The 243,793-nt window shown below is 47.4% G+C and overlaps 1 protein-coding gene across 2 annotated transcripts; it reads left to right on the forward strand.

The window, feature by feature from the left end:
• The first annotated feature begins 112,090 nt into the window (after positions 1 to 112,090).
• Positions 112,091 to 243,546, forward strand: GFRA4 (GDNF family receptor alpha 4). Of its 2 annotated transcripts, none has more exons than XM_028744249.2 (8): positions 112,091 to 112,840; positions 199,277 to 199,552; positions 218,690 to 218,770; positions 220,390 to 220,735; positions 222,586 to 222,695; positions 224,272 to 224,406; positions 229,402 to 229,559; positions 238,145 to 243,546. In XM_028744249.2, the coding sequence occupies exons 1-8, from the start codon at positions 112,801 to 112,803 to the stop codon at positions 238,286 to 238,288; spliced, it is 1,290 nt and encodes a 429-aa protein (XP_028600082.1). In that variant the 5' UTR covers positions 112,091 to 112,800; the 3' UTR covers positions 238,289 to 243,546. The 2 variants fall into 2 exon arrangements, with proteins under 2 accessions (XP_028600082.1, XP_028600080.1); XM_028744247.2 differs by having other exon boundaries at positions 112,093 to 112,840; positions 199,274 to 199,552.
• The last annotated feature ends 247 nt before the right edge of the window (positions 243,547 to 243,793 follow it).

Consider the following 243,793-nt stretch of genomic DNA (forward strand, 5'->3'; position numbering starts at 1 on the left):
ACAGAGCAACGGGAGCTCACCCCGTCACGGGGATTTGAACCACCAACCTTCCGATTGGCAAGCCCTAGGCTCTGTGGCTTAGACCACAGCGCCACCCACGTCCCTAGTTCCTGCAACTGCCTCATGGGGGAAAGCACTACCAGGGTGAGTTTCTGTACCCATTAGGCCTGGCACTCCTGAGCAGACCCTGCTTCTTCTAATAAAGAGTTAACTTCACTTACTCTGTGTGATTTATTGCTGCCTCGCTCCTGACACCCTCTTCTGGCAGAGACATGGTAGTGCAAGGGAGTGGGGAACCCAGGACCAGAGGGCCAACACTGCCTAGGCCACACACTTTGCCCAGGTTACATCCCTCACTGCTCGGTGACCTCCTTGCTTGCTTTCGCCTGCTTGGAATGTGACCTTGAACTGCGATAACAGCTTCTCCGTGTAACCCATGTTGCTATCCTTGTTATTAAAAGAAGAGTGTGTCCATCCCTTTTTCTTCATAGCAGTGGAGCAAGTTCAATAAGCCTGCTCTTCTGGGAAAGTCCCAGGAGTCATTCTGGAAGAGGAGGCAGAGGGGCTTCTCCACAGGAGCTCAGAAGAAGCGTGGATGTTTGTCTTAAGCCTGTTTTCAAGACTTACAGATTTATCCCCCACCAGATATTGCTGTGGGATGCAGCAGAGAATTCCTGCAAGGAACTGTTGAGCTTTATCCTGATCAGAGCATGTCCTTGGATGCTTTGAAATCTCTTGAACTGTTAGATCTTCAAATTATTATTTTCTTCTTTTGTCCAGCGCAGGCCCTGGGCTGCTGAAGATGCTGTGAAACCCTGCTTGATGTATATTCAGTGGGCCATACATCTATAGCTTAGTTTGTAAATTATTTGTTGTTTATGTTTTCTTCACTGGGTGGGCTACTGCAGCCAAGGGATGGGAGGTCCTCAGTCCAGATCAGACGGGACCTGGCTACAATTGGTGAATAGTGGTTATACCTGCATATTCTGTGTCTCACATTCCTTCTCTTTGCAGTCATTTGCTTTCCCTGCCTCCTAAACTGGAGGTGTTTGCAATCAGGCCATAGTAGCTGCACCAGCATGTCAAAAGGAATGATGAAAAGACGGGGCCACCTGAAATTGATGGACTATGCAGAATTCAATAAACTAACAGGAAGGATTGGTAACGTGCGGGACCAGAGATTCTCAGAAGACTGGAGTAAATTTACGGACTATTTGAAAAGTAATTGTGATGGACAAGATTACTCTAGTAGATTTGCAAGAAGTTTTGTAAGGTGAATTACCGTATTTGAAATATTGCAAAAAAAAAAAAAAGAGGAGAATTATTAGTTAAAGATAATTAAAGGTAATATGAAATAAAGAAATGCATAATAAATGATAAGAACAGAAAATCATCAGAGGCGTTGACGGAAGTCCAAAAAATATTGTATAAGATGTGAAATTATGTTGTATGAATGTTAATTAATATGTTAAAAACTAATAAAAATGTATTTTAAAAAGAAAAGACGGGGCCACCACTGAAAAGACCTCTCCAAATAGATGAAAATCTGGTAATGGGACAGTGAACTGCAGGGCAAATGTTGACTCAGTTCTAACTTGACCCAGAGAAGCCGGATTCCATAAACTGCAAATGTACAGACAAGCAGTGGCGGAGCTTCATGCTCCGGCACCGGGCGGCGGAGAGCAGGTGGGGGCGGGGCTGGCGTACATCCTGGGGGTGGGGCATGACACCTGCAGGGGCGGGGCACCCAGCGTGGGCAGGGGAACAGCCACGATGGCACCCTGCCAGGATCGCACTGCTGGGAGCAGTGTGTTCCCCCCTGCACTCCTCTTCCTCCGCCAGTGCAGTCAAGCAGCAGCGTTGGAATCTCATACCCTCCAACAGCCCGCTGATCAAAATTGGGAGGCTTGGTTTTGGATCCCGAACTCTTGCAGGAGTCAACTCATGCTGGTACCTTCGAGAACACTGTCCCACCATCTCGTCCTCTGTCGTCCCCTGCTCCTTGTGCCCTCCATCTTTCCCAGCATCAGGGTCTTTTCCAGGGAGTCTTCTCTTCTCACGAGGTGGCCAAAGTTTTGGAGCCTCAGCTTCACGATCTGTCCTTCCAGTGAGCACTCTGGGCTGATTTCATTCAGAATGGAGAAGTTTGATCTTCTTGCAGTATTGGGGACTCTCAAGAGTCTCCTCCAGCATCAGAATTCAAAAGCATCAATTCTTCGGCGATCAGCCTTCCTTATTGTCCAGCTCTCACTTCCATACATCACTACTGGGAAAACCATAGCTTTAACTGTACGGACCTTTGTTGGCAAGGTGATGTCTCTGCTTTTTAAGATGCTGTCTAGGTTTGTCATTGCTTTTCTCCCAAGAAGCAGGCGTGCTTCTTGACTACTGTCACCATCTGCAGCACTATCTATCTATCATCTATCTATCATCTATCTATCATCTATCTATCATCTATCTATCATCTATCTATCTATCTATCTATCTATCTATCTATCTATATCTATCTATCTATCTATCTATCTATCTATCTATCTATCTATCTATCATCTATCTATCTATCTATCTATCTATCTATCTATCATCTATCATCTATCATCTATCATCTATCTATCTATCTATCTATCTATCTATCTATCTATCTATCTATCTATCTATCATCTATCTATCTATCTAATCTGTCAGGGCTGCCTCAGGTCCCAGCTCACAAGAGACCAATGCCAAGTCCAGTTTATATACAAATATGTTTATTGCAGTGTATTGTACGCTCCACAGCCGAGGCGCGCAGCCCCACGTTTGTTACGCTTAGACCGCTGAAGTCCCCTCTGAGTCAGTCCCTCCTCTGCACCAGTTTAAGAGGGCTGTGCTGCTCCACCTCTTCCTTTCTTTCCTTTCCCACAGGGTCTTCCTGCCCCCTGGGGTTTCGCCCCTCCTGGATTCCCCTGACGCGGAATCCCCAGACAGCTCTTCCCCCCTCCTGCGTGCTTTGGGACCTGGCTCCTCCTCCGGGCTCCCTGTTCTTCCGCGCGCCTCCACATTTGAACTTGGCGCGCGTTCGCAACCTCTAACCTTCCTCTTGACAGTTACACTACTCCCTGCACTACTCCCCTCCCTTTCCGGGAGGATGTCTTGCTCCGATCTTCCCTCCCTCTCAGCTTTCGGACCTGCTTCCCCGTCACACTGGAATCTCCACCCCCTTCACTGCGCTCTGGCGGAGAAGCCAGTCCCGACTCCCAGCTCCCACTTTGGGTTCCCCTGCTGGTCCCCTGCTCCTGACGAGTCCCCCCTGTGACTCCCCTTGGCCTGACCACAGGCGCCCCCTTCTGGGAATCCTCCGATTCACTTGAAAGACTCATGGAATCCCTCAAGTCATTGTCATCCTCTTCCTCGCTGTCCTGGGATTCTTCCCCCTCGCTCTCCGTCTCCTCCCTCACCTGTGCCTCTGTCCCTGAACCCCTGACATCCATCCCCCCCTCGAAGCCCCCCCTTCCCCCCTCCTGCCGCTCGGGCGCAGGTTCTGGGAGCTCCGTCGTTGCGGGGGTAGATGCTGGACACAGGTCGTCGACGTCGATCTCCTCTGCTTCCAGTTCAGTGTATGTGTGCTCGAACTCGGGTTCGTCCCCCAACTTGTCCGCGTCCTCCTCTCCCCTTGTTACTTCGGGCGGTGCTGTTTGCCAAGGCCCCCTCAGCCACCTCCTGCGCCAGTCCTCTTCTGGTTGATCGTCCCACCAGTAAGAGGGGTCCGTGTCCACCCCCGAGCACTATCCCCTTGGAGGGCTCGATTCTGGCGTCGTCTCCTCTGCGGAGGAGAACCCCCGAAAAGTGCTGGCTGAAAGTGTGGGCGTAAAAAGCCAGTCGTCGAAATACTCGGCTGGCATGGGCCTGTGTGGGAAAAGGGCATGGAACTCGTCTTTGAGAAGAGGTTCGTCCAGAGCGTAGTCCGGCACCCAACTGTTGGCGCTGGCCGGGGTACCTTCTCTGGCGAGAAGATATTCTACTCCCTCTTCCCCCCATCTCGAGTCCAGAATTTCTGTGACCTCATTGAGTGGCGTGGCCCTCGGTGACTTCCCCCCCCTTGGTGACTCTCTACGTGGGTCTGGTGCCGTCCCTGACTCCTGAAATCTGTGTGGGGCCTTGTAGGGTGTGAGCACCGACCTATGAAAGACCGGGTGCATTCTGGAACCTTCCGGGAGGGTCAACCGAAAAGCTACGGGATTGATCCTGGCCTCAACTTGGTACGGCCCTAGCTGCCTGTGTCCTAGCTTCTTCTTAGCTAACGACTTGGCCGGCACCGCTTGGGCTGCTAACCATACCCAGTCCCCCACCTGGATGTCTTCTCCTGCCCTCCTGTGCCTGTCCGCCTGCACTTTATAGGCTTGTTTAGCTAGCTCCAAGTGCCGCCGAAGCTCCTCGTGGACCTCCTGCAGTTCTGCTGCTAAATGGTCAGCTCCCTGCGGCTCCCCCTCCCCCGTCGTCACCAACCCCGGGAAGGTTCTGGGATGTCGCCCATTGTTGGCGAAGAACGGTGTCACCCCCGTTGACGCGTGCTTCGTGTTGTTGTAGGCAAACTCGGCCATCGGCAAGTAGTCCACCCAAGCTGCAGGTCGTTGATTGGCGTAACATCGCAGGTACTGCTGCATGATGGCGTTGACCCTTTCCGCTTGGCCGTTGGTCTGTGGATGTCTTGCCGACGCTAAGTTGATCTTGACGTTCAGGATACCTAGGAGCTTCTGCCAGAAACTGGAAATGAATTGGCGACCCCGGTCGGACAGGATGGACCGTGGTAAGCCGTGCACCCTGAACACGTGGTCTATGAACAGTTTGGCGGTCTGTTCCGCTGTCGCCACCTTCGTGCAAGGAATGAAGTGCGCCATCTTGGTGAACAGGTCTACAACCACAAGTACCGCCGTCTTGCCTCGGGAGCTGGGCAGATCAGTAACAAAGTCCAGCGCCACCCGCTCCCACGGCTGTAGTGGCGTCTCCAGCGGTTCCAGTAGTCCCGCTGGCTTCTTGTGCACTGGCTTGGACCTCTGACAGGTGTCACACCTGGCGACGTAATCCGCGACCTCTCCTCGCATTTGGGGCCACCAAAAGTCCCTGGCTACCAAGTCCGCTGTCTTCTCCTTGCCGAAATGACCCGCGCTGGGTGTGTCGTGCAACTGCTGCAGAACCTTCGTGCGGAGATCATCCCCCGGCACGTAGAGGGCACCTTTGCGAGTTAGCAGACCGTCGCGTATCTGGAACTCGTCGTCCCTCGCTGTACCTCTGCGCAGCTCTTCCATCTTGGATTGTGCAAACTGATCCGTTTGCAGCGCGCGCGCACTGCGTCCAGGTCCACGACGGCTGAAGCGCACGCCCACGCCTGCGGTGCGAAAATGTGCTTGGCTGCCACTGTTGCCACTTCCTCGAGATATTGTGGTTTCCTGGAGAGCGCATCTGCTATGACATTGGTGTCTCCCGGGATGTACTCTATTCGGAAGTCGAAATCCGCGAAGAATTCCGCCCAGCGTATGTGCCTCTGGCTCTGGAGCTTCGCCGTGCGCCAATACTCTAGGTTCTTGTGGTCCGTGCGGACCTGCACGGTGTGCTTGGCTCCTATGAGGAAGTGCCGCCACGCTTTGAAAGCCGCTTGAATGGCCAACAACTCCCTGTCCCAGATGGTGTAGTTCTGTTCCGACTTGCTGAGCTTCTGGGAATAGAAAGCACAGGGCCTCCAGTTCCCTTGCGGATCTTCCTGCAAGAGGACGGCCCCCACCGCTCTGTCGGATGCGTCAATCTCGACCCGCATGGGCCTGCCGAGATTCACGTGTAGCAGCTGTTCCTCGGATGCGAAGAGGCTCTTAAGTTTCCGAAAGGACTGCTCCGCCTGGTCCGTCCAGGTGAACTTCTTCTTTTTGGAACTGAGAGTGTCCGTGATTGCTGCCGTCTCTTTCGTGAAACCCCTGATGAATTTGCGGTAAAAGTTGGCAAAACCGACGAACCTCTGGACCTCCTTCCGATTGCGCGGGCTCTTCCAGTCCAACACCACACGGACCTTGGCGCTGTCCATGGCTAGTCCCTTGTCGGATAGCCTGTAGCCCAGGAAATCCACCTCTGTTACGTCGAACTGGCACTTCTCCAGTATGGCGTAGAGTCTGTGTTCCCGTAGTCTCTGCAGGACCTCCTTTACGTCCCTCTCGTGAGCTTCCTGCGATTCCGAGAAGATCAGGTTGTCGTCGAGGAAGCATACGCACTTCTTGTAGAGGAGTCCCACTAGCACGTGGTGCATAAATGCTTGGAAACAGTGGGAGCCATTTTGGAGACCAAAAGGCATAACTCTGTATTCATAGGTGCCCAACGGCGTGAACATGGCCGTCTTCCACTCATCGCCCTCACGCATGCGTATGAGATTGTATGCTCCGCGTAGATCCAACTTGGTGAAGATCTTCCCCTTCCTCACGGTCGCTAGCAGGTCGTCAATCTTGGGCATGGGAAAGGCCTTGGGCTTCATCATCGAGTTTATGGCCCTATAGTCCACAATGAGTCTCTTCTGGGGCGTGTCCTTTTTCTTCACAAAAAACACAGGACTGCCCCCCACTGCTTTGGATTCCCGGATGAATCCCCGCTTCAAATTGTGCTCTATGAACTCCCTGAGTTCTTGCATCTCATCCTCAGACATGGAATACAGCTTTGCAGTCGGCAGCGTCGCCCCTGGTAAAAAGTCAATCGCACAGTCGTAGGGCCGGTGGGGTGGCAACTGGTCAGCTTCCTTTTCACAGAAGATCTCCAAAAACCCCTTGTACTTGTGGGGCACTGCCTGCACCATGCCGAGGTGTAACTGCCGCCCTTCCTCCTGGCCCTCCTCCTCCTGGCCTGTCTGGATCCAATGTTGTGCGCAGTAAGATGAGCCAAAGGTGAGCTGCCGCTGGTACCACGCTAATGTTGGACTGTGTCTATCCAGCCAGCTCATGCCTAACACTATAGGCGTGTCTGACAGGCGGGTGACGTTGAAGCTAATGACTTCGCGATGATTCCCAATCTGCATCACCATGGGTGGCGTCTGTTGTACAACTTGCCCGCCCAGCAACTTCCTGCCATCGACCGTGACGACGTTCAGGGGCTGTGTGGCTGGTAGAAGCGCTATGCGATGCTGCTTGATGAACTGCACCCCCACGAAATCCGCGTTGCTACCGGAGTCGATTGTAATGGGGACTTCCAGGGTGGGTCCATTAGGTAGCTGGAGCGTTGCAGTGAGCTGCACCACTGGCTTGGGTGGTAAGGGGTCTGTGTGCTGCAAAATCGCTGGGGACTGCTTTACTGACTCGCCTGGCTGAGCCCCAGCATTTCTGCTTCCAGCCAGGCACTGTCGTTTCCCTGAAACTGCTCTCCGTGAAGCACCTCTTCTGTTACTGTTGCTAATGCTGCAGTGTGCTTCTGGAGCCTCTGGGGACACTCTTTGGCCATGTGCTGCGCACTGTCACAGATGTAACACTTCCTGCTCCCTCTAGGAGGCTTCGCCTTGACTGCACCGGACGCTGGGGCTCCGGCCGCTGTCTGAGCCTTAGCACCACCAAGCTCCATCGGTTCCTCCCCCTGCCTCAGCAGAGGCGAGGGATGCGCACGGCCCAGATCCCTGGGAATAAAAGGAGGTGCTTTAGCTGGTGCGCGCACCTGGCGACCCTCCTCACTGTGCCAAGGACGTTCTTCGTGGTGCACTCCAATCGTGAGTGCCCTCTGCACGACGTCTGCTAGGGTCTGAGGTCTGTCTCCCCTGGCCAACTCATCCTTTATGGAGCCATGGAGCCCTTCCCAGAACAAATCTCTCACTGCTTGGGAGTCCTTTTCCCAGCCCAGCACATTCAGCAATGCAAAAAAGCGAGAGTGATACTGACGCACTGTAGCCTTGCCCTGCCGCAATCCATGCATCTCCCGTCGCGCCACATCAACGTCCACGGTAGATTGGAAGCAAGCGTCCATGGCTTTGATAAATTCGTCAGAATCTCTGCGGGCAGGACCATCTTCGCGCCACAAATTGCGCAGCCAGGCTCTAGCTTCCCCATGCAAGTGGAACACAATAAAACCCACTTTCTCCTCCTCATCTTTAAAGTCTTTCCGAAGCAAATGCAGCGCATATACGACGTCTGCTCTGAAACTGGGATAGTGCTTCAGGTTCCCATCGAAGTGGGCTACTAAACTGCCCCCCTGCCTTCCGAGTCCGATTCCCTCTGATCTGGACCCCGGGAACACCTCTTTGCACGCACGTTCCCACCTGGCTTGCAGATCGTGGCATCGCGCCTCCGCTTCGTCACTTTTCTTCTGGGAGACCACTACCGCAGTGGAAAGCTCGGCGACTGCGTTTCAGAGGGCTGCTAACTGTTCCTCCGCATTCATGTCTGCCAAACTTCGTGAGCTTTGCAAAAAAAAATTTGCGTTCTTTTGGAGAGGGGACTTACTGTCAGGGCTGCCTCAGGTCCCAGCTCACAAGAGACCAATGCCAAGTCCAGTTTATATACAAAGATGTTTATTGCAGTGTATTGTACGCTCCACAGCCGAGGCGCGCAGCCCCACGTCTGTTACGCTTAGACCGCTGAAGTCCCCTCTGAGTCAGTCCCTCCTCTGCACCAGTTTAAGAGGGCTGTGCTGCTCCACCTCTTCCTTTCTTTCCTTTCCCGCAGGGTCTTCCTGCCCCCTGGGGTTTCGCCCCTCCTGGATTCCCCTGACGCGGAATCCCCAGACAGCTCTTCCCCCCTCCTGCGTGCTTTGGGACCTGGCTCCTCCTCCGGGCTCCCTGTTCTTCCGCGCGCCTCCACATTTGAACTTGGCGCGCGTTCGCAACCTCTAACCTTCCTCTTGACAGTTACACTACTCCCTGCACTACTCCCCTCCCTTTCCGGGAGGATGTCTTGCTCCGATCTTCCCTCCCTCTCAGCTTTCGGACCTGCTTCCCCTGTCACACTGGAATCTCCACCCCCTTCACTGCGCTCTGGCGGAGAAGCCGGTCCCGACTACCAGCTCCCACTTTGGGTTCCCCTGCTGGTCCCCTGCTCCTGACGAGTCCCCCCTGTGACTCCCCTTGGCCTGACCACAGGCGCCCCCTTCTGGGAATCCTCCAATTCACTTGAAAGACTCATGGAATCCCTCAAGTCATTGTCATCCTCTTCCTCGCTGTCCTGGGATTCTTCCCCCTCGCTCTCCGTCTCCTCCCTCACCTGTGCCTCTGTCCCTGAACCCCTGACATAATCTATCATCTATCTATCATCTATCTATCTATATCTATCTATCTATCTATCATCTATCTATCTATCATCTATCTATATCTATCATCTATCTATCTATCTATCTATCTATCTATCTATCTATCATCTATCTATCTATCATCTATCTATCTATTTATCTAATCTATCATCTATCTATCTATCTATCTATCTATCTATCATCTATCTATCTTAAAAACTATAGAACTGTAGAGGTGGAAGAGACCCAAAATGTCATCTAGTCCAACCCCCTGCAATGAAGGAATGATGTTTGCAATGCTTCACCCCCCCCCCCTTGTGTGGCTTTTTCTTCTCTTTTTGATTGTCTTTGTTTTGAACGGCATGTTTTATTATTATGTATTTTTGCAAAAGGGTGTTCTGCATAGATGGAGGGCCGGCTTTAATACAGTTAACCCACTCTGCTTTCTTGAACTGGAACTCTGCATATTGCAAATGGACTGTAATAATTGTATCCCCCGATTCATTGCCTGATTCTCACAGTCGGGGGGGGGGAGGGGGGTTGCAGTGCAGACCTTTGAACCTTTGTGGCAAAATTCGTAGACCTGGGACTGTCCCTTAGGAATCCTTGTCAGCCACAGCCTGGAGCAAATGACAGAAGAGGCAAGCTGGGAGGGTGAAAGTTGAAGAGTTGTATAAGCTCACAAAATGCAGCCTGGCCCCTCTTAGCCTAAGACTAAGTGAGAAAAGCCCTGGAGAATCTAACCGCCCTGCCTGGGTTTTGTGTTACAAACCTGCCCCCGCTTCTCATGACATTTTGACATCTGTGGTTGAATCACCCAACCTGCAGTCTGAAAGAATTACCCAGGGAAGGCCCCAGATTAATTTTTCTGTCAGGGAAAGTGATAGCCAAGGAGTTTTTCCAAAGTCGCATTCTGGATTTTTCCTTGCAACTGATTACAGTGGTACCTTTGGATGCGAACAGGATCCGTTCCGGAGCCCCGTTTGCATCCTGAGTAGAATGCAACCTGCGTCTGCGCGTGCGTGGGTCGTGATTTGCCGCTTCTGCGCATGCGCGTGACATCATTTTGCGCGTCTGCGCATGCACGAGCGACGAAACCCGGAAATAACACGTTCCGTTACTTCTGGTTCACAGAGCGTAACCTGAAAACGCTCAGCCTGAAGCATATTTAACCCAAGGTATGACTGTAGTAATATCAGTATGCAAATATAACACTTGCAGAAATCCTTCCATTGCCAGGAAATCCCCTAGATCAGGCATGTCCAACAGGTTGATCGTGAGAATCAACCACCAAAGCGTCTTAAGAAGAGCATAAGAACAGCTCCCTGGATCAGGCCAACATTGCTTGGACTACTGCAATGCGGTCTACGTGGGGCTACCTTTGAAGGTGACCCAGAAACTACAACTAATCCAGAATGCGGCAGCTAGACTGGTAACTGGGAGCGGCCGCCGAGACCACATAACACCGTCTTGAAAGACCTACATTGGCTCCCAGTACGTTTCTGAGCACAATTCAAAGTATTGGTGCTGAACTTTAAAGCCCTAAACAGCCTCAGTCCAGTATACCTGAAGGAGCATCTCCACCTCCATCGTTCTACCCGGATACTGAGGTCCAGTGCCGAGGGACTTCTGGCGTTCCCTAGCTGCGAGAAGCCAAGTTACAGGGAACCAGGCAGAGGGCCTTCTCAGTAGTGGCACCCGCCCTGTGGAACGCCCTCCCACCAGATGTCAAAGAGAAAAACAGCTACCAGACTTTTAGAAGACATCTGAAGGCAGCCCTGTTTAGGGAAGCTTTTAATGTTTAATAGGTTATTGCATTTTAGTGTTTTGTTGGAAGCTGCCCAGAGTGGCTGGGAAAACCCAGCCAATTGGGTGGGTTATAAATTATTATTATTATTATTATTATTATTATTATTATTATTATTATTACTACTACTACTATTACTATTACTATTATTACTATTATCCCATCTAGTCCAGCATCCTGTTATCACAATGACCAACCAGATGCCTGTGGGGAAACCCACAATCAGGATTCGAACACAGGAGCAACTCTCCCCTCCTGTGGTTTCCAGCCACTGGTACTCAGAAGCATCACTGCCTCAAACTGTGGAGGCAGAACATAACTATCAATGGCTGGTAGCTATTGCTAACCCTCTCCTCCATGAATTTGTCTAACAACGCCACTTAGGTCGGTGACCATCACAGCCTAATGTGGCAAGGAGTTCTACAGTTTAACACTGTGCTGCATGGAGAAGTCCTTTGTTTTATCTGTCCTGGACCTTCCAGCATTCTGCATCCTCAGATCTCCGCGATTCCTAGTGTTATGAAAAAGGGAGAAAAGCTTTCCTCTGTCTGCTTTCTCTATGCCATGCTTAGTTTTTATAAAATGGCCCACCGTCTTCTTGCCACGCATTTGACCCAGGCCCTTTGGAAACCGCTTTGCAAAACAGGTCATGGATTATTTTGATTTACGTTGACCTATTCTCCCTCCCCTCCAACGCATTTGGCAGTTAAGACCTGGTTCCAGGTTTATGTTGGGCAAAGCGTACCAGTAGAGCTGCCCTATAATTTCTGCTAATCAAGGCAACATTCCTATTAGAAAAATCATTATTCTTTTGCTTAAGCTCTGCAATTTTCTTCTCTGTGTGTGTTTGTTAATCAATTTTGCAAGCCACCGCCCGGAGAGGATGGACGGGAAGAGTCCTCAGCGGCTAATGTGGAACTTTCTCTCGCAACAAGACTTATCTGAAGGGGGCTTGGATTGCCTGCGCTCTCTAAATAGCATGATCTTAATCTCATCCTCGGAGCCCGCCCCTTATCCCCTCCCCTTGAATTATAGATGTAGCAAAGCTGATCTAATAAGACTTTGGGCAGCTTTGTAAAACTCGGGAGTCTGGTGAAAATCTGGCATGGGCCTAATTAATAATAATACGCGGGTGGCGACGGGACGTGGGTGGCGCTGTGGGTTAAAGCCTCAGCGCCTAGGACTTGCCGATCGAAAGGTCGGCGGTTCAAATCCCCGCAGCGGGGTGCGCTCCCGTTGCTCGGTCCCAGCACCTGCCAACCTAGCAGTTCGAAAGCACCTTCGGGTGCAAGTAGATAAATAGGGACCGCTTACCAGCGGGAAGGTAAATGGCGTTCCGTGTGCTGCGCTGGCTCGCCAGATGCAGCTTGTCACGCTGGCCACGTGACCCGGAAGTGTCTGCGGACAGCGCTGGCTCCCGGCCTATAGAGTGAGATGAGCGTACAACCCTAGAGTCTGGCAAGACTGGCCCGTACGGGCAGGGGTACCTTTACCTTTACCTTTAATAATAATAAATTTTTATTTATACCCCGCCCTCCCAGTTCAGAAAACCGGGCTCAGGGCAGCTAACAACAAATTTAAATCACTTAATTGATGCTACAAAAAACAGCATAAAATACAGTATAAAATGCGAATAACAATAAATTCAGAATTCAAAAATCAATTTAAGGGGGGAATCCATCCAATAAACATTAGATGATCACCAGGGCTAGCTGGCTAAATTAGTCCTATTTGGGCCAGCGAGGAGACCAGGGGAGAATTACCGGTAGCTGTGGGATCCCAGAGCGGGTAATCTTCATAAAAAGGGAAGGAAGGGGAATAAAAGATCAGGCTAAATTCAAGTTGAAAGCCAGGTGGGATAGCTCTGTCTTACAGGCCCTACGGAAGGAGGTTAAATCCTGCAGGGCCCTGGTCTCCTGGGACAGAGCATCCTACCAGGTCGGAGCCATCACTGAGAAGGCCCTGGCCCTGGTGGAGGATAGTCTGACTTCCTTAAGGCCCGGGACCTCTAAACTATAATTCACGATATTATTTTTTAAATCCAGCCTTACAAATAACTCCCCTGAACGATTCCACACATAAAAACATACTAGCCCACCCTAACCACGGAGGGAATTTTTTACAAATCTCAAACTGCTTTTTAGATGGCTGCTTTGAACTGCTTTTTGGAAGCTTGCTTTAAACTGCACTTTAGAAAGTAGCGCTAAACTGTTTGTTCGAAGTTTTAATTGCTTTAGTAATATGTTTCCTGCCTTTGTTCCTCTCAAGGAAAGTGCAAGGTACAGTGGTACCTTGGTTCTCAAACTTAATCTGTTCCGGAAGTCTGTTCCAAAACCAAAGCGTTCCAAAACCAAAGCACGCTTTCCCATAAGAAAGTAATGCAAAATGGATTAATCCGTTCCACACTTTAAAAAACAACCCCTAAAACAGCAATTTAACATGAATTTTGCTATCCAACAAGACCACTGATCCATAAAATGAAAGCAAGAAACAATGTACTGCAGTCACACAATCAATCAATCAGTAGCTGAACTGGGTTCCACACAGTCACAACAACAACCAAAACAAGAGCTGCAAAAACAAAAACGCAAAATAAATAGCAAAAACAGGAAGACCTCAGTGTAACACTCAAAATGCAAGTGTGACACACAAAACGGAAGTGTGGCACTCATATCAGAAGCGTAACACTCTAAACGGAGCACATTTGGCTTCTGAAAAAGTTTGCAAACCAGAACACTTACTTCTGGGTTTGCAGGGTTTGGGTTCCAAGTTGTTTGAGTACCAAGGCGTTTGAGAACCAAGGTACCACTGTATACATTTATTAAGAAGAAAGCAAACCAATATAATCCTACCCCAAGTTCTGAGCAACTCTATGCTGGGATGAAAAGAAAGTTGCACCCAAATCAGCTGTCTGTCTCAGTCCATTTGTTCACTATAGTTTTGTCCACCTCTTGAGATATTATCACCAAACTCAGCACGTGTTCCTGAGGTGGGGATGGCAGTCGTTGTCACTGTTGGGATGCTGGGCACCATTTTGAATCAAGATGGTAGACAGAAACATGACTTTGGCATGACTTCACCCATTTTGAAGCATAGGTTCAGCCACCTCTCAGGATACCGCCACCCAAATTCGTCTCAAGAGTTTCTGAGGTGGCGGTGGAGGGTTGGCCGCCTGGCGCCATTTTGAATCAAGATGGGAGACCAAAACACAACCTTGGTGTGACTTTGCCTGCATTTTGACGTTGGTGTAGCTGGCTCTTGAGATATTGTTACCAAACTCCTCATGAGGGTTCCCAAGATGGAGGGTGGTGTCTTTGTTGACGTCTGGATACTCGGTCCCATTTTGGTTCAACGTGGTAGACCAAAATGATACTTTGGCATGACTTCATTGTGATTGGTCCAAGCTCACAAATCTCATTATCCATATAAAAAACACAGAATATTTTGGGGTTTCTACAAACTCCCAGGTAGTGCCAGGCACTCCCTACTAATAATAAATGAAAGAATAAGGAATCCTTCACCTAAGAGCCACAGTGGGTGTGTTGGCCGCCATTTTCTCTCCCTGTTTTGGCCACGCCTTGGGTCCCAGAGTGAGTGCAGAATAGTTCCCAGTGTTGATTCCTCTCTTCCCTTTCTCTTAGCATTTATTTATTTTCTCGCCTTCCCTTCCACGAGTAGCCGATCCATCAGACCAAGCTGAGCAGATAGAAGGAAGAATTGTGATTGCCGGAGGAATATCACGGCAATTAGGGGAGGCCATAAAGAGTTCCTTACATATGAAACTACTCAGTGGAAGTGATAAATGGCTCGTTCTCTCGACTCTCACAGCCCACCCGCCCCCTTCCCCCCTCCCCACACAATGGTGTCTCTTTGGCTCCAATGAAACGCCAGCCCTTTCCCTTCCCTCCCCCCAAACACATGCGCTGCACATTTGCTCCCGCTGAAAAGATCAGGCGTGCGGATCAATGGCCTTGCAGGCTGAATGATTCCTTTCTCCTTCCCACGTCGAGCTCCAGCGCTGACTGAACGTGTCACAGTCAAACGGTCATTTGGAAAGACACGGCGAGACCACAACCGAGCTGGCCTCCGGCCAACTGTCAGCGGCAACTACAGGAGTCTCACAGCTTCATAACTGACGCCACGGACCCTGCTGGCGCATGGCAAAGCGAGGAGAGCTTCGGCGACCTGTCAGCCGCATAAGATTGATGAAGTTCAAGCAATTTTGCATCACACATGCATGGGACTTTGGCCAGGACTTCGCCCATAGTTTGGCATGGCTGCCTCTCGAGATACGGTTTCTAAACTCAACATGAGGCTTCCCAGAATGAGTCTTTGGTCTTTGTTGGTGTTCGGACTCCAGGCACCATTATGGTTCAAGATGGCAGGCCCAAATTAGTCTCTGGCTTAATTTTGCCCAGTTTTAGGCAGGTTTCGATTTCTGGGAATGGAGTTGAGAGATGACCTAACCTGGGGAGAACAGCAAAGACCTGATGAAGAGAGCACAGCAGAGGTTATATTTTCTGAGAATCCTCCAGAAAAATAATCTCTCAAAGGACCTGTTGGTGGCATTTTACCATTGTACTGTTGAGAGTGTATTAACTTAGGGTCTCTGTGTGTGGTTTGGGAGCTGCACGGTCAGGGGAAAAACAATGCTGTCCAGGGTTGTAAGGACTGCGAAGAGAATAATTGGGTGCACTCTTCCCACCTTGGATCAAATTTATGATTCCAGGTGCCATAAGAAAGCTGCAGAGATAGCGCAGGATAGTGTGCACCCCAGAAATGATCTCTTTCAGCTTCTGCCTTCTGGAAGAAGGTACAGGGTTATAAAGACTAGGACTAGCCGCCTGAGAAACAGTTTCTATCCAAATGCGATTTTGGTTTTAAATGCAGTGTAAGGTAGTCTCTATGTGAGTATATTATATTCAATTATGGGGTATCAGAGTTTTTAGGGGCTAACCAGGCTGGGATAGTTGGGATAGCAGGCTTGTGGGTTTCTGAATGTCTGATGTAGATTTTTTTCAATTTCGTTGTTCTGTATGGGACAATGACAATAAAGATTGTCGTATCATATCATTGGGTCCAAACTCACAAATCACAGCATCCGTTTGAAAAAAGTAAACATTTTTTTTATTATTACTCCAAATCTCAGCTAGCTCCATCCTGTCAAACTCAGACAATTTGGCATCGCGCGCACACATATATTATACATGCGTGCACACCCTAGCTTGCGCATTGACAGGCACATGGGCATGGGTGATCTTTTGATGCGGGAGGAAACGAAAAGGTCAGCCTGAAACTGAGACCAGTTAGGAACTGTTTTATGGGAGAATATGGACTAGTCATCCAGAAAATTTGTGGGCGCAGTGGGGAAAGCAGCCGTGGGGTGGGACTCAGGGGAGTATCCTAGAGCACCAGAGGAATTAACAGGTCCTTTTTGCAATGGCAAGTGAATGTGGTGATAACAAGGCTTTCAAGTTTTCCTGTGTGTGTGTGTGACAGAGAGAGGGGGGGGGGAGAGAGAGAGATAGCATGGAAGTCACAGACCGAGGGAAGAGGATGGATACTTCTTTCCTTTTTCTTTCATAGGGTTCCTGCTCTATGCCAGCATTTGAAAGAGCAATGTTTCCACGTAAAATTGCAAGGTTCCACACAAGTGAGGGAGATAGCATTGTGCTACACAGTCTCCATTCAATACCTCTCTGATTTTGTTCTTCCTGGGTTGGACTCAGGGTAGCCCTAAGGTGAACGTTCCATCAAAGCAAGGATTTTCCATTGCGCAAAGGAACATTCTCCTTCCTTCCACCCGTGCTCCCCCTAAATCTCTTCCAGGGATTCCCCCAGTCCTCCAGAGCAGAAGACATGGGGCACGTGAGATCAGGAAGGAGAGAAATCCCCTTGCACGAGTGCCAATCCTGATGCTCACGCAAAAGGTCCGTTGAATACTGCCACCATCTCAAGATCACCCTGGGCTTTTTGGCTGTGGCGTCAATAACATGCCCCAGCACTAACTACAACTAATCCAGAATGCGGCAGCTAGACTGGTGACTGGGAGCGGCTGCCGAGACCACATAACACCAGTCTTGAAAGATCTACATTGGCTCCCAGTACGTTTCCAAGCACAATTCAAAGTGTTGGTGCTGACCTTGAAAGTCCTAAACGGCCTCGGTCCAGTATTCCTGAAGGAGCGTCTCCACCCCCATCATTCTGCCCGGACACTGAGGTTATTGTTGTTGTTGTTGTTGTTGTTGTTGTTATCGTCGTCATCGTCATCATCATCATTATTCCTTTTGTGGGCCTGATATTTCCATACCTGTCGATTCTGTGAAGGAGCTCTGCCCCTATTGAGATTTCTGTCTTATTTGACTCTCTGTCCTCTTCGACGTACAAAATGATACACCCTTCCCTGTCCTTAAGAGAAGGAGAACAGAAGAAGAGCCTGTTGGATCAGGCCAGTCGCCCATCTTGTCAGCCCATGGACACATTTGCAAATGGTCGGGGGCATCACAGCCACATCTGGTTTTGACCTTTAAAGACCTATGCGGCTTAGGACCCACTTACCTACGGGACTGCCTCTCCTGGTATGCCCCGTGGAGGACCTTAAGGTCCACAAATGACAACACCTTGGAGGTCCCAGGTCGCAAGGTGGTTAGATTGGTCTCAACTAGGGCCAGGGCCTTTTCAGTACTGGCCCCAACTTGGCAGAACGCTCTGTCGCAAGAGACTAGGGCCCTGCGGGACTTGAAAACTTCCGCAGGGCCTGCAAGACAGAGCCGTTCCACCAGGCCTTTGGCCAAGGCACAGTCTGACCCCCTCCTTTGGTAATCCTCACAGAACTCTAGCCCAATGGTTGCCATTAATTTGATTTTGAATTGATTTTAGAATGAATTGATTTTAGAATGCTGTGTTACTTTTATTGTTGTTAGCCGCTCTTAACCCTGATTCGGCTGGGGAGGGCGGCATATATATAAAATATTATTATTATTATTATTATTATTATTATTATTATTATTATTATTCCACGGTACGACTGTATGAGGGGTGGGAGATTTTTCTAGACAGCTCCAGGAATATCTCACTTGACTCGTGAACGTTTGATTAGGCGTGGGAATCTTCTGCTGGAGCATTTTCTTTGGAGCCTTATGGGGGCACAGGGCTGTTTCAGTGTGAATGTGGGTTTCACCTATGTTCCTTCTCCACAGTTGGAGACAGCGATGCTTCTGAAGACCAGATGCTGGAAACCACAGGAGGGGAGAGCCGCACTTGTGTTTGAGTCCTGCTTGCAGGCATTTTGTAACCACAGTGAGAAAACGATGCTGGACCACATGGTCCCTTGGCCTGGTCCAACAAGGGTCTTCCTGTGTTCTTACAAGCTGCAGCCCGGCAACTTCTGCCAGTTTGTGAGAAGAGGCAAGGTTCAAATCCAAGGCTTCCTGCCTCACAGCTTCCCCTCTTAGCCCCCACGGCCATGACTCAAGGCCCATTTCACTGGAGAGGAATGCCTGAATCAGGCCAGAAGGCTCTGTGACCTTCAAGAAACCATGGAGATGGCCGCCTAACCTTTGACGGAGAGCGGTCTTCTCCGGCCTTTTGAACAGTTGTCTCCACCTCACTCAATCCATTTGCAGGCAGACAGTCGGGCTTTTGTCTTGGGGAAATGACAAATAGGATTTGTCAGGGTGCCTTGACCTAGCTATTGTGAGGACCCAGCAAGACGTTAAATAAATCCCCCCTGATTCATCCAGAGGCTTGCCTTCCCTTCGCCACATTCTTCCATTTGCTACTTGCCTGACGTGTTTGTGTGTGTGTGTGTGTGTGTGTGTGTGTGTGTGTGTCCAACTCAGAGTAGGCTTCCTTTGGGGCCCATAAACACCACGAAATGGGGAGGGGGGTTATTGGAGGGTATGGAGTAGGACGCCCCCAGAGCTTTTTTTCAGTCAAAACTCACTGGAGCTCAGTTCTGGCACCTCTCAGGTAGGCACCATTGCCATTCTAAGAGAACAAGGGAGGCGTTTATGGTGAGTTCCGGCACCTCTTTTTCTGGAAAAAATAGCATTGGATGTCCCTATTTTCATCAGAGAAATGATGGAGGACACGGAATAGGATGTCCCTATTTTCATTGGAGGAAAGAGGGAGGGTATGAAACTTGATAAATAAAATAAATGTAGCCACCACAGAACCATGGAAAGACCAACATTGGCTCCCAGTACGTTTCCCAGCTTCTAATTTGATCTTGGGATGTTTCACTTTTCCCTAGGACGTCTCAATTTTCATCGGGGAAATGTTGAAGGGTGTGCGTTTGCTAATTGTGGCTTTTTACCCTATGTTTTTAGCTGTTCCTGTCTTAGCTGTAAGCCACCCCGAGTCCGCGTCAGGAAAAAAGCTGAGATATAAATAAATATGATGATATTATTAGTATTAATGGGAGGCCCCTATTCCCCTCACAGAACTACAATTCTCAGAGTTGTGAAGAGGGATTAGCTGTTAAGCCCCTCTGAGAATTTCAGCTCTGTGAGGGAAATAAAGAGTCCTCCTAACAACTTCCAGTGCCCTCATCTCACAGAATATCACATAGAATCAGAGTTGAAAGGCACCCTGAGGGTCATCTAGTCCAACCCCCTGCAAGGCAAGCACCACGGCTGAAGAATCCCTAACAGATGCCCCCCCCCCAACTTCTGTTGAAAAAGCTCCAGCGGACCAAGATGGCTGCCGAGTGCTTGAAGCAGGGTTTTGAGCTCTAAGGCCAACTCTAAGGCTTCTGGGTTCTGGGGCATAACATCAATTTTGAGAGGTGGGAGGTAATGTGGAATAAAACAAGCAAATTCATGGCATGTGTGGCACTTAAAGAAAATCAATGAAGATCATAGAATCATAGAATCATAGAGTTGGAATAGACCACAAGGGCCATCGAGTCCAACCCCCTGCCAAGCAGGAAACACCATCAGAGCACTCCTGACATATGGTTGTCAAGCCTCTGCTTAAAGACCTCCAAAGAAGGAGACTCCACCACACTCCTTGGCAGCCAATTCCACTGTCAAACAGCTCTTACTGTCAGGAAGTTCTTCCTAATGTTTAGGTGGAATCTTCTTTCTTGTCGTTTGGATCCATTGCTCCGTGTCCGCTTCTCTGGAGCAGCAGAAAACAACCTTTCTCCCTCCTCTATATGACATCCTTTTATATATTTGAACATGGCTATCATATCACCAAGATGATGTATCGTTGGTACATCACACCATGTAAACTTGCCAAAATGTATAAAGGTCAGGATAAATCATCTTGGAAATGTAGGGAGAAGGAAGGAAACTTCCTACATATGTGGTGGACTTGCACTAAAGTTAAAACCTTCTGGGACAATATCTATAATGAATTTAAAAAGGCATTGAAATATAATTTCAGTAAAAAACCAAAAATATTTTTATTAGGGTTAATTGATGAGGAAATCCACAAAAAAGATGTAAACCTATTCATGTACGCCACAACGGCAGCAAGAATCCTCCTGGCCCAGAGATGGAAACAGCAAGAACTCCCCACCCTAGATGACTGGCAGATAAAGATGGTAGAATTTGTGGAGTTGGCGAAGTTGACGGGGAAAATTAAGAATAGACCCGATGAGAGATTTCAAAAGGATTGGAGCTTATTTATATTATTTAAAAGAAAACTGTAAACACCTGAAGAGGTTTCTAGCTTTAACATGAAACGTTTGGTAATGAGGAAAGAAAGAGCGAATTTACAAATGAGAGTGTGATTTTTAAAGGATTATATAAAGTAAAAAAGAGATTATGGAAATGTGATAAATATGTTAAAGGTATAGGAAAGTCAAACCTCTCCATTCTGAAGGAAATCAGCCCTGAGTGCTCACTGGAAGGACAGATCATGAAGCTGAGGCTCCAATACTTGGGCCACCTCAGGAGAAGAGAAGACTCCCTGGAAAAGACCCTGATGTTGGGGAAGATGGAGGGCACAAGGAGAAGGGGACGACAGAGGACGAGATGGTTGGACAGTGTTTTCGAGGTTACCAGCATGAGTTTGACCAATCTGCGGGAGGCAGTGGAAGACAGGAGTGCCTGGCGTGCTCTGGTCCAGGGGGTCATGAAGAGGCAGACACGACTAAGCAACTAAACAACAACAACAACAATGGGGTTCATCCCAAAAGAGAAAAGCTCCAGTGAAGGAGAGTCCACCACTTTGTGAGGGAGTCCATTCTACAGGCCGGCGATCGTCCCCGGGACACAAGGGTCTTCAAGAGATGCCCATCTGCTCTCTTTTGAAACAGCTGTCCAGACATTCCCACAGAGATGCTGCTTGCTTGATGGAGCTGAGGCCAGCAAGAGTAGCTCTTGGGGTGTGTGTGTGTGTGTGTGTGTGTGTGTGTGTGTGTGTGTACACCATTTCTGTTATGTACAAGCCGATAAGGTAATGGGGTGGATGAGGGGAGAGAAAGAGAGAGCAGCCCGGCCTGCCTCGCCTGTGCGTGTCGCGTGACCCAGCATTGTAAATTGTCCATAGATCAAAGATATCGCCTACATCCAGCATTTAATGCTATCGGTAAAAATATAAGAGGAGGCAAAGAGGTAATAGCTCACGGAGAAGAATGAATAATCTGTGTGAAATATTGAGCTTGTAAAAGCAGCATTTCTCCTCCTGACTGGAGTGCTGGTATTTCTTGCTGTTTAATTTACATAAATCAATTTTTGTCTCATTTTTTTTTTTTTTTTTGGTTTTGGTTTTTCAAAAGAAGTCATAATAACAAGAGCTGCCTCGGCAGGGCTGCTCCCAGGTGATGGAACAAAAGTTCCCCTAGTTGCAAAGCGGAGGTTGTTTTCTAGGCTGGAGGAATGCCATAAACATGACCTCAGAATCACTCCGAAGGGAAACCAAAGGTAAATAATAATAATAATAATAATAATAATAATAATAATAATAATAATAATTTAATTTAATAATTTAATAATAATTTATTATTTATACCCCACCCATCTGGCTGGGTTTCCCCAGCCACTCTGGGCGGCTTCCAACAAAACACTAAAATACAATAACCTATTAAACATTAAAAGCTTCCCTAAATAGGGCTGCCTTCAGATGTCTTCTAAAAGTGTGGTAGTTATTTTTCTCTTTGACATCTGGTGGAAGGGCATTCCACAGGGCAGGTGCCACTACCGAGAAGGCCCTCTGCCTGGTTCCCTGTAACTTGGCTTCTCGCAGCTAGGGAACCGCCAGAAGGCCTTCAGCGCTGGACCTCAGTGTCCGGGCAGAATGATGGGGGTGGAGACGCTCCTTCAGATATACTGGACCGAGGCCGTTTAGGGCTTTAAAGGTCAGCACCAACACTTTGAATTGTGCTCGGAAACATACTGGGAGCCAGTTTAGGTCTTTCAAGAATGGTGTTATATGGTCTTGGCGGCTGCTCCCTGTCACCAGTCTAGCTCCTGCATTCTGGATTAGTTGTAGTTTCCAGGTCACCTTCAAAGTTACCCCCACATAGAGTGCATTGCAGTAGTCCAAGCGAGAGATAACTAGAGCATGCACAACTCTGGTAAGACAGTCTGCGGGCAGGGAGGGTCTCATCCTGTGTACCAGATGGAGCTGATAAACAGCTGCCCTGGACACAGAATTGACCTGCGCCTCCATGGACAGCTGTGAGTCCAGAATGACTCCCAGGCTGCGCACCTGGTCCTTCAGAGGCACAGTTACCCCATTCAGGACCAGGGAGTCCTCCACACCCACCCGCCCCCTGTCCCCCCAAAACAGTACTTCTGTCTTGTGAGGATTCAGCCTCAATCTGTTATCCGCCATCCATCCTCCAACTGGTTGAAGGCATTGCATTAGCAGAGGAACCCTCCTTGTAGGATGAGTCAAGGATGTGTATCCAGGGGTACCTAATGTAGTTTTTAAAAGGAGGACCCAAACGTTGTTGAGATTTTTTGTACAAAAACGCCCCCCAAGCCCTTGATCTTTCAATTGACTTGACTAAGAACAAAGTGCCACCTTTCGGAAAGTCCCCCAGACATCAATTCCACCTTTGAAATCTTGGCAATATCCGGGAAAATCCAGACATATTCTGAAACATTTTATGATTCTGTGTGTTGTTGTTGTTTAGTCGTTTAGTCATGCCCGACTCTTTGTGACCCCCTGGACCAGAGCACGCCAGGCACTCCTGTCTTCCACTGCCTCCCGCAGTTTGGTCAAACTCATGCTGGTAGCTTCGAGAACACTGTCCAACCATATCATCCTCTGTCGTCCCCTTGTCCTTGGGCCCTCCATCTTTCCCAACATCAGGGTCTTTACTAGGGAGTCTTCTCTTCTCATGAGGTGGCCAAATATTGGAGCCTCAGCTTCATGATCTGTCCTTCCAGTGAGCACTCAGGGCTGATTTCCTTCAGAATGGAGAGGTTTGATCTTCTTGCAGTCCATGGGGCTCTCAAGAGTCTCCTCCAGCACCAGAATTCAAAAGCATCAATTCTTTGGCGATCAGCCTTCTTTATGGTCCAGCTATCACTTCCGTACATCACTACTGGGAAGACCATAGCTTTTACTATAGGGACCTTTGTTGGCAAGGTGATGTCTCTGCTTTTTAAGATGCTGTTTAGGTTTGTCATTGATTTTCTCCCAAGAAGCAGGCATCTTTGAATTTCGTGACTGCTGTCACCATCTGCAGTGATCATGGAGCCCAAGAAAGTAAAGTTTCTGTGATTCTGTGTGGAGGCCACCAAATCTTGCTACTCCAGATCTTGCCTTGCCTTGTATTTCCTGCAGCAGAGTTCTTCAACTTTTGTTCTCCAATGCCGGACTACCAATCCCATCATACCTGTGTTGACATTTCCATTCCACCTTAAGGAACAGGCATGAGATTGTTGGATGTCACAGGTCTGTTTACACTCCAGCACAGCTTGCTGGGAACTTCCGTTTGTGTATAGCTTTTGCTTTTGCTGTTCTGTCCGAAACGACATGAGAGAGAGACGACATGTTTCTTTGTTCCGATTTATGTTTAATAAATCTGTGGCTGCAGCATGACTTCACACATCTCACGCCTACTTCAGTGTGTGCAGTACACTCTGCTAATTGCGTGCCCAGGCTTTTGAAGTTCGGGTCGCTGATTTACGCTGGAGCATGGGCCGATGACTGGACACATCCGAGCCGGCGTTGCCAGCCTGCCTCCAGGCCCTTCTGCATGTCAACAACCTGACCACTGTCGAAGGCGACTTTGCATGATGGGAGTTGGAGTCCGACAACGTCTGAGGCCCCAAAGTTGATGAACCCTGTCTCACAGCATGATCAGAAGTCCCCAGGAAGTTCCAAGCAGGGCATGAGAGTGATAGTGCCTCCCTTCTCAGTCTGTAACTAGAATCTGCTTCTCATAAGTATCCTTTGCATGTGGAAGGCCAGTTTAGCTGAATGCCCAATAGCCATCAACTTATATATATGCTATTTTCTTTACTGCCACCCAAAAAGCAAACTATGCAAAGTCTGAACATCAGCTAGACTGAAACAAACTTGCAAAAATGCTTACAGTGTTTTATAATGGACTCTCCTTCACTGGAAAAATTTTAAACAGAGGTTGGATGACTACCTGTCGGTGATTCATAAGCTGCCAGAGATTCATAAATTGGACTAGATGTTCCACCTATATTCAGCAAATGGTCTCCACCACATTAAATGATTTCTTTTTGCTATTTGATGACCCTCTTTTCTATCTAGGGAAGGATGAATTTGTCAATTTCGTTTTCTCTTCGTTTCTCATTTTTCCATTCTTAACTCCAGTTCTCTACATTGACAGATATCTTTGTTATTTTGTTTGTGTGTTTTCAAAAGCCATCATGAAGAGTCATCAGCATTCTAGTATGAATTTGTCCTAATATGTTTGGAAGCGTTTTTTTCCATATATATATATATGTATATATATGCAATGAAGTTTTGCCTAGTATAACACGTTGCATGTTATGCCCTCAAATGTGTGCATTTTAATGCATACTTCACCCTAGTTTATGCATTCCTGTACGTATTATTTAGATGTGGAACTGCATTGCAAAATTCAGGGCAGTGCAAATTTCAAAGAACGGCTGTGCGGTCATTCGTAAATCGTTCTCATAATGTGTGAATTCAGTAGGTGAATCTATAAATGCGAATGAAACAGAATTTCTCTCCCTCTGGAACACAATTCAGACATAAATTCAAAGCCATATACTTTGTCCACCCAGTTCTCTGCCATAGTAGGAATTGGGCATAATAAATATTATCCACCCCAAACATCTGTCGTGCATGAATTTCACACCCATATAAGCTTGCAGCCATCACCAGCAGTCAGCTATCAGATGACTGATCTGACATTAAGTCAGCAATGGGGAACCTTTTTACAGCCTGAGGGCAACATTCCATTCTGGGCAACCTTCCAGGGGCCACATACCAGTAGTGGGTGGGGCCAAATAAAAAATGGGTGGAGCAATGCATGCAAATTTTTACCTTTGCACAGTAAGCTATTTTTTATATGCACTCGCAAATCACTCTCCACCCTGCCAAGCAAGAGGAATAATCTGAGTACAAAGACATATCCCAACAAAAATACTAATGGGAGATGTGACTGGGGAAGGGATGTGGCCAGGGAAGAGTTCTGAGGGCCAGATAGAGAGGCTTAGGGCCACATTATGTAGGAATGGATTTAGACACTAGGAGAGGATATATTGTCTAGTCATTTTCACATGAGTGAGATCAGCAGATTACCATCCTTTACAGCTTAAATTTGGAAGCTAAAATAAGGGCGGTTTAACCTTCTAGAAACAATAATCCAGGATGCTTTAAGGCAGACTAATTTCGTCCTGGTGGTACCCATTTTCTTCCCCTTCAGAGCAAGAATCACACAAACACACATTGCTTTGTGAAGAAATAAAAGTAGCATTTACTTACATAATCTAGGTCTTGAAGCAGCAGTTACAATAGCAAAATTGAGCAGGTTTATCTAAGTTGCAAAAGTAAAAAATGTTAGTTCAAAAATGCTGTCTGAGCTGCAGAGCTCAGACCTGCACATCTGGTCAGATTTGAAGCTTGATGGAGAAAGTGGAGGCTGCCCTGGCAGGAAGGACATGTGCAGTGTTAGAGCTTCCTGCCAAGGCAGACAAAGCAAGGGATCTCACAGAGTCCCTGCTAGCAAATTTTGCAGGAAAGCTCTGTGAGCCTCTGCCCTTTCATGTGCCCATCTGGCAAAGCATGAATTATTGGTTTGACTGCAATAACGCCCCACACATTTAACCCCTGAGCCAGAGTTTTCAAACTCCTGCATTAAGTATTTAACTGCTTCTGTATACAGAGGCTCTGTTATAATAGCTTTGGAGGAATGAATTGTCTGGACGAACGCTCTCCTCCCTTCGCCAACCTTGGTATCACCGTTAGTTTGCATTGATTTTATCATTTTGGCAAAAGTATGTGTGTGTGTGTGTGTGTGTGTGTGTGTGTGTGTGTGTGTATATGAGAAAGTCAGCCCAAACCGCAATAACAACCACCACAAAAGCTAGATCAATTTTTATACAGAAAGAAAAATGAATCCTGTGCTTTAATTCTGCCTTCCTGCGCTATCAATCGATTTGACAGCGTCTGGTGCTCTTGTATTACCAACTGCAGGAGTCCCAGTTAAAGGTTGCAGTTTAATTGTGCCGGGCTCTTAATTTAGACGGGGTTTGGAAAGCATGAACAACAAGTGCAATCTCTGTCTAAAAATAGGACAGGCGTTTTTGTGTTTTGCTAAGCACCTTTTATGATGCAGTTGATTTTAATTGACTTCCCATTTCCAGTTTTTAATTCCCCCCCCCCCTCCACCGCCCGTCTGGTTATTTAAAGCCAGATGCTGAAAAGGGACAGGGATTTGGTTCTGGAAATGAATTGCTGAGAATCTGTACACTGGTTTGCAATCAGCCCGAAGCAGAGGATTGAATTTACCATTTTTAGTTTAAAGAAAAGGTGAGCAAAAGTCCACATGAGAAAGTTTGCAAAAATTATGCATGTTTTTCTCCATCTCTTGTGGACATTCAAAGTAGCTGAATTTTGGGAGGTCCAATGCAGATAAAAGAAAGTTCTTCATGCAACCTCAAGGACCATCTCCTTCCATATGAACCTACCCAGACTCACCTTCTGAGGCCCTTCTTCATGTGCCTCCTCCTTGAAAGGTCTGGAAGGTAGCAACCAAGAACTTTTCTGCAGTGGCTTCCCATCTGTGGGATGCTCTCTCCAGAGACACTCACCTGGTACCTTCATTAGACACCTTTAGGCACCAGTCAAAAACATTCTTTTTTAACCAAGCCTTTGATTGATCTGATTGACATCTTAAAGGTAAAAAAGGTAGAGGACCCCTGGACTGTTAAGTCCAGTCAAAGGCGACTGTGGGGTTGCAGCACTCATCTCGCTTTCAGGCCAAAGGAGCCGGCGTTTGTCCACAGACAGCTTTCTGGTTCATGTGGCCGGCATGACTAAACCGCTTCTGGTGCAATGGAACACCATGACAGAAACCAGAGCACATGGAAATGCTGTTTACCTTCCCACCAGAGCGGTAACTATTTATCTACTTGCACTGGTGTGCTTTCAAACTGCTAGGTTGGCAGGAGCAGGGACTGAGCAACGGGAGCTCACCCTGTCACAGGATTTGAACTGCCCACCTTCTGATCTGCCAGCCCAAGAGGCTCAGTGGCTTAGACCACAGCGCCACCCGCATCTCTAATTAAATACCCTTTTAAAATGTGGCTGTTTTGGGGGGATGCTATTGGGTTGCTATTTTTATTTTGATTATATATATTGTGGTTTTTATGTGGAGCTTTTCTGTGAACCATCCTGAGACCCCCGGGTATAGGGTGGTATATAAATTCAATCAACAACAACAATAACATTTAAACTTGTTTCATAACTTAACTGTGTGCTTTGTAAATAAGAACTTTCTTTTCTCTGTCCTGAACCTTCCAACATTCAGCTTTATGTCCACAGCTTCAAGTGTCACGAGAGAGGGAGAAAATCTTTTCTCTATCAGCCTTCGCCATAATTTTTGCAAACCTCCATCATGTCACCTTTCACTTGCTTTCACTCTAAAGAATTCCAAATGCTGCAATCCTTTCTCCATGGCAAGTTGCTCCATCCCCACGATTATTCTGGCGACCCTTTTCTGAACCTTTCCCAACTCTATGATATTCTTTCTTGAGATGAGAAGACCAGAACTGTACACAATATTCCAAATGTGGCTGTGCCATAGACTTGTATAAATCCGGTTCCATCCCCCATCCTTGTCTTTGCTGAGTTCTGCAAGGGGCAACGCTGAGACGCAGGAGGAAGAAGATGATAGGCAGTGCCCCCCCCCCAGACTTGTTGTAAGCAAGATGGCAGGCAGGTGGGTTTTTAAGTTCGGAATAGAGTGGTTGCTTTGGAAGACGATCATCAGGCATCCGCACAACATGACCAGTCCAACGAAGTTGATGTTGAAGAATCATTGCTTCAACACTGGTGATCTTTGCTTCTTCCAGTACACTGATATGAGTTCGCCTGTCTTCCCAAGTGGTGTGTAAGATTTTTCGGAGACACCGTTGATGGAATCTTCCGAGAAGTTGGAGATGGTGTTTGTAAGTGGTCTATGTTTCACAAGCATACAGTAAGTTTGGTAGTACAATAGCTTTGTAAACAAGCATTTAGGTTTCCCTGCGAATGTCCCAGTCCTCAAACACTCTGCACTTCAGTCGGGAGAAAGTTGCACTCGCAGAGCTCATTAAAACAAAGCATACAGTAACAGAACCTTACTTAAAGCCACCATTAAGTCAGCAGCAACAAAAGTCCTCAGCACCATTACAGTGGTGCCTCGCAAGATGAAAAGAATCCGTTCCGCGATTCTCTTCGTCTAGCGGTTTTTTCGTCTTGCGAAGCAACCCTATTAGCGGATTAGCGGATTAGCGCTATTAGCGGTTTAGTGGCTTAGCGGCTATTAAAGGCTTAGTGGCTTAGCTGCTAAAAGGCTATTAGCGGCTTAGCGGCTTAGAAAAAGGGGGGGAAAGCGGGGAAAATTCGCAAGACTAGCAAGACATTTCGTCTTGCGAAGCAAACCCATAGGGAAATTCGTCTTGCAAAGCAACTCAAAAACGGAAAACCCTTTCGTCTAGCGGGTTTTCCGTCTTGTGAGGCATTCGTCTTGCGGGGCACCACTGTACCAGGAAATCATTCCTCACACTATGATCCAAAGGCCTAGGCTTTGTAGTCCCACAAAACCAGGGCCACAATACTGAATGCACTGCTTCTGGTGGATTCAAGGCCTGCACCTGAGTCATGGGTGCCACTGACAGAGAGACTCCTGCAAAGATCTCTGGGCATTCAATAGCTTTGTAAACAAGCATTTTGGTTTCCTTGGCACTAGGACGGGCGCTTGGCAGCTATAGCCAGTGTGGGGAGACAGATGATAGGTGGCTCTTGACTCTGGGCAACCGTCTCCCAAAAAAGCTCAACAACTCAGGGCAATCTCCCCCCATTTTCTTAATTCTGTGTCCTCAAACATAGGGGGCGTCTTATACACGGGGGCGTCTTATACACGGAAAAATACGGTACTCCTGACCTTAGGACTGGACTGGACCTTGTCTACGGACTCTGCCTCCAAGCAAGTACACCCCTAGAAATTTGGCTGGTTGGCTGCCTTCTCCCTCCACTGAGCTCTGCCTTGGCTTGAAGCACAGGGCTATGACAGCCATCTATCTCTGGCCCCTGCCTGTCTACGTGAGTCAAGGGGAAGAGAAGGGCCAGGGTAGTGAGGGACAGGAGAGGCCAAATGTGGGGAACTCAACTCTACAAAAGGTGGGGAAAAGATTTGGCGTCATGAGAGTATTTGTGTCCCCCATCTCCCCAACCTGCCCTTTATTTTGCCTGACCTGTCTCTTATTTTCCCCCGGTGGGGGAAAAGTGGCAACGCTAGCGAGCTGGTGCCCGATGCTTTCTAACATGCCAGTTTGGGTCCTTCTTGCAAGCTTTCCATTGGAATTGCCTCTCCCCCAGACGCCCAATTTCAAAGCAGAACAACAACAACAGAAAAGGCATCCTTTGTCCTCTAACTCAGCTTCTGAGCACCGTAAACACGGCTGCATTCAAATCGGCAAGTATTCTGTGCATTATTAACCGGGAAGACGAAATAATAATTTGTGTCATTTTATATGACAAAGCACAAACATTGAAAGCTCTGCTCCATCGCACCTCCATTTCAACATGCTCTGTAATTATAGGCAGTGTCTTCTTCAGGAAAGAGAAAACAAGGGATATTAAGGAGGGGGTGAGGTGTGGGAGGCAGGAGACGGAGAGAGAGAGATGGAGATGGAGTTTTCTTTGAACAGATGAAAGACGTGAGTCCACTCTCACGCTAGCCTTGGAAGCAAGGGGGAAACTGTAATGTGTGCTGCCTGCAACGGGCGTTTTAGAAATCTGCCACTATTTCAAAATGTGAAACCTGGATTTGGATGTCAGCCACGATTCTGTAAAACAGGGATAGAAAACATCAAGCCCAAATGTTTTATTAGGACTTCCAGATCTCTGTTTGTCCCACGGTGCTATTTTGGCTGAACCATGTTGTTGTTTAGTCGTTTAGTCGTGTCCGACTCTTCGTGACCCCATGGACCAGAGCACGCCAGGCACTCCTGTCTTCCACTGCCTCCCGCAGTTTGGTCAAACTCATGCTGGTAGCTTCGAGATCATTGTCCCACCATCTCGTCCTCTGTCACCCCCTTCTCCTTGTGCCCTCCATCTTTCCCAATATCAAGGTCTTTTCCAGGAAGTCTTCTCTTCTCATGAGGTGGCCAAAGTCCTGGAGCCTCAGCTTCACAATCTGTCCTTCCAGTGAGCACTTAGGGCTGATTTCCTTCAGAATGGAGAAGTTTGATCTTCTTGCAGTCCATGGGACTCTCAGGAGTCTCCTCCAGCATAATTCAAAAGCATCAAATCTTCGGCGATCAGCCTTCTTTATGGTCCAGCTCTCACTTCCATACATCACTTCTGGGAAAACCATAGCTTTAACTATACGGACCTTTGTTGGCAAGGTGATGTCTCTGCTTTTTAAGATGCTGTCTAGGTTTGTCATTGCTTTCCTCCCAAGAAGCAGGCGTCTTTTAATTTCGTGACTGCTGTCACCATCTGCAGTGATCATGGAGCCCAAGAAAGTAAAATCTCTCCCTGCCTCCATTTCTTCCCCTTCTATTTGCCAGGAGGTGATGGGACCAGTGGCCATGATCTTCGTTTTTTTCATTTTTTGGCTGAACCATACCCACCTGTAAAACACCTGACATCGTATATGACATCAGTTGCAGTGCTTTTTGTCTGGGGGGATGCAAGGGTATAGGGGCATAGCCCTAAACATTTGGTGAATTTAAGTTTGCCCTCATTGAGGGGCAGTATTCCAATATGAGTAGGAAAATGAGAGTACTCCAACATATATTTTTTAGGGGGGAAAGCACTGATCAGTTGTATGGGAAGGTAATTGCAGGTGCAGCTGATTAGCCCTGAAAGCTTTTCACAGCCCTTCCCAAGCGCTATCTTAGTCTACCACAAGCTTCCCGTGGGCAAATGGTGTGATGCAGCAGCAAAAGAAGCTAATGCTATTCTAGGCTACATCAACAGAAATATAGTAGTTACAGTCTCTTTTGCCTTGGTCCACCTGGAGTTCTGGGCACCACAATTCAAGAAAGATGCTGACAACTTGGAAGGTGCTCAGAGGATGACGAACAAGATGATCAAGGGCCTGGGAACCAAAGCTTATGAGGAACGGTTGAGAGAGTTGGGTGCGTTTAGCCTAGGGAAGAGAAGACTGAGAGGAGATAAGACAGTCAACTTCAAATACCTGAAAGGCTGCCATATGGAGGGTGGATCAAGCTTGCTTTCTGCTGCTCCAAACCCATGAATTCAAATCAGGCCTGGATTTAGGTTTGATGAGGCCCTAAGCTGCTGAAGGTAATGGGGCCCTTTACATGCCCAGCTGTCCTTTGTCAACAACAAATTGTCGCTGTTTTTTGTGTTGAATATTTTAGGGAGCAGGCGGGGCCCATGACTTACATCATAGGAGCCTACACAACACAAAACATTGTCGCCGTATGTAGGTTTTATTTTATTTGTTTTTTTATCTTATATCCTGGAAATGTACACCCAGGGTCTCTGGCAGAGACACATGCCCAACTGGCATATTCTCCCCCTCTTGGTTGATCATTCAGGAGCTTCATAAGCTTTCTTCAGCCCGAACATTACAGCGACCAATGCCAACCGACACCAGCACACTTAGGATTCGGCAGAGTTTGCGCACCTTATGTTACAGACCTCAGCATTTTGGCTAATCTACTTTATTTACATATAAACACACACGGCACACTGCAACATGGCTCCCTCTCTCTCTAGCATCAGACAGCAAAGAGAAAAAGAACAAAGGACAACAGTCCCACTTCACAGAACACAGTAACACAAACATCCTCTCTCCGTCACTTCCCACTCTGTGGCGTCCAAACATATACCATCATGTGAAAGACAACAATCCCATGACTGCAAACGTGGAGCAGGAATTCTAACAGACCCCAGGGTCCCTTCCAGCTGCCCTGTTCTATGATTCTGTGAAATGTGGGGAACCGAAATTAAGACTGGAAAAACGAACTGCAAGAAACCAAAACTGATAGATTCACCCACCCTATATGGAACAAACCAACCAATGCCTCAATGTTTTAGGGTAATTTTTGCAAGCTAATTGTTTACCATTTGCACATTTTTTGTGCGTGCTCTTTTGCTTGACGGGCTGCATTGCAAAAGTGAGAGGAATGTGAGTTTTGAAAGATTGCTGTGTTTCAGTCTCCATGTTGCATTAAAAGTACAATTTTTTTGCCTATAAATGAGAGCTGAATTGGATTTCTCCTCGCTCTCTAGTCTCAACATATGGCAGGCCCTATGCCTTTTAATGAGGACACCTCTGTCATCCCAGAAATATGCATGCATGCACACACCTTGTCCGATTTATTGCTGAGACAGACCAGAGCAGCCCTCTGGGGTTCTCCTTTTCCATGCAGCACAAACTCGCTTTCGTTTTGAGTTTCCAAAAAGTTGCCAAGCACCCAATGCAAACTTTGGCTGAGGTCCTGCCAACCTGCAGATGAGCCTTGCATGTTTATCCATCGCGGTTTTGTCATCCGTGGGGAATTGTGACATTTGCAGGGCTGTCTATGCCTCCACGTTTCAGGGTGATCGGATGAGGCTGCCAAGCCGCTCTTGAAAAAATGCCCCAGGGAAGAATGGACTGAGATCACCCAGGTTTTTCCCCAGGAATTTAAACCTGATTTCTTCATAGCAAGAAACTCCTGGCATTGGCTTATCTTGGTCTTTCCATACGCTTTAACCCTCTCAAAACCTTCAAGAATACGAGGGTGAATTCTTTTTTTTATATATAGATATTTATTGAAATTTTCCAAATATTACAAAATGCAAAAAAGAGAAAAAGAAAAATACAAATTAAAAAATAGTTAAAAACAATTCCATCTTCCATTACTTAACTTTCATTTGCTTATTTCCCGGACTTCCTCACCCCTCCCTTTCCTGTATTCCAATTCAGTTTGTTGATTCAGCAAATCCTTCCCCACTTTATAAAAAACCTTATAATTCAAAACCTAAATCTTATTTTTAACGACTTCTCATAACCATTATATTCTTTCCTAATCCTTTAAACTTTTATACTAAAGCCAAGCAATTTCGTTTCAAACATCCTTCTAACATTCATCAGTTATGTAAGACAGTCCTAGTAACAAAATAAAAAAGGAAAAATCTTCATCCAGCGTCCCTTCCTCCTGGTCCCGGGTTTGTCAGTCCATTTATCCCATTAACCTAGCACATTAACCTGGTAATCTTATATCCGAGGCTCTTAAGTCTCTTCCATGTCCCTTCCACAATTTTTCTTCATATTTTGCCCCTTTTCACGAGGGTGAATTCTTCGTTCATCAGCAAAGAGGTGCCCCTGCTAACAAGCACTCAAATTAGGGAATTGCAAATCAGTCAGTTTCAGTTTTTGTCGTTTTCCCAGTCTTAAAGCTCAGCTCTCCACATTCCCACACCAGTTTGCAAATTTTGGGGGAGGAGGGGAATCATACTGAAGATTTCTCAACGTTTTTGTGTGCATTTCTTCTATTATACACATTTTTGTAAACTATTTTGTCTAATATATTCTTTTTTACAAAACGATTTCACCAAATATAGAACAAGCTTGTTTTCTCCGGCTCTGGTGGATAGGACTTGAATTCATGGCTTCACGTTACAAGAAGGGAGATTCTGACTCAGCATGTGGAAGAACTTTCTGGCAGTAAGAGCTGTCTGACTGTGGAACGCTCTCCCTCCGGAGGTTGTGGACTCTCCTTCCTTGGAGGTTTTTAAGCAGAGTTTGGATGGCTATCTGTCATGGATGCTTTAGCTGAGATTCCTGAATTCCATGGGGTTGGACTAGAGGACCCTTGGGGTTCCCTTCCAATTCTACAACTCTTTGATTTTTATGATTCTGTATGCATCTTTCTTTTATATGCCTGTTGTCTTTGTCCATGGAGTTTTCTTGGCAGGAATACTGGAGTGGCTTGCTGGTTCCTGCTAGACAGCATCTTAAAAAGCAGAGACATCACCTTGCCAACAAAGGTCCGTATAGTTAAAGCTCTGGTTTTCCCAGTAGTGATGTATGGAAGTGAGAGCTGGACCATAAAGAAGGCTGATCGCCGAAGAATCGATGCTTTTGAATTCTGGTGCTGGAGGAGACTCTTGAGAGTCCCATGCTTGGCAGGGGGTTGGACTCGATGGCCCTTGTGGTCTCTTCCAACTCTATGATTCTATGACTGCAAGAAGATCAAACGTATCCATTCTGAAGGAAATCAGCCCTGAGTGCTCACTGGAAGGAGAAATCCTCAAGCTGAGGCTCCAAGACTTTGGCCACCTCATGAGAAGAGAAGACTCCCTGGAAAAGACCCTGATGTTGGGAAAGATGGAGGGCACAAGGAGAAGGGAACGACAGAGGACGAGATGGTGGGACAGTGTTCTCAAAACTACCAGCATGAGTTTGACCAAACTGCGGGAGGCAGTGGAAGACAGGAGTGCCTGGCGTGCTCTGGTCCACGAAGAGTCGGACATGACTAAACGACTAAACAACAACAACATGCATCTTTCTTAGTTATTTTCACTCATAATTATTTTCACTAATATTTTCCAGCAACTGGTTTTCAGACGCTCAACAGTGGAAAAAGGATTGCTCTTAGCTCTGGCTTTCTGCATGTATTCAAAGCCCAAGTCTGATCATCGTTCCCAAACTTTGTGATCATGACAACACCTGAACTTTGCTGCTTATACAGAATATTGCCTGGTTAACTTGTTGCATCTGTAGGGTCCAGTTGAACACCATTTAGCAGTCTTAAGCTATGAGCGTAGATCTTACTTGCCCTGAGACAAGCCCACCCACTGAGATTATCTGTCGATTATTGTTCAGGGCTGGTCTACCTGTTGGAAAAAGCCAAGCCTGGGGGAGTGACTCAATCAGAGACACACCAGGCAACCTCCTTTGACACAGGACATTTCTGCTGCATCTCCATGTTGTCCTGTAGGCGCCAATGATATCCAGTGCAGAAAGGGGCTGGCATTTAACTCCCCAGGTGAAGACTGACCAGGAGGAAGCGAGGCCAGAACAATGGATGATGCAGAGACATAGTGGGCACCCTCCTCAGTCCCTGGGTACCTTGGTGTCTGAGAGGGATTAGATTACTTGTTATGGGGTTGTGGCAGGCCTGTTGTGGCACACAGATCTGGGAGCCTTAGCCCAGCCAGATATCTACAAATCATTTATGGAGGAATAAGATGCTTCCATGGTTGCAACAAGTTGGTTTTAGTAATGTGTTTTATCTTCTCTCGTTTTATATTATTGTGCCGAGTTCTCATACCTCACCCTGGGAATGTTTGTGATGAAAAAAAATAGTTTCAATCAGTCAATAAAAAGAGAGCAGGCGAAAGTGTGTCTCTGGAGACCCTGCGCTGAAATTCGCAAGCTGTGGATGCTAAATCCTGCAAGAATTTGCTGCTTCCTGGCTTATCCAAACCTGAAAAGGCTTTTTTTTGTTTTGTTTTTAAAAGGAAAGGCACAGAAACTCCCACCAGCGTTTTTGGCTCTCGCAGAGGTCCAGCGGTGGCAGAAGCCGATCCTATTTTCTGCTTCACTGAGATGTTTTCTCTCTCCCCTGGCTGTGGCGCACTCATGCTCCCAGCTGGCGCGGCAGATACCCACTGCCTTTGCATTAAGCCTCCTTGGCTTCCCGAGGAAAGGCAGGACTTGCTGGTCCTTTTTATTCCGGGAGATAAAGCCTTTGGGAATGCCTCCGGATCCAGATGTACACTGTCTGAGACAAAGATGGGCCGGCGGCAAGGCGAGCAAGGGGCACTTTCTGTTTTCCATGCGTGGCACGATTCCCCGCAGGAAAGGCAGAGATGTCCAGCAACCTGGCTTTACTGCCAGCTGCATGCAATTATAGCTATTCAAGGATATCTTCACAGCACCACTCCCAGGCAGGCATCACCCTCTATCTCCCTCCCTCCCCTCCTTTCTTTCTCCTTCTGTCTGCTAGAAACATTGCACTGTCCCCAAAGCGAGCCGGGAAGATAGGCTGGTTAATCGAGTCCTGTTATTTGCACTATGCAGAAGTAGGGAGTCTTTGCGGCCCGGGGGCCACAGTTCCTCATACTCAGCCTCCTGAGGGCCACATAGCAGTGGTAGGAGGGTTCAAAAGTGGGCAGGGTAATGCCTGTGTCTGCAATAGGCTACATTCCAGGCATGTGAAAGTCATGGGTCTCTACCGAGACACACAAACTGTTAGAATTCCTGCTCCATGATTGCAGTCATGGGATTGTTGTCTTTCACATGACGGTATATGTTTTGACACCACAGAGTGGGAAGTGACGGAGAGAGGATGTTTGTGTTACTATGTTCCGAGAAGTGGGACTATTGTCCTTTGTTTTTTCTCTTTGATGCTAGAGAGAGAGGGAGACATGTTGCAGTGCTCCGTGTGTGTTTATATGTAAATAAAGTAGATTAGCCAAAATGCTGAGTTCTGTCACATAAGGTGCACAAACTCTGCGGATCCCTAAGTGTGCCGGTGTCGGTTGGCATCGGTCACTGTGATGTTCGGGCTGAAGAAAGCTTATGAAGCTCCCGAACGATCGACCAGGAGGGAGAGAACATGCCAGTCAAGGATGTGTTTCTGCCAGAGTCCTACTCGAGTGTGGGCTCAACTCCTGACACAAACACCACAGATCTCTCCCTCCTCCTTCCAGGAAAGTGTGAGGCATTAAGAGCATAAGAGCGCTGCTGGTCCGTTCAGCCTAGCATCCTGTTCTCACTGTGGCCAACCAGAAGTCTGTGGAAAACCCACAAGCAGGTTTTGAACACAAGAGCAGCATTCTCCCCTCCAGTGGTTTTCAGTAATGGGTATTCAGAAGCATTGCTGCCTCTAGCTGAGCAGAGCCATCATGGCTTGTGGGCAGCAATAGTCCTCTCCTCCATGAATTGTCTAATCCTCTTTAAAGACATCTAGCTTGGAGGCCACCACTGCCTCCTGTGGAACGCCCTCCCAGCAGATGTCAAGGCAATAAACAACTATTTTACTTTTAAAAGACAACTGAAGGCGGCCCTGTTCAGGGAAGTTTTTAATGTCTGGTGCTGTATTGTTTTTAATATTTGGTTGGAAGCCACCCAGAGTGGCTGGGGAAACCCAGCCAGATGGGCGGGGTATAAATAATTTATTATTATTATTATTATTATTATTATTATTATTATTATTAACCTTGTACAAACACAGGTATATGGAGAGATCCACTTGCACTTGACCATAGTAGCTCCATGCTATTCTGAACCATACAGCATGTAACCTCCAGCTTCTCCACTGATAGCTTGCACTGAAAGGGAGGGGAGTGAGTCCTGTTCCAGGCATTTAGCCTTGGACTGTGCAGCTGGTGTGCTAACTCAAAACAGAATCCAGATGTTGGGGAGGGCTGCTGAAGTTGTGGACCAAGCGCTTAGTGTAATCTCACCCATTTCCCCAAATTGCACCAACAGCCAATACTCCTAGCACATCTCAACATGCGGTTCTCAGGTCAGGAAATGCAAATTCTTCCCTCCACCCATCCACATCAAGAAATTTGGTTGCTGCTTATTAAAACCTCTGGGGCATCCCTCGAAACACCTTGACTGCTCTACCCGGGCAGGATCCTTCAAATTCACCGGGACATTTTACTTTAAGCAAAACCCAAGGTGTGGAAGAATTGCTGGCATCCTTTCAAGCAGCCAATCTCGCGTCCCCATTTCACGGGCTTTCAAATTGGGGGGCAAGGAACCCTCCGCCCATCATGGCTTTGCTTGGGATTCCAATATTGATGCCTCACTAATCCCTCTCAGTTCAGTGAGTTTCTGAATTTGAATTTGAGATCAGAAACAGGTAGGTAATTAGCTATTCATGAGAGAAGTCTTTTCTTTTCTTTCTAAGAAGTAAAGAACATGTGAGCTTGCGGGTACCTCCTAGCCAAGCGGAATGGAAATGCGGCCTATTCTTAGCTACAGAAAGAGCAAAGGTGGTTGCAGAGAAAAAAAGGTTCAGTTACTTTCACAGAGTCACAATACATTTAGCATATTTGGCAACAAGCAGGAAGCAACACACCGGGATACCTAACCGCTAACATGCAAGGTGGCCAACAATCCATCTGTTGTTGGTGAACAGCTCGTGCACTATTCTGATGTGATGGAATGTTCATAAGCATTCATAAAAGGGTTTTCTTTTTTCAAGGGCAAGGTGTGTGTCAACAATGTGATTTACAGCGGTACCTCAGTTTAAGAACAGTCCGGCTTCAGAACGATTCGGTTTACAAACTCCGCAAAGCTGGAAATAGTGTCCCGGTTTGAGAACTTTACCTTGGTCTAAGAACGGAATCTGAACAGTGGGAGGGCACTGGCAGTGGGAGGCCTCATTAGGGAAATTGCACCTCGGTTTAAGAATGTTTGGTTTAAGAACGGACTTCTGGAATGGATTAAGTTTGTAAACTGAGGTACCACTGTATTTACTTATTTGTTGAATTTCTACGCACCCTCCATTCAAGGCTCAGAGGGTGTTTTACAGCATGTTGTTGTTTAGTCGTTTAGTCATGTCCGACTCTTCGTGGCCCCCTGGACCAGAGCACGCCAGGCACTCCTGTCTTCCACTGCCTCCCGCAGTTTGGTCAAACTCATGCTGGTAGCTTCGAGAACACTGTCCCACCATCTCGTCCTCTGTCATCCCCTTCTCCTTTCCCAACATCAGGGTCTTTTCCAGGGACTCTTCTCTTTTACAGTATACAAACGCAAAAACACACAATGTAACAATAAATGAAACAACGGCCCCCAATTACATACACAGCTTAAAAGGCCAAAGATTGTTCAATCAGCTGAAGGCCTAGGAGAAGATGAACACTGTCACCAGATGCCTAAAGTTATGTAATGAAGGCACCAGGCGAGCCTCTCTGGGGTGTTCACCCAAACAAATGGGGAGCCACTGCAGAAAAAGGCCATTATTGTATTGCTGTCCTCTGGGTCTCATGGAGGAGACACATGAAGAAGGGCCTTAGAGGATGATCACATGGGGAGAGGCAGACCTTGAGATATTGCGATAGGATGTTGACATTGCAGGTTCCGTCAGAGAAGTGAAATTCCACAACATCTTATTCACAACATCTTAGAGAGCGAGTGTGGTGTAGTGGTTAAGAGCGGTGGACTCGTAATCTGGTGAACCGGGTTGGCTTCCCCGCTCCTCCACATGCAGCTGCTGGGTGACCTTGGGCTAGTCATACTTCTCTGAAGTCTCTCAGCCCCACTCAGCTCACAGAGTGTTTGTTGTGGGGAGGAAGGGAAAGGAGAATGTTAGCCGCTTTGAGACTCCTTTGGGTAGTGATAAAGTGGGATATCAAATCCAAACAACAACAACAACTCCTCTTCTTCTTCTTCTTCTTCTTCTTCTTCTTCTTCTTCTTCTTCTTCTTCTCACTGGGGCAACCTGCATGCTATGGGAGAAGTTGGAGGCCACCAGAGAGCAAAGGTGGTTATAGATGTACATGGTTCTCCCTCTCCTCCTTTCATCCCCACAACAACTCTGAAAGGAAGGTTCGGCTGAGACGTAGCAACTTGCCCACAGTCACCCGGTGAAAGCTTCATGGCTGAGTAGGGCTCTGAACCCTGGTCTCTCCCAGGTCCCACTCCGACACTGTCACCACGACACCACCGTGCCTCCATCACCCTGGCTTCTATCTGAAATGGATGTCGCCTAGGAAGTGCCAACCTTGTGAAGAATATTCGGCATGCTGGCAATATCTGGAGGAGGATTAGACGTTGACATTTGTAGAGGAGGGTTTTGGGTGGCCGTTGCTTTTGGCTCTCGGCGTACATCCGCAGGCAGGCCAGGCCAGGCTACAAGTCAGTCAAGGAGAAGAAGGTAAGATGGGGAGGGAGCGAGGTGGAAGAGGGTGTGAATCAAAATAGTGGAGAAGACACTCCAGAGAGAGAGAGAGAGAGAGAGAGAGAGAGAATTAAACGAAATTTCTCACCACTCAGAATATATTATCCCTGCAGCACATCCTTCAAATTGCGCGATGAATTGCCCGGGTAATTTGCTCTCCACCTACAATGCCTTCCTTTCCCCCTCAGCCCATCCTATTCTCAACAGCGATCATTTGGGAGTACGTTTCCTGGGCATTTCAATCCCGAAAGAAATATTTGGCAGAGCGGGACAAAAGGCAGGCCTCCGCCATGCCGTCACGGGTCACCCGCTCGATGCGGCTAATGTTCCCGCGTCTCAATTGCCTGCTCCTCTTCTGCGCCCACCCCCCCTTTCCAGCAGCACTAAGCGGCTGTCAACAGAGGGACGGGGGGGGGGGGAGAGATGGAGGTCTCTTCTTTATCTCCCATTTAACCCTTGCTTGGAGTGCGGTTGACGTGACCAGCTTCAAATACAGCTCCACTCTTCCATGAGAGATGCAGCTGGGCTAGGGGACAGCTGCACTGGGTTCTAGACCAGGGAACCCGCCTGAAGTGTGAAGGCTCAGCAATGCTAGTCCACTTATGAACAATAAATCTCCTGTTGTAGTATAAGTTAAGAGAATAAGAAGAGTCTTGCTGGATCAGGCCACGATATGATTCTAGACTGCATCAACAGAAGCATCAATGGACGTCGTAGTACCACTCTATTCTGCCATGGTCAGATCCTGGAATCCTGTGTCCACAGTTTAAGGAGGATATTGACAAGCTGGCAGGTGTGCAGAGGAGGGCAACCAAGATGATCAAGGGTCTAGAAGCCAAGCCTTATGAGGAACGGTTGAAGGAGCTGGGTATGATTAGCCTGGAGAAGAGGAGACTTAAATATCTGAAGGGCTGTCACATGGGGAAATGGAGCTAGCTTATTTTCTCCTGATCCAGGGGGGAGGACCTGAAGCAATGGATTCAAAATATAAAAAAGGAGATTCCGACTTAGGAAGAACTTTCTGATGGTAAGAGCTGTTCGATGGTGTAAGGGACTCTCAATGGTGTAAGATTGTGGACTCTCCTTCGTTTGAGGTTTTTATGAAGAGTTTGGATGGCCATCTGTCTGTTGGGATGCGTCCAGGGAGACGGGGGCAATTGGCAGGCCCCCAGATGGCTCCAGCCCACTGTCCGGCAGCCGGGCAAACTCTGATTTCTGGAACAGCATCAAAACTGTGACTCAAGCCTCAGAGACCTTTAGAGACTGAGCACGCAAGCCAGCAGAGATAAGAACTCTTTGCAACAGAAGTAGCGGACAGAGGCATATGTAAGCATATTTACAAGCGTTTAAAAGGTAAAGGTACCCCTGCCCGTACGGGCCAGTCTTGCCAGACTCTAGGGTTGTGCGCTCATCTCACTCTATAGGCCGGGAGCCAGTGCTGTCCGCAGACACTTCCGGGTCACGTGGCCAGCGTGACAAGCTGCATCTGGCGAGCCAGCGCAGCACACGGAACACCGTTTACCTTCCCGCTAGTAAGCGGTCCCTATTTATCTACTTGCACCCGAAGGTGCTTTCGAACTGCTAGGTTGGCAGGCGCTGGGACCGAACGACAGGAGCGCACCCCGCTGCAGGGATTCGAACCGCCGACCTTTCGATCGGCAAGTCCTAGGTGCTGAGGCTTTAACCCACAGCGCCACCTGCGTTCCACGCAAGCCAGCAGAGATAGGAACTCTTTGCAACAGAATAGCGGACAGAGGCATATTTACAAGCGTTTAGTCAGCATTAGAACAAAGGAAAAACATGTCTGCTTCCCTTCGTGTCCAAGCAAAAAGCATAGGCAAAAGCTATATACAACGGAAGTTCCCAGCGGACTGTGCTGGAAGTAAACAGACATGTGACATACAACAACTCCACATGCCTGTTCTAAAGGTGGAACGGAACTATATCCTAACATTGTCATGGATTCTTTAGCTGAGATTCCTGCATTGCAGAGCCTTGGACTAAGATGACTTTTGGGACCCCTTCCAAAGCTGCAGTTCTATGATTCTATGATAGTCTAGCATCCTGTACTCATTGTGGCCAACCGGATGCCCACAGGAAACCTACAAGCTGAACCTGGGTGCAATAATGCTCCTCCCCAATTGTGATTCCCAGAAACAGGTAGTCAGAGGCTGATTATTCCATCAGACCTCCTTCCCCCTCAACTGTCACCAGCAGGCAGCCATTCCAGCAGACTTCCTCAGTGGGAGAGAGATGAGAAGCAACAGGATTTATTTCATCAGCTTTGCTGGAGCTTCAGCAACACCTGGCAACTCCTAGTCAATCTAGGAACAACTGTCAGTAGAGCATGAGACTTTGAATTTCAGGGCTATGGGTTCAAGCCCCATGTTGGGCAAAATATTCCTGCAGTACAGAAGGTTGGACTAGATGACCCTCGGGTCCCTTCCAATTCTACGGTTCTGTGATTCTCTAAGTGCTCAGAAATTGTCCAGTATGTGGGACCGCCTCTCCTGGTCTGCCCCGCAGAGGACCTTAAGGTCCATGGATAATCACAGTTTAGAGGTCCCGGGCCCTAAGGAAGTCAGACTATCCTCCACCAGGGCCAGGGCCTTCTCAGTGATGGCTCCAACCTGGAAGCTCTGTCCCAGGAGACCAGGGCCCTGCAGGATTTAACCTCCTTCCGCAGGGCCTGTAAGACAGAACTATTCCACCTGGCTTTCAATTTGAACTTAGCCTGATCTTTTATTCCCCTTCCGTCCCTCCCCCTCCCCTTTTTATGAAGATTACCCGCTCTGGGATCCCACAGCTAATTCTCCCCTGGTCTCCTCACTGGCCCAAATAGGACTCATTTAGCCAGCTAGCCCTGGTGATCATCTAATGTTTATTGGATGGATTTCCCCCCTAAACTGATTTTTGATTTTATAGTTATTCACGTTTTATGCTGTTTTTTGTGGCATCAATTAAGTGTTTTAAATTTGTTGCTAGCTATCCTGAGCCTGGTTTTCTGAACCGGGAAAGGCGGGGTATAAATAAATTGTTGTTGTTGTTGTTGTTGTTGTTCTATCAACAGCAAACCACAACTGTCACCCAAAATCTTGTATAGAAGCTCTATTTTTTTAATATACCCAAAAGACAATAAGAGGCTACCCCATAAGGACCAGTGGCTTGGATATTGTGATAATTTTGGAGGCGCTGAGTTAATTGATCTGTCCCCCATTCCACTCGTCACTGGTGGATTCTGTCCTTGTCGTTCCTTCTCAATGACATCCCCGCCTGCCCCCTCCTCTTCCTTTCAATTTGCCAATCGCATGAAAAAATTACTGGGTGTTCACTAAAAATAAAAGTGCCATCCAAAAATTGATGGAGTACAAGTTATTAAGATGTATGTGTCTGTAAATGGGGAAGAAGGGGATGGAGGAGGAGTGTCAAAGAATAAAGTAGACCGGTAATTCGGAAACTCTGGTTTACACTATGACATAAATTGTAAGACCCAAATTATCTTTTGTCGTTGATACCAGCCGTGCCTTGGTGAAGCCTAGAGTTCCTTTATTTCCACAACGGTAGTGCTGCATCTGTGTCTTAAGAGATGTTAGCAAGGTTTTGCTGAGAAACAGAAGCTCCCTTGATATACGGGGCTACTATACGGGCCTCAGATTAGGACTGGTAACAACCGTAGCACTTTGGAAGCTGTTCAAAGTTTCTAAGGCATCATTGAGACTGGAGGCAAGTTTCCCTTCAGTAGAAGTACGGACTTGGCAAATAACTTTTTAACTTCTGGCTCTACCTAAACTCAAATCCCCCTCGTTTACTATCCCTAGTACTTCAAGACTCCCATAAAAGTGCCTGGCTTAAAACTGTCTATCAAAAACGTCACTCTTGTGGCTTATCCCCACAACACCTACTCACTATGGGCCCTACTAAAGCAAACAGTCTAATTGGTCAACGTCTAAAAGATATGGAGCATCAGAACAACCTGGCCACTATAAGGAAATTCTGCCCTTGGTATGTTCATTTTCCACCTCTCCATTTTGATTCTCTGACCCCCTATCTGCACAAACTTATTATCCCAAAATACAGATGTGCTTTTACACTTGCAAAACTGGATGTTTTGCCATCTGCAGTACTTGAGGGTCGATTCCAAAAGATCCCGCCAGAGAAACATCTTTGCCCCTGTGGAGATGGCAGCACCGAAACAGCGCCACACGTCCTCCTGTCTTGCACTCTCTACAAAGACCTGAGGAACGAGATCATCACCCCACTTGTACTAACCATCCCAGGGCACTCAACCACTGCTACAATGTCCTTTCTTCTATCAGATCAAAATGAGCAGCAAAGGTTGCTAGGTTCATAGCAGGGGCAATCAGAATAAGGGCCACTAACTGACGGCTGATTCAGGACTTTAAATTGTGCTCTTATATCAAACTTCCTTTTCTGTGTATACTGTAATGTTTTACTGTTGCTATGGCCATTGGCTAATGCGAATAAAGTTCTATCTATCTATCTATCTATCTATCTATCTATCTATCTATCTATCATCTATCTATCTATCCATCTATCTATCTATCTATCTACCTATCTATCATCATCTATCATCTATCTATCTATCTATCTATCTATCTATCTATCTATCTATCTATCATCTATCTATCTATCTATCTATCTATCATCTATCATCTATCATCTATCTGTCTCTATCTATCTATCTATCTATCTATCATCTATTTATTTATTTATCTATCTATCTATCTATCATCTATCTATCATCTATCTATCATCTATCTATCATCTATCTATCTATCATTTATCATCTATCATCTATATCTATCTATCTATCTATCTAATCTATCATCATCTATCTATCCCTTAGATACTCATTGAAACCCCGTCTTCACAAAATGCTGTTGTTGTTTTTTCCAAAAATCAACTTCCAATATTTTTTTTTAAAGTATTTACATGCTCAATCTCTGAATGGCAAGAGACTTCAGGGACTGTGGGCTTTTACTGAGGGACCAGTTTCCTTGCAATGGCAGTCAGTGGAAACTGTGATTTATGGATTTATTGGGACACCCACTGTACGATTGCATCTTACGCACATTTAACTTGTTTGATTTCAGCCTTGCATGGCTGAAGGCGGGCTGGTTGGAATTGCGCAAATTAAATGCACACAAGTTTCCCCCAAGGCAAAAAGAGCTTTTGAGCTCTCTGCCCTGATTACCAGGCAAAAGCCTCTCCGACAGCCAGCTGTGGAAGCAACTGGGGACAGCTCTGCGGGATCGCACAAGAATTCAGACAGCCCCGCGAGATCTTGTGAGAGCGCCCCAGAGCCAGCACACTGGATGAGCCGTCCCCAATGAGCAAGGCAGAGAGCTTAAAAGCACGGCAGCTGCAAAGGAGTGTTTCAAGTACAGGTGTTTTTGTGGATATGTGCCCCTGGAACCGAACCCCTGCAATGGTGCTGCAGACCGTACGGTTGATGCAAACTGAGCGCAGGGTGAAAGGGCTGCAGATGCAAACTGAGCACAGAATGACAGGACTCACAGCATGAACAATCCATCTGGCTTCCCCATCAGGCTTGCAGGGAATACCTCAAATCAAAGCTTCAGACACAACCTGAGCATTAACCAGTTTCCAGCATCAGCTGACTCCCTGCTCTCTCCCTACCAACCAGGTGAGGATGGGTGTGGAAAGGCCCATCCTTTGGTTTCTACGGCAACAGAGCTCACTTTTTAAAGTTGCAGGTGTGTGTGTGTTTTTTTAATAACTTTTTTATTCAAAATTAAAACAAAACATATCATCCAGAAACATATCGTCCTTATCCTCCCCATTTTTCCTCCCTCCCCCTCCCTCCCCCCACAGAACCCACCCTCCCCCACCCCCCAACTTCCCTCAGTTCCAGTCTTTGATTTCCATAAAAATGCTGTTTTCTGCATGTTACACAGTTGTATAGATCCTCCAACTATTTAGCTGATTATTATCAATGAAAAGTTTGTGAAGCCAGCCAAGGAGTCCAGTTCGCTTTGTTGCGTCTTCAAATACTTTGTAAAGGGTTCCCATTCATCTTTAAAAGTTGCAGGTGTTGGTACTTAGCTGAGCGGCTATGGGACTAACCTGACCTGGTCACCAGGTTCCAGCTCATACATTTCAGCCTCACAGGACCCACATCCCAGCTTTGCAAGGGGCCCAGGGTTTCGTACACAGTGACGCCCCCCCCCCCCCAATACTCATAATTGCATCAAAGAAAAAGGCTTTAGTGCATAAGGCTGGAACTTGGGGTCACCCACTGAAATTGATTGGCAGACGTTTCAGGCAGACTGAAAAAATAATATACAGTGGTACCTCGGGTTACAGACGCTTCAGGTTACAGACTCCGCTAACCCAGAAATAGTACCTTGGGTTAAGAACTTTGCTTCAGGATGAGAACAGAAATCACTGCACAGCGGCAGTGGGAGGCCCCATTAGCTAAAGTGGTGCTTCAGGTTAAGAACAGTTTCAGGTTAAGAACAGACCTACAGAACAAATTAAGTACTTAACCCGAGGTACCACTGTATGCATATTTGGGGGGGGGGGGTGTTGGGGGGGGGGGAGATGGTTGTGTTTACTAATTTGCAGCTCCACGTGGCTGCCTTGAAGACCAGGAAAGTGGTGGTGGGTGTTTAAATCTCTCTTTTATTGTCATTTCCTGGATTCCCCCACCTCGTTTCCCCAAAGCTGCTATTAGCTCTGCAGGGGGAAACACGTCTCTACCCAAAAAAAGCAGTTTGGCCTTTAGAGATGTTGCAGAGATGCCGCAGTCGGGGTGAGTTGTAGCAAAAAAAGATCAAAGAGTTTTGTGACACCTTAAAAGATTAATGCAGTGGTTCCCAAAATTTCCAGGCCACTTGATTCCATAAACTCATCCCCAACACACACACACACACACACACACACACACACACACACACAAACACACAAACACACACACCCTTTGCTAAAGAAAGCATTATTCAGAAGAGTGGTTTGCCTGACCCACTAAGGAAGACAATCACACAATGAAATTCAATTAATTGTACCAATTAATTGCAAATTTAGTCAAAATCCAGTTACAGCACCAATTAATTGCAACTTTATTCAAAATCCAGTTAAAGCACCAATTAATTGCAAATTTATTCAAAATCCAGTTAAAGCAGCTTACTTAATTCAACAAAACTGATGAACTTGTTACAGTGATACCAGCTTTTCAAAGTCTGATGGTCATTTACACTTCTGGCACACACAACCCCCTAAATAATCCCCTCTGCCAATGGCATTACCACCCAATTTGGGAACCACTGGCATAAAGTATCCAAGAAAATCAAACCCAGCAAGAGAGACTTCTCAATTCCACCATGCATGTATAAAAAGGTTTACTCACACATCATTCGGTTCACAGTCGGATCCCAGAAGGCAGACTTAGCTTAGAAAAGTAACATATACCTGGAAACTATCTCATAAGGAGACAGTCCATTTGTCCTCTCTTGGCTGGAGGCCAAGAGAGCATCTTTGGCTAAGCAGATGTTGCTTCTTTGATGCATGTAGTCACAGAGAGAGAGATGGCTGCCCTGCCCTGTGCTTTTGTCATTACCTGCACAGGTGAGGCCATGCCCACCTCTAGTCACATGCAGAGGAAGTCTGTCCCAGCCCAGAAGGAAACAGGAAGTTGACCTGCTGGCTGGACAAACATTCCTCCCCATGTGTAAACATGTTCACTCTAGGAATGTTGTACTTGACTGCTCTTGTGTTTCACATCCCACATTTCCCAAAGGCCGACACAAACACACACTCAGCCGCCCCCTGCCCTGAGTCTGCCTTCAACCACCTATTAGACATTCTCCAGCTGCCAAGATGATCTTGCATTACGGACCAATTGAATCTGCTCTCAATTCCTTGGCTGTCAAGAGTTCAGCTTCCTCTGCCCCCCCCCCCCAATTTACCAGTCTACAGAAACTGAGGCTGGCATCTCATGTGATGACAGAGAAAGGCAAGTCCCAGTTATATTGACTCCACATAAATTGTGAATCACCTTGCCAACAAAGGTCCGTATAGTTAAAGCTATGGTTTTCCCAGTAGTGATGTATGGAAGTGAGAGCTGGGCCATAAAGAAGGCTGATCGCCAAAGAATGGATGCTTTTGAATTCTGGTGCTGGAGGAGACTCTTGAGAGTCCCATGGACTGCAAGAAGATCAAACCTCTCCATTCTGAAGGAAATCAGCCCTGAGTGCTCACTGGAAGGACAGATCGTGAAGCTGAGGCTCCAAGACTTTGGCCACCTCATGAGAAGAGAAGACTCCCTGGAAAAGACCCTGATGCTGGGAAAGATGGAGGGCACAAGGAGAAGGGGACGACGGAGGACGAGATGGTTGGACAGTGTTCTCGAAGCTACCAGCATGAGTTTGACTAAACTGCGGGAGGCAGTGGAAGACAGGAGTGCCTGGCGTGCTCTGGTCTATGGGGTCACGAAGAGTCGGACACGACTAAACGACTAAACAAACAAACAAAATTGTGAATGGAAAATGTATCTAAAACTCTGCCTCTTTATAATAAATGGGAGTAGTTTCTGGGAAAGGACCACGGCCCTACATTTTTGCATCCTAAAGGGATGAGCAGGAAATAATAGCCAGCCAACCAGCTTTTTGAACCAGGGCCAGAGGCACTTAGGAAAGTGGAGATTCAAATGCTCTCGAGTACCGGGGGCTTCTCCAGACAGGTAGTTTCTTTTGCAGGTGTTCTCAGAAAGATGCTGCTTGAGTGACAGATGATATCACTGCATAACAGCCTAGCGTGGTTAGATATAAATAGCTTGCAGTCCATTTGGAAGTACGGCATGTGTGTGTTTAATTATACCCATGGGCCTGTTACAGAAATATACAAAAACTCACATAACCCTGACTCCAGTCTGCTTATATTGTTGTCGTTAGCAGCACTAGTATTAGTATTTGGGAAATTAATATACGCCTTCTGTTTTAGCAAATCTCTAAGCAGTTTAAGGATCCTAAATATAAGACATATGCCAAATAAAAAAATAAAAATTCCACATTTTGTAAAAATGCAAATAACAATTCAACAGATCATCCTCTTTAGCATCAAAATAAACGTTGCATGCAAAAATCGGCTGCAGAAATACAAAGGGAATCCCACAATGTAAAACACAGGGAGCAGCTGAGCAAAATATCCTCTTTACCTCAGTAGATCAAATATGACAAATTGAAGGCAACTAAAAAGGAGACATGTAGAAATGAGATGATTGACAACTGTCTGTAGCCTGTCAGCTTCGACTTCTGTGCTTCTGAGGCTCCTGTCCATCCTCGCTCTGAGCCCATGACAAATGATGGGATGGAGAGGCTCTGCAAGATCAGAACCTCCCTTGTCCCCCTGTCTTGGACACTTAATGCTGGATCTTTCAAATGATGTGGCAGTGCCACAGGGTGAAGCCACGGTCAAACAGCTCCCACGCCACTTCTCATAATGTATGAGAGTAAACAAAGATCTGCAGGACAAGTCCTTCAAAGCAGCTTCTCCAGACCCCCCACTCCCCCCCCACCAGTAAAATTTAGGGAAGGAATAATAGCAATAGGTCATTATGACATTTTAGTGTGTGTTTTATAGGACATCGCGAGTCACTGATTCAGGAAAGAGCTTTCAGCTCCAGCTGAATTGCCTCTTTTGATCAAGCAAGCCAGTTGGACTCTGTAGAGGAATTTTACGTCCTGTAACAGAGAAAGGGGGACCCTCGTTATCTATGCCAGTGTTTCCCAACCGGTGTTCCGCGGCACACTAGTATGCCGCGAGAAGTTGCCTGGTGTGCCGTGGGAGGGAGGCGGGCGAGTCGGGCGGCGAGAGGCGGGGCTCTCGCCGTCTGCCTGCCTGGCTGCCTGCGTGGCGCTGACGTCACGGGGCTGTAACGTGCCCCACATAGGCACACGCAGGGTGGCGAGCGAGCTCCCTCCCACATCCCATCGCCGCTCGCTTCAGCCGGCCTACAGGGCTGTCGCAGGCGGAAGGCCTGCGCATGCGCGAGGTTTTCGCGCCTTCGGGATTCCCTTCACGCCTTCCTCCTCCCGGGTCCTTGAGAGCGCGGGAAGCGGCAGCGCGAGACCGGCCTTGAGCCTGGTAGGTATTGCACTTGCCAAGGCAGGCATTTGGGAAATGAAAACTTGCAAAGCAAGCAACCAGTTCAATCTGAAGTACGTGTATGCTTAATATCCTGTATCTGAAACCTGTTCTGCCCCCTCCCCCACACTTGGTGCCATTTTCATCTACACATGCAGCAGAGTAAGTTGACCCAGAATAGTACCAATTCAGATGGCAGATGGGAGAATGACAGTGCTGAATGCTTTCCCATGTAGAACAGTCCCTGCAAATAAAAACCCAGCATATTTGGAAGAGGGCCTAACCATTACCTTCTATGCTGTTACTAATTTTTTATTTTTTATTTACATAAGTAAAAGTTTATATATAGTCAATATAGGCACAGAGTTAATTTTTTAAACATTTTCTAATGGTGGTGTGCCTCGAGATTTTTTTCATGAAACAAGTGTGCCTTTGCCCAAAAAAGGTTGGGAAACACTGATCTATGCTGTCTATCAAAGGAAAAGGGCAGTAATCGAAGGAAAGGTTTCCAAATGAAAATATGAAAGGGTCGCTTTCCTCAGTTGTCCTCTGCAGCCGTTTTAAGTTTCTAGTCCTCAACATTGTCTCTTTGACTATGTTCTCCACCTCCCTTTCCCTGACAATGGGCAGGGGCGAGAGCTGAAGCAAATTTGCTCCCAAGAGATCTAAGTTCAGTTTTTGATTTCCATATTAGATGAATGGCAATCTGTGGAATTTAGACAATAGTGGTATCTCTGCCTGCCCAGCCAATCATGAAATTTAACTTTGGAGCTGATAATGTTAGGTGCATTTTCAGTGAGGCCAGCGTCATGTATTCAAGAATACATCCTGACCACAAAGGTGATAGGAACCAGTTAAGGAGGAGCCTCACAGCTGAATGTTAAAGTGAAAATCAGCTCCAGGAGGGATCTGCACACAGAGATAGAAAATTAGGTTGAGTGTTTCCAAGGACTTTGGTTGAATGAGAGATGGTGGGGGGATGGGATGAGAGAAGATGGTTGAGAGGATGGAAGAGCCAAGATGGCATGTACAGGTATTTTGTCTATATAGTGTATGTCCTAATGCAAAGCTCTTGCAGACTCTCTAGACTCTGTCCTGTAATGCATTACTGAATAAAGTCTGACTGTTTGAGAAACACATGATAATTCATGGACCTCCAATGAAGCTGAATGCTGGAAGATTCAGGAGAGATAAAAGAAGGAACTTCTTAACACAGCACATAGTTAAACTACGGAACTCCCTCCCACAGTGGGCAGTGATACCCAACAACCTAGATGGCTTTAGAAGAGGAGCAGACAAATTCATGGAGTAGACCTGAAGGAGCGTCTCCACCCGCATCGTTCTGCCCGGACACTGAGGTCCAGCGCCGAGGGCCTTCTGGCGGCTCCCTCACTGTGAGAAGCGAGATTGCAGGGAACCAGGCAGAGGGCCTTCTCGGTGGTGGCTCCTGCCCTGTGGAACACCCTCCCATCAGATGTCAAGGAAATAAACACCTATCTGACTTTTAAGGTAAAGGGGTAAAGGGGACCCCTGACCATTAGGTTCAGTCATGGCCGACTCTGGGGTTGCGGCGCTCATCTCGCTTTATTGGCCAAGGGAGCCAGTGTACAGCTTCCAGGTCATGTGACCAGCATGACTAAGCCGCTTCTGGCAAACCAGAGCAGCGCATGGAAACGCTGTTTACCTTCCTGCCAGAGCGGTACCTATTTATCTACTTGCACTTTGACATGCTTTCGAACTCCTAGGTTGGCAGGAGCAGGGACTGAACAACAGGAGCTCACCCCGTCGCGGGCATTCGAACCGCTGACCTTCAGATCGGCAAGTCCTAGGCTCTGTGGTTTTACCCATAGCACCACCCGCGCCCCGCCTAAAGGCAGCCCTGTTTAGGAAGGTTTTTAATGTTTAATGTGCTATCATGTTTTTAATTCTGTTGGGAGCTGCCCAGAGTGGCTGGGGAAACCCAGCCAGATGGACAGGGTATAAATAAATTGTTGTTGTTGTTTATGGAGGCTATCAATGACTACTATTCTTGAAGGCTATAAAGAAGGCTGATCGCCGAAGAATTGATGCTTTTGAATTCTGGTGCTGGAGGAGACTCTTGAGAGTCCCATGGACTGCAAGAAGATCATACCTCTCCATTCTGAAGGAAATCAGCCCTGAGTGCTCACTGGAAGGACAGATCCTGAAGCTGAGGCTCCAAGACTTTGGCCGCCTCATGAGAAGAGAAGACTCCCTGGAAAGACCCTGATGTTGGGGAAAATGGAGGGCACAAGGAGAAGGGGAAAACAGAGGACAAGATGGTTGGACAGTGTTCTCGAAGCCTCCAGCACGAATTTGACCAAACTGTGGGAGGCAGTGGAAGACAGGAGTGCCCCAGGGCGTGCTCTGGTCCAGGGGGTAACAAAGAGTCAGACATGACTAAACAACAATATCTGCAGAGGCTGCTAGGAGGCTACCTGTCAAGGCTGCTGTAGTAGAAAGATTTCAGCAATGAGTGGGGGGGGGTCAAGCTAGGTGGCCTGGAAGACCCCCTCCAACTCTAAAACAACTAGTTTATTTTTTGAGATTTATAGGGGGGTGCAGAGGTATAGCATGGGTTGCCAGTGCCCGGGGCCACGCAGATTGGGGATGGGAGGGAAATGGACAGAGTACGCATGCGCATTCAGCTGCCTATCGGGATGTATGTCACCTAGGAGATTGCAGCCACAGAGATAAGAAAAGAAGAGTCATTCCAGTGTCTGGAGACGTCACTTCCTGGTTCGCATGGAGAAGACCTTTTCAACGGACTACAGCAGCGGAAGTGCACAGCTGTATTGAGGCAGCACCGAGTGTTGAAATTTTGCACCCCTAACAATTTTGAACCTGGAACAACTCCTCTTGTGCCCCCCCCCCCCATGATACGCTACTTGGGGGGAGCAGTCTGTAAGTGGTTTAATTAAATGCAATGAGTCTATAATCAAATGAGGGTGAGGCACACCCTTGCGCTCTGCTGCCCAGATAGGCAAAAACAGACCCTCAGGGGGCCTGTCTCTGTTTGCAGGATGATGCCTGGCTCATGCAGCAACAGGAGAGGGAGGTGGGGTGGGGGAATGAATCTCCATTACCCTTCCACGGAAAGCATTTAACAAAACAAGATGAGAATAACAGAAACCAGCTTAGCAAGGCACCCTGTTCTGGAGAGAACGCCTTTGGTATGCTGCCTTTTGACATTTAAATGTTAATTCACAGCAATTTTGCTTGTGATTAGACTGCACTGTACGTTTAGGGAAACGAGATGATCTGCCAAATATTTGCCTGAAATGCACCTCACGTGGAGATCTCCTTCTCTCTGTGTGTGTCTCAATTTAACTCTCACACACCAAAGGCCCAGGTATCCCTGCAAATGTACCTGGGCTGAATACTTTCAGGATAAAATTGTAGCTCCGGGCTCTTAAAGAGACAAGCACTGGGCAATTCTGCCTTCTCACAGTTGGACAGAAAGGACTGAACTCACCAAAGGGGGAGGGAGATATCCCAGGTTAAGCTCCACAAAGGAACATAGAAAGATGCCTTCTACTGAGTCAAACCCTTGCTCCATCTAACTCAGGGGTGTTTTTTAGCATGTTTATTATTTTACATTGATTTACATTCAGATCATATAGCATACAATTTACATCAAAATCTATTTATCTTGGTGGCTTCTCATCCTTACATTAATAATAATAATAATAATAATAATAATAATAATAATAATAATAATAATTTATTTATACCACGCCCATCTGGCTGGGTTTCCCCAGCCACTCTGGGCAGCTCCCAACAAAATATTTAAAACACAATAAAACATCAGACATTAAAAACTTCCCTAAACAGGGCTGCCTTCAGATGTCTTCTAAAAGTTAGATAGTTATTTATTTCCTTGACATCTGGTGGAAGGGCATTCCACAGGGCGGGCGCCACTACCAAGAAGGCCCTCTGCCTGGACCTCAGTGATTGGCTGCTCCTGCAGGCCAATCAGGTCACTGATTCACTTCCACCTGGAGCTGGATTGGGTGGCTCCTGCGGACCAATCAGACTGCTGCTTTCTGGATCCTATTGTTCTAGGATTCAGCTCAGTACATAACAGGGCATTTGCTGTGGCAGCGCCTCGGTTTTGGAATTCCCTCCAGAGGTGCTTCTGGAACCCTGCCTGGGAGCAGAATTTCAATTTTTGTTTCAGCACAGAGTGTGTAGCGCTGCTTACTCTGACCTGCACATGTGTAGCATAACTGCCTGGGAAAATATGAAACCGTTTTCCCGCCCTGCCTTGCCAGAGGTAAACATCTGGGCTCTTGAGGCAAGTGTGTGAGAGAAGGTGAAGGACAAGGTGGCAGCTTTTACTTCCCAAGCATCATCAAGCTCCCCCACCGTGACACCAGTGTGTGTGTGTGTGTGTGTGTGTGTGTGTGTGTGCACGCGTGTTCACAGTGAATGTAAAACAAAACAAATCAATTTGTGCTTTTTGCAAGGCGTCTATCTGACCCCTTGCAGAAGCTCAGCCCTTTGTTGAGTGAGTATCAGGATGCAGGTGGACAGCTAGGCTTCACAGGAGCAAACACTGAGAGAAGAAGCACAAATAGATATTTTTAATGTTGGGTGTGAGAACCGCCAATAATCCTTGCTGAAGCCCTAAGAACTGCAAACAAATCTGCGAATGATTCACCATCTTTCAGCATGTGTGTGATTGCACACACGCAGGGAACTTTTCCCGGAAGCAATGCAGTTCTAAGCATCACAGCTCCTCCGTGTTCACAGAGGAGTAGCCAGAGACCCAGAAATGCTTTCTCCATCCTCGTAGGTTTCCCAGAATATCCGGCATTGTGCATTCATCTCCTTGAACCATGCTGGTGCAGCCTGCAACATCTCCTTGCTGCGTTCCCTGAGAGCTCTTTCCCCGCCTTTCCAATTGAGGAAAACGTGTCCAAAGCGCTGTCTCGCTCCTCCTCCTCCTCCTCCATCCCCACTTCCAGCCAGACGGAAACCTCCTACCAGCCTTCTGTCAAAGAGCCTCTGCTGCATGTTGATGGGCTGAAAGGGGTCCGGCCGCATGGCAACCTTGGCTGTGACATTTTGCAAACAAAGACGATTGCGAGAGCCCCAAGGTAGACTTTGTTTGTGCTGCGATCCTGCTCTGAGTCACTCAAGGCTTCCTTCAGCTGCCTTGGCAGACAGCACAAGACTCGCCAGGGATTTTGCCCGCTCACTTGACGGCATATCTCTGCTCGTCGAGCAAATCTCTGCTCCGGGAAGATATTTACCAGCTCCTGTCTGCTGCCGATGTTACATCTGCTCGCGCAGTCCCAGTTCTTGGATCAGTTTCTCGCATCAGTGTTCTGGAACATGGATACAACTACCCGAGGGCAAAATGTAACATTTGCCAGATCACTTGTGAAATGTGCATGCCTGGATTAAGGGCACATCCACAGCTATATTATTATTATTATTATTATTATTATTATTATTATTATTATTATTTACTAAATTTGTCTATCGCTCTTCATCCATGAATCTCAGGGCAGTTCGCCACACAAAACTACAATATACAAACCACAAGATTCATAGTTAATATAAAAGGAGTAACAAACCAATAATCCCCCCTCCCTTAACAACAACAACAACAATTTATTATTTATACCCCACCCATCTGGCTGGGTTTCCCCAGTCACTCTGTGCGGCTCCCAACAGAATATTAAAAACACGAGAAAAAATCAAAAATTAAAAGCTTCCCTAAACAGGGCTGCCTTCAGATGTCATCTAGAAGTCAGATAGTTGTTTATTTCTTTGACATCTGATGGGAGGGCGTTCCACAGGGTGGACACCACCACCGAGAAGGCCCTCTGCCTGGTTCCCTGTAACCTCATTTCTTGCAGGGAGGGAACCACCAGAAGGCCCTCAGCAGCTGGACCTCAGTGTCCAGGCTGAACAATGTACAGGCATCAGGTGTCAATCAGCCAATGTCAATTAGCCATGCTCTTAATGCACATCATTTCACCCAAAGGATCCTTGGAATTATGGTTTACCCCTCACAGAGCTACAATTCCTAGTGCCCTTAACAAGCTCCTGCAGCCAATCGGAAGCCGCGCCTTGGTTTCTGAATGTTTTCAGAAGTCGAACAGACTTTTGTGACTGATTCCGTTCGAGAACCAAGGCACGATTGTACTGGGGTAAAGTGTGCATATATTCATAAAAATGACATATAAAAATGCATGGTTATTGAAGGGATTTGCTTTTCAAAAAGGGGCATTGTACGTTACACAAAACTGCATGCAAAATTTTGTATATTGGGAGAAATTTGCACTAAAATGCCAATGAATTTTCATGAGGACTTTCTTTTTTAAAAAAGAAATGGAAATTGATGTGGAAATGTGTGGAACTGGACTTAAGACTGGAATAATGAGTAAAGGAGAGAAACCAAAAAGGACAGATTCACCCACCCCATCCTCTTATTTCCACCAGCCAACCCTGTTTAGTTTGGGGTTAAAATGCGAGGAATACTCAGCCTAGAGGAGAGAGCTCTATGTCCTCCCTGCTTCCTGGTGTCCACATGACAGGCTTAAATGGATGACAGCAGTGGATGTGACCCGCTCTGCGCAGGCCGCTTGGACCTTTTGCCGGAGCAAAGCATCAGCCGGCACAAGGCCTTGGCACCCGCGTTGGTGATAAGGGGGGAAACGGCATACCTGATAAGAGGCCGAAGGGATCGTCAGCAGGTGTCAGAACAGATGGTGGAATCATAACATTTCGAAGAAGATGCTGATATGAAATGTGTCAAAGTAACGGTGTGTGGAGGGTGACGGCAGATAGCGTGGATGTCAGTCGCACTTTCCCCTGGAAAGATTCTCTGCACGTAGGAAAGGTGGAATTGTCCTCAATGGCCATCTCGATGCAAAGGAGGCAAAGATCTGTCCCTAGGACTGAGCAGTTTGGAAGGAGATGTCCAGATGTTCAAAGTCCCTTCCTCTCCGACACTCACTTTTCTCTGCTCTCCTTCCTTTTTTGATTTTCCTTTCTCCTCTTCCACCTTCCACCTCCCTTTCTGTTCTAAAGACGAAAGGATCTTTCAGCCAGATGCAACCGGCTGGCTAGCTATGCTCTTTATTTCAGAATGCTAGACTATTTTACAAGGATTTTAGGATGCTATGTGATGCTTTAAAGGAGAGGGTTTTTCCCCCCCCTTCCTTTCCCAGGGAGATGAAGGCTTAGGATTCATATTCAAATTGCTTGTCATAATTGCTCCGTCAATGCCCTTATTATAGCATTCTTCAGCTATTATTTCCTCATCTCTGTACTATTCCCTCCTGGGCTGTTTGAGTGGATGTTTTTACTGTCCCTGTATTGTAGACCAACAATATTAATCCTCGTCTGTTCTTGAGTTGCACATTGTGTGTCAATAAACTGTTTTATTCATTCCTGAGTCTGTGGTCCTTGGTTCAGTTTTACTTACTTATCAGGGCGCATTCAAGCCCAGATCTGCAGAAGCTGCTGGTGCAACAGCTCCGTGGGCCTGTCCCTTGCTCTAACAGCCTCCAGAACGCCTCCTCTGCTTCTAAGCACTTGCCCCTCTGGTTTTCTGCTAACATTGCTGAAAGTGCTGGACAGCTCCCCTATGTGTCAGGACTTAACCTGCCTGGGCTTTACCTGGCACCTCCAGGTAGAGAAGGAAAAGACTCCTGCCTGAAACCTTGGAGAGCTACTGCCAGTCAGTGTAGAGAGTAGACCAGGGTCCCCAAACTAAGGCCTGTGGGCCGGATAAGGCCAGAGGGACTTGTTTATCCAGCGGCCCCCACTGCCGCTGCCCAGTCTTACCAGTGCTGTGCTGTGCGGCTGCCCACTTCCGGGTCAGAGGAGCACCTGAAATAGCTTGTGCGCATGCGCAAGCATTGTGCACATGTGCAAGTGTTATTTCCGGTGCACATCCGGGTCGGAGGAGGCCTGTGCGCATGCACACAAGCTATTTCCAGTGTGTCGGACTTGCGTTCGACCGAGCTCCTCCGGCGATGATTAACGACCTGAGCCTCTGATAAGGCTCCAAGCACGTTCCCCCATTACGCAGAGTATCCAGCACAGGGAAGGACGAGAAATATGAGCTACATGGCTAAAGAGTGTTTTACTCCTAACTACGCGGACAGAAAAGAAAATACATCCTCTCTCTGTGAAAGCAGAGAGTAACTGAACAACAAAGGAACAGGAAACCAGTAACATCACATCCATCTCCTGTCTTCCGTGAGACTTCCAACAGTATGGAATCTCTGGAATGTAAACAGAGTCTTGTGACTCCAAAGCACTGCACAGTGGCAACACACAGAAACCAACATCCTCCCCCTTTCTGTGAACACCACTGGGCAGTGTGTCATGTACAATCTCAGTACAAACCCAGTTTCTGTACATGGGTACAGTGTTGATCCCTTGGAACAACCTTGGACAATAAATCAGCAGGAATTCATTACCTGGCATGTAGGACACCGTTACAAGTCCTTTCTGAACACATTCTCTAGCATGTTGCAGCTTCAATGGCAAGTGCTTCGGGCTTTGCTTACAACCTTCACAAGTCAGCAAAGCCTCTGACGCGTAAGTGCACTGGAAATAGTGTGTGAGCACACGTATGGGCACGTGCTCCCCCGCCCTCCGGCCTGCTGCACGATCGGCGCTGGAGACACTGGCCCAAGGGGTGGTAAGTTTGCTGACCCCTGGTGTAGACAATACTGAGCTGGATGGAAACATGTTCTGATGCAGCATAAGGCAGCTTTCAATGCTCCTATAAGAAAAAGGGAGCCTCATGAACCAGAAGATAAGCTTTGATGCACAGTCATACATCAAAGATGTGCATCAAAGCTGCTCCAAAGTTCTTACCATAGAATTGTAAAGTTAGCAGGGACCCCAAGGGTCATCTAGTCCAACCCCCTGCAATGCACAAATCACAGCTAAAGAATCCCTGGCAGATGGCCTTCCAACCTCTGCCCAGAAAGCTCCAGTGAAGGAGTGCCCATCACTTCCTGAGGGAGTCCCTTCCACAGTCAAATAGCTCTTGCCATCAGTAAAGCTCCAACTTATTGAAAGATTCCATCAATGCTCTCTTCTGAAATAAGTTACACATCACTTCGGAAGATAGGCGAACTAATGCCAGTGTACTGGAAGAGACAAAGATCACCAGTGTCGAAGCAATGATTCTTGAGCATCAACTTCATTGGACTGGTCATACTGCTCAGATGCCTGTTTATCATCTTCCAAAGCAACTGCTCTATTCTGAACTTAAAAATGGAAAGCGAAATGCTGGTGGTCAACAAAAGAGGTTTAAAGACTCTCTCGAGGCAAATCTTTAAAAATGTAGTATAAACACTGACAACTGGGAAACACTGGCCTGCAAGCACTCCAGTTGGAGAACAGCCTTTACTAAAGGTGTCATGGACTTTCAAGATGCTTGAGCTCAGGACGAACGGGAGAAATGTGCTAAGAGGAAGGCACGATTGGCAAACCCTCACCGTGATCAACTCCTGACCGGAAACATACGGTATGTCCCCACTGTGGAAGAACGTGTGGATCTAGAATTGGCCTCCACAGTCACTTAAGGACTCACTGTTAAAACCACATTTATGGAAGACAATCTTACTCGGCTACGAGTGATGACCAAAAAAGATGACCTTCAGTAAGTTATTCCTAATGTTTAGTTGGAATCTCCTTTCTTGCAACTTGAAGCTATTGATTTGGGGCCTCCCCTCTGGAACTAAACTTTCCCGGCTCTCTTAAGTATTCCTCATAATGCTCAGTCATTTTGGTCACCATCCTCTGCACACCTTCCACCTTGTCAGCATCCTTCTTAAACTATGGTACCCAAAACTGGACTCGGGGTAGGGTGCTCCCAAGGCAGAATCGCACACCACTATTCCTTCCCTTGATCTGGACACTATACTCCTGTTTTTGAAGCCTAGAATTGCATTAGCATTTTTTGCTTAGCAAGGAAGCCTTTATACTGAATAAGCTTGAAGCTGAAGATGCTGATTTGCTTAACCTCTTATCATTACTAGGAGATGTCTCATAACCCCAAGAAAGCAGAAGGTCTTGAAATCACACACACACACACACACACACACACACACATATGCAAAGAAAGAAAAACGGACTCAAGTAAAAAAGAAAAAAGGATGCCAAAAAATATCCATTTCATTTTATAACCTCTCCTAGTCTGGTAGATTGCCCCAGTGTGGCTATAAGTTACTGGTGCCTGAGGAAAGCTACATGACACGCCATCTAACAAATTAAATGTTTCCATGCAATTAAAATGAAGCATTCAGGCTTGGCGTAATAAACTTTAGGCGATTAGTATTCCCGGCACTGCCGCCTTCATTGTGCTTTACAGTGCCATAAATATGGTCTCTCAGCGTGATGGCTCAGCAGGCAACGGGCATGAGGAAAGATATCTTGTAATATTTGTTATTAAAACATTAAAAAGTCCTTTACACCAGCACACATACACTCAAGCTATAGACTCAGTCTCCACCATCTCAATGGCATAGGTGATGGCGACGGTGAGGTGATTGGGACAGGCCCAAGTTTGCCCGATGGCTTTCCTAAGCCATTATATTATTATTTTCAGTAAATAAACAAAGGCTTATTACACACTTGTTGCAAGGGATTCAGACAGGTTCTCTCTCAAGGCAGATTTTCCGCAGCAGGAGCACCATGCTCTGTTACTAGGAATGGGGGAGCCATTCAGTACAGTTCATATTTAAATTCAAGCTCATTTGTGCCTTCCGAACGATGCACAGACCAAAATCCTTTACGAATGTGCACTACCCCGAATTTTGCAGCGCCAGCCGAGGAGCGAGTACTTAAATGCATGGGCTGAAGTGTCCATAAAAATACATGTATTAGTGACTGTAATGTACAATAACGTATTTCATTAGAGGAAATTGCTTGGCAAAAGCGTGTGTGTTGGTGGAAACAGCATGCAAACACAAATTCGTCGGGAGAAGCTCACATTAAAACACTGGTGAATTTTCATTTTTGAAAGAAAATCACAAACTGACGTGAAAATGTTGCAAACTGGATTTAAGACCGGATGAATCGAGTCATAAACTGAGAGCCAGTGTGGTGTGGTGATTAGAGGGGCAGAAAGGGCCTAGGAGACCAGGGTTCAAATCCTCCCTGAGTCACTTGGGCCATTCACTCACTCTCAGCCTAACCTACCTCAAAGGGTTGTTATGGGGATTAAATGAGGAAGGAGAGAACCATGGATGACCCTTTGAGCTTCTTGGAGGAATTTTGCATGCACACACCCAACTTCTTTTTGTCCTATAGAGAGGGGGAATTATTGTTGTTGGCATTGTTATCAACTTATTTATTTATACACCACCTTTTCCCCTGGTGGAACTCAAGGCAGCTTACAGATAAAAATAAGAACCGCTAAAACCATAGAAAAAACAATCATTTGAAAATAATTAAACATTGGTAGGATCAAAACTATATACATATATAAAATCTAATCTAAAATGAGGGTAACAGTCTATTTTCTCCTGGGTGATGTGGGCACTGGGAGTGGAGAGATTTTGAGTGGGGAAATGGCCAGGGATAAAAGGGTTAAGAGATCCTTCCTTCAGATCCTTCCTTCCAATGCAAGTGGTTCCAGCTGACTATTGAAGATCACAGCCTCTACTGCTGGCTTTTTAATTGTAGTATTAGAAGCTAAGGTCGCGTCAGCAATGGCAAATGGGAAGTCATTTAATTAAAATTGTATTGCAGTCATACCTTGGGTTACAGACGCTTCAGGTTGCGTTTTTTCGGGTTGCGGACTGCCAAAACCAGAAGTACAGGAACGGGTTACTTCCGGGTTTCGGCGGTTGCGCATGCACAGAAGCGCTAAATCGCGCTTTGCACATGTGCAGAAGTACTGAATTGCAACACGCGCTTGCGCAGATGCACAGATGCGGGTTGCGAACACTGCGGGTTGCGAACGTGCATCCCGCACAGATCACGTTCACAACCCGAACGTCCACTGTAATTTGGTACTGATTTGTAATAATTTGTGGAGAATTGCATTGCAATTTGGAAAATCAATGAAAATAATTGGTAAAATCTACTGCTGGCTTTTATAAACAAACAAACAAGTAAGTAAATCAACGTGTTGGAGGAAAATGCATAAGGTTGAGCGTGGTGTGTTGGTTTGGGCTTATTCTCAGCATTCGGATAGACCAGAGGTGGCAAACTTTGGGAATTTTGCGTGGTGTAAACACAGGAAGATACAACCATATGATTCAGCGACACACAGAGACACGGACTCACAACCTAATGAACAAAGCACTTTCCCTTAACACGGCACATAAATCTAAAGAGGATCTTTTCTTTCTTTCTTTTTTCCGTGCTGGCTGCCATAAAACAAAGAAGTAATAGAGGTCACGGCGCTTCTGTGGAAGCCGTAAAACATAACAACAGTTTGCCTCACAAATCCTCTCACTGCCTGGACTAATGTCCTCCATCATTAACAAATAAAAGGGATGATACGCCGTACCCAGATGGGCAGAAGAGGAAAAGCAAACAGCCGCTCGCATTAGGCGGAGACGGCAGCCATTAAATGGAGGGAGCGTCCGGAGGAGGGGCCGGCCGACTGGTTGGCTGGCTGGCTTCGTCCTGTACCTGACAAGCGATATCCCTCATCAGGGGGTGCTTGTATAACTGCCCCACCACCAAGGCTGGCCTTAGAAAACAGGGATGTCCTAAGGAAAAGCAGGACAGAATCAGAAACCGGGACGGCTTCTGTAAATCTGGGGCTGTCCCTGGAAAATAAAGACACTGGGAGGGTCTGCTCAGCTCTTCCCATTGGGCTTCCCATTGGCATACAGAACAGGATCCTGGACTAGGTGGGCTTTGGGCCTGATCCTGCTTCAGGCCTCTGCATGTGTTTTTACGTTATGTTGCCAGGCTTCAGGGAATCCAATGCCCCTCCCTCACGGCTGGCAGCCGGAAATGGGAAAACAAGAAGTTCTTACCAAGGTATTTTATTCAGTATTCACAGAGAGTGATGGATGATGCTGATTGCGTGGCAAGTTCCCGCCCCCAGTGGAAATAAAGACACATGACACTATTATTAAGGTTAATGGGCTAAATAAGGCGCCAACTTTATTGGTTACAGGTGATGAGCGGTATTTGCTTAAACATTGGTCCTAACCAACTATATCTGACTTCAGCCCGTCCGCTTGAAGTCCACGAAGGGTTAACCACCAGTAGGGGGAGTCCTGCTGACGCACATCAACTAGGAACTCCCCCGGGGTCACCGATAGGGGGCGTGCCTTAGGCCCTCACCTCCCTAGGCTTCAGACAGGGCCACGCCCCCCGGAATCCTTTACCGGACTACCCTTCAATATATGGGGCAGGTGATGGCGCTTCCTCCCCTCTTCCATCTACAGAACTATACCAATGCCTAACCACCAATACCCAGAAAATTGTGACAATTTGCTATGAGGTAGGCGAAAACCAAGTGGCTGGTGCCAATTTGCTAAGTGGAAAAATTTCTACCAGGCCCCTCAATGGCAACCAACCAAGGTCCATAGCAAGGTCAAGGAACGAAAACCTTATAGGGTGGGAGGGCAGGAAACAGGGATAGCTGGTAGGTGGGGAAAGAGGGAGATCCCCGGCTGCGCCTGCCTTAAATAGGGCAGACCACGCCCCCAGAGCCAGCTGATTGGCTGGCCAGGGGGTGACGCGGCCGGGAATTCCCCCAATCGCACAGGGGCTGGGCTCCAGCCGCCGTGCGTGTGTTGGGGGCGTGAAGTCCACAACCGCACCTCCTCTGTAGGGCAGAAGTGGCTCTCTCAGATAATGGTGTTGCTCTGAGTAAAGTCCCACCCCCTCTGTCTCTTCTATTGTACGTCATCCCTGCGTCACTGGCTGGTCTGTGCTTTCTGCTTCTGAGCTTTCTGTTCTACTACCCTCAATACATGGCGGGTCCTGGGGGAGGGGGCAGTCAGCAGCGGCAGAGGAAGCCGATAGGGCACCTGGGGCGGCGCGTGTGCCCTGCGCCCAGGGGTGGGGCCAGCCGGCTGTGGGGCGGAACGAGCCAGGGCAGGACGCTCCATGGGGCCTCCGAGGAGTCTGCCTGCCTCCTCCCGCTCAGCCGCCCTACAGCTGAGGGGGAGGAGTGGGAGGACCGTTTGGGGCAGTGCAGAGCCTGTGGGCGCCCAAGCCACCACGTCACTCCCAGGAGAGAGACGCATGGCTCTGGCGCGCTGCAGGCCCCGCAGTGAGTGCTGCCTGGCATTTTGCCACCCCCCTCAGTGGTGAGACCCAGGGCAGACCACAACCCCTTCCTCCGCCCTGGCGGTCACTAAGTCTGTCAGCTGTCTCTCCCCTGCTGTGTCTTCCTGCTGCTCCTCTCCTAATATTTCCCAGCTTCTCCCTTCTGCAGCCTCTGAACTATAATAACAATAACAATAACAATAACAATAACAATAACAATAACAATAACAATAACAATAACAATAACAATAACAATAACAATAACAATAACAATAACAATAACAATAACAATAATAATTTATTATTTATACCCCGCCCATCTGGCTGGGTTTCCCCAGCTACTCTGGGCAGCTCCCAATGGAGTGCTAAAAACAATACAGTATTAAATATTAAAAACTTCCCTAAACAGGGCTGCCTTCGGATATATTTTAAAGAGAAGATAGCTGCTTATTTCCTTCACATCTGAAGGGAGGGCATTCCACAGGGCGGGCGCCACTACCAAGAAGGCTCTTTGCCTGGTTCCCTGTAACCTCACTTCTCGCAATGAGGGAACTGCCAGAAGGCCCTCGGCGCTGGATCTCAGTGTCCGGGCTGAACTATGGGGGTAAAGATGCTCCTTCAGGTATACAGGACCGAGGCCGTTTAGGGCTTTAAAGGTCAGCACCAACACTCAGAATTGTGCTTGGAAACGTACTGGGAGCCAATGCAGATCCATCAGGACTGGTGTTATGTGGTCCCGGTGGCCACTCCCAGTCACCAATCTAGCGGCCGCATTCTGGATTAATTGCAGTTTCCGGGTCACCTTCAAAGGTAGCCCCACATAGAGTGCATTGCAGTAGTCCAAGCGGGAGATAACCAGAGCATGCACCACTCTGGCGAGACAGTCTGCGGGCAGGGAGGGTCTCAGCCTGCTTACCAGATGGAGCTAGTAGACAGCTGCCCTGGACACAGAATGGACCTGCGCCTCCATGGACAGCTGTGAGTCCAGAATGACTCCCAGGCTGCGCACCTGGTCCTTCAGGGGCACAGTTACTCCATTCAGGACCAGGGAGTCCTCCATACCTGCCCAATGACCTTCTGCAAACCATTGTTCTAAATCTATACTGTCCTCTTCTTGGGAGGTTCAGGAACTCCTCAGTCTGGTCCCTGACATACGTTGAGTTTGTCTGATGTGGTACAAGGGAGGTTCTTGTGTTCCTCACTGGAGATTATCCTGGGCCCTTCTGCATGCCAAGCATGTGCTTTGCCCCTGAGCTGCCACACTGTGCTGGTCCCAGGGGGGATAAGGTACTATTACCGTAGCCCAAGATCAGTCCAGAGTCTCTAGCAGGGTAGACGATCACTAGATGAGACGCGAGGTCCGAGACAGGGAGCCGGGCGGGGTAACAGGAACACTGGTAGGGCAGAAGCAGGAAGCCAGGCGAGGAACAGGAACACTGGTAGGGCAGAAGCAGGAGTCCAGGCGAGGAACAGGAACACTGGTAGGGCAGAAGCAGGAATCCAGGCGAGGAACAGGAACACCGGATAGTCAGGAACAGGAAGCCGGGCGAGGAACAGGCACACTGGGAGTGCAGATCAAGGACTGGGTAAAGCAGGTACTCCACAACGACGTTGCTCCCGCAACCTGGGACCGGGCTGCCTGACCTTTATCTTCTTCTAAGGCCGGGGGCGGTCCCGGCCCCCAGAAGCCCCGCCTCTCTTGGCCTTAAGGCGAGCACTCCTCCTGGGAGACACCAGTTCCCTTCGCCTCTCTGCCCTAAGCCTCTGCAGATCAGGAGAGGCCGAAGGGTTACTGGGCCCCGGGGGAGGCTCACCTGTAGCCACTGAGTCTTCCAGCACCTCTGGGGCCAGAATGGTTTCACCTGGTGCCTGCTCTTGAGGTTCCTCAGCATCTAGGCCTTGCCCCAGTTCAGCCGGCCCTGGAGGCGGGGACTCCTGTACCGGCTGGGATTCCTCTGGATCACTCTCAGACTCGGAATCCCAGGCCATCACACACACCTCCCTAAAGGCAGGCCAATAAGCAGACAGCTCTGGCTTCAAGCAAACTCCCTTCGACTTTCTAAAGCGTCAGTCCATCGGGTATCCAGCCCACTGCTGTCCGCTCTTGATTCATTCTCCAGCACTGGGACTCAAGGTCCTTTCACTGGCATTGAACCTGGCGCCTTCTGCAATCCGAGCACGTGCTCTGCTGCTGTGCTGTGCTCCCCTCTGTGGATTCAGAAGCCGCCGAACCGACTACAATGCTGGAATCTATTCAGCACTTAATTATCGTTAATTAAGAGTTATTCTTTCATCGTCTCTCAGTGCTTGTAGATAACTATCACAAGAGTTGAGACGGAGGCTGTCACTCATTGGAAGAGATAAGTCAGGGGTGGAAGACCCCTTGCAGCTCGAGGGCCAGTTTCCCACTTAGGCAACCTTCCAGGGGCCACATTCCAGGGGTCGGTGGAGCCAAAGGATGGAGCAACTAGAATTTTCTCCTTGTACAATAGGCTGGTTTCTACATACTCTCACGCACCCTTCTCTACCTTCAACGCAGGCAAGCAAGAAGTGCTGTAAGGCTTCAAGGACATGTTCCAGACAGATGGGAACTCAGGATCTTCAAGGGAAGGGGTGTCTGGGGAGAGTCCGAGGGGCCAGACTGAAAGGACTGGAGGGCTAGAAGTTCCCCATCCCCCAAGATAGTTCTTCAGCTGACTGCCAGGTAGGGTGGTTTTTCTGATTCATTTTTTAAAAAATAATTTTTATTGTGTTGTTGTTGTTTAGTCGTTTAGTCGTGTCCGACTCTTCGTGACCCCATGGACCAGAGCACGCCAGGCACTCCTGTCTTCCACTGCCTCCCGCAATTTGGTCAAACTCATGCTGGTAACCTCGAAAACACTATCCAGCCATCTCGTTCTCTGTCATCCCCTTCTCCTTGTGCCCTTTCCCAGCATCAGTGTCTTCTCCAGGGAGTCTTCTCTTCTCATGAGGTGGCCAAAGTACTGGAGCCTCAGCTTCAGGATCTGTCCTTCCAGTGAGCACTCAGGGCTGATTTCCTTAAGAATGGATAGGTTTGATCTTCTTGCAGTCCATGGGACTCTCAGGAGTCTTCTCCAGCACCAGAATTCAAAAGCAATAATTTTTATTAGTTTTTATTAAATATTACAAGAAAATAATAAAAAAAGAAATAGAAACAAAAATCAATACATAGCACTGTAAACACATTTGTTTACCTATTTTCCAACATGCAGACTAGAAAAGAAAAGAGACGAAAGATAAAAGAAAAGGAATAAAGGGGAAAAAATACTTTTCATAATCAATAATAACAAATCTCTACTTCAAACATTACAATATATAAATCCTAGTTAAAATATTATAAAAGGCATTCAGCACACATCTCTTAGTTTCTGGTTCACCTTTACATCTGTTCTTCAGTCACTTCCTTTCCTTGAGTTCTTTCATAGTCCATCAAATCTTTTCATTCTCTGTAGTCTTCACAAGGTTAGTCTAAGCACAACCAAACTTTCATGTTTGATCCCTGTTTGTGTAAATATTCATTTAAGCATTCCCATTGTTTCTGTACCATAGTTTTGGATTTGTGTCTCATTAAATCCATCAATTTGGCTAACTCCAGATACTCACATAATTTACTTAACCATTCCCTTTTTGTTGGGATATTATTTCCTTTCCAATAACTGGCTACCAATATTGTTGCGTATAGAAATATGTTAATTTTGTCTTTGGGGATATCCATACTCAAAATTCCTAATAAATATGCTTCTGCCCTTTTGTTATATGAAACCTCTATCAATTTTTTAATCTCTTCATGAATCATTTCCAAAAATTTTTTTGATCTCTGAACATTCCATCACATGATTGATTGATTGATTGATTGATTGATTGCATTTACACCCACCTTTTTCCTCCTGGGACATGATTTACATGACTCTCCCCCTCCTCATTCCATCCTCGTTACAACCCTGTGAGGTAGGCCAGGTTGAGAGGCAATGACTAGCCCCAAATCACCCAGTGAGCTTCATAGCTGAGTAGGGATTCGAAACCTGGGCTGGATCTACACTGACCTGTTTAACGTTATTTCCCCCATACAAATGATATGTTGTTTGAAAATGTCACGGGGCACACTTGTTTATTAAAATGTTGTTGTTGTTTAGTCATTTAGTCATGTCCGACTCTTCGTGACCCCCTGGACCAGAGCACACCAGGCACTCCTTCCTTCCACTGCCTCCCGCAGTTTCGTCAAACTCATGCTGGTCGCTTCAAGAACACTGTCCAACCATCTCGTCCTCTGTCGTCCCCTTCTCCTTGTGCCCTCCATCTTTCCCAACATCAGGGTCTTTTCCAGGAAGTCTTCTCTTCTCATGAGGTGGCCAAAGTCTTGGAGCCTCAGCTTCAGGACCTGTCCTTCCTGTGAGCACTCAGGGCTGATTCCCTTCAGAATGGAGAGGTTGGATCTTCTTGCAGTCCATGGGACTCTCAAGAGTCTCCTCCAGCACCAGAATTCAAAAGCATCCATTCTTCGCCGACCAGCCTTCTTTATGGTCCAGCTCTCACTTCCATACATCACTACTGGGAAAACCATAGCTTTAGCTATATGGGCCATGGTCGGCAAGGTGATGTCTCTGCTTTTTAAGATGCTGTCTAGGTTTGTCATTGCTAAAATTATTATTCTATTATTATTATTATAGGTGAGCTGTTGCCTCAAATTGGCGCAATCTTGCCAGAAATAGGCACCAATGGTGGCAGTGTTTCTCTGCCGCTGCTGGGCATGCCATCTGGTGGGGTCTTCTTCCGCCTGAGGCAGTGTCCCAAGCCTGCCTAATGGCTAGGCTGGCTTTGCTTCTGAATACCAGCTTTGGGGAACTGCAGGAGAGATTTGCTCTTGTGCTTGGACTCTGTTTGCCGGTTTCCCACAGGCAACTGTTCAACCACTGTGAGAACAGGCGGCTGGACTAGATAGGCCCCTGGCCTGATCCTGCAGGCTCTGCTTATGTTGTTAAAGGCAGGCGCAAACCCTGGCACTCTCACACATTTCCCATTCCCTGGAAGGATCTCAGGATCCTGGAAAAACTCGTGCCTGAAAAGGCACCAGAAGAGCTGGCCCAGACTGCTTCCTTTTTCTGCAGCCCCACATGCCACTTTTGCATTTCCAAGATATCAATATCAAAGGCAACACTTTCCCCTTGAAGGTAGGCGATAAGAGAGTTTCCGTCATACCTTGCCAGCCCCTTTAAGAGGCAAGGCTTGAAGTTCTTACTGTAAGGCAAAAGAAAAGGAGAGGGGAAAGCGCAAGGCTTTGATACCGCCTCAACTTTATTCTTTCTAGAACTTCGCTAAGGAAACGCAGGGCAGAACAAAAGAAAGCACTTCTGCGCACAACGGCTGGTGGATTTAAAATGAGACAAAGGAAGTCCTTTGCAGAGGGATATGTCTAGCACTGGATGCTAGGCGTGGCAGGTAAGTAGAGCCCCCAGGTTCTGAAGAAGCCTCCCTCAGAATACCAGCTGCTAGCAGCAGTTTGGTGTTAGTTTCATGCGCCAGGCACTCCAGAATACAGATAATATTTAATGCTGTATTGTTTTTAACACTCGATTGGGAGCTGCCCAGAGTGGCTAGGGAAATTCAGCCAGATTGGCAGGGTATAAATAATAAATTTATTATTATTATTATTATTATTATTATTATTATTATTATTAATGGGCTAGGTTAACGGGAGCGCAGAGAGTGACCTACAAGTTTTCAATCCTGCCCCCTCAAACAAGTCACACACCTCATATCTCAGCCGAGAGAGAGGTAGTGTGGTGTAGTGGTTAGAGTGTTGGACTAGGCCTTGGGAGCAGCGGCAGTAGGATTCACAACCACAGTGTGTCATGACCAACTTGGGTGGCTTTCCGAGAGGATTAGACAAATTCACGGGGGGCCAGTCCACTAGGCACGACTGAATGTGCAAATTTGGTAAGCTTCATATGCACACTGAATCACTGAATCTCTCCTCCGTCCCAAGTTGCGCCTGCGATCGAAGCAGCGTGCAGTTCCCAGGGCCATGCAGGGGAGTTCATGTGCACAGCAACATCCGCAGGCAACATGATGAGACAGACGCTTTGGAGAAAACTTGCCAAGACAGTCAGTGCAGAATCAAACTCAGGAGAGCTCTGCCCATCACTAGCAGAAACCAACATTTCCCACTGAAATTCTTACATGCATCTATTGATCTCAAAACATCGATGCCTTCTTGTCTAAAATAAGCAAGGTGGTTTGCAGCAGTTAAAGCTCAGGCTTGAAGCAGAGTGACTGTAAAGAGCAGCCCCATGGGTCAATAAGAAGACCATTTTTACAACTGAAAGTTTAGCTGAATCTGAAAAGATGATTGCCCTGAACAAGAAGCCCATAGAATCAGAGAATTGTATGGTTGGGACCCAAGGGTCATCTAGTCCCAGTGGCGTAGCGTGGGGGCGCAGGGGGGGCCGGCCGCACCGGGCGCAACATCGGGGGGGGGGGCGCTCACCGCCTCCGGAGTCGCCGAAGAGCCTCGGGCGCAGGCTGTAGCAGAGCCCCATGTCTCGCGGAACCAACGAGCTGGCAGCGGCTCTCAGCGCTCGCCGCGGTCCCCGCGCGTCAGGGCCGCGGAGGGCGCACCAGGCAGCCCCTCCTCACAGCCCCGCCGCCGCCGCCGCTGCTGCAGCTGCTGGGCCATGTTGCATTTTCCTCGCCTCTCTTCCCTCCTCCTCCTCCAGGCAAGCGGCGTCGTTTGGGCGGCAGCGCCAGCGGCAACTCGCCTCAGACACGGACCCCCCGCCGCTGCCGTGGCTACCTTACCGTAAATACCCCAGCCCAGACAGCAGCAAGAAGAAGCTGGCAGCGGCGGCAGGTTAGGGGTTAGGGGGCGCAAATTACTTGCCTTGCCCCGGGTGCTGACAACCCACGCTACGCCACTGTCTAGTCCAACCCCCTGCAATGCAGGAATCTGAACTAGATCATACATCACAGATTGCCATCCAGCCCCTGCTTTTAAAAACCTCCAAGAAATGAGAGTCCTGCACCTTCTGAGGGAGTCTGTTCCATTCATTGCCAAAGAGCTCTTCCCATCAGAAAGTTCTTCCTGATGTTTAGTCAGAATCTCCTTTCTTGTAACTTGAAATGGTTCAGGCCCTGCTCTCCAGAGCAGGAGAATACAAGCTTGCTCCATCTTCCCTGTGACAGCCCTTCAGATATTAGAAGATGGTTCTCATATCTCCTCTCGGTCTCCTCTTTTCCAGGCTAAACTTACCCAGCTCCTTCAACCGTTCCTCGTCAGTCTTGGTTTCCAGACCCCTGATCATCTCAGTCACCCTTTTCTGCACACATTCCAGATTGTCAATATCCTTCTTAAATTGTGGGACCCAGAATTGTACACAGTACTCCAGGTGAGGTCTGACAAAAGCAGAATGTTGTTGTTTAGTTGTTTAGTCGTGTCCGACTCTTCGTGACCTCATGGACCAGAGCACGCCAGGCATTTCTGTCTTCCACTGCCTCCCGCAGTTTAGTCAAACTCATGCTGGTAGCTTCAACAACACTGTCTAACCATCTCGTCCTCCATCGTCCCCTTCTCCTTGTGCCCTCCATCTTTCCCAACATCAGGGTCTTTTCCAGGAAGTCTTCTCTTCTCATGAGGTGGCCAAAGTCTTGGAGTCTCAGCTTCACGATCTGTCCTTCCAGTGAGCACTCAGGGCTGATTTCCTTCAGAATGGAGAGGTTTGATCTTCTTGCATTCCATGGGACTCTCAAGAGTCTCCTCCAGCACCATAATTCAAAAGTATCAATTCTTCGGCGAGCAGAATAGAGAGGGGCTATTTCTTCCTTCTTCTTGGGAGAAAAGCAATGACAAACCTAGACAGTATCTTAAAAAGCAGAGACATCACCTTGCCAACAAAGGCCCATATAGTCAAAGCTATGGTTTTCCCAGTGGTGATGTATGGAAGTGAGAGCTGGACCATCAAGAAGGCTGATCGCCGAAGAATTGATGCTTTTGAGTACTTTTTCTCACAGCACAGTTAAACTGTGGAACTCTCCCACAGAAGGCAAAGTTGGCCACCAACGTGGATGGCTTTAAAAAAGGATTAGCAAATTCAGGGAGGGGGAGAGGACTACAAATGGCTAGAGGTGCCATTTGGAAAACTAATATCATAACTGGAGAGAGACCTGTTGGAATGTAAAATGTAAAAGTGCTGTCTAAAATGTCTAAAATATTATTGGAATGGGAGACAAAGGGTGAGCAAGTAAAATAATCAACTATAAACTGGGCAATAGATATCGGTCATAATATAGACATGGAAGCATGGAAACAATTGTGGAATATGGATATGAAATTTACAGCATGTTATGGCCTAAGAGAAAATTATATGAAAATGATTTATCGATGGCCTCTAACACCGAATAAACTGGCAAAAATGTATAAATCTAAATCAAATTAGTGTTGGAAATGTAAAGAGAAAAAAGGTTCTTTTTATCATATGTGGTGGTCTTGGAGTAAGGTTAAGGCTTACTGGGAAATGATACATAATGAAATGAAAAGTATGTTTTAAAAAAAACCAGAAGCTTTTCTCTTGGGAATTATAGGGTCAGAACTACCTAAACTGTATAGAATTCTATTTACGTACGCTACTACAGCAGCAAGAATGCTACTCACCCAAAAATGGAAAGAAGCAGAAGTCCCAGCAAAGGAAGAATGGATAAAAAAACTTATGGAATATGCAGAAATGGCAAAACATACCGGAAGAATGAGAAATCAAAAGAACAAACTTTTTTATAAAAGAATGGAAATGGTTTATTGAATATTTACAGATAAATTGCAAATAGGTAAAAACACTGGCAGGATTATTGTAATAACCTGCAGCTTCGTAAGTGTATATATTTAAAGAAGATGAATAAATGAGCAAATTAGGTTAATTTGGATATGCAGAAGATACTAAAAATAAATTTAAGGAACTGCAGAAAGAGGGGAAAGGAAGCCAAGTTTTGAAATGTCAAAATGATTGTAAAATCAGTGAAAAGTATAACTCTGAAAAGTAGAAATACTTTTCTTTTTTAATGGCTAGGATCCCTCTGCTCTGCCTTTGCAGCTGGACGTAGCAGCAAATCCACTCCACTTCCCAGTGGGGAGGAGTTGCGGTGGACTGCGTGGCCACCCACTCCCCACCGTTGCCTAGGGGATCCCGGCCACGTCAGAGCCCGGCCAGCCAATCCGCTGGCTGGGGGGCGTGGCCGGGGCCGTTTAAATGGAGGAATGAGCCAGAGGACTTCCTCTTTGGCTTGCTTCCTCAATCACCCGCCCTCCCTCCCTATTTTGCAGGTTAGGCAATGGCCTTGCTATGGACTTCAGTTCGTCGCCTTGGTTGTCCGAGGGGCCTGGTAGGAATTTTTCCACTTGGCAAATTGGCACTGGCCACTTAGTTTTCGCCTACCTCGTAGCAATCATCACAACTTTGTTAGGGTTGCGGTTAGGCATTGTTTGACCTTGTGTGGGGGAGGGGATGTGTGGCCATCACCAGCCCCTCCATGCTTAAGGATATTCCGTTAAAGGAATCCGGGGGTGTTGATCTTGTCCGAAGCCCGGCTGGGGGCTAGGGCCATGACACGACCCCCGCGGGAACACCAGGGGGAGCTTGAGTTGGTCCGCATCGACAGGGCTCCCCCTTCCGGTGGTTGACCCTTACTGGACTTCCTGCGCAATGGGCAGGAGTCAGATATAGTCAGGTCCAATCGATGTCTAAGCCAATACCGCTCACATTCTGTAATTCAATAAAGTTGTGGCCAAAATTTGCCCAGTAACATAAACCTAATATCTGTGTCCTTGTGTGAGTTATTTCCAACGAGGGGGTGGCTGCGGGGTCTCGACACGCAATTCTTCTGAACACCAGTTGCTGGAAGCTACAGGAGAGGGGTCTTGTGTTCGAATCCTGCTTTCGGGTTTTCCCCATGCATCTGGTTGGCTCCCGAATCTCCCTGTCTCCCCATTCCTCCTTTTCTTCTTCATCTAATTGCCTATTTATTAATCATTTTCTATTGTCTCCCTCGAGGACCAGGCTCAGGATGGAAGGCGACAACAAAAACAGGGGGAGATCAGAGCCGGAGCTGGCAGGAAACGCGCCAGGATTTTGCAGCCGTCCTTTCACTCCCTGCGCAAACCACTTTGCCTCTGCCCCAAATGCAATGTGATTTCTCTCTGCTTAACCTCCTGCCCTTTCCTCTAATGATTTCCCCCAGCACTCGGGGACTAGCGGGGCGGAGGGAGGCCCAGGGAAGGACAGAAAAGCTGGCGCAATTAGCCGACAGCCAAGCAAAAGAACAGCGTGTTTCCTGGGCTTAGTTTGCCAATCTTTTCCGCGGCGTATCTTAGCGGGCATCTGTAGGGGACGGAGAGACTTGAGGCAGGACATTACGCTCTGGTTCGGGGCTTCTTTTGTTTGGACCGATAAAGGTTTTAATTGGAGTGTTTAGGCCTCCATTCTCCTAAAGAGGCAGATTTGCTCCGATAAAAGTGAAATAAAAAAAATAAATAAAGCCTTTCTTGGGCTGAGAGGAAATATTCAGAGAGATAGATCTGGCCTGTCAGCAGCCCTCTGGGACCGATGGACACAGCGGACTGCTAATGCGGGGCAGATTTCCATAGTAAATGTAGGGACTCTGCTGTTCTGGGACCCGTATTTTCACAGGATGGTAGAACGGCAGAGATTGGGGGGACCCAAGGGTCATCTAGACCAACCCCCTGCAATGCAGGAATCTCAACTAAAGTCTCAATGACAGGTGACCATCCAACCTCTGCTTAAAAACCTTCAAGGAATAATAATAATAATAATAATAATAATAATAATAATATATTATTTAACCCCCCCCCCATCTGGCTGGGCTTCCCCAGCCACTCTGGGCGGCTTCCAACAAAATGTTGTTCTTGTTGCTGCTGTTGTTGTTTAGTCGTTTAGTCGTGTCTGACTCTTCGTGAAACCATGGACCAGAGCACGCCAGGCACTCCTGTCTTCCACTGCCTCCCACAGTTTGGTCAAACTCATGTTCATAGCTTCAAGAACACTGTCCAACCATCTTGTCCTCTGTCGTCCCCTTCTCCTTCTGCCCTCCATCTTTCCCAACATCAGGGTCTTTTCCAGGGAGTCTTCTCTTCTCATGAGGTGGCCAAAGTCTTGGAGCCTCAGCTTCAGGATCTGTTCTTCCATTGAGCACTCAGGGCTGATTTCCTTCAGAATGGATAGGTTGGATCTTCTTGCAGTCCATGGGACTCTCAAGAGTCTCCTCCAGCATCATAATTCAAAAGCATCAATTCTTCAGTGATCAGCCTTCTTTATGGCCCAGCTCTCACTTCCATACATCACTACTGGGAAAACCATAGCTTTAACTATACGGACCTTTGTCGGCAAGGTGATGTCCCTGCTTTTTAAGATGCTGTCTTAACTTTAAGATGCTGTCTTAACAAAATATTAAAATACAGTAATCCATCAAACATTAAAAGCTTCCCTAAACAGGGCTGCCTTCAGATGTCTTCTAAAAGTCTGGTAGTTGTTCTTCTCTTTGACATCTGGTGGGAGGGCGTTCCACAGGGCAGATGCCACCACCGAGAAGGCCCTCTGCCTGGTTCCCTGTAACTTGGCTTCTCGCAGTGAGGGAACCACCAGAAGGCCCTTGGCACTGGACCTCGGTGTCCGGGCAAAACGATGGGGGTGGAGACGCTCCTTCAGAAAGGAAGGAAGGAAAGTCCACCATGTTTCATGGGAGACGGTTCCACTGTCAAGCGGTTCTTCTTGTCAGAAAGTTCTTCCTGATGTTCAGTCGGAATCTCCTTTCTTGTAACTTGAAGCCATGCGTTTGAGTCCTACCCTCCAGAGAAGGAGAAAGCAAGTATGTTATCTCCTCCGTGTGACAGCCCTTAAGATATTGGAAGATGGCTCTCCTATCTCCTCTCAGTCTCCTCTTTTCCAGGCTAAGCATACCCAGATCTTTCAACCGTTCCTCATACGGCTTGGTTTCCAGACCCTCGGTCATCTTGGTCGCCCTCCTCTGAACACCTACCAGCTTGTCAACATCCTTCTTAAATTGTGGCACCCAGAACTGGACACAATATTCCAGGTGTGCTCTGACCAAGGCAGAAGAGAGCAAGACTATGGTTTGCTACGATCTGGACACTAGATTTCTGTTGATGCAGTCTGGAACAGCATTAGGCTTTTTTGCTGCTGCATCACACTGTTGACGTTCCCACAACACAACCTCAGAATATGGAGCAATCTTTGCCAGGCATGGAACTGGCATATTTCATTTCTTTTGCATTCAAAACAATGGGAGGAAAACTGTTTCTGAAAAACAAGAACCAAACCAAGCTGATAACCTGCATTAGGGAATTAAAAATAAATAAATGCATGCACACACACACACACACACACACACACCCCACACACACCTTCTGGTCTCCCAACAGAAGCCTGGTAAACTCCTTCATCTGCCTTCCTTTCTCCCTCCCGTCACCTTAAATGTTTACAATATATTTCCTCGCAAAATATGCATGCCTAACAGAGCAATTGAAAAATCGCTCCGTTCAGCATACATATTTTGTGAGAAAATACATTCCCCAAAATATGTATTCGAGTGCTTAGTTAAATATGAATTGTTTTATGTGCAGACCTTTTGTATATTAAAAAAACCCACAATAATAATTGCAGATTAATGCAGAAATGGGACAGACTTGTGTATGGCTGCATGCAAAGCTGAAACAGCCTAGGCATAGACTGATCTGTCCATCCCAAGTTCCAAGCAACATCCTGTGTCGGTGAGTCCCGCAGGTGAAATGCAGAGCCATCTCTTTTTGCCCGCCTGAACCCTCTCATCTCCCCCTTGGATCGGGGAAGCTCTTTTCAAATATATTGTTTTTCTCGAAATGCTCTCTGCTGAACACTTAAGCTTCGTTTTAAAAAAAATTCAAATAAATTGCTACAGCTGCCTTCTATTTCCCCCCTTCACTAAAGTGTCCCAGCTGGCTTTTAAGCCTTCATAGGAGAAGATCACCCTCCACCATCCCGATCAATTTAGCTGCACATTTCGGTACCTTTTCCAACTCCCGGCTGTAATCTTTAGTTAATTTAAAATAAAGCATTCAGATAGAAGTTAATAACACATGTAAAATATATTTAGAAGGCAGGGCAGGGGAACCCACAACAGGAAAGTATATCCTGTCTGAACACAGAGCTTAAACAGATTGGAAGGGGAAAGATGAGATACACCAGGCTGTTTCTCATATATGGGCGTATTATCAGATACAATACTCCAACTGCATTTGACCCCTCGGCACATGCTGATTTTAATTTCCTTATCGTGTATATGCATTGTCTTAATCTACTTTTTGCTAGAGGTCTCCAAAAGAGCAGCCAGGTTTGAGAATCAGCATAGACTTCTTTGGCAATCACTCATAGCCAAGTAAGACACGATAATAATAATAATAATAATAATAATAATAATAATAATAATAATAATAATAATAATTTATTTATACCCCACCCATCTGGCTGAGTTTCCCCAGCCACTCTGGGCGGCTCCCAATCAGTGTTAAAAACAGTACAGCATTACATATTAAAAACTTCCCTGAACAGGGCTGCCTTAAGATGTCTTCTGAATGTCAGGTAATTATTTATCTCTTTGACATCTGACAGGAGGGCATTCCACAGGGCGGGCGCCACCACCGAGAAGGCCCTCTGTCTGGTTCCCTGTAGCCTCACTTCTCACAAGGAGGGAACTGCCAGAAGGCCCTCGGCGCTGGACCTCAGTGTCTGGGCTGAACGATGGGGGTGGAGACGCTCCTTCAGGTATACAGGACCGAGGCCGTTTAGGGCTTTAAAGGTCAGCACCAACACTTTGAGTCGTGCTCAGAAACGTACTGGGAGCCAATGCAGATCTCTCAGAACCGGTGTTATGTGGTCCCGGCGGCCACTCCCAGTCACCAGTCTAGCTGCCACATTCTGGATTAATTGCAGTTTCCGGGTCACCTTCAAAGGTAGCCCCACGTAGAGCGCGTTGCAGTAGTCCAAGCGTGAGATAACTAGAGCATGCACCACTCTGGCGAGACAGTTCCCGGGCAGGTAGGGTCTTAGCCTGCGTACCAGCTGGAGCTGGTAGACAGCTGCCCTGGACACAGAGTTAACCTGCGCCTCCATGGACAGCTGTGAGTCCAAAATGACTCCCAGGCTGCGCACGGTCTTAACAGTGAGTCCGTAAGTGGCTGTGGAGGCCAGTTCTGGAGCCACACATCCTTCCACAGTGGGGACATAGGTTTCCAGGTGGGAGTTGATCATGGTGAGGGTTTGCCAAGCGTGCTTTCCTCTTAGCACGTTTCTCCCTTGCGTCCTGAGTTCGAGTGTCTTCAAAGCCCATGACACCTTTGGTAAAGGCTGTTTTCCAATTGGAGCGCTTACAGGCCAGTGTTTCCCAGCTATCAGTGCTTATACTACATTTTAATAGATTTTCCTTGAGACAGTCTTTAAACCTATTTTGTTGTCCACTGCTATTTCGCTTTCCATTAAAGTTGGGAGTAGAGTAGTTGCTTTGGAAGACGATAATCAGGCCTCTGCACAACATGACCCGTCCAACAAAGTTGATGTTGAAGAATCATTGCTTGGACACTGGTGATCTTTGCTTCTTCCGGTACACTAACATTAGTTTGCCAGTCTTCCCAAGTGATGTGTAAATTTTTTCGGAAACTCCGTTGATGGAATCTTTTGTGGAGTTGGAGATGGCATTTATAAGTGGTCCATGTTTCACTAGTGTTCACAAGTTGGTAGTACAGTAGCATTGTAAACAAGCATTTTGGTTTCCCTGCAAATGTTTGGGTCCTCAAACACTCTGTACTTCATTCGGGAGAAAGCTACACTCACAGAGCTCAGGAGATGCTGAATTTCGGCATCAATGTTGGCCCTTGTGGAAAGATAACTGCCCAGGTTGGAGAAGTGACCGATATTTTCCAATGTTACACCATTAAGTTGGATTTGTGGCTCTGCAAAGAGGTTGTTTTGTGCTTGTTAGTGCAGCACTTTGGTTTTTTTGGATACTGAGCGATAAGCCAAGCTTTCTGTAAGCCTCTGCAAAGATATTTAGGATAGTTTGGAGGTCATCTTCTGAGTGTGCACACACTACGTTATCATCAGCATACTGAAGCTCTATGACAAACGTTATGGGAACCTTACTCTTTGCTTTCAGCCTACCCAAGTTAAAGAGCTTTCCATCTGTTCAATATATGATTTCTACCCCAGTGGGGAGTTTCCCTTCCACCAAGTGTAGGATCATGGCAATGAAAATAATAAATAGAGTTGGGGCAATAACACATCCTTGTTTAACGCCTGATCCTTCTGTGAATGGTTCACTTTGAAAGCCATTGTTTTCTGTGATTGTTGTCATCATATTATCGTGGAGGAGCCAAAGGATGTTCAAAAATTTATCTGGGGAGACGATTTTCAGAAGGACAGTCCACAGGGCATTACAATTTACAGTATCGAAGGCCTTAGTCAAGTGAATAAATGCCATATACAGGGGTTGGTTTTGCTCTCTGCATTTTTCTTGAAGCTTTAGAGAGGTATATTGAGGGGCAGTGTGGGGTAGTGGCTGGAGCACTGCACTTTAGACTGGGGAGCCTGGGGCTCAGAGATGAATCTGGGGTTGTAGCTCCTCTTAAGTTCTTACGTTCTGCATGCAGAGCTGATTCTCTACCACGGGAATCACAGGACTCAGAGTGGCTCCCACAAATCAAAATGATGCAGATAAAATACAGAATACTCCTATTCTATTAGAGTTTAATTCCTTGTTAATGATTATCTTTGATATGTTTTTAAACTTTAATAGAATTAAAATATAAAAAACCCATTAACATACAGATAATAAAAACTGTGTAGCACTGTTAAAGCCCTTTCATTAAAGAAAATGAAAACGGGAGGGGGCAGGGACAACAACAACAAGTTTCCAAAGTCCTGTTGGAATAAAACTGTCTTCATCTGCCAGTGGAAGGACAGCAGTCTATTATGGTGTTGTTGTTGTTGTTTAGTCATTTAGTCGTGTCCGACTCTTCGTGACCCCATGGACCAGAGCACGCCAGGCACTCCTGTCTTCCACTACCTCCCGCAGTTTGGTCAAACTCATGCTGGTAACCTCGAAAACACTATCCAACCATCTCGTCCTTTGTCGCCCCCTTCTCCTTGTGCCCTCCATCTTTCCATTAACACCTCCATTATGGTGTTATTAATGGTATAATAATAATCCTCCACATCTGTCCCGATACAATGTACAAAATATAATTTTGAAAAAGCTAACAGTTACAAAACAGCACAACAAATAATAATAACAGAAGACAAGTTTTTAAAGCATAAAAAAAATGGACACCTACTGCAAAGACCTTTTCATCCAGCTGGCAAAGTTGGACAGAACAAAAAAATGTCCCCTATTGTATCTCGACAGGAAAGCTGTTCCACAGAACAGGAGCAGACACCGTTAAAAGCCCTGCCCTAAATAATTGTGGGGTGTGGACTCCCACTGTCTTGGGCAGGGGTCAGCAGCCTAAGGCCCATGGGCCAGAAGCGGCCCACGGAGGCCGTTTAACCGGCCCAAGAGCCACCACCGAACCAAGCTGCCTGCTCGGCGAGTCCCTGCGCGCTGCACTAAACTGGCGCAAAGACTCTCTTCCGTGGTTCTGGAAATCGTTTCTGCGCATGCCCAGACACCGAAAATCGTGGGATTGGTCCAGCCCATGCCCGGTCAGCCTTGCCAACCTCTGTACAGTCATACCTCAGGTTGAAGTAGCTTCAAGTTAAGTATTTTGGGGTTGCACTCCGCGGTGACCCGGAAGTAACGGAGCACGGTATTTCTGGGTTTTGCCACTCGCGCATGCGCATGTGCTCAAAATGACGAAACGCGACCCGTTCACACGCAGCGAAACGCAACCTGTGCACACGCAGAAGCGCAGTCACGTGTTGCGTTTACTTCAGGATGCGAACAGGGCTCCGGAACGGATCCCGTTTGTATCCAGAGGTACCACTCTATTGGATTTGTGACCATTATGCTCACTTGCCTTCAGTAGCAATACAGCTCTGCTGGATAAAATACAATTGCCTCTGGCCTATTTTTGGGAATCCTGCAACGTGTTTAAGTTTTTACTCTGCTAACTATACGTTGGAATCTGCTCTGGATCGATACTGAGTAGAATTGCAGGACAGGCACTCCTATCCATCTAGGACACCTGGACCTGCGGTGATCAAGGCGTAAGAAGCCTCAAGCCTGTGGACCAAATGTGGCCTGCCCAGCCTTTCTCTCTGATCATTGGGCCTCTTCCCCTGAAGCACGTGCAGAGCACCCAAGCCAGAATTGTGTGAATCAGAAGCATCCCTTTGTATCCTGCAATCTCCAGTGCTTTTATTTATGGGTACAGCTGAGTAATGTACCATCTCCTCCTTACACACACAAACACACACCTCCTCCTCGTCCCTCTCTTCTCCTCGTTCCCTCCTCTAGAATTACAGCAGCACTTATGGGGAGAAAGTACAGAAACCTTAAAGAATAATGGCTAGTTTGCAACGGTGGGATTTATTTGAGTCCAGATGGTTATCCTGTATAAAATACAGCATCTGCTCGCAATTGCTTAAGAGAGATTTAAAGCTGTGGAGTCTTGCAGACAGAGCCCTAGAAATGGAGAATCTGTAATGCTTTCCTGGCCAAGGTCCCAGGCAGCGCATAAGAACATGGGAAGGCAGGCTGCAGGATCCAGCCAGTAGTCCATCGAGTCCAGCATCCTGTTTTCGCATTGGTGCTCCAGGCACCTTTTGCAAGGGCACCTTATGGCAGAGATGGGCTCATAGAATTATGGAGAGCCGGAAGGGACCCAGGGTCATCTAGTCCAACCCCCTGCAATGCAGGAATCTCTTGACCAAAAATGCGGCTCAAACCTGCAACCCTGAGAAGGGAACCAACTAGAATAAAATATGGGACTCAGGTAAGCCCCACCCCATATGATTGATCACATGACACAGTGCACACACACCATTTGAATAGGAATGCCCATCAACTTTGTGGGGCTCGGTCCCTTTAAATATTTTATTGTGGGGACTGCCGCCCCCACAGCCTCTAGGACAGCAGTTCTCAACCTGTGGGCCCCCAGATGTTGTTGGACTACAACTCCCATCATCCCTGAGCTCCATCCTTGCTAGCTAGGGATGATGGGAGTTGTAGTTCAACAACATCTGAAGACCCACAGGTTGAGAAAGGCTGCTCTAGGGGTTGGTTTACATGACCCTGAGATTAAGAGTCTCATGCTCGAGATGGGAAGAAGACAAAGTCTCTACTGGAGAAGAATAGGAAATCAAACTGTAAGACAATGCCAGTGTGGTGTAGTGGTTAAGAGTGGTGGACTCGTAATCTGGTGAACCGGGTTCGCTTCCACGCTCCTCCACATGCAGCTGCTGGGTGACCTTGGGCTAGTCACACTTCTCTGAAGTCTCTCAGCCTCACTCACCTCACACAGTGTTTGTTGTGGGGGAGGAAGGGAAAGGAGAATGTTAGCCGCTTTGAGACTCCTTTGGGTAGTGATAAAGCGGGATATCAAATCCAAACTCCTCCTCCTCCTCTTCTTCTTCTTCTTCTTCTTCTTCTTCTTCTTCTTCTTCTTCTTCTTTGCCGAAATGGCAAAACTGACCGGAAAAGCTCACGAATCAAGAAGACCAAAATTTCAACAAAGAATGGGGGAAATTTATAACTTATCTTCAAGACCATTGTAAGCAGATGAAAACATTAGCTGGATTCCAATAACACTTGTAATGTAGCAAGTAAGATAAAGGTAAAAGGACCCCTGACCATTAGGTCCAGTCGTGGCCGACTCTGGGGTCATCTCGCTTTATTGGCCAAGGGAGCCGGCGTACAGCTTCTGGTCATGTGGCCAGCATTACTAAGCTGCTTGTGGCGAACCAGAGCAGCGCACGGAAACGCCGTTTACCTTCCCACTGGAGCAGTACCTATTTATCTACTTGCACTTTGACGTGCTTTCGAACTGCTAGGTTGGCAGGAGCAGGGAACTCACCCCATCACGGGGTTTTGAACCGCCGACCTTCTGATCGGCAAGCCCTAACCCACAGCGCCACCCACGTCCCATAATGTAGCAAGTACTATGGAGTTAATGGAGTTATATAAAACATGGACTATTGAAAACGATGCAGTAGAAAAAGTGTAATAACAGGACCCATGGAAGGGAAGGTGGGAAGTCAAGAGACTGGGAAGAATTTTAAAGTGTTGGTGTGTATGGTTGTATTGTTATGATCTTAAATTAGTAAAATAAAATTTAAATAGATAAAAAAGAGAGATTCTCATGTTCTACTGACTGAGCTACCCCAGAAATCAGGGACAGAGAACTGTGTCTGACTGGAGGGCTGTATCCACTGATGTCCAATCCTGTGGGCAAGAAAAATCTACAAGGAGAAAGCAACCCACAGAACTGGAGAAGGGTATTTTTCACCTTTGGAGAGGGCGGGGGATATATTCCCATCTTTGGCAGGTATTGGAGTGTGCATTACACAGCCTGAGAACCAGCAGATGCCAGGTCCCAATTTCAAATGTCGCCTCGCATCCCATTTCCTGCTCCTGATGTATGAATAATGGAGTGTGCGGAGCTCTGGAGGTGAGGGAGCCTCCTTCCCTCGCGAACTCTCTCGACAGACGCAATCTTTGCTAATTGCGACGCTGAGCCCGGCCAATTCGGCGGAGCAGGATGGTGCTGCCAAGCAAGCTTGAGCCATCTGTGCATCCTCAGCCATCGCGGGGCAGGTGGACGTGTCTTTCGGGGCGTGGGGAAGGCCCCTGGCTTGGCGGCAGGACATCTGCTCTGCACGCCGAAGGTCGCCGGTTCAATCCCCGAGACCTCCCGTTAAAACCAGGGCCACGGCCAATTTTTGCGAGGCTCTCTTTTTTCACAGCAAGAAGTGCTGATTTGGGTACAGTTTCCTCTCAAAGAGCAGCGCTTCCTTAGGAAAAGCCACCTTTCCCTGCAAAATCACCCCTTTCTCTCTCTTGGTAGGCGCTTTGTCAAGAGAGTGAGAAGGACCGGTGTGTGGGACGGCTCCTTTGCGTGGCAGGGGTGGGAAAGAAACTGGGTTCGGTTTGCATTTTAGCGCAACCCCCCCCCCCCCATGTGTGCTTTCTGAAGCAGTATGCCAACCTGAAACACAGGCATTGCTTCCAACTCTGGCATTTCTCTGGATTTTTCAATGGAGTTTCCCAATGCAAAAATGTATATTTTGGGCAGAGCCATAGCTACGGGGGGGGGGGGGGGGGAGAGAGAGCTAGTCAGGTGTTTTGCCCCAGGAGAGGAGCACCACTGAATCTCCCATTCTGTGTGTGTATATGCAAGTGGGGGGGGGGGTACCACGCCACACTGAGTCTTGTCTTTGACCCAGGTGAAATAAAGCTTGGTTTCACTCCTGTATTGGGCAAAAGTGTGCACAATAATATTTTTAGGTGAGAGGGTGTTCAAAAATTCATTATATCTGGGGGGAAATTTCTTGCCCTGAATGCATATGGTAGACAAAATTATGTAAAATAATGTGTCTGTTCGGAGAAACATGCCTGAAATGTCTATTAATTTTATATTTATTTATTTATTTATTTATTTATACATACATACATACATACATACATACATACCCTGCCCATCTGGCTGGGTTTCCCCAGCCACTCTGGGCGGCTCCCAAGCGAATATTGAAAACACAATACAGCATCAAACATTAAAAACTTCCCTAAACAGGATTGCCTTCAGATGTCTTCTAAAAGTCAGATAGTTGTTTATTTCCTTGACATCTGATGGAAGGGCATTCCGCAGGGCAGGCACCACCACTGAGAAGGCCCTCTGCGTGGTTCAGGTATACTTCAGATATACTGGGCCAAGGCTGTTTCGGGCTTTAAAGGGCAGTACCAATACTTTGAATTGTGCTCAGAAATGTACTAGGAGCCAATGTAGGTCTTTCAGGACTGGTGTTATATGGTCTCGGCGGCCGCTCCCAGTCACCAGTCTAGCTGCCGCATCCTGGATTAGTTGTAGTTTCCGGGTCACCTTCAAAGGTAGCCCCATGCAGAGCGCATTGCAGTAGTCCAAGCGGGAGATAACTAGAGCATGCACCACTCTGGCGAGACAGTCTGCAGGCAGGTAGGGTCTCAGCCCATGTACCAGATGGAGCTGGTAGACAGCTGCCCTGGACACAGAATTGACCTGCCTACAGTTACACATATGGTCATACATAAATTGATTGATTTATTGATTGTCATGGACTGACTGAATGGAGAGGAATTGGGGGAGGCACCAGCTGGGGAAACCCCACAGGAAGAAGGCTCAGAGCCAATGAACTGGGACGATGATAAGTGATTAGAGGGAGAAGACTGGCGGTGGTATTGGAAGCTCAAGAGGCAACAGGGTTTGGTGAGCAGAGAGACTCTGTGACAGAGAGAAGTCCAGAATCAGAGGCAGAAGTTGGAGAGGAGGGAGCCCAAGAGGCAGAGATGAGTCAGGCTGGTGAAGAAGCCAGGGGTTATCCCCCTCCTGCTGTGACCAGCTTCCCAACCACCCCCAGAACCAGAAGAGGTATGAAAAGGGAGGAACAAAGACAGACACGATGATGTAGATTGCAAAGGGAGGAGCCAGCAGAGGAGGAGGAGACTTAGGCAACTGTAGGGAGGGACCTTCAGTTCACACACCTGCCCTATAGGAGCAAGATTCCTCTGTCCCCACAGTAACTGGGACAAGTTACTGTGCTCACCATGCCTGGCTTCCAGAGTCAACCTTGCTTCCTTTACTAAAGAGTTAACTTCACTTACGCTGTGTGATTTATTGCTGACCTGCTCCTGACGCTGATTTATCAGTTCCTGGTGTGTGGGTGTGGGTGTGTGTACACATACACATCAGAAACAGATGCAAGAATTGGAATTGGGTTAGCTGAAGATGAGTACATATAAGAAACTCTCATTATTCCATCCTTACTTGAAAGGAGGTGACAATTTACCTCAGTCCTCATACATTCCCCTGACAGATGACCGAAGCCCCACTTTTTGCAGGAGGCAAGAGTTTTTGCAAAAGGGGAATCCTGCAAACTAGTCTTCCACCTGGAACCTTAGAGAGGTTCAGACCAATCATATCCGGGTACCCAGTCTGGTTAGACTCCATTGCCCATCATCATCTCGGCTCATTGGTCATGCTGGCTGAGGCTGATGAGTGTTCGGAATCCAGCAACGCTTTGAGAGCTCCGCTTTGGCTACCCCCGGAGCAGATGGGCCATCAATCTGAGCTGGTGTAAAGCCTGATATGGTCACGTGTGCAAGTGAGGCGGAAAGGAACTTTCCTGTGTTTCTGGAGCAGAGACATCATTAGCCCAGAGGTTCCAGGCAGTGAAATTAGCACATTTCAGAAGCTCCGCATGCATCATTGAGAGAGAAACAGATTGAACTCCTTAGGGTTTGCAGTTAAACTTTGCCAGGGTTTCTGCTCCCGTTAAAGGAGTCAGGTGTGTGATTCTAGCCTTCTCGCTTTAAAAATAAAATAAAATAAGAAGATGAGCTAGGCAAGATAACTTGAACCAGAAAGAGAAGGCCTGGGATGCATGATCTAAGTTCAATCATTCACCTTAGAGCCTTGAGATGCCACACCAAAGCACCTCTACACCATCAGCAGAATAAAACCTTCGTGCAGGGAATCCAGAGGTTGAGAGCATCTTCAACAAGCTCAGAAGCTGCGCTCAACGACGTCCCGCCAGGGAGAACTAGAGATGGAGGAGACATCCCAAAACAATTTGCGAATTGAGGCACAACCTTATCCTTCGAAACTTGGACTTCTCCAAATTTTGCAATGCAGTTCTCCAGCCAAGTGAAATGTGCAGAAAAAGGAACTTAGCAGGGGGAAGTGCGCATGGAATGCATGTGTTCTTGACAATGGCATACAAAACGCATTGTATTTGGGGAATCGCTTTGCAAAAATGTGTACATTAAGCAAATTTGTCTGCAAAAATGTGTATATTAGGAAAAATTCTGCTGAATTCTCACAAGGGCTGTTTTTCTAATAAAAGCATTCAGAGACGGAAGTGAAAATGTGGAGAATTGACACGGGCAAGGGGCAAGAAGGAATTGAGAGAAACTGAAATTGATGCAGCAGCCAAAAAGAAGCCCTAATGCTATTCCAGGCTGCATCAACAGAATTCTAGTGTCCAGCTCAAGGGAAGTAACAGTACCACTCTATTCTGCCTTGGTCAGAGCACACTAGGAATACTGTGTCCAATTCTGGGTAACAAAATTTAAGAAGGATGTTGACAAGCCGGAAGATGTGCAGAGGAGGGTGACCAAGTTGATCAAGGGCGTAGAAACCAGGCCTTATGAGGAACAGTTGCGGGAGCTGGGTAGCCTGGAAAAGAGGAGACTGAGAGGAGATATGATAGCTATCATCAAATATCTCAAGGGCTGTCACATGGAAGATGAAGCAAGATTGTTTTCTTCTGCTCCAGAGGGTTGGACTCAAACCAATGGCTTCAAGTTACAAGAAAGGAGATTCCGACTAAACGTCAGGAAGAACTTTCTGACAGTAAGAGCCATTTGACAGTGGAACTGTCTCCCATGAAACGTGGTGGACTTTCCTTCCTTGGAGGTTTTTCAACAGAGGTTGGATAGCCATCTGTCATGGATGCTTGAGTTGAGATTCCTGCATTGCATGGGGTTGGACTAAATGTGTAGTTGTGTAGTTCTTGATCTCCTTGGCATCTGATGGGAGGGTGTTCCACAGGAAGCGTGGAAGGCTACCGACAAGGCCCTCTACCTGGTAATAATAATAATAATAATAATAATAATAATAATAATAATAAATTATTTATACCCCACCCAACTGGCTGGGTTTCCTCAGCCACTCTGGGTGGCTTCCAAATGAATATTAAAAACAATACAGCGTCAAACATTAAAAGCTTCCGTAAACAGGGCCGCCTTCTGTTGTCTTTTAAAAGTAAAATAGTTGTTTATTGCCTTGACATCTGCTGGGAGGGTGTTCCACAGGGCAGGCTCCACTACCGAGAAGGCCCTCTGCCTGGTTCCCTGTAACCTCACTTCTCACAGTGAGGGAACCGCCAGAAGGCCCTCGGCGCTGGACCTCAGTGTCTGGGCCGGACGATGGGGGTGGAGACGCTCCTTCAGGTATACAGGACCGAGGGTGTTTAGGGCTTTAAAGGGCAGCACCAATGCTTTGAATTGTGCTCAGAAACGTACTGGGAGCCAATGAAGATCTTTCAGGATCAGTGTTATATGGTCTCAGCGGCCGCCCCCAGTCACCAGTCTAGCTGCTGCATTCTGGATTAGTTGTAGTTTCCAGGGTACTTTCAAAGGTAGCCCCACATACAGTGCATTGCAGAAGTCCAAGCAAGAGATAACTAGAGCATGCACCACTCTGCAAGACAGTCTGCAGGCAGGGAGGGTCTCATCCGGCGTACCAGATGGAGTTGGCAAACAGCTGCCCGGGACACAGAATTAACCTGCGCCTCCATGGTTCTCATGAATGTGTCCAATTCTCTCTTAAAGCCATCTTGTTTGCTGAACATCACTTCTTCTTCTCACACCCTGACTTGTGTTCCTACAAGCAAGCGGTGAGGGCAGAGATGGACTTTGGTCTTTCAAATTTCAACAGCAACCTGCACGAGGTGAAAATTTGGTGTCCCTCTGCCTCCCACCCTCTGTTCCGCTCAATTCACCACGTCAGAGTTGTGAGATCCTGCTGTACCCCTTAATCTCGGCACCCAGCGTGGTGGAATTGGACATGCTGCCCTAAATCTGCCTCTTTGAAGGGCAAGGCGGTTGTTTCCCCCAGGCAGTGCTGCTAAATTGGGGCAGAGGGTTCTGCACGTCCTATAAAACCACATTGTGGGGCCATTTGCCCCTTTCGTTCCCCATGTCTGCTCAGGGAAATGTTAAAGACAGCTGCCAGCCGCAGAGAGAGAGAAGCCAGATGTGGTAAGAACGACAGCAGCAACACTTCCAATAAATCTCCACAGTGCTAATGAAAGCAAACGTAAAAGAAACTGGCAGTGCAAACCCCCCTTTGGAAGCTGCCAGCAGGGCTGGCATCATAAGAACATAAGAAGATCCTGCTCTTCATCAGGCCAATTGCCCATCTAGTACAGCGATGGTCAGCCTCTGGGAAACCAGCAAGCAGAATTTGAGCACAAAAGCCCTTCTGCCCTCCCGCGGCTTTTCTTAGACTCACAGAATCATAGAATCATAGAGTTGGAAGAGACCACAAGGGCCATCGAGTCCAACCCCCTGCCAAGCAGGAAACACCATCAGAGCACTCCTGACATATGGTTGTCAAGCCTCTGCTTAAAGACCTCCAAAGAAGGAGACTCCACCACACTCCTTGGCAGCAAATTCCACTGTCGAACAGCTCTTACTGTCAGGAAGTTCTTCCTAATGTTTAGGTGGAATCTTCTTTCTTGTAGTTTGGATCCATTGCTCCGTGTCCGCTTCTCTGGAGCAGCAGAAAACAGCCTTTCTCCCTCCTCTATGTGACATCCTTTTATATATTTGAACATGGCTATCATATCACCCCTTAACCTCCTCTTCTCCAGGCTAAACATGCCCAGCTCCCTTAGCCGTTCCTCATAAGGCATCGTTTCCAGGCCTTTGACCATTTTGGTTGCCCTCCTCTGGACACGTTCCAGTTTGTCAGTGTCCTTCTTGAACTGTGGTGCCCAGAACTGGACACAGTACTCCAGGTGAGGTCTGACCAGAGCAGAATACAGTGGCACTATTACTTCCCTTGATCTAGATGCTATACTCCTATTGATGAGGCCCAGAATTGCATTGGCTTTTTTAGCTGCCGCGTCACACTGTTGGCTCATGTCAAGTTTGTGGTCAACCAAGACTCCTAGATCCTTTTCACATGTACTGCTCTCAAGCCAGGTGTCACCCATCTTGTATTTGTGCCTCTCATTTTTTTTGCCCAAGTGCAATACTTTACATTTCTCCCTGTTAAAATTCATCTTGTTTGTTTTGGCCCAGTTCTCTAATCTGTCAAGGTCGTTTTGAAGTGTGATCCTGTCCTCTGGGGTGTTAGCCACCCCTCCCAGTTTGGTGTCATCTGCAAATTTGATCAGGATGCCCTTGAGTCCATCATCCAAGTCGTTGATAAAGATGTTGAATAAGACCGGGCCCAAGACAGAACCCTGTGGCACACCACTAGTCACTCTTCTCCAGGATGAAGAGGAACCATTGATGAGCACCCTTTGGGTTCGGTCAGTCAGCCAGTTACAAATCCACTGAGTGGTAGCATAGTCAAGACCGCATTTTACCAGCTTCTTTACAAGAATATCATGGGGCACCTTGTCAAATGCCTTGCTGAAATCAAGGTAGACTACATCCACTGCGTTCCCTTCATCTACCAGGCTTGTAATTCTGTCAAAAAACGAGATCAGGTTAGTCTGACATGACTTATTTTTCAGAAATCCATGCTGACTATTGGTGATCACAGCATTCCTTTCTAGGTGCTCACAGACTGTTTGCTTAATGATCTGCTCCAGAATCATTAAGAATCAAATAATCAAATAATCGTGAAGGGAATTTATGTCTCTGAAATTAAACAGGGTCTGCCAGTAGCAATGGACAGAACCATTAATTAATTCATTACTTACCAGTGCAAGTCTTATTCCTGGAATGACAGAAGAAGAAGAAGAAGAAGAAGAAGAAGAAGAAGAAGAAGAAGAAGAAGAAGAAGAAGAAGAAGAAGAAGAAGAAGAAGGTGCCACCAAGCATGTGCAGAGTGTCTTTCCACCAGGGGTTGCACACATTTTTCCTATGGCAGAGCCTCTCCGGCTTATAACATTGGGTGATCTGCAAAAAATCAGCTTTTCCTGAGATGCAATAAAATGGCAAAGTTTCACCTTGAAGGCACAGGATGCCATCTCTGGGGGGGGGGGGGAGTTGGGCTCCCTATTCACCACTAAGTAATGTCCCACCTGCAAAGGGATTTGGGGGGGAGAGGACCTCCAGATGCAAGGAAATTCTTCAAAGCAATCCTGTCACCTTTCTCCTTCAGAAATTAAGTGTGGCTCTTTTAAAAGCCAGTAAAGGAAAAAAGAAAAAGGAAAAAACTTTCAATTCACAGGGTGCCATAAGTCTGCCCAGAAGGGGAAGAAAAATCCGTTCTGTCAGAACTTCATTTCTATTCCATCTCTCTCGGTGTTATCATCTGCATCTTTGCTGACTTTAGCTGGAATTCTGCCTTCCTCTCAGCCTAAATCAAATTTCCTCCTTCTACAGAAGAAATGGTTGGGTGGCTCAAGGTTGTGCCTTAAAGATTATCCACAACAAATTGGATCCTGCTTAACCAACCTGTGGCCGCAAGTGAAGCAGGGAGGTGGGTGGAGCGTACATCAAGGGCATGGGTGCAAAGGCTCCCTCTCTAGGGTACAGAGATGTCTGGACATTCGTCTCCCCCTGCCCACCTCCGGGCGAGGAATTTCACAAGATTTGCTGGAAGCAGTTCTCTGCCAAATTCGTCTGGCACGTCTCCCTAGCAGGTCCCTCTGAGCAGACCTCACCTTTTTCTCTTATGTAGACACGCAAGAAGAAAGGGAGCAGCCTTACCCCCAGAAAGGGTTGGGAATATCCCCAGTCCGAAATCCTAGATAGCTACTGTCATTCGGGGCCGGCCCACACATGAGGCAAGGTGAGGCAGTGGCCTCAGGCAGGAGATCCAGCCTCCGAGGAGCATGGGGGGAGGAGCTGCAATGTAGGAGGCTGGGGCTGCAAAAGAGGAGGAGGTTGTGGCAAACAGGGGGCATATTCTGCTTAGCCTGAAGCAGTGGCATAGCATGGATTGCCAGTGCCCCGGGCCACGTGGAGAATGGGGTTGAGGGAAATGGGTGTGGTACGCATGTACATTCAACTGCCTAATGTCACCCAGGAGATAAGAAAAGCCACAGAGATAAGAGAAGAAGAATCATTTGGTTGTCTGGAGAGGTCACTTCCTGGTTCGCACAGAGCAGCCTTTTTCAGTGGAGTCCAGTGATGGAAGAGCATAGCTGCATTGAGGTAGCACCAGGTGTTGAAATTTCACACCCCTAACAATTTTGCCCCTGGAGCAACCTCCCCTGTGTCCCCCACACCATGCTATGCCACTGGTCTAAAATGGCAAAACATCCTGCCCCCCCCCCCCCCGCTGCCAGTCAGTGTAGACCATGCTAGGCTAGATGGAACGATGATCTGACTCAATACAAGGCAGCTTCCTGGATCCTTCCATAGCTCAGTGGGAGAGCATCTGCTCTGCATGCAGGAGACCCCAGGTTCAATCTCCGAACCTCTCGTTTCAGGACTCCTGCCCCAAACCTTCTAGAGCAGCTGCTATTCAGTGTGGATGATACTGTGCTAGATACAGCAATGGTCCAACTCAAGATGAGGCAACTGTTAGGATATTTCCGTTCCACCTTAAGAAGGGAGCAGGTTGTTGTGTCACAGCCTGTGTATTTCCTGTTCACAGGATGTTTCTGTTTTGTATATAGCTGTTGTTTCTCTCTCTCTCTGCGCCTGGACATTGAAGCAGGCAGTCATGTTTTTTCCTTTGTTCTGACCAACGCTGAATAAAGTTGTAAATAATGCTCTCCTGAGTGCATCTTTCGCTGTGCGAACTCTGCTGAAAGGGCGTGCACTAGTCTTGGAATGTGGCATGCAATTTCTGAGGCTTGTGTCGCTAATTGACTGATACTGCGTTTCTACGGGAGATCGATGGATCGTCCGAGATTGGCGTGGGGGCATGATGGCCTTTGTCTCCCTGGCAGTATCCCAACAGCAACTCCCTATGTTCCTATGACAGAGCTCTGTTCAGTGGCTGCCAACTGACCATAGGGGGGGCACACTATCCTTGAAGGGCAGTTATCAGCCAGCCTAATAGTAGGGCTGGCCCTCCTTACATGGACAAATAGTGCAGTCTGCCCTTTTCACACAATCACCGAGGGCTGTGCAAATTGTGTGGTGGTACCTGTTCTTCATTCTTTGGCAATCACTCGTAGCTGAGTAAGATTGTCTTCCATGGATATGGTCTTAACAGTGAGTCCATAAGTGACTGTGGAGGCCAATTCTGGATAGGCATGTCCTTCTACAGTGTGGACATAGGTTTCTGGGCAGGAGTTTATCACAGTGAGGATTTGCCATACATCCCTTCCTCTTAACTCGTTTCTCCCTTTTGTCCTGAGTTCATTCTTCTTCTTCTTCTTCTTCTTCTTCTTCTTCTTCTTCTTCTTCTTCTTCTTCTTCTTCTTCTATCTACCTATCTATCCATCTGTCTGTAGAGTTGGAAGGGACCCTGAGAGTCATCTAGTCCAACCCCCAGCAACTCAAGGATCTCAACTAAATCATACATGACAGGTGACCATTCCACCTCTGCTTAAAAACCCCAAGGAAGGTGAGTCCACCACCTCCTGGGAAAGTCTGTTCCACTGCTGAGCAGCTCTTACCACCAGAAAGTTCTCCCTGATGTTTAGTCAGCATCCTCCATGCCCCGCCCCACCCCAATGCACAATCGCGTGTTCCAGGCACCAACAACCCATGCTATGCCACTGCCTCCTAACCCTGGCGGATTAACCCTAGGACCTTATTCATGCAGCACATGTGCTCTGCCATTGAGCTACTTCCCAAAAACCAACGTTTGGGTGCACATTTACCACAGCTTGGCAACAAGCGGTCGATGCATTCTCCATTTTGTCAAGCCAATGTTCCCTTCAGTAATTCCCCCCGTTTGGATATTCCACCACGCCCAGAGTGATATACGCGCCCGGGGGAGAGGCCTAGATTGCAAGGCTGGCTAAGACTGTTCTCTAATTGCTGTAATCTCTTGCCCATTAAATCTGATCGCTCTCTTATCAGCGTTAACAACTGATAATTAGGGAGGCAGTAATAGGGGTGTGTTTGCTTCAAAAGCCAGCACTTAATTCCATTTTTTTAAAAAGGCGAAGGAAAGAAGAAGAAGCCAAGAGACCCAAATATCTCCCTAAGTAAAGCCTGGCTGTGATTAGTCAAGATCCCATGGAATGGAGCCTCCAGGTTCAAGAAGTGAGTATCTGAGCTGCTCCACATTTTCTGCTTGTCCTCATGCTGGTTCCCTGCAACCTCACTTCTCTCAGGGAGGGAGCTGCCAGAAGGCCCTTGGAGCTCGACCTCAGGGCTGAACGATGGGGGTGGAGATGCTTACTGGGCCAAGGCGATTCAGCTGTGATTCCTGCATTGTTGAGGCTCGGTCCCTTCCAACTCTATGATTCTATATACAAAGCATGGAGAAAGCCTAGAAAACACTAAGCGTCTGACTCAAGTACAAGGCGGCTTTCTCTGTCCCTGTTCCTCCTGAGTTTCCCAGCAGGGTCTGTCTGGCTGAAGTCAGGGAAGGAAGGCGAGACGGCGAGGAGAGGGGCTTTTTGTCTGATCCGGCAAAGGCAGCTCCTGTGATTGACAGATCTCTCCAAGTCTTGCCTACAGGGCTACAGTGAGAGAGAAGGAACCTGGAGGCATCTCTGCCCTTTCTGCAAAGCATCTCAGGGCCCACCTGCCGTCTTCCAAATTCCTCCTCCCTGCTTTTGCCCAAAGGGAGACAGCACTTCTGAGAGTGACATTATCCAGTTGTTTCCCCCGCTGGTTTTCAAGAGTTTTCCGCGCAAAGGAGGAGACCCCCCTCCCACTATGTGGCAGATGCGTGTTGGGAGATGTTCGTTTGATCTTCTGCAGTCGGTCCTTAATTAAGCCGTCCCATAAGGAGCAGAATCAGAGAAGCTGCATCAGCAGGACAGCTCTTCACTTCCCTCTCCCCTGCTATGGTCCTCTTTCCAGCGCCTCTTCTCAAGGAATCTGCCAGAGGCTCCCTGCCTAAACCCCTTCAGTGTGGACTTCTGGGTCACAATCACACTGCTTTCCCCTTTCCAGGACAAACCCAGGTTCCAGGGAATTCGAAGGCTGTTCTTTGGCTGTGTCAACCCAAACGGGTCTGGATGGGACAAGCAGTTGGCTGCAGGGCAGAGTCACAGAATTGCAGAGTTAGAAGAGACCCCAAGGGTCATAGAAACATAGAATTGTAGAGCTGGAAGGGACGCCTAGTTATCTCCCACTTGGACTACTGCAATGGTCTCTATGTGGGGCTACCTTTGAAGGTGACCCGGAAACTACAACTAATCCAGAATGTGGCAGCTAGACTGGTGACTGGGGGCGGCCACCGAGACCATATAACACCAGTCCTGAAAGACTGACATTGGCTCCCAGTACGTTTCCAAGCACAATTCAAAGTGTTGGTGCTGACCTTGAAAGCCCTAAACGGCCTCAGTCCTGTATACCTGAAGGAGCGTCTCCATCCCCATCGTTCAGCCCAGACACTGAGGTCCAGTGCCAAGGGCCTTCAGGCGGTTCCCTCATTGCGAGAAGCAAAGCTACAGGGAACCAGGCAGAGGGCCTTCTCAGTAGTGGCTCCCGCCCTGTGGAACGCCCTTCCATCAGATGTCAAAGAGATAAACAACTACCTGACATTCAGAAGACATCTGAAGGCAGCCCTGTCCAGGGAAGTTTTTAATGTGTGACATTTTAGTGTATTTTTTGTCTTTGTTGGAAGCCGCCCAGAGTGGCTGGGGAAACCCAACCAGATGGGCGGGGTACAAATAATAAATTATTATTATTATCTAGTCTAACCACCTACAATTCAGGAATCTCTGCTAAAGGGTCTATGAGAATTGGACGCATTCATGTGACTACTGTCATGATGGCTATCATTTCAGAATACCGGTTTCTGGAAACCACAGAAAGGAAGCAGGCTCCGGAAGTTGGGTCCCTGTCAGGCTTCAATGAATTGGCTTCCTCTCCCACCCCTACCCTTGGCAGTAGATAAGCAGAACAAAATGAATGGAGTCTTCTTACCAGTTAGAATTCTTTAATGATCACAGCAAGGGATAACGAACGTCTCCCTCTAAGAATGGCAATGCTTCCATTTAAGGCTACACACACACAGACCGTCCCCCTTCAGTCCACGTCACCCCTACATCTGGTAACCTTAGCTTGTAGTCATTGTGCTTTCTGTTCAGCAACTTTCTCAGCTCTCCTAGAATGGGGGGGGGGATGCTACCCAATGACTGTGAATCTGTTAACCCTCTCTCTTCCAGTGTTTCTACTCCTAGCTGCTCTTCATCCAGTATTTCCCAGCTTTTCCCTTCTGAACTATGCCCCTCAGCAAACCACTGTTCTAAATCTATACTGTCCTCCTGGTCCTGGGGAGATTCAGGGTCAGGGGGAGGAGGCGATTCCCACCACACCTCCTCATTGTGGCCCTGTCCCTGACAGTCCCGTTTGCGGGTTGATTTTCCTGGAGCATGAAGAGAAGGTGATGAGAAGAGTGGCTCAACCATGGTGAGGAGATTTCACCCCTCCTATATCCAAGAATCTGCTGATGTTCTCTGCTGATTCTCCAGAGAGGAGGGGGTGATTTCTGCTCTCTACTTATTTTGCTCCAGCCTCGCATCAAAGAGAGAGAGAGACTGAGTGTTAGAGAGAGATTGTGTGTATAGATAAGGTTGCTGCTAAGAGCAGCTGCAGACACTCAGTGCAGTTAAGCATTTTCGCTTAGACCTCATTTAGCTCTGTACATAGTTGTGTATTATAGTTGTAGATAGAATAAAAGAAGATATTCTACAAAGCTGCTCTCTGAGTCGTTTATGCTCTGCTATACTCTGCTGTACTCTGCTGTGCGACAACTGTCTCCTTGTTGGAGTGAATCCGGTGCTCACAACTCTGTGGTGTAGTGGTTAAGAGCGGTAGTCTCGTAATCTGGGGAACCGGGTTCTTGTCTCCGCTCCTCCACATGCAGCTGCTGGGTGACCTTGGGCCAGTCACACTTCTCTGAAGTCTCTCAGCCCCACTCACCTCACAGAGTGTTTGTTGTGGGGGAGGAAGGGAAAGGAGAATGTTAGCCGCTTTGAGACTCCTGAAGGGGAGTGAAAGGCGGGATATCAAATCCAAACTCTTCTTCTTCTTCTAAGCTGTGAGTCCACAGCACTTTGACCAGTTCCTGTGCAGAAGGTGGTCTCTGGAAGTGCTACCCAGCTCGCCTAGCCCAATCGGGGCTGAAGTGTATGAGTCCAGTTCGTGGCACTGGCTCAAGGGCGATGCTGACACATGGAACCCCTAAGTTATCTACAGCAATGCACACATTTGACTGGACTTAACTGTCCGGGGGTCCTTTACCTTTTATCTATGAGTGAGGGAGAAGTTGCTCCTGTCTTATTCCCATTCAATGGCACCCCAAGTGCAGCAGGGAGCATGTCAATTGTCAGATCAAAGTCTTAGCTTGTACCCTACTGATTTGAGAACTGAAGATCTGGGGAGAAACAGTACAGCAGTACCTCGGGTTAAGAACTTAATTCGTGCTGGAGGTCCGTTCCTAACCTGAAACTGTTCTTAACCTGAAGCACCATTTTAGCTAATGGGGCCTCCCGCTGCCGTCGCGTGATTTCTGTTCTCATCCTGAAGCAAAGTTCTTAACCCGAGGTACTTAACCCAAGTCCGGGGAAGAGCCCACCCGTTGGTCAGAGCGCCACAGCGGGCTCTTCTTCTGCAGGCGACTCTCCACCCCAACCCCCTGCCCTCCTGCCCAGTGTCTGATGGCGGAGTCGTCATCAAAGTCTTAAGGTGCCGCGGTGCCGTGGGACCAAAGCGAGTGGGCGCTCCAGGTCGAGCTGCCCGTGGAAGAAGGCTTGCCACTTGGATGCCCGGCGGCCACCAGCCTTAACTTTCCTCCTTCCCTTTCTCGGCCCCCCAAATTTTAGACACCTAGCTGAATACAGAGGGCAACACGTGAGTAGGGAGGGCAACACAGGCGACAAAGAAATCGGCTTGGCAGAGTCCCTGGCCATTTGATTTGATTTGTAACCCCCTCCCTGTCGCCAACACCCAGCATCCGACTGAGTTCTGGCTGCAGCAGTTCTGTCCGAAAGGCGGGGGGGGCACCGGGCAGATTTTGGCACCCCGGCACTGCATCTTCTTCTTCTTTGGTGATCACTCATAGCCAAGTAAGATTGTCTTCCATAAACACAGTTTTAACAATGAGTCCGTAAGTGACTGTGGAGGCCAATTCTGGATCCACACGTCCTTCCACAGTGGGGACATTGGTTCCCGGGCAGGAGTTGATCATGGTGTGGATTTGACAAGCGTGCCTTCCTCCTAGCATGTTTCTCCCTTGCGTCCTGAGTTTGAGTGTCTTCAAAGCCCATGACACCTTTGGTAAAGGCTGTTCTCCAACTGGAGCGCTCGCAGGCCAGTGTTTCCCAGTTGTCGGTGTTTATACTACATTTTTAAAGATTTGCCTTGAGACATTCTTTAAACCTCTTTCGTTGACCACCAGCATTACGCTTTCCATTTTTAAGTTTGGGATGGAGTAGTTGCTTTGGAAGACAATAATCAGGCACCCGCACAACATGACCAGTCCAACAAAGTTGATGTTGAAGAATCATTGCTTCAGCATTGGTGATCTTTGCTTCTTCCAGTACAGTGATATGAGTTCGCCTGTCTTCCCAAGTGATGTGTAAGATTTTTCGGAGACACCGTTGATGGAATCTTTCGAGAAGTTGGAGATGGCGTTTGTAAGTGGTCCATACAGTAAGGTTGGTGGTACAATAGCTTTGTAAACAAGCATTTTGGTTTCCCTGGCTGGAGGGGAGAGTTGCTCTTGTGCTCAACTAGCAGGTTTCCCACAGGTCAGCCACTGTGAGAGCAGGATACTGTCCTAGAAGCAGAGTCATTGGCCAGATTCAACAGGCTCATATTCTGATAAAATTTCAGCCAAAAGAATTTTGAGTGGCTCACTGTTACCACTGCAATCCATTTAGCTTTAGTTGCTTGTTATGCAAATACAATGCTGAGGGCTTTTGTCCCCACCCCCACCCCCCCAAAAAAGCACCAGTCTTAATTCTTGTTGCTAAGCATTTAAAAGCTGTCACAATTTAGGTATTAATCTTGCTAAATTCCACATTTTACCTCTTGCTTTTTAACTGAAATCCAATAACACTCCTAATTTGGATCATTTCTTTTTTTAAAAAAATCAAATTATTTAAGTTGTTTTCTTTCCCTCTCCTACATCATTTCGTTTTGGAGAGATGATTGATTCTCACAATGCACACCATCTTCTTCTGTGGGGGATATATTTCTCCCTGAGAAGTGTGGGTTTTTTAAAAAACAAAAATTGTGTTTTTTGCTGCCACGCTGTAAAAAACCCCGACAACACACAGGTGCGCAGACACGGGAATTGTAGTTGTGTTGCTGACTAGGACTTTCCTTTCATGGCTATTAGATCCATTCTATCCGCATGTTTAAAAGAAGAACCAGGTTTGTAGATGAAAAACCAGCATCTGCAAATGTATTGTTACATGTCTTTATGAGATGTGGTTTATCTGCACATATATACACCCTGAGCCTGCAATGGAGGGGTTCACAGCAAGAACATGAGAAGGGAACAGTCTCCCTCCAGAGTTTGTAGACTCTCCTTCCTTGGAAGTTTCTAAGCAGAGGTTGGGTGGCCATCTGCCATGGATGCTTTAGCTGAGATTCCTGCATTGCAGGGGGTTGGACTAGATGCCTCTGGAGGTCCCTTCCAACTCTATGATTCTAAGGCAGTGTCAAAGTACGTTTGTGTACTTGATATGGAAAGTTGGACCAATCAAAAATTCTATAAAGAATGGGAATGCATAGGGGAATACACGAATAAATAGGGTGTTAAAGCAGAACTCTTAATAGGCAATTGTTAAGGGTGTAAGGACAAAAGAAGCAATTATAATTTAACAGTTTTCAAGTTGCTCTATTTTATCAAAGCAACTAGAATATATATATATATTATGATGGGAAGATGTCACACAGGTGAAGGGAAGCAGTGGGGAGGAGGGGAGGGTTAGGTTGAATTTGGGAAATAAAATAATATACAGGACAGCAAAGGATATAACAGATTCTTATAGAATAGTAATATATCATAACCAGAATAGAAGTTTAAAGGGGGAAGTAAATGCACTTTTAGTATTTTCATTATTGTAATAGTTATTATTATTTCTTATCGGTAGAAGGCAATATTATTTTAGACTTCTTTGTTTTGCTGTCTGTATATATATATTTAAAAAACCCCGTATTTTTCACTCTATAAGACGCACTTTCCCCCCTCCAAAAATTAAGGGGAAATGTGTGTGCATCCTATGGAGCGAATGCAGGCTTCTTGGCTTCAGCGATAGCAACGTGAAGCCTCTGAAGCGCAGAGGCAGCGCTCCCAACACGCTCCAGAGGCTTTGCGTTGATTTGCTGAAGCCAGGAGAGCGAGAGGGGTCGGTGCGCACCAATCCCTCTTGCTCTCCTGGCTACTCTTCGCTGGAGAGGCGCTGTGCAGCTTTCCCTCTCTGCGCAGCGCCCCTTCAGCCAAGCGGGAGGAGAAATGGAAGGGGCTCCGTTTCTCCTGTCGCTTCGCTGAAGGGGCGCTGCGCAGAGAGGGAGAGAATTTTTTTTTTCTTGTTCTCCCCCTCTAAAACTAGGTGTGTCCTATGGTCGGGTGCGTCCTATAGAGCGAAAAATACGGTGAGCAAAAAAAAAAAAACTGTAAAAAAGAAAGAAAAGAAAAGAAAGTTGGGCCACCCTGGTTTACTATTTACATCCCATCCTTCCTCCAGGGAACTCAAAGTGGCAGGCACAGTTCTCCCCTTCCCCATTTTATCCTCCCAACAATTCTGCGAGGCAGGTTCGGCTGAGTGACAGTAACAGACCCTAGATCACCCAGCGAGCTTCATGGCTGAGGGAAGACTTGAGCCCCGGTCTCACCAGCCCTAGTCTAACGCTCTAACCACTACACCGTGCTGTCTCTCGTGGGGCTCTGCTTTGTTGCTCCCAGAGACCTGCTGCTATAGCTGGAGACAAGATCGAGCTGCTGTTACCTCTTAAAAACAAAGCAAAACAAGGCAAGAATAGAATCCCTGCTCTTTCCTTCCAATAACCTGAAACAAGTGTTACCAACAGTGATTCCTATCGAAATCAATATCTGCTAAAACAATCTGTGGAGCAGCGACGGCGAAAATGCCACCCACATGCAGGTCCTCACACCTAATTTAGTTTACAACTACAATTGTGGCCCAGAGGCCAGGGCAAAGAGCAAATATCTACAATTGCTTGGCTCTTTTTTTAAAAAAAAGAAAGAACTGTTTCGAGTTTAACCTGCAAGAGTCACAGTGCAGAAGGAAGCAGCAATCAGAGCAAAGCCATTAATGTGACCTGAGTAGACTAGGAAAGCGTTTTGCAGCAGCTTCTGCCAAAAAGCAGCAGAGTGCAATTATCCTGGGCGAGGACCTCTGAAATTTGCAGTGTGGTCCAGTGTTCAGAGCAGCTTTTGCCAACTCGGTGCCCCCAGATGTTTTGATTACGGCTCCTGGTGGTAGCTGTGGCTTATGCGAGCTGTCGTCCAAAACTCAAGAGGCAGTGCCAGGTTGGCAAAAGGGTTGTTTGCAAAGCGACCTTAACTAGAGAAGGCTGGTATGTTGACACCAGTGTGAGTTACTGGCAGGGACTGGCAGGGTGAAGAAGAGTAGTGGGCGGCACAAACCAGGGAACCCCCTGTTAGGATATAGTTCCGTTCCACCTTAAAAGGGTACAGGCATGACTGTTGTGTGTCACATGCCTGTTTACTTCCAGCGCTTGCTGGGAACTTCCATTTGTATAGAGCTTTTGTATTGCTGCTGTTTTGCTGGACACGAAGGGAAGCAGACATGTTTTTTTTCCTTTGTTCCTGCTGTTGAATAAAATGCTGTAATATACTGCTTACACATGGCTCTGTCCGCCTCTTCTGCTGTGAGAAGATTTACACACTCTGCTAACAGAGAGTGCATGGGTCTCTAAACGTGTCTGAGGCTTGTGTCGCTGATTGAGGCTGTTCCAAGGGAGACCGGTGATTGTCCGGCTGCCGGCCGGTGGCTGGAGCCAGCTGGGGGCCTATCTGATGCCCCTGCCTCCCTGGCAGTATCCCAACACCCCCAAGGGAACCCCCAGAGGAGGAAGGGTCAGAGCCAGGGAGTTGGTGGTGGGACACTGAGGAGAGGTTAGAGGGAGATGATAGTGGGGAGAGAGGTGTCAGAAGTTGAAGGGGCGACAGGGTTTAGTGAGCAGGACGAGCTGGTGGCAGAGAGCAGTTCAGACTCTGAGGCTGAAGTGGAAGAGGGAGTTTAATGGTGTTGGGCTTTCGGAGGAAGAGAGGAGAACTAGCTCCGTTGTACATCGGGGAGGGCTGTGTGGAGAGAGTCTCTCCCTTTAAATTCCTAGGAGTTTATCTCAGTGAAGACCTTACTTGGAAAATCAATACAACCCAGGTGGTTAAGAAAGCCCAACAGAGACTCCATCTCCTCAGAGTATTGGGAAAGAACGATGTCAATCAACATTTGATGATCTCCTTCTACCGGTCAACAATAGAAAGTGTCCTTTCATACTGCATCACAGTGTGGTACACTGGTTTGACATCATCTGATAGCAAGTGCCTACAGAGGGTGGTGAATACAGCACAAGATATTATGGGCTGTCCCGTGAATCCACTGGATGAAATAGCAGAAGAATGTTGCCTCAGGAGAGTAAGGAAAATTCTCAGGGATGATTCACACCCTGGCCGGCACTTTCTTGATCCCCTGCCCTCAGGCAGAAGATATAGAAGCATGATTAGTCGCACCAACAGGGTAAAGAACAGCTTCTATCCATGGGCTGTTAGGCTGCTGAACGAAAATATAACAACAGGGCAACTGACTTTTGGGTTTGGTGGGTGTGCGTCAGTAAACGAGGGGAATTAAGACTAAGAGAGCTGAGTGGGGGGTGCTCGTGTAATCTCACTGTATACAAGTTGTACAAGTCACAATAAAGTATTTCAATTTCAATTTCAACTCAATTAAGAGGCTGCTAAAGAATCTATGGAGTCTCCCTCTCCAGCTGACAAGCTCTCCTTCTCCCTGGCTTCCAAGAAAGCGCAGAATAATGAGGAGGGCAGAACAGAGGCCAGAGGTGCACAGACACATTTTGAAACTGCTTGGGGCACATCTGGGACAGAAGGGGTGGAAGGCAGGGACTTTTAGTCCTGACACCTGCTCCACTGGGGCAAGAGCTGCTGGGAAGTGTTGCTGAGTTGTACGCCTTTTCCTTGAACACAGAGTTAACTTCATTGACATCGGAGTGCTGCCTCTTTTGTGTTGCCCTCCAGTCTGACTCCAGCCCTCCAGCCCTGTTCCAAACTTTCTTCAGGGAGGATATTTCTTGAGGTTTCATGGGTATGTTTAGCCTGGAGAAGACTGGAATGCAATTAATAGATTATAGTTATAGGTTGTCGTGTTGTAAGCTGCCTTGATATACTTCGCGAAAGTGATAGATATTTAAATAGATGTAATGAAACAAAACAGTCTCCCGGCTGCTGATGTCACAATGACCTGAAGCTGGATGTTGAGAGAACCCTTTCCCTTGCTGCTGCTGCTCCTAGGAATAATAAACTCATAGAGTTGGAATGGGTCCATTTGGGGTATGGGGAGTTTTGTCTCGAAGGTAAAAGCTCTAGTGGTTCCTTCCACCTCTATCAGCTTACCAGAAATATCTCTCCTGCCCACAGCTCTCCTGGAACAGTTAGGAGGCGTAGGCTGACAGTGGTAACAAACAAAACAACCACACATTTCCTAAATATTAAAAAGCATTTGTGTTTATTTACTTATAAAAATCCTAGCCTGCTCTTTCTACTATTTGGCACTAATGGCTTACAAGTGCTAGAGTAGAAAATAATAACATGTCTTATAATAAGATATTCCATTACAGTGAACATAATGTAAAAAAGAAAAAATCCCGTAATAAGAAGATATGGTGCCCTCCAAATCAAACTCAACACACACACACACACACACACACACACACACTGTAATAAGCATCGAAAATGTTTGCGTTAACAAAACATCCAATTTGCCAGCAATGTCTCCAAAAATGACAACGGTGGTGAAAGCACATCTATCAATCAAGTTTCTCATATGCCCACAAAAAGAAATTTATCCAAAGGGAGCTCTAGGAAGATAAGAAACTACCTTATACCGATGTTGGATGAAAGTTATGTGGTTTTTAGCTATAGTACTATAAGGAGTATGGAAAAAATGGATTATTAACAGACAAAAATTTAATGTTACATTATTTTAGGATTAAAGATTAGGATAAACAAAGAAGGGAAAGGATTTGCTGAACTAACAAATTGAACTGGAATACAAAAAGGGAGGTGTGAGGAGGTCCGGGAAATAAGCAGACGAAAGAAAGTGATGAAAAGATGGAATTGTCGAGGACTTCCGGGTTAGCGCCATCGTCTAATGGCGGATTCCCTCTGAGCTCCGGAGGGAATCGGCTCCGCAGGATTGGGTCTTGCCGCTGCGGCGACGCGGGGACCCTTAAAAATCACAGGCGGTGAAGCCTGTGAACCTGGTGACTTGGCGGGCACCATTTGCGCCCCCGACCTGCGAAGGAGCCTTTTTAAAGGCTTCGGAACGGGGGACGGGGTGAGCGGCGCGGTGCTGAGAGTCGACTGCTTCTCCTGCGGAGTGAAGCCGCACTGCCATGGTCAGAGAGCGCTGACTTCTTCTTGTGAGCAATTGGACTCTAAAGTAACAACCCGTGAGTAGTACGGAAATTGGAATTGTAAAGAATTTTTTTAAGAATTAGGCACGATCGGGGAAGGTATAAACAGGAAGTCTGCCTCCCCTCCTTGTAAACAAGTTAAAGCAAGGACCTGCTAACTAAGGTCGAGAGAACCTCTTTTTTCCCCCCTTTGGTAAAAGACTTTAATTTCACGATTTGGCAGTATAAGAAATCTTACTGGAGGATAAAGAGCTAATTTTGGGAGCTGAAGTGCCACCCTCCCGGACCCGGGAGTGTTCCGCGAGAGAGCCTGTTAATGAGGTACTAAAGAGTTTGACAGCTGTCAAATTAGCTGTCAAGACGGAAAAAGAGAACTTTGTTTCTGCTGTTTCTGCTGGTTATATCTGTTACAATTTTGTTACAATTTGTTGAAAACAAGGAAGAACTGATACAAATTAACTGGATTTTTGGATTTGAACTGGAATGAATATCAAGGAACCAAAATCCCTCTAGAGGGGGTTTTGGGACATTACAAGAATGGCTGGATTAGAGAAAATTCAGGCTGAATTGGACAGAGTCTTTGTTCTCTTGGGAAAGTTACAAGGCCAAATTGATGTTTTGGCTACAAATGTTAGAACTCTGGACTCAACTGTAAACAACATCATTGAATCTGATAAGGATTTGAATCAGGAAGTCTATTTAACTGGACAAAAAGAGAAACTTGAGAGCTTTGAGAATTTGGAGAAGGAGACATATGTTGTCCCTGAAGAAAAGGAAGGAGGAGCTGTAATTTTGCAGATGACGAAGGAGGACTTGACATGATGGTAACAAAGGAAAATAAAAACTTGATGTGGAAAATCTGGCCTGAATTGGAGATTGAAAAAAGGAGAGATCCTCTTATGTGGAGATCTGAAGACCTAAGGATTACAAATTTGCTTAAGGTGGAAGTTGGAGCTTTGGGGACATCTGGACTTGAAAGGAGTAAGAAACAAGATTTGGGCTCCACTTTTAAGTATGGAGGACTGGCTGGAAGAAACATGGATCCCGTAGGGCCAGAGCTTCTCCGAGATTTGGTGTTCAATTTTAAGGACTATCAGAAAAACCGGCAGAGAGGAATTGAGAGAGAATTAAGAGCCTCGGATGTGAGATCTCCAGGCTAATACTAGATTAAGACTGATGGACATTTGTTGGGGACTGAAACCGGGAAAGGGGGGGGGTGGTTTGGGAATCCAAAGGGTACATAATTATAATTTGTTCTGTTTTTATTTTGTTTTTGTAATGTGTATGAAAATTGGGAAATTCGTGGAAGGGAATTTGGGTCGACTTTAGAAAAAATGTTTTAAGAATGTGTATTGATGTATAAGTATTGATGTTTAAGTTTGGATAAGGTAAAATTGGTTTTTTAAAATGAACCAAATTAAATGAAAATAAGGTTAGCAAAAATAAATTGAGGAAATGGATGAAAGAGAAAAAGTAAAATAATAATATGTTAAACTAAGTATAGAAATAGGTTAAAAATTATGGATAAGGATTTGCTGAATTAACAATTTGAATTGGAATACAAGAAAGGGAGGTATGAGGAGGTCAGGGAAATATGTTATTGAAAAAATAAGTATTGTGAACTTTATGTGTTTTTAATCTTTTTTGCCTTTTCCTTTTTGATTCTTTTTTATTGTATTAAATTTGAAAATCTTAATAAATATTTTTTTTTAAAAAAAAGAAAAGATGGAATTGTCTTTTTTATCTATTTTTATTTTGGTTTTTTTTTTCTTGTTCATTTTGTAAAATTCTAATAAATATCTTTTTAAAAAAAGAAGAAGAAACTACCTTATACCAAGCTCCATCTACTTCAGTATTGTCTACGCTGACTGGCAGCAGTCGGGGATTCAGTTACGTGACATTCACACCCATGCCTGAGGATGCTGTCAGAGATTGAACCTGGGACCCTCTGCAGATCAGAGGTCTGATATCCTCCTATCCAGATCCACCCCACCCCTCCGAATTAGGTGTGTTATGTACCAAGTTGAATAGGATTCAGAATTCAGCAGTCTGATTGGTCCACAGGAGCCACCCAATCCAGCTCCAGGTGGAAGTGAATCCGCAACCTGATTGGCCTACAGGTGAATCCTGGAATTAGCCAATCACGTGGGGCCCATTATGTAAATAATGTATATAAAGCAGACATTCTGGGGGAACTTCCATTCCTCCTCACCACTATGAGCTGGATAAAGAGCATGAAATCCACTCTCGACTCCAAGTATATTTCAAGTTGCTAGTTGGTTTTTCAACCCTGTTTGTCCCAGGGATTATGATGCAGTTTTTTTCCGGGAAAATGTGGCAGTGGACTAGCACCCCCTTCTGGTGAGCCTTACATACCAAGACAGGTGACTGCTACCTTTTCCACCTGCCTAGAATACAAATTTAGCAACAGTGTGTTTGTGTTTGCGTCCATAAAGGTAAATGGACCCCTGGCCATTAGGTCCAGTTATGGCCGACTCTGGGGTTGCGGCGCTCATCTCACTTTATTGGCCGAGGGAGCCGGCGTACAGATTCCGGGTCATGTGGCCAGCATGACTAAGCCGCTTCTGGCGAACCAGAGCAGTGCATGGAAACGCTGTCTACCTTCCCGCCGGAGCGGTACCTATTTATCTACTTGCACTTTGACGTGCTTTCAAACTGCTAGGTGGGCAGGAGCAGAGACCGAGCAATGGAAGCTCACCCTGTCGCGGGGATTCGAACCGCCGACCTTCTGATTGGCAAGCCCTAGGCTCTGTGATTTAGACTGTTTGCGTGCATGCACACACACAAACATGCCACTACTGAGCGTGCCTTTTATTTGAAATGGCCCTTGGCCACAAACAATAAAACTTCCCTTGACCTGCAGGTATTTTGTTTCATCAGGGTAGGACTCGAACCGATGGCTTACAAGAAAGCAGATTCTGACAAAACACCAAGAAGAGCTTTCTGACAGTAAGAGCTGTTTGAGAATGAACGGACTCTCTCGGGAGGTGGTAGACTCTCAGACCTTGTGGGGGGCCAGACTATATTTTTAAATGAACAAATTCCTATGCCCCATGAATAACCCAGAGATGCATTTTCAATAAAAGCACACATTCTACTCATGTAAAAACACGCTGATTCCCAGACTGTCCGCAGGCCGGATTTACAAGGCAATTGGGCCGGATCCGGCCCCCGGGCCTTAGTTTACCTACCCATGGTCTAACCCATTTTTAAAGCCAAGTTAGTGCTACTGCTATGTCTTGTGAGTGTAAATTTCATAGCTTAAACATGTGTTGTGTGAAGAAGTCCTCCGTTCACTTTTACCAGTCCTGAATTTTCCAACATTTGATATTATATTTGGATGCCCATGAGTTCCAGTCTCAGCGCCAGGCTTTTAAAGTTTTGTATCTTTGCCTCTTTTAATTCCTGCTTTATTGCTGGCTTTATGGCGATCGGTTTGCCTTGCTGCATTGTATTGATTTTGCTGCATTGATTTTATTGGCCTTTGTATTTTATTCTGAACTGGGAATCCGATAGTGAAGGGCACTGTGCAAGCGCGCAATCGATCAAGCTGCAAATTCTCTTTCTGGATTTCCTTGCACAGAATGCTGCCCAGAACTGATACTCTGCAGAACTGAGAAAGAACGCTATTAATTAGTGCATGGCATGGAATTATGGAGTTGGAAGGGACCCTGAGGATCATCTAGTCCAACCCCCGAAAATGCAGGATTACACAGCTGTCCCATACAGGGATCGAACCTGCAACCTTGGTGTCATCAGTTTTGTTTTGTTTTTTGAAGTTCTATTCGAGTTCGGGATTTTTACATACATTATATTATCTGCTTCGAATTTTAACTTTCCCGTACAATCTTTTCCTTTCCCTCCCTTCCCGCCCCCACCCCCCATATCCATTGGAAGGTTTCAAACTATTATCCTCAGCCATGGGCATAGTGTCTTTAGTTTCCACCAAATGCCTTTTGTTCCAGAAGTTTTTCTCCACTGAAGATAGGGGTTCCATCTGTTCCTTATGGTGGTGGACTTGTCCTTCCACATTGTTTCCTGTGCCATGACTGCGACAATGTCCGTCTGAATAAGGTAAAGGTAAAGGGACCCCTGACCATTAGTTCCAGTCGTGGATGACTCTGGGGTTGCGGCGCTCATCTCACTTTATTGGCCGAGGGAGCCATGTGGTCATGTGGCCAGCATGACTAAGCCGCTTCTGGCAAACCAGAGCAGCGCACAGAAACGCTGTTTACCTTCCCGCTGGAGCGATACCTATTTATCTACTTGCACTTTGATGTGCTTTCGAACTGCTAGGTTGGCAGGAGCAGGGACCGAGCAATGGGAGCTCACCCTATCATGGGGTTTCGAACCGCCAACCTTCTGATCAGCAAGCCCTAGGCTCTGTGGTTTAACCCACAGCGCCACCCGCATCCCAGGTCCGCCTGAGTAAGTTCAAACAAATAACTATTCCATGTCTCTACTGTCCATTTTTCTCTGCCTTTCCAACCTAAAGCTACCGTTGCCTTTCCCACTAATATCATAGCTTTGAAGGTAAACTGGTCAGCTTTCTCTATAGCCGTGGTGTCATCAGCACCACGCTCTAACCAACTGAGCTATCCAGGAAGCATGGAGAAAGTGACAGAGGAAAGTTCTTCTCCCTCTTTCATAACACCAGAATTCATGGACATCCAGTGAAGCTGACAGTTGGTACATTCAGGACAGTTTAAAGATTCTCATGGTTAACCTATGGAACTCCCTGCCACAGGAAGCAGCGATGGCCACCAACTTGAATGGCTTTAAAAGAGGATTGGACAAATTCATGGAGGAGGAGAGGGCTATCGATGGCTACCAGCCGTGATGGCTAAGTTCTGCCTCCACAGTTGCAGGGCTTCTGAATACTTCCTCTGTCCAGCATCTCCTCATCCCCCTTGTAGAGTTTCTTTCGCTCCCAGGCTCCACTGCCTTCTTTCTCCATGCACACACCAGTCACACGGGTTCAAACCAATGGCACAGAGCTTCACCCCCTCACCTTTTGGGAACAGACCCCTAAGCTACTATTTTTAGAAGGCTAGGTAAAGGACCCATGGAGGGTTAAGTCCAGTCAAAGGCAACTGTGGGGTTGCAGCTCTCATCTCGCTTTCAGGCTGAGGGAGCCGGCATTTGCCCACAGACAGTTTTCCAGGTCATGTGGCCAGCAGGACTAAACCGCTTCTGGTGCAACAGGACACCGTGACGGAAGCCAGAGCACATAGAAACGCCTTTTACCTTCCCGCCGAAGTGGTACCTATTTATCTACTTGCACTGGCGTGATTTCAAACTGCTAGGTTGGCAGGAGCTAGGACAGAGCAATGGGAGCTCACACCATTGCAGGGATTCAAACCGCCAACCTTCTGATTGGCAAGCCCAAGAGGTTCAGTGGTTTAGACTGAGCATGGCTTAGTTAAAACTGAGGAGTTTCAGAAGTGAGCTTGTGGGTTTTATTTAGAATGCCCTAACTCCTCTCTCCACCCCCTCTGCAAAGGAAGCATGGTCATTAGTTGAACATAGATTTGTGTGCCTCAATCATGGTCAATGAAATGGGGCACCACAAATCCACAGAGAAAACAAGCTCTCCTCTCTCTACTACTGAGCTGGGCATGGAGGGTTTCATGTAGGAATCTGGAGTGCAGAATTATGCATCCTTTCTGACTGTGCAGGATGCCACCCTCAGGGGAAGACCCTCCCAAAGGGAATGAACCCAAATATCCCTATGCATTGAAAATGCGGGGATATTTCCGAACAACTTTTTCCTCCTATTGAACCTCTTCAGTTTTCGTTTTTGAAATGCAGATTTGAGGCATCCACGCAGAAAGCATAAGCCTTGAGTCTTCTGGGCTCATTTTTAAGGTATCAGTGTGGAAGCATCAAGTAGCCAGAGCGAATCCTGCTCATATATGCCCTTATTTCAAAACCCAACAATGGCCATTCCCTGAGAATTGGTTTTTTGAAAGGAAAAAAAAATCAAATTTGCATAATGTAAATGCAAATCGGGGGAAAATTTGCATGCAATTATTTTGCTCCGTAGTGTTCCTCAGACCTCCTCCCGCCGCCCCCACCCCTCCCCGCACCGGTTCATTTCAGCTTCGCTTTCTGAGGCTGATCCAAAGCTGAACTGACTGGTGACAGGTAGGAAGAAAATGAAGGAAGGCGATAATGATGTTCGCATCCGCTGCACCATTATAAAAGGGCACCCGTTGCCCTCCTGAACCTCTACAAAGAAAAGCGGGGGGGGGGGGACCCTACCCTCTCATGTTATTCTTTGCAAGCAGCAACTGTACATAACCGATTAAAATTCCGCTCTGGCAAACCCAGCGTCGTCGTCCCCCCCCCCCCTCCAACTCCCCTCCTTCTCCTCCTCCAGCAGCAACGCTCTTGAACTTTACAGCCTCGATTTCCCTGCCCCTGGTTACCCTGCCTCCCATTGTTCTGGAACAAACCCTGGCCCGTCCCTAGCAAATGACTCGGGAGCAAATCGCGGCGGGAAGGTCCGAGGAGTGGCGGGGGCGCGGGAGGTGATGGAGGGTGGTCGGCGAGCGGCGCTCCTCGTCCCTTTGGAAAGCTCTGTCTGCTCCTGCCCCTTTAAGGCTGCTCCAGCTGTTTCCCTGACCAGGCAGAGAGAAAGCAGCGTTTCGGAGCAGAGGCGGGCACAGAGCTGAGAAAAGCTGCGAGGAGGAAGAAGCCGGTGCACCCAGCTCCCGAAATTAGGCTGGCCTCTTGGCTTCCCACCCGCGACTCCCTGCTTTTGCGCACCGAACCCAAGACGGACTGCAGGAGCTATGGATGTCCTGTTTGCTTGACCTGATAGGGTACCTGATCTCCGCCTTGAATTCCAAACTGGGTGGCGAGTGTAGGGCTTTCATCCCCCCTTCTTCCTTTCTGCGAGAAGTTTGCAAAGGAGACGGGAGGGGGGAGCCCGCTCGCCTGACTCGATCTCGAAGTTAGAGAGGGATATGCGAAGCAGGAGAAACCCATCCGCTCCTTCCTGAACCACCTTGGCAGGAACTGAAGGGCTAAGCCGTCCAGCAGAGATGCTCTCTCATCAGGACCAAGGCTGGGTCCCCCAAAGCGCTTGGGGATTCTTAAGCGTTTGGGACTGAAGGGATCAAGAACTGTCCTCTTTTGATTCCCCCCCCCTCCTCCTCCTCCTGAGCTTTTGCCACACGGGAAGAAGGGCCCGGGATCTAACCCAGGATGAAGGGGATCTTGTACATTTTCACGCTGATCCTGACAGGTGAGTGGAGAAGAAGCCCAGCTTCCCTCGGAGTGGCTTTTCAGCGCCAGATTTGTGGGTCGTCGGCTGCGGTCTGCGCGGTTCGTCTCCATGCATGCGCGGCTGTGCGGCGGGTTCAAAGATTTGCCAGGAAGCGTTTCCTGCTCCCGGAGGTGTCTGTCTCCCCACCGGCCAGGGCTGACCCCAGCGGGGAAGCCTATAAGTTGAGAGGCGGTGGGTGAGTGACCAGGTGTGAGGTCTGGAAGGGTGAATTCGCAAAAGCAGACTTTGCGAGGTCGCGTTGTTCCGTCGCGAATGGCTGGATCCATCATGACCCTCTCCCCATCCCACACTGCCTATGGACATACGGAATGTCAGCTTCCCGAAAAGCGTGTTTTTCCTGGAAAAGGTCACCCTAAATCCACCCTTTTGCCCCTCGCCAGCTTCCCTGGCTATCTGGGCAAAAAACGTGGAGAGTGTGAGTGGGTTGAGAGGCAGCTAATCGGTGTCAAGTGGTCTGGGGGATGCGCCCCCAAATTCAGCCAAACCATTCCACGTTGGGGGAAAAGAGAGAGGTCATGTTTGGCGTTTGGGGGGGGGGGGTCTTTTGCTAAGCCTGCGATCCACAATTAAAGGAGAGAGAGAGAGAGAGAGAGAGAGAGAGAGAGAGAGAGAGAGAGAGAGAGAGATGAATAGATGAATCTAGCTTAGCATGTTTCTTAGTGGCAGTTAATTGCCATTTCAAAGCAAATGGTCTTTTCCTTTCTTTTTTTGAGGGGTGGGTGATGTCATTAGACTGGATCTGAACATCCTCGGATGCTAAAAGCACATTCGGTTGGTAAGTTCCATCGCATCAAGCTGGGCTTGCATATGGTTGCTACTTGGAAGCAAACCCCACTGGCTCCTACTGAGCTTCCCTCGGAGTTGGCATGCTTCGGATCGCAGCCTTTAGTCTGTTGGTACATGTCTGGCTTACCCTTAACTGTTCTCCGTCTGGTGCAACCAAGAAAAGGGGTCCCTTCTCTCTTAGCATAATGATTTTCTCCCTTGCTCGGAGATCCAGGAAGAGGAAAGTGATCTAGTTACAGAATCACTTAACAGTATTGACCAAAGTAATGGGTCAAGTTAATCTGATCAGACATTCTCTTGACTCAATTAAAACTGCCTGCACTGAACTCTCTAGACTGGCCTCACTTTTTCATGGCCACTCAGAAGGACTTCGCATGTTCCAAAGCGAACAGGCTGAAAGAAACACACAATACCTTCTCCCCCCGGGGGACTGCGTTGCAAAACTGAGCCAACTCCAGTCCACACTACCAGGGTCTCCCATGCCACCCTTTTGAGAGCAAACGTGGGTGTGGGGCCTCACACAGCTATGGGCCGCCACTGTATTTATGTGGGAGCACCTGATTTTGTAGCAGGGGTGAAGCTTACAGAGTTGTGGAGCTCATCAGTGCTCAGAGTCTTTCTTCCCCACTCTGTGCCAAAAGATACTCTTAAGCCACTGCTGTACAAATCTGATTGATTCTGGAAGACGTGCAGCTGCCCCTGCAAATGTACCCTTTCACACAGACCTCTGGGGTTGCTTGTGCACATGGGAAGCTGACCTGCGTGAAATGGGTCAGGACAGGTAACAAGGCCATCTTCTCTGGAGCACAATGAGGTGGTGTGCCAGAAGAAGACCTTGGAACTGGTGTCCACAAGAAAGGACAAGAGGGTGACTTTTCTCCTTCTGGGGCACCAGAGAAGCTCCTGCACACGCTCCCCTGTCAAATAGCGGTAGGAGAGGAATTGCATTGAGGTCACATTTCGAAGTGAACCTACCTAAGTGCACTTTCTGAAACAATAACACATGGACCAAACAACCGCCGTCCTTCAAAATGTGCACTTCCCTGAATGTTGCAGTTCTCCAGCCAACGAATGTGTGCAAAAATGTATATTGCACATATGTACATAAAGATGCATATTAGAGCAATGCTTAGGATGCATTGTATTTGGAGAAATTGTGCATTTATAAGAAAATGGCATGCAAACATGTGTCTATTAGGAGGAAATAGCACCCAAATGCTGGTGAATATATATCTGATGAGGAAATCTGGAGAACTGAATTTAAGATTGAAAATATAGGAAACCAAGAGAAAGTGAGATGGACAGCTCCACCCACACACCCCTTACTGTGCTTTTTATTTACTGGTTTTGTATTCTGCTTCTCTAGCCCCCAACCCCACGGAGCTCACAAAGATATCTATGGGTTTCTCCCGCTTTTATCCTTGCAGCAAGGGATTATCCAGAAAGACAGAGAGGAGAGGGAAACAGGTCCAAGGTAACTCAGTGAGTTTTTGTAAGGATGTGGGAGAAATTTGTTTAGTTCACATTTTAGGGTGAACTCCCCAAATTCACACTTCCTGAATCAATACACACACAAAAAAGAAACTCAGCTCGCATTTGAAATGTCCACTCTTCCGAATTTTGCAACGCAGTTCTGCAACCAGATACGCGTGCAAAAATTGCACCTTAGTGAAAACAATTATACAGAAATGCATTACAGTGGAATGGATTTGCCTCAGAAAGCAATGGACTCTCCTTCACTGGAGGTTTTTAAACAGAGGTTGGATGCTCCCACGACCTAAATGGATTGTGCAAGTTAAACCTTAAATCTGCAAAGTTTGTGGACTGGCATGATGGATTTGGCTTCTGGTCTTAAGAAGAGACACAAAAGGATCCAATGCCCTCTGAACCCTTCTTTCCTAATTGCAAGCTCTGATAAAGTCACCCTCCCAAACAAAGACACACACACACACACACACACACACACCATAGGAACCTAAGACACTCCCTTGCCCTGAGTCAGACCATTGGTCCATCTAGATCAATATTGTCTACTCTGACTGGCAACAGCTCTCCAGGGTTTGAGGAAGGAGACTATCCCAGCCCTACCTGAAGACTGAACCTGGGACCTTCCCCCTAACAACCAGCACCTGACCTTTCCACCAGGCCATGCCGTCATATCCCCAAGCTTCTCGTTGCAATCCTAAAGACCAAGGGATTTGTTGCGAAACCAAAGGAAATGAAGCGAAGGTCCTTGAGATGTTGGATTCTGGGCTCAATCGTTCCATGACCTTGCTGTATGGTTAAAGAACCTCAGATGACAGACACATAGCCTCAATCATCAGAGCTGACTCAAGGGTCGGGATGAAAGAAACTGGCCACTTCAGTTTCGCTTGTTTTCTTCTCTTGCTGAGCTGGGCAGCAAGTCCAGCTTTGGGGGGAAATTATGGAAGCCAGTCATTTAGAGCCCAGCCTGGGCCAGATTCTTTGCACAGTGACTCTGTCCAGGAAAGGGATAAGCAAACCATCCCATTTCATTTCCTCCCCTCCTTTTTTTCAGTCTTACGCTCATTTTGCCACACTTCCACATAAGCTCTCTCTCTTTTTAAGTCCTGATCCAAATTGGCCAGGATTTCAGGATGCATGTCTTCTCATCTTCATTTATTGCCTTTTTATCTGGCCTTCGCCACCCCTGCCACCGCCAAGGAGCTCAAGGTGGATCACGTGGTTCTTCTGCTCTCCATTTAATCCGCACAACATCCCTGTGAGGTAGATTAGGCTGAGAGGCAGTGACTGGCCCTAGGCCACACTCAGGGAGCTTCATGGATAAGTGAGGATTCGAACTCTGGTCTCCCAGGTCCTGGCCTGCTGCTACACCAGCCTGGCAAATGCACACGTTTGTGTGTGCAGTTTTACATAATATGCCCATTTTTCCAAGCTATTTTCCCGTACCTAATGCATGGTTTGTGTTATTTCCGGCAATGCTTTCATCTAATTTATTTGTGTTTGGGGTTGGAGAAGGGCAACACAAAATCTGGAGAAGTGCAATTTTAAAGCAATAGCCAGGGTTTGATTCATGCATCATTTTGGGGAAGTGGGAATGTTTATCTATATTATCTATCGCATTTCTATCCCCTCTTTTCTCAAAGGAGCTCAAGGTTTCAAGCCTAGATCTCCTCCTCCTCATTTTATCCGCACAACAACCCTGCGAAGCAGTAAGAGTAGCCCAAGGTCACCTAGTGAGCTTCATAGCTTAGTGAGGATTTGAGACCAGGTCTCCCCAGTCCTAGTCCGACACTCTAACCACTACACCATACTGTCTCTCAGTGCTGAATGTTGCAGAAGGTTCACAGGTGGGTTTATTCAGGAATAGCCCAGCGCTTCGAGTAATGCTGCCCTGGACAGCTGCCAAATTTGTGACTGAGCCAGCCCAAATCTTCATGGTTTCAACCATTCCCCGCCCCCATTTTTTGGTCCCATCAACTCTCTGTCATTCTCCCTCTCACTCTTCATCTCTGAAAATCTTGGTACTCAAAGCTACACAGTGAAATTGACTGGCCTAAGGTTGAGGAAACAAGAAGACGGAGCTCTTTGCACAGTTCAGTGTGTGGAACTCCTTGCCACAAGATGGCATGCTGGCCAATTAAGTGTCTTTTAAGAAGGACTTGACAAATTCACAGAGGAGAGGTATAATGGGGCTTGGCTTAACTGGACAAGAGAGTAGGAGTCCTCTCTGGGCATCTTTCCCCAACCCCAGCTTCTGATACCTGAGGGTATACTGCAACTGAACACGCTCTATTTAGGTATCATAAATTGCCATTAGGAAAATATGCTTGAGGCACCACTACCCTTTAAAAAAAAAGTGCAGGATTGATTGATTGATTGATTGATTGATTGATTGATTGATCAAAAAAGCTCATTTGATGAATCACTGGGCATGATTCCATCAGAACTAAGCATTGTTAAAAGAAATATCATTGGTTTTAGTGGGAAAGAATAAAGCGCATGGCTTTATTCCATGCCTACGTCAGTGTATCCTGTAACACAGGGCCGGTTCTACCATTAGGCGGAGTAAGGGACTGCCTCAGGCCGCAGGTTCTGGGGAGTGGCAGTGAGGTGTTGTGTAGACAGAACAGCCTGGGATAGGCAGCCAACCTACATTGGCTCCCAGTACGTTTCTGAGCACAATTCAAAGTGTTGGTGCTGACCTTGAAAGCCCTAAATGTCCTCGGTCCAGTATACCTGAAGGAGCGTCTCCACCCCCATCGTTCTGCCCAGACACTGAGGTCCAGCACTGAGGACCTTCTGGCAGTTCCCTCACTGCGAGAAGTGAGGTTGCAGGGAACCAGGCAGAGGGCCTTCTCATTAGTGGCACCCGCCCTGTTGAACACCCTCCCATCAGATGTCAAAGAGATAAACAACTACCTGACATTTAGAAGACATCTGAAGGCAGCCCTGTTCAGGGAAGTTTTTAATGTGTGACATTTTGATGTATTTTTAATCTTTTTTGAAAGCCACCCAGAGTGGCTGGGGAAACCCAGCCAGATGGGTGGGGTAGAAATAAATTATTATTATTATTATTATTATTATTATTATTATTATTATTACTACTACTATTACTACTATTATTACTACTATTACTATTACTATTACTACCTGGTGCCCCCTAAGCTAGACTGCTGCCCTCAGGGGTGAAGAGGCAGATTGACAGATCCGCCTGCCACTCCAGGCAGCTTCTACGCATGGAATCTGGAGGGCACCATCTTGTTTCTCGCCTTAGGCAACAAACTGCCTAGGGCCGGTCCTGCCCTGTGTCCTGACGTCAGAAATGACTCGCAGGATGGGGCGGAGCCACTGTGCTAACTTTCTGGCAGGTGCCATGCATCTGTCCATCTCCTTCTTCCTGCCACTGTTACCATTTCCCCACCTTCCCCTGCCGGCAGTGACCAATGAGGTTGTGTTGGGCGGGACTTAGGAAGCGGACATCCAGGGCCGGTTCAGCCATAAGACAAGGTGAAGCGGCTGCCTCAGGCGGCAGTCTCCACAGGGGCTGCAGTTCCTGTTGTCGATCTTCACTTACCCCTTCTTCCCTGGCAGGGACGGGCGCCATTTTGGGGTCCACCCCAGACGCCAAAATGTCTTGGGCTGCCGCGGTGCAGCATCAAGAAGGCACAGCATGAGCTGAAATTTGGAGAGCGTGAAATTGGGGAGACCCACCTCAGGTCTTCCATTTTAAGCTCCAATCCTGTGTCCTTGGTAACGTGTCGTTCTGCACTCAGGTCTCCCCAAGGCAGACAGATGCTCTGACATATATCACGGCCCGCCTCGTAACAGCGGCAGCAGCCTTGTTTGCAAACCCTCCTCTCTTTATTTTCATTTCCTATTACACTTAATTTGTGCCCCTGACATCTCCGTGTCCAATTATAATACGCTTTTTAAAACAACAAACTGCTCTCCTTTCTCCCATAATAAAGACTTGTGTGCCACGAGAAGGGATTGAGAGATCAGCTCTTGTTTACTCTTTGCTTCTCAGGGTTGCGGTGGGGGAAAGCAGGGATGGATTTGCTGCGATGTGTTTTGTACCAGCTCAAATTAGCATCTATACAGGTAGCAGAGGCTGCTAATTTCCATGGCGAAAGACGCGTAGCGGCCAGCGTCGGCATTTTCCTCTGACAGCTGGCTTTCTCTGCTTCCTCCTCAGCTGTACCTGCTGGGCAATTCTTCTGAGGCTTTTATCATCTTCCTTTGCTTCCTTGCTGCTTCCACAAAATAGGGAAAAGCGAAAGGCCGATTCAGGCATCCTTACAGAATCAAAAAATTGGAGACGTGGAAGGGATCCTGAAAGATCAACTAGCGCAATCTCTTACAACGCAGGAAGCACACCCTGGCGGATGGCCATACAAACTTGGTTTAAAAACCTCCAGTGCAAGAGAGTTCACAGGTAGTCTGTTCCACTGTTGAAAAGCTCTTACCATCAGAAAGGTCTCCCTACTGTTTCGTCAGAATCTCCTTTCTTGTTATATGAATCCATTGGTTCGCATCCTACCTTCTAGAACAGCAGAAAACAAGTTTGCTCCATCTTCCATGTGACAACCCTTAAGATATTTGAAGGTAGCTATCCTATCACCTCCCAGTCTCCTCTTTTCCAAGCCAAACATACTCAACTCCCTCAACTGTTCCTCATAAGGCTTGGTTTCCAGACCTTTCATCATCTTGATCACCCACACATGTTCCAGCTGCAGACATTCCAGCTTCTCAAACTGTGGTTTCCAGACCCTGGGTCATCTTGGTTGCCCTCCTCTGCACACCTTCCAGATTGTCAACATCCTTATTAAACTGTGGTACGCAGAATTGGACACAGTATTCCAAGTGTGTTCTAACCAAGGCAGAATAGAGCGGGACTATGACTTCCCTTGATCTTGTCACTAGACTTCTGCTGATGCAACCTAGAATAGCGTTAGCTTTTTTATGGTTGCCGCATCACCCTGTTGACTCATGAACTTGCCCCCGCCTCTCAACTTCCATTCTACAACATAGTTGCAGCACCCTCTGTGGCACCCCAGAGGCACTGTGCCGTGTGACCAAACCAGTCACCAGCACCCGCCTCTATCATATCTCTTCTCAGTCTCCTCTTTTTCAGTTTAAACATACTCAGCTCCTTCAACTGTTCCTCATGAGGTTGGTTTCCAGACCCTTGCTCATCTCAGTCATTCTCCTCTGCTCACACTCCAGCTTGTCAACATCCTCCTTAAATTGTGGTGCCCAGAACTTAACACAGTATTCTGGGTGTGCTCTGACCATGGCAGAATAGAGTGGTCCTATGACTTCCCTTGATCTGGACACTAGACATCTGTTGATGCAGCCTAGAATAGCATTAGGGTTTTTTTTGCTACTGCATCACCCTGTTGACTCATGTTCAGCTTGTGGCCTACAAAGACCTGCATCACCCTGTTGACTCATGTTCAGCTTGTGGCCTACTAGATCCTTTTCACATGTACTGCTAGTAAGCCAGGTAAAGGTAAAGGGACCCCTGACCATTAGGTCCAGTCGTGACTGACTCTGGGGTTGTGGCACTCATCTCGCTTTATTGGCCGAGTGAGCCTGCATACAGCTTCTGGGTCATGTGGCCAGCATGACTAAGCCACTTCTGGCAAACCAGAGCAGCGCACGGAAACGCCGTTTACCTTCCCACTGGAACGGTACCTATTTATCTACTTGACTTTGATGTGCTTTCGAACTGCTAGGTCGGCAGGAGCTGGGACCGAGCAATGGGAACTCACCCCATTGTGGGGATTTGAACTGCTGACCTTCTGATCAGCAAGCCCTAGGCTTTGTGGTTTAACCCACAGCGCCACCTGTGTCCCTAGTAAGCCAGGTATCCCCCATCTTATATTGGTGCAGCTGGTTCTTCCTGCCAAGTGCAGAAGCTGACATTTGCCCTTCTTGAAATTCATTTTGTTAGTTTGGGCCCAATTCTCCAATCTGTAAAAGTCATATTGAATTCTGATTCTATCTTCTGTGTGGCATTAGCTATCCCTCTCAGTTTAGTGTCATCTGCAAATTTGATGAGCAGCCCCTCATCCTTTCCCCAAAAAACAATTACCATCACGCAAGAGGGAGAGTGGTGGGTTCTGATCTAGCAGACTCGTCTTATGTTCTTATGTTAAATGCCCGCCTGACAAGGCAACCAGGCTGGTGACTGCATAGAAATTGGCTTGCTGGCAGCCCCACACTCATGGGACTCAATTTCATGTGATGTTAGGTGAGTGCCATCCATTGGTAGTTTCAAATGGGCCTTGAAGACTCGTCTTCTTTTGTTGACTGTCAGTGGCTGATCTGATCTGCCTTACAAAAGCAGTGCTAAGTTTTGATTTTGGTATAGTTATGTTTATGCTGAGCTATTGCAAGTTTTGTGTTGTTGTTTTTAAGTTGCATTCTGGTGTGAAATGGTGCTTTTTAGCTGGTGTTAATCTGATTCCCTCCCCCCCCCCCAAGTGTGTATTTCATTGGGAAGATTTATTTTACTTGAAAAACGATCTCACAAGTTTGTCAAATAAATAAACGGTCTGCGTGATTTACATAGAATCATAGAGTTGGAATAGACCACAAGGGCCATCGAGTCCAACCCCCTGCCAAGCAGGAAATACCATCAGAGCACTCCTGACATATGGTTGTCAAGCCTCTGCTTAAAGACCTCCAAAGACGGAGACTCCACCACACTCCTTGGCAGCAAATTCCACTGTCGAACAGCTCTTACTGTCAGGAAGTTCTTCCTAATGTTTAGGTGGAATCTTCTTTCTTGTCGTTTGGATCCATTGCTCCGTGTCCGCTTCTCTGGAGCAGCAGAAAACAACCTTCCTCCCTCCTCTATATGACATCCTTTTATATATTTGAACATGGCTATCATATCACCCCTTAACCTCCTCTTCTCCAGGCTACATCCCGGGAAAATTTCTAGACCACATGGGGAACCTCTATCAGTAGGAAAGGCTTCCTGCTAGAGAATTTCAGCTCTCGGCAAGTCAAGGTCTGCAGGATCAGCCAGAGTTACAGGGTGGAGGGAACACGTTCCTGCTCTCTCCATTGAGGAAGGGCCATAGCTCAGTGAGAGAGCACCAACTTTGCATGCAAAATGTCCCTGGCTCAATACATAGCAGCATCTGATATGTAGACCTTATCACAGATATTAATATTTCACAGCATGAAGCAACTGGATGCACAAAAACTGACTCCTTTTGGAATAAAACTTTTTCCAGACCTGTAAGTATTATTCAGAACTTTACTTGCAGAACCTTCTTCAAAACAGGGACAAAACAATCAAAGACACATCCAAATAATTCTGTAAGGCATATGCCTGTTCAAGGCAAAGGTTCATCTTCTTAAAAATAAAATAACTTATAATCAGAGCTGATAAACAGAGCTCTCTCTCTTCCACAGGTTCCATTAGCCTTCATTGCAGCCTCAGGCTGTTGAGCTCCTTGGGGTTAGTTATTTTCACATCCTTCTCCAACGGAGCCTGGGAACAAAAGACCCAAAGACCAAGTCCCCAAGATGGCGATTTGCAGTTCAATAGCCTCCCATGTGATCTAAGGTTAAACACAACCGTGCTAAGCTATCAGAGAACAATAACAGTTAATTATCAGCCTGCTTAGAGAGCTCTTCTTGCTCTTCTTTAGCTTCAATGGGATTTTCTGGTTTAACCCTTTCAGCAATACACACAGGCATTCTCCATTTCAGTGTGAATAAAACAATTATACTTAACAGGCCTGTGAAATATTCCAGTTCAAACCATTCTAGTCCTTATGACATAAGAAGAGCCTGCTGGATCAGGCCAGTGGTCCATTTATCTAGCATCCTGTTCCCAACTAGACGCCTTTGGGAAACCCACAGGCAGAATTCAAGCACAAGGACACTCTCCCTTCCTGTGGCTTCTAGCAGTGGGTATTCAGGAGCCTGGCTGCCTCCAGCTGTGAAGGCAGAGCAGGACCACCATAGCTAGTAGCCATCGATAGCCCTCTCCTTTGTGATTTTTTATAATCCATCTCAAGCAAGGGTAGGCAAACTAAGACCCGGGGGCCAGGTGCGGCCCAATCGCCTTCTCAATCTGGCCCATGGACAGTCCAGGAATCAGTGTGTTTTTACATGAGTAGAATGTGTCCTTTTATTTAAAATGCATCTCTGGGTTATTTGTGGGGCATAGGAATTCATTCATTCCCCCCCCCCCAAATTTATAGTCCGGCCCCCTGCTGAAAAAGTTTGCTGACCTCTGATCTAAAGCCATCTAGGTTGGTGGCCATCACTGTGAGTTCCACCTCTCAGCTACTCCAGAACATTTGCTGTCATGGGTAGTGCTTTGAAGATTCAGAAGAAGCGCCGTTTAAAAATGGTGTTGTTGTTGACATTTCTTCTGTAGTGCTTTTCTCCTCTCCGCAAATAATTCCTTTTCCTCCTGCCCCTCCTTGTTTTATGTCCCTTCCCAGACCCCTTTAGGAAAAAAAGAAAGAAAAGAAACTCTTTTCCTCTCCATCGCTCCTCTCTCTCCCTGGGCTGTCGTTTGTTACATACCATAACCCTGTAACTGTATAATTCATCTTTCTAAAAGCCTTCCGGGACGCAGGCTGTGTGAGCGATGCTGTAAAAACAGTTGTATTTTATCCTTGATTTATCGAGGCCCGCTGACAAAAACGTCTGGCTTAGCGGTACCTGCGCCATTTGGGCCGTTCCGACGGGACTCCGGCGGTATCCTTTTACACCCCGACGTGGATGCGTGCGTCAGAAGGAGGCCCGCCGAACTGCCGGCGCTTTGAAGCCCACTTATTGATGTTGGGAAAGTGTTCCGGGTGTCTCGGTACTTCTCCTCAGGGTTTGGTTCTCGTCTCCTGCTCATCTTTCACATCCCACAGCCCCCCGAGGAGCAGTCTTGGCAAGGCGAGGTTTGAAATGGCCCAGAAGCACGGAATTGTCAAGATTTATGTCATAAAGACCCCCTGGTGGGTCTTCTCTGCTCAGCCCCGTCCTCCAAGCGAGGAGGAAAGCCGAGAGCCTCCTTCAGTTTGAGATCCATCTTTCGCTGGAACATTTTCCCTGCGGCTGGTGGCGTGTGGTCAAGTTTCTCAGCACGATGTCAGAGCTTCTTGGACTATGAACTCAACCAGGCTGTGTGCATTGCCAAAAGGCATCTGGGATCTGATGTGCCGGTTAAATGACACACATTTAAACCCATTGGGGAATCTGGCTTGAGTGGGGACCTTGGCAGTGAATGGCGCTCCTCTTTGAACACCCTAAGTTCAGCAGAGAATGGGAGACCCCAGCTTTCAGTCGCATTGATGAGTGCAGTTTGTTCGATAGGGACTTGATGCAGGGTCTTCTCTGCAGTGGCACCGCAGTAATAAACCCCTATCCCCTTAGAGCAGGATCGGTAAACTTGGTCAGCCCATTCCCTTCTGGGTTACCTCCGGAGGGCCATGGGGGGGGCAGGGCAAGGGGCAAACACGGGTGGAGCAAGAGAGGTCCATCATCCCTTTCTACAGCTGGCTAGTTTGCCCATCCATTCCATGTTCGGACAAGCAAGAGGCAGTGTCGGGGTTTAAGGACGGGTTTAGGGACTTGGGGGGTGAAGCAGCGTCAGTGAGGGATGTGGCCTGGGAGTGGCCAATGAGATGCTCTCTATGGGAAGCCACAAGTATGACTTTTGCACAATAGCAGATTGTGATTCTCAGCAACTGGGGCCTTTGCACCTCCCTGACAACTCTGGTCGAAAGGATTTCTGGTGCTGCACCTGATGGGAAAGATCTCTGCCTGCCAGAGACCCTGGAGAGCTGCTGAAAGTCAGAGTAGGCATTACGGGGTAGAAGAGTCTGGCCTGGTCCAAGGCTGCTTCCAACATCCTTACGACTGCAGAGGTAGAAGATAACGGTGCGGAGACTAACTCATACTAAACTTCACATTCATTTATGAACATTTCAGCGCATCAGGGCTCGTTATACACCCAGGAATTACGAGGAGGCTTGATTTGTCGTCCTGACTGTCTAATTATTTACAAGGCTTGGCAGCTTCGTTACGAAAAGCGTCTTTAATCTGCCAGCTCAAACATCCATCAAGAGCCACGTGGAAGACAGCAGAATGAACCTGGGCTGGAGAGCCCAGGATATAGAGGTAGCATGTCTCTTTGGACCAGCTAGCAAACCTCACAGGGTTGTTGAGAGGACCACATAGTTAAATCACCATCTCTTCTGCCCAGAGGTCGTTGCTGGGGTCTTCAGGGAGGGGAGAGCAGCAGTTTAGCCGGTAGAAAACATCATCTTTCTGACTGGCAGTGGGTGGCCTATTCCGTGCAGAGGGAGTCTCTGCTATGGGTGGGGCAATGGAAGATTGGGGAAGAAATTCAGTCCAGTTTTCATTGGAAAGTGAACCCACCTGCTTTGAACTTTCTCAAATGGCATGTGAGTCAAAATGCATCCTTCGTTCAAAATCCACAACGCTCCAAATTTTGTGCTGCGGTTACCCAGCTGAGTAACGCCTAGAAAAAAATGCATGCACTGGGGTAAAGTGGGCATAAAAAAATGCATGTCTTAGGGAAATTAAAACATGCTGAATATTGGTGGGAATCACTTTGCAATTCTGTGCAATGTTGCATGCCAGTGTATATATCGAAAGCCAGTTTGATGTGATGGTTAGAGTGCTGGACAAGGACCTAGGAGACCAGGGTTCGAATCCTGGCTCGACCATGAAGCTCGCTGGGCGACCTTGGCCAGTCAATGCCTCCCAGCCTAACCTCCCTCACAGGGTTGTTGTGCGGATGAAACAAAGAGGGGGAGAACTGTGTGCTATTATATATATATATATATATATATATATATATATATATATATATATATATATATATTATGCCTCTCCATTTTCCTTCATAGTGACTCAAGGCTGCATACAGGTAAAAAAATAAGAGCAGCTAAAAACATAGGGGGGTTAATTAAAAAGCAATTAAGCATGCATAGAGCTAAAATTCTCTCCCTCCCTGTCAAAAAGATACAGATAATTACAATGAAAACAGCCCAGGGCCAGCCCTTTCATTAAAAGCAGTCACCACCCTGAGCTCCTTGTAAGAAAGATGGGATATAAATGTAGAGATAGAAATAGACGATAGAGAGATAGAGGGATGAGACAGACAGACAGACAGACAGATCAGGAAAAATTCACACAAAAATGTTGTTGGATCTTCATGAGCCTTGTTTTGAATAAAATCACAAACCGAACTGAATTTTAGACTTGAAAAAGGAGAAACTGAGAGGCCAAAATGGATGGATTCCCACTTCCCGAGGTTGAGACCCGGGACCCCCTTAATACAGACCCCCTTCTCTGATCCTGCCCATTTCCTTGATGTCCCTTTTGCGGGAAATCAGTAATGGCTTGCCCTCAGTGGGAGCCTCCTCTGGCGGCAGCCTCCTCTGGCGGCTGACAGAACAGCTGAGCCTTCTTTTGAGTGATTTGGTGGCCTGAGCTTGGCAGGCGTCTTTGTTTTGTTTTCCTTCCCTCCATCTCGTTTTTGTTTTCCTTTCCCTCCTGCTTTGCTTTTCCATCTCCTCATTGACCCCCTGCATGAGATATTCCAAACTTCGGTGGCGATGGAGGGGGCAGCTGGTCTCCCCTCCTGGGAGACGGAATAAATACCGCTGGCCTCTCTCTTGTCTGGGGGCCAGTGGCCTCCCCTTCCCCTTTTTAATGACGTGTGAGAGGGCAAAACATTTTGCCTGCAAAGGAGAACCTCACCGAAAACCAGGAAGAAAGAAAACAAGACAGAACGCTTCTTACTTTCCATGTGAGAACAGGGGATATTTTTTCAGTGCCAGGTGAACAAGAGGCAACAATTTCAGGGATGTGGGGGTTCTCCTTCCCCCACCCACATATTTGCTTTCTGTGTCTACGGCCAGTGAATCCACTGCAGAATCTGGTCGTGGGCACCAAATTTCGACGCTTAGAAATCGCCACTTTTAATTCCTTTAAAAACAACAACCCAGAACCATATTTTCTAGGACGGCTAGCTATGCATTGCCAAATAAATAGATGGCTTCCATTTGATTACAATGGACAGGTGGGGATTTACATGTAATAGATGCAAATTTGGAAAGAATTGCTATAATTAAAATTTTTAAAAAAAATGCAATTCAGGGAAGACACCAGGTGGACATCTGTGCTTGCTCGGACTTCTGATCAGGTGCCGCTAACCATTCATGGGCAACCTCGCGGCCCCTCCAGCTCACAATTTTGATGGTTGCTTATGTTTAAGGAGGTACTGATGGCCGCCATCTTAGTCGTCTTTGAAAGAGTGTTAGAGAACTGCATGGAGGAAAAGGTGGCCAATGGCTGTTAACCACAATTGCCACGCTCTGCCACCACAGATACGATCCCATAATCTTTATTGCCATTGTCCCATACAGAACAACGAAATTGAAAAATCTACATCAGACATTCAGAAACCAACAAGCCTGCTATCCCAGCTATCCCAGCCTGGTTAGACCCCTAAAAACTCTGATACCCCATAATTAAATACAATATACAGTGGTACCTCGGGTTAAGTACTTAATTCGTTCCGGAGGTCCGTTCTTAACCTGAAACTGTTCTTAACCTGAAGCACCACTTTAGCTAATGGGGGCCTCCTGCTGCCGCTGCGCCGCCGGAGCACGATTTCTGTTCTCATCCTGAAGCAAAGTTCTTAACCTGAAGCACTATTTCTGGGTTAGTGGAGTCTTTAACCTGAAGCGTATGTAACCTGAGGTACCACTGTAGTCCCATAGAGACTACCTTACACTGCGTTTAAAACCAAAATCGCATTTGGATAGAATCGCATTTCTCAGGCGGCTTAGTCCTAGTCTTTATAACCCTGTACCTTCTTCCAGAAGGCAGAAGCTGAAAGAGATCATTTCCAGGGTGTGCACTATCCTACGCTATCTCTGCAGCTTTCTTATGGCACCTGGAAGCGTAGATTTGTTCCAAGGTGGGAAGAGTGCACCCAATTATTCTCTCCGCAGTCTTTACAAAAGATGGAGGCAGCAATGCTTCTGAATACTGGCTACTGGAAACCTCAGGATGGGAGAGGGCTTCTGTGCTTGGGTCCTTCTTGTTGCCTTTGCCTTGGGGCAACTGGTCAGCCACTGTGAGAAGAGGAGGCTGGACTAGATGGGCCACCGGCCTGATCCAGCTCTTCTTATGTTCTTCAGCCAGACCTGTGCCCCCACACAGAGGAGACCTTTGAACAGAGGACTGTTCTCTGAAAGCCCTTCAGATGAGAAGCTCTTCCAAATAGTCCCCAAACACCTCTCTGCCCTCTTCTGCTGAGATCAGAGCTGTGTGGGCACCTGCTTCCTTCAGGTGTGCTGGACCTGGGGGTAACCTGAGCAACGCGGTCCAGGTCCAGTCCCGAATCCAAGGGTTCTGCAAGGAGTCAGTCCAACAGGGCCAAGGCAGGACACCAGGCAGGACACCAGGCAAGGTCAGGTACAGGATCTCAGGCAGGTTCTGGCAAACAGCAATGTTGCTCCCACAACCTGGGGCAGGGTCCAACAACCCGCTCAAAGATCAGAGCAGAATGAAGGCTCAATGAACAGATCTCCCAGAAGCCCCTGAAGTTTCATCTTCATGGTTTTAACTGCAACCTTTTTCCTTTCGTCTAATCCCTTTGCCTCTTCCAAAACCATCACTTTTCTCTCTAGTTCCCCCCTTCCCATCCTAAAGCAATAGAAATAGATGTTTATTTTTCTGAGATTGAGTTTCCACAGGCATCTTTTAACTGAACAAACAGGAATCTGTCTCCGTAAAGTGAGATGTCCCTGTAATTCGTTTTGTGACTACTCAAGTCTTAAGAACATGTGCCCTTCTAGTGAAATAGAGACACTGCCATTGAGAAGGCCCAGTTTGCTTCCCAGTAGAAAAAGCTCTCGTCTCATCATGTGTCCCTAGATTTGCAGGAACAGAGTATCCCAAGTGCAGTGGAGGTTGCCCCCTTAGGGCGTACATGCCAAGGCTAGCAGGTGCACTGAATAGAGCAGTGATCCAGCTAAACTTGGGGCAAGGAGGGAGAGGGATAATAATAATAATAATAATAATAATAATAATAATAATAATAATTTATTATTTATACCCCACCCATCTGACTGGATTTCCCCAGCCACTCTGGGCAGCTTCCAGCACAATATTAAAATACAGTAATGCAGCAAACATTAAAAGCTTCCCTAAACAAGGCTGCCTTCAGATGTCTTCTAAACATCTGGTAGTTGTTTTTCTCTTTGACATCTGGTGGGAGGGCGTTCCACAAGGCAGGTGCCACTACCGAGAAGGCCCTCTGCCTGGTTCCCTGTAACTTGGCTTCTCGCAGTGAGGGAACCGCCAGAAGGTCCTCAGAGCTGGACCTCATTGTCCTGCTAGAACGATGGGGTGGAGACGCTCCTTCAGGTATACTGGACAGAGGCTGTTTAGGGCTTTAAAGGTCAACACCAACACTTTGAATTGTGCTTGGAAATGTACTGGGAGCCAATGTAGGTCTTTCAAGACCAGTGTTATGTGGTCTCGGCAGCCGCTCCTAGTCACCAGTCTAGCTGCCACATTCTGGATTAGTTGTAGTTTCCGGGTCATCTTCAAAGGTAGCCCCGCGTAGAGCGCATGACAGTAGTCCAAGCGGGAGATAACCAGAGCATGCACCACTCTGGCATGGCAGTCTGCGGGCAGGTAGGGTCTCAGCCTGCGTACCAGGTGGAGCTGCTCTGGACACAGAATTGACCTGCGTCTCCATAGACAGCTGCGAGTCCAAAATGACTCCCAGGCTGCGCACCCGGTCCTTCAGGGGCACAGTTACCCCATTCAGGACTAGGGAGTCCTCCACACCAGCCCGCCTCCTGTCCCCCAAAAATAATACTTCTGTCTTGTCAGGATTCAACCTCAATCCATTAGCCGCCATCCATCCTCCAATCGCCTCCAGACACTCACACAGGACCTTCATCGCCTTCACTGGTTCTGATTTGAGAGGTAGAGAGCTCAAGGAAAAGAAGAGACAAGGAAGCCCTGGAAAGAGGTCTCCATTTCTCTCCTACCTCACTGTGCTGAATGCCACAGTGGCTGGTCCATGGGAGCAAATGGGGTCCTGCCTCACCAGCTACAGCAGGCATCGTGAAACTCAGCCCTCCAGATGTTTTGGGACTACAATTCCCATCATCCCTGACCACTGGTCCTGTTAGCTAGGGATGATGGGAGTTGTAGTCCCAAAACATCTGGAGGGCCGAGTTTGGGGATGCCTGAGCTGCAGTCTGTCCTCAGCCAGCTCCTACCTGCCTGCCCTCTTCCTTCCAAACCAATCCAGGAGGTCCGTGGCTGGCGCTACCATGAGGCAGAGTGAAGCAGCTGCCTCAGGTGGCCAATGCTGAAAGGCAGGTGGGTGGACAGGGCCATGTGTGCCCCTTAGGCTAGGCTCCTGACCTCAGGGGCAGCATCCTCTTCTGCTCCATTACCAGTGGCAAAGTAAGAGTCATTCTGCCAGGCTGGTTGCTTTTGTACATCAAATGGCAGGAGGTGCCAACTTGGCCTCGGGCTGCAAAATGCCTTGAGCTACAATTCCCAGAGTGACTTAGCAATTGATCCCTCTGCTCAGGGAACTCTGGGAATTTTAGTTCTATGAGGGGGAATGGGGTCTCCTAACGGCTTCAGCATCCTCAACGAACCACACTTCCCAAGATTGTATACACTTTCCAGTGGTATAATGGGAATGAAACTATAGTGAGTTGGATCTGCTTGGCATTGGGTTCACCCACTGTTGAGAGTTTGCCCTTTCAATGCCTATGGGCACCAGCCACCACTTCCACAGAAGAACTACAGAAATGGTCACCTTGTGGTGACTTCTCCTTGTAAACACGATTATGTCAATCATCGTCCCTTTACCTGTAGCTATCCAGCTGTTCTGAACTCCAGCTCCCATCAGCCCCAGCCAGTGTAGCCACAGGCCAGAGATGTGATAAGAGTTATCATCAAACCACATCTGGAGCGTACCATGTCCTACTTAAGTGCAGGCATTTTGCAACTTTGATTTGATTTTTTTAAAAAAGAAAAGATAAACGAGAAAGGATCTTGAGTCCATTTGTTAGCCACTTTCAAGGTGTTTTTTTTAATTGTTTGACGCTGCATAAGCTCCAACACAAAGAGATATATGTGTCTATATTTGCTCAGGCTCCCTATTTTAATCTATAATTTAATAACAAAAGGAGAGGATAGAGAAATATTTCCATTTATTAAATTCTTGGAATGTTGTCCGTGCTACATTTTCTGCTTCTTTTGTAATTCTTTTATGCAGAGAAACAAGCAGCTTAAAATATGCACATAATCAATCTCGTCCCTTTTCTATTTCTCTGGCTGCCTTTAGTTCTTCTTTCCAAGATGTTTTTTTAATTTACATACTTAATGCAAAGACAGCTTACCTTTCTTTCAAAAGGGAGAGGGGAAAAAGGAGTCTATTGCTGGAACGTCGAGTGGCAAACACACGTGCAATTACTTCACCTGGGCTGCCTCCGTACCCCTGCTGCTTTTGTGTAGGATGGTTTAAGCAGGGACCACGCACGGATCCAGCATCCTAATTAGTGCCAATGGTGCTCCAGTGTGCAATTTTGCAGCAGGATTCACCTTGCAAACCAACACAACCACTTGACTTCAGAAGTGGCTGTATGTGGGTGTCCTGGCCCCCACTCAGACCATGACGACCAAGGCTCTTACTCAAGAGTAAGAGAGTAATCTTTATTGAGGCAAGTAAAGAGTACAGGCTCGGCAATAGGGAGTAAGTCAGAGCTCAGACTCGGTGCAGCGTCCCAAGTTGAAGGAATCCAAAATCAGGACAAACAAGTTAATGGAGTTGTCCCAATGAGTTGCCACACCCACTTGCCAAGCTTCTGAAGGTGTGCTGAGCCCAGGGATTAACCCGAGTAACGTGGTCCAGGTCCGGTCCTGAATCCAAGGGTTTCGCAAGGAGTCAGTCTGACAGGGCTAAGGCAGGAAACCAGGCAAGGTCAGGCACAGGATCACAGGCAGGTTCTAGCAAACACCAATGTTGCTCCCACAACCTGGGGCGGGGTCCAGCAGACTTTTATCTCTGTCGGGGTAACGGTTGGTCCTGATCCCCCGGTGACTCACCTCCCTGTCTCGCCTGAAGATGAGCACTCCTCCTGCGAGTACTCGGGTCTCTCCTTCTCTCAGACCTTTGTCTCTGCCGCTCGGGAGACATTGGTGGGTTACTGGACTCAGAGGCCGCCTCAGCCTCCCCTGACCCAACTGGTAGTGGAGCAGCTGTAAGTGATGGCCCAGCTGAAGGCAACAAGGTAATCCCCACATCTGGAGCCAGGGCAGGCTCAGGCCCCGGACTCGGCCTAGCTGGAGCTTGTTGCAGGGGAACCTGTGCATACTGGGGCTCTTCAGGATCAGGCCCCAGACTTGGTTCAGCTGCCGCCTGAGACAAAGGATCTGGTGCGGACTGAGACTCCTCTGGCTCCGAGTCCGAGCCATCACACAAGGCAAGGCAAGGTGAGCTTACTCACAAGACTCCAGTGCCTTGCAACAGGGACGGTGACTCTGTTCTGGGTCCTGGGTCCTGGGTTGTGCCCTCCCCTTCTGACTCTGGTTCCTCCACCACCAGTGGTTGGTTGTTGTCCTCCCAGATTCCACTGAAGTTCTTCTCTCCTCAGGAGGGGAGAGAGGATGGGGGAATCCTGCTTCCCCATCCAGAGCACACATATCCTGGGAGTGAAAAATTCTATTTTCTCCACCCTCTTTTCCCCAGTCTCAGCCTGCCCTGCCCCCATTTCACTCTCCTCATCCATCTCCACCAGTCAATCCATACCTGGTACCCCAGGAATGTCTCAGGGCACATGATACTTGGCTTTCTTCCTTTGCCGTGCTATCTCTGGCTTTTTGAAGGACAAGGACATTCCATCTCTCTCTGTCTCAGTCTCTGACTCACTCTCTCCTGGGGATGTAAGGAGGCAGCCATTTTTGTCCCATAATCACAATCAGTGTTCCATAGCTGTCAACTTACAGATTTGAAAATAAGGGACCAGCAGCCTTGAAAATAAGGGACCAGAAGCCAAAATAAGGGACCTGCATCCTCACCTGTTCCAGGCACTCCAGTCTTCCTGTCCTCCTGCAGTCTGGTCAAACTCATGCTGGTAGCTTCAAGAACACTGTCCAGCCAACTTTGTAACCAGAGGTTCAACTGAATAGAATCTGAATCACATGCACCACAAGGCCTATGCAGCCTCAACTTAAGATGGCTCCCCGGCCTGGCTTTGCACTGCAAAGTTTGCAGCAGCATGTGCAACAAAATGGCATCTAGCATTCAAAGAACCCCTCAGCTTGCATTAACTAGCCACACACAAGGCATGCAAGCTCCACCCCCCAGTCGTTCTTAGACTCCTTATTGGGTGAGCAACACAGCCAAGCAACGCAGTTGGAGCTTCCCTCCTCCCTGGCCGACAGGGAGGGAGGGAGAGGAGCTGCTTCCTTTGAAATTTAAGGGACATCATTTAAGGGACATTTAAGGGACATCCGTCAATAAGGGACAGCAGTGGGACATGGCGCTGGAATAAGGGACTGTCCCTTCAAATAAGGGACACTTGACAGCTATGGTGTTCACTGCAACCAACGCTGTTTCAATTCCACTACTGCCTGGCTTCCTGCATTGGTCACCTCGCCATTGACTATGGTCATAATAATAATAATAATAATAATAATAATAATAATAATTTTATTTATACCCCGCCCTCCGGGTATAATTATATCCCTGGGCTCAGGGCAGCTTACACCAAATATAAAATACAGTTAAAAAACAACAACAATTGATTAAAATACGGCTTAAAATGCAGCCTCATTTTACTGGTGGCCCATAACTCAAGACCATAAGGGGAGGAAACATCAAATATTCACCCGAGCCACCTATCCATGCTGGTCCTGCATGGGCCAGCAAAAGGGCCGAGGGAAAATTTATATGCAGAATCCCATATAAGGGGTTCCATCAAAAAGAAGAAAAAAAGGGGGGGTTAGACTGAGTCCAGACCAAAGGCCAGGCAGAACAGCTCCGCCTTGCAGGCCCTGAAGAAAGATGTCAAATCCCACAGGGCCCTAGTCTCTTGTGACAGAGCGTTCCACCAGGTCGGGGCCAGTGCTGAAAAGGCCTTGGCCCTGGTTGAGGCCAATCTAACTTCCTTGAAGCCTGGGACCTCTAAAGTATTGTTATTTATGGACCGTAAGGTCCTTTGCGGGGCATACCAGGAGAGGCGGTCCCATAGGTATGAGCGTCCTAGGCCATGAAGGGCTTTAAAGGTCAAGACCAGCACCTTACACCTGACCCTGTACTCCACCGGGAGCCAGTGCAGCTAGTAAAGCACTGGGTGAATGTGATCCTGCGGTGAAGACCCCATAAGGAGTCTCGCCGCGGCATTCTGCACCCGCTGGAGTTTCTGGGTCAGCTTCAAGGGCAGCCCCACGTAGAGCGAGTTACAGTAGTCAAGCCTGGAGGTGACCGTCGCATGGATCCCTGTGGCCAGATCAGGGCGAGAAAGGTAGGGGACCAACTGCTTAATATGGCGGAGATGGAAAAATGTCGCCTAACATCATCCATTATGTATCGCACGCCGTCTTCAATTTCAACAAAACAAATGCGGAAAATGTCGCAATTATAATGTTTGCAGACATTAGCAAAGACCACTCGTATTCACTTGCGAGGTTTCCATTCCTGGCTTCTGTTGAGCCTGCGAATTGCGGCAATTTCTGCTCCCATTCCCACTTCTGATGGGCTTCTCCAACCCACCCACTCCCTCCACACACAGAGACACAAACGGCTTGTCACAATGATGGGCATTTTACAAGTCGCAAATGACGAGAGCACAGCACAATCAAAACACTCTCTGGCATCAGTTACTTGCTGCATATCTTGCCCAAATCCCCAGAGGTGACCTTTTCAGCATTGTTCTAATCCCCCCCAGCTGCCTCCCCATAGAATGAGCCGTCCCCCCCGCCCACTTTTCATTTTCTTTGGAAGTAAATGCATGACCTCAACACAGGCTAAGTATCTGCGTTGCTGAGACATCCAGTCTAAGGGGAGCAGGGCTAACAATCAGATACAGTTTTCCTTTCTGCAGCCGCAGCTTCAGTCTCCAACCGCAGGGAACCAAATCCACACTTAATCTCAAACTGAGATCTCCCCTGAAACCTTAGCCGCCCCTCCAGCTGGGACAGATTGTCACGGGGTGCCCAAGACACACATTCCCAAGGTTCTGGTGGGATTCTGCTTCAGGAGAGAAGCAGGGCATTTCCCCATTCCCCCCCCCCCCACTGCCTAAGAGGAAAGTTGTAGCAGGGGAGGGTTTGACAAAGAGCGGTTGAAAAGCTTGGGGCCATTTTATGAAGAGAGGGTTTTCTCTGCATTTTCATCAGGTTTGTACTGGAGGTTTTTAAGCAGAGGTTGGGTATAGAATAAGAATAAGAATAAGAATAAGAATAAGAATAAGAATAAGAATAAGAATAAGAATAAGAATAAGAATAAGAATAAGAATAAGAATTTATTATTTATACCCCGCCCATCTGGCTGGGTTTCCCCAGCCGCTCTTGGTGCCTTCCAACCGAATATTAAAAACAATACAGCATCAGACATTAAAAACTTCCCTAAACAGGGCTACCGTCAGTTGTCTTTTAAAAGTAAACTACAGTGGTACCTCAGGTTACATACGCTTCAGGTTACATACGCTTCAGGTTACAGACTCCGCTAACTCAGAAATAATGCTTCAGGTTAAGAACTTTGCTTCAGGATGAGAACAGAAATTGTGCTCCGGCGAAGTGGTGTCAGCAGGAGGCCCCATTAGCTAAAATGGTGCTTCAGGTTAAGAACAGTTTCAGGTTAAGAACGGACCTCCAGAACGAATTAAGTACTTAACCCGAGGTACCACTGTAGTTGTTTATTGCCTTGACATCTGCTGGGAGCACGTTCAACAGGGAGGGCGCCACCACTGAGAAGGCCCTCTGCCTGGTTCCCTGTAACCTCACTTCTCGTAGCGAGGGAACTGCCAGAAGGTCCTCAGAGCTGGACCTCAATGTATACCTCCTTCAGGTATACAGGACCAAGGCCGTTTAGGGCTTTTAAAGGTCAGCAGCAACACTTTGAATTGTGCTCAGACACGTACTGGGAGCCAATGCAGATCTCTCAGAACCAGTGTTATGTGGTCTCGGTGGCCGCTCCCAGTCACCAGTCTAGCTGCCGCATTCTGGATTAGTTGCAGTTTCCGGGTCACCTTCAAAGGTAGCCCCATGTAGAGCGCATTGCAGTAGTCCAAGCGGGAGATAACCAGAGCATGCACCACTCTGGCGAGACAGTCTGTTGGCAGGAAGAGAGCTGGTGGACAGCCGCCCTGGACACAGAATGGACCTGCGCCTCCATGGACAGCTGTGAGTCCAAAATGACTCCCAGGCTGCGTACCTGGTCCTTCAGGGGCACAGTTGCCCCATTCATGATCAAGATCAGGATTAGGATGACTGCCTGTCAGGGGTTATTTGGTTTTGATTCCTGCATTGGAAGAAGTTGGACCAGATGATCCTTGATGGTCCCTTTCAACTACAGAACTCTATGATTCTTTATTTTACATCCTGGGAACTTTGACCCTGTAGTAAGAGCAGTTTGTAAAAAGAAAACCTGCCACAAGCAGCGGGTTAAGGGGAATCAGGTCTCTAGTCTCCCAGCTCATCGGTATCAGTCTGTTAGCACATAAAACCTATTTTCATTGTCACTTTCCAGGCAATATGTATATACAGTGGTACCTCAGGTTACATACGCTTCAGGTTACAGACTCCGCTAACCCAGAAATAGTACCCCGGGTTAAGAACTTTGCTTCAGGATGAGAACAGAAATCGTTCAGCAGCGGCGCGGTGGCAGCAGGAGGCCCCATTAGCTAAAGTGGTACTTCAGGTTAAGAACAGTTTCAGGTTAAGAACGGACCTCCAGAACAAATTAAGTACTTAACCCGAGGTACCACTGTATTTGATGTCCAATGCTCCCAATGTCCAATGCTTTATGATATTGCCAGTTTAATTTTCAATCTTTCCTAATGTTCTGTAGCATACATTTTGCTTTTTCACAGCCTCTACACACACACTGGCCTAACATTGAGCTACTCACCATGACCCTAATGTCTCCTTCACCATCAGTCCCCACCAGTTCAGAACACATTAGTGTATACAGTGGTACCTCAGGTTACAGATGCTTCAGGTTACAGACGCTTCAGGTTACAGACTCCGCTAACCCAGAAATAGTACCTTGGGTTAAGAACTTTGCTTCAGAATGAGAACAGAAATCATGCTCCAGCGGCGCGGCAGCAGCAGGAGGCCCCATTAGCTAAAGTGGTACCTCAGGTTAAGAACAGTTTCAGGTTAAGTACGGACCTCCAGAACAAATTAAGTACTTAACCCGAGGTACCACTGTAGTTCAAAAGAAGACTTTGCAACCCTCCCCCGTTGAAGGACCAGGAATGCTATCCACAGGTGCATTTGGAGACGGAGATGGTTTCACCCGCCATGTCCAGCCAGCTGGCTCTGGTGTTAAGTTTGAGCTCAGTTCCTTCACCGAACTATCTGGGAAGCAAATGCAGCAACGGGTAGAATCAGCACGTTTGCCGAGAAAATTAGATTCACTTTTGATCCTGGCTACTTTCCAATCGTGGCAGCACTCGAAGGCACATCTCAATTAACTGAATCAGTTTTTATTTGAGACAGTTGCTAGCCAGGAATATCCTCCCAGTCTTCTCTCGCCTGTCCTCTCCTATCCCTTTTGTCTTTGCTCCTCTCTCACACAAATGCGGGAAATTCATTGAACAGACGGCTTTATTCCGGCACTTGACACAGGTCTCACAATTCAATCCCAGAATCAAAGTAATGGCTTTGGAGAGCCAAGATGGAGGTGCCACAGATCTTGAGCCACCAGACACACACACACACACACACACACACACACACACACACACACACACCACGTCTGCCATGGAGCAGTTTCAAGAAGTGAAACCTTCAACTCCTGGTCATTTGAGAAGTGGAGTGGCACAACCCACCTCCCTAGCTTGGCCCAAAATTCAGCCGAGGAGATTCTGACTAAGCATTTAGAAGAACCTTTCGGCTGGAAGAGCTGTTTGATAGTGAAATGGACTCCCCTGTAAGGTGGTAGACTCTCCTTCCTTGGAGGTTTTTAAGCAGAGGTTGGGTGGCCCTCTGCCATGGATGATTTAGCTGAGTGTTATGTACTGAGCTGAATCCTAGAACAAGCCAATCAGGCTCCTGGATGAAGTGAATCAGCAACCTGATTGGCCTGCAGGAGCAGCCAATCAGGCTTCTGGAGGAGGTGAATTCGAAACCTGATTGGCCAACAGGAGCAGCCCAGAATTAGCCAATCACGCAAGGCACAATGTGTGTATATATAGCTAGACGTTTTAGTTTCATTCATTGCTACTATGAGCTGAATAAAGAGCATGAAATTCACACTCGAATCCTAGTATATTTCACTAAGATTCTTGCATTGCAGGGAGTTGGACTAGATGGCCCTTGTGTTTTTGTCACACGTGTCTTGTCAGAAGAACGTGTCTTGTCACACCTGTTTGTCAGAAGCTTTGGCTGTTCCTTGAAGCAGCAGAGAAGCAACTGTTAAACTCAGTCACCAAATCTATGTCCTGGATCCCAGGGGAGGATGAAGAACTTGAATTTGGAGTACTGTTTCTCCCCAGATCTTCAATTCTCAAATCACTAGAGTACAGTGGAACTTTGGTTTTCGAATGTCTCAGCTACCGAACGTTTCAGAAGCCGAACGCCGAAAACCTGGAAGTGAATGCTTCCGTTTTTGAACACGCCTCGGAAGTCGAACAGCTTCCGAGGCACATTTTTCCATTTTCACCATTCGCTTTGCCAACAGCCCTTTGATCCTCAGTTTTCAAACGTTTTGGAAGTCTAATGGACTTCTGGAACAGATTATGTTCGAAAACCAAGGTTCCACTGTACAAAGGCAAAAGGGGTTCGCTTGCATGGCTAAGGAAGCTAAGACTTTGATCCAACAATTGACGCCCGCTCTTCTGCACTTGGGGTCCCATTGCTTGCCTCACTCTGCCCAATGCAAGGACCATCTATCCTTCTTCGTATATTCTGTGCATCCATTAGTCTGTTAAGACTGTTGTCATTTCCCTGCGTTTTGACTCGTGATGCCCTGGTGGTTTGAACTGATAGTTCTTTCTCTCTGTGTGTGTGTGATGCTGTCACCGCTGTTCTCTTTTTTTATCCTTGCATTTTAATTTTTGATGTTATTTTTTTTATTGTCAGACACCTTAGGGGCCTCCAAACAGAAAGGAGGCCTGTCAATTTTTAAGCACATAATTAAATAAATAGCGGCGCAAAGAGCCTGTGAACTAGGCATGCATCCCAAAGGCACAAATCTTTTGCTTTATTAAAAAGTACAGTGGTGCCCCGCAAGACGAATGCCTTGCAAGACGGAAAACCCGCTAGACGAAAGGGTTTTCCGTTTCGGAGGCGCTTCGCAAGACGAATTTCCCTATGGGCTTGCTTCGCAAGATGAAAATGTCTTGCGAGTCTCGCCATTTTTTCCCCGCTCCCCCCCCCCTTTTTTCAAAGCCGCTAAGCCGTTAATAGCCTTTTAGCAGCTTAGCAGCTAAGCCTTTAATAGCCGCTAAGCCGCTAAATCGCTAATAGCGCTAATCCGCTTAGCCGCTAATGGGGTTGCTTCGCAAGACGAAAAAAACGCTAGACGAAGAGAATCGCGGAACGGATTCTTTTCGTCTTGCGAGGCACCACTGTATAACCATTAGACCTTCTTAGTGCTACAGGGAGACCAACGGGGCCCCATCCCTTGACTGGTGAAGAATCGTTCTTGCGCTTTCTCCCCTTTTCCCTCCTCATTCCATTTTCCTTTTGTGTCAAGCCAATGATTTCCTCAGCACACAACCAGGGACTTCCTTATCTTTTAATATCTGTACACTGCTTAGAAAACATTAAGCTCCTTATGTGTGGCGAATGTGATGATTAGGAAGATGGCGGCAATTGCATCATTCATATGATTTTTATTTATGTACTTACGTGTTTGTTTATTGCAATTCTTTCCTCTGAGGAACTCAAAGGGGGGGGGGGACATAATTGTCCTCGTCCCCATTTTATCCTGGCAAATACTCTGCAAGGCAGGTTAGGCTGAGAGTGAGTGAATTGTACCAGGTCACCCATTGAACTTCAAGGCTAAGAAGGTATTTGAACCTGGACGCGGGTGGCGCTGTGGCTTAAACCACAGAGCCTAGGGCTTGCTGATCGGAAGGTCAGCGGTTCGAATCCCCACGACGGGGTGAGCTCCCATTGCTTGGTCCCTGCTCCTACCAACCTAGCAGTTCGAAAGCATGTCAAAGTGCAAGTAGATAAATAGGTACCGCTCCGGCGGGAAGGTAAACGGCGCTTCCATGTGCTGCTCTGGTTCGCCAGATTATTTTATTTTAATATTCTGTTGGAAGCCGCCCAGAGTGGCTAGGCAAACTCAGCCAGATGGGTGGGGTATAAATAATAGATGATGATGATGATGATGATGATGATGATGATGATGATGATGATTTAAAGTATAGCATAGTGGTTAGAGTGTTGGACTAGGGCCTAGGTGGTAAAGGTAAAGGGACCCCTGACCATTAGGTCCAGTCGTGGCTGACTCTGGGGTTGTGGCGTTCATCTCGCTTTACTGGCTGAGGGAGCCGGTGTACAGCTTCCGGGTCATGTGGCCAGCATGACTAAGCTGCTTCTGGAGAACCAGAGCAGTGCACGGAAACACCGTTTACCTTTCCCGCCGGAGCGGTACCTTTTTATCTACTTGCACTTTGATGTGCTTTCGAACTGCTAGGTTGGCAGGAGGAGGGACTGAGTGACGGGAGCAGCAATGTGGGGCATTCCGGGATCAAATCAGAAACAGCTTCTGTAAATCCAGGGCTGTCCCTGGAAAATAGGGACACTTTACCCTGACATATGCATATTTGTACATGTGGCTTGACTGGAGCGCTGCACTGCAAAATTCAGAAAAACGCGAATTTCAAATCACGCCTGTTTTTCAGTCTGCAAATCATTTGGGAAACTGGGAGCTATGTTTGGTTCAGCTTTAAATGCAACCCGCATTGAACCTCCCAACGCCCCAGCTTTACTGGGAGAAAACTTCTCCCTCCTTGAGCTGTTTCAGTTTACCTCACCGTCAAGCAGCCTGTACTCCTCCATATTTTAAAGAAAGTTGTGCCTGTAAGAGTCTTGGCTCTGGTTCTCTCTGAGTGCGGTTGCCTAGCAACAGGAAAGGACTTTTATTCAGGATGACCAGACAGAAAGGAGCCCAAGTCTGGACTCCTGAGTCTTTGGCAGGTGTGCAGAAAAATGGTTTCAGCAGCTGCAAGATGTCCTGCAGGGTTTTCGGGGGAAAGATGCTTTGAACAAAAAGCTCTCTTATTTTGCATTATTATCATTTTAAACATAGGAACTCTTCTATCGAATCTGCCCCTCTTATCTCAGGCCTGGCTCCCGCTGAAGCGGTCAACCTGTCCCCACGATGCGTCAGCTCAGACTGAACTCACAAGCCACTGGCTGCTGCTCCGGACGAAACATTTCCCCGCCACATAGAAAACTAGCGCCTCAGGGGAGATGGCTCGACCTTGCCTTTGTCCTGACATGCTAGCTCACTAGGGCAGTGTTTCCCAACCGGTGTTCCGCGGCACAGTAGTGTGCCGCGAGACCTTGCCTGGTGTGCCGTGGGAGGGAGGCGGGCGAGGCGGGCGGCGAGAGGCGGGGCGGCGGCGGCGAGGATCCGCGTCGAGCCGGGGGCGGCTCCGCGGTGGTGGTGCCGAGGTTTCTCTCTCCATTCTCCCCTCACACACACACACAGGAAATAACACAGGATCAGCTGACAGGATCCGGCCAATGGGGCGGCGGCGGGGCAGCGCACGCAAAAGGGAGGAGCGCGAGACAGCGGACGAGGAGGAGGCCGGCATGTCCGGGCAGCAGCAGCAACAACAGCAGCAGCAACTCCCGGCGACGGCTCCTCAAGCCCCGGGCAACCCTACTCCCTCACCGGCCTCGGCCGCCCTCCTGCTCCACCCGCCGCCGCCTCCCCCGCCGCCGCCGGCCACCTCGGCCCCGCCGCCGCCCCCTCCTCCGCCCGCTATCGCCGCCACCACCACAACAGCCGCCGCCGCCTCAGCTGGGCCCATGCCTGCCGGGAGCGGCGGCAGCAGCAGCAGCAGCAGCGCCCCGGCGCCCTTCCCTCACGGCGGCGACCCGGCCCTGCAGTGGCGTAGCGTGGGGGGGTGCAGGGGGGGCCGGGCGCACCGGGCGCAACATCTGCGGGGGGCGCACTCGCAGCTATCTGCCCCTCCCGAGGTTTCTGGGTTAGCGGAGTCTGTAACCTGAAGCGTATGTAACCCGAGGTACCACTGTACTTCCAAGTCAGCGTGCAAGGGATTGCAGGACCGGCGGACTTGGCGGTGGGGGTGGTTGCTGGAGCCTTGTCTGTCCTTTCAGCCCCGCACCCACCGCAGACCCCTTCCTATGCCACTGGTAGCTAGGCGAGGCGGGGGGCACTGGGCGCCACACCTCGGCGCCTGCAGCGTGCCTGAGCCATGCGTCTGCGGGCGAACTGCCCGCAAGCTCCGCTCTGGCCTCTGCCCACCGCCTCAGCCTCCCTACAGCTGAGGGGGAGGCTGCAGCGAGGCTCCACGCAGCGCGCCCTGCCATGGCTCGCCCCCATGGCACTCGCCCCTGGCTGCAGGACGCGCGCGCCGCCCCGGGCCCCTGAGCGGCTAGCTGCGCCGCTGCACTGAGCGCAAGGAATACGTCCTCTCCGGGTTCGGCGTCCTCTTCGTGGGCAGCGCGAACCGCATCTCCAGCTTCGGGTGGAACTTTGGCCAGGTAGGGGGAAGCCTTTGGGCGGGGTGGAGACCGGGGTGGGGAGGGGTTAGGAGAGACGCTACCGGCGCCGTCCAGAAATGCCCAGAGCAACTGGAGTTCAGCTACGCGCACACATGCGCCCTCCAAATCCCGTTTCCCACCCCTTTCTCAAAAGAAGAGAGAAAAAATGGGTCCTGGGTGTGAAACCAAAGGACCTTTCCAGCTCCTCCTCAATTCCAGGTGTGGATGGCAATGCCTCGTGTCTCCTCCCCCGCGACCAGAGCACACTTCCTAGGCTGGTTGGACGGTCCCTGGGGGTCTTCGGGTTGCCATATTTTGAAGAGCAAAAAACAGGACACATTTGTCGACTTCTGCTTTTAGCTATGGATCAGTGGCCTAGCGTGGGGGGTGCAGGGGGGGCCGGCCACACCGGGCGCAACATCTGGGGGTTAGTGTTAGGGGGCGCAAATCCACGGGTTAGGGGGCGCAAATTACTTGCATTGCCCCGGGTGCTGACAACCCACGCTACGCCACTGCGGCCCTGAACGAGCAGGAGAAGGAGCTCAAGTGACGCTGCGCGCTGACGTCACGGGGCTGTAATGGTGGTGTGCCTCGAGATTTTTTTCATCAAACAAGTGTGCCTTTGCCCAAAAAAGGTTGGGAAACACTGCACTAGGGGAAGGGAGCTGTTGACGAGAAACAAAGGCAGCTGATCTATGGCGGAGGCGATCAGTTTGTCTGTCTAGCTCTACGCGGGCTGCCGTTCTCTGGGGTTTCAAGGTCGCTTCTTGGAAATGTCCAAGAATTGGGACTTTTTGTCTTCCAGGCAGGGGCCCCCATCACTGAGCGAAAACCCTTGTTCCTTTTTGGTTTGCAGGAGAGTCAATCGGGTGCTTTTTATGGTGCTGCAACTCAGAGGTGGCCACTGTGGTGAGAACAAAGCCTCTGGCTGGATATAGCTTAAAATATAGCAAGGCCATTGTTTTCCCTCTGTAATAAACGAAAATCTGCCCTTATTCCCTTATGGGGGACACAAGAGCCCTTATAGAGTCGTTTGTAGGTTCTCCATCGGTCAGAGAAAATAACAGAGGCCAACCAGAGAATATTGAGAAGCAAAGCAGCTCATAAGCCTGATCTTTATTGAACTGTTGAAACAGGGTGCTCCCCTCACTCGCAGGAAAGGAGGAGGACCCAGAACAAAGGTGTGTCTGCCCTTATATAGACATTTTAAATTGCCCGCCCTGGAGTCCAAGACCACCCCCCCAGAAACATCATACATACATCACAGAAAGGGGTGTAGCTCAAGACCATCCCCCAGATACATCATACCTGCATCACAGAAGAGGCGGTCTACAACAGAAATCTGAGTGCATTGTTTACCTCCTGTCTGGCAGGTTACCTGTTAATGGTCACTTGACTGGATACCCTGGGGAGCCTGGCCAGTCTTTTGTAATGACAAATACTTAGTTCCTGAGCCAGGTCACAGGCTCACCCTATTCATACGCAGACATACACTTAAGATAGGATTTGTGAAGGAGAAGACAATGGGGAGGCTTTTCCATTTTCCTTCAACCTTGCAGAGAAAACATTTGGTCAGTTTGGGAGTTGAAATGGTTTCAGGGCTGTTTTCCTGTGCTGCTTCAGACATGTGGTTTATTTATTTATGTACGTGTTGGCTTGGTACATTTATGAAAATTTATTATATATATAAGACCTTAATATTTTTATTTCACCTCAGTGGCATCATGACTAGTAGACAACATGGCTATGCTGCCTCCACAGATGGATGGAGCAAGGCTTCTGGAAATCAGTTGCTGGAAACCACAAGAGTTGCTCTCGCACTCAGTACCTGGCTAGTGGCCAGAGAGAGAACAGGTTGCGTGGCGAGTTCCCGCCTCCCCCCTCAGAAATAAAGACACAAGACACCAGAATTTAGGTTAATGGGTCAAATTAGGCCACAACTTTATTGATTACAGGAATTGAGCGGTATTGGCTTAGGCATTGGTCCTATCAACTAACCGGCTTCAGCCTGATTGCTTGAAGACCGGGAAGGGTTAACCACCAGTAGGGGGAGTCCTGCTGATGCACATCAACTAGGAGCTCCCCCGGGATCACCGCTCAGGGGCGTGCCGTAGGCCCACACCTCCATAGGCTTAGGACAAGGCGATGCCCCCCCGAATCCTTTACCGGACTACCCGTAGATTTGGGGGAAGGTAATGGCGCTCCCCCCCCCAACACGTCTACATAACAATCCCCCTACCAATGCCTAACCGCCAATGCCAAGGGAGTTGTGACGGTTTGCTACAAGGCAGGCGAAAAACCAAATGGCCGGTGCCAATTTGCCAAGTGGAAAAAAATTCCTACCAGGCCCCTTGACGGCGACCAACCGAAGTCCATAGCAAGGTCAGAGAGCCTAACCTAACGGGTGGGAGGGGTGGGAAAACCTGATCAGCTGGAGCGGAGCACGGAGAGAGGGAGATCCTTGGCCACGCCAAGCCCACGCCAGTATTGCAGGGGCTGTGAGCCAACACCCGCGAGCGTGGGGAGGGGCGTGAAGCCCACAACCCCACCTTCTCTCTAGCTCGGAAGTGACTATGCTGGATAAATGGGCAATTGGCCTGATCCTGCAGGGTCTACGAATATTCTTGTGCCCTCTTAACTTCGGCGATGCTTTGCCCCAGCCAATGGAAGCTGGCCTTGGCTTTTATAGGATTTCCTGCAGACCCATCCAGCTGGTTTGGGAGATAACACATCAAAACACGGTATTTCATAAGAAATACAAACTTTCTGGCAGCAAGAGCTCTTTGACAGCGGAATGGTCTCCGTCAGGAGGTTGTGGAGTCTCCTGCCTCGGGGGTACTTTTTGTTTCGTTTCTTTAATTTTCATTTTTCATTTTCATTTCATTTTCAACTTTTACAGACATTTTAGCCAAAGAGAACAAAATCATTGCACATTCAATTTACCTTCCCTTTGACCTCCCTCCCCTCCCTTCAGCGGTTATTTATTTCACATATTTTTATTACTGCCTATCCAATTCAAATATATTTATAAAATTTCCTTTATCCTTCCCTCAGCTATTCTTCACTGCACACGTTTATATCAGGCCTGCTGTTTTAATTTGTTTACAGAGTGTCCTCAAGTAATCCATAAATTTTCCCCATTCTATTTTTAAAAAGTCTCTCTCCTTGATTTTTTATTATTCTTCCGGTGAGTTTCGCCATTTCTGCGTATTCCTTCCTTGGAAGTTTTTAAGCCACCTGCCGTGGGTGCTTTAGTTGAGGTTCCTGCATTGCAGGGGCTTGGAGTAGAGAACCTCTGGGTAATTATGAAATAACAGGATAGCGATGGGAGAGATATTGACTGGTGGGTAAAAGCCTCAGCGCCTAGGGCTTGCCGATCGAAAGGTCGGCGGTTTGAATCCCCGCGGCGGGATGCGCTCTCGTTGCTCGGTCCCAGCGCCTGCCAACCTAGCAGTTCGAAAGCACCCCCAGGTGCAAGTAGATCAATAGGGACCGCTTTCTAGCGGGAAGGTAAACGGCGTTTCCGTGTGCGGCTCTGGCTCGCCAGAGCAGCGATGTCACGCTGGCCACGTGACCCGGAAGTGTCTCCGGACAGCGCTGGCCCCCGGCTTCTTGAGTGAGATGGGCGCACAACCCCAGAGTCTGGCAAGACTGGCCCGTATGGGCAGGGGTACCTTTACCTTTACCTTACTACCATCGTGTAGACGCCCCTTCCCAAATTAGTGATGGAAGCTTTCTGGATTCAGAGTCAATGTGGGTGTGCACACAGCCACCTTCTCCAAGAAATAGTGTTCAGTTTTGGAAGGAGGCGTCAGTAAGAGCACTGTGGGGTGCACCACAGAACCATGATGATGATGATGATGATGATGATGATGATGATGATGATGATAAAACATCAAACATTAAAAACTTCCCTAAACAGGGCTGCCTTCAGATGTCTTCTAAAAGTCAGATAGTTGTTTATTTCCTTGACATTTGATGGGAGGGCGTTCCGCAGGGTGGGCGCCACCCCCGAGAAGGCCTTCTGCCTGGTTCCCTGTAATCTCACTTCTCGTAGGGAGGGAGCCGGCAGAAGGCCCTCGGAGCTGGACCTCAGTGTCTGGGCTGAAGAATGAGGGCGGAGACGCTCCTTCAGGTATACTGGACCGAGGCCGTTTAGGGCTTTAAAGGTCAGCACCAACACTTTGAATTGTGCTCAGAAAAGTACTGGGAGCCAATGTAGGACCTACATACCATATTGGCCTGAATATAAGCCGCACCCGAATATAAGCCACACCTTTAAAAACTGGAGGGGGGGGAGAAAAATACCCTTCCTTGCTGCTCCTGGCTGCAAAGTGGGGAGGGGGAGAGCCGCACTGCATTGCCGGCAGCCTTTCCCCTTCCTCGCTCTCTCCCTTCCTCGCCTTGGGGGAGAGGATGGGGGGCTACACATGTGACGGGCACCGCTTCGCCGCACCCCTGGCGCTGTTTGCCCCACTCCTGGCTGCATACCGTAAAGTCATGAATATAAGCCGGGCGGGGGGATGCGGCTTATATACAGGTCAATGAGGTATAAGGAGTAAGGAAGCAGACATCATCCATCTTTGGAGTCCCCACATCAAGGATCGCATGACCACCACATGTGGTGCACCTTGAGATAAGTGTTAATTCAAGAATAGAATAGAATAGAATAGAATAGAATAGAATAGAATAGAATAGAATAGAATAGAATAGAATAGAATAGAAAGTTGTTGTTGTTTATTCGTTTAGTCGTGTCCGACTCTTCGTGACCCCCTGGACCAGAGCATGCCAGGCACTCCTGTCTTCCACTGCCTCCCACAGTTTGGTCAAACTCATGCTGGTAGCTTTGAGAACACTGTCCAACCATCTTGTCCTCTGTCGTCCCCTTCTCCTTGTGCCCTCCATCTTTCCCAGCATCACGGTCTTTTCCAGGGAGTCTTCTCTTCTCATGAGGTGGCCAAAGTATTGGAGCCTCAGCTTCAGGATCTGTCCTTCCAGTGAGCACTCAGGGCTGATTTCCTTCAGAATGGATAGGTTTGATCTTCTTGCAGTCCATGGGACTCTCAAGAGTCTCCTCCAGCACCAGAATTCAAAAGCATCAATTCTTTGGCGATCAGCCTTCTTTATGGTCCAGCTCTCACTTCCATACAACACTAGAATAGAATTTATTATTTATACCCCGCCCATCTGACTGGGTTTCCCCAGCCACTCTGGGTGGCTTCCAACAGAGTATTAAAATACAGTGGTCTATTAAACACTAAAAACTTCCCTAAAGAGGGCTGCCTTCAGATGTCTTCTAAAAGTCTGGTAGTTGTTGTTCTCTTTGACATCTGATGGGAGGGTGTTCCACAGGGCAGGCGCCACCACAGAGAAGGTCCTCTGCCTGGTTCCCTGTAACTTGGCTTCTTGCAGTGAGGGAAATGCCAGAAGGCCCTCGGAGCTGGACCTCAGTGTCTGGGCAGAACAATGGGGGTGGAGACACTCCTTCATGTATACTGGACCAAGGCCAAGAAGAACATCAGCACCCAAAAGCAGAATGCAATCTGCCCTTTTCACCTTCAGGTCGCTCAGTCCCCCTCCAGACATGAGCGAACCCAGACCATCTTCTCAGGCCGTTGATGGTCAGCCGGCCAAAGGGTCTCACAGGGCAGCTGGACGTTGGCTGAAGCCGTGTTGCTCTTTGACCCCTTGCATCAAAGGTCGTGTTCTGTGACCTTGGGATAAATCCCAGCGGCAGCCCATTTGCATACTGGGCGGGGGACAGCGGGGATAAACTCTATTGAAGCAGCTCAGCTTAAAATAATTACTTCGTCCTTCTCTCGGGGCTGCATTCATCTTGCAAAACGTTGGGGCCCCCCAAAGCTACACCACCTATTCAGTAGATTAAGAGAATTGCTCATTCTTCTGACTTATGAGCTTAGCACTTTTTACCACCGTGAAATTAATTTAAGATGGGAATGGGGGGTGGGAGGGAGGGAGGAAAAAGCATGCATATATATATATATGGCCTTTTCATTAACTATACCGTTCATGCATATCATTCATGGGCCCCCACAATCCTTCTGTCTGAAGGAATGTTCCTCAAGAATCCGTGGAACATATTTTATTTTATTTCATTTTTTTAGAAAGGTATTGTTGAGGAGAAAGAAAATGCCTCAGTAGAAGGGGAAATCATTCTAAGGCGACGGAAGACACTTTCAGAGTATTTGAGAGGGAATTGTGTCCTGGGAATTGCACATTGGTTAATTCTGAAATCAATGGGGCGGGGGGGGGGGGAGATAAGTTTTTAGTCTTCACTTATGCATTGCTGCCCCAGACAATGATTTGAATGACATTTACATATGTGAATCTGTCCGTTTTGGGTTTTCTCACTTTCTCATTTTCCCCAATCTTAAGTTCGGTTCCGCATCAGCGAATGCCCTCATGAAAATTCATTGGCGTTTTATTTGGTGTTTCCCCCTAATATACACATTTTTTATGTGATTTTCTCTAATATGCGTATTCCGCAAGCACTTTCCCTAACGAAAAGGACGTGGGCGCATTGTGTTTCACCAACAGTTGCGTTTTCAGGCCGGCTATTGACTAGCAGGCGGATTTCTGTGCACATTTTCAGGTTGGCAAAAGCATTCCAAATGCATTTAAATGTCAAAGGTTGATCGCTTTCCATCCTGTCCTTTCAGCCTGAAGGAGCCCAGTTCAGCTAAGAATGAACTAGTAAAAGAAATGCGATTGAAATGAAATGAAAACATATCAAAACATGTAATGAGTATTGAAGTAGGACCTGGGAGAGCCGAGTTCAAATCCCCTCTCAGACACAAAGCTCACTGGGTGACTTGGGCCAGTCACTGCCTCTTAGCATGACCTACCTCACAGGGTCGTTGTGAGGGTAAAATGAGGAGGGGAGAACCATGTACATGGCCAGCATGACTAAGTCGCTTCTGGCGAACCAAAGCAGCGCATGGAAGCACCGTTCACCTTCCTGCCAGAGCGGTACCTATTTATCTACTTGCACTTTTTGTGCTTTCAAACTGTTAGGTTGGCAGGAGCAGGGACTGAGCAACGGGAACTCACCCCATTGTGGGGATTCGAACTGCCGACCTTCTGATCGGCAAGTCCTAGGCTCTGTGGTTTAGACCACAGCGCCACCCGCGTCTCTACATACTTACATACATACATACATACATATTTTTATTTTTATGCTACCTTTCCATAATTCAAACCATGCCCTCTGCCTGGTTCCCTGTAACTTGGCTTCTCGCAATGAGGGAACTGCCAGAAGGCCCTCAGTGCTGGACCTCAGGGGATCTCAGAACGATGGAGGTGGAGATGCTCCTTCAGGTATGCTGGGCCGAGGCCATTTAGGGCTTTAAGGTCAGCACCAACACTTTGAATTGTGCTTGGAAACGTACTGTGAGCCAATGTAGGTCTTTCAAGACCAGTGTTATGTGGTCTCGGCAGCCGCTCCTAGTCACCAGTCTACCTGCTACATTCTGGATTAGTTGTAGTTTCTGGGTCACCTTCAAAGGTAGCCCCACGTAGAGCGCATTGCAGTAGTCCAAGAGAGAGATAACCAGAGCATGCACCACTCTGGCAAGACAGTCTGCGGGCAGGGAGGGTCTCAGCCTGCATACCAGATGGAGCTGGTAGACAACTGCCCTGGACACAGAATTGACCTGCGCCTCCATGGACAGCTGTGAGTCCAAAATGACTCCCAGGCTGCGCACCTGGTCCTTCAGGGGCACAGTAACCCCATTCAGGACCAGGGAGTGCAGGAGAGTCTAAAGTTACCTAACTGTACCATTGCCTCAAATATCGTATGGTTGTCCATCCGTCCATCCCCCTGTCTCACAGACGCACACTGGTGTTAGCAGCTAAATGTTGCTCCCATGGAATCCAGCAGACAGTGTGCCCCCAGTTTTGCAGAGATGCTCTTGTGTCTATGAGATTTGAGGGGCTGCCGAGTAGGGGAAACGGCCTTAAGAAAGGGCCTTTGTAGGCAGCGGGGTCAAAAGGCTTGCAGACACTTTGATCAAGAGTTTGGCTGAATTTCCCTCTCTGTCGCAAAAGGAAATATGCATAAATCAACTTGGCAAAGAAGCGCATCCTGGCCCCGGGCCACACTGGAGAGATCCCCATGGAGACCCCCGAAAGCAGTTCTCAGGCTCCTTGAAATAATAGCTGTTGTTTATTTATTTATCACTTTAAAGAAATGGCAACAAATATTCCAAGTCCTCCAGATCCCAGCCTCCCTCCTGCCTGCGAAACCACACCAGGAAATGGATGACAACAAGATATCTGCTGGATTGGGTCAATGGACAACCTAGTCCAGCCTCCTGCTCTCACAGTGGCCAACCAGATGCCTGTGAGAAACCAGAAATCAGAATTCGCACACAAGAGCCCTCTCCCCTCCTGTAGTACCAGCTGTGGAGGCAGAGCATAGCAACCATGGCTAGTAGCCATCAACACCCCTCTCCTCCTCCATAAATTAGTCCCATCCTCTTTTAAAGTCGTCCAGGTTGGTGGTCATTATTGCCTCATGTGGCAGGGAGTTCCAGAGTTTAACTCTGCACCGTGTGAATAAGTGTCTTCTGTGGAGGCAGAGCAGAAAGCCTTTAAGGCTAGGAGCCATCGATTGCCCTCTCCTCTGCGATGACGATAAAGAACAGCCAGTTGGAGAAGAGTTAGGGGTGAAACAATGGAGGGGAAAAACTGAATAATATTATAATTTTAGAATATCTAACTGTGAAGATACACAGAATGAAAGGGTCAGTGAGAAAGTGGAGGATTGGTTTGAGAAGATATTGAATTATTTGGGTAGGTTTGAACAATTTGGGGCATTTAAAATGTTAAAAGTTAAATAAACCTTGTGAATGGAGAAGTGTTAACGTATATAAAATTGTACATATGGTTGATTTGAATATGTTATTATTGATTATGTATACCCAATGTATCAGCTGCCTGGGGGGTTTCACTGTTTGTGTTTTGGTTGTTGGTAAAAAATAAATTTTTTAAGCATTAAAAAAAAAAATAACAGCCAGTTGCACTAAGCAATCCCAAAAGTGATTCACACATGGCCTCCAAAGAACACAACTTTTGAGCTGCACCCCTTAGGCATTCGCACACCTTCCTGTGCATCGTTTGGGAGGTGTAAATAGTGGTTACTTTTAAACACCTTTTTATTCAGGCTTTCCCCCGAATTATAAGCCTTTACCGCACCGTTCTGTTTGGTTTTCTTTTCGATATGCGTATTAAGTGCTTTACAGTTTGCTTTTCTAATGCATCCGTCTCTCTTAAGCAAACCTCTTAGGGATCATGCATATTAAGTGGCAGAAAGAAATCTTAATAATAAATGACTTTAAAAGTAGCGACCAGAGGCGCCAGCTTCTCAGGATAACTGAGGGGGCCCAATGGAACTTCCTGATGTCACACGTGCAACGTCACAAGGAGCCAGGGGGCCAAGCTGAACACCCTCTGAACATTGAGGGTGTCCAGCCACCTCAAAAAACAACAACATGGGGGGGGGGGGTTCCAAAGTGCCTCAGCTCCCAGGAACTGGTGCCTATGGTCTTCTCTTCTTTGGCGATCACTTGAAGACGAGTAAGATTGTCTTCCATGAACTCAGCCTTAACAAGACAGAAGTACTGTTTTTGGGGGACAGGGGGCGGGCTGGTGTGGAGGACTCCCTGGTCCTGAATGGGGTAACTGTGCCCCCGAAGGGCCAGGTGCGCAGCCTGGGAGTCATTTTGGACTCACAGCTCTCCATGGAGGCGCAAGTCAATTCTGTGTCCAGGGCAGCTGTTTATCAGCTCCATCTGGTACGCAGGATGAGACCCTCCCTGCCCGCAGACTGTCTCGCCAGAGTGGTGCATGCTCTGGTTATCTCTCTCTTGGACTACTGCAATGTGCTCTACGTGGTGCTACCTTTGAAGGTGACCCGGAAACTACAACTAATCCAGAATGTGGCAGCTAGACTGGTGACTGAGAGTGGCCGCCGAGACCACATAACACCATATAACACTGTGCTGGAACCACAGGAGGGGAGAGCTGCTCTTGTGTTCGAATCCTGATTGCTTCCAAGGGTGCTCTCTACCAAATGAATCCACATGGCAGATATTTAACTCTGGCACTTGTAGTCATTTCTAGGGCTCCAAGTACCCATATACACCAGACTCACATATTCCCAGGCCTGCACTCGACGGAGCAGTGCAGCAACAGGGGGCCACTTGCCCTTCCCAGTTTACGTACCGCCCCCTAATGGGCTGCATGAATGCAGCCGGAGACTTCACCTGTGTTGAAGCTGGCTCTGCTCATTCCACTTCAGCCCCCTCATGGTTCTGGGAGTAAAGGTAAAGGTAAAGGGACCCCTGACCATTAGGTCCAGTCGTGACCAACTCTGGGGTTGCGGTGCTCATCTCGCTTTATTGGCCGAGGGAGCCAGCGTACAGCTTCCGGGTCATGTGGCCAGCAGGACTAAGCCACTTCTGGTGAACCAGAGCAGCGCACGGAAACACCGTTTACCTTCCCGCAGGAGTGGTACCTATTTATCTACTTGCACTTTGACGTGCTTTTGAACTGCTAGGTTGGCAGGAGCTGGGATTGAGCAACGGGAGCTCACCCCATCACAGGAGACAGAGGTGCAATAGAAGGTGGGGAAGCACCCAGCCCTTCACCTGCTTGATCTGATTCTTCCTCCTGTTCTTCCTCCTCTTCCTGTGCTCCACCCCGTAGGAAGGGGAGGTCCCCCCCCCCCATTCAGTATACAAGTGCCCATACACAAACAATTTTCTGTTTGAAGAGACTTCAGCCTCTCTTGAACAACAAACATTAGCACAACCCTCAGTTCCACTCTTTCTCAATATTTGTCATGTCAGGTTGACCAGACCCAACATGGCTTCTGTAAACAGAATTTTGAAGCAAGCTTGCTTTTAAAGCTCTTTGCACGTAAGATAGCAGCCACGTTACAGTGGTACCTCTGGTTAAGAACTTAATTTGTTCTGGAGGTCCGTTCTTAACCTGAAACTGTTCTTAACCTGAGGTACCACTTTAGTTAATAGGGCCTCCCACTGCTGCAGCACTGCCACCGCACGATTTTTGTTCTCATCCTGAAGTAAACTTCTTAACCCGAGGTACTACTTCCAGATTAGCGGAGTCTGTAACCTGAAGCGTATGTAACCCGAAGCGTTTGTAACCTGAGGTATCACTGTACTTTTAAAGCCAGTTTAGAGTCAAGGTTAGGCAATTGTGTGGCGAGTTCCCGCCCCCCCCCCCAGTGGAAATAATAACACATGACACCATTTTTAAGGTTAATGGCCTAAATAATGCCACAACTTTATTGGTTACAGGTGATGAGCGGTATTGGCTTAGGCATTGGTCCTAACCGACTATCCGACTCCAGTCTGTCCACTTGAAGTCCGGGAAGGGTTAACCACCAGTAGGGAGAGTCCTGCTGATGCACATCAACTAGGAACTCCCCCGGGGTCACCAAAAGGGGGCGTGCCTTAGGCCCTCACCTTCCCCGGCTTCAGACAGGGCCACGCCCCCCTGGAATCCTTTATCGGACTACCCTTCAATATGCGGGGCAGGTGATGGCGCTTTCTCCCCTCTTCCATCTACAGAACTATACAAATGCCTAACTGCCAATACAGGGAAACGGGTGGCGCTGTGGTCTAAACCACAGAGCCTAGGGCTTGCCAATCAGAAGGTTGGCGGTTCGAATCCCCACGATGGGTGAGCTCCCATTTCTTGGTCCCAGCTCCTGCCAACCTAGCAGTTCAAAAGCACGTCAAAGTGCAAGTAGATAAAAAGGTACCGCTCCGGCGGGAAGGTAAACAGCATTTCCGTGCGCTGCTCTGGTTCGCCAGAAGTGGCTTAGTTATCCTGGCCACATGACCCGGAAGCTGTACACTAGCTCCCTCGGCCAATAAAGTGAGATGAGCGCCTCAACCCCAGAGTTGGCCATGACTGGACCTAATGGTCAGGGGCCCCTTTACCTTTAACTGCCAATACCCAGAAAGTTGTGACGATTTGCTACGAGGTAGGCGAAAACCAAGTGGCTGGTGCCAATGTGCCAAGTGGAAAAATTCCTACCAGGCCCCTCAGTGGCGACCAACCAAGGTCCATAGCAAGGTCAAGGAACAAAAACCTTATAGGGTGGGAGGGTGGGAAAAGCAGGAACAGCTGGCAGATCCCCCCAATCGTGTGGGGGCTGGGTTCCAGCGCATGGTGGGGCCGTGAACCCCGCAACTCCACCTCCTCCGAAGGGCGGAAGTGGCTTTGTGCGGCACTCCAATAACTCCCTGTAACCCCCTGTCTCTGACTCTTGCCTCCTAACTGGTACGCTTCCCCCCAAATCACTGGCCCCCTCTCCCGAGTCAGACTCCAGCTCCCTAGTGCACATTTGCCAGTGTCCCTGAAATCTGCTGGCATCTTGCAGGCATCTGGTAGGCTACTGTGAGAACAGGATACTGGACTAGACAGGCCATTGGCCTGATCCAGCCCGCTCTCCTTAGGCTCTTATGAAGGAAAACCTCAGTCGGAACCACTGCGAGATGGATGGAGGGCTAAAGAAATTAGAGAAATCAGCCAAAAGCCTCATTAAGAGATAGGCAGATCTATCAACGTCCTGCCAAAGCTATGCTCCATCCCACTTCAAATATGATCTCATCGTGGAGCACGAGGCTTCTGATATCCAAGCCATTCTTCTTTCAAAGCGTCCTCTTTGAAAACATCTCCAACCTGAGAGAAAGTTTCTCATCCACCCCCTCTTCTTCTTCTTCTTACCTGACACCTCCTTCTTCCACCACCCCCCGCCTCCTTTTCCCACTGGGATAAAAGACTCTCCTACATAATAATTTACTGAAAATGGATTTTGTGCACATTTCCCCCTTAGGGTGTGCATGGATGAGCATCTGCAAGCTCAGCTGGTGACTTTGATTTTATTAGCCATTCAGTCTTGGCGCTCAATGGAAAATGCAGGAGGGACAAGAAATCAAAAGGCCCCGGGGCAGAGCGGTTTGTGTGGGGGAGCACAGAGAGAGAGAAAGGGAGAAAACCCAATATCTCTGCCAGCAAAAGATCGGCTTTAATCAGGACTCCATCCACCTGCTTTGGGTAAGAAAGAGGACCCTTCTTATTAAGAGCAGATGAGGGAGAGATGGAACAGAAGTGGAGGCTGCCTGGCAATGGTCTGCAGAGATAAGATTTAAGCACTCAAAACGGGGAGTTGGAGAGAGGGGTGTCATTAGAATAAAGGAAGAAGTGGCAAAGAGAAGAGGAAATTAAACTTTCGCAGGGCACTGACAACAAGTGGAGGTGAGGAAAAGCAACTGGCAATCCGCTCCGGGAAAGAAAGAGCGAGAGAGCGTTTGAGTAGCAAAAGAGACCTAATTGGTTCTCTCAGGTCTTCCTTTCCTTGAAATCCTCCTTTGCTATATGTTTATTTCTTTGGCACAGACTCAGATACTCCTGATTCCCCCATGTAAATGCTGTGATTTCCCAGGAGAGCACAGTAAAGCTACACAGAGCCATGGAACTCAGCGTCCTAGAAATCAAAGCTTCCCTCTTTTAAAAAAAGCAACTTTCTAGACCTTATTGGGGCAGAGGTGAACCTGGGCAATGCCTAGTGCAGAGGAAGCAAGCATGGTTCTCTCCAAAAGCGGGCTTCCCCTGGGCAACTGGTTGGCCATTGTGAGAACAGGATCCAACAGCCAGTTCTCCTTATGTTCATGTGTTCTGAAATGTCTTGGACTCCAACTCCCATCATCCCAAGACAGCATGGCCAAGGATGATGGGAGTTGGAGTCAACAACATCTGTTTGTCCAAGGCTTCATCAAGATGGTGTCATCCAGATGCTGTCAGACTACAACTCCCATCATGCATGGCAGTTGCCCATGCTGGTTGGGGTTGATGGAAGTTGGAGACCAACAACGTCTTGGGGAAGAGCTGCTATAAGTCATCTCTTTTGGTGGTACCATCTACAGGTGTCAATCAGCCAGAGATGTCAAGATCAGTCATCTTGGAAAGATAATCCCAGGAATCAATGCCCTATTTTGGTTACGACTTCTCCATTCTGTTTTACAGCTCTTGCCTTAATTCCCATTGGTTTCAGGGGTGAACACACCTAACTTGACCTGTCTGTTGAAACAGGAGAATATAAAGTCATCACCAGAGCTCTGGAAGTGTAATCAAAACTGATGCTTAAGAGAGTTCCATGTGGAAGTGAGCCTTTGAAAATAGGTGAAAATTGTTTTAATATAAGCAGCAATTAATACTGCTTCACCTGAAGCTCTGTATGCAGGCACTAATTAATTTCCCCGTAATTGTCTCTAATTGCTACTAGTTTGTGTAGCCTGCATCTAAGACCTGATTTGGGGTTGGCTGCCAAAAACTGGTCCCTCACAGAAAGGTTTTGACCTTATAAATCCCTCTTCTATTTTTTATGTTTTTGAGATTCTGGTGTAACAGAGTCCAGCTTTACTCCCAATGAAAATTCCTGTTCTAATCCAAAAATGAGGCCTGCCCCATTTAAGATGTACATATTTTTTTTCAAATAATAATAATAATCACATACCCTTAGTAGTTTTGATGGCAGTAATAGGAATAGCAGAGGATACTTCATGTGACCACTCTCTGCATCTGCAGTGGAGGTGACACTTGCAAAATGGCTTCTGAAGGCCACCTTAGTGTCCAGGTAGGCCCACAATGGGCGTTCCATGAACTATTGAGACCCAAGCCATGAAAGGCTTTATAGGTCAAAACCAGAATTTTGCCCAGGAGTGAAAGTTATTTGCCCAGAAACCCCGCCTAGCTGCTGCCAGTCAAAATAGATGCCATTGGGCAAGATGGAGCTTGTGGTCTGACTTGTTCTGTTCATGTGGCCCACTGTAAAATTCTGGAATGGTGGCTTTGTGTGTATATAAATACATGCAGGGCGCAGGACTGGCCACATGTATTTTTTCACCGATTATTGAGCAGCAGTTGGCATAAATAATTGAAGGAGGCACAGAAAGCCTAATACTTTTTAGTCTTTGCTATACATAGCACAGGGACGCGGGTGGCCACAGAGCCTAGGACTTGCCGATCAGAAGGTCAGTGGTTTGAATCCCCGTGATGGGGTGAGCTCCCGTTGCTCGGTCCCTGCTCCTACCAACCTAGCAGTTCGAAAGCACGTCAAAGTGCAAGTAGATAAATAGGTACCACTCCAGCGGGAAGGTAAACGACGTTTCCCTGCGCTGCTCTGGTTCGCCAGAAGCGGCTTAGTCATGCTGGCCACATGACCCAGAAGCTGTACGCCGGCTCCCTCAGCCAATAAAGCGAGATGAGCGCCGCAACCCCAGAGTCGGCCACGACTAGACCTAATGCTCAGGGGTCCCTTTACCTTTTTACAACTGGAAGAAGTACAACTGAGCCAGGATTGATGCAACATGATACAATCTTTGCTTGCTATATTGTACACAGCTTAGAGCTTTTGGAATGTTTTTTTAGATACATATGCATGTTTTTTAGACAAATATGTCCAAACGATCAAAATTATGGCTGTGGAACACTGCATCAGCTGCGGTTTCTGGACCAACTTCAAAGGCAGCCCCACAGGCAATGCATTGCAGTAATCTAATCTTGAGGTTACTGGAGCATAGACAACTTAAGATAAACTCTATCTCTAACCAAGTGTAGCTGGAACACCAGCTAGAGCTTGTAGAAGCTACTCTGCTCCACAGATTCCAATTGTGCCTCCAACGACTGAGATGGACCCAGAAGTACCCTCAAGGTACGAACCTGCTCCTTCAGGAGAGCATAGGCATGTCCAGATCTGGCTGGACACGACCTCTCCAAAATGAAGAATCACCCACCAACAGCATCTAAATCTCGCCCCAGTCAATTTTCACTTTATTGGCCCTCATCCATTAAGGTGCTCAGGCGCCAGCTAAATGCATCCACATCCATTGTTGTTGTTGTTGTTGTTTAGTCGTTTAGTCGTGACCCCATGGACTATGCACTCTTCATGACCCCATGGACTAGAGCACGCCAGGCACTCCTGTCTTCCACTGCCTCTGGCAGTTTAGTCAAACTCATGCTGGTAGCTTTGAGAACACTATCCCACCATCTCATCCTCTGTTGTCCCCTTCTCCTGGTGCCCTCCTTCTTTCCCAACATCAGGGTCTTTTCCAGGGAGTCTTCTCTTCTCATGAGGTGGCCAAAGGATTGGAGCCTCAGCTTCAGGATCTGTCCTTCCAGTGAGCACTCAGGGCTGATTTCCTTCAGAATGGAGAGGTTTGATCTTCTTGCAGTCCATGGGACTCTCAAGAGTCTCCTCCAGCACCAGAATTCAAAAGCATCAATTCTTCGGCGATCAGCCTTCTTTATGGTCCAGCTCTCACCTCCATACATCACTACTGGGAAAACCATAGCTTTAACTATATGGACCTTTGTCGGCAAGGTGATGTCTCTGCTTTTTAAGATGCTGTCTAGGTTTGTCATTGCTTTTCTCCCAAGAAGCAGGTGTCTTTTAATTTCGTGACTGCTGTCACCATCTGCAGTGATCATGGAGCCCAAGAAAGTAAAATCTCTCACTGCCTCCATTTTTTCCCCTTCTATTTGCCAAGAGGTGATGGGACCAGTGGCCATGATCTTAGTTTTTTTTATGTTGAGCTTCAAACCATATTTTGCGCTCTTCATGACCATACCTACTCCCAATGAAAAGGAGAAACAGAGGCAACTGTCACCAGCATATTGGCAACAATGCAGCCCCAAAAACCCTGGTGGACCCCATGCAGTGATTTCATGTAGATGTTAGACTTTAAAGTGTTGGCTTTTGCTAGATAGTAATATGAAGATTTGCTTGAGGCATTTTGCAGCCTGAGGAGAAGGACAGGAAAGGAAAGGACCTGTCCATTTCCCTTATGTCAGTTTCTCCTTTTTCCAAACTTCAATTCAGCTCTCTACGTTTCTGCAGCAATTTGCAGATTTCTTTCAAAAAGTCCTCCTGAAGATTCTTCAGCATTTTAGTGTGGATTTCACATAGTAAACACATTTTTGTATGCAGTTTTGACTAATGTAACCAATTTCCAAAGCAAATTATCCTCACAGAATGCATTTTGCATGTCATTTTCACTAACATATTGATTTTTATACATGTGTTCCCCTAAAAGATGCATTCTTGTAAATGTCGCTTGGTTGGAGAACTGCGCTGCAAATTTGGGACCTGTTCGAATTTTGAAAGCGGGCTGCGTTTCAGTTCTTGCATTGCTTTGAAAATTGCGCATTTGATAAATTCAGTTTTAAATGTGGACATGAGTCAAATTTGTTCTCCATCCCTAACTTTAGATTGCATTAGGTCTGGGTGCATTAGGTTGATGCATTATTTGCAGTTAGTCATACTGCATGATAAGTCAAGTCTGTCTTTCTGATGCTCTTGTGATGTAGTCATTACAATATGGTTATTACCAGATTTTTTTTTCAATGAATCTGGGGACACTTTTTTTTAAAAAAATTGCATGCTTTATTATCCCTAATTACATCTATACATCAGCTGTTTTGCTGTCTTGAGAAGTCCGGAGGAGGAGAGAAACCTGGGGGGTGGAGTTGGAAGCAGAGTTTGAGGATACAACTGTGGGATGTTCACAGAATCACAGATTTGGAAAAGACCTCTGAGGGACGTCTAGGCCAACCCCCTGCAATGGAGGTACTGCAACTCAAGCAGCCTCAACTTAAAAGAACATAAGGCTTCCCTGCTCCAGTTTGACTTCTGCAGTTCCCGGCCATCAGGGACACGCTCTTGTTCACACGCTCTCACGCTCAGCTCCCCCTTCCTTTTGTACAGATCAGGGGAGGCTCGGGAGTTATGGGCAGGTGGCCGTTTCCTGGAAGGGGCGCAAGGCGCACGGTTTCTCTGCTGGGCAAGGTGCAAAGCTCTTCTTTCGCACCCTGTGAAACTCTCAAAACAAAGGGGGAAGGGGCAGGAGATTGGGGGAGGCTCGGGAGTCACAGGCGGGCAGCGTGCTGTTTCCCAGGAGGGGTGCTGGGCGCACGGTTTCTCTGCCAGCCAAGGTGTAAAGCCCTTCTTTCGCACTCTTCGATCCCCTCACCCTCCTCTGCTTCTGCCTGCGCAAAAACTATCTTCCCGCCCCTCCAGCTGCCTATTACTCCAGGAGAGCAGGGTGTCACGTTCCCTGGGGATATTTAATGAAATCTGGGGACATTCCAGGGACTGAATTTGTCCGGGGACAGATTTGCAAATCCGGGAACTGTCCCCAGGAAACGGGGACGTCTGGTAACCCTACATTACATACCCTCCAAGTATCCCTATTTTCCAGGTACTGCCCCGGAATTATGACGGCTGTCCTGGCTTCTGATTTGATCCTGGAATGTCCCTATTTCCCCTGCTATTGCTGTTGCTGCCAGTGCTTGTCCCAAGTGAGCACCCATTGCCTCTCTGTGATCACCACTGCCAGCCTCCTCCCTTGGGTGAGGAGCAGGAGAGGCTTTTGCCACCGAGGTCCAGCCCTACGTGGCACACTGGCTCTGAGAGGCAGGCGGAGGGCAGAGCTGCCCAGGGTAGGAAGAAAGGGTGAGCAGACCAGGGTACAAGGAGTCTTGATTTTTTTTAAAAAAAATGTTAAAATGCTTCGTGCTTTGTGCTTCTGCATCTGATCTTTCCCCGTTCTAAAATTTATGTATTGCTGTGTGTTTTTCTTTTTGTAAATTTAAAAACTGGGGTTAAAGGGTTTTCTCATGTGTGGAAGAGATGGGTATTATGTCCTGTTGGTGTAGCGGTGGTCCTGAAGAGGCCAGCTTAAATAAAATTGCCCTTACTGCTAACTCACCTAAAAGCAGGTATTAAATGAGCCAGGGATCTCTGTCTTGAGTTGTGGTATGGTGGTGCTGTGGTCTAAACCACTGAGCCTCTTGGGCTTGCCAATCAGAAGGTCAGCGGTTCAAATCCCTTCACGGGGTGCGCTCCCGTTGCTCTGTCCCAGCTCCTGCCAACCTAGCAGTTTGAAAGCACGTCCAAGTGCAAGTAGATAAATAGGAACCACTGTGGCAGGAAGGTAAATGGCGTTTCCATGTGCTCTGGTTTCCATCACGGTATCCTATCCTATTGTGCCAGAAGCGGTTTATCATGCCGGCCACTGCCGGCCACATGACCTGGAAAACTGTCTGTGGACAAACGCTGACTCCCTCAGCCTGAAAGCAAGATGAGCGCCGCACCCCATAGTCACCTTTGACCAGACTTCACTGTCCAGGGGCATTTACTTTTTTCACCTAATACAGTGGTACCTCGGGTTACAGACACTTCAGTTTACAGACGCTTCAGGTTACAGACTCTGCTAACCCAGAAATAGTACCTTGGGTTAAGAACTTTGCTTCCGGATGAGAACAGAAATTGTGTGGCAGCGGCAGTGGGAGGCCCCATTAGTTAATGTGGTGCTTCAGGTTAAGAACAGTTTCAGGTTAAGAACGGACCTCCAGAACGAATTAAGTTCTTAACCCGAGGTACCACTGTACTTTTTAATATAAATCTATGGCATGTCTGCATTTGGAATAACAACGGGTATCTCAGAGATGGAGCCAAAGACGAAGAGAGCAATCCAAAATATAAGAACCCTGTGTAATTTCCACTGGGGTAAATCATGTAAATGTAACTTATCCTTATCCCTCCATTCCAAACTCCATTCCGAAGCTGAGCCAGCCCAAGCCTGGCAGAGGGAAAGCAAGCCTTTAAAACAGTTTGCTTTATGCCACTGGGTTGCTAGGTCATGTGACCGAGTTGAAAGGATTTTGGAATAGGGCAAGTCTTCCTTGCCCTGTCCCACCTTCGCCGCTCTCCCCAAATGCTGATACTCATTACATTAGATGAGGTAAAGTCTACCATGGGCTAAAATCCAGGATAGCTAAACAAAATACAGTGGTACCTCGGGTTAAGAACTTAATTCTTTCCAGAGGTCCGTTCTTAACCTGAAACTGTTCTTAACCTGAAGTATCACTTTAGCTAATGGGGCCTCCTGCTGTTACCGCCGCACGATTTTTGTTCTCATCCTGAAGCAAAGTTCTTAACCTGAGGTACTATTTCTGGGTTAGCGGAGTCTGTAACCTGAAGCGTCTGTAACCTGAAGCATCTGTAACCCGAGGTACCACTGTATACACGTTCAGAAGCAGTCTATCTTGGAAAACATGTTTTTGCAGAGGCAACAGCAGCAGGGATGCCTCAAAAAGTATGTTTTAGAGTTGGAAAAGGTTCAGAAAAGAGCAACCAGGGGTTGGAGGGACTACCCTCTGAGGAAAGGATGCAGTATTTGGGGACTTCTCAGTTTACAGAAAAAGCGAGTAATATTATTCATGGCCTGGAGAAAGTGGATAGAAAAAAGTTCTCACAACCCTAGAACAACCCTTGCTGTACGCCATGATGATCACAATTATAACAAATAAAGGCTTGACATATCTCACTTTGCATGTCATGAGTCTATCTCATACATTAGTTTCACCTTTTAAGTTGAATTACTGAAATAAATGAACTTTTCCACGATATTCTAATTTTTCGAGTTTCACCTGTATAAGACGACTTTTTTCTGAATTTTTATGTGATAAATTGAGGGTCGTCTTATACACAGGTTAATACACTAAGTAAGTGAGGGTCTGGTTCTGTGGCAGGAGCAGGGAAAACGTTGGAGAGCAGGCTGCTTACCCGCTCTTCCCGGTTCAGGAACAGTATTTGGTGAGTGCCAGTATACGGTGTATTACGGCACCAGTTCCATCAGCCAGAGCAGGGGATCGTTGAAAAGCTGCTCAACAGCTCAGCACACTTACAAGAGAAGCTCAACAGCTGTTGAGGGCTCCCAAAAATAGGAGTCATCTTATACATGGGGTCGTGTTATACACGGGAAAATGTGGTACCTGGATAGCCATCGTGGGAAACAGGATGGACCTACTATTGAACAGATGGACCTTTGGTCCGACCCAACGGGTCCCTCCTCATGTTCTCTTGTTCTTCACCAAGGCTTGGGCAGAACCGCCTTTATCTGTGCACAAGCCAAACCATCGTGAAGTCTTGGCGTTCTGATCGCTCCTTATTCCAAACAGCTGTTTCCTACAGACAAGCTGCAAAAAGCGATTGCGCTGCTTTGGGCACGCGGCACTGGAGGAGCGTGCGGTATTAATAGAAATCGATGGAATTAATGGGTTAATTCACTGCTAATAAAATGCTAAAGCATCGCAATAGAAGTTAGCCTAATGAAAACGTCTCTCTCCCATTTGCATCTGGTGATTCATCTACCGCTCCCCGCAAACAGACATTAATGAGATTGGAAGTGTAATTTTCGGTATTTACACGACGGAGGGGAGTCCAATAGAATGGGGCCAGAATTAGCTCCTGATAATCCTCAGGTTGCCAATTTCTCATGCCACATCATTGAACCTCTCTTTCCCCCCATGTTCTTCCCGCCCTGGTGGAATATCTCAATAAGTGAGGAGAGAGAGAGAGACTTGCTGTGTCTCTCGGCTGTGTGACCCTTCACTTCAGGGTTATGTGAAGGGGGGGAAAGCAGTGTGTTTTCATCATTATTATTTATTCTCCCAGGGAGAAAGGGGTTTGTCCACCTAAGGATGAGGGCTGGGAATCCAGAATTCTAGGAGCAATTAGATGATGTCGGTTGGGGGAAGTTTTCAGAGGGTAGAATGTCACTCTCTTCTGGTAGGTCATAAAAAGCCTTTAGGGATTCAGTCAATCACAAATTCTTGTTATCTGAAAAATGCTTTCTTCCTAGCATGAGGCCACATCAGCCCAACCGGGGAGCTCTGGCGCCTATTAGAATGGCATTCATTTTTTAAAGCATGCCAGGCACATCGCAGAACAAAGAACAGGGCAAGAGGGGGTGTTGGAACAAGACGGCATTGATCTCAGACGCTTGGCCTGGAATCGAGACTGCAGCCCGGATACTTAGGCAAGGTCATCTCACCCGAAATGCGGGACTTCGGGTGATGTAAGAGGGGGACATCCCAGTGATGATGTGAAGGCAGAGAGATGGGGGGGGGGGAGATGTCGTCATGCAACTTCTCCAAAGATGGTTATGGGGAAGGAGGGTCACAGCGTCAAGTCTGTCCCTGACCCCACCCATTCATAGGAGTTTCTGTGGCTGGGAATCGCAAGCGGCGACAGTGCTGTTGCACTGAGGTCATGCTCTGGGGGTTCCAGAGCATCTGGTTGGCCACTAGAAGAACAAGATGGTAGGCCAGATGAACCATTGGTCTTGTGTTCTTCTCAACTAGGTAGCCACTCAGGCATTAGACACCAGAGGGCAGGCCTGGTCCTACCATTAGGTAGATAGAGATAGCTGCCTCGAGCAGCAGGTGTTGATGGGTGTGAAGTACATGCCTAGTTACCGTATTTTTCACTCTATAAAACACACTTTTCCCCCTCCGAAAAAGTAAGGAGAAATGTGTGTGTGTCTTATGGAGCGAATGCAGGCTTCGTGCAGCTATCCCAGAAGCCAGAACAGTAAGAGAGATTGCTGTGCAGCGATCCCTCTTGCTGTTCTGGCTTCTGGGATAGCCACACAAAGCCTCTTCAGGGCAGGGGGAGCCTTCCTCTCACTGCTCAGAAGAGGCTTCGTGTTGCTTTCGCTGAAGCCAGAACAGCAAGAGCGATCACTGCGCAGCGATCCCTCTTGCTGTCCTGGTTTCTGGGAGTCAGAATATTTTTTTTCTTGTTTTCCTCCTCCAAAAACTATGTGCGTCTTATGGTCTGGTGTGTCTTATAGAGCGAAAAATACAGTACATCCCATGTCAGGGACTGTGCTAAGGAGGGCTGCACTGATTCAGAATGGTGGGAGCCACCCCCTCCTCCTGATCTTGATCCTGAATCTTCCCAGGAGCAGGAGGACAGTATAGATTTGGAACAGTGGTTTGCAGAGGGGCACAGTTCGGAAGGCAGAAGCTGGGAAATACTGGATGGGGAACAGCTAGCAGAAGAAACACTAGAAGAGAGAGAGAGTTAACAGATCCACAGTCTCTGGATAGTATCCACTCCCCTTCCCGAAAGTCTCAGAGAGCTCAGAAAGTGTCAGAACAGAAAGCACAGAGACTACAAACTCAGATTACAAGACGCAGGAGTGATGTGGCTTAATAGGGACATAAAGGAAGGCGTAAACCTTAATTGGGAGCAACGCCATTCTGGTTAGATGCTTTCTTTTGTCCTTCGCTGTGTTTATTAAAGAAACTAACTGGTAAGAGTTCCCTTTCGTTTGATCTATTCATTTATGGCCACAGGGGAGGAAACTGATTCCCCGAATCCTGACATCCCGTTTGGATTACTGCAACACGCTGCACGTGGGGCTGCCTTTGAAAGGTACTCAGAAACCCCAACTGGCTCAAAGAGCTGCAGCCAGATTGCGGACTGGGGCTGGTTATAGGGAGCAGACATCCCCCTTGTTGCAACAGCTTCACTGGCTAAAGCAGGGGACCCAAACCAATGGATTCAAATTGAAACTAAATTCCGACTAAGCATTGGGAAGAACTTTCTGATGGCTGTCCGACAGTGGGAGGGCCTCCCTTGCAAGGTAGTGGACTCTGTTTCATTAGAAGTTTTTCAGCAGAGGTCGGGTGACTATTTGTCATGGATTCTTTAGCTATGGTTCCTGCATAGCTGGGGGTTGGACTAGATGACCCTCGGGGTCCCTTCTACAATTCTATGATTCTGCCACTCCACTAAGCCCCACCGTGCAGAAGCCAGAAGGTGCAGGTGGCTCCCTTTAGTCAGCTGCAAACAGCAAGGACTTAATACAAGTAGCCCAGTGTGTTTACCTTCACATCATCAAATATATTAAATACGCGTAATAAAATTATATTAAATTCTTGAACACGAGAGTGGATTTACTTCCTGCTACGCAATTGGTTAGAAATAAAGCCTCCACTACTTTTTCCCCACTATCATATTTTATCCCATTTATTACTCACATCTATACCCCACTTCCTGGACAAAATAAAAAAGGTCCCTGAAGAGGCGTATACTAAACTAGGATGAAAAACATACAAAATAATAAAACAGAGTAATAAAATAAGAACAAATAAAATGAAGAAAAAATGGGGGGAGCAATAAGAAAAAAGCACTTCTGGTGAAAAACAAGGACATAAAAGCCTTTTTCTAAAAAAAAATTGAAGGTGTTGGTTAGAGTTAGATTGGACTTTGCCAACCTCGTACCCTCCAGATGTTTTCAACTCCAAGTCCCATCAGTTCTGAGCATCTGGTGGGCACCAGGTTGGCAAAGGCTGAGTTCAACCATCTCCAGCTGTAATCTGAAGTCACGTAAGAAGTACTTTTGAAAATGTGTCCTGAATCTTCCAACCTTCAGCTTCTCTGGCTGTTTATGTGTTCAGACCCCCCATTTTGCTAAAGCTACGCAGGTTTGTGTTCAAATGGGTGACCGCAAGGGAACCACATGGACCACACCCTGAGCCCCATGATGGGGCGAAAGGGGGGATATAAATGAAAGAAGATACATGCAAATAAAGATATTGCTAAGAGCAAGTGCCACAGATGAGAAGGCCCTCAGACTGGTTGCCGCTAGTGTCGTCCCAAAAGTTTCCTCTCTCTTTTTCTAAATGAATTAATCAATAAGAATTGATACATGCATTCAAATATTATTAAAGAGTTGAGAATTTTTTAATGAAATTCTTATGAGTGGGATGCAGGAATTTCACAGCACTTCCCTTTTTCTTGATCTGGGCTGCATGTTTCACAACTATCATTTTTTTTATTCTTCAAGTCGTGTTTCTGGTGTTCTGCATTCTGCAGCCTCCCCAGGTGCCCATAACTTCCCCAAAAAAGCCCATGATATCCTCAGCTGCAAGCTGGGGGTGATGCTTGTAACGCTCCTGTTTTGTTTAGTCGTTTAATCGTGTCCAACTCTTCATGACCCCATGGACTAGAGCACGCCAGGCACTCCTGTCTTCCACTGCCTCCCACAGTTTGGTTAAACTCATGCTGGTCGCTTCGGGAACAGTGTCCAACCATCTCGTCCTCTGTCGTCCCCTTCTCCTTGTGCGCTCCATCTTTCCCAACATCAGGGTCTTCTCTTCTCATGAGGTGGCCAAAGTCGTGGAGCCTCAGCTTCACAATCTGTCCTTCCGGTGAGCACTCAGGGCTGATTTCCTTCAGAATGGATAGATTTGATCCTCTTGCAGTCCATGGGACTCTCAAGAGTCTCCTCCAGCACCAGAATTCAAAAGCATCAATTCTTCAGCCTTCCTTATGGTCCAGCTCTCACTTCCATGTATCACTACTGGGAAAACCATAGCTTCTCCTGTTAGCTCTTCCTAATCGTTATTTTCGGGTGCTATTTATTTGCTGTTAAGGAAATAAGCATGGAAAGGCATGTTTAAGATGGCAGAAGGGAGCTCTTTCCTTAAGAACAAACTCAGCAAGTGTGCTGACCTTTGGGGATTGAGTCTCCCTGGTTCCTTACCCTTCAAGTTCAGTGATGGTCACTAATTCGGATGGCTTAAAGAGGATTATAAGGGATGCGGGTGGCGCTGTGGGTAAAACCACAGAGTCTAGGACTTGCTGATCAGAAGGTCGCCGGTTCAAATCCCCGCGATGGGGTGAGCTCCCGTTTCTCGGTCCTAGCTCCTGCCAACCTAGCAGTTCGGAAGCACGTCAAAGTGCAAGTAGATAAATAGGTACCGCTCCGGCGGGAAGGTAAATGGCGTTTCCGTGCGCTGCTCTGGTTCGCCAGAAATGGCTTAGTCATGCTGGCCACATGACCCGGAAGCTGTACGCCAGCTCCCTCGGCAAATAAAGCAAGATGAATGCCGCAACCCCAGAGTCAGTCATGACTGGACCTAATGGTCAGGGGTCCCTTTACCTTTAATTAGACAATTTAATGGAGGACAAGGCTACTAGACAACAAGGCCATGTTCTCCCTCAACGGTGGGAAACCCAGACAGATGGGCGGGGTATAAATAATAAATTATTATTAGAAATTATTATTCTGAAAACCAGTTGGTGGAATCACAGGTGGGCTGTTGCTCTCGCATCTTTGGCCTCTGGGTGGGCCATTGGCCTCGTCTTATTGTCTTATAATTCAAAGTAAGGCATTGGGAGGCAACACCTCCATCGTTTCATTTTGCCTCTCTAGCCGTGGGCTTGTAATAGCATCTGAATGCTGACGAAGAAGGAAAGAAAGGGTTTTTAGTTTACAGATTTTATGACTTAAAATATTTATAAGCCCCCTTTTAGGGAAACTACTTTCACAAGGCACACCGCACAGCAATAAAATGCAAACAAAGGAACAATTTAAGGGCAAGAGATATACCAGTCGCCCGGAGCAAACCCTGTTCAACATAATCACCCCTGCAATGTCTGCTAAATGGGACTCGCTTCTGTAGGATTCAGCAAATGGAGCAAAACACCTGGGGTGTGGGATCGAACGTAGTGCTAAGGCAAAGTTACGTAGCAGTATACTTGTTGCAGTGGTGGCACGTTGCCATCCAGGGGTTGCCAAAGCAAAGATGTTACCAAAGATGGCTGTGTAACAGATTGCACAGGGGGGAAACATCAGCTGCTGACAAAGTCCAATTTGTGGTTTCAGCTGTGGCAAACTTAACTAGATTGATCCCTCCTGGAGGTGGGAGCAGGGAAAGTTGGGATTTATTTATTTTTTTGTATTCTCACCTCTTCTTATTTGTAATTCATATATATTGGATATTAATAAAACAATATGAAAAAAGAAAAAGGAAACAAACAGCTGTTGCACAGCAAGACTCAGCTGTTTCTCAGCAAGCATAAAATGTTATGCAGCAAGCTTCTGCCCGCACAACTATGGCAATGGATTTCTCTGTGGCGCAACCATTAAACTCTGTCACTTCTAGTGCAAGAGCTATTGCGTGTGCAAGGGTTTTTGCACCAACAGACAGAGAATGTCGCACGTGACCCTTTACCCTGCAGGAAGGATGAAGCCTCTTCTGTTCTGACAGGAAATGTGTGCATCACTTTTAGTTATTACTGTTTTCAATATGTATTTTACTAGGTAAGTCACCTTGTGATCTGCAGGCAGTGCCGGATTTACATATAAGCTAAACAAGCTATAGCTTAGGTCCCCACTCTCTTGGGCACCCCCCAAAAATGTAAAGGGGGAAAAACTGGATGTACATTTCCAAAATATAAGATAAAAACAAATAAAATAAAACCTACATACAGCAACAGTGTTTTGTGTTTTGTAGGCTCCTATTTGTTATGTGCAAATGGCTTTAGATACCTATCAGGTCCATAAATTACCATATAGCATATATTCAACGCAGCAACAGTGTTTTGTGTTGTGTAGGCTCCTATGATGTCAGTAATGGGCTCCGCCTGCTAGCCTGCTCCCTAAAATATCACTGGTTTGCTCATTTCTATATATAGGGTGCCTACATTCTGCATATAGCATATATACAACACAAAAAATAGTGACAATTTGTTGTTGACAAAGGACATATAAAGGGCCTCATTACCTTCAGTAGCTTAGGGCCTCATCAAACCTAAATCCAGCCCTGTCTGCAGGTATGGAGACACCTAAATAAAGTAACACCAGTTCTGCTAAGCTGATGGATGCTTTGCTATTGGGGACAGGGAACTAGGTGTGAGTCTAAGGCAAGTAGAGGTGACTCAGGTAACGACACTTGCCTCCTCAATAGTCCCATTTTTGGACTTTCCACCCAAGAAGGGTCTTCTTATCCCTCTGCCAAATTTCACACACACACACACACACACACACACACACACACACACACACAATTTTTTCAGTTATTCCTCACCAATCAATGAGAAAGAAAACTGAAAATTATCAAAGGGAACAGAAACCCATTGTGGAAATCCTCATGGGTGGGCTATGTGGTTATTGTATTTTCAAGACAAGAGGTTTGGGGGTGTCCTTTCTTTCATTCCATAGGACTTCTCTCCAATGATCTTCCTACTGCAGCCTCCCCGGGTGTCCATACTTCTGGAAAACCCTGTGTCATCCTCCACTGGATTTTCCTGAGATTGTGGGGAAGCAGGAAGGCTGCCAACTGGACACCTAGTCATTGTTTTGGGAGGTTTAAGTGAAACCTTTTTGATTTTACATATAAAACTATACAGCCAGCATGGTGTAGGGTTCAAATTCCCACTCGAGCATGAAGCCCACTGGGTGGGACTTTGGGCCAGTCATTACCTCTCCACCTAACCTACTTCACAAGGCTGTTATGGGGATAACATGAGGAGGGGGAGGAACCATGATATCACCTTGAGCTCCTGGGAGAAACAGGTGGGATATAAATGTGACAAATAAATAATAAAAGGAAGGTGATCCCTTCAGAATAAAACCAGTGAGTATTCTAGTCTCTGTTGCTCAGTAGCCAGCCTCTAGAGCTTCCCAGACTTTAATTAAAGCCCAAGGGTAGGTGTCTTAACTCCTCCCATGGGGCTTTATCTGATTATGAGGTGCTGGCACCTGGGGAGGCTGCAGAGAAATATTTAATGGAAAGAAAAGCATAGCCTCCTCAGCCATTTTGCCGCGATTAAAGGAGCTCAGCCCCACATCAATAGACATTTTAAAGAGCTCTAGCATAACAGGCAGAAAAACTGAAGACCCTTTTACAGGACAAAAAAAATTCTCGGAAATTGGAGGAGATTTTAAACACAGCAATTGTTTTTCTGACACCAAACTGGCTTTCTTTTCTTTTCGTTTGCTGGGGTTTTGTGTGTGTGTTTTTTTTTATTTGGTTTGAATTGGATTGTGTTTGTTTAATCACTGAATCTGCTCCGCTTTTAATTGTCTTATTGACTTCTTTATTGTTTGTATTGATTTTATGAATGCCTCCCTGAGATCCTTGTTGGCAGAAGCGTGAGGTCTGCCTGTAAAAAAAAAAAAAAAGCAACGAAGTGTCATGGAGAAACAGGGTGTTTGAAAACACCAGTGGGAATATAATAAATATATATATATGGATGCGTCACAGGAGGGGCAGCATACATTTCCGAGAGGGCAGAGGAAGCTTTGCTTCATCTCTGAGATTTCTGAAAGAGAAATCTCTCCCTCTAATTGCAAACACAGGTGATAAGTGCCAAAAGGATTGCATGGATGAATCAGTCCCTTTCCAGCCCAGTGTGTTTATTCACAAGTCCATCCCATCCAATTAATGCATTTTCAAGACAAAAAAAAACCACCCAAATATATATTATAGTGTATCTTTTCTCACAAAATAAAATTTAAATATAAATTTGTATCTCAAATGTACTCAGTATCCTCTCCCCCCCCCCAAAAGAATGCATTTTTCAAAAAAAACAAAGAGATGTATTGCAAAAACCAGAAGTACAAAACCCCAAATCCATTGAATCAGACCAGTTTAAAAGAGGATTAGACAAATTCATGGCAGAAAGGGCTATTGATGGCTACTAGCCATAGTGGCTATGCTCTGCCTGCACGTTTGTTTGTTTGTTTGCAAGCAATCCTTCTGAATACCACCAGCTGAAAACTACAAGATGGGAATGACCGCTCCCCGCTTAAAATGGGGGGCGCCCTTTGCGTGGACGCGCACAGCCCCTGGATCTGGAGCGGCCCCATTAGCATAGGCTTGGCCTTGCCTTCCCTCAGGTGGGATACCTGGAGGTCTCCGCCTACCTCAGTCAGTTGTCCAATCCCACCTGGGGGAAGCGTTGCCAAGGAGACCAGGCCAGGTAGGGGAGGGACTACCTGCCCACACAATAGAGGGAGGATCTTACCTGGGAATCCTCACTTGGCTCCAGAGCTTCTCCCACCCTACCCACCCTCAGTTAATGTCTTATTTTCAGGTTAACTTTCCTTCACAGGTTTTGCAGGTTAACTTTTCCTCACAGGTATGCGGGCGCTGCTACGTTAAGGTCGCTGTTAAAGGGCCAGAAAGGAATTTCCCTGCATTGGCAGGTTTCGCCTTTCCCGTAGCAAAACGTCACAACTTTGGCGGTATCAGGCCTTGGGCGGAATCCTTTAATCCATCTTCCTCTTTGCGGCGGCGATACCAGGGTTCCCCATTAAAGGGGTTTCTGAAGGGAGGCTTTGACCATATGCCGAAAGGTCGTCATTGCTCTCCCCTGCGGTGGCGGCGTAACGGGGGCGGCTATCTCTGCTTGAACATATGTTCTCCAGAGCCGGCCCATCCCCCACAGACACACTGGATAACCCTGATGCTCCCTAGGTCCCCGGCTGGGGACTGGGGAGGGAGAACGCCCAATGCCTGAGCCAAGGTCTACCCACATTTGAAATTTAATAAAGTTGTGGCCAATTAAATCCCATAGCACATTGTCTTGAGTCATTATTCCCGCTCGGGATCTGGGGACTCCGCCTGTCCACGCAAAGGGATCTTGTGTTCGAATCCTGCTTGCAGGACGCTGAGCTATATGGGCCATTGGCTCTTTTTATGCTCTTACGCTCTTCGCTTGCTTAAAAATGCACCAGCCTAGGAACCATCAGGACCAAAGGGCGATATAAAAATGTCCTACAGGCAATGACCATTTCATGCCTGTCCAATATGCATGCAATCACATGCATGCAAATCGCCATGACCCGGAAGTGTCTGGAAAAGTGGGGGAGGGGCATAACGAAGCATAACGAGGCACAGTGGATTTGTGTAAGCTTTGCAGGGTTCAGGAGCATTGTCTCTGTGCAAAATGGCCGTCGCCTGTATTTAAGGTTGTTTCTTCCATCTTCAACTGGAGTTCAAGACAGGGCAAACATTCCATGCTCTGAGGGAACTCAGGGGTTGTAGCAATACACATCTATCTTTTTTTTAATAAAAAAAGGAGTTGTTGTACAACAGCTTACAATACAATGATGCTGAAATGCAAAAGCCTGTCAAGTACAGGCACTTTATTTTGAAAGCATATGAAGTTTCATTGCAATTTTTTCTCTGGGAACATTCCTCATATTTCTGTTGCACAGAGGCAGAGTATAAAGGGAGCAGCAAAATGGCAAATGTGCATCAGTGGAAGGAAGTATAAAGTGATGCACACCAGGGCAAAAAATGAATTAAAAATCCTAATTTCAAATTTCTTCTTCTTCTTCTTCTTCTTCTTCTTCTTCTTCTTCTTCTGCGATTACTCGTAGCCAAGTAAGATGGTCTTCCATAAATACAGTTTTAACAGTGAGTCCGTAAGTGACTGTGGAGGCCAATTCTGGATCCACGCGTCCTTCCACAGTGGGGACATAGGTTTCCAGGCGGGAGCTGATCACGCTGAGGGTTTGCCAAATGTGCCTTCCTCTTAGCACGTTTCTCCCTTTCATCCTGAGTTTGAGCGCCTTCAAAGCCCAAGACACCTGCTCGCCAACTGGAGCGCTCGCAGGCCCGTGTTTCCCAGTTTGTCAGTGTTTATATTACGTTTTGTTAGATTTGCCTTGAGTTTTTAAACCTCTTTTGTTGCATCACACTTTCCATTCTTAAGTTCGGAATAGAGTAGTTGCTTTGGAAGACAATAATCAGGCATCTGCACAACATGGCCAGTCCAACAAAGTTGATGTTGAAGAATCATTGCTTTAACACTGGTGATCTTTGCTTCTTCCAGTACACTGGCATTAGTTTGCCTGTCTTCCCAAGTAATTTGTAAAAAAATTCAGAAACACCGTTGATGGAATCTTTTGAGGAGTTGGAGATGGTGTTTATAAGTTGTTATGTGCTGAGTTGAATAGGATTCAGAATGCAGCAGTCTGATTGGTCCTAGAACAATAGGATCCAGAATGCAGCCATCTGATTGGTCCACAGGAGCCACCCAATCCAAATCCAGGTGGAAGTGAATCCGCAACCTGATTGGCCTACGGGAGAATCCCGGAAGTAGCCACTCACGTGGGGCCCATTGTGTAAATGATGTATATAAAGAAGACGTTTCAGGGAAACTTGCATTCCTCACTGCTATGAGCTGAATAAAGAGCATGAAATCCACACTCGACTCTGAATATATTTCATAAGTGTACACTAATGGGGTCTGAACTGGAGGTGTCTGGCCACTGTGAGAACAGGACGCCTTATAGAGAGCCAGATCCTTGGCCCAATCTAGGTCAATACTGTCTGCACTGTCTGGCTGTGGCTCTACAGGATTTCAGGAAGGGTCCTCTCATAGTTCTACCTGGAGTTGTCAGGGATTGAACCTGGGAGCTTCTGCATGTGAAGGAGATGCTTTGCCGCTGTGCAAAGGCTCTTTCTTTAAAAGTCCATGCAACTCAGGACATGGCAAGGAATCACGACTCCCAAAAACATGAGAAGAGGCCTACAGCTGGGTCAGGCTGCAAGCCCCTCTGGTCCAGTATTCTGCTGTCACAGTTGCCAGCCAGATGCACCAATGGAAAGCCACAAGCAGGTCATGACATTCACACGGCCAGTTGGCTTTGTTGCAAACAAAACGTGTTGTCTGAACATCTCTGTGCCAAATCTCCATCTTGGACACCTGTGCCACGTCAGAGAACAAGTTATTTCCTTCCCTGCCCCCACCTAAAAGCCAGAAGGGTAGTGACAAATATTCCCATCTTAGGCCCAATAAGCTACTACTGAGGTCTACTGAGGCATCAAATTAAAATACATTATCTCAGACCCCCCTCATAAATCAGTCTGGTGGAGTTTTTAAATTAATGAGGTAATTTGCTTCCATGACTATTCTTTAAAGCAAAATAAAAAATATCAAAAAATCCCCAACAACTTCCAAATTCCCGTCGTCTGATGTTCAGGAACAGCTTGACATCCTCAGCCTCTGTTTCTCCATGGAGTCCATGGGGTGAGGAGAACCATCCCAGGCCACAGCAAAGAAGGATGAGCTCACAGTCCCCATTTCAAATTTCTTTTCAACTAGGAAATCAGGAAATCAACAACCTCAGATATGCAGATGACACAACCTTGATGGCAGAAAGTGAGGAGGAATTAAAGAACCTTTTAATGAGGGTGAAAGAGGAGAGCGCAAAATATGGTCTGAAGCTCAACATCAAAAAAACGAAGATCATGGCCACTGGTCCCATCACCTCCTGGCAAATAGAAGGGGAAGAAATGGAGGCAGTGAGAGATTTTACTTTCTTGGGCTCCATGATCACTGCAGATGGTGACAGCAGCCACGAAATTAAAAGACGCCTGCTTCTTGGGAGAAGGGCAATGACAGGCCTAGACAGCATCTTGAGAAGTAGAGACGTCACCTTGCCAACAAAGGTCCGTATAGTTATAGCCATGGTTTTCCCAGTAGTGATGTATGGAAGTGAGAGCTGGACCATAAAGAAGGCTGATCACCGAAGAATTGATGCTTTTGAATTATGGTGCTGGAGAAGACTCTTGAGAGTCCCATGGACTGCAAGAAGATCAAACACATCCATTCTTAAGGAAATCAGCCCTGAGTGCTCACTGGAAGGACAGATCGTGAAGCTGAGGCTCCAGTACTTTGGCCACCTCATGAGAAGAGAAGACTCCCTGGAGAAGACCCTGATGCTGGGAAAGATGGAGGGCACAAGGAGAAGGGGGCGACAGAGGACGAGATGGTTGGATAGTGTTTTCGAGGTTACCAGCATGAGTTTAACCAAACTGCGGGAGGTAGTGGAGGACAGAGGTGCCTGGCGTGCTCTGGTCCATGGGGTCACGAAGAGTCAGACACGACTAAACGACTAAACAACAACAACAACAGGAAATCAGGAGACCACCATCTTTTAGTCCCTTTCTGCTCAGTCCCACCACCATAATATTTTTTTTTCAGTTTGGGGAACGGGCAGGTGTATCCTTCCCTGGATACTCCATTCCACTTCCCCCTCCCCTGAGTTTTCTGTTCTAACCCCAACTGTCAATCATGATTTCATGGCCACTGGAAGTGGTTCTCCAGGTGGGGCAGAGCCACTATACAGATGTTCTAGCAGGTGGAGTCATTATGGGTTACCAGGAGAAGGAGAGGGCAGAGAGGGCAGGGCAGGTGACCACTAAGTATGTCCAACCCTCATTGGGCAGGGTTTGCTGTGATGGGAGGCTGAGCTGAGCTAGGAGTTAATATTTGGCAAGAAAGTGAAGGAGGCAGAGTTCAAGTTGAGTGTGAAAAGGCTGGTCTCTAAGGAGCTGCAAAGAATGGATCTGCCCATTCCAGTTTTTCCGATTGCAAGTTCAGTTTTCTGCATCCCTGCATCGGTTTGCAAAGTCCTTTCAAATCCTGTGAATGTTCATCCACATTTTAAAGCAAATTTCTCCCAATATTTATATGTTATTTTGTCTAATATCCACATTTTTGCAAGCGACCTTCCCTAACGTAATGCAAATTTGCACGTTACTTTCACCACTTTATATGCCTTGCCTCTGAAAGACGCCTCTTTGTACACCTTTTAAAAAATCTGAGTACCGGATGACAAAATTCAGAGTTGATCGAATTACAAAGCATCGCTGTGCTTCAGTTTACATATTGTTTCAGAAAGTACAATCAGGTGGTTTCCCGTTAAAATGTGAACAGAATTGAATTTTCTCCCTTTTTCCTACTTAAAAGCGATCTTCCGGTTCTGAAGCCTTTCCATTATATACATCAACCTTGTCTTTTTTGGTATATCTGGGATCCCTTTTGAATTCAATTTTTTAATTTAATATTGGACCGCTTTGATCCCCTGAGGGGGTCCCTGCTCGGGGGGTTCCCTGCTGACAAGCCAACTTTCAGTAGCAAAATGCAGAAAGCGCCAGTCGACCCCATTCCCACCACACCTGGCTTGCTGCGAGTCTGTTTGATTTACTCAGAAGAATAATCACCGCCCGTCTCCTCAGAAGAGAAGTAGGCTAAAAGGAGAAGGGAAGGAATGGCTTCTTGGGGGAAACTTGCCTGCGACTGAACTTTAGAAGCCCTCGCTTCTCCACCCACCAGGGTCTCACCCAAGTCCTTGCAGCACTTAGCGTCTGATTAAATGCTAAACTTTCAGGGAAATGGCCAATTGGTGTAACAAGAAAGTCGGACGAGGGCCCCCGAGAGGCTCCATTAACCCCAATTGATTATGTGATAGAAAATGTAATTTTCCTTTAAGGCTCAGTCAATCGAAAGGGCCGAGAGAACACATCGATGTGCTGTGGTGTGGGCTGTGTGGTTTTTTTTTAATAGTACACATGTTCTCGGCAAAACTCCATAATCAATTTTCCTTCTCGTCTATTGTCTCTTGCAAAACATGTATCCACCCACCTTCTTTTTCTTTTTTTTGCAAACGCACTTCTTGTCCCCAATCGCCGCCACCGTGCCCCCCCCCCCGCGACCTTTTGAGATATTCACCCAGTGAATTATCATCGAGTGTGGTTTATTAATAACTGTGCATGTTCCCAATCAAAGCTGAGGACTGTAATTAAATATCAGGATTCTGAAGCGCCACTCGGTGATTTGTTTGCATAGCGAGCTGCCTGTGATTGAATGACGGGTCTGTGAATGGATCAGATTAACCTACATTCTGTTTTTGTTTTACGAGGTTGTTCCCCGAGGGCGTAACTACATTGTGGGCTTAAAGTGGCTGAATAATCATTCCCTCTCTTCCCCCCCTGGCAACTAGATGAAGATGGGTCTTGTAGTTTCTCACCAAAGAATGCCCTGCAAACTACACTTCCCAAGATTCTGAGTCACAAAAGTATCACCCTTCTTTTCCCAGTATAATTTTTCACAATCATCTTCATACCAAATAATTACATTGTTTAATAAATTGACTTCCCACTCCCCAAACCTTTTCTACTGCGTTATATCTTTGTTGTTGTTGTTCAGTCGTTTAGTCGTGTCCGACTCTTCCTGACCCCCTGGACCAGAGCACGCCAGGCACTCCTGTCTTCCACTGCCTCCCACAGTTTGGTCAGACTCATGCTGGTAGCTTTGAGAACACTGTCCCACCATCTCGTCCTCTGTTGTCCCCTTGTCCTTGTGCCCTCCATCTTTCCCAACATCAGGGTCTTTTCCAGGGAGTCTTCTCTTCTCATGAGGTGGCCAAAGTCTTGGAGCCTCAGCTTCAGGATCTGTCCTTCCAGTGAGCACTCAGGGCTGATTTCCTTCAGAATGGAGAGGTTTGATCTTCTTGCAGTCCATGGGACTCTCAAGAGTCTCCTCCAGCACCAGAATTCAAAGGCATCAATTCTTCGGCGATCAGCCTTCTTTATGGTCCAGCTCTTTAGCTTAATATCTTTAGCTATTACTAATAGTTTCTCTGTTACCATATTATGGGGTTGCCATATTTTGAAGAGGATACATTTGCCGGTGCCTGGGGCAGGAGGGAAGAGGTGCTGTGAGGGGAGGCGCTTGCCAGAACAACATTGGAGGGTGACGGGGAGGGACACAGCAAAATTTGTGCATGCAAAATTTGTGAGGGGGCGGAGGGAGAGACATATAGAAAGAAAAAGGAAGGGAGGGAGGAAGGGAGGAAGGAAGGGAGGGAGGGAGGAAGGAAGGAAGGAAGGAAGGAAGGAAGGAAGGAAGGAAGGAAGGAAGGAAGGAAGGAAGGAAGGAAGGAAGGAAGGAAGGAATAGAACAGAATAGAATTTATTATTTATACCCCACCCATCTGGCTGGGTTTCCCCAGCCACTCTGGGCAGCTTCCAACAAAAAATTAAAATACAGTAGTCTGTTAAATATTAAAGGCTGCCCTAAAGTCTGGTAGTTGTTCTTCTCTTTGGCATCTGGTGGGAGGGCGTTCCACAGGGCGGGCACCACCACTGAGAAGGCCCTCCCCCTGGTTCCCTGTAACTTGGCTTCCCTCAATGAGGGAATCGCCAGAAGGCCCTTGGAGCTGGACCTCAGAGTCTGGGCTGAACTATGGGGGTGGAGACGCTCTTTCAGGTATACAGGAAGGAAGGAAGGAAGGAAGGAAGGAAGGAAGGAAGGAAGGAAGGAAGGAAGGAAGCTGCCTCCCCCTCTTTAGAGACGGTGTGAGGTGATGGGGTGGGGGAAGGCATACAAAATAATAAATTAAAATCTTCAGGAAAAGCAATGAAGTTAGCTGAGCCTTCCTTTTTCCCCTTGTTGAAGATGGGGGCAACATTTGCTCTCCTCCAGTTTTCAGGGACCTCACCTGTTCTCCAAGAATTCTCAAAGATTATAGACAGAAGCTCTGAGGTTGCATCCACAAGCTTTCTTAGTACCCTTGGACACAGTTCATCAGGCCCTGGAGATCTGAAATTGTTTGAAGTAGCTAGTAACTTTGAAATAACTTTCCCCTTCTGAAAGTTTGGGAACCAGTCACAGAACTGGCTCAAGTGCCTCTACCACCCACTTCCCAGACCTGGAGGAGGAGGAGGAGTTGGGGGCATCTGCTGGGATTTGTGGGAGTTGGTTTACAGCGAGCCGCACACAAAACTCACAGGGAAAACGATTTGGTATGTTAATCACATCCTTTGCAATGCTTGATAGTAGAAAGAGGTCAAGACTGTCAAATCTGAGGGTATATATATATATTCTAGATGGTGAGAACTGTTCCTCTGCTCTCTTCACAAGGAGCGGCTACTCAAGAGAACCAGCCTCCATCTCATCAAGTTGCACAAACTATAGGCAAAAGCTGCAGGGTGTGTCACTATTGATTTAGCTCATGTATATTCCATTGGGAAGTACAGCATATAAGGGGGGAGAGAGAGAGAGAGAGAGAGAGAGAGAGAGAGAGAGAGAGAGAACTTTTATAATGTGAGTCGCCTCAAGACTATTCTTAGTAGTAGGCATCTAGATAGAGTTGATAGATGATAGATAGATGATAGATAGATGATAGATAGATGATAGATAGATAGATAGATAGATAGATAGATAGATGATAGATAGATGATAGATAGATGATAGATAGATGATAGATAGATAGATAGATGATAGATAGATAGATAGATAGATAGATGATAGATAGATAGATGATAGATAGATAGATAGATAGATAGATAGATAGATAGATAGATAGATATAGATAGATATAGATAGATAGATAGATAGATAGATAGATAGATGATAGATAGATAGATAGATAGATAGATAGATAGATAGATAGATAGATGATAGATAGCTAGATAGATGATAGATAGATAGATAGATGATAGATAGATAGATAGATAGATAGATAGATAGATAGATAGATAGATGATAGATGATAGATAGATAGATAGATAGATAGATAGATAGATAGATAGATAGATAGATAGATAGATGATAGATAGATAGATAGATGATAGATAGATAGATAGATGATAGATAGATGATAGATTGATAGATAGATGATAGATAGATAGATGATGATAGATGATAGATAGATAGATAGATAGATAGATGATAGATAGATGATAGATAGATGATAGATAGATAGATAGATAGATAGATAGATAGGTAGATAGATAGATAGATAGATAGATAGATAGATATAGAGATAGATGATAGATGATAGATAGATAGATGATAGATAGATAGATAGAGATAGATAGATAGATAGATAGATAGATAGATAGATAGATAGATGATAGATAGATAGATAGATAGATAGATAGATGATGATAGATGATGATAGATGATGATAGATAGATAGATAGATGATAGATGATAGATAGATAGATATAGAGATAGATGATAGATAGATAGATAGATAGATAGATGATAGATAGATAGATAGAGATAGATAGATAGATGATAGATAGATAGATAGATAGATGATAGATAGATAGATAGAGATAGATAGATAGATGATAGATAGATAGATAGATAGATAGATAGATAGATAGATAGATAGATAGATAGATATAGAGATAGATGATAGATGATAGATAGATAGATGATAGATAGATAGATAGATAGATAGATAGATAGATAGATAGATAGATAGATAGATAGATAGATAGATAGATTAGATAGATAGATAGATAGATAGATAGATAGATAGATAGATAGATAGATAGATAGATGATAGATAGATAGTTTGTTCTGGATCCTGGTAGAATGCAGTTAATCACTAAAACCTGAAAAAGCAGCAGCATGGATAGAGAACATTGCATTAAACAGGACATCACCTGCAGCCCCTGCAATATAATTTATATCATCAAATGCCAATAGCCACAATGCCATATTGAGTATGTAGGTAAAAATGCAACTGACCAACACACACATTTTAGAAACCACAACTGGAACTTTGACACACACACCCAAAAAAGTGGGGCAAGCTGTTCCTAAACAGTTTGAGAACCACAGGCTGCTGGACTTATTAGCAATCGCACTATCGGGAGCCCGTTTCTACACCTGATATCTTATTCTGCATTTATTCATTGCTGTATTTTATTTCATTTCATAAAATTTATACCCCACTCGATTGTAAAAACAAAAGCAAAATACCCCAAAGCAGTTTACAAAAAAAAGATGCAACTATAAAATTATCAATAAGAAAAAATCAACTTACCAAAGGTCAGAACAACACTAGACTAAAAACAGATTAAAACTCGCAGCAACTTTCTAACTGTCTAACTGAGAATGTTTTTAGCTGGTGCCGAAAAGAGTTCACTATATATCATTTGGCAGGCTGTTCCAAAGTGCAGGTCTGTTGAATGGTTCTCCAACAGAATGGCAACATATGGACTGCTCTGTCTCCAATGGTATCCCCAACTGTCATGGCCACTTCTTGCCACTCATGTGAGAAACTTCCACTCTGAGATTGATGGGTGAAGGAGGAGAGTTCCCCCCCCAAAAAACTATCTCTGTACCCCTGAGTGAAAGTGGTAGAACATGGCAGAGGAGATAAAGATTTGTCTGTCTCCTGGTCTTCCACAGTGAGGAAGTTGCAGAGAATCATGTCATATAAAAAAAAATCTTTTTAAAAAAATAATTTTATTTAACATAATTATTACAAAACATAAGCAAAATATTGCAAATACATGCATACATACATACATATTTCAGATAAGAATTTTGTTGTTGTTGTTTAGTCGTTTAGTCGTGTCCGACTCTTCGTGACCCCATGGACCAGAGCACGCCAGGCACCTCTGTCCTCCACTACCTCCCGCAGTTTGGTCAAACTCATGCTGGTAACCTCGAAAACACTATCCAACCATCTCGTCCTCTGTCGCCCCCTTCTCCTTGTGCCCTCCATCTTTCCCAGCATCAGGGTCTTCTCCAGGGAGTCTTCTCTTCTCATGAGGTGGCCAAAGTACTGGAGCCTCAGCTTCACGATCTGTCCTTCCAGTGAGCACTCAGGGCTGATTTCCTTAAGAATGGATGTGTTTGATCTTCTTGCAGTCCATGGGACTCTCAAGAGTCTCTTCCAGCACCATAATACAAAAGCATCAATTCTTCGGCGATCAGCCTTCTTTATGGTCCAGCTCTCACTTTCATACATCACTACTGGGAAAACCATAGCTTTGACTATACGGACCTTTGTTGGCAAGGTGACATCTCTACTTCTCAAGATGCTGTCTAGGCCTGTCATTGCCCTTCTCCCAAGAAGCAGGTGTCTTTTAATTTCATGGCTGCTGTCACCATCTGCAGTGATCATGGAGCCCAAGAAAGTAAAATCTCTCACTGCCTCCATTTCTTCCCCTTCTATTTGCCAGGAGGTGATGGGACCAGTGGCCATGATCTTCGTTTTTTTGATGTTGAGCTTCAGACCATATTTTGCGCTCTCCTCTTTCACCCTCATTAAAATGTTCTCAGATAAGAATACATATATTAAAAAGAACAAAAAAGAAAAAAGAAAGAAAAGAAAAAAGAAAAAGAAAAAATAAGGAGAAGAAGAAAAGTTGGAAGAATTTCTTCCAAATTTATTCTACAAATATCTCAATAATAAAATTTCATTGATTGACTTCCATCGCTTGCACTGCACTTCCTATATACATTTTAAGCAATATTGTATCTGTTATTCCGTATTTTCCCCATACAATCTCATACAAATATTCTAATCAATAAGTTTTCTAAATCTTTCATAAATCTATTCTAAACACAACCAATACCTTACATTTAATCTTTGTCTACATAAATAATCATTTAAATCATTTAAACAGAAAAATAAATTAAAAAAATCACTGCCACCTTTTCCACTGTCAAATAACAGAAGGTCACCCCTACAAAAAATAAAATTATCAGAGGGGTGAGCCATCTCTGACATAAGCCCATTAGCAGAACTGGGCGAACTGGGCCACTGGCCTGACTCAATTGAAAGCTTCTCCTCCCTTGGTGACCTTCCTCTTCTTTCCGTGCTGATCGCGGACCAAAAACTGCCGGAGGGACGAGCCGTGAACTCAGCGAGCAGGAGCTGAAATGTTTAGGACCCTGCTTGAACGAGTCCCTGGGGAATGGCTGCCGGGAGCTCTTAATGAGGGACTTTCACACTAGAGTGGGAACAAGGAGATAGCATTGATGCCAAAAGCAAATGTACTCAGCGTGTCATCGCCTTAATGTTCTTCTCAGCTCCCCTTTTGGAGAAACGCTCTCGCTGAGAGTCAGGGACACTGGCTGGCTTGCAAATTTTAAAAACCAACCAAACTTCCACAGGCTCTGGAAGGAGCTGGCAATCGCAACCCTGTATGTTACAAAAGGGGACGCAGGTGGCGCTGTGGGTTAAACCACAGAGCCTAGGACTTGCCGATCAGAAGGTCGGCAGTTTGAATCCCCATGACGGGGTGAGCTCCCATTGCTCAGTCCCTGCTCCTGCCAACCTAGCAGTTCAAAAGCACATCAAAGTGCAAGTAGATAAATAGGTACCACTCCGGCGGGAAGGTAAACGGCATTTCCGTGCACCGCTTTGGTTCGCCAGAAGCGGCTTAGTCATGCTGGCCACATGACCCGGAAGCTGTACGCCGGCTCCCTCGACCAGTAAAGCGAGATGAGCACCGCAACCCCAGAGTCGGCCACAACTGGACCTAATGGTCAGGGGTCCCTTTACCTTTTATGTTACAAAAGAGACAGCTCTCTGAAAAATAATAATTTCCCAGCAAAGACTTGGAGGAGAAAAGGTTTGGATGTAGGTGGGCATAGAATCATAGAATCGTAGAGCTGGAAGGGACCCCAAGGGTCATCTAGTCCAACCCCCTGCAATGCAGGAATCTCAACAAAAGCACCCATGACAGATGGCCATCCAACCTCTGATTAAAAACCTCCAATGAAGGAGAGTCCACCATCTTCCGAGGGAGACCATTCTGCTTTCAAACAGCTCTTACTGCCAGAAAGATCTCCTTTCTTGTAACTTGAAGCCACTGGTCCGAGTCCTACCCTCTAGAGCCTTCTCTCCTTTAATGGCCCATCACCCAGGTGATTGCCTCATCAGGAAGTTAGCCTGGCCTATATTTTGACACTGGCTGGATTTGGGGTTAGAAGGGTCTCTGCACACAGCCGGATTCCCCACCCCACCCCAAACCCATCACTATATATCATCCCCCCCCCAAACTCTTATCATCCCAAGATATGCCAGCCTAGCAGACCTTGTTTAATTTCCATTGAAAGTTGTTTTAAACTGTTCTTAGTTTTAATGTTGTAATGGGCCCTGGGACCTTAGAGTAAAGGTCAGGTCAGGAATAAAGACGTAATAAACACAGCAGTAATAGAACTTTTACAACATGGCGGAGGGGCCCTTTTAGCTGGGTGGGAATGTCTTTCTTTTTTTTTAAAAGATATTTATTAAGATTTTACAAAATGAAAAAAGAAAAAAGTAAAATACAAAATAAAAATAGTTAAAAAAACAATTCCATCTTTCCATCACTTATTTTACATTTGCTTGTTTCCCGGACTTCCTCACACCTCCCTTTTTTGTATTCCAATTCAATTTATTAGTTCAGCAAATCCTTTCCCTCTTTGTTTATCCTAGTCTTTAATCTTAAAATATTATAACATTAAATTTTTACCTGTTAATAATCCATTTTTTCATATTCCTAATAGCGTTATAGCTAAAAACCACTTAACTTTTTATCCAACATCATTCTAACATTCATTAATTTTAGCTGGGTGGGAATGTCACCACATTCATGGGCTTAGCCAAAGGGGGGCTGGGGGGCAAAAGGTATTACAAAGCAATAGAAACACTTAAACTGAGATTCTGCCCCCCCCTAACAAAAGTCAGCCCACAAGGTGTTTTTTTCCCATATTAAAGGAAATTTCCAGGATCTTCCAAAAAGAAGCTTAACAACTTTTTGTCCAAACTCACCCCAAATAAACTCAACAACTTCGAGTCATCCAACCTCTGCTTAAAAACTTACAAGGAGGGAGAGTCTGTCACCTTCCAAAGGGAGTCTGTTCCACTGCCAAACAGCTGTTACTGTCAGAAAGTTCATCCTGATGTTTAGTCAGAATCTCCTTCCTTGCAACTTGAAGCCATTGGTTCGAGTCCTACCCTCCAGAACTGGAGAAAAGAAGCTTGTTCCCTCTTCCATGTGACAGCCCTTGAGATATTTGAAGATGGCTCTCATATCTCCTCTCAGACTTGGTTTCCAGACCCTTGATCATCTTGGTTGCCCTCCTCAGCACATGTTCCATCTTGTCAACATCCTTCTTAAATTGTGGTGCCCAGAACTGGACACAGTATTCCAGGTTGGGTCTGACCAAGGCAGAATAGAGTGGTACTATTATTTCCCCTGATCTGGACACTGTGCTTCTAGTGTTCTTCTCATAGCATAATATACTCCTTTATGCTTCTCCTAGCATAAAGTTAGAAGTTCTTCCAAAGGCTCCTTTGTCAATTTTCTCCTCTGAACCTGGAGTTCTGAATTAACCTCTCATCTTTTTTTCTGAAGTGGATCTGAAATATCAGTGGTTCTCCATTGGTCCATGTTCGGGGCTTTGTAAAACAATAAAAGGAGCTTGAGTCTGTTTTGTTTCACTTGTGCCTTTCCTCCCCATCTCCTTCCCCAGTGCACACAGGAACATGGATAAAACCTTGCGAAGAAGCAATCTTCTCCTCCTCACAAAAACCCTGTGAGGCAGGTTATGCTGAGAGTGTGAGACCAGACCAGGGTCATCCACTAAGCTCACCAGATGAGAGAGAAGCTGAACCCTGGCCTCCCCGGAGGACCTAGTCTAACACTCCAGGCACTGAATAAGACTGTCTCTCAGATTCTCCACACTACTATTGCAATCCTCTAGTAACTGAGCTCATTAGAAAGTAGGCTGCTCATTTCTCCATCGCAGGAAGCTGGGAAACCATTGTCAAAGGCAGGAGCTTTCTAATTAAAAACAGAAGGGGAAAATGACGAGTCAGTGCAGAGGACAACATTCAAAGAAAGAAAGAAAGAAAGAAAGAAAGAAAGAAAGAAAGAAAGAGAGGGAGGGAGGGAGGGAGGGAGGGAGGGAGGGAGGAGGAAGGAAGGAAGGAAGGAAGGAAGGAAGGAAGGAAGGAAGGAAGGAAGGAAGGAAGGAAGGAAGGAAGGAAGGAAGGAAGGAAGGAAGGAAGGCTGTTCTCCTCCACCATCCCAGTCCAGGGGTGCCAACTTGAATAAAATATGAGGGGGAGGTAACACTGATCTAGGTCTTTCGATGGAACCCCTTACAGTGGTGCCTCGCAAGACGAAAAGAATCCGTTCCGCGATTCTCTTCGTCTAGCGATTTTTTCGTCTTGCGAAGCAACCCTATTAGCGGCTTAGCGGCTTAGCGCTATTAGCGGCTTAGCGGCTTAGCAGCTATTAAAGGCTTAGCGGCTTAGCTGCTAAAAGGCTATTAGCGGCTTAGCGGCTTAGAAAAAGGGGGGAGCGGGGGGGAAATCGCAAGACTAGCAAGACGTTTTCTTCTTGCGAAGCAAGCCCATAGGGAAAACCGTCTTGCGAAGCAACTCAAAAACGGAAAACCCTTTCGTCTAGTGGGTTTTCCGTCTTGCGAGGCATTCGTCTTGTGGGGCACCGCTGTATATGGGATTTTGTATATAAATTTTCCCTCGGCTCTTGTTGCTGGCCCATGTAGGACCAGCCTGGATAGCTGGCTCCGGTGAATATTTGACATTTTCTCCCCTTATGGCTTTGATCTATGGGCTACCAATTAAAATGAGGCTGCATTTTAAGCTGTATTCTAACTTATATTTTAATCAACTGTTCGTTTGGTTTTAGTTTTGGTTGTTTTTTTGTTTTGTTTTTAATGTTTTTGAAAGTGAGATGAGTGCTGCAACCCCATAGTCACCTTTGACTGGACTTAACTGTCCAGGGGTCCCTTACCTTTGCTTTACCTATAGGCACAGTCCAAGTTTATTGTCAACAGCTCACAGGGCTCATCAGTGAGGAGTCTTCCTTGGCCCTACCTAGAAGCTCCAGGAATTGAACCCGGGCAGCTGGACCATAAAGAAGGCTGATTGCCGAAGAATGGATGCTTTTGAATTCTGGTGCTGGAGGAGACTCTTGAGAGTCCCATGGACTGCAAGAAGATCAAACCTATCCATTCTGAAGGAAATCAGCCCTGAGTGCTCACTGGAAGGAGAGATCCTGAAGCTGAGGCTCCAATCCTTTGGCCACCTCATGAGGTGACTCCCTGGAAAAGACCCTGATGTTGGGAAAGATGGAGGGCACAAGGAGAAGGGGATGACAGAGGACAAGATGGTTGGACAGTCTTCTCGAAGCTACCAGCATGAGTTTGACCAAACTGTGGGAGGCAGTGGAGGACAGGAATGCCTAGCGTGCTCTGGTCCATGGGGTCACGAAGAGTCGGACACGACTAAACAACTAAAGAACAACAACATCTTTCAGTCCTTCTTTTAAAATAAGGGCTTCCCAACTCAGAGGCACCTTAATGGAGAAACTTCACCTGTTCTGTTTCTACCTGCCATATCACTTTGGTCTTCTAGGTGTGAACCTAGAGGCACAACCATACCAGGGATGGTTCCAACCAGTAAAAATCCTATCAATTGCTTTGCTTGGAGGGGTGGAATCCCTCCCCCCATCCAAATAAAAGGACGGGGCATTTGGAACACTGCAGTTCATGTTGCCTGAAGCGTTTAATTCCAACATAAATATAAAGCATCAGCATGCAGGGTGGTAAATATCAGCCCTGCTGCTCTCTCTGCCGAAGCAAAGCTCTTGGCCAGAGGGCACCATTAGTGGGTTTCATTTGTCAATACATCTCCAACCTCAGACTCTCAGCCTTTCATGCTTTCTTTATATATGCTGCCCGACGCCTACAAACATATCCACTGAGCTCCCTTTCCAAAGATCAGAGGCAGTGTCTTAGTTAAGCCTGATTCCTGCCACCCACAAGAGTGGTCTTTGAGCCTCAGCCCACCTGTGTGGCTGGCGGAGGGACCCCAGCAGAAATCTGAGAGCGACTGCAGCAGTTTCCAAATGTTCTTCCTCTGGGCAACCCTTTCAGAGGCTGGGTGCTCTGCCTGAGAAATGCTTTGGGATTGTGGAGGGTTCTCGAGCATGATCTGGGGTGGAATGTAATAAGAGCATGCTGGATCAAGCCACTGGCCCATTGAGCCCAGCATACTGTTCTCACAGTGGCCTGTCATCTAGAATCATAGAGTTGCGAGGGACCCCCAAGGGCCATCTAGTCCAACCCTCTGCAATGCAGGAATCTTGGCTAAAGCATCCATGACAAATGGCCATCCAATCTCTGCTTAAAAACCACCAAGGAAGGAGAGTCCACCACCTTTCGTGGGAGTCCATTCCACTGGCAAACGGCTCTTACTGTCAGAAAGTTCTTCCTGATATTTAGTCAGAATCTCCTTTCTTGCAACTTGAAGCCCTCCAGAGTGTGTTGGGCCCGGGGGTAACCCGTGAGACATGGTCCAGGACCAGTCCAGAATCTGAAGGTTCCGCTAGGACTCAGTCCGACAGGGCCAAGGCAGGACACCAGGCAGGACACCAGGCAAGGACAGGTACAGGATCTCAGGCAGGATCTGGCATACAGCAATGTTGCTCCCGCAACCTGGGGCGGGGTCCGGCAGCCTTTTATCTTTGTCGGGGTAGCAGCTGGTCCTGATCCCCCGGCGACTCACCTCCCTGTTTCGCCCGAAGGCAAACATTCCTCCTGCAAGTACTCAGGTCTCTCCTTCTCTCAGACCTGAGTCTCTGCAGCTCGGGAGACGTCGATGGGTTACTAGACCCAGAGGCCGCCTCAGCCTCCCCTGACCCAACCGGTAGTGGAGCAGCTGTGAGTGATGGCCCAGCTGAAGGCAATGAGGTCATCCCTGCATCTGGAGCCAGGGCAGGCTCAGGCCCCTGACTCGGCCCAGCTGGTGCTTGTTGCAGGGGAACCTGTGCAGACTGGGACTCTTCAGGATCAGACCCCAGGCTTGGTTCAGATGACGTCTGAGGCAAAGGATCCAGTGCAGACTGAGACTCCTCTGGTTCAGAGTCCGAGCCCAAGTCCCAGGCCATCACACAGAGCAGGAGAAAACAAGCTTGTTCCTTCTTCCTTGTGACAGCCCTTGAGATATTTGAAGATGGCTATCGTATATACTCTCAGTCTCTTCTTTTCCAGGCTAAACATTCCCAACTCCCTCAACTGTTCCTCATCAGGCTTGGTTTCCAGACCCTTGATCATCTCAGTCACCCTCCTCTGCACACCTTCCAGCTTGTCAACATCCTTCTTAAATTGTGGTGCCCAGAATTGGACACAGTATTCCAAGTGTGGTCTAACCAAGGCAGAATAGAGCCGGACTATGACTTCCCTTGATCTGGACGCTAGAATTCTATTAATGCAGAATAGAATAGCATTAGTTTTTTTGCAGCCACATCACCCTGTTGACTCATGTTGAGCTTGTGGTCCACTAAGACCCAGAGATCCTTTTTCACACGTACTACTGGCAAGGCAGATGTTTTCTATCTTATGTTTGTGCATCTGGTTCTTCCTGCCTAAGTTCAGAACCTGACATTTGTCCCTGTTGCAATCTATTTTGTTAGTTTGGGCCCAGTTCTCCAATCCATCTTGAATCCGGATTCTGCTGCACACCTGTGAGAAACCCCCCAAGCAGGGTCTGTGCACAAGAGCCCTCTCCCCTCCTGTGGTTTCCCAACTTCTGAGGGTCACAGGGCAATGGTGGGTGGGGTCAGAGGCAAATGTGGGTGGAGCATGAAATGCAAATTGTAGTCCTACGCCCACTCATGCAACCTCCTCTGTCCTTCATCTGGAGAAGCAAGAGGTGTTGTCTGAGTTCACCGCCACCTTTCCAGCCAAGCAGAAACACTCAAGGAAGGTGTAAAGAAGGGTCTGTGGCCTGGGGAGAGTTTTGAGGGCCAACTAGAATAGTTTTGAGGGCCACATTCAGTGGCTGAGCCTGGGATTCCTTCCCCCTGGGGTATCTGAATGACTTTGGCAACTGTACTCTTACATGTGTGTGTTTTTTGTAATATTTATGCGATTCTGCAGATCCTATAATTATCCTGCACTTTGGCTTTGTATCTCGATGTGAGCTGCTTTTGTGTTCCTTATTTATTTTACTTAGGAACACTGTTTAAAAATATTTATCGTTGCCTAATAATTACGTCGCTTTAAATGTGGAATTATGATCATTAGACGTTGCAATGTGCAATTTGTATTGTATTTCGTATACCTACCTAGAGAGATATTATTATTTTGGGATAGGTAAACTGCTTAGAGCAAGTGTGGGGAGCCTGTGGCACCCCAGATCTTGCTGAACTACAACTCCCATCATTCCTGACTATTAGTCTTGCTGGTTGGGGCTTGTAGGAGTTGGAGTGCAATTTCCTCTGGAGGACCTAAGGCTACCCTTCCGCTGGCTAAGAAGTTTCTGTTGAAATATGAAGCAGTATATAAATGACATTCATGGAAATCATAGGATTGTAGAGTTGGAAGGGACCCCGAGGGTCATCTAGTCCAACCCCCTGAAACGCAGGAATCTCAACAAAAACATGTGTGACAGATGGCCATCCAGCCTCTTCTTAAAACCCTCCAAGGAAATGGAGTCCACCAACTCTTGTGGGAGTTTGTTCCATTGTCAGACACCTCTTACGGTCACAAAGTTTTCCCTGATGTTTAGTCAGCATCTCCTTTCTTGTAACATGAAGCCTTGGGTTCGAGTTCTACCCACCAGAGTAGGAGAAAACAAGCTTGCTCCATATTTGGTGAAATCGTTTTTGAAAAAGAAGTTTGGGTCCTACCCTCTGGAAGAGGAGAAATGTCATCTTCCATGTGACAGCTGTTGAGATATTTGAAGACAGCTACAGTAGCAGGCCTTGATGCTTCAAATTTCAGCTGTGGCCCATGTGATGCCAAAATTCAGTTCTTGCCCCCGCCTCTCACCTTCCATTCTACAACATAGTTGCAGCACCTTTTGTGGCACCCCAGAGGCACTGTGTTGTGCGACCCACCCTGTGGAACTCCCTCCCACCAAATGTCAAAGAGAAAAACAACTACCAGAATTTTAGAAGACATCTGAAGGCAGCCCTCTTTAGGGAAGCTTTTAATGTTTGACAGACTATTGTATTTCAATATTTTGTTGGAAGCCACCTGGAGTGGCTGGGGAAACCCAGCCAGATGGGTGGGGTATAAATAATAAATTATTATTATTATTATTATTATTATTATTATTATTATTATTATTACCAGTCACCAGCATCTGCCTCTAAAGGCTATCATATCTCTTCTCAGTCTCCTCTTTTCCAGATTAAACATACCCAGCTCGTTCAATCTTTCCTCATAAGGCTTGGTTTCCAGACCCTTGCTCATCTCAGTCGTTCTCCTCTGCTCACACTCCAGCTTGTCAACACCCTCCTTAAATTGTGGTGCCCAGAACACAACACAGTATTCCGGGTGTGCTCTGACCATGGCAGAATAGAGTGGTCCTATGACTTCCCTTGATCTGGACACTAGACATCTGTAGATGCAGCCTAGGTTTTCCCAGTAGTGATGTATGGAAGTGAGAGCTGGACCATAAAGAAGGCTGATCGCTGAAGAATCGATACTTTGAATTCTGGTGCTGGAGGAGACTCTTGAGAGTCCCATGGACTGCAAGAAGATCAAACTGATCCATTCTGAAGGAAATCAGCCCTGAGTGCTCACTGGAAGGACAGATCCTAAAGCTGAGGCTCCAAGACTTTGGCCACCTCAAGAGAAGAGAAGACTCCCTGGAAAAGAACCTGATATTGGGAAAGATGGAGGGCACAAGGAGAAGGGGATGACAGAGAACGAGATGGTGGGAGAAGGGGATGACAGAGAACGAGATGGTGTTCTCGAAGCTACCAGCATGAGTTTGACCAAACTGCAGGAGGCAGTGGAAGACGGGAGTGCCTGGCGTGCTCTGGTCCATGGGGTCACAAAGAGTTGGACACAACTAAACAACTAAACAACAACAACTGAATAGTATTAGGGTCTTTTGGGGGGTTGCTATTGCATCACCCTGTTGACTCATGTTCAGCTTGTGGCCTACAAAGACCCCTAGATCCTTTTCACATGTACTGCTAGTAAGCCAGATGTCCCCCATCTTATATTGGTGCAGCTGGTTCTTCTTGCCTAAGTGCAGAACCTGACATTTGCTGTTATTGAAATTCAGTTTGTTAGCTCTCCAATCTGCTAAGGTTTTCTTGAATCCTGATTGTGTCTTCTGTGGCATTAGCTACCCTTCCCAGTTTGGTGTCATCTGCAAATTGGATGAGCATCCCCTCAAATCCTTCATCCAAGTCATTAATTAATTAATGTTGAACAACAACGGTCCCAGGACAGAACCCCTGTGGCATCCCACTTGTCACTCTTTCATCCAGGATGACGATGAACCGTTAATGGGTACTCTTTGAGCATCCCCTCAATTCCTCCATCCAAGTCATAAAACCAATATATCAATGAATCAAATAAAGGAATAGTGCTTCTGTGTGAAGCTGATTGTCTCAGACCATCTGGTCCATATAGCCTATCAGGCTGGCTTTGGCTGGCAGTGGTTCTGCCAAGCGGTGACTGTGGTGTGTTTGTTTCCTGAGCTCTTAAATCCAAGATCAGGGAAAGAAAGCTCTGCCCATTTCAAGTCTCTTCATTTTTCATTCGTCCAATCTTAAATGAAGTTCTTTACCTTTCTACAAGGGACACAGGTGGCGCTGTGGGTTAAACCACAGAGACTAGGACTTGGCGATCAGAAGGTCGGCGGTTCGAATCCCCGCGATGGGGTGAGTTCCCATTGCTCGGTCCCTGCTCCTGCCCACTTAGCAGTTTGAAAGCACCGGCGGGAAGATAAACGGCATTTCCGTGCGCTGCTCTGGTTCGCCAGAAGCAGCTTAGTCATGCTGGCCACATGACCCGGAAGCTGTACGTCAGCTCCCTCAGCCAATAAAGCGAGATGAGCATCGCAACCCCAGAGTCGGTCACGACTGGACCTAATGGTCAGGGGTCCCTTTACCTTTACTTTACCTTTCTACAGCAATCTGCAAATTATTCAGCATTCTAGCACAAATTTCTCCTAATGAACACATTTTTGCACGCAGCTCTTTGGCGACACACACATTTTTTCCTGGCAACTTCTCCTAATACGATGCATTTTCGTGTGTCATTTTCACAAACATATATTCAGTTTTATGTGCACTTTTACCCAGTGCATGCATTTTTGAAAATGTTGGTTGGCTGCAGAACTGCATTGCAAAAACTGGATAAGTGTGAATTTCAAAGGAGGGCTGCGTTTCATTTCTGAAAGTGCAAATTTGATCTGTTTGGCTTCAAATGCCAGCTGAGTTGAATTTCTCTTCTTTCCTTTTCCAAGATCCTTTGCCCATCGCAGGAGAAGACTGGAAGGTGAAAGCAAGCCGTCTTGCAGTGCGATTTGCTCACAACACCTGATCACAACAGACCCAGCCTCGCAAGCTCCCCCAGGCCACAGTTTGAAAGCCACCGCTCTGCTACATTGCAAACAAATAAGACGCCACTCGGTTTAATTTAAAACCAGTTATTTATTAAACATGAAACAGAAATGTGCACTCCCGGGAGGATATATGCCAACTGAATGGTCACTTCTTTCCCTCTGAACACAGCTGGAAGAAGTGGAGTTGCTCAGAACAATATTTAGTGCATAAATAAAATAGATTTTATTTTATTATTCATGCTGCTTCCATATCACCGCACCTGCAAAGGTGCTGTTTTTATTCCAGATTTTCAGGAAAATAATAATAATGCTTTGCATTTGTATGGTTTGGATGTATTGTTACTGTTATTATTAATGTAGGTGGAGCTGTGGTCTAAACCACTGAGCCTCTTGGGCTTGCTGATCAGAAGGTCAGCGGTTCGAATCCCCACAACAGGGTGAGCTCCTGTTGCTCTGTCCCAGCTCCTGCCAACCTAGCAGTTCGAAAGCACACCAGTACAAGTAGATAAATAGGCAACACTGTGGCAGGAAGGTAAATGGTGTTTCCGTGCGCTCTGGTTTCCGTCACGGTGTTCTGTTGTGCCAGAAGCAGTTAGGTCATGCTGGGCACATGACCCAGAAAGCTGTCTGTGGACAAATGGCGGTTCCCTCGGCCTGAAAGCGATAAGAGAGCTGGGACAGAGCAATGGGAGCTCACCCTGTCACAGTGATTCGAACTGCCAACTTTCTGATTGGTAAGCCCAAGAGGCTCAGTGGTTTAGACCACAGCGCCACCCGCATCCCTAGTACCTCCATACACCCTGCCCAGGCTTGCACCCCAGGGAGGACACTTTGGTGGTGCTAAGGCAGTGATTTGACTTCACCCCCAGAGGTGCATTCCATTGCGTCTTGAGACAAATGGATGCCCAGTTCCCAGCAGCTGTGGAGGAGTCAAGGAACTGCAGATTCCATAAACAAGCACACACAAACCCACACCAAAATTATGCTGCCATTTTTAGGAAACTAATCTGAGTCTAATCCCTGCAGCCCAAGGCAGGGAACCCAATACCAAAAACATGCAACACACACAATCCCACTTCGTAGTCTCCACTGATGAGGGTATCATAACTTCCTTGGGGCAATCTGGTTAAGGTTTAGCATTCAGCTGTCCCTATATTTAAGAGGATTTTTTTCCTAATCTTTGTAATCGGCATGGGCTGGTGGTGGAGAGGAACAGTTGCTGTGAACTGCCTTTCCGAAAGCCTTCAGAGATTCTGAAATCTCTGGTGGAGAAGGGTGCGACTGAGCAGTAGGACATCTTCTTTGCATGCAAAAGATCCTGGGTTCAGTCCCTGCACCCAGGACACCCCTGTTCTGCCTTCTTCCAGGTCCCAAAGGACCTGCACGTTGGCAGAGGCACATCTAGCTGCTCCGGCACCTGGAGTGGCGCACATTCTGTGCACCCGGGGGTGGGGTTAGCCATCTGCAGGCTGGCTGCTTTGCTTCACTCATCTCACATCTCACAACCGTCTCAACCATACCTGAAGGAGCATCTCCACCCCCATTGTTCTGCCCGGACACTGAGGTCCAGCGCCGACAGCCTTCTGTCAGTTCCCTCATTGCGAGAAGCAAAGCTACAGGGAACCAGGCAGAGGGCCTTCTCGGTAGTGGCACCCGCCCTGTGGAACGCCCTCCCACCAGATGTTAAAGAGATAAACAACTACCTGACATTCAGAATACATCTGAAGGCAGCCCTCTTTAGGGAAGCTTTTAATGTTTAACAGACTACTGTATTTTAATTCTTTGTTGGAAGCCGCCCAGAGTGGCTGGGGAAACCCAGCCAGATGGGTGGGGTACAAATAATAAGTTATTATTATTATTATTATTATTATTATTATTATTATTATTATTATTAACCTTTCATCAGAAAGGCCTCAGGAGGACCACAAATGGTCTTTGGCTTCCGAGGAGGAATCCTACACAACCACACGCTCCTGCTTCTCTGCAAAGGTGGCAGAACCCCAGCAAAAGCACTGGGCATGGAATAGCTCAAGCAGACTGACCAGAGACATCCCTAAAGAGCAGGAAATAGAAGCAAGAGCATCCCAAGAGCAGCCCTGCACAGAATGAGTGCCTTCCATTGCCGCCCTCTGAGCTCCTCCAAGCTGCAGAACTATTTCCCCAGCTAGACTTTCTTTCCTTTCGGATCACACCCTCCTTCTCCCTGCGTGTAAAGCGCAAACTCTTCCCAGTTGTTCCTCCCCTCTTCCTGAGCTTGGATATCTCCTCTCCTTCCACACAGCCCAAGCTCAGAACTTTGCAGATGCTAGATGATTTTAATGGGAGATTTTAATGGAGTTGCGGGGCGAACGTGCCAAGGGGGGCGCCGCCTACAGCAAGCATCCCAGGGGAGTGGGGAGGCGATGTCACCCCCCCTCAGGGATGACATCCGGGGCGAGCCACACCCACCACACTCCCTTCCTCCGCCAGTGCACGTTAGCAATCGCACATCAATTGGACGTGCCTAAAATGACACTTGCTTTTCGACCACGCTTCATTTTCCTTGAGAGCTGCATTGCAAAATTCAGCAGTGTGCGACTTTCAAAGGACAAGTGTCTCCCAATTTGCGTCTTGTTTCAGCGAGGGAGAACTAAGCAGGCCAGCATGGAAATGTGAGCCGAATGGGTCTCTCTTAGTGGGCAGCCGGTAGGTTCTACTTTGCAGAATGATGATTCGTATTCTGCTCGTACCTGCAGGGCAGTTTGACAAGTGCACATTCTGCAATGATTGCCTTCTTGGGTCAGATCAAGGTCCATCTAGGTCAGCGTTCTGTATTCAGCTTTGAAATATTTCCCGAATACACTATCACTTATCCCCGGCTTCTAACTGCTTGTCAATCTCAGGAACATCTTTTACCATCTCTTTTAGCTTCACCTGTGTTGCTGTGCCAGACGCTTCTCAGCTGTGTCCTGGGCAAACCCTGGAGCTTCTCCACGTCCAAACGTCAACCATGCTCACAATTTTTAAATTAATTTGTGGGATTTACATATTAAGAATCCCCACTTGTTGTGGGAGGTTATTGAACAATTACCTTTTTTAAAAACACACACACATTTATTTGGTTTTTCAGATAAAAAGTTTACAGCGATATATCAAACATAAATCATAAAAACCAGGTTCCAAGGAATATCCTGGACTTCCACCCTCCCCTTTGTGGGTCCTATTATTAATCATTTCTTCCTGCATCTTTTATGATGAGCCAAATCTTTTACATCTCCATTGTGTCCAGAATTCACCCTTAAACTACAAGTGACATTCCAATCCTACTAACGATTTCAACTGTTTACAATGGTTATAAATTTCCCCCATTCCTTATTAAAATTTTGGTCTTTCTGGTTTCTGTTTCTTCCGGTCATTTTAACCATTTCAGCATAGTCCATCAACTTCATCTGCTATTCTTCTCTGGTAGGAACAATTACCCTAATATACCTGAAGGAGCATCTCCACCCCCAGTATTCAGCTCAGAGGGCCTTTTGGCGGTTCCCTCATTGCGAGAGGTGAAGTTACAGAGAACCAGGCAGAGGGCCTTCTCGGTAGTGGCGCCCTCCCTGTGGAACACCCTCCCAACAGATGTCAAGCAGCTATGTAATGTTTAAAAGAAATCTGAAGTCATCCCTGTTCAGGGAAGTTCTTAGTGTCTGAGGTTATATTGTGTTTTTACTATTCTGTGTTGGGAGTCCCTCAGAGTGGCTTGGGCAACCCAGTCAGTTGGGCAACATACAAATAAGTTGTTGTTGTTGTTGTTGTTGTTGTTGTTGTTGTTGTTGAAAGTTCTTCTTCATGAAACACTTTGAATTGTGCTCAGAAATGTACTGGGATAACACTTGTTGGAAACTGAGGGGTGGTGTTAGAATTCCTGCTCCGTGATTGCAGTCATGGGATTGTTGTCTTTCACATGACGGTATATGTTTTGACTCCACAGAGTGGGAAGTGACAGAGACAGGATGTTTGTGTTACTGCGTTCCGTGAAGTGGGACTATTGTCCTTTGTTCTTTTTCTCTTTGCTGTCTGATGCTAGAGAGAGGGGGAGCCATGTTGTAGTGCTCCGTGTGTAAATAAAGTAGATTAGCCAAAATGCTGAGTTGCTGAGGTCTGTCACACAAGGTGCGCAAACTCTGCGGATCCCTAAGTGTGCCAATGTCTGTTGGCATCGGTCGCTGTGATGTTTGGGCTGAAGAAAGCTTTTGAAGCTCCCAAACGATCGACCAGGAGGGAGAGAACATGCCAGTCAGGCATGTGTCTCTACCAGGGTCCTACTCGGGTGCAGGACAAGCTCCTGACAGGCGGTTGCTCCTGGGGTCACATCCTGCTTGTGGGTTTCCTCACAGGCCTCTGGTTGGCCTCCGTGAGAACTTGATGCTGGGATCGATGGGCCATTGGCCTGACCCTGCAATCTATTCTTACGTTCTTACCTCTCTAAGATAGGCCCAGTTTGGGAACGTTCTCATCCTCCTCTCTTGTTCTCCTCCAGAAGGGATGACCGATGTGGCCAGCTCGGCCCGGGACTGCCTGCAGGCTGGCGAATCCTGCACCAATGACCCCAGCTGCAGCTCCAAATTCCGGACCCTCCGGCAATGCATTGCTGGCAACGGCGCCAACAAGCTGGGTCCGGACGCTAAGAGCCAGTGTCAGAACACGGTGACAGCCCTTCTGTCCAGCCAGCTCTACGGCTGCAAGTGCAAACGGGGCATGAAGAAGGAGAAGCACTGCCTCAGCGTCTACTGGAGCATCCACCACACCTTGATGGAAGGTGAGTCGGCGTGGCTCCGTGACGTAGCAGGCAGCTTGGGGAAGGTGTAGGCTGTTTGGGGGCAAAGGAGGGTGGGGAGGACTCCCGTCTGGGGAGAAAACAGTAAAGACCTGATAAAGAGACCACAGCAAAGGTTATATTTTCTGAGAATCCGCTGGAAAAACAATCTCTCAAAGGACCTGTTGATGGCATTTTACCATTGTACTGTGGAGAGTGTATTAACTTATGGTCTGTGTGTCTGGTTTGGGAGCTGCAAGGTCAGGGGAAAAACAGTTCTGTCCAGGGTTGTAAAGACTGCGGAGAGAATAATTGGGTGCACTCTTCCCACCTTGGGCCAAATCTATGCTTCCAGGTGCCATAAGAAAGCTGCAGAGATAGCGCAGGATAGTGCGCACCCCGGAAATGATCTCTTTCAGTTTCTGCCTTCTGGAAGAGGGTACAGGGTTATTAGGATTAGGACTAGCCGCCTGAGAAACAGTTTCTACCCAAATGCAATTCTGGTTTTAAACGCAGTGTAAGGTAGTCTGTAGGGGCATGGGTGGCTCTGTGGATTAAACCACAGAGCCTAAGACTTGCCGATCAGAAGGTTGGCAGTTCGAATCCCCGCGACGGGGTGAGCTACCATTCCTCGGTCCCTACTCCTGCCAACCTAGCAGTTCGAAAGCACATCAAAGTGCAAGTAGATAAATAGGTACCGCTCTGGCGGGAAGGTAAACAGTGTTTCCATGCGCTGCTCTGGTTTGTCAGAAGCGGCTTAGTCATGCTGGCCACATGACCTGGAAGCTGTACGCTGGCTCCCTCGGCCAATAAAGCGAGATGAGCGCCATATCCCCAGAGTTGGCACGACTGGACCTAATGGCCAGGGGTCCCTTTACCTTTACTAAACTTTCTAAATATCTGGGTAGGCTTGCCTGTACGCTGTCAGGTTGCAGCCCCTGGTGAAATCTACTTCCTCGTAGTTAGCTACTCATTGCCTTGGCGACACAGGAAAGCACCAATTACATGCAGGTCGTGTGGCCGTACCCCGTGGTGCTACTTTGGTGTGAGAAGTGGGCTGCACGATTGATGTTCCATCCATTACCGAGGTGCTTTGGATCCTGACCAAAGGGAGCCGTTTCCCCCTGATCTCACTTCCGTCCCGACTCTGCTGCCCTCAACAGAGAGTTTGTCACCATTGATCTCCTCTGCGTTTGAAGTGTCAAATAACAAATTAAACAAGCACACAGGCTAATTAAACGCATGCTATTAAACAAGAGGCTGCCCTTGGCATTCATTCAGACGTTTATTCCCCTTCTGGCTCCCTCCCAGCTCTCTGTGATGTCTCCCTTCCATGTCACATTGCCACTGAGCAAAGAGGCCCTCACGGATGTCCTTCTCTACGAGTGGAGGGGTGGAAGGTCACGATCCTGGCAGCAGGGCCCTGTCACCTCCACGCCTCCCAGAGTCCAGAGAAGGAGTTCTGCCCAGTGTGTGGACTCTAGGGACAGACGGATCTGCTTCTCTCTGTTCCGCGTTTTTCCAATCTTCAGTTCAGTTTGCGAATTCCTTTTCAAGCTCCCCGTGAAAATCCATCGGCAATTTTTAATGCTATTTTGCCTAGTGTACATGGAGTCCTTTTTGCGAGTAGTTTCCCCCCTATATAATAAGAATGTAAGAAGAGTCTGTTGCATCAAGCCAATGTCCCACCAGGCCCAGTATCCTGTTCTCAGGTGCCTGTAGGAAACCCACAAGCAGGATTCGAACACAAGATCGCTCTCCCCTCCTGTGGCTTCCAGCAACTGCTGTTCAGAAGCATTGTTGCTGTCAGGGAACTGCCATCGGAGCCAAGAGTGGAGGTAAGGCTCCCCAACGATGCAGGAGAAGGAACCAGCAGGGAGAGAGAGAACACTTCCTTTGGGGAAGGAAATCGGCGTGACACCAGGAAGAAAGCGGAGCAGGGAAGGACTTCGGAGAGATGGCTCCAAGACTCTTCCACAGAGACCAGCGGGGAGAGCCCAGGACCTCCGCTGGCCACGCCCACTCTGCGCAGAAGACTTCCGCGCAGGGAGGCTAGGAGGAGACTTGGCGTCAAAGAGCTTCTATGTTGGAAGAAGTTCAGGAAATGCCCACTGACGGATTCTGCCAGTGACTGACACAGCCACGGAGAAAGGGCTGTCCAGCCAGGGAAAGGTTTAGCCAGACAACGTTGCCCAGAGCAGCAACCCCCTTACGCACAAGCAACCCCCAATTCCCTTTACAGTTGCCTTCAATTGTGGAGGCAGACCATAGACATTGAGGCTAGTAGCCGTCAATACCCCTCTCCTCCATGCATCTGTGTGTGTTACTTTCACTAAAATATTTGTGTTTGTGGACACACACACACACACCCCTAAGATATGCCTTTCTGCACATATTATGTGGCAGCGGAGAACTGCATTGCAAAATTCAGAGAAGTGAGGATTTCAAAGAACAGGGTATTTTGGTTTTCCATATTGTTTTAGAAAGTACGGATCTGGTAGCTTCTCACTGCAATGCAAACAGAACCGAAATTCATAAAAGGGGAAGGGGAGGGAAGAGAAGGGAAATAAAAGATCAGGCTGAATTCAAATTAAGGGCCAGGCAGAATAGCTCTGTATTACAGGTCCGACGGAAGGAGGTTAAATGCTGTGGGGCCCTGGTCTCCTGGGACAGAGCATTCCACCAGGTCGGAGCCATCACTGAGAAGGCCCTGGGCCCTGGTGGAGGATAGTCTGACTTCCTTAGGGCCCTGGACCTCTAAACTATGGTTATTCATAGACCTGAAGGTCCTCTGTGGGGCAGACCAGGAGAGGCGGTCCCGTAGATACAAGGGCCCTAAGCCACAAAAGGTACATTTAGAAGGTACCTTGAGCAGAGGGTGGGATAGATGACTTCACAAGTCCCTTCCAGCTCCAAAATCCTATGATTCTATGGCTGTGTCCAGGGCTGGCTGGATGCTGTGGTGTGTTAGGAGGTACCAGCTTGGGAACCTCATTTATTGCCTGAACTATCCCTCAGGGCAAATTTGTATCTATGCATATAAATTAGCATATGCAGTCAACAGAACTGTCCCAGCCCTGCCTAAAGATGACAAGAATTGAAACTGGGAACATTTCCATGCAAGGCTCTATGGTCCTTCGCAGTCTGGAGTTTTCCAAAAAGCCCTCCTCAAAACTGATAGGATTTCAGCAGGTTGGACTCTTGAACTTTACAATTCTATGATTACAATGTCCTGGTTTTTGGCAGAATGTCCGTGCACAATTTTGCAAAAGCGTGCAGAAGCACGTCTGTGGCAAGTACCCTTTCCCATCATGCAAAATAGCATTTCCTTTTCCATTTTGGTTTCCTTGCTGGACAAGAAGAGTCTATTGAAGCCCACTGCTGTATGCCTAACCCTCCTGCCATCTTTGGTTTATTATGTACCTTGGTGGAGAAGGAAAAAAACATTAGCAGAGCCAAGGATTTTAAATAAATCAACACACTGGCTGTGCGGTGCTCGCTGTCATAGCTGTGACGGAGATGAAAGCCTGTGTGTTGAAATAATCAGTCTTTTATTCTCATAAAGACTTTCTCCCCCCGCAACTTTGGGGCAAATGGGAAACGTCAGCAGAGCACCCCACAAATATGCAGACAAACCGAAGGATTCCGTAGAGGACGGTGGCCCCCATCATTCATCAATCTGACACCCCCCTCAGACCACAGCAGAGTTTTTCTGTTGAAAGGGGAGGTGGCGCAGAAACCATTGTTGCGAGTCTCCAAACGGAACGCATCCCTCCTGGCTTTTTCAGATGTTGTCTGATGTTGTTCTCAGTGACCTTCGCCGGTAGTTCTGGGCCACACATCTTGTGGTGGCTGGTTGGCATGACAACACTTCAAAGCCCTTTTCGAGCTCAGTGTGGGCCTTTCGAAACCGGAGGAGGAGGCAGGAAATGGGGAGGGCAAGAGGAGGAAGGAGGCGGATGGGAAGGTGAAACCTCCTGCAGTTTCTGACTGGGCAAAGCCGAGGGCACCGGCGGTGCTCAGGAGCCATCAGTTGAACGGAGGAGATTCAGAGTCCACCCACCCACCTTTGGGAATGGAGGAACTGTTCTCAAAGTGGCCGGCTGGATGCCTTTGGGGAAACCCGTGAGCAGGATCTGAGCACAAGAGTCCTCTCTGCTCCTGCGGGCTTCCAGCAGCTGAAACTCCGAAGCATCGCTGCTCCTGACTGTGGAGGCAAAACAGAGCCATTGTGGCTAGTATAAGGTTACCAGATGTCCCCGTTTCCTGGGGACAGTCCCCGGATTTACAAATCAGTGCCTGTACAAAATCCTATCATTCCTACTGAAGTTGGAAAGTGTCCCCAGATTCATTGAAACAAATCTAGTAACCTTAGACTAGTAGCCATCAATAGCCCTCTCCTCCATGAGATGGATTGACACACCATTTCCAGTGGTGACTGCATATAATCTTGTTTCTGTTCCCCTTCCTCTGCTTTGTCTTATGGCCATGATTCCAGTTCACCTAGTGGAGCCGGTGGACTTCCTTGGCAAATGATCAAGTCATCGTGTGATCTGATTGGAAGGACTTCCGCGTTCCTTGGGATGTCTCTTAACTTTGGCTCATAGGTGAGCCCGTCTAAAAGCTGGAAAGAGGGAGGAGAACTTCCTCGTTAATAATAATAATAAATTTTATTTATACCCCGCCCTCCCCAGCCAAGACTGGGCTCAGAGCAGCTGACACCAGGTATAAAAACAATTGATTCAAATACAACTTAAAAACAAGATGAAAATGCAACATTAAAATGCAGCCTCATTTCAGTAGAAACTCAAATCAAAAACTTTTGGGGGATGAAAATGTCAAATTTTCACCAAGGCCAACTATCCAGACTGGTCCTACGTGGGCCAGAAAAAAGCCAGGGAAGTCCCCAAATAGGAGTTCCATCACAGAAGGAGAAAGGAGAGTATAGACTTTCTCTATGCAAGAGGCATCAGTTTGTCAATACAGTGGTATCTCGGGTTACATACTCTTCAGGTTACATACGCTTCAGGTTACAGACTCCGCTAACCCAGAAATAGTACCTCGGGTTAAGAACCTTGCTTCAGGGTGAGAACAGAAATTGTGCTCCAGCGGTGCGGCAACAGCAGGAGGCCTCATTAGCTAAAGTGGTGCTTCAGGTTAAGAACAGTTTCAAGTTAAGAACGGACCTCCGGAACGAATTAAGTACTTAACCCGAGGTACCACTGTATCTAGCATGTCCCCCCCAAAAAACTCACATTACAGGCTGTTTGTGGGGGACACTAGTTTCTCAACAGGGGGTGTCCTACTAGGGACACAGAAACTGGTGAAGAAACTCCCCAGGGATTAGGCAAAGCTCGAGACCCCAGGATTGAGAATGCGACTAACCTGTGTACCTAAAGTGAAACTTCACAGCGAATTTGGACATTCCTGGTCAACAGAAACACCCAAGGAACGTTGAGATGAGCAGACACAATGTCAACAGAACTAGCAAGGTTTCTCAGAGTGGGTCATGCAACCCTGGGTTGGGGGGGGACACATAAATTCTCCCAAGGCCCAAGTTTGACTGATGGGTGGGATCATCCATCTGTCAATCACCTGACATGGTCAGGTGACCAGTTTGTGCCTGCACGGACTATCAGCCGATAGTTGGGGCTTGCAAAGCAACGTGCATGGATCCATGCAAGGCTTGGTTTTCTGATCAGGAATACAAGGGCGCAGAATCAGAGCACCCACATATTCTGCTTCTACCCACATATTCAGTTTCCTTGTCCATCTACCAGGACTCACAGAAGATTGACTCTACCTTCCCAATGTTATGATTTCCGCTCCTGGTGTGACCAGCGAGGGCGCACCCATGTACAAAAATTGTTATAATGGGCTCTTAAGTGTGATAATTAGAGCATTACAGCCTTGGACTGTTTTTTATTCCTCCAAGCCACTAATTTTTGGCAAGTATTGAGTTTTTAAAGGGACCTCATAAAAGCGTTAACTCTGGGAGTCATAACTCTTGCCTTGTCAAGGCTCTGAGTGTTTTATGCTCCGTGGAAATTAAACCGGGAGTAAAACAAGGGCACCCAAGCGTAGGCTGGGAAATAGATGGATTAATAAAACACCACTGGGGGCTGGAAGAAAAGGTAGGGAGGCCACGAAAGAAAAAAGTGGGGATGAATTACGATGTGAGGGAGGCGGAGAGAGAAAGAGAGGGAGAGAGAGAGAGGAAGATTACTTAGGTGGTAGAAAGACCCGTCTTTGGCACCCAAACATCGCCAAACATGTGAAAAGAGTTGGACTGCCAGACTCTGAGCAGGTACTGCATCAAAAATGTGCTCTGCGATGCGTTTCCCCCTCTAACTATTCTCCATCAATTAATGAGAAAAGAGATTGCATTTTAAAATCAGCAAGAGAGAGAAAATGTTGGTGGGACTCTCATAGATGGAGGGCGGCAGGTTGTGTTGACATTGTTGCGCTTTCCTACCTTTGGTGGGGCTGGGGGGGGGGTTGTGGCTGCCCTTCTAGAAATCTGGTGGACTGAATCCTGCAGCTCGCTCAGGTGCCAGCAGTTTCTGAAAGCCCCATGATGTTTTCAGCTGGACATTCCTGTGAGTGCAGGAAGTGGTGGAGACTCCCTCTCTCACGCTCCTGAGAGCTGCCCGTTGTTGGTGCTTGTTACAAGTGAAGTCTTCTCACTTCGCACACAGACACAGTGCATAATTATTATTATTTTAAGGGGAAAGAGAAAACTGCCCTCAAAAACAACATCAATGAGCATGCCAGTCTCGGGTGCTTAGAGGCCAGCCTTCTCAACTTCTTTTGGTTCATAGAATCATAGAATTGTGGCACTGGAAGGAATCCCAAGGTTCATCTAGTCCAACCCTCTGCAATGAAGGAATCTCCACTGAGGAATCCCTGACAAATGGCCCTCCAACATCTGCTTAAAGCCCTCCAACGGAGAGTTCACGGTGTTTCAAGGGAGTCCATTCTACTTCCGAACAGCTCTTACTGTCAGAAAGTTCTACCTGAAGTTTAGTGAGAATCTGCTTCCTTGTGGCTTGAATCCATTGCTTTGTGTCCTAAGCTATAGAGCTTGCTTGCTCCATCTTCCATGTGAAAGCCCTTCAGATATTTGAAGACGTCTATCACCTCTTATGGGACCGGGTGGCGCTGTGGGTAAAACCTCAGTGCCTAGGGCTTGCCGATCGTATGGTCGGCGGTTCGAATCCCCGCGGCGGGGTGAGCTCCCGTTGTTCGGTCCCAGCTCCTGCCCACCTAGCAGTTCGAAAGCACCCATAAGTGCAAGTAGATAAATAGGTACCGCTTTATAGCGGGAAGGTAAATGGCGTTTCCGTGTGCTGCGCTGGTGCTGGCTCGCCAGAGCAGCTTTGTCACGCTGGACACGTGACCAGGAAGTGTCTCCGGACAGCGCTGGCCCCCGGCCTCTAGAGTGAGATGAGCGCGCAACCCTAGAGTCGGACACGACTGGCCCGTACGGGCAGGGGTACCTTTACCTTTACCTTTATCACCTCTCTGTTTTCTCTTCTCCAGGCTGAGCAGCCCCAGTTCCCTCAACCGTTCCTCATAAGGCTTGGCTTCCAGACTCCCTCTTCTGCGCATGTTCCAACTTCTCAATATCATCCTTAAATCTTGGTGCCCATAACTGAACACAGGACTCCAGGTGGGGTCTGGACAGGGCAGACTAGAGGGTACTATTCAGCAGCGGAGCAAGCCAGTCGGGCGGCTCCGTGGGGCCTCCAAGGAGTCTGCCTGCCTCCTCCCACTCAGCCGTCCTACAACTGAGGGGGAGGCAGTGGCGGACCGTTTGCGGCAGTGCGGAGCCTGCGGGTGCCCAAGCCACTACGTCACTCCTAGGAGAGACACGTGGCTTGGGGGCGCTGCAGACCCCACGGTGAGCGCCGCCCAGCATTTTGTCACCCCCCTCAGTGGTGACACCGGGGGCAGGTTGCCCCCAACGCACCCTCCTTCCTCCGCCCCGGTACTATTATTTCCATACATTGTTGTTGTTTAGTCGTTTAGCCGTGTCCGCCTCTTCGTGACCCCCTGGACCAGAGCACGCCAGGCACTCCTGTCTTCCACTGCCTCCCGCAGTTTGGTCAAACTCATGCTGGTAGCTTCGAGAACACTGTCCCACTATCTGGTCCTCTGTCGTCCCCTTCTCCTTGTGCCCTCCATCTTTCCCAACATCAGGGTCTTTTCCAGGGAGTCTTCTCTTCTCATGAGGTGGCCAAAGTCTTGGAGCCTCAGCTTCAGGATCTGTCCTTCCAGTGAGCACTCAGGGCTGATTCCCTTCAGAATGAATAGGTTTGATCTTCTTGCAGTCCATGGGACTCTCAAGAATCTCCTCCAGCACCAGAATTCAAAAACTATCTCCTTCATGGATCATTGCCTTGCCGTGGCAAAGGGGCTTGAATTACTCAGAGAAGCTATGAACTATGCCGTGCAGGGCCACCCAAGATGGACAGGTCATAGTGGAGAGTTTTGACCAAACGTGATCCACCTGGAGGAGGAACAGGCAAGCCACTCCAGTATCCCTGCCAAGAAAACTCCATGGACAAAGACAAGAGGCATATTACTTCCAAACACACACACGCACAAAACCCACACACACAGCTGCCTGCATTTGGGGACTCTCCTTGGCTATTTGTTGACATCCGTCTGTCTCAAGAGACAATGGAGTGCACCTCCGAGGGTGCAGTCAAACCGCTAGAGAATCACAGCACGTGCTGTGGCTGCAGAGACCTTGCCTATGGCGGCTGTCATAATGAGTTAGGAATACATAGGAAGCAGCCTTATACAGTCAGACCAACAGTCCATCTTCTCTAGCATTGCCTACTCTGACTGGCAGCTGCTCTCCAAGGTTTCAGGCGGAGAGTTTTTCCCAGTCCTACCTGGAGGTCAAACGCAGGAGGTGACTTTGTGTGCAGAGCGCTTGACCAACCCCTGAGCTCCTTGCCCCCATCGTGTTCGCTGCAACGGCACCAACACGACCCCATCGCAAAGCCTTGAAGCTTGAAAGGCAATCAGTGGGCAGACACACGGCAGGACGCTGCAGCCAATCTGGCCTCTCTGGACTGGGAAAACAGCAGCGCAGCCCAGCAAACGTGATTCATGGTGGTCGAATGAAGCCGAGAGCAGTTCCGAGAGACTGATGCCAGATTCCTGCCCCCAACGTGGACCCGCAACCTGATGGCAACAAAAAATAATATCCGCCAAGATGCCCTTTCTTCTGGCATCCTAGCACATCCCCCTTTTGACGGCTTCTCTTATTAAAAATGATTCTGCAGCCGGCTCCGCTTTGGCCTCCTGCGATTCCTCCCAATCTTTCTCCGGCATGAGAACTGGGTCTCCAGGAGTTGTTTCTCTTAGAAATTGCCCTCCGCCTTGTCCCCCAAACGTAGGATTGATGGATGAGTATCAGAGGAAGGGAGCCGAGACAATGCCGGCTTGTTTGCAAAGCCTCGTCTTTCACAGGCGCGAACCCTCCAGAGGCCGTAAAGGCTTCCAAGAAGCCATTTATACAATCAATTATCAAAGCCCTTGTCCTGGGAATTTGTGGAGCGTATTATTTACTCAACGCCGAATAAAAGCAAAGATTGCATTTCGGGAACCCGCACATTTGCAAGCGCCAGTGAAATTGTCTGAGGACAAAAAGTGGCCGCCGTCGTTACATAGGCAATTGTCCTCATCCGAGCAAGAGGATGCGTATTGGGGGGAGGGGTCTTCCCCTCTGGACTCAGTCTCTGAGCACCCTCCCACTCCCTTTGCATCCAGCATGATCCCAAAGCTCTTTTGGGAAGTGGTGGCTACACAACATTAGGCACAAGCCACGTCCATCCTGCAGTTTCCTATGAAATGTTATGTTGCGGTGCTATTTCTCCTTGTTAAAAATGAGGTGGTTTACATTTTTAAAACAACAACCCCCTCAGGGTCTCCCCATCCCTGCTTTGCTCATATGTCTGCTGTTGTTTTAAACTGCTGTTTTCCTCTAATTATGCCTCCATCCCTGTTGCTGTTGTTGTTGTTACTATTAAGGGTTGCCATACACCCTGAATCTCCCACACATAGCCAGAATCAGGCATTGGAAGCAGGGCCCAGATGAAAATCGCTGAAATGTCCGGGAAAATCTTGGTGTAAGGCAACCCTTGTCAGAAGTCTATATTTTGGCAAATCCCCCCCCCCCCAAAAAAAAGCTCAAAAACTGTGTGTGTGTGTGTGTGTGTGTGTTTTTGCAAACTTCTGTGTCCATATTTCCACTTTTTGAAATTTGGCAACCCTATTACTATTACTATTTTTAATTTATTTATACCCCACCTTTTTCTCTGATGGAATTCAAGGTGGCTTACAGATATAAACAAGAATCGCTAAAAACATAGACAAAACAGTAATTTAAAAAGTAATCATTGATCAAATGAAAACTATACATACATATATATATATATATATATATATATATATATATATATATGCAGGTTTTGGTGTCCTCGGGTGTCTTCCCGTGTAAAAGTTGGGGTGTCTAGGAAGACACCCGAGGACACCAAAACCTGCATTCCTATACCCGTGAAAATCTACGAAAGCAAATATATATATATATATACACACACACACATTTTAGGGGAAGCGAGTGGCACTGTGGGTTAAACCACAGAGCCTAGGGCTTCCCGATCAGAAGGTCGGTGGTTCGAATCCCCGTGACGGGGTGAGCTCCCGTTGCTCGGTCCCTGCTCCTGCCAACCTAGCAGTTCGAAAGCATGTCAAAGTGCAAGTAAATAAATAGGTACCACTCCGGCGGGAAGGTAAACGTGTTTCCGTGCGCTGCTCTGGTTTTGCCAGAAGCAACTTAGTCATGCTGGCCACATGACCAGCTGGGGGGGGGGGGATTTGCCAGCTGTCTGCGGACAAACTCCAGCTCCCTCGGCCTAAAGAGCGAGATGAGCACCGCAACCCCATAGTCATCTGTGACTGGACCTAACGGTCAGGGGTACCTTTTCCTTTACTGTGTGTGTGTGTGTGTGTGTGTGTGTTTAAAACATACAAATAATTACCAGCCCTTCCATTAAAAGCAGTCAGTTCCCAAAAACCTGCTGGAACAAGGTCTTCAGCTGCCGATGGAAGCGCAACAAGGAGGGAGCCAGTCTGGCTTCTCTAAGGAGGAAGAGCCAAACTTGTCTGGGAGCCACCACCAAGAAGGTCCTCTCCTGAGTCCCCACCGACCATGCCTGTGGGAGTGGTGGGACCAAAAGAAGGGCTTCCCCTGAAGATCTCAAAACCCAGGCAGGTTCATAGGAGGGAATACAGCCTTTCAGATAGCCCGGGCCCTCGCAAGCCAGAGGGACAGGGGGTCTTTGTTGAGGCTGCTCAGCCTCCCCGCCTAACAGCTGGTGTGTGAGGTAGCTCAGCAGTCAGTTCCCCGTGCATCAACTGGGCAGCCTCAACAAAGCCCCACTGCGCCTTCAGCTCACGAGGAGACCTTCCCCAGACATCCTCTCGGGCTCTGGGGAGGGTCTCCTCGTGAGACACAAGGACTCTCCAGGCTGCCTCCCACTCCTGGGCTTCACTTCCAGGTTCCCAGAGCTGTGTGCATGTGCGTTTGCACACAAGCGGGAAATTGCAAGTACTGTGCCCATTTTTGTTTCTGTCTCCAGCTTCCCCTGGCACATGGTTGCCAGGGACTTTGTCCAGGAGGGAATGCATCCTGCAGGCTGAGGGAAAGGGTTTCCTATCCCTGTTCCAAAAGGTGAACTGTCTGTGTGCATCTTGTTGCTAACAGCTGCAGATAAAGGTAAAAGGTAAAGGGACCCCTGACCATTAGGTCCAGTCGTGACCGACTCTGGGGTTGCTGCGCTCATCTTGCTTTATTGGCCAAGGGAGCCAGCGTACAGCTTCCGGGTCATGTGGCCAGCATGACTAAGCCGCTTCTGGCGAACCAGAGCAGCGCATGGAAACGCCGTTTACCTTCCCGCCGGAGCGGTACCTATTTATCTACTTGCACTTTGACGTGCTTTCGAACTGCTAGGTTGGCAGGAGCAGGGACCGAGCAACGGGAGCTCACCCCGTCACAGGGATTCGAACCACCGACCTTCTGATTGGCAAGTCCTAGGCTCAGTGGTTTAACCCACAGCGCCAACCGCATCCCTACCAGCTGCAGATAGACTTCACCAAAAGTCTGACGGCCACTTTTGGGAAGCCCTCGAATCTAGGAGCCATTGCTGAATCTTACAGCAGATAATTCAATCCGAGAATTACAGGTGTAAAGAAAAGACTATCTTTTGTCTGGCCCCAGCCTGCCGCCAATCATTTTCAGCGAGTGGCCCTCCCCCACGGCTAGCAACAGAGGTAAATAATTATAGGAGGACAAATGCATGCAAATCTGCGGGGATTTTTTGGTTCCCTTCCTGCAGAGTAGACCCCTCCTGGCTCTCAGGATCACCGCGGCTTATATAAACTGCCTCTGCAGACCACATAAATGTCAAAACGCACACACCAGGCTGTTTTGTTTTTCATATATTAAAAACTTGCTGAAAAAACTATTTACCTCCATAACACCCGGTGAGATGAGTGGCTAGACTGGCACATTTTACGGTCCTTGGAGCAGATGAAAGGGGGAGCGACTGATTGAATATAATTAGCTTGATGTCTTCTGCGGGGAGTTATCTGCCAGGCTTGTGTGTCATTATCGCAGAGCTCCACTACAAAGGGCAGCCCACAAGGAGAAGATGTTGTGGTGTGTGTGTGCGTGGATTGCAAAGGCGCAGAGGCGCAAATGGATGTGGGCACATGCGCCGTCCAAGGAAGTAAACGGAAGGAGATGGAAGGGGGTGAAGTCAGGGTGGGGAGACTTTAAGGCTGCGAGTTGAGCGACCAGCCGAGCGAGTGAACCCGCAGCAAGGTCAGCAGAGCAGTGAAGGACAGATCCATACTAGACGTTTAAAGCACATTCAATGCACATTTAAAGCACAACGTATCCTTCCACCAATGTATCCTGGGAACTGTAGCTTCCCGCCCCCTCACAGAGCTACGGTTCCCAGGATTCTTTTGGGGAAACCACATGCATCACAAGGGGTTAGTCTAGAGGACCTTTGCAGGTCCCTTCCAAATCTACAGTTCTATGAAATGTGCGGTCATGGACTGGTTGGATGCAGAGGAATGGTGGGAGGGAACCAGCTGGGGAACCACCAAGGGGAAAGGCTCAGAGCCAAGGGTGGTGGTGGGACAATGATGAATGGTCAGAGGGAGAAGACGGGGAAGAGGAGGTGTCAGAAGCTGAAAGGGTAACAGGGCTTGGTGAGCTGGGAGAGTCTGTGGCAGAAAGCAGTCCCAAATCAGAGGCAGAGGCTGAAGCAGGAGAGGAGAGAGGAGAGAGGCAGGGATGAGTCTGACTGGTGCAGAGTCCCCCTCCTGCTGCGACAGGCTCCCAGAACCAAGAAGAGGCATGAAAAGGGCAGGGGAGAGGTTGGTTGGCTGCAGGCACACAGTCTCCAATCGCTTGGGGGAAACCCTGGAGAGGAGCAAACTTAGATGGCTGTGGGGAGGCGGCAACTTTCCGTCTCAGCAACTGATCCATGGGGCAAGACCTACTGGGGATGACCTGCTGTGCTCATTAGGCCTGACACTCAGCCAAGTGTGCGGAGTTCTTGCTAATAAAGAGTTAAGTCCAGCTCTGAACAGTGTGATTTACTACCAGCTCGCTTCTGACATGTGTGATGGATGTACTTTAAATATATGGTGTGGATCTGAGGGTAAAGGAAGGGAGCCATCTTCAGATCGGGAGCCACATTCCCTCCTGGGCAACCTTTTAGGGGCTGCATGCCCACAATGCACAGGGCCAGAGGTAAGAGTGGATTGCAGGTTACATTTCGTACCTTTGTACAGTAGGCTATGCTTGTCCAGAGGGTTCTGTGTATCACCCTCTTCATTCAAGCAAGCTGAAACGGGGGGCGGGGGAGGCCAAGAGGCAGAGCTGAATCTGACTGGTGAAGAGTCACAGGTGTCTCCCCCTCCTGCTGCAACAAGCTCCCCTCCCCACTGGTCTCCCAGGACCAGAAGAGGCATGAAAAGAGCAGAGGAGGCGCACACAGGCGCAGTCTCCGCTTGCTTGGAAGAAGCATGCTCAAGAACACGCAAAATCATTTGGTGAGGGCTTGGGGCAGGGCCAAAGAGGGGTGTGGCCTATGGAAGGGGTGTAGCTTCTGCAGATATCCAAGGGCCAGTCAAAGAGAGACCTGGGGAGGCCCACATTTGGTGTCTGGGGCAGAGGTTCCCCACCCCTTGCACTACAATTGCCACCATCCCTGACCAATAGCTCTGCTGGCCTGGGACTGATGAGTGTCGGAAGTCCCACAACATCCAGTGAACCATATGCTCCCTGTCCCTGGACTACAAGAGGGACAGTGTTGCCTAATGGTTAGAGCGCTGGACTAGGGGCTGGGAAACCAGGGTTCAAATCCCCACTCAGCCATGAAGATTGCTGGGCAGCCTTGGGCCAGTCAGTGGCGTAGCATGGGGGGTGCAGGGGGGGCCGGCCGCACCGGGCGCAACATCTGGGGTTAGGGCAAATGCACAGGTTAGGGGGCGCAAATCCATGGGTTAGGGGGCGCAAATTACTTGCCTTGCCCCGGGTGCTGACAACCCACGCTACGCCACTGGGGCCAGTCACTCACTCTTAGCCCAACCTCCCTGAGGATAGAAAGGAGAGGGGACAGAACTGTTTGCGCCAATTTGAGCTCCTTGGAGAAATGGTCGGAGGGAATTGAGTTTTGGAGGAAACTGAGCAGTGTTGAGGCTGTCCCAGTGGCAAGAGGCGAATGGGAGTACCAAGGAAGTACATCAACAATCAGCTGCTGGGCAGGGAGAATTGATTGAAACCAACCCCAGCCGTCATTATTTAGATCACCAAGCAGAAAGCCTTCATTTGCAATCATTGATTTTAATCTGTTTTTCCCCATGGGTGCCTCAGTTTCCCAACCACCCGGCTCCCACCCCCAAGGAAATGTGCATAGTGATTTGTTGATATAACCATTAAAAGCATGTTGATTTACAACCATGCTGAGTTTTTCCCTGCTTTCCGCATATCTTTTCTCCTCGCTATGGCAGTAGCGTACTCCAGCAATATGCATTTATTTGAGCAATTATAGATTCCCCCCCCCCTCTCTCCTCCTTTCCCCCGGTTTTTTTTATATATTTTTTAAGGAACTGCACAATTTTTACTGCTTCGGAAAACAGAGGATGGTAAATTGCTTATTGTTCAAAATAGCTCTGCCCCTGGTTTTGTGAGAGGGGAGAGATAAAATAGAAGGCTGAAGAAGCACTCTCATGGAAAATTATCAAAGAGAAAGCTGTGAAATCAATCCAACAATAAGGCTTAAAAAAATAAAAAAGACACATGCAGATTCCCCACTGAGAAAGCCTTTCAGACCTCATTTCCCTGGCAAGCCTGGTGCGCAGGCTGTAACCCCTCCTGGGTGGAGGTAGCCTGGGCCCATGTTCAGATGACCTTCAGGTTAGACTACTGCAATGTAGGTTACGTGGGGCTGCCTTTGAAGACTGTCCAGAAAGCTCCGTTCGTCTAACATCAGTTGGATGCCTTAAGGGTCGCCTGAACACTGGCGGCTGTTATGTATTGAGATGTCTCTGTTTGCCTGAGCTTCAGTCTGGACTAAGATTGTGAAGCTGAGGCTCCAAGACTTTGGCCACCTCATGAGAAGAGAAGACTCCCTGGAAAAGACCCTGATGCTGGGAAAGATGGAGGGCAGAAGGAGAAGGGGGCGACAGAGGACGAGATGGTTGGACAGTGTTCTCGAAGCTACCAGCATGAGTTTGACCAAACTTCGGGAGGCAGTGGAAGACAGGAGTGCCTGGCATGCTCTGGTCCAGGGGGTCACGAAGAGTCGGACATGACTAAATGACTAAACAACAACAACAAAGGATTCTCAGCCCCTATGTCCCGATTCGGTACATGATATCCAATCACAGAACATTTCATGATTTGGGTCTCTGCCATTGGCCCTGAAACTCTGAGTTATGATTTGCAGCTTGGAAGTTTAGACAGCCAATCACGTTCGGAGTGGGAGTGGCCCAGGCCTTCAGAAATGTATATAAGCAGTTGCTTTGCCCCTGTTGTGTAGTTCTGTTAATTCAATAAAGTTCTTGCTGTTATTGCTGTGTCTTGCCTCGTGGGAACCCAACAGCACTTCAGTGGCCATCACTGCCTACTGTGGGAGAGAGTTCCACAGTTTAACTCGGTGCTGCGTGAAGAACTTTTTTTTCTTTTTTTAAATTTTTATTTCAAAACAAACAAACAAAAATACAAACATCAAATTCAAAATCCATATTCATTTTCTTACATAAGCCTATTACATAGATTATCTAAATTAAAATATATCTAATTGCTCCAGGCTTTCCTTTGCTATATGTAAATACAATGCAATTAACAAATTATATTATAAATGATATTATAGGTTTCCATATACCCCCCCACTCCCCTTCACCCATGTGTGATCTCAATATTTTACTTCTTCCATCTTCTTGTGTTGTTATAATTTAATAATTATTCAATCGATTCTATTATTATTTTCTTGCTTACCCCTGCACGTTTTACCCATTCTCTATTAATATTTCAATTCTGGAACCATATTTTTTTCATTTATTCCTTCACTCCATCCCACTCTGAAGGACTTTCGTTTTATCTGCCTTGAATCTTCCAGGATTCAGGTTCATTGGAGGTCAACAAGTTCTAGCATTAAGACTTGCATTAATTTGTAGTAAGACTGTTGTTATTGTTGTTGTTGTTGTTTAGTCGTTTAGTCGTGTCTAGTAGGAGGTGGGTGATTGACTCAATGGGTATGGTAAACCTGTTGACAACTGTTAACAACTACAGGAAAAAGCAAGGGATAGTATGCAGATGACCAAAAATAGCTTGAGCATATGCAATGAGACAAGAATCCAATATCTCTATTCAGACCAGGTCTCTCCATAGTTTTCAGTCTAGTGTTGTTGTTGTTTAGTCATTTAGCTGTGTCCGCCTCTTCGTGACCCCCTGGACCAGAGCATGCCAGGCATTCCTGTCTTCCACTGCCTCCCGCAGTTTGGTCAAACTCATGCTGGTCCAACCATCTTGTCCTCTGTCGTCCCCTTCTCCTTGTGCCCTCCATCTTTCCAAGCATCAGGGTCTTTTCCAGGGAGTCTTCTCTTCTCATGAGGTGGCCAAAGTCTTGGAGCCTCAGCTTCAGGATCTATCCTTCCAGTGAGCACTCAGGGCTGATTTCCTTCAGAATGGATCGGTTTGATCTTCTTGCAGTCCATGGGACTCTCAAGAGTCTCCTCCAGCACCATAATTCAAAAGCATCGATTCTTCGGTGATCAGCCTTCTTTATGGTCCAGCTCTCACTTCCATACATCACTACTGGGAAAACCATAGCTTTAACTATACGGACCTTTGTTGGCAAGGTGATGTCCTACATTGATCAATTCTACCCAAACCTGCACATTGCTTCTATAAAGGAAAGTTCAGTGGGGAGACTGACAAATAACTGAATAACTGAAGACATCGTCAAGGTTTCAACTTTCCATGATATAAGGAAGCATCGGGAAGGCTTCAGATCTCACGTTAAAGTTGCCTCTCATTCGCCTTGATCTCTCCTTGGCTTTCAGTACTGTTGACCACAGTTTCCTTCTGGGGCATCTCAGTGAAGATCACAGAATCTTAGAGTTGGAAGGGACCCAATGGTCATCTAGTCCAACCCCCTGCGATGCAGGAATCTCAGCTAAAGTGTCCATGGCTGATCCACCCGCTGCAAGGAAGGAGAACCCACCACCTCTTGTGAGAGTCTGTTCCACTGCTGAACAGCTCTTACTGTCAAAAAGTTTTCCCAGCTATTTAGTCAGAATCTCCTTTCTTGAAGCTAATGGTTCCGAGTTCTACCCTCCAGAGCAGGAGAGAACAAGCATGCTCCCTCTTCCATGTGACAGCCCTTAAGATATGTCACATGCAAGGAGTGGGTTGGCGGCTCTGCACCTCAATGGTTCCACTCCTACCTCCAGGTCCATTTCCAGAAAGAAGTCATGGGAGGTGACTGTTCATCACCATGGGAGGTGTCCTGCAGTGTCCATGGGGTTCCACCTGGTCCCCCATGCCGTTTAGCATTTATGTGAAGCCTCTGAGATATGCCATCAGATTTTAATGTTTGATGTATTACAGTATTTTAATATTTTTTGGGAAGCCGCCCAGAGTGGCTGGGGAAGCCCAGCCAGATGGGCGGGTTATAAATAATAAATTATTATTGTTGTTGTTGTTGTTGTTGTTGTTGTTGTTGTTTGGAGTGATGTGCCACCAATCTGCAGTTGACTCCCAACTCGGTCGCTCTGCTCCATCTGAATCAGGAGAGGCGGTTGAGTGCATGGAGGTTGTGATGTTTTTGGTGTGCGCTAACGAACTGAGCCCTGTTCCTCAAAAGGCAGAGGTGTTATGCATCCCAGGTTTTCACGCCTGGAAGGTTGCATTCCCATGGAAGGAGCAGGGGGTCTCCTGGATTCAACACTGTCTTGGGGGGTTCAGGTAGCCTCCGTGATGAGGAGTTGCCTTTTTCACCAGTTACGGCTCCTTTTGGACAGAGATGACTTGGGGCCTGTCCTTGAAGATGACTTCAACTGGTCCAAAGTGGAGCAGCCAGATTGCTGGTTGGGGTTTGATAGACATCTCATATAACCTGCTTTAAAACACCTGCACTGCTCATTTCCGGGTCCAGTACCTCACAAAGCCCTAAACAACCCAGGACCCAAATATCTGAAAGAGCACCTCCTTCCCATCTTGGGTGCTGAGATTGGTAGGGGGCCCTCTTGGTAGCTCCTCCACCCTCAGAGGTTCAGGGTGGGGTGGGGTGGGACAGGGTCTTCCATGTGGTGGCTCCTAAACTGTGAAACTCCCTCCCCACAGAGATGCATCTGGTGCCCTCACCATACAGCTTTTGGAGAACGCCAAAGACACGCCTCTTTCTCCCCTGGCTTTTGACACTTGAGGTGTATATATTTCAGACCCGCCTTGTTTTTGCGATTGTAAATTGTTCTGAGCTGTTTCTTTCTGCAAGGGTATTTTCCTCCAGTGACATCATTTCTGTCTTCTGTCTTCCTTAGGCATGAACGTCATGGAGAGTTCCCCTTACGAACCCTTTGTGAGGGGCTTTGACTACGTCCGATTGGCTTCCATCACTGCAGGTATGTCTTCGCAGGGATGTTCCCCTTGTCCCTAGCCCCAGGCGGTCACTTAGAAGTGGCAGGAAAATGGACTTCAGCTCCCTTGTGATCCCAGGAAGTCTCTCTCCAAGACTCCAAGCAAAGCCTTTACACTTGCCTGAACTGTTTGATTTCTGCCCATGCTGACATAAGCAGGAGAATCAAACGTTTTCTGCTCCTTCCTTCTTTCTCAGAGTTCCTCCAGAGGCCACCTTGGTTTTCCACCAGTGGTCAGTTCTGTGGGAATGTTCAGGGAGGCAGGAGATGATATATTGTTTATTCATATCCTTCCTAACTTGCGCTGGCAAGTTCCTTTACTTAGCAGAGTTTCACATTCCCCTTTTAAACACACAGCAGATAGCTGGCTGCAGGCTCGTGTAAGCCTCTCACTATTATATACAACTCAGTATTGAATTGTATATTCCTGGTAAGTTCCCTTTTCCCCCTCTTAAAAGAATAAACACACGACAATCTTGTGTAAAGTATATAAAATAAGTTTACTCACACGTTCAGTTCACAGTTGGATCCCTGAAGGCAGACTTAGTTACAAAGTATATCCATGTGGACCTATCCCATTTGGGGATAATCCCAAGGTCCTCCATTGGCTGGAAGCCAACAGAGCATCTCTTGCTAAAGAGCTGCTCCAATTATGAAGGAAGTCAAAGAGAGGAAAGAGGGAGTGTCCAGTGTGCCTTGTGCTTTTGTTACCTGGACAGGTAAGGTCACACGCACCTCTAATCACATGCAAAGGATGTATGCCCCAGCCAGGAGGAAACAGGAAACTCTCAACTGGCTGGACCAAACATTCCCCCACACGTCCACTCTAGGAAAACAAGGAATGTTGTACTTGACTGCTACTTATGTATCACATCCCACAAGTTCCTATTCTTGCCCACAAATCTAAGGCTGCAAATGCACCATATGTTTAAAGCACATTTCCTGTGCCCACACACACAAAATAACCATGGGAACTGTAGTTTTCTCCAACAGGCTACAGTTCCTAGAACCCATGACAAACTACAGTTCTCAGGATTGGGGGAAGGAAGTACTTGAAATGTATGTAGACACACTGAAATTAATAACCATGGCTAACTTTGGTCCATTAATTTCAGTGCGTCTACTCTGAGTAAAAGCCAACCTATTTTCTGCCTCTGCCTTTATCCTTTGCAACTAGCATAGATTCCCCATTCCGGGCACCCAGTTCCTTTGCAGACAGCTGCAAAAGAAGCCTAGCATTGTTTCCACTACCATACCACCCTCAAGTGGACGCGGGTGGCGCTGTGGGTTAAACCACAGAGCCTAGGATTTGCTGATCAGAAGGTCGGCGGTTTGAATCCCCACAATGGGGTGAGCTCCCGTTGCTCGGTCCCTGCTCTTGCCAACCTAGCAGTTTGAAAGCACATCAAAGTGCAAGTAGATAAATAGGTACCACTCGGGCGGGAAGGTAAACGGCGTTTCCGTGCGCTGCTCTGGTTCACCAGAAGCGGCTTAGTCATGCTGTCCACATGACCCGGAAGCTGTACGCCGGCTTCCTCAGCCAATAAAGCGAGATGAGCAATGCAAGGATGGGCATTTCGGACTGGCGTATCTCTGCCCCGCAGGCTCCGAGAATGAGGTCACCCAGGTGAACCGCTGCTTGGATGCCGCCAAGGCCTGCAATGTGGACGAGGTTTGCCAGCGCCTTCGGACCGAGTATGTCTCGTCCTGCATCCGCCGCACGGCCCGGGCGGACACCTGCAACCGCTCCAAGTGCCACAAGGCCTTGCGGAAGTTCTTTGACCGCGTGCCCCCCGAGTACACGCACGAGCTGCTCTTCTGCCCCTGCGACGACACGGCCTGCGCGGAGAGGCGCAGGCAGACCATCGTGCCCACCTGCTCCTACGAGGCCAAGGAGAGACCCAACTGCTTGGCGCCGCTCGACTCCTGCCGGGTGAACTACGTCTGCAGGTACGTTGAGTTTCGCGCCCTGTTGCCACTGCAAAGTGGAACTCTGTTTCTGTGGTTCATTTTGCATACCGTACACCCCTGCATATTTTACATGAACTAAACCATCCAGTAATCCATTCTTACATCCATCAAATCTTATTCACACTGTTGAATTTATCTCAATGCTTCTGGCATTTTTGAATGAACACAACTTTCACCCATTTATTCAGTAAACATTTCCCAGTCTTCTTTAAACATGCATTCTTCTCATTCTGTTATTCTATATGTTAAATCTGCAAGCTGCACGTATTCCATCAGTTTAAGTTGCCATTCTTCTTTCTTGCTCATTTTCCGTCTTGGGGCTAACAAAACAGTAGTAGCATACATAAATAGTCTTTTTTGACACCTCGGAATTTCCCTATGAATTATCCCCAACAAAAAGCGCTCTGGTTTTTTTTGGAAAGGTACTTTTAAACATTTTTTTCAATTCATTTTATATCATTTCCCAATACTCTTTTAGCCTTTTACACTTCCATCACATATGATAAAACGTACCCTCAACCTCTTCACATCTCCAGCACTTAACTGATTCGGACTTATATATTTGAGTAAGTCTACTCGGAGTTAAATACCATCTGTAAATCATTTTCAGGTAGTTTCATAGTATGCAAAATGAACCACAGAAAGAGAAGAGGGGAAGTCGTTGATTTGAGGTTGTTTAAATGAATATTTTGAAATGCAATTTAGAAAATTTAATAAATTTATATTTATATAGGAAAGTGGAACTCTGGAGCCTGAGGTTAAAAAATAAACCCTTATAGAGGTGCTGGAAAAGAGGCCACAGCGTGGGGTTTCTTTTTCATGCACCCAGCCCCTTGGTGCAGAGGAAACATCCAGTTTGATGTGCTTAAGAACCATGGTGCTGGCGATCAAGTCCAGCTCACTGTTAGTCCCAGGCATCAGCAGAGAAAGTAAAAAATAAAAATGTTCTTTTGTCCTTTCTTTTGCACAAAGAGAGCGAGAGAAGCCTTTGATTGGGATGCCCTTGGTCCTGAGCAGGCTTGAGTTATCTGTACGTGGAAATAGAGCAACGGGAACCCTTGTCCTTGCTGGAGCTGCAACGTGGTGTCAGAAATGTACGACACCCTTTTGTTTATGCGTGTGGAAACTCTGCTTGAGTTTGGGGCGAAAGCTGCACAGCATCTTTCTCCCTTGACGTTGGCGCTTAGCAGTGCCACTGGAGCTCACAGGAGATAGATAGAGAGATAGATCAGTTACCTTCTGAACACATGCATTAAAAATTGTGTACATAGCGAAGAATGAAGATCAGGAGCAGGAACCAGGACGCATCCGAGGTGACATGCTTCTGAACGCCAGCAGCTAGGAATCACAAGTGGGGAATCATAGAACTGTTGGAAGGTGTAATGGGTATGAGTTACTCGTGCGTAAACTGGCGCCTCTCTAGGCTAGTTTGCCTTGTTAAACCTTTCTGACTGCACAGCCCTTCTCATCGTGGCTGCCTCAGTCGCTAGCAGAATCCGTCAGTGGGCGTTTCTTAAACCTCTTCCAACATAAAAGCTGTTTGACACCCAGTCTCCTCCTCCTCTCACTGCGCGGGAGTCTTCTGCGCAGGGAGGGCGTGGGTAGCGGAGGACCTGTGCTCTGATGTCAGTTCCCTGACAGAAGGGATCCCAAGGATCTTCTCGCCCAACCCCCTGCAATGCAAGAATCTTATAGCCCTTTCTGAAAGGCATGGAAGTGAAAAACATCTGGAGGGCATCAGGCTGGGAAAGGCTGCCTTGTCGAGGGTCTGCTTTTGATATGAGCATGTCAAATTGCAAATAACTTCTCCCCTTTTGCCTCTCTCCCAGATCCCGTTACGCTGAGTTCCAGTTCAACTGCCAATCCTCTGCGCAGTCTGCAACAGGGTGCCAGAGGGAGAATTACGCTGCCTGTCTGCTGGCCTATACTGGGATCATAGGTACATAACAGGGATTTGCTTAAATTTTGCTTCTTTTCAGCCGCCCAGAAAAATCGCTGCCATGTTAATTCAAACATTGCTCCATTGGCGATTCCTCCATGCTGAAGTTTACAGCCCTAACTGCACAGAATGTGACCGGAAACCCAGGGTCCTTTGCAACATTGCAAAGCATCCGATCCAAACTCTTCTTAATGCTTAAAATAAAAGACAGCAGCAGCAGCAGCATTTTACTTAAAACCCACAGTTGAAGAAGAAAAAGAGGAATTTGGATTTGATATCTGGCTTTATCACTACCCGAAGGAGTCTCAAAGCGGCTCACATTCTCCTTTCCCTTCCTCCCCCACAACAAACACTCTGTGAGGTGAGTGGGGCTGAGAGACTTCAAAGAAGTGTGACTGGCCTAAGGTCACCCAGCAGCTGCATGTGGAGGAGCGGGGAAGCGAACCCGGTTCACTGTTTACGAGTCCACCGCTCTTAACCACTACACCACACTGGCTCTTTTTGCTCTATTGTTGACTACAACAATATACCCATCTCAACCTTTCAAGGGGTTCATCCACACTTTTGCTTGACCCATATTTTGATCATAAAGGTAAAGGTACCCCTGCCCATACGGGCCAGTCGTGTCCGACTCTAGGGTTGCGCGCTCATCTCGCTCAAGAGGCCGGGAGCCAGTGCTGTCCGGAGACACTTCCGGGTCACGTGGCCAGCGTGACTAAGCAGCATCTGGCAAGCCAGCACCAGCGCCGCACACGGAAACGCCATTTACCTTCCCGCCAGAGCGGTACCTATTTATCTACTTGCACTTTGACGTGCTTTCGAACTGCTAGGTGGGCAGGAGCTGGGACCGAACGACAGGAGCTCACCCCGTCGCGGGGATTCAAACCGCCGACCTTGCGATCAGCAAGTCCTAGGCACTGAGGTTTTACCCACAGCGCCACCCGCGTCCCCATTTTGATCATATTATTTACCAGTTAATTACCCCAAGTCCAAGAGCTTCCGTCTTTGTTCGGCGGTTGTGCCGTGTGAAAATCCTGTCTTACCCGCTGAACTGAACCTCAGTTAAACAAAAGCTCTCTGGATTTTCCACACATCTGGTGCTTCTAAGAAAATTGCCAAATCCCTTCAGCCGCATAGACACCCCAGGCACTGACAGCAACATGATGGCATTTTAAACATTCATGGTTTCCCTCAAAGAATTCTGGGAGCTGCAGTCTGTTGAGGGTGCTGAGAGTTGCTAGGAGACCCCCCTGTTCCCTTTCCAGAACTACAATTCCCAGAGCTCCCTGGGAAGAGGGATGGATTGTGAAACCGCTCTGGGAATTGTAGCTCTGGAAGGGGAATGACAACTCTCAGCGCCCTTAAACTACAGCTCCCAGAATTCTTTGGACTGTTCCAAGTGGAATCACAGTGCTTTAAATGCATGATATGAATATGGGCATTTTTATCGGGAGCAGCTATTCCTGACCTGTTGCCAGAGTTTGACATAGGATTGGGTTTTGTCCTCCACTCATCAACAAATATTCTCTCTCTCTCTCTCTCCCTACTTCCCACTCCCCATTCCACCTCCTGGCAGGTAGTCCCATCACCCCAAACTACATCGACAACTCGACGTCAAACATTGCACCCTGGTGTACGTGCAACGCTAGCGGGAACAGGCAGGAGGAATGCGAGAACTTCCTACACCTCTTCACAAAGAATCTCTGCCTCCGTAAGTATAGGCTTGCCATACGGCAGGAAAATTCCTGACATGTCCTGGTTTTTCAGGTGTCAAAATGGCATCAGGGTAGGGGGCATTTTGCCGAAGCATCAAAATGTCAGGGGAAACCTGACATTTCGGGGAGTTCCCCCCCCCTCAAAAAAAAACCTGAACAATTTTGTTTTTGGTTTTTAAAAATTGTTTTTATTTGATTTTTACAAATTCATTCACGCAGGTAATATTATAACAAATAATAAACATTGCACAAGATTCTTCCGAATCTCAAGACTTCCCTCCACTCCTCCGTGGGTTCGTTAAGTAGCTTTTTTAACTGCACATCTGTCTAATTCATGGGTAGGCAAACTAAGGCCCGGGGGCCGGATGCGGCCCAATCGCCTTCTCAATCTAGCCCATGGACAGTCTACATGAGTAGAATGTGTGCTTTTACAGTGGTGCCTCGCAAGACGAAATTAATTCGTTCTGCGAGTTTTTTCGTCTTGCGAATTTTTCGTCTTGCGAAGCACGGTTTCAAAAGAAGTTTTAGAAAAGCTTCAAAAATCACCAAAGTCTTCAAAAACCTCAAAAAAGGCTACCACACCACGTGCAACTGCACCTCTTCAAGCAATGCACCCTGGGTATTAATGGTTTTAAGAAAAAGGAAACAAACTTCCAAGACGTTTTCGTCTTGCAAAGCAAGCCCATAGGGAAATTCGTCTTGCGAAGCAACTCAAAAAACCAAAAACCCTTTCGTCTTGCGAGTTTTTTGTCTTGCGAGGCATTCGTCTTGCGAGGTACCACTGTATTTAAAATGCATCTCTGGCTTATTTGTGAGGCATAGGAATTAATTCATACAGTATATATTTTTCAAAATATAGTCCGGCCCCCCACAAGGTCTGATGGACAGTGGACTGGCCCCCTGCTGAAAAAGTTTGCTGACCCCTGGTCTAATTCACCACCCTGCATTGTATCCAAAACCTATGTATCATTGCAAGAGTTATTTAAAGCATGCCCAAGAGTTCGTGTTTACGGTGGTCTTTTAAGTCCAATATATATTTGTCCCATTCTTTGTTTCGATCCTCCTGATTTCTGACTTTCCCACTTAATCTTGCCATCTCTGCATAATCCAGTAATTTAATTTCTGCTGGTCTGCCCTGGTGGGTAACTTGTCATCCTTTCAGCTCTGGGCAAGAAAAGCTAAACAATTGTGGTGGTTTCCTAAAATAAATAAATCACTTTTTGAAATATGGGAACCCGACGGTTCTCCCAAGCACCAGAGTTGGGGGACAGGGTACCCCCTTCCTTCTCTCCCATGCCCAAAACCAGGGTCACCTCTGAGTAAGGAGAATCCTTCTGCTGCAAAACGGATGTCTCAGTCCTTGAGAGTGGCGTGAGGAGGAGGAGGAGGTGAAGCGGGCAGCCAGGCCTTTCAAATGTCAGAAGCAGGGAAGAAAAATCTCTGGCAGGTTGAGCACGTCAAGACTCATCAGCGTCCTGAGAAGGACGCGAGGCTGTCGAGACTCAAGGAGATCTGACAAGAGCGGACCTTGCAACAGATTGGATCTCGGCGGCTGCTAAGGACAGAGCGCCCCCTCTTTACGAGAACTCTCTGACAAGGGCAGGCCTCGTGGCCTCGAGGGTGCTAACTTCGCCAGCACAGCGGCCAGACATTCAGTGCCTGGCTTCTCTGAGCCTCTTTAGATGGTGGGAAGAGGGCAGCAATAGGTCAGGAAAATCCTTGCCTTCCTTTAGCATCTCCTGCACACCTGAGTTCAACTACCGCATTGTTACAATGGGATTCCTTTATGGCATATCTCAGCCACAGATGCTTACATTTTAACGTTTCAATGGGATGGCATTATTGCATTTCTTCATTGCGGCTTTTAACTATGCATGTGTATATTTTACTCCTTCTAATTTGTTGTTGTTATTTATTAAAGTTGCATACCCATATGCATGCCCAGAGATCTCAGGAGATGAAGCTGAGGACTCATAAAAGAAGAAGGAATTGCCCTCACGGCCTGTCAGGGACCGTGCTGAGGAGGGCTGCACTGAGGAGAAATGGTGGGAGACACTCTCTCCCCCTGCTCCTGATCTGGACCCTGAATCTTCCCTGGAGCAGGAAGGCAGTATAATAATATAATAATAATAATTTATTATTTATACCCCGCCCATCTGGCTGGGTTTCCCCAGCCACTCTGGGCGGCTCCCAATCGAGTGTTAAAAACAATACAGCATTAAATATTAAAAACTTCCCTGAACAGGGCTGCCTTCAGATGTCTTTTAAAGATAAGATAGCTGCTTATTTCATTCACATCTGAAGGGAGGGAGTCCCACAGGGCAGGCGCCACTACCGAGAAGTCCCTCTCTCTGGTTCCCTGTAACCTCACAATGAGGGAACCGCCAGAAGGCCCTTGGAGCTGGACCTCCGTGTCCGTGCTGAACGATGGGGGTGAAGATGCTCCTTCAGGTATACAGGACCGAGGCTGTTTAGGGCTTTAAAGGTCAGCACCAACACTTTGAATTGTGCTCAGAAATGTACTGGGAGCCAATGCAGATCTCTCAGGACCGGTGTTATGTGGTCCTGGCGGCCACTCCCAGTCATCAGTCTAGCTGCTGCATTCTGGATTAATGTAGATTTGGAACAGTGGTTTGTAGAGGGACATAGTTCAGAAGGCAGAAGCTGGGAAATAGTGGGTGGGGAACAGCTAGAAGAAGAAGAAACAGTGGGAGAGAGGGACGTAAAAGATTCACACACACCCCTTTTCCAAGGACATGGAGAGCTCAGAAAGTGTCAGAACAGAAAGCACAGAGACTGCAAACTCAGATTACAAGACATAGATTAATAGGGATGGAGGGAGTGGCCCTTAATTGGGAGCACCGCCATTCCTAGTAGACGTGTTCTTTGTTCTCGCACTGTGACTATTAAAGATTCTAGGTGATAAGACGTTCCTTTCATTTGATCTTTTGTTTACTGCCATGGGGGAGGAAGTCGATTCCCCAAAACCTGACAGGGCCATCCCCAGTTGTGCATACCTACACCAGAAGTAGTTTCACAAGAAGACTCTGTTTGTGCCAGGACCTCCCATGCTCAGAGGCCAGATTCCCCTCCTTTGACGTAGGGGACTCAGGCTTACAAACCGTAGAGCAGGCATAGGCAAACTCGGCCCTCCAGATGTTTTGGGACTACAATCCCCATCATCCCTGACCACTGGTCCTGTTAGCTAGGGGTGATGGGAATTGTAGTCTCCAAACATCTGGAGGGCCGAGCTTGCCTATGCCTGCCATAGAGGAACCACAGTCTGCCTGAGTCAATGACTGCTAAAGTAGGCTGGGCCCCTTTAAATTGAGTGGCTCCTCCTGCTGAAGTTGGGGCTACCAACCAAGGTTGACCAGCAGCTCCTATTTAAGGCTCAGTCAGAGGCTGGCTGGTGCTGAAACAACATTTAAGTGCTGCTCTTGTGGAATCTATAGCCTGAGCTGTCCGGTGTCCTTGCCTTGCCTGCTGCTCAAAACTCTCCAAAGTCTCAACAAGTTAGACCCCCGGACTAACATCATGTCTCTGGTGCAAATGCATGCAAATTTATGTGCATGAACACTCAGGCACCATGCCAGGCACAGCCTGCCGTTTCACACTGCTGCGGTATATTTCAAAACATCGATAAGTGATCCTGAGACAATTAGGCTGTTTTCTAGCATACCTTTCGCCAAAAGAACACAAACACCCTTTCTGGCTTTTAAATCACAGGAAGACAGGCTGTTGCAGAGTAAATTGCAGTGTGAAATCAGGTGAAAATGGGGATGGGAGAACGAGTTCCTGGCCACCAGAAGTCCTGTCTTAGGAGCATATCCCACGACATCGCCTGTAAATGAGGAGAGGGTTTGCTGCAGAAGCATTTCTGAAACTGGAGCCTGGAAACCGCACATATCAGATTAATATCTCCGGCCCTCGACACGCAGCAAGGGGGCAGAGGGAGTGGAGATCTTTAAATGAAAAAGGGACCAGGATACATAAATCATCTCCCTCCGTCTCCACAAGGCAGTTAAATTATTCACATTACACAGGAGTGCACTTGGAGAGTTTTAGGACTTTAGAGAAGAACGCATATTACAGGGAGACCACATCTAGTGGGTGAGGATATGAGACATGTTCCCAGAGCCCAAACACAGAGTGGGTTTTGCTCAGCAAGCAAGGCGGCAAACTTAAAAGGTCTTTACTTGTGGGGTTGCCCCAATCAGACCTGTTTCCAAAGGAGATTTTAAGCTCTTCACCGTGCTTCATTGGTGGCCCACAGTTTTTAGAGTTTGGAGAGAGGGAGGAAAAACCTCATTCTCTCTCCACTTACCCTGTGCCACACATAATTTTATAAACTCCTGTAATAATAATTTATTATTTATACCCCGCCCATCTGGCTGGGTTTCCCCAGCCACTCTGGGCTGCTCCCAACAGAATATTAAAAACAGGATAAAACATCAGTCATTAAAAACAGGGCTGCCTTCAGATGTCTTCTAAATGTCAGGTAGTTGTTTATTTCCTTGACATCTGATGGAAGGGCATTCCACAGGGCAGGTGCCACTATCAAGAAGGCCCTCTGTCTGGTTCCCTGTAACTTGGCTTCTCGCAGGGAGGGAACCGCCAGAAGGCCCCCGGCACTGGATCTCAGTGTCCGGGCAGAACGATGGGGATGGAGACGCTCCTTCAGGTATACAGGACCAAGGCCGTTTAGGGTTTTCAAGGTCAGCACCAGCACTTTGAATTGTGCTTGGAAACGTACTGAGAGCCAATGTAGGTCTTTCATGACCGGTGTTATGTGGTCTTGGCGGCCGCTCCCAGTCACCAGTCTAACTGCCGCATTCTGGATTAGTTGCAGTTTCCAGGTCACCTTCAAAGGGAGCCCCACGTAGAGCGCATTGTAATAGTCCAAGCGGGAGCTAACTATCATTACATTCAAAGTATAAGGCAGCTTCCTGTGTAGAAACGAGGGAGACGATCATGCTTTCCTCTTTCAGAGAATGCCATCCAGGCCTTTGGCAACGGGACGTACCTGAGCGCCGCCCTGGGCTCCTCCACCCCTCCCACGACGCAGATGCGCAAGCAGGAGAGGAACGCCAACAAGGCAGCAGCCACCCTCAGAGAGAACATCTTCGAACAGCTACAGCCCACCAAGGTAGGCCGAGGATGCAGCCCAGGGAACAAGCAGGGTAGCCATGAATGACGTTTTCAACACCATCCTACCTTACATAGAGGAAATTTGAGCAGACACAGACCAAGGGACACCCTCCTTGGACCATCAACCAGCATCGCTCCCACCCGCAGGCTGCTTGCAGCTTTTGCACTGCATTTCCAGATGTTCCTATAAGTCTCTGAAAGTCTTTGTAGACTATGCAAGTCTCTGAAAGAAGCAAAAGGTCAGATTCTTGCTTGGTGAAAACAAGCCGTAATTCTTCTTCAGCACATGTTATGTAACGTTATGACCACTGCTCCATAGCTATTGTTGTTATACCATTCCATTCACCACATAGATGGGTTTATGAAGCATTTCTGTATCCTTCTGCTGTGCTGAAGAATTCCACGAAACAGTGAGTATATCCAGAATCACTCTTCACAACGTCTATTTGCGGACCACTTCAGCAGCTTTGGACGTCATATAACAAAGCTTTACGGCTTGTTTTCACCAGATAAGAATCTGACCCATTGCTTCTTTCAGAGACTTGCATAGTCTACAAAGACTTTCAGAGGCTCATAAGACTTATGTTTATTTGGTTCTATGTTTTCAAGAGAATCCATCAAGAGTGCACATTTTGTGACTTTCAGAGATTTATAAGATTTCTGTTTGTTTGGTTTTGCAGAGAGTGCATATTTCACATTGTTCAATGTTCCGTATCGATTATATAAAGAGTTTGTATTAATATTGCATTGTTGTGTTTGGTCATCGTGTTGCCTTGGATATTACTGATAATTGGTTGCAACACAGGGCTTTAATTGTTTGGTTATTTTCCAGAAGTTCTGACAACCAGTTGTTTCATTCAGAAAGAGACCTAGGTGGTATCTGATGCAGGAGAACCGCTAGAACAATGATTGCCAGCTCCTCAAAGGAATTTGCCCTCCCTCTCACCATGAACGGGCGAGGGCACTCCTCTAAATCTGTTCTGGAGATTCCCCCAATCTTCCAGGACAGATTTGGGGAGGGCTCCCTGTTCTAGAAGCAAGCACACGAACATTGCAATACGTATAGAATCATGGAATTGTGGAGTTGGAAGAGACCACGAGAGTCACCTAGCTCAACCCCCTGCAATGCAGGAATCTTTTACTCAATGTGGGTCTTGAACCCCGAGATTAAGAGTCTCATGTTCTACCAACTGAGCTAATCCAGGACAAGCAAGGGGCATGAGGTTCCCTAACTTTCACCAGTGATTCTAGATTCAGGTAGGTCGCCATGTTGGTCTGACGCAGTCGAAATAAATAAATAAAAATAAGAAAATTGTCCAGTAGCACCTTAGAGCAGTGTTTCCCAACCTTGTGCCTCCAGCTGTTTTTGGCCTACAATTCCCATCATCCCTTGCCACTGGTCTTGCTAGTCAGGGATGATGGGAGTTGTAGTTCAAAAACAGCTGGAGGCACAAGGTTGGGAAACACTGCCTTAGAGAACAACTAAGTTTGTTCTGGGTATAAGCTTTCGTGTGCATTCACACTTCTTCAGATACACTGAAGGAGAAATCACCAGACCCTTATATATAGTGGGAGGGTGGGGTAGGGTTTTTCTCAGAAGGGTAGTAGGAGATGGGTGATTGACTCAATGGGTATGGTAAACCTGTTGATGACTGTTAACGACTGCAATTAGTCCTACAGGAAAAAGCAAGGGATTGTGTGCAGATGACCAAAAATAGCTTGAGAATATGCAATGAGACAAGAATCCAATATCTCTATTCAGACCAGGTCTCCCCATAGTTTTCAGTCTAGTGTTGTTGTTGTTTAGTCATTTAGCCATGTCTGACTCTTTGTGACCCCCTGGACCAGAGCACGCCAGGCACTCCTGTCTTCCACTGCCTCCCGCAGTTTGGTCAAACTCATGCTGGTAGCTTCGAGAACACTGTCCAACCATCTCATCCTCTGTTGTCCCCGTCTCCTTGTGCCCTCCATCTTTCCCAACATCAGGGTCTTTTCTAGGGAGTCTTCTCTTCTCATGAGGTGGCCAAAGTCTTGGAGCCTCAGCTTCAGGATCTGTCCTTCCAGTGAGCACTCAGGGCTGATTTCCTTCAGAATGGATAGGTTGGATCTTCTTGTAGTCCATGGGACTCTCAAGAGTCTCCTCCAGCACCAGAATTCAAAAGCATCCATTCTTCGGCGATCAGCCTTCTTTATGGTCCAGCTCTCACTTCCATACATCACTACTGGGAAAACCGTAGCTTTAACTATACAGACCTTTGTCGGCAAAGGTGATGTCTCTGCTTTTTAAGATGCCGTCTAGTAATAAGTTGTAATTCAGCAACTTCTCTTGCTTTTTCCTGTAGGACTAATTGTAGTCGTTCACCATACCCATTGAGTCAATCACCCATCTCCTACTACCCTTCTGAGAAAAACCCCACCCCACCCTCCCACAATATATAAGGGTCTGGTGACTTCTATTTCAGTGTATCTGAAGAAGTGTGCATGCACACGAAGGCTTATCCCCAGAACAAACTTAGATGGTCTCTAAGATGCTACTGGACAATTTTCTTTAAAAAAATTCACCAATGATATTTCATTATGTACATAGACCCTAAAAGGGTCGTGCTAGATATTCTGAGATGCGTATTTAGGGAGGGTTAGGAACATTTGCAGAGCAGAAGTGGGGTGGGTGTTCAACCCTACCTCATCCCCCAGTTGTCCTCAGTGACTCTCCTTACCTCAACCATTTCCCCCTTCTTCTGAAGTCAGGTTCCCAGTCAAGTGCTGTGAAACCCAGTGGAAGGAGAGGATTCAGCGGAAGGGCATAGGGAAGGGAGAGGGTTAAGCACACCTGCTGCTTCTTTAGCAGAAATGCTGCCCTTACTTTGCACTCAAGAAGCGAGTGAGCTCAGAGTCTGTTGCCAAGAGACTGCTTCCAGCTTTGATTCATTTTTATTCCATGAAGTTGTAATCAGGGGTGAGGGAGGAATTCGAACCAGTTCTCATTTAAAGGCGAACCTCACTCATTGGCACTAAGAGCCGAAGCACAATTCCTTTGAAATCTGCATGTCCCTGAATTTTGCAGGGCTGCTTCTCCAGCCAAGTAACATGGTCAAACCTGCATATATTGGGGGAAAGTGCATTTAATGTATGCATTAGTGAAAATGGCTTGCATTGTAGTTGGGGAAAATCCCTTTGCAAAATTGTGCGCCTAAGGAAAAAATGCATATAGAAATGAGAGCATTAGCAGAAATTTGCAATAAAACGCTGATCAGTTTTGACGAGGACCTTCTATTTTTTCTTAAACAATCACAAGCTGGTGTGGAAATGGGGAGAGCTGAACCTACGACTGGAAACGGGGAGGAACTGAAATTGATAGATCCACCTGCTTCTAAGAAGTTGTTTGTTTTCCCCCTTTGATTTGAAAGTCATGTGTGCACCAGCAACAGCAGCAGCAACACCAGATCCAATAAGATTGCCTTGCTGGGAATTCTTCCTTTGGCTGCTGCCGCGTTTCTTCCCTGCTCGGAGCTGAACTTCCTTTGCCATTTTTAACTCCTCCTGGCGCCCAGCAGCTGTGGGATAAGAGAAGAGCTAAGCCGATTAGACAGCAGGAGCAGGAGGTTTCAAAGGAACGGCATCTAACATCCCTACTCCCAGCTTACGGAGAAAGGCTTGTGAAGCTGCATCTCTGTTCAAGGAGCTGTCTCTCCTGAAACCGGGGAGGGAGGGAGATTTTCCCCATTGAATCAAACTCATTTCTGTGTGCCTCCCCAAATTCGTGCCACAAAGCAGTAAAGTCAACAGATTTCCAGGAACAGGACTGTTTGCGTCCCAGTATTTGGCTCTGCCCAATGTGGAAGGCAACGGTTCTTCACGCCAACCAGAGAGACAAAGTAATAATAATAATAATAATAATAATAATAATAATAATAATAATAATAATAATTTATTTATACCCTGCCCTCCCCAGTCAGGATCAGGCTCAGGGCGGCTAACACCAAATATAAAAACAAGATTGCTTAAAAAACAAAATTTAAATACAACATTAAAACATTAAAATGCAGCCTCATTTCAGTGGAACTCAATCAAAAACTTTTTTGGGGATAAAAATGTCAAATCTTCACCAAGGCCAACTATCCAGACTGGTCCTACATAGAAAAAAAAGCCAGGGAAGTCCCCAAATAGGAGTTCCATCACAGAAGGAGAAAGGAAAAAGGAAAAAGGAAAGCGGGGAAGGGGATCAAGTTGATTCCAAGCCAAAGGCCAGGAGGAACAACTCTGTCTTACAGGCCCTGCGGAAAGAAATCAGATCCTGCAGGGCCCTGGTCTCATGAGACAGAGCATTCCACCAGGCTGGGGCCAGTGTTGAAAAGGCCCTGCCTCTGGTTCAGGCTAATCTAACTTCCTTAGGGCCCAGGACCTCTAGGGTGTTGCTATTTATGGACCTTAAGGTCCTCCGTGGGGGATATTGGGAGAGGCGGACCTGTAGGTACGAGGGTCGTAGGCCATGAAGGGCTCTAAAGGTCAAAACCAGCACCTTAAATCTGACCCTGTACTCCACCGGGAGCCAGTGCAGCTGGAAAAGCACTGGGTGAATGTGCTCCCATGGCAGAGAAGTAGGGACATCCCCAGTGGCCGGGGAGTGGGGGGCTCCCTTAACTGTGTCACTGTCTTGGGGGTGAGAGGTGTCAGGTGACGGCTTCAAAAAGGCTCACTGTCAGCACCAAACAGTGGATTGGCACAGACACTGAACCTCACATGGTGTATTTGCAGGCACGGTTTGGATCAAAGCCACACCTGCAAATGGACTTTCATCTACAGGTGAAATATGTCTATTGATAGGTGTGGTTTGGATCCAAATGTCATGGACTGGCAGGATGCAGAAGAGTAGTGGGAGGTACAAGCTGGGCAACCCCCAGGGGAAGAAGGCTCATGGCCCAGGGCTTGGTGGTAGGACGACAATGAGTGGCCAGAAGGAGCAGACTCTTAGCGTTCCTGCTCCGTGATTGCAGTCATGGGATTGTTGTCTTTCACATGATGGTTTATGTTTTGACTCCACAGAGTGGGAAGTGACAGAGACAGGATGTTTGTGTTACTGTGTTCCGTGAAGTGGGACTATTGTCCTTTGTTCCTTTTCTCTTTGCTGTCTGATGCTAGAGAGAGAGGGAGCCATGTTGCAGTGCTCCGTGTGTGTTTATATGTAAATAAAGTAGATTAGCCAAAATGCTGAGTTGCTGAGGTTCTGTTACGCAAGCTGCGAAGACTCTGCAGATCCCTAAGTGTGCCGATGTCTGTTGGCCTCGGTCGCTGTGATGTTCCAGCTGAAGAAAGCTTTTGAAGCTCCCAAATGATCGACCAGGAGGGGGAGAACATGCCAGTCTGGAATGTGTCTCTGCCAGGGTCCAACTCGAGTGTAGGATGAGCTCCTGACACAGACTTGGGAGGAGGCGGCAGAAGAGGTAACGGTTTAGTGAGCAGGAAGAGGCTTTGGCAGAGAGCAGTTCTGATTCCAGGAGACAGAGATGAGGCCAGCTGCTGAAGAGTTCAGGTAGTCTCCCCTTCCTGCTGCAACCAGAATCCCTCCTCACTGGTCTCCCAGAACACACAGAGAAATGAAAAGAGCAGAGCTGAGATTGCTTGTGTGCAGATATAGTCTCTGATTTATTGGGGGGAAAACCTTGGAGAAGAGGGGATTTAGGCAGCTGTGGGAAGGCGAGGACACTCAGTCCTTGCAACTGCCTCACAAGGACAAGATTACTGGAAAGTTTTCCTGGGAGCTCTAGACCTGCGCAGTTTTGGTTTCTTTAAACAAAGAGCTACCTTCATGGACACTGTGGTTTTTTAATTGCTGACTCCAGCTCCTGAAACCAAACCACACCTGCAAAAAGGCCACCCCAAAAGAGCTCTGCTAGCCAAAGGGCTATTTTAAATTCCTGGATGTTCCTTTGCAGCCACATTTTCATGTGCCCATTGACCTGACCTCGCAGATCAAATGTGGGGGCAGCAGGGCATGCTTGGGGGCAAATGGCCCCCTGGGCCAGATTCGAACCCCTGCCAGGGCTAAGTTGGCTGGAGATCCCCCATGCCTTGTCTACACTGACTAGCAGGCGTGCCTCTCCCAGGCCTCCCTGAAGATGCTGTCAGGGCTGAACCTGGGACCTTCTGCAATCACAGCAGATGTTCTACCCCTGACCTATGGCATTTCCCTCGAGGAGAGAAGCACAGACGAGAGAGCAGAAATGCAGCTAAATCCATAGCTGCTTCACTTTCCCCTTGGTTCTGTCAATTCTTTGGATAACCAGAAGATGTAAGCCTGGTACCCACCGGCGTAAGGGGTGTGTGTGTGTGTGTCATCTGCTTAGCACAAAGTGTTTGTGTAACTCAGATCTAAGACCTCGCTAGCTGCAAAGTGTTCAGATCTGAACGGGAGCTATTGAGAGTCGAGACTCACCTATTCATCATGGTCTTGGCTGTGAGCCGCGGCTTAATATAGCAGGCGGCTGTTTGATCACCTTGCCTCAGACGGAACCTGGTACCTATTTTGGGCCTCTGAGAGCAGCCACAAAGAGGCTGCAGGTGAACCGTCAGGCACGTGCTCACTTTGGCTTATCTCTGCCATCTCCAGGTAAAGGGGTCTTTTGGTTGCAGGGGTACCAACTTGAATCAAATATCAGGGGGCCCAGGTAAGCCATGCCCCCCATAATTGATCACAAGACATGCCATGCACACACCATTTAAATGGCAGTGCCTATTAACTTGGGGGGTCCCCTTCAAGTATTTTATTGGGGGGGCTGAAGGCACCTTGACCCTGGGAGTTGGCTCCTATGTTTGGTTGTAAGACTGGGGGGGGAGGAAATACCCATCTTTTGTGCAGCTCATGTTATTGCTTTGTTGTTCTTTAGAAATACTTCAGATGCTTTCTTTTTGTTGAAATATATAAAAAAATAATAAAAATTGTCCAGTAGCATCTTAAAGGTAAAGGTACCCCTGACTGTTAAGTCCAGTCACAGACGACTCTGGGGTCGCGTGCTCATCTCGCTCTATAGGCCAAGGGAGCGGTACCTCTTCAACTACTTGCACTTTGTTGTGCTTTCGGACTGCTAGGTGGGCAGGAGCAGGGACCGAGCAATGGGAGCTCACCCTGTCGCGGGGATTCAAACTGCCGACCTTCTGATTGGCAATGCCTAGGCTTAGTGGTTTAGACCACAGCGCCTTAGAGACCAACTAAGTTTGTTCTTGGTATAAGCTTTCGCACACAAAAACTTGTACCAAGAACAAACTTAGTTGGTCTCTAAGGTGCTACTGGACAATATATATATATATATATATATATATATATATTTGCTTTCGTAGATTTTCACGGGTACAGGAATGCAGGTTTTGGTGTCCTCGGGTATCTTCCCGTGTAAAAGTTGGGGTGTCTAGGCGACGTTTCGACGAGGTCTCACTCGTCATCTTCAGGCTGGTGCTTTCGGCTTCTTGTTACTGGAACAGAGCAGGATCTCAGTGTTTGAGTTCCTATAAATACTGTTGAGGAGGTTCTGGGCAGAGAGGAAGTTCCCAGGCTAGTGTGCCTTTGCGTCAGACCAGCATGGCTACCTACCTGAATCTTTCTTTTTGTTGTAAGGGAGAGACACGAAACCTTTGATAGACTTTGAGGGCCGCATTCTCTTCTTGTCAAGCTTTTAGGGGCCACATCCCAGAAGTGGGCGAGGACAGAGGAGGCTGGTTCATCTGGGCAAATGGGGCACCCTGTCTGCCTTCATCTGTCTCCCACCTGCCTGCCTGCCTGCTTTCTCACAGCTAGCCAGCAGATGGCGCTGGCCACCAGCTTCCTCCCAAACACAACAGGGAGGAGCAAAGGAATGAACTGCACGCCATTGGCTCTGTCGCCACCTGCTGTTGCCTCCAGGAATTTCACACAACCAGTGGGTGCCATGCACTACTGGGCGGAGCCAGAGGCAAAAGTGGGTGGGGCCAGTGGATGTAAATGTTTCTACACACCTCTATCATGCATACAGACAAGCAAGAAGTCACCCTCCCAAAGGCCTGGTCAGAATCTTTCCCTGGGATAAAAGGCTAATAACAAGGTTGCCAGCTGTTCCTCTCAGAGGGGAGGTCATTCTGGGGATGAGGCACCACCACAGAGAAGGCCTTTTCATGTGACCCCAATCCCTGAACTCTACCTGGCGCTAGAACCACAAAGACAGCTTCTCTCCCACTCCAAATCCACCCACTTCAGATCCACACTATACAATTAATGCACTACACATTTATTCCTGCATTTCAGGGGGCTGGACTAGATGGCCTTTGGAGTCCCAGCTCTACAGTTCCATGATTCAGTATCAAACCACAGTCCCCTGTTCCCTTCACTTGGGTACAGTTCCTAGAGCGGTTTAGCAGTCAATCTCTCTTCCCAGGGAATTGTGGGAACTGTAGCTCTGTTATGGGGATAGAGGCCTCCTAACAAGCCCAGCGCCTTTAACAAACTACAGTTCCCATGATTCTTTGGGAGAGGCCTTGCTATAGCGCAGATGGAGCTGCAGACTAACAAATCACCCAGGTGTTAACTCCCTACCTTTGCTGGTTTTTTCTTTCCAGGTATCTGCAGAGGAGAAGCTTCTACAAGATGCCACCCACCTAGCGTCTGACGGCTCCAGCTCAGCGCTGTCACTGGCCATGAACGGCTGGTTGGTGATGTGGTGTTCCACTTCTACCAGTACATTCCTCCTGGCGTCCATGTGAATTGGAGCGCGCCCACACTCAAGCGCCCTGACCGGACTGCTCTCCGTTTGTTTGTTTTCGAATCGGGGAGCTGGGGCGAAAGGCCTCGCCAGCTCCTGGCTACCTCCCTCTTCAAGGTTATCGGGAGGAAAGGAAAGACACTCATCTCATCAGCTTGTTTGTCGACACCTTTCTGGTGAGCCACAATGTGTTCATCTGTGGAAGGACCCAGAAATCAGTCCCTGCAAGGAAGCGTGTGATCCATCATGGGTTACAGCAAGGACTAATTCACATTAGCTTCTTTTGCCCCCCATATTTAGCAGGTCAGTAAAAGTTGCCTGCTTTGGTAGGCTGAAACAGTCTTAGGAACATCCCCAGCACACTAGGATTTTGCTGCCATCTTGGAAAACCTTCCAAGAATGGGTTGAAGTAGGCTATCGCCCCAACTTCTCCATGTGTTGAGTCAAAGAACTGGACTGCTTCATCATGCCAATACTCCCATCTTGCGGTAGTGACACCACCCAATCTCCATATTTTTTTTAAGAAGGGGAGGGGGAGGGAAGAACTGAGCGCTTTGTCCTTGAGACCTGGGTCTCCAGACTCAGAATGAGACAGACAAGTCTGGGTATCTTGACTCTCTCCTTGGCCACAATTTTTGGGTGGGAAATGGGGTCTATAATCTGTTGAGCGGAGGGCTTTGGTTTGAAAATCCATGCTTGTTTGGAGCTTCACGAGGAGAGTTTAGACAGGACCAGCAGGACTGAACTTCTGAACCACCCATTCTTACCAGCAAGGCATTGACTTGGTTCCAGCACAGCACCTCGAAGGATAAAACCACACCTCACCTGATACTCTACAAGAGAGCAATTGTAGATGGACCTGGAATCTTCTCATGCAACTGGTGTGTGCTTCTTCAGCCTGGGTGGCCCTTCTAGACACTTGTATTGAAGGCCGATTCATGCTGCTGATTCACTGAACTCCTCAACGCAATCCACTGAGTTAAATTTGAGAGACTCCCTTACTTTCCTCAGTGATTTTCAAAGGACAGTTTGGTACTTACCGCAGAAAACCCATCCCTGTAATTTGGTCCAGGAAAGAGATTGCAGGACAGAAGTCTTTAAAATCTTAATCTCAAACATTTCAACCGTCTGGTATTTTGAGATCCCCAAACAACACATCTTGCACATCCAAACATTTGCTGCCGGAAAACAGAAGCCACTGGAATCGGAGGCAGAATGTCACCTTCAGGACTGATGTCCAGATGCACAAATTGACCACTCAGCCAAACGTTTGAATTATATATTCTCAGAGAAGGACTGTTTTGGGTTGTGAGTGGATGTAATGGATATTCCATCTGTGGCGGGTTTCTGATCAGCAATGGCTGGTCCACAGGTCCAAGGGAATATTTATAGCAAGCGATGGTCCTGGGAGTGTCAACTGGGTCTATGGGGGTGGGAATTACTCCTTCCACCATCCCAACTTGCCTACCAATGCATTGCATCTCCCATTCATGGTCACGGCTCATGTGGGTCAACCATAGTTAGATTCCGACACAATACTTTGACCCCAATTCAAGATGGAGGTCAGCCCCCATGGAGAGCATTCTGATCAAGGGACTGCAAGGCCCTGAACCTTGTATTGAAATGTGGCCTCCTTCTTCTTGTGCAAAGGATTATTTTTTAAGAAAACACACACAGAAACCGACCTACCTACATTCCAGAGCTCTCCAGGGCTCAACATGCAGAGATTTGTTCTTACGGAAGGGAATGCTTTCCTCTTCATGCGTGCATCAGAATTCCGGCATGCCCAGCAAACTTGTTGGGTGGTGCACATGAGCACACAAATTTGGCAAAGCTAGAAAAGGCAGGGATGATTAGCTTGGGGGGAGTGAAAGGGAGCTCATTCCAGTACAATACCATCCCATCCACCTACAAAGCAACTTGGAGGTATCTTCATCTATATTGGCCACTAGCTGGTTCCTTGATTCCCGGCCCAGAGATGGATTTAGGGGCAGCGCAACTGGTTATGCCACACTGGGCACCAAGCCTAGGGGCACTGCAGACCATCACAACTATAATGTAGTGAATTGAGCAGGGCAAAAGGTCAAAGAGGCAGAGAGCACTCAATTTTGGCCTCGCAAAGGGCACCACTGAAGTTTGAAAAGCCAAAGTCTGCCCTGCCTGGTTCGCTGAACTAGAACTGCATTTCTATGGACTGGTTCTGCCCGAAGGATATTTCTGCCCCTTGCCATCTGAGACACACATCCTAAAGATATTCTGCAGCTGGGATGAGGAACCTCAGGTCCAGAAGACAGCCTATTGCACAAACACAAAATTCGCAATTGTCACTCATTCTTGCCCCTCTGGTCCCACCTGCCACTGGTATGTGGCCCTCCAGAATGCCATGTGGCCCTCTGTGGAAAGAAATTCCCTAGCCATGTTCTGCAGCATTGCAGAGCAATGTTTGCAAGCGCTCCTTTGCAACGTCGGCAAGCGATTCTTCGCTGCACCGGTGGCTTTTATCTCGTGTTTTTATCCCACGAACCTCCCTGAGATCTTTTGACGAAGGGTTGTATATAAATCCGATAAATAAATAAAATAAGTAAATAATAAAGGTTGGCATTTGCTCAGTTCACACACCCCAGAAACAGCCTAGATCAGGCACCCCCAACCTTCGGCCCTCCAGATGTTTTGGACTACAATTCCCATCATCCCTGACCACTGGTCCTGTTAGCTAGGGATCATGGGAGTTGTAGTCCAAAACTTCTGGAGGGCCACAGGTTGGGGGTGCCCAGCCTAGATGTTTCAGGTGACCATTTGGTCACTTGGTTCAGCTTGCCCTTCTGAGGACACTGCAAACATTTCAAGTCCTTTGGCGGTGACGGATGCTTTTCACATTAAGGCAGAAGGTAAATGATGGAGCCCCCTGACTCGGAGCTCCTGGTTTTGTTTGTTCAGACACATCAAATGTTCACCTGACATGCTGCACGTTTTCCTGGCTGCAAACCAGAGGTGGAGGGCTTGGCATTTTTTTAGCACTTGGTCGCCAAAGTGGTGGAAAGAAAATCTGGGGAGGGCACTGAAATCCCAAAAGAGGATCTCAGACTTCCGAGTCTGCTATCAAATTTGGGAAAATCACTAGAATTTAAGTATTTTAGAAAGGGGGGCAAGTAGTACAAAAGAACCTGATGGTTATCATCACCAGCATGAAGTAGTATCTTCTGGCTGGAGAAATATGTGGAAAGGGGAGAAGGTTTAAAAAGCAGATGGCCGACACCGATATAAACTCATATTTCCAGTTGATTTGCAGATTATTTTTCTGGAATGTGATGGGTGCCTAGCTGTTATTTATCCTAAAAGATAAAACTTAGCTGTGTCCCTTCCAACTCTACAATGCTATGATTTTATTATTCTCCCACTGCCCTGCCGCCAGTTTTCATGATGGAAAAACCTACGGCAGAGCCTGAGAAATCCCAGAATGAACCTAAAGAGGTTTGGCAGAGGAGAATTCAGGCATCTTTAAACTTTTGCACATTCCCTTGCACCTTGAGGGTTTAGAACCACCCTGTTTCCAAATCTAGCTTTGCCCGCCAGGCATAAACCGAGTTGAATCGCTACTCTCCAAGTTCAAACCAACGTAGCTCCATTGACTGGAACATTAGAAAAACGATCCAGAATTCCACCAATCCTATTTGTCTTCTGGATGACGCCTCATGAGAGCTAGAAACCTGCAATCTAAAACAAATAGCAAAGCCAATGATTTCGGAGTGAGGGGAGGTGTTGCCAGCTGCGGCTGCGGGTCAAAATATCTGAAGGGCAGCAGGTTGGGGAAGGCTTTTGTAGGATCATAAAAGGGCCCTATGGGATGCGGGTGGCGCTGTGGGTTAAACCACAGAGCCTAGGACTTACCGATCAGAAGGTCGGCGGTTCGAATCCCCGCGATGGGGTGAGCTCCCATTGTTTGCTCCCAGCTCCTGCCAACCTAGCAGTTTGAAAGCACGTCAAGTGCAAGTAGATAAATAGGTACCACTCCGGCGGGAAGGTAAACGGCGTTTTCATGCGCTGCTCTGGTTCTCCAGAAGTGGCTTAGTCATGCTGGCCACGTGACCCGGAAGCTGTATGCCAGCTCCCTTGGCCAGTAAAGTGAGATGAGCGCCGCAACCCCCAGAGTCGGCCATGACTGGACCTAATGGTCAGGGGTCCCTTTACCATTTTAAGAGGGCTCTGGCAGGACCAGGACAAAGGTCCATACCAGTTCACATCCTGTTTCCAGCACAGGTCAGACAGGTGCTGCTGAGGCCATTCTGTGTTGCTCCTCCTCCTCCTCTGCTTTTCTTTTTCTTTTCAGCACAGCTGAAATTAGTCGGTACTATTACTAAAAACAGAGATGCCCAATAGGGTTTCTTCCAGGTGTTTCTGGAGAGCAGCATCCATCACCCTGACCCATGCTGGCCAGAATGAGGGTGCCGTCTCGCTGCAAACCCCATTCTCGTTTTTTCTCTGTTCGGACCACCCCGTCTTTTGTTATCTTATTGTTTTCTTATCGCCACCTCCTTAACCCTGCCGATGGTTCTCCAAATTACTGCTCCTGTTTTTATCTCCGCAGCACTTTGAATTTTGCAAAGTGCGCTTTGACCCTTCACATATTTCTTCTTCACCCTGAACAGCAAATTGCTTTTGTGCCCATTCTACAGACAGGAAACTGAGGCTGTGAAATAACATATTGTCCAAAGCCAAAGACCATGTCTACTGAAGGGGTGAGCCTCACATTACCAATCACTTTCTCTCTGCTTTTCAAGGAAGCTTGGCTAAAAGGTCCCTAATTTCCGGAAATGCCCTCTTTGCCCAGACAGGAAAGGATAGTAACATTCTGCCAATGTCTACATAGACTTGCCTTCTGTTGCTTGTGACTTGAGATGGGTATTAGGAAAAGACACCCTACATTTACACCCAGAGCATGGGCGCCGCTCTGGCAGTGGCCAGGTGAAAAAATATATAATATAAGGTCAGTTCTGATTCTTACGTTTCAGGGGGTTGGGCTAGATGGCCTTTGAGGTCCCTCCCAGCTCTGTGGTTCTATGATTCTAAGATGTTCTCATCTCTGCAATAAGACAAAACACAAAAACCTTGATGCTGGAGAGGGGAAGTGCTCCCAAGATCACACATGGGTTTATAGGGGGGGTTGGTTATACTTTTGGGATCTAATCTGTACTTTCTGTATGTATCAGTATTAAAAAAAATGTACCCTGAAATAAAGCAGATGTGGATTCTTTTCCTGAATAGGTTGGTCACTTTTATGTTGCCTCTTTAAGAATTTAGGAACATGAGGATTATCGGGGTGGGTGAGACCGTACAAGGGCATGAAGGTTTTCCACCAATGAAGTGGCCGAATGCCAAAATTACAGGTTGGGGGAAGAAGGCATTCGATTTTACGATACAATAATCTTTATTGTCTTTGTCCCATACAGAACAATGAAATTGAAAAATCTACACCAGACATTCAGAAACCCACAAGCCTGCTATCCCA

This window comes from Podarcis muralis, chromosome 9 (assembly GCF_964188315.1).
Source record: "Podarcis muralis chromosome 9, rPodMur119.hap1.1, whole genome shotgun sequence".
NCBI lineage: Eukaryota > Metazoa > Chordata > Lepidosauria > Squamata > Lacertidae > Podarcis > Podarcis muralis.

Bases quoted from the DNA above. Each gene is read 5' to 3' on its own strand.
- GFRA4 (XM_028744247.2), top strand. From the start codon at position 112,801: ATGAAGGGGATCTTGTACATTTTCACGCTGATCCTGACAG. The intron at 199,553-218,689 runs GTGAGTCGGCGT...TGTCTTCCTTAG, and splicing joins CCACCACACCTTGATGGAAG to GCATGAACGTCATGGAGAGT. The intron at 229,560-238,144 runs GTAGGCCGAGGA...TTTTCTTTCCAG, and splicing joins AACAGCTACAGCCCACCAAG to GTATCTGCAGAGGAGAAGCT.